The sequence below is a fragment of the Vitis riparia genome, chromosome 19 (genome assembly GCF_004353265.1).
Source record: "Vitis riparia cultivar Riparia Gloire de Montpellier isolate 1030 chromosome 19, EGFV_Vit.rip_1.0, whole genome shotgun sequence".
NCBI lineage: Eukaryota > Viridiplantae > Streptophyta > Magnoliopsida > Vitales > Vitaceae > Vitis > Vitis riparia.
In genome coordinates this window covers 332,725-585,596 of record NC_048449.1, presented here as the reverse complement: position 1 = coordinate 585,596, position 252,872 = coordinate 332,725, and the positions used below count along the sequence as shown (strand labels likewise).

At 33.4% G+C, this 252,872-nt stretch overlaps 20 protein-coding genes and 3 pseudogenes across 54 annotated transcripts; 14 read left to right on the top strand and 9 right to left on the bottom strand.

The window, feature by feature from the left end:
- Nucleotides 1-19,264: 19,264 nt before the first annotated feature.
- On the bottom strand, nucleotides 19,265-29,904 carry LOC117908796 (probable LRR receptor-like serine/threonine-protein kinase At1g53440). 2 transcript variants are annotated; one of them, XM_034822557.1, is made up of 24 exons: nucleotides 29,649-29,904; nucleotides 27,876-28,047; nucleotides 26,371-26,442; nucleotides 25,816-25,884; nucleotides 25,643-25,714; nucleotides 25,487-25,558; nucleotides 24,454-24,525; nucleotides 24,305-24,376; nucleotides 24,123-24,194; nucleotides 23,931-24,002; nucleotides 23,746-23,817; nucleotides 23,481-23,564; nucleotides 23,275-23,343; nucleotides 23,039-23,095; nucleotides 22,917-22,955; nucleotides 22,663-22,712; nucleotides 22,203-22,573; nucleotides 21,937-22,132; nucleotides 21,719-21,853; nucleotides 21,480-21,592; nucleotides 21,149-21,359; nucleotides 20,822-21,059; nucleotides 20,071-20,221; nucleotides 19,265-19,969 (listed from the first exon to the last, which is right to left on the bottom strand). In XM_034822557.1, the coding sequence occupies exons 1-24, from the start codon at nucleotides 29,740-29,742 to the stop codon at nucleotides 19,532-19,534; spliced, it is 3,063 nt and encodes a 1,020-aa protein (XP_034678448.1). In that variant the 5' UTR covers nucleotides 29,743-29,904; the 3' UTR covers nucleotides 19,265-19,531. The 2 variants fall into 2 exon arrangements, with proteins under 2 accessions (XP_034678448.1, XP_034678449.1); XM_034822558.1 differs by lacking the exons at nucleotides 25,487-25,558; nucleotides 25,643-25,714.
- A 3,641-nt stretch (nucleotides 29,905-33,545) lies between these two features.
- Nucleotides 33,546-43,310, bottom strand: LOC117908795 (probable LRR receptor-like serine/threonine-protein kinase At1g53430). 2 transcript variants are annotated; one of them, XM_034822555.1, is made up of 25 exons: nucleotides 43,039-43,310; nucleotides 40,837-41,026; nucleotides 40,388-40,459; nucleotides 39,897-39,965; nucleotides 39,727-39,798; nucleotides 39,577-39,648; nucleotides 39,025-39,096; nucleotides 38,864-38,935; nucleotides 38,679-38,750; nucleotides 38,488-38,559; nucleotides 38,313-38,384; nucleotides 38,078-38,149; nucleotides 37,876-37,941; nucleotides 37,670-37,729; nucleotides 37,545-37,583; nucleotides 37,399-37,448; nucleotides 36,916-37,280; nucleotides 36,588-36,786; nucleotides 36,373-36,507; nucleotides 36,055-36,173; nucleotides 35,655-35,865; nucleotides 35,318-35,555; nucleotides 34,506-34,656; nucleotides 33,916-34,370; nucleotides 33,546-33,808 (listed from the first exon to the last, which is right to left on the bottom strand). In XM_034822555.1, exons 1-24 carry the CDS (start codon nucleotides 43,130-43,132, stop codon nucleotides 33,933-33,935), a joined length of 3,072 nt encoding a protein of 1,023 aa, XP_034678446.1. In that variant the 5' UTR covers nucleotides 43,133-43,310; the 3' UTR covers nucleotides 33,546-33,808; nucleotides 33,916-33,932. The 2 variants fall into 2 exon arrangements, with proteins under 2 accessions (XP_034678446.1, XP_034678447.1); XM_034822556.1 differs by having other exon boundaries at nucleotides 33,546-33,776.
- A 5,888-nt stretch (nucleotides 43,311-49,198) lies between these two features.
- On the top strand, nucleotides 49,199-59,448 carry LOC117908805 (probable leucine-rich repeat receptor-like serine/threonine-protein kinase At3g14840). Its single transcript, XM_034822573.1, has 24 exons — nucleotides 49,199-49,316; nucleotides 49,423-49,600; nucleotides 50,045-50,116; nucleotides 50,227-50,295; nucleotides 50,402-50,473; nucleotides 50,566-50,637; nucleotides 50,788-50,859; nucleotides 50,970-51,041; nucleotides 51,132-51,203; nucleotides 51,296-51,367; nucleotides 51,458-51,529; nucleotides 52,306-52,377; nucleotides 54,357-54,422; nucleotides 55,309-55,368; nucleotides 55,449-55,484; nucleotides 55,674-55,714; nucleotides 56,085-56,461; nucleotides 56,626-56,821; nucleotides 57,004-57,153; nucleotides 57,523-57,641; nucleotides 57,753-57,963; nucleotides 58,045-58,282; nucleotides 58,367-58,517; nucleotides 58,841-59,448. The coding sequence occupies exons 1-24, from the start codon at nucleotides 49,229-49,231 to the stop codon at nucleotides 59,234-59,236; spliced, it is 3,024 nt and encodes a 1,007-aa protein (XP_034678464.1). The 5' UTR covers nucleotides 49,199-49,228; the 3' UTR covers nucleotides 59,237-59,448.
- A 2,834-nt stretch (nucleotides 59,449-62,282) lies between these two features.
- Nucleotides 62,283-73,863, top strand: LOC117909020 (annotated as a pseudogene).
- Nucleotides 73,864-74,788: 925 nt separating this feature from the next.
- LOC117908793 (probable disease resistance protein At4g27220) lies at nucleotides 74,789-81,747 on the bottom strand. 8 transcript variants are annotated; one of them, XM_034822550.1, is made up of 7 exons: nucleotides 81,533-81,747; nucleotides 80,575-80,764; nucleotides 80,370-80,481; nucleotides 75,603-78,594; nucleotides 75,411-75,481; nucleotides 75,237-75,298; nucleotides 74,789-75,039 (listed from the first exon to the last, which is right to left on the bottom strand). In XM_034822550.1, the coding sequence occupies exons 4-6, from the start codon at nucleotides 78,585-78,587 to the stop codon at nucleotides 75,292-75,294; spliced, it is 3,063 nt and encodes a 1,020-aa protein (XP_034678441.1). In that variant the 5' UTR covers nucleotides 78,588-78,594; nucleotides 80,370-80,481; nucleotides 80,575-80,764; nucleotides 81,533-81,747; the 3' UTR covers nucleotides 74,789-75,039; nucleotides 75,237-75,291. The 8 variants fall into 8 exon arrangements, with proteins under 8 accessions (XP_034678441.1, XP_034678437.1, XP_034678438.1 ...); XM_034822546.1 differs by lacking the exon at nucleotides 81,533-81,747 and adding an exon at nucleotides 80,205-80,231 and having other exon boundaries at nucleotides 75,603-78,598; nucleotides 80,575-80,873; XM_034822547.1 differs by lacking the exon at nucleotides 81,533-81,747 and adding an exon at nucleotides 80,205-80,231 and having other exon boundaries at nucleotides 80,575-80,873.
- Nucleotides 81,748-82,289: 542 nt separating this feature from the next.
- Nucleotides 82,290-88,626, bottom strand: LOC117908808 (probable arabinosyltransferase ARAD1). Of its 4 annotated transcripts, none has more exons than XM_034822577.1 (10): nucleotides 88,028-88,626; nucleotides 87,474-87,649; nucleotides 87,124-87,208; nucleotides 86,878-87,035; nucleotides 86,641-86,788; nucleotides 85,308-85,423; nucleotides 85,082-85,220; nucleotides 83,994-84,104; nucleotides 83,610-83,678; nucleotides 82,290-82,646 (listed from the first exon to the last, which is right to left on the bottom strand). In XM_034822577.1, the coding sequence occupies exons 1-10, from the start codon at nucleotides 88,535-88,537 to the stop codon at nucleotides 82,527-82,529; spliced, it is 1,632 nt and encodes a 543-aa protein (XP_034678468.1). In that variant the 5' UTR covers nucleotides 88,538-88,626; the 3' UTR covers nucleotides 82,290-82,526. The 4 variants fall into 4 exon arrangements, with proteins under 4 accessions (XP_034678468.1, XP_034678469.1, XP_034678470.1 ...); XM_034822578.1 differs by having other exon boundaries at nucleotides 82,315-82,643; XM_034822579.1 differs by lacking the exon at nucleotides 87,124-87,208 and having other exon boundaries at nucleotides 82,324-82,646; nucleotides 87,476-87,649.
- A 1,668-nt stretch (nucleotides 88,627-90,294) lies between these two features.
- LOC117908812 (TOM1-like protein 1) lies at nucleotides 90,295-94,471 on the bottom strand. 3 transcript variants are annotated; one of them, XM_034822583.1, is made up of 5 exons: nucleotides 94,390-94,446; nucleotides 94,212-94,251; nucleotides 93,464-94,065; nucleotides 92,630-92,875; nucleotides 90,295-91,012 (listed from the first exon to the last, which is right to left on the bottom strand). In XM_034822583.1, the coding sequence occupies exons 3-5, from the start codon at nucleotides 93,980-93,982 to the stop codon at nucleotides 90,590-90,592; spliced, it is 1,188 nt and encodes a 395-aa protein (XP_034678474.1). In that variant the 5' UTR covers nucleotides 93,983-94,065; nucleotides 94,212-94,251; nucleotides 94,390-94,446; the 3' UTR covers nucleotides 90,295-90,589. The 3 variants fall into 3 exon arrangements, with proteins under 3 accessions (XP_034678474.1, XP_034678475.1, XP_034678473.1); XM_034822584.1 differs by lacking the exon at nucleotides 94,212-94,251 and having other exon boundaries at nucleotides 94,390-94,471; XM_034822582.1 differs by lacking the exon at nucleotides 94,390-94,446 and having other exon boundaries at nucleotides 94,212-94,381.
- A 1,957-nt stretch (nucleotides 94,472-96,428) lies between these two features.
- LOC117908807 lies at nucleotides 96,429-109,017 on the top strand (annotated as a pseudogene).
- Nucleotides 109,018-112,227: 3,210 nt separating this feature from the next.
- Nucleotides 112,228-124,327, top strand: LOC117908800 (probable leucine-rich repeat receptor-like serine/threonine-protein kinase At3g14840). 8 transcript variants are annotated; one of them, XM_034822562.1, is made up of 25 exons: nucleotides 112,229-112,439; nucleotides 112,535-112,703; nucleotides 114,779-114,850; nucleotides 114,955-115,023; nucleotides 115,141-115,212; nucleotides 115,309-115,380; nucleotides 115,497-115,568; nucleotides 115,685-115,756; nucleotides 115,850-115,921; nucleotides 116,012-116,083; nucleotides 116,167-116,238; nucleotides 117,085-117,156; nucleotides 117,706-117,771; nucleotides 118,537-118,596; nucleotides 118,703-118,738; nucleotides 118,893-118,933; nucleotides 119,432-119,811; nucleotides 120,031-120,226; nucleotides 121,017-121,166; nucleotides 121,399-121,517; nucleotides 121,632-121,842; nucleotides 121,965-122,202; nucleotides 122,480-122,630; nucleotides 123,585-123,878; nucleotides 123,909-124,327. In XM_034822562.1, the coding sequence occupies exons 1-25, from the start codon at nucleotides 112,343-112,345 to the stop codon at nucleotides 124,005-124,007; spliced, it is 3,024 nt and encodes a 1,007-aa protein (XP_034678453.1). In that variant the 5' UTR covers nucleotides 112,229-112,342; the 3' UTR covers nucleotides 124,008-124,327. The 8 variants fall into 8 exon arrangements, with proteins under 8 accessions (XP_034678459.1, XP_034678453.1, XP_034678452.1 ...); XM_034822568.1 differs by lacking the exons at nucleotides 123,585-123,878; nucleotides 123,909-124,327 and adding an exon at nucleotides 122,718-123,300 and having other exon boundaries at nucleotides 112,228-112,439; XM_034822561.1 differs by having other exon boundaries at nucleotides 123,585-124,327.
- A 2,035-nt stretch (nucleotides 124,328-126,362) lies between these two features.
- Nucleotides 126,363-130,740, top strand: LOC117908811 (annotated as a pseudogene).
- A 2,537-nt stretch (nucleotides 130,741-133,277) lies between these two features.
- On the top strand, nucleotides 133,278-150,179 carry LOC117908806 (probable leucine-rich repeat receptor-like serine/threonine-protein kinase At3g14840). Of its 2 annotated transcripts, XM_034822575.1 has the most exons (24): nucleotides 133,278-133,426; nucleotides 133,520-133,688; nucleotides 135,426-135,497; nucleotides 135,606-135,674; nucleotides 135,796-135,867; nucleotides 135,964-136,035; nucleotides 136,145-136,216; nucleotides 136,331-136,402; nucleotides 136,496-136,567; nucleotides 136,658-136,729; nucleotides 136,813-136,884; nucleotides 137,726-137,797; nucleotides 138,349-138,414; nucleotides 144,485-144,544; nucleotides 144,651-144,686; nucleotides 144,841-144,881; nucleotides 145,380-145,759; nucleotides 145,979-146,174; nucleotides 146,952-147,074; nucleotides 147,307-147,425; nucleotides 147,540-147,750; nucleotides 147,874-148,111; nucleotides 148,389-148,539; nucleotides 149,490-150,179. In XM_034822575.1, the coding sequence occupies exons 1-24, from the start codon at nucleotides 133,330-133,332 to the stop codon at nucleotides 149,880-149,882; spliced, it is 2,997 nt and encodes a 998-aa protein (XP_034678466.1). In that variant the 5' UTR covers nucleotides 133,278-133,329; the 3' UTR covers nucleotides 149,883-150,179. The 2 variants fall into 2 exon arrangements, with proteins under 2 accessions (XP_034678466.1, XP_034678467.1); XM_034822576.1 differs by lacking the exon at nucleotides 138,349-138,414.
- LOC117908814 lies at nucleotides 141,989-143,312 on the bottom strand. The gene is made up of 2 exons (XM_034822587.1): nucleotides 142,501-143,312; nucleotides 141,989-142,181 (listed from the first exon to the last, which is right to left on the bottom strand). The coding sequence occupies exons 1-2, from the start codon at nucleotides 143,309-143,311 to the stop codon at nucleotides 142,147-142,149; spliced, it is 846 nt and encodes a 281-aa protein (XP_034678478.1). The 5' UTR covers nucleotide 143,312; the 3' UTR covers nucleotides 141,989-142,146.
- Nucleotides 150,180-151,529: 1,350 nt separating the features above from the next.
- LOC117908813 (protein trichome birefringence-like 41) lies at nucleotides 151,530-156,582 on the top strand. The gene is made up of 5 exons (XM_034822586.1): nucleotides 151,530-151,886; nucleotides 153,745-153,916; nucleotides 155,365-155,540; nucleotides 155,711-155,869; nucleotides 156,164-156,582. Exons 1-5 carry the CDS (start codon nucleotides 151,639-151,641, stop codon nucleotides 156,456-156,458), a joined length of 1,050 nt encoding a protein of 349 aa, XP_034678477.1. The 5' UTR covers nucleotides 151,530-151,638; the 3' UTR covers nucleotides 156,459-156,582.
- Nucleotides 156,583-157,548: 966 nt separating this feature from the next.
- LOC117908463 (protein trichome birefringence-like 38) lies at nucleotides 157,549-161,475 on the top strand. The gene is made up of 5 exons (XM_034822059.1): nucleotides 157,549-157,891; nucleotides 158,431-158,602; nucleotides 160,192-160,367; nucleotides 160,464-160,622; nucleotides 161,099-161,475. Exons 1-5 carry the CDS (start codon nucleotides 157,602-157,604, stop codon nucleotides 161,397-161,399), a joined length of 1,098 nt encoding a protein of 365 aa, XP_034677950.1. The 5' UTR covers nucleotides 157,549-157,601; the 3' UTR covers nucleotides 161,400-161,475.
- Nucleotides 161,476-167,864: 6,389 nt separating this feature from the next.
- On the top strand, nucleotides 167,865-170,885 carry LOC117909019 (protein trichome birefringence-like 41). The gene is made up of 5 exons (XM_034822918.1): nucleotides 167,865-168,142; nucleotides 169,015-169,186; nucleotides 169,310-169,488; nucleotides 169,726-169,884; nucleotides 170,594-170,885. The coding sequence occupies exons 1-5, from the start codon at nucleotides 167,865-167,867 to the stop codon at nucleotides 170,883-170,885; spliced, it is 1,080 nt and encodes a 359-aa protein (XP_034678809.1).
- A 7,943-nt stretch (nucleotides 170,886-178,828) lies between these two features.
- LOC117909320 (protein trichome birefringence-like 42) lies at nucleotides 178,829-182,414 on the top strand. The gene is made up of 6 exons (XM_034823316.1): nucleotides 178,829-179,210; nucleotides 179,699-179,997; nucleotides 181,142-181,313; nucleotides 181,472-181,650; nucleotides 181,786-181,944; nucleotides 182,018-182,414. The coding sequence occupies exons 2-6, from the start codon at nucleotides 179,699-179,701 to the stop codon at nucleotides 182,316-182,318; spliced, it is 1,110 nt and encodes a 369-aa protein (XP_034679207.1). The 5' UTR covers nucleotides 178,829-179,210; the 3' UTR covers nucleotides 182,319-182,414.
- Nucleotides 182,415-182,699: 285 nt separating this feature from the next.
- LOC117909321 (50S ribosomal protein L13, chloroplastic) lies at nucleotides 182,700-188,685 on the bottom strand. The gene is made up of 4 exons (XM_034823317.1): nucleotides 188,410-188,685; nucleotides 187,169-187,354; nucleotides 185,708-185,878; nucleotides 182,700-183,258 (listed from the first exon to the last, which is right to left on the bottom strand). The coding sequence occupies exons 1-4, from the start codon at nucleotides 188,635-188,637 to the stop codon at nucleotides 183,142-183,144; spliced, it is 702 nt and encodes a 233-aa protein (XP_034679208.1). The 5' UTR covers nucleotides 188,638-188,685; the 3' UTR covers nucleotides 182,700-183,141.
- A 16,964-nt stretch (nucleotides 188,686-205,649) lies between these two features.
- On the top strand, nucleotides 205,650-211,941 carry LOC117909335 (protein VTE6, chloroplastic). The gene is made up of 5 exons (XM_034823334.1): nucleotides 205,650-206,062; nucleotides 207,152-207,405; nucleotides 209,268-209,391; nucleotides 210,938-211,042; nucleotides 211,574-211,941. The coding sequence occupies exons 1-5, from the start codon at nucleotides 205,685-205,687 to the stop codon at nucleotides 211,658-211,660; spliced, it is 948 nt and encodes a 315-aa protein (XP_034679225.1). The 5' UTR covers nucleotides 205,650-205,684; the 3' UTR covers nucleotides 211,661-211,941.
- Nucleotides 211,942-212,828: 887 nt separating this feature from the next.
- LOC117909334 (protein ROOT INITIATION DEFECTIVE 3-like) lies at nucleotides 212,829-214,501 on the top strand. The gene is made up of 2 exons (XM_034823333.1): nucleotides 212,829-213,535; nucleotides 213,644-214,501. The coding sequence occupies exons 1-2, from the start codon at nucleotides 213,058-213,060 to the stop codon at nucleotides 214,291-214,293; spliced, it is 1,128 nt and encodes a 375-aa protein (XP_034679224.1). The 5' UTR covers nucleotides 212,829-213,057; the 3' UTR covers nucleotides 214,294-214,501.
- Nucleotides 214,502-215,207: 706 nt separating this feature from the next.
- Nucleotides 215,208-225,952, bottom strand: LOC117909183 (B-box zinc finger protein 22). Of its 2 annotated transcripts, none has more exons than XM_034823096.1 (3): nucleotides 225,631-225,951; nucleotides 218,062-218,493; nucleotides 215,208-215,897 (listed from the first exon to the last, which is right to left on the bottom strand). In XM_034823096.1, the coding sequence occupies exons 1-3, from the start codon at nucleotides 225,811-225,813 to the stop codon at nucleotides 215,607-215,609; spliced, it is 906 nt and encodes a 301-aa protein (XP_034678987.1). In that variant the 5' UTR covers nucleotides 225,814-225,951; the 3' UTR covers nucleotides 215,208-215,606. The 2 variants fall into 2 exon arrangements, with proteins under 2 accessions (XP_034678987.1, XP_034678988.1); XM_034823097.1 differs by having other exon boundaries at nucleotides 215,698-215,982; nucleotides 225,631-225,952.
- A 922-nt stretch (nucleotides 225,953-226,874) lies between these two features.
- On the top strand, nucleotides 226,875-230,926 carry LOC117908531 (E3 ubiquitin-protein ligase CCNB1IP1 homolog). Of its 7 annotated transcripts, XR_004650205.1 has the most exons (11): nucleotides 226,875-227,017; nucleotides 227,207-227,254; nucleotides 228,098-228,269; nucleotides 228,375-228,447; nucleotides 228,853-228,898; nucleotides 229,049-229,079; nucleotides 229,288-229,543; nucleotides 229,632-229,795; nucleotides 229,927-230,188; nucleotides 230,263-230,324; nucleotides 230,714-230,926. XR_004650205.1 is itself a non-coding variant. In XM_034822163.1 (10 exons), the coding sequence occupies exons 3-10, from the start codon at nucleotides 228,200-228,202 to the stop codon at nucleotides 230,267-230,269; spliced, it is 879 nt and encodes a 292-aa protein (XP_034678054.1). In that variant the 5' UTR covers nucleotides 226,875-227,017; nucleotides 227,207-227,254; nucleotides 228,098-228,199; the 3' UTR covers nucleotides 230,270-230,477. The 7 variants fall into 7 exon arrangements, 6 of the variants coding, with proteins under 6 accessions (XP_034678054.1, XP_034678052.1, XP_034678055.1 ...); XM_034822163.1 differs by lacking the exon at nucleotides 230,714-230,926 and having other exon boundaries at nucleotides 229,957-230,188; nucleotides 230,263-230,477; XM_034822161.1 differs by lacking the exon at nucleotides 230,714-230,926 and having other exon boundaries at nucleotides 230,263-230,477.
- Nucleotides 229,269-234,787, bottom strand: LOC117908530 (NADH kinase). Of its 3 annotated transcripts, none has more exons than XR_004650204.1 (6): nucleotides 234,588-234,787; nucleotides 232,706-232,960; nucleotides 232,523-232,603; nucleotides 231,699-231,850; nucleotides 231,140-231,607; nucleotides 229,269-229,611 (listed from the first exon to the last, which is right to left on the bottom strand). XR_004650204.1 is itself a non-coding variant. In XM_034822160.1 (5 exons), the coding sequence occupies exons 1-5, from the start codon at nucleotides 234,678-234,680 to the stop codon at nucleotides 231,241-231,243; spliced, it is 948 nt and encodes a 315-aa protein (XP_034678051.1). In that variant the 5' UTR covers nucleotides 234,681-234,787; the 3' UTR covers nucleotides 231,046-231,240. The 3 variants fall into 3 exon arrangements, 1 of the variants encoding a protein (XP_034678051.1); XR_004650203.1 differs by having other exon boundaries at nucleotides 229,269-229,601; XM_034822160.1 differs by lacking the exon at nucleotides 229,269-229,611 and having other exon boundaries at nucleotides 231,046-231,607.
- A 2,066-nt stretch (nucleotides 234,788-236,853) lies between these two features.
- Nucleotides 236,854-243,545, top strand: LOC117908864 (zinc finger BED domain-containing protein RICESLEEPER 1-like). 4 transcript variants are annotated; one of them, XM_034822660.1, is made up of 5 exons: nucleotides 236,854-237,055; nucleotides 238,198-238,274; nucleotides 240,992-242,983; nucleotides 243,067-243,157; nucleotides 243,284-243,545. In XM_034822660.1, exons 3-4 carry the CDS (start codon nucleotides 241,018-241,020, stop codon nucleotides 243,135-243,137), a joined length of 2,037 nt encoding a protein of 678 aa, XP_034678551.1. In that variant the 5' UTR covers nucleotides 236,854-237,055; nucleotides 238,198-238,274; nucleotides 240,992-241,017; the 3' UTR covers nucleotides 243,138-243,157; nucleotides 243,284-243,545. The 4 variants fall into 4 exon arrangements, with proteins under 4 accessions (XP_034678551.1, XP_034678550.1, XP_034678548.1 ...); XM_034822657.1 differs by having other exon boundaries at nucleotides 236,855-237,055; nucleotides 243,292-243,545; XM_034822659.1 differs by lacking the exon at nucleotides 238,198-238,274 and having other exon boundaries at nucleotides 243,292-243,545.
- Nucleotides 243,546-252,872: the final 9,327 nt, after the last annotated feature.

The following is a 252,872-nucleotide window of genomic DNA, read 5'->3' as shown; positions in this document are numbered from 1 at the left end:
ATATATAAAATAAAAAAATTAAAATATAATATTAATTAATAAATAATTCTTATAAATAGATAAATCAATTTGTAAACCCTAAAATTTGTCTTAATTTTATTTTTATATTAATTTTAAGCTTAATTTTAAATTTTAATTACATATGTTTTTTAGCACACTCACCCTTTAATTTTTAGTTTTCATTATTTTATAAATTATTTTTTTATTTTTTATTTTTATTTATTCGTTTTATTTGTTGCTATTATTATTATTATTATTATTATATTATTTTATCTTTTTATTTTATTTATTTTTTGTTTATTATTTTATTTTTCCTCTCTCCTCTCTCTTCCTTTTTCTCCTCCACCAACCCTCACCCACCCACTTCTTCTCTCTCCTCCTATACTCCTCACCATCGGCCACCATCCCATCTCTCCCTTTTTATTCTTTTTATTTTCTTTTCCTTTTTCCCTCCCATTCTTCTCTCTTTTCCCCGAACTTTCCTTTGGCGGCGCATTTTTTTTTTCCCCTCGTCTCCCAAGAACGACTGCCATTTTCCCCCATTTTTTATTTTTTTTCTTTTTTCCATCCCTTTTTCTTCTTTCCCCCGATTCTACTACTCTAGAACCCTACCAAAAAAAAAAAAAAAAAAACTCGGGCCATTTTTCTCTCCGCCATTTTTTCCCCAACCCTTTCTTTGCCTCCATTTTTCCTCTCTCCCCTTACTCCCACAATGGCCAGGCTCCCCCATTTCCCATTTTCATTTTTTTTTTTCCTTTGCACAGCATACAACCGACCCCCATTTCTTTTCCATTTTATTTTCTCCTACAATTCATCTCAACGCCCACATCCCTACCTGACTCCATCGTCATTGTCGGTGGCGTGACACCGGCGCCATTTCCGTCCCCCATCCCTCCCCATTTTCTCAATTTTTCTTCTTCCATTTTTTATTTATTTATCTTCTTTTATTTACTTATTATTTTTATTTTATTTCAAAAACCCCTCAACCCTCACTATTGGTAGATCACCGGCCAATCACCGCCGATAAGCCACTACCGGCCAACAACTCCCATTTTCTCTCCTTCCCCCACTTTCCCATTCCACTCATTTTCTATTATTATTATTGTTGTTGTTGTTATTGTTGTTATTATTGTTATTATTATTGTTATTGTTATTGCTATTATTTTCTTTTATTTTAATATTAATTATTGTTGAAATTGGATTTGTGTATTTATGTTTATTTGTGGGCCTTATATTTGAAATTTATTAATTAGTATGAGATTTATGTTAATTTGTTATTGGTAAATTAATATGAAATTTTGGTTAATTTGTTATTAGATAATTAATATGAAATTCGGGCTAATTTATTGTTGGTAAATTAATTTGAAATTTGTTAATTTGAGCTAAATTAGTTGATAATCTATATGATTGTGCTCATTTGAATTATTTAATTTAAATATGATGTAATATTATAGTATATTTTGGATGTGAGTTTGAATATTAAATTGGGTTGATTTTGGTTGTGGATTTAGGTTTACATATTAAATTTAGGCCTAATTGAATTTATTTTAATTTATTGTATTTGGATTTGATTAATTGTGCTTATATTTTGGTAATTAATTGGGAAATCTTGCGCTATGACTATTGGCATGTGAGATATTTTTGTTGGGTTATATTTGTTAATTTGGGTCCATTTTTAATTGCTGAAATTTATTGGATTAATTTGAAACTTGAATAATTATTTTGGACTCTGCACATTTTTTTATATTTACATTTGTGCTATTTTTGTTTTTGCATGGGCTCATTCTGCAATCTTGTTGGTTGAGTACGAATTAATGACACATGAAGCTTGTTGAATGTTTATTTGGATACATTTTATTTCTCACTTTTATTTGGTTTTATTTTTATTAGTTCTTGTAAATATTCGTTCGTATACATTTATTGAGTGTCTATAGAATTAAACATCGAACAAACTAGAAATTTTGTTTAAATGAGAGGAAGAATTCAGTAAATGTGTTTTGATAAAACAATAATTTAAAAATATTATTTTTAATAAAAGAAAGTTTTTTTATTATTTATAAAAATTCAGAAAAATGCATTTAGAAAAATCCAAAAAAATTGTTTTTAATAGAATTCAAAAAATTGTTTTTAATAACATTGTCCAAAAATTTCTTTGTTTAATAAAAATTGTCCAAAAATTGTTTTGTAAATAAAGTTGTCCCAAAAATTAATTTTCAATCAAATTGTCGAAAAATATTTTTTTAAATGAATTCTTTTTCTACAATTAAAATGGGATTAAAAGTGTTTTTCAGAAATAGAGGATTTAAATATTTGTTTTTCTTATTAATTAAAATTTCTTTTGCAAATAAAGTTATGTTGTTTTAAATAATTTGTAAAAATCATTTTTTTTAAATGAAAATGAATCAAAATACTTTTGTGAATAAAATTGTAAAATTTCATTATTTTCTATAAAAAAAACAAGTAAAATAATATTTGTTGCCAAATTAAAATTTCATAATAATTTTTTTTGATACAACAAGTACAAATAACTTTTTTTTTCAAAAATTAAATACAAATGAAATTGAATCAAATCATTAATTGAAAATAAATTGAAACTTCTTTTTTGTAAATAAATAAATTGAAATCATTAATTTAAAATCATTTTTTATAAAATCTTTTGAAATTTCTTGAAAACCATTTTTTTAATACCCTTTTTTTTTAGTTCAATAAATCATTTTTGCACAATTCTCTTATTATTCATTTCATGTATTCTTATAATTAGATTTCATGATTATTTTTGTGTATATTGATTTTCATCATGACTTGTACATTGATTATTTTTCTTGGTATCCATAATTAACTAATTAATTACCACAATTCTCTTGATTCGTTTAGTAGAGGTCGTATGTATACGGGCTTAAAGGGGTGCTACGGCTCACCACCGTACCTTCTCAATAACTAACCTGACCCCTGAACCCGACTTTGGTTTCCCACAAACCTATTTTTCCTTCAGGAGCCACACTTAGGGTTTTTCTTTCTTATTTTGTTTTTCCCTTTAAAAAAATTAAATTAAGTGGCGACTCCAAGTTTTTTTTTAAAAAAAAATCAATTTTTCACTAAACAAATAAAAAAGTGAGTCACGTCGTTGAGTGGGAACATACGTGAAAATATGGGGTCCACAAAATGGTGACTCCACCGGGGAATTTGTTTTAGATGGTCAAACTTGAACTCAAGTTGAGGTGAATGTGGCGTTTGATTGGTTGATCAGTGGATACTCCTCTCTACATGTCTTTGTATGATTGGGTGTTGATTACTCGTTGAGAGCTTTGATATGTTTATCTATGATGCATGTTTGGTTATTATTGTTCATTGGAGATGTTGACATATTGGTTATATCGATTGATTCTCTTACCTACTTTAGCATAGTGACTCTTCTTGTTGTATGATTATCTTGTTTTTCTAGATATGTATATTCTCATTTTTGTATATCTCATTCATCTTGACATGATTGATTCTATTTGTTGTATATTATCTTGTTTATATCAACATATTTTTTATTCTTGTTATATACTTATCTTGCTCATCATATTATTGCCTAGCTTGTGTGTAGATATGACTGATATACCTGTCATTTGCATAACTACTTGGCGCATGACTGCTTGGTGCATGATTGTTATTCTTCTATGTGATGCATGTATTGCTTGTCTGTGTGGGACACACATCTATCTTCTTACCTCCAACTCCCTAGTCTCAGTCGACCTTGTTTCCTTTAATCTCGTATTTGATATGAGACTTGTTACTTTGTTTGTTCTTCGATCGAGTTAGTGGTTAGGAGTAAAGTCTAGCGACGGGCTATATCAATGTTTGAGAGCATTCGGGAGGAGGTCGACACATTGATACTAATTGGAGTCCGATCTTTGAAGATTTGTATAGCCTAGAGCTAGGTTTCAGGATATTTGTGTGACCATTGTGTTTTCTTTCTACTTTAGCTTCATAGGATTTTCAAATGCACTCACACCACTCACTGTGCACTTTAGTCGACTATTGAGTGTTGAGAGTTGCAAGAGCTTTCACTATAAGAAACCCCTTGGGATGTTGAGGTAATGCATGTGTGGAGGTGATGACCACTTTGCATGGAAGTGCCCCGTCTCTTCGAAGGCGTGCAGAAGGTTGCGTACCACCGGAGGGTATGATCGTTCTTGTTAGGGATCCTTTAAAGTCCACCCCTCTTCTCTTTAGAGCCATCTTGACCTTGTAGGTTAAGCTTTAGATCATTCGACTAGGATTCCCTCTCTACACATGGGTGCATCTGAGGGCCTTCAAAGCCTCTATGGTTACACTTTGGGTCCAATACTCCCTCATTTAGTCTCCAATTGAGAGTGCACAGAGATCAGTACAAGTTTGAGTTATAATCAGACAGTTCTTCTACACTTTGATGCTTTGCTCATTCTAGTTCAAACTAACATTTCTTCCATGTTTTCACTATGCATACCATATCTCGTGCTTCATGCTCTTCGGGATTGGTTTTTCATTCTCAGCGTGGATTTACCATCTTGGGTCAGAGTAGAGGGGAGCTTAGTTCGCTTTTCCGAGAGATCAGACATGGATCAGCGGGTTGTCACAGTTGATCAGTTCACGACTGCCATGGCTTCTATGCAGGAGGCTTTGGCCAGTCTCAGACAGGAGATATATAGTCAATAGAATAGATAGCTTGTATTTCAGGATGAGACGTCTTATGATTCATTGCCACCTTATCTATTACATGGTCATTTTGAGGTTGCCTCACCTGCAGTAATACAAACCATAGTCCTTGAGAATACGTATGCATGGATCGTATTGAGTAGCATATCAGGCAGTTGAGGGTATCTAACAGTTCATCGACTTGAGATGATCTTGATAGTATACCAATGGCCAGTCTACCAGCCAAGTTCAGGATGTTTGACATTGAGAGGTACACGGGCGTTGGTTGTCCCTGTATTCATCTTCGACTCTACAATACTGTGATGAGAGCCCATGGGTTAGAGGAGTCACAGATGATCACCATGTTTCTTTTATCTTTGAGTGGCGTAGCTTAGTGTTAGTTTGCATCTTTGGAGTCCTCGCGATGCAAGACATGGGATGACCTAACTCAGGAGTTTTTGTGACAGTTTTCATTTAGTACTATCGTAGATGTGTCGAGGAGAGAGCTTGAGGGTTTCAGACAGAGATCAGATGAATCCATTTCTTCTTTCATCTCCCGTTGGTGGGGGAAGATAGTAGAGATTGTTGATTGACCATTACAGAGAGGTGACTTAGTCTTGAGGGTCATCAGAGGTTTGATCAGAGATCTCAGAGGGAAGTTTAGACCCAATTGGAAAGGACCTTACTTCATTAGGGAGCTAACCCCAGAGGGTGCTACATGGTTGATGGATCTAGATGGAAACCGATTCTCGGAGCCGACCAACGTGGATCAGCTAAAGAGGTACTATGCTTGAGACCATGGTCGTAGGATGGGTGGCCATCATTTCGGTTAGCCATATACCTTCTCACCATTTTGACATACAGACCGTTGCTAGCCCCATTGAGCCTCACATGTGTATTATAGTCTTTCTTTCTTATTGTCTTGCTTACTTTTTTGCATCGGGATAGGGGCTCTTTAGTGTGTGCATGCATTGTTTGGGAGTCTCATGACCTACTGGTGCATCCTTCTCTCATTATTTTTCCTACCATCACTTTACTGCATTCCATCACATCTTATTGGTCATGTTCTTTATCTCTTCTTCCTTATCCTATCTACTGCCTATTTTGCTTCATATTCTCTCTACCCTGAGTGATGGTCCTCCTCAGTTCATTACATGGAGGATAGTCACATCATTTCCACTATCTATCCCACGGACACTAGTTTAAAGATCATTAGTTTGAGAAGGTCATCTCATTAGAGAGAGTTTTCATTACCTTAGCACTTGAGAGTATGTCTATCCATTATTGATATCATATTTGGGGTTCATTTGTTTATGTTCAAGGTATGTACATTTGTATATATGAACAAAAAAATATGAAAAAAATGAAAATGAAAAAAAAATAAGAAAAATAAGCACATGTGTGTATGTGCATAGTATTCTCCATTGTTGGCCGTGTATATTGATATCTGATGGTCATTTTATCGAGTATGTTTGCTATTGAGAGTTCGTATGTGAGTTTTCTGGGATCTTCTTTTCTTTATATTCACTTTGTTATATCTCTTTGAGAGTGAGATGAGTGACATTTTCTTAGGGACTCTTGGTTATTGTCTTTTCCATCATTATGTTCATTATTGATGTAACTTCACTCCATGTTTGATTTGAGTTGATCACCACTTCTCTTCGTATATTCATTGTTTTACTATTATCTTTGTCATTGCTTGTGATTTAGCTCATTCGTTTCACCTCCGTTGTTCTTTTTTCTTACACTGACCTATTCCAGGTTTGATATTTCCCTTACGTCATTCTTGCGTACTAGTTCGATTTGCTTCATTATCTCATTATTGAAATTATATTCACATTGGGCACCTTCGGGTCCATGGCTCATGAGTTTTTCTATACATGTTGTTTTATATATGAGGGCATGAGTTCTTATCATTGGGTGTTTGGGCCTAGTTTCCCTTCATTTCTTTTATCTTATCACCCTAGCCTACATTACGTCATGTGTCTTAAGACCAACCTGAGACCATGGGATCAGATGTCGTCTTCAACAGCCCCTACTTAGATAAGTATTTGAGATTTGATTGATATTTAGATATCATCATACTTCTTCTTCTAGGAGAGGCCTCTTTGATATTTGGACCCGATTCAGTTGTGGATATGGATGATTGGGATTGCACATTTGATGATGGACGATTTGGTGTTATCTGATTTTATGATCTATCACACATTTGATGCCATACTGGGGCATATTTCTTTTTTTGGCTGATATTTATAGATCTTCACGGAGTTGCATGCTTGTCCTCACTTGCGAGATACACACTGAGGCAATGACCTATTTGTTATCTTGTCATGATCCTCCAGTGGAGTCCCTCTTGAGCCATTCGGTCAGACTCACACTTTCCGGCATTTAGACGTCGTCATACTTTTCTTTTGGGATACGTCTCTTTTGATGTTTAGATCTGATTCAGCTGTGTTTGGATTACCAAGATCGCACATTTGATGATGGATGATTTGATATTATCTGATTTTATGATCTATCACACATTTGATGTCATACTGGGGCATATTTCCTCTTTGGCTGAGATTTATAGATCTTCACATAGTTGCATGATTATCCCCACTTACGGGATGCGCACCGAGACGATGGCGTGTTCATTACCTTGTCATGATCCCTCAGTGGAGCCTCTTTGGAGCCATCCAACCAGACCCACATTTTTCGGCATTTGGTTGTCGTCATGCTTATTATTCCAGGAGACATTTCATAGATGTTTGGGTTTGATTTGGATTACGGAGATCGCGCATTTGATGATGGATGATTTTATGTCACCCGATTTTCGACCTATCGTACATCTGATGCCATACTAGGGCATATTTCCATTTTGGGTGAGGTTTATAGATCTTCATGGAGTTATATGATCTTCCCCACTCACGGGATGCACACCGAGGCGATGACATGTTCGTTATTTTTACGAGGATTTCTCAATGGAGCCTCTTGGGAGCCATCCAGTTAGGCCCGCACTTCTCGACACTTAGATGTCATCATGCTTCTCCATCCGAGAGATACCTCTTGGATCTGTGGGTTTGATTCTGCTATGGACGTGGATGACTAGGACCATGCATTTGATGATGGATAATTTGATGCCATCTGATTTTTCGACCTATCACACATTTGATGCCATACTGGGGCATATTCCCCTTTCGATTGAGATTTGTACATCCCCACTAATTCGCATGATCATCCCCAGTTATGAGATACGCGCTAGGTTAATGATTCAACTTCATTTTGTCCTGACACTCCTGGGAAGCCTTTTTTAAGACGTTCAGTCAGGCTCATACTTTCTAATATTGTTGTGATTCTTGGATGGAGTTATCTCAGGCGTATGGATTTTCACATCACCATTTCAGTGGAGTACATGTCAAATCTCTTGCGCATTCCCATTGAGTTATTCGCGAGTCATCAAGACAGACTAGGTACATCTGATGCCATACTAGGGCATTTTCCCTCATTTAGCTATAGAAATGATGGTTTTCTCATAGATCTGTTGCAATCTTCATTGCTCGGCCAAGAAATATTTTATTTGCTTTATTGGCCACTATTCCTGTGATTTTCGTCAAGATGAACCTTCAGTAGAGCACGACATTCAAGTTTTGACTGCCTCATTATCCACGATTCTTCAGTAGATTGTTGTGTTGAGATCGTGGTGATTACCCCAACAGATTATTCTCTTGAGAGTCCCTAGTGGATCATTCACTTGAGGTGACGATGGATTCCTCTAGTAGAGCATTTCGAGTTAAAGGAGTTCTACTTATTGCAACACTTCAATAGATCTCGTGATTAAGTCAAATGGGTTGTGAGACTATGTTCACCGTCGATATGATCATTCTAACTTGCCAGTAATTCTTTATCATTGTTATTGTTATTGTTATTGTTATTGTTATTGTTGTTATTTTCTTTTATTTTAATATTAATTATTGTTGAAATTGGGCTTGTGTATTTGTGTTTATTTGTGGGCCTTATATTTGAGCTTTATTAATTAGTATAGGATTTATGTTAATTTGTTGTTGGTAAATTAATATGAAATTTTGGTTAATTTTTTATTAGATAATTAATATGAAATTTGGGTTAATTTACTGTTGGTGATTTAATTTGGAATTTGTTAATTTGGGCTAAATTAGTTGATAATCTATATGGTTGTACTCATTTGAATTATTTAATTTGTATGTAATGTAATATTGTACTATATTTTGGATGTGAGTTTGAGTATTAAATTGGGTTGATTTTGGTTGTGGATTCAAGTTTGCATATTAAATTTAGGCCTAATTGAATTTATTTTAATTTATTGTATTTGGGTTTGATTAATTGTGCTTATATTTTGGTAATTAATTGGGAAATCTTGCATTATGACTATTGACATGTGAGATATTTTTGTTGGGTTATATTTGTTAATTTGAGTTCATTTTTAATTGCAAAAATTTATTGGACTAATTTAAAACTTGAATAATTATTTTGGACTTTACACATTTTTGGATATTTACATTTGTGTTATTTTTGTTTTTGTATAGGCTTATTCTGCAATCTTGTTAGGTGAGTACGAATTGATGACACGTGGAGCTTGTTGAATGTTTATTTGGATACACTTTATTTCTCACTTTTATTTTGTTTTATTTTTATTAGTTTTTGTAAATATTCGTTCGTATATATTTATTGAGTGTATCCTGAATTAAACATCGAATAAACTAGAAATTTTGTTTAAATGAGAGGAAGAATTTAGTAAATGTGTTTTGATAAAACAATAATTTAAAAATATTATTTTTAATAAAAGAAAGTTTTTTTATTATTTATAAAAATTCAGAAAAATGCATTTAGAAAAATCCAAAAAAAATTGTTTTCAATAGAATTTGAAAAATTGTTTTTAATAACATTGTCCAAAATTTTCTTTGTTTAATTAAAATTGTCCAAAAATTGTTTTGTAAATAAAGTTGTCCCAAAAATTAATTTTCAATCAAATTGTCTAAAAATATTTTTTTTAAATGAATTTTTTTTCCTTAATTAAAATGGGATTAAAAGTGTTTTTCAGAAATAAAGGATTTAAATATTTGTCTTTCTTGTTAATTAAAATTTCTTTTGCAAATAAAGTTATGTGGTTTTAAATAATTTGTAAAAATTACTTTTTTTAAAATGAAAATGAATCAAAATACTTTTGTGAATAAAATTGTAAAATTTCATTATTTTCTAAAAAAAACAAGTAAAATAATATTTGTTGCCAAATTAAAATTTCATAATAATTTTTTTTTTATATACAATAAGTACAAATAACTTTTTTTTCGAAAATTAAATACAAATGAAATTGAATCAAATCATTAATTGAAAATAAATTGAAACTTCTTTTTTGCAAATAAATAAAATGAAATCATTAATTTAAAATCATTTTTTATAAAATCTTTTGAAATTTCTTGAAAACCATTTTTTTAATACCTTTGTTTTTAGTTCAATAAAACATTTTTGCACAATTCTCTTGTTATTCATTTCATGTATTCTTATAATTAGATTTCATAATTATTTTTGTGTATATTGATTTTCATCATGACTTGTACATTGATTATTTTTCTTGCTATCCATAATTAACTAATTAATTGCCACAATTCCCTTGATTCGTTTAGTAGAAGTCGTATGTATACAGGCTTAAAGGTGTGCTACGACTCACCACCATACCTTCCCAATAAGTAACTTGACCCCCAAACCCGACTTTGGTTTCCCACAAACCTGTTTTTCCTTCAGGAGCCACACTTAGGGTTTTTATTTCTTATTTTGTTTTTCCCTTAAAAAAAAAATTAAATTAAGTGGCGACTCCAAGTCTTTTTTAAAAACAATCAATTTTTCACTAAACAAATAAAAAAGCGAGTCACATCGTCGAGTGGGAACGCACGTGAAAATACGGGGTCCACACAACTATATTTTTATAGACCCCATTTTGGGCCATTTTTCACATCTTTTTTGGGACCACTTGGATTGGAGACAGCATATTCTCTCCTGAGCCCTAGCAGATGGTTGTTACAGGAAAGAGAGGGTAAGGCTGGGAGGGTAGGATACGTTGTTGCAGAGATATTTCAAGAGGGTGGCTGGCTAAGGAGGAGAACAAAAAAAAAAAGAAAAAGTTCTATAGAGAAAAGAGGGGCTGAAGAATTTCTATGGAAAGAAGGGGGAAAACAATTTAAAAAAAAAAATCAATTTTTCAAATAAAAAATCACCTGAAAAATATGGGTTCACAATTATATTAATATATAATATATTATAATAATATAAAATTATCTTTTATATTTCTTTAAATAATTTATATTTTTATAAGTAAGTGATTAACTTAATTTTTATGTTTATATTATATGTGATATATTTTTCTTAAATCATATAAATCAAAATTATTTTGATATATCTAGATATGTAAAATAAAAAAATATTTTGATCTCCATTTCTAAATTAATCATCCATAAAGATTTGTTATTTATGTGATTGATAAATAATTTAGTTAAAAATTTGATATTCATTAATAAATAATATTTATAAATAAATATATAAAAAAATATAATAATATATTATCCTGTAATATTATATTAATAGATAATAGATAGTAATATATTATAATAATATAAATTTTTCTTTAATTTTTTATAAAAATTTATATACTTCTTTTATAATAATCTAGACTTTTTAGTTAAAAATTATGATGGTAACTTTAAAAACTTAAAATATTGACAATTAACATTTTGTTATAAAATATGAGATTTTGTACCAGTATGGTAACTTATGCATGATTATTTATAAATATATTTTGTAACTCCCTATAAAATGGAGAGATCCCTAATGAAATTCAAGAGAGTTTTTTCATGCATTCTATTCTTTATTTCTTGTTTTCTTCTTTTTTTATAACACGTTATCAGCACGAATAGTCTCTACAAAAGAAATAGAAAGTTTTTCTTATTTTCAGAGAAATACAAAGACTATTCTTGCTTCTTTCTCACAAAAAGGTATGTGATAAACTTATATCATTGTTTTCTACTTTATTACCATTTGACTCTCTATTTTCACTTATTTTGTTTGAATACAAAAATATGTAGAATCCCTATAACCAGAAGTTATGAGATAAATTATAAATTATAGAGTATACTCATAGCCAGAAGTTATAAAAAATATGTGTAATCCTTATAACCAAAAGTTATGGGGAAAATTACAAAATTACAAATATATGACCAGAAGTTATGTATATGATTCCTAATTATTTATTTTTAATTATACGGTATAACTAAATTTATATCAAATAATATTACATAGTCGGAAGCTATAAAATGAATAGTTCATAATTTGAAGTTATGCACAAATTTATGTAAAAACGGTTCATAGCCTAAAGCTATGTACAAATTTAATTATTTTTTTTGTTCTGACAAAATAATCATGGCCTAAAATCATGAAAGATATTAACTTTTAATTTTTTTTAATTTTTTTTTTTACTTATATTGTGTAACTAGAATGTTCATAGTCTGAAGCTATGTACAAATTTGAATATTTTATTGTGTTATATATGCTCTCATTGATTTTATACAACTTATTAAGTCATTATCAATGACTAATATTTTTCCATTGATTTTAACTATTTCTCTATGATAATATTTCTTCAACTCTATAAAGATGAGGTATTTATGACAATGTTTTATGACTTGTTACTTTGATGAAACACTTGTCTCATTAATTGCACAACATTGATGATAAATAATACTATATCAGGTAATAGAAACCTAATTAAAGGCTCCAAAAGAGCTCATACTATGTCACTAGTAGTATGTGATTTCATGTGAATGACACGTTATACGATGCTAGATCCAAAAGAATTTTGTAAAATTAACTTGGTCCCTTGGGGTAAAAGGTCGTATGGATGTACATTATAAAATCAGAAGTTTTTATTTAGTGACTAGTCTACCTATACACTTAAAAGGTAGAATGCATGTTGTGTAGATTATTATTTTAATGAGACAATTTTCTCACCGTTAGGGGGAGAAAAGCCAGTTCCAGAAGAATGGCGTGAAATTATTTGGAATGCATTGACTTTGACTTATCTTGATCCTCATACCAATCAATGTGAACTGGAAGTTTAAAATATTATTTATTTGCAAAATCTTGCAAATCAATTACCTGATGCATTTTGAGAAAACAAAAGGCTATATTTAGTTAAGAAAAACACCCAAAAAGGGGGGTGAATTGGTTTTTAAAATCTTTTCAACCTCAACAAAATTAAACAAAAGATAAGCAAAGTAAAGAGATAGAGTTGAGAGAATTCAAACTCGGGTTTATAGTGGTTCGACACTTCCTTGCCTACGTCCACTCTCCTCAACCTCCTAACCGAGTGAGGGTTCCACTAACCTAAAGCTTCAACCAAGCTTCCAATCTTCTTACACTTGGATTTCGGCTCCAATGGGCTCTTACACAACCTCTTCAAGATTCAACCCTCTTGAAGGCTTTAACACTCGGATTGTTACAAGATATAATCACTCAACCTAGCTTAAAGATGACTCAAATACAAGACAAGGCTAGGATGATAAACAAGAGTGCACTAAAGGATATGCAAGTGGTGATTTAATACACAATGAAAGAAATGAGAGCTTTTTGATCAAGAACAGGTAGGTAGGCTTTGAATGCAATTGTTCTCTTGTCAATAAATGAAGTGGAGCTCTCAATTTATAAGTTTCTAAGCTCGGGAGTCAAAATCAGCAAAAGGCAACCTCGTCCGGTCGAGCTAGGGGTCAACCGGTTCATTAGCCGTTGGAGCATTTAATGCATGACAGGTTACCGTTGCCTCAACCGGACCTCGACCAGACCTCGACCGGTAAAGGAATCACCTCGACCGGGAAGAGAAGGCTATTGGGAGAGAGAGAAGGTTTTTAACCTTCCTCAACCGGTCCTCAACCGGACGACCTCAACCGATCGACCGGTTCCTCAACCGGTTAACCGGTTGGCCATAGTCTCGACCGGTTGAGCATTTTTTGCCCCGAAAAACCTATTTTTTGATTTCTTTCTTTTCTAACACTTAGGCAAGGTCTTTAGGTAAATTATTAAGCCAAATTTGAAACATTTTGCCTAAGGTAAATTAGTTAAAAACTTGGGTTTTAATGAAGTCGATGTTTTAAAGAATAAACCAAGTTTTCTAAGATGCATGAAAATATATGAAAATCCTAAGTGCACTCATGCATTCATCTTACATTAGTTTCCTATGATCTCAAGTCTTCCAAGCGTCTCGATCTTGTATCCATTTGGTCATTTGATGAATTTTCGAGTTTATACCAGAGATTCTTAAACATTAAACCAATTAGTTACTTAATCATGGTTTGTTATCATCAAAACCCGATTAGGAGAACCCGTGGGCTAATAATTCATTGATACAAAGAAAGTGACAAAGTCATATATTATGGCTGCAAATACTCCAACACGGATTGATGTCCCTATAGGACAGTTAACAAACGAATCTAAGATACGCCTGAAAAGTAATAGACTTGTCGGCTCAAATGATATAACTCCCCGAAAGAGGAGAATCCAAGAAAAACTTGACACTCTAAAAGAGGCCATTAAAATGACTGGTCATTTTAAAATTGATAAATCTATAGCCTTAGAAGAAGCACAAATAATGTAGAAAGCCCCTAAAGAGCCACATATTGAACGAGAATCCCTCGAAGAGGCACATGTACATGAAAATTGTGAGATCTTAGTAAGTTATGTACACATGAGAAAAATGGAATCGAAATAATATTGTATTAACAATATTTTCGCTTTCCAAGTGGCCTCCGATATCATAAGAAATGATGAAGATCCCGAACCACAAAATGTGGAAAAATGCCGACATAGAAATGATTAGCCAAAATGGAAAGAAGCTATGTAAGCAGAGTTAAACTCATCAACAAAACAAGAAATTTTTGGACCTGTAGTCTAAACACCCAAAGGCGTAAAGCTTGTTGGGTACAAATGGGTATTTGTACGAAAACGCAATGAGAATAATGAGATCATATGATATAAAGTGCGATTAGTAGCACAAAGTTTCTCGCAAAGACCTGGTATTGACTACGAGAAAACATTCTCTCCCATCATGGACACAATCACATTTCGTTTCTTAATTAGTTTAGCAGTCCCAGAATGACTAGATATGTGTCTCATGGATTTTATTACAACATATTTATACGGATCCATGGATAATGATATATACATGAAAACCCTTGAAGGATTTAAATTGTATGAAGCAAATTGTACAAAGCCTCGTAACATGTACTCAATCAAGTTACAACGATCATTGTATGGAATAAAACAATTTGGACACATGTGGTACAATCGCCTTAGCGAATACTTGCTAAAAAAAAGGTATATGAATAATCCTATATGCCCACGCATCTTCATTAAGAAATCAAAAACCGGATTTGCCATTATGACAATGTATGTTAATGACTTAAATCTTGTTGAAACTCCTGAATAGCTCACCAGAACAACAAATTACTTGAAAAGGAGAATTTGAAATGAAATATCTTGGAAAAACAAAATTTTATCTCGGTCTGTAGATCAAGTATTCTCCAAATGGAGCTTTAGTATGTCAATCAACATACATTAAGAAAGTTTTGAAGCGTTTTTATATGGATAAAGTGCATCCTTTAAGTTTTCCAATGGTTGTTAGATTACTTGATGTGAAAAATGACCCATTTTGTCATTGCGAAAAAAATGAAGAATTACTTGGTCCTGAAGTACCATATCTTAATGCTATTGGTGCACTTGTGTATCTTGCCAATTGTACATATTCAAACATTTCTTTTTCTGTCAATTTATTAGCAAGATACAGTTCCACTTAAACTCGAAGACATTGGAATGGTATCAAACATATATTGTGTTATCTTCACAGAACTACTAATATGGGTCTATTTTTACTCAGGGGAATCAAAGCAACAATTGCTTAGATATGCAGATGCAGGATATCTTTCAGATTCACATAAAGGTAGGTCACAAATAGGGTATGTGTTTAATTGCAATGGTACTGTTGTTTCATGGAGATCTATCAAACAAACAATGATGACCACATCATCAAATCCTTTAGAAATACTAGCAATTCATGAAGCAAGTCATGAATGTATAACCCAAGATCTATGATCCAGCATATTCGGGAATCATGTGGACTCTCCTCTATCAAAAGTGACCCGACAATATTATTTGAAGATAATGTTGCATGCATTACACAGATTAAAGAATGATACATTAAGGGTGATAGAATTAAGCATATATTGCCCAAGTCTTTTACTTTCATTAACTCTAGAAGAGTGATGAAATTACTATTCGACGAATAAGATCAAGTGGCAATTTAGTAGATCTATTCACAAAGGTATTGTCAATTGCAATACTCAAGAAGCTTATTGGAATACACCGATACAAAGATCTTTATGCTATGCTACTAGAGAAAATATAATCATGTCTACATGAGGGGGAGCTAATTGATAAGAATGTCATTACGCTGCACTCTTTTGTCCTTCGTCCAGGTTTAGTCCCATTGAGTTTTACTGACAAGGTTTTTAACGAGGTAATTGTAATAATCCAAAAGAATATTGTATTCTTTTTCCTTCACTAAGGTTTTTTCCCATAGGGTTTTTCTTAGTAAGGTTTTAATGGGGCATATTCTTATGATCATCCAAGGGGAAGTGTTATAAAATATGAGATTTTGTACCACTATGGTAACTTGTGGATGATCATCCATAAATATCTTTTGTAACTCCCTATAAAAGGGAGAGACCCCTAATGAAATTTAAGAGAGAGTTTTCATGCATTCTATTCTCTTTTTCTTGCTTTCTTCTTCTCCCACTTTGTTTTATAACACATTTTTAGTTATAAATCTAAGACGATAACTTTATAAACTTAAAATATTAAAAATTAATGTATCATTACTTTTTCTTTTTCTTTTTTTATAAGTTTACATAAATAGTTGAATTTATTAGTTTAAATATACAAAGCTTTTGTAAATTATATTTATACTGTTTTAAATACAATAATTTAAATTAAATTTGAGAGTTTTAACTTTTAAGGGTAGTTTGTTGATAAATTATTTTCAAACATTTTTAAAATTAATTAAACATCTAAATTTTTTAGTTTTCTATTTATGATCACTTCAAAAAAAATCTTTTAATTAAAATTTATTATAGTAACTTTCAGAAATATAAAATATTAAGAACTAATTTTGATCATTAGATCTGAATCATATCCTTTTATTTTCATATTTTTACTTTTTTTAATATGAAATTTAAAGTTAATATGAATAGTTGAATTTATTATTTTAAATATATAATACTTTTATAAATTGTGTTCTATCATTATTTTTTTTCCATATTTGAATCCTTGTCTCTGTGTTGACTCGAGCCACTCCATTCACACAAGAATCTGCACATATTCAAATCAAAATAGTTTTCAAGCATCATTTTTCATAATATTAGCATACCTCATGTTTTCTTTATCAGTCAACCGAAGCTTGCATTTTTTTTTAGCTGGATTCGGGTTGGTTAGATTTGGGTAGACTCAACCTTCCATGTTCCAGACCTGGTAAGAAGCTTGCTTGATCAAGAATCCTCGAGTCTTCTCTGCTATTGAAGGAAACCGAGGAATCCTTCCTTGGCCCATCAACTGATATGCTGCCTTGGACCTGACCGGCCTGAGAGAATATTGAGACATGAAGCTGGCTGTCCAGTGAGAGCTTCTCAAAGGCTTTGAATCTCATACCTGAGTTGACTGTATCATGCTTGATGCTTGATGCTCGATGCTTGGACCGCAGATTTGCCTTTGAGCATCCTAATTACAGAGGACATTGATAATGAAACTCTAAAATGTGGAGGAAAAGACTGTCCAGAAAGGACGTGCAGGAAGCCAAAAGATTACCCAATGGAGAAGACAATCAAACTCCTGCTTTGGCCAGCAACTAGTGTTGCTGTTCCTCAATTAAGCAACCCCTCTTCGAGTATTCAGGAGCCATGTATCCTCTGAAGAAGAATCAGCACCTGAATGTTGAGTCTTGTCATATACTAACAAGCAATGTGTGCACAAAATTATCATTACAAAGAGAGAGAAGAGCTAATCAACAATGTCTGCCAGTTAAAATTTTCCGTATATCCATGAACTTGCCTCAGAAACTAGACAACGTCTAATTTTTGCGTTTGATGGACAACAAAATCAAGGAAAAGGGATGATCGGATTCTATTGGATGAGGGGCCAATCACCAGGACAGAAGACTTGATAGACATTTTGCATTGAACAACTGCATGAATTTTATCCATTTAGCTTAACCATATTGTCTCCGACGAAAATATGTAACATCTAATGAAGCGAAAAACTAGTCCATATTAGATTGACTTGTATATGACCTCTCCTTTGAACTGATCACACTATGTGAGTAAGGCATGGACTTTGCAGCAAGACTCAGCAGCGGAAGTTGGGGACTGAAAGCTAGTGAGTAAAGACTTGTTTTGAACCCTGGTTTGCCTACAAAATGTATATATTTTTATTCCAAAACATGAATCATTTCACATGCATTGCAATGCCTTGTCTTAGAGGCCTATTTAATCTAAATTTTGTATATTGAAAATTTAATAATCTACACTATAGATTATTTTATAATCATAAGGTCAAGAACTATCCATATCACTGATTAATTATTTTTCTTACCTTTGACATTTCAACATCAGTTGGTTTCACAATGCAATGTCATCCAAGGAACCAGTCAACCAAATACCATAACCACCCATCTGGCCCAACTATTAACCCTAACCACCCAACCTAGCTGACCCACAGGAAAGGACTTTCACACAATGAATCATATATATATATATATATATATATATTCACTGAGGTTGTGTTTGTGGGACCTTATCCCTTGCCTATATGAGAAAAGGACCCTTAACTATTGCAATTCTTCGAACATTTCATCCCTTGCCCTCATTGACCCACTTTCAAGAGTCAAAGCTCGTGTTAATTAATGAATTGAAAGCAATGACATAAATCAAACTGTTGTTATCTAACAAAAGCATTCAAGGAAGATGTGAGAGGGCAAAACTGAATTCTCATATTTAACAAAGGAATTTTGATATATGACGCTATAGTTCTTCTACTGACCAAAAACTTCCAAGTGCCTTTGAATGTCTAAGAACCCTAAGGAGTTTTCTGATTTTCTACCACGAAAACATCATCTTCTCACATGTTAGTTGTCACCATCATTTCTTCGAATCTTAAATCAATAAAAATTGGTGGGCCTCCCGCTCAATTCAGGAAGGCGAACAGCTCAACAAGTTGGCATTGGACTGAGTCAAAGTTAGCTTCAACAATGTGACAATTCAAGTGGGCCCAAACCCCAATAGAGTAGAGATGCTCATTCCACATCATGCCAAGACAAATTGGTGGGGTCGCAGTTAATTCAGTTGGGCCTGAAGCCTAGAAAATGGGCTTTGGATTCGGTATGGTCTGATAATTCAAGTGGGCTCAAGCCCAATAGAGTAAAACCTTTTATTTCCTTCCGTTCATCAACTTTTTTGGATGCATGACAGAAATAAAGTTGAACAAAATAAAATAAATATACTGATTTCTCCCTGTGGAATGATGAGTTACCACCATAGGAGTAAGTTGGAAAAATAAAGAAATATAAATATTTTTCTTCAACAAGCCTCAACCGGATCACTTATTCAGATAATTTTATACAAATATTGTAATTATACAACAGAATATACTTATTTATGCTTCTACTACTTCAAGAATCAATTCGAAATAGTTTTCAGAAAACATCCTTGCAGAAAACTTCAAGCAAGAACAACTTGGAAGTATTATTAGTATACCTCATTTTCATTGATCAGTTCAAATGTATACTGTAAAGATCTTGGTGTCCTGTAAGAAGCTTGCTTGATGAAGAAAAGTCCCTTGTTTCTTCTCTGCTATGGAGGGAAATTGAGGAATCAATCCATGGTCCATCAAGTGATATGCTGCCTTGGACCTGACTGTCTACAGAGAATGCTGAGACATGAGACTGGCTGTCCAGTGAGAGCTTCTCAAAGGCTTTGAATCTCATATCCGGGTTCATAGTATCATGCTTGATTGTTGGTGCTTGGACTGCAATTTTGCCGTCAAGCATACTCACTACAGAGGACATGGGTGGCCTGAGAGTGGGAGATTGGTTGGTGCATAAGAGGGCCAAGTTCAGCATCCTCATCACCTCCTCCTCTGAGTAGTTTGAACCAAGACTTGGATCCACCAGCTCCAGAAGATTTCCCTGCTCGTGCAGGACATAAGCCTGCAGTCCAACAATGTAGAACCCGAAACACGTTCTTCATTATAAGCACATATGGTAAGAAAAGAAAAAGCAAAAAGGATGAGCAAGAATCCATTGTTTACCCAATCAAGAAGATAAACAAACTCTTCCTTTGGCCTGTAATTGGTGTTGCTTTTCCCGCTGACAATCTCTAAAGCAACAATTCCAAAGCTGTAAACATCTGCTTTGTCGGTCAAGTAACCCCTCATTGCATATTCAGGAGCCATGTATCCTCTGAAGAAAAATCAGCAACTCAGTGGTGAGTTTTGTGCTATACATATATAATCAATATATGCAAAAACTTATTGTTAGAAAGAGGACAAGAAGAACTAATCAACCATGTTTGAGAGGAAAAATTTTCTGAATATGCATGAAACCCACTTCAGAAACTCGACAGTATTACTAAATTCTGCTTCTCTAAAACCGCAAAAAGAAGATCACCCCATTTCCTTTTGAGGTTCATATGACAACTTATGCCTGGAAGCCACTGATACTTCAGATTTTGTAGCAACAAATTCTCAATAATAGACTTTTCTAGAACTGTTCCAATAATCGACTTTACAGAATAAACAATGAAGTGAATGAGCTTCTTAAACCTAAAATGGAAAAAAGAACTGCTAGTTGGAAATTCCATACTTTAGTGGTTGACTAAGTTTTCTATCAATCAAGGTCACTTCCATCTCATTGTATCAATTTTTTATTTATCTGACATGGATTCAAATGCATAGAAGAAATTAATCTCCACATTTTCAGTGCCAAAGTCATAATCTTATATCATATACAAATTTGATATAGGGAAGCTAATAAAAGGAGGAAATGAACAAAAACACTCACATGGTTCCAGCTATCCGTGTGCTGATATGGGTGTTCTCGTCTTCATCCAGCTTAGCCAAGCCAAAGTCGGATATCTTAGCATTTAGATTCTTATCAAGCAGCACATTTGTTGCCTTTATATCTCTATGAACAATTTTCAATCTTGACTCCTCATGAAGATATGCCAATCCCCTTGCTATCCCCAAGCATATCTTCTTCCTAGTTGGCCAGTCCAAATTTAGCCGCTGTTCATCGCGACCTACAAGTGGTCGAGGGAGAGGCTTAAGTCATAATATTCATTGTTGAAATATAATAAAATGGAATACAAAATTCTAGTGAAGCATTTACCAAAAAGTGCACGTGCAAGACAATTGTTTTCCAAATATTCGTATATGAGCGACAACTGGTTCCCTTCAATACAACAGCCATAAAGCTTCACAAGATTTGGGTGTTGTAAGGCAGATATCATGCCTATTTCATTTACAAATTCTCGGTTCCCTTGCTTCGATTTAGAAGAGAGCTGCTTAATAGCAATTACTGAACCATCTGGCAGTACACCCTAAGATCAAGAACTCAGATAATGTAAGGATATGAGATAGCTGCAGAAAAGTATTGCATTTCCCTCTTAATCACTACTTTAGCATACAGTTGTTAAAGGAAAATCCAAATCTGAAACTACCTTGTAAACTGGCCCAAATCCACCTTCACCAATCTTATTTGCAGAGTCAAAGTTATTGGTAGCAGCTTTGATCTGTCGTAAACTAAAATAACCAGTCCCTAGCTCACGTAGTTCTGTAACAAGTGAAATAAAATTGGTGAAAAACAAGCACAGAGAGTTCCAAATATTTCCAAAGTATTGTCACAATTTCAAAGAGGTAAGGCATTACAGTCTCAAATTTCCTGCATGATTAATCTCACCTCTATCTTCAAGGTCTTTTCCTCCTAAGTAGCCTTTCATTCGTAAGAGTACCAAAATCAATACGAGGACCACACATGAAGCTATCACAATGCCGATGATACCTCCAACAGACAGCCCCGGGTTGGGATCAAAATCTACAAGAACAGTAAGATATATAACATCATGACAAGCTAGTGGTAAGAGAAGTAGTAAAGCCCGGAATATGAGATAAGCTCACTTGGTGTCACTGCAATAGCAGATATAAGAGGTCCATATACACCTTTTTCCGGAATGGAATTAGTCCCTTTGCCTGTCCAGTATAAGTGGATCTCCAGAGTGCTACCATCAACAGAAGCATCAAAATCCCTATAAATGCCCTTACCGGCACCTTTAGCTTCTTCCATGATATTAAAATCCTTCAAAACTACATTCCCCTGTAGAAAAGTATAGTCAGTTCTTTACATATTTGGAATAGAGATAAAGAAATTGATATTTTTCACTCACTTGAATGGAAACATCGAACAAGCGCCTCCCAAGGCTACCAAATGTCTGGTTATTAGAAAACATGATTTCAGCAAAGTAGAGTCGCACTTTGTAACTGCCCTCTCGCAAGCAAAGCCCATAATACTTGAGTGAGATGGGAGCAAGACGAGCAGTTTGGTAGATCTCTGCATCCTCTGAGTTCAAAGCAGATGTGTTTTTGGCTAGGTAGCTATTATCCGTTTGGCCTATGAAAGCCCCTGTACTGCTATAAGCCCATTTGTTTGTACTGTCAATAGAGAACTGTGATGCACCCTCAATTCCATCGTCTTTTTCATATTTCTTCCCTTTCGAAGTTATTTTGTCTCCTCCACAATTGATATACAAGGAATAGTCTGTGATGTGATGTAATTGGAATCAAGGCAGAGATTCAACTTATTTGCCACTTCATACTAACAGAGTACAATAGGTTACAAAAGCTTACGTTCGGCTTTTCCAGAGCATGGGAGATCCTTCTGTAAGCACCAAGGGGTCCTACAAAGTAAACTTTGATTCAGTCTCTCTTGTTTATAATTCTAATGTTGAATGCACATGTAAAACAAGCGGATGGCCAATAAGTAGGTTGGGAAATTGGGAAATTCAGTATTTTTCTGTCTTTTTTGATAAATTCTTCTTTTGCCTATAGAAAAAAAAAAATCCAAAAAAACAGATGAATGTGCTAGAAATTAAAGAACTTACATGTTTCTTGCTGAAGATGCATAACTGGAGACCAAGTTCCTGTGGAGTTGTGAAAAAATGTTAGAAGAAGATGAGGGAAAAACAGAATAAAATGTACAAATAATGGATGGAAGAAAGCTTACACGGGGTATTCGCAAGAATCAAGGTGTGGCCCTGTAAAATTGTTGTAAGATAAATCACTGCAACCGAGATTGAAATGGAGGAAGTGTTATATTTCTTGATTGAATGAGAGACTGAAATATTAATTTGGTTTCAAAGAACCACTGATAAAAAGAGACCACATGTGTATGTAACATTGTACAATACATAAATGATATCGTAGCCAAATCAGAACAACTGGAGACTGAGAAACACTAACATTTTGTTTTCAGTGTCCGATCTTATCCAGCTGGGCACTTCTCCAGTCAGTGAGTTGTTGGAGAGAAACCTGTGTACATAGATAGCACCATATCTCAGTTATAATTAAACAAGCTATTAATGGATAAAAATGACTGGTTAAGGAGCAAATAAAATGTGGATTTCTGGGTATTTAGACTTGTACTTTATTACAAGTATTTAACTTACATGAAATCGAGTTTTGTTTTCTCCTTGTTTTCTTGCTTAAAGCTCACTGGAATTGTACCATTCAGTCTGTTGAAGGTCAGGTCTCTGCAAGCAAAAAGTTCAACATGAATCAGAAAAGAAGTTGTGTCGATATAACTATGCAATTTACTGATTGTATGCCATAGGAGAATTATATCCTGATTATATCTTTCTTCTTCTTATATACATATATACCAATGAAGAAAATTAAGAACATCTCTAAGAATGTCCATTCAAAAAAACTTACAGAAGTTTTAAACTTTCAATATTTCCAATGTATTCTAGGATTTCACCTGTAATGGAGCAATTTCTCATCACCCTACATAACACAAATGAGTAAAACATCTTGATAAGTTAATGGAACATAAAGTGGATAACTTAGGAGGACTGCAGCCTGTCATGATTCATGAAATATATCTATCTTCAACTCACAATGTTTTTAAGTTGTTCATATCCGTCAAATTGGGGAAAGATGTAGTTGGTCCACTCAAATCAGATATTAACCTGACGATTAAAATACAGCAAAACAAATTAAATACTTAAATTTCTATGAATTGAATTTTAATGTTGAATAACATCATGAACTGAATACAGCAACTATTAGATAGTGGAACACATGCTCACAACTCGGTTAAGTTTTTCAACTGGGATATAATAGAAGGAATGGGCCCGTCCATTGATGTGCCTTGCAGATACCTGCAACAGTTTAATATGTTTATAGATTACTAGAGAATTTAGCTGAGTTTGTATGAAATTTTTCTAAGTGGACAAAATGGCAGATAAATGAAATGAGGTATAATACTCACAGTTTCTCAAGTTTGGTCCAATTCCCAATCCAATCTGGTATCTTCCCAGATAAATTATTCCCATCTATCCTACTACAAATGGTACATGGAGTTCAGAAAATTCTAAATTTGCATAAAAGGATAAATGTTCAAATAATTATACCACTTACAAATCAATTAGGTTCTTGAGATTGTGAAAATTTTCTGGTATTGTTCCTGTGAAATTGTTTGCAGAGAGAACACTGTAGGAGCACCAAAAGAAAAAAATGAAAAAATGAAAAAAAAAAAAAAAAAAACCAGATGAATTCCCTGGAAATAGTAAGTAGACAACACAACCAGAATAGATGGTCAATGCAAAGTCTTTTGTTGAAAACATTAAGAAAAAATAATTCCCCAACAATGTTGATCACCCTCCAAACAAAGTAACTTCCCAAATGATGAACTTTGGCATTAAGAGGACAAGGTGTAAATACCCAGCAGATTAGTCCTTATCATCATCACTTCTATTCTCTATGAAGCATTACAAATCATACTCTACATCTCCATTTCATCAGAGGATGAATTAATGAATACTAAACTTGGTTTCTTATTGTTAGAAAAATAGAAATAGCCTATATGAATTTCCATCTGTCAGTTAATAGTCATGTTTGCCTATATTTGTCTTCTTGGTTATAAATATTTCTGATGATTCACCCTGGAGATAAAGGAACAGAAAAGGTGGATTGCACTTTCAGATATATGAAAATCCATCTTCCCATTATTTTCATCAACTCAAAGTAAATGAACTCAAAAGTAAGCAATCATGCAACTGAAAATGAACTCTACCAACTATACAATCACCATATCCATGAGCCATTTCATCACACAAAATGCATTATAAAAGTCATTGATTTTTGAGTCTTTGTACGTGCTTTTATAAGTATTTCTCCTTGTACAGTGGAGGGTATCCTTTTACTTTGATCAGGTTTTGTACATAGAGGAAATGACCTCTCTTCCTTCTCTTCGACTTTATTGTAATCAATATATATATTATATTCTGTTTCTGATAAATAAAAAATAAAATTAGCTTCCTCAAAATGGTTTTGGGCATTTTGGCAGCTAAGCAGACTACAACCAGAATACAAGGACTTAGTGATTATTTGAAATAAAAGAAATGAACAATTAATATGCATATAAAGAATGGGATGAGAACAGCATTCTTACAGTCTTTTTAAATAACTCAACTTTCCAAGACTTGGAGGGAGATGTTCTCCAAGCTGATTAGCTTCCAAGACCCTGGAAAAGTAAATTTGGATTTATAATCAAGGCTGGGCACCATTAATTTCTCTAACAAACATTCGATTCCATTTCATGACTTACAGCTCCTCAAGTGTACTGATATTACTGATTTCATTAGGAATCGACCCAGAGATTCTGTTTCCAAAAAGAGAGCTGCAGTGTACCAAACGTTTAAAGATTCCAAACTGAGAACAAAATTACTGGAAAACAAGATCCTCACCTCACAAGTGCAAGTGAAATTAATCAGAACTTACAGATTGGTAAGAGAAAGCCGACCGAAACTAGCAGGGATCGATCCATTGATATAGTTGCGGGAGAGATCACTGTTTAGTAAAAGAAGAATAATCCCTTAGCATTATCTTAATTTACATGGTCACTGGATGAAAGGGCCACTCTTAGTAAAAGGTAGTTGGGTTCAAGTCAGATACTGGAGGTGACTGTACAATTTCAAAAACTAGATCCTATGATGATGATCAAATAAATTTTCAGGTATTATTTGGGTGTCCCATGACAGTTTATCCGGTCCATTCTTATTACATAGCACGTAAACACAAAGTTGGTAATCACCACAACAAAACTGAAATGAGATCATTTGTTTTAACATTTGTCTGCACTTATTATTATTATTTTAAAAAAAAAAAAAAAAAAGCTACAAAATCATGTAGTTTAGTGAAACTGCCAACCCCATGTAATAGGGATTAAGGTATTGATGAGTTAAGAAATTTGTTTCATAAGTTGAAAAAACCTAATGAAACATCAAGGCAAATTTGGTCAATTGACTTCCCAATGTAGAGAAACATGTCACTTACAGTACTTGAAGATAAGGAAGATCTCCAAACTCATCAGGTAAAGTTCCATTCAAATCAAGACCCTTCAGCAGGCTGTAATTCACAAAAGGAAGCAAAAAGAATAAGAAAAGGAAAAATGCAACTGATATATAACAAAATAACTAGACTTGGTAGTTGGGCGAAAGTGCTCATACCCAAGCATATTGTGCTTGATCTTAATGTTTTCTGATTTTACTAGAAATCCTATAAGAACTTGTTTTTTGATGAATGGATTTATGGGATTGGTTCATCAATGGTGTTGGGTCAAAATCCTTTGTTGACTCTACGCCATCGATTCCACTATTATTAGCAAGCAATAATGAAAATTTTCCTTCATATTCATAGAGATAGGGAGCATAATTCACATTGATATAGTAAGTGATGAAAGACCACATACACTCCCAAAAACTTAAGCTAATGCGGGATAGAGGTAACCCCACGTATAAGGCCCAACCAATGTTAGTAATCAACTGATGTGGCACATTGGACTTCCATCTATCTTAGATCAAATACCCCCACTCAGTTGTTGATGCACATGTCATCAAGCATAGGGCAAACTAGGCCAAACTTCGCTTTTATACCAAATGCTGCAGAACCACATATACTCCCAAAAACTTAAGCTAATGGGGATAGAGGTAGCCCCACATATAAGGTCTAACCAACGTTAGTAATCAACCAATGTGGGACATTGGACTTCAGTCTGTCCTACATTAGTAAGTCTCGCTTGGGCTACTTTAATTGTCTTTACATTTTCTCTCACTCATGGTATTGGGAAGAACTGGACTCTAGAGATACTATTGATTCAGTTGAGGAATCAAACTGAATCAATTCTTTTATAGATTGTTCACACTATTTATTATAATATATATAATAAAAAAATAGACATTCAATTTTATCTTAAAAGATGGAAAAGTTCAAAGTTATGGTAGGAAATCTAGTATTCAATATAAATGATCATTTGAAGCTTTGATCCAACAGTGTGGAAACCAACATTTACCCTTTAGCACTCTAGCATTATGAGCAAGTGAAAATCCACAAGAAAACTCTAGTTCCATTGGGCCATTTCATTCAGCCACCAGAAAATAAACTTAGAATGATAGAATTAATTGCTCACCAACATATGTTAATTGATATGGAAACAAGACATTTTTCAAATCAGGCTTAACGGATTGAAATTGAATCGATATAAAACAAAGACAAGGTTTTCAATCACTAAAATTTAGGCAATTTTTTTGCATGAAAACAAGGCTTTAGTCCATGAATGCAATGGGATTTAACAAAGCACACAAATCAAATGGCCATGCAAAGAGATAGAAAGGAAAAATAATGCCTCTGTAGTCCAAAGATGTCATTAATTGTTTCCTATTAACATTAAGCAAATAATATTCCATTCCATTTACTCATGCAATTACTTTTCCATTAATCTAATGGATTGAATTTTTGATATATGTATTATGCCAGGGAAGAACAAGAGAAGAAAATCATACATGGTTACGACATGGCAAACAGTTCCGCCATTGAAGGTACAGTTGCATGTGACATTGCTGGACCTATCCTCAGCGATGGTTACATTGAAGCCTTCACTGCATGAAGTTTGGCCTCTGTTCAACTTCCAATGTCCGTTGTTTAGCTTTGAGGATATTGTTCTAAGAGTTTGCACTGTTACAAAGTAGATGCAAAATGGTCAACCAAATAGATTGATAAATGTATATAAAAAGAATGATTAGTAATAACAACTCTATGAAGTGTAATCTCTGCGTTCAATTTCGATCTTAAAGTAATTCTAATGTCACCAAATTTTAAAGTATAATTACTGATAAGTAACCAAACCTCTACTAAAACAATCCGATAATTTATACTACCTACATCAATGACCTATTCTTAAGGCATGGACTTTGTTACAAGGCTCTTATCAGCAGAAGTTAGGAAATAAAATGTATGTATCTTTGGTCCAAAACATCGGCCATCATGTTTTTCACATGCATTTTATATGGTGAAGACTTCTCCATACCAATGTTGTTCTTTTTCTCTGCCTTTGATTTTTGAGATCAGTTGATTTCACACTAGCATTGAACAACAATCCATAACCCATCTCATTTTCTATATGGAACCCAGAAATGGTCAAGGAAAACTCGTATATCAGATAATGCGAGCTATTCGAGCTTGAGGTTTTAGCATGAGATTCGTCTTCTTTGAGACATAAATCTCAGTCTCTTCTAAAAACAAATCTCGTCTACAAGTAAATACAAAACTAGGTCTATGAAAAATGTGAGATATTTTTCTAATATTTATTCTTCATCAGAAACATTACATGCAGCATAACAAAACCCTGTATAAGTAACCGATTATGGAACTAGAGTTTTTTTTTCAGAGACACAGCAACCCCCATCCCACAAAATTTTCTTTTATCATCTTTTGAGACTATCCTACTTTCACACACGCCCATCACTGGGTTTGCTTTGCCTGCAGTTGAAATTAATGCCTCACTGTTGTAGGAGGTGGGTTCTTCATCATTTAAAATAAATAAAGGATTCTGATACTATGATTCATTTACTGCCCAAAAGCTCCCAAGGTGCCCTAGGAAATGGGACTGAATCAGAGCTGATTTCAAGTGGAAATGGTCTGAATCAGAGCTGATTTCAATATTAATTTCAAGTGATTTTCTGATTTTTTTTCTTTCTTTTGCAAGTGAGAAAAAAATGGTAACAAAAATGGTTTTCTCATTTTTGTGTGGACACGAAAGAAAATCAAATATAATTTAAATAAATTAACATTTTATATATCTTTAAATATTTAATCATTATACAAGAGAGGAAAATAAAGGGAAAAAAAAAAAACATAACCAAACGTAGCTTGTGGTTTCAGATCAAAAATTTGATAGCGCAGAGGGACAAAGAATGTTCCAGCAGAATGATATACGCCAACGTTTGGTAGCAGAGAAACCAGAGGAAAAATTGAAAAAAGAAAATAAAACATAATTTGATATGCCTACTTTTCTGCTGCTATGAGAATTCCCAGAACATGAAAAAAATTAAAAAACTGTGAGACAAACAGCGGCATCAAAATTCTCAGATCCCAAACCATGAGAAATCCACAAGATTCCAAAAAAGTATAGCATTGAAGTATTAAACAAAGCACAGATAGCTCCAAAAAAACAAATTGACTTCTCTTTTTCCTCAAATTTCTTTAACAACAAAACCAAGTTTCATTTTTCCCAGAAATAGAAAGACAAAAGTGAGATAAGATTACAGTGGTGATACCTTCATCTTCTGGAATAAGTTGAGCATGGGATGTGAACTCAGAAAAACAAAAGAAACCCAGAAACAACAAGAGGAGAAGAGACGAAGAATCCATGAATTTCCTCTGTAGCAACTCTTGATTCACTGGTTCGCTTTATACTGAATTGAATGAGTTGGAGAGAGGGGTTCACGGGAGGTTTTTGAATAGGAGAAGCTTTGAATGTTCAACATCATGATGGTACGGTCATGGCTGCGGATTACGTTTCCTGTGGATGGCAATGCAGAGAAAGTCAGACATGTGACAAAAATGAAATTTAAACCTTGTTTAATATTGGAAAAAAGTAGCTTTAGTTATTTTATAAAAAAACTTGAAAATTAAAATATATAAAATTTTAATTATATTTTATTTTTATTATTTTTTTCTAAATACTTTTTTTAAAAACCATAGCATTAATGATTTAAAGCATTAATTTTCATTGTGCAAAAAAATTCAGGACTTTGATAACTTTTTAAAAAAAATTGTTTTTGAGAATAATTTTTAAAAGCTATTTTTTAATATTTTATAAAACAAAAATATGATAGGAAATGTAAAATATTTTTAATATGTTTTAAATATATTTTTAAAATAATTTTTATATCAAATTTTTATTTTTATTCTTCCTATCTATAATTATTATTTAAAACCATCCTTACAAAATAAGTTTAAATATTTTCAAAAAACATTTTTTTGTTATTAAATCTATTTTTTAATTTTTATTTTGAAGAATAAAAAATTTTCCTTGAAAACAATTATCAAATAGATTTTTAGTATTTTGTTAGCTTTTAAATATATAATTAAAAAAACCAATAAAAGAAAAAAAAAAGGTTTTAAAAATAAAACATTAGTGAAGTATATACAAATTTTCAAAGCTCCCATTGGAAGGATGGTTCGCGGGCTGACTTTTCTAAGTTATCATTAATTGCATCAAAGCTTTGTACTTTACTTTTTGTTGTTTTTCCATATTGAATTTTCATAAGATTTGTCAAAACCCGACCATTAAGTTTTCAAAACCACATGTTGTTTTGCTTTTCTTTTTCATATTATAAAATATAAATTCAACACTAACACAACCGTTTTTATTGAAGATTTGAGCTTCTTTGGGAAAAAGGGATTAATTAAGTCTAATACCATTTAATTCATATCCACGTGTAATTTAATATTTTAATCATTAAAATTTATAGTGTTCTTACAAATATAATTAAAATTTTGGTAACTAAATACTTTTAAATTGAAATCATTTTAATGCATAAAAGTGTTTGGTTGAAAGGAAAAAGTTTGTTTGCTTTTGCATGTTGATTTTCTTTGGGGTTTTGGATAGGGATGAAAATCAAAGAAGTATTGTTGATGTAGAATTTCAAATAAAAAAAGTACAATAATTAGATGGAAAGGAGAGAGATTGAAGCCCTACGTTGAAAACTTCACAAAAAAAGCCCCACATTTGCCTTGATTTGTCACCTTGTCAATTGATTTGTCATATAGCTTGTACCCATTTGTAGGAGTATTAAAATTCAAGATTATTACAAATTAATATTTTTTTATTTTTTTATTTAGAAAAGATGAAGAAGAAGGAAAATAAAAATAAAATCATATTGACAAAGTCCTCCTTTTCAATAAGTTGCGTACGAGCAAATTAATTAAAACACGTCTTTAAAACAATGAGCTTTCACACACTTATATAAATATTATTATAAACTAAGAATATTTTAAAAATAATATAAATTTTATACACTCACAAATAAAAGTAATATCTATAATAATAAAAAAAAAAATATTTATATTATTAAAAAATAGTATGAACTGTTAAAAATATTGTCTTTGATAAAAAAGCACATAAAAATGTTAATTATTTTTAAATAATTATTTGAAATTATTATTTTATAAATTTGAACTCCTAGTTTATGATTTTTTTTATTTTTTTTTTGTATCATAAACATATTTTTTCCAAATAAAAATTTATGGATAAATCCTGATGATCAACCATACTAATCTTGTCTTTTGTTGAAGTTGAACCATCGAGGCTGGCAGCAGTTCCAGCTCTGTGCATGGAATTAAGCTGCCATCTAAGTCTTCAATTAATACTGGTAAATGAACTGCATCTTTGCATGAGAATCTGCAGATGTTCAAACAGAAATAGCTTCCAATCTCAGTTTTTCGTATGACAAACATCATTTGCAGAAGAATTCTAGCAAGAAGAGCTTCAAGTTGTTCTTGGTATACCTGGGAATTTTTCCCTTCGAGCATGCATGCTCGCTACAGGAGACATGGATGCATGGCCTGAGAGTGGGAGATGGGTTGGTGAATAAGAGAGCCAAGTTCAGAGTAGTTAGAAATCTTTCAATTAATTAAAATTTATTTTCATATTTAGGTGGAAGATGCAAAATTTAATTAGGCATTTACTTTAGTAGGTGTTGACCATTTGTTATGGATGCATGCATGCATTTACTTTATTTTTTAACTCATTAAAGGCATTTTATGAATCTTCTTACAACCTTCAACTTTCAATTAAAAAGAAAAAAAGAAAGAGAAAGGAAGGTCGGTAATGTTGACTAGAAAGTGTTTTTATTCAACTACGCACAAATCCTTTTGAGGATGAGTTGGAACTAGCCACGCTCCAATGCTTGTATGAACATCTAGAAACTAGGATTATGTTTGTTCCCGGAAAATACTAAGAAAATAAAAAATATATAAAAAAAAATGATTTTTTCATATTTGATTGTCCTATGAAAAATATCAAAGAAAATCAAATATAATTAAAACTAATTAAAAACTTATATATTTTTAAGTTTTTTAATTTTTATATTAATGAGTTAAAATAAATAAAATGAGTTTGAAGTAACAAAAAAAAAAATTATCAACTTTTAATCAATTTTTTTATTTTCCTTCCTTCTTATTTCCTTCTATTTTTTCTTTGTATTTTCTTTTCCTTTCATTTTCCTTTAAATTTTATGAGAACCAAACATAGCATAGGGAAGTATTTATTACATTGAAGGCTGAGTTGCCGACAAATTTTTCAAAGCGGATCAACGAATTGGCTAAGTAACCTCCAACCTTGAGGTTGGCCATGAAATAAAAGATTCAACTGTTCAGTTTTATCATATGAATAGTTGAATTGATTATTTTAAATACAAGAAATATGTTTTAATCATATTACATAAGCTGCTGTTATGAGGAAGATTCCAATCTTGATGGAGTAAACTTGGATTTACTCAAATTATGAGATTCAAGAATAAATTTGATTAGCATTAACTTGTATTATATAACTTCCCTAACAAAAATCATAAATATGATTATAGCTTATACAAATTCGTATGAGTATTGAAATTCACTACCCTATAAATTGATACCTTTTTTATAGAAAAGATGAAGAAGATGGAAAAGGGAAAGAGCAGTAAAATTATACTATTAGTAAAGTAGTATAAAATTATGGAGGTAAAAAAAGACCGTTTGATAGTGATTTTAAAAAACGTTTTTCATATTTTTAAAAGTGCGTTTGGTAGGGATTTTAGAAAATGTTTTTAGTCCTTTTTAACACTAGAAAATTTGTATCTTTTAAGCATTAAAAATGCTAGAAATGCTTCTTACGCTCTAATACTTCAAAAAATTTATCATTCAAGTGTTAAAAATACTATAAACGTTTTATAAAATTACTCGCAAATGCACTCCAAAAGTCTTATGAAATTTGAAATCTCTTTGATTTTCTTCTTTTTTTTGGAGTAGAATCATATCACCCAAAATTTTGCTTCACCAAAAGAAATACCCTATTGAGTGGATTTCCCATTACCCAAAAAGTAAAAAAGAAAAAAAAAATCAAGATCTTATATGACATGTGAAGATGCCAAGAAAAACTGACTATAGTTCTATATCACTAAGTACGAAAATATTTGCAAGAATTTGGAATACCATCTTGGATTTGCTATCAAATTAATTACAAGCAGCATTTCAAGAAGAGAATAATACATTAAACTGTCATACAAAAGTGAAAATTTATGGATAAATCTGAATAATCAACCATACCAATCTTCTGTGTTGTTGAACTTGAACCATTGATTCTGGCAGCAGTTCCAGCTCTGTGCATTGAATTAAGCCGTCATCTGAGTCTTCAATTAATACTGGTAAATGAAGTGCATCTTTGTATAAGAATCTGCAGATGTTCAAACAGAAATAGCTTCCGATGTATGTTTTTCATATGACAAACATCATTTGCAGAAGAATTTTAAACAGAAGAGCTTCAAGGTGTTCTTGGTATACCTGGGAATTTTTGTTGGTTAGTCTAGATGTACGTCGTAGAGGTCTGGGAGTTTTGGAAGGAGCTTGCTTGATGAAGAATGGTCGCGGGTGTCTTCTCTGCTGGTAAGGGAAACTGAGGAGTCCATCCACGGCCCGTTCATTGATATGCTGCCTTGCACCTGGCTTTCTTGGGAGAATGCTGAGACATGAGACTGGCTGTCTTGTGACAGTTTCTCAAAGGCTTTGAACCTCATGTCCTGGTTCATTGAGCCCTTCTTGACTATTGGTGCTTGGACAGCAATTTTGCCTTCGAGCATGCTCACTACAGAAGACATGGATGGCCTGAGAGTGGGAGATGGGTTGGTGCATAAGAGAGCCAAGTTCAGCATCTTTGCTGCCTCTTCTTCAGAGTAGTTAGAACCGAGAAGTGGGTCCACGAGTTCCAGAATGTTTCCCTGCTCATGTAGTACATAAGCCTGCAATTCAATGTAGAAAGTGAAAAACATTTCATTCTCTCATAGCTACTTGCAAAACCATGAAATATACACTAAGGCATACATGTTAAGAGAGATTGCACATAGAGAAAGATTGTTGACAAAATTGAAGATTACCCAATCAAGAAGATAAACAAACTCCTCTTTTGGCCTGTAATTGGTGTTGCTTTTCCCACTGACAATCTCAAGGGCAACAACTCCAAAGCTGTATACATCTGCTTTGTCAGTCAAGTAACCCCTCATTGCATATTCAGGAGCCATATATCCTCTGAAAAAAAATCAGCATCTGAATGGTGAGTCTTTTGATTATAAGAACATGCATTCTTTTGGAAGAAAATGATCATTGAAATGAGAGCAAGAACTAATCACACTGGTTTCCACTGAACAAAGTTTGATCAACAATGTCCAGGAGGCGAGATTTTCTGAATATGCATGAAGCTACTGCAGAAACTTAACAACCTTACTAAATTCTGTTTCTTTAAGACCAACAAAGAAGAAAACCTTTTTTGGGTTTAATGGACAGCAAAATCAAAGGAAAAAGTTCCAATTCCATTGGATGAAGGGTTTTGTCATGATGAAGAGTTCATAATCTATATGCAGTAACATATAACAAATTATTTCATGGAGAAAACATCATAAAACCAAATAAGATAAAGGCATCCACATTCATTTTTTTTCAATAATTTCAGATTTTCATATAAACAGATCCAACCCTTGTGCTATGAACACAATGGTAGTTCCAGCTTTCTGAACTTTTTCCTGAATCTACTTTACCAAGTTTACAAATGAAAGGATGACTAACAGTTGAAAATTTAAAAAATTAGCAGTTGAATTAAGTTTTACATTAATCAAGATTGCTTTTTGTTAAGTGCATTTAATGAATTTTTTTGACTATCAGAAAAAGAGGAATTAGCTAAAAAATAACTCACATTGTTCCAGCTATTCTTGTGCTGATGTGGGTGTTCTCTTCTTCATCCAGCTTAGCCAAACCAAAGTCAGATATCTTAGCACTTAGATCCTTATCAAGAAGCACATTGGTTGCCTTTATATCTCTATGAACAATTTTCAATCTCGATTCCTCATGAAGATATGCGAGTCCCCTTGCTATCCCCAAACAAATCTTCTTTCTTGTTGGCCAGTCCAAATGTAAACGGTGTTCTTCACGACCTAGAAGTGGTAAAGGAAGAGAAAGAAAGAGTTAAACTCATGATACTCATTCTTGAAAATTTATAGAATGGAATACAAATTTGAGCAAGTCATTTTTACCAAAGAGCGCACGGGCAAGGCTGTTGTTTTCCATATATTCATATATTAGCAGCAACTGGTTTCCTTCAATGCAACAACCATAAAGCCTCACAAGATTTGGGTGTTGTAAGGCAGATATCATGCCTATTTCATTTACAAATTCTCGGTTCCCTTGTTTTGATTTAGAGGAGAGCTGCTTAACAGCAATTATCGAACCATCCGACAGGACACCCTAAGATCAAGCAGGGTATAATTCAGAATCATAAATATAGATAAACAATAAAATGTGAGACAGCTGCAGAATAGTATTTCCTTTCCCTCTTCTTCACTGATTTTAGCATGCATGCATAACTAAATGTTGCTACAGAATGTTGTAAGGTTGACAGGCTGATAAAGGGAAGAAAATTAAATCAGCACCTACCTTGTAAACAGGCCCAAATCCGCCTTCACCTATCTTGTTTGCAGAGTCAAAGTTATTTGTAGCAGCTTTGATCTGTCGTAAGCTGAAATAACCGGTTTGCAGCTCTAGAGCACGGAGTTCTGTAACAAGGACAAACAAAGATTGAACAAAAAAGCAGATGCAGAAAATGTTTGTATAGGCACAATTAACAGAGCTACTTCTCTTTTCTACTTTAAATTTTTATTCTTGGAAGACAGAATGGGCTGAAATATGACCAGTCTGGAGCTGTGAAGAGGCAGAGTAACAAAAAAATGGTTTATGGAAACAAATTAATCTCACCTTTATCTTCAAGGTCTTTTCCTCCAAGGTAACCTTTCGTCCATAGAAGTGCCAAAATGAATGCAAGGACCACACATGAAGCCATTACAATGCCGATAATAGCTCCAACAGATAGCCCAGCGTTGGGATCAAAGTCTACAAGGAGAGTAAGATATATCATCATGACAAGGTAGTAGCAGGAAAAGTAGAAAACCCAGAATAGGGAATAATCTCACTTGGAGTCACTGCAATGGCGGATATAAGAGGTCCATAAACACCTCTTACTGGAATAGCTTTGGTCCCTTTGCCTGACCAGTATAAGTGGATCTCCAGAGTGCTACCATTAACGAGAACATCATTAAAGTCCTTATAAATGCCCTTACCAGCACCTTTCGCTTCTTCCATAATATTAAAATCCTTTAAAACTACATTCCCCTGTAGAAAAGTCAAGTTAATACTTCATATGTTTGGACTGATAGTCAACAATTTTTCTAGTAATCCTCAAGAATCGAGATTTCAAACCGCAAACTGAACTGTGATAATGAGAATTGGTCCTTCACTTACTTGAATTGAAACATCAAAAATGCGCTTCCCCAAGCTACTAAAGGTCTGATCATTAGTAAACATGATTTCAGCGAAGTGGAGCCGCACTTTGTAACTGCCCTTTTGTAGGCAAAGCCCATAATACTTGAGTGAGTTAGGAGCAACGCGAGCTGTTTGGTAGAATTCTGGGCCGATTATTTTCAGAGATGTGTTATTGGCGAGGTAAGCAGTGTCTTCTTTGCTGAAAACCCCTGTACTACTGTAAGCCCATCTTTCTAAATAATCAGCAAGAAAATGTGATGCACCCCTTCCATCTACGTCCTTGTCGTATTCATTCCCTTCAAAACTCATCTTGCCTCCTCCACAGTTGATAAAAAAGGAATGATCTGCAAGTTAACTTAATCAGAATCATGGCAGACAACACTTTCATCGAGAATTATAAGTGGCTAGGAACGAAAATTCTTCATTGCCATAATAGGAAGTGCGATGGGTTTCAATACTTACATCTGGGTTTTTCAGGGCATGGGAGGTCCTTCTTTAAGCACCATTGTACTCTACAAAATAGAACTTTGGTTCAGTATCATTTTTAATCCTAATATAAAATAAAAAAAACAAATAAAATAAGTATGTCCTAACATGAATGAACTTACGTGCTACTCTTTGAAGATGAATAACTGGAAACAAAGTTCCTGTTGGACAAAAAAAAATCAAAAAGTTTGTAAAAGATGAGGAAAAATATAAGGGATGAAGAAGTAACATACAGAAGGAAACTTACACATCGTTTTGCTGGCAAGTAGATGGAGGTGATCCTGTAAAATTGTTGTAAGATAAATCACTGCAACAGAGATTGTTATAGCATTAGTGATGTATTCCTTGACTGGAAAATGATAGAAAAACAATACATCGTATGTAACATTTTTACAAGACATGAACAGTTTCATAGCCAAAATAAAAATAATAAAAACTTAGACAATTACTAACACGTTTTCTTTCCAGTTTAATATCCCTCTGGGTACTTCTCCACTTAGCAAGTTGTCATTCAGAAACCTACACACAGATAGCATCATCTCTCAGTTGAAATCAAACAAGTTATCGATGCATACAAAGAATACTAGCTGAGAAATAAGTAAAATGTTGAGTTTATGGATGCTTAGACATACTTTATAACAAATATTTAACTTACATGTAATCTATAGAGTCCAAACTCTGTAGGCTTTCGGGAATTTGACCGGTCAGTCGGTTGAAGCTCAGATCTCTATAAGGAAAATGTTTACATGAACATGAATCAGAAAAAAAAAAAAAATCAACTCAACAAGGATTCTTTGTCAGCTTAATTGGAATTTTTAGACCATGAGCGTAAGATAGAAAATTCAGACAACTAAACATCTCTATAAGAATTACAATCCAAAACAACTTACAAGATTTTTAATTTTTTCATTTCTCCAAGATAGGGAGGGATTTGACCAGTAATCAAGCAATCTCTCAGTGCCCTGAACGAAACAAATAAGAGAAGCAACTTGATAAGTTGGTGGGACCAAAATGAAATAAAAGTCGAATGCAGCTTGTTATAAAATATATCCATCTTCAACTCACAATCTTGTCATGTTCTTCATATCCTGCAAATCAGGAAAAGACATGCTTGGTCCATTCAAATTAGATATCAACCTGACAACCAAAACCCACCAGAACAGATTAGACACTTATATTTCTAGATTTGAATTTTCACCATGAATAAAATCATGAACTGGGTATAGAAATTCTCAGATAGTGAAATGCAAGCTCACAACTCAGTTAAGTTTTTCAACTGGGATATAGTCGAAGGAATGGGGCCCTCCATTGATGTGCCTTGAAGAAACCTGCAAAAATTTAATATGCTTATGAGTAACACCAGAATTTAAATCAAGCATGTATGGAATTTCTCTAAGTGCCAAAGATTTGGCAGATAAATGAAAAGAAGTACCATACTTACAGTTTGTCAAGTTTGGTCCAGTTCCCAATTAAATCAGGTATTTTCCCGGATAAATTATTCCCATCTATCCTACTGCAAGAGGTATATGGAGTTCAGAAAAACTTGGCATAAAAAAACAAATAAAAACAAAAATAAAATCCCCGGATAATCATATCACTTACAAATCAATTAAATTCTTCAGATTGCGAAAATTTTGCGGTATCGTTCCTGTAAAATTGTTTCCAGAGAGAAGGCTGCAGAAGCAAAAATAGATAGTCCTATGAATTCCCTGGAAAAGATATTTTTGCTAGTAGTAGGATTTTAATCCAACCTTTCTATATTTCCATTTTTGGCTACTACAAAAATGAACATTTCCGCATAAAAGGTAGAATAAGAGACTGAGAAATACATTTCTTTGCACAGATTCCAATGGCCTAATCCATCCCTTCAAATAGACTCATTATAGAAGAAAGTGGGATCATGATAAAAAGATATGCACATGGAATTTTAATCATATCAAGACTGCAATTGCAACAAAGAGAGTAGTACAATGAACCCAGGGCATTTGATCCCATGATGTGCATTATAAAAAATTTTGGCGCCAAAATAGCTATTCTAAAATAGTTTGGGCAGCCATGCAGACTACAAAATGAAAGGAATTATATTTTATTATCTGAAATAAAATAATAATAATTAGCACATAAAGAAAAAGGAAAAAAGAACTGCAGTCTTACAGTCTCCTCAAACGGCCCAAATTTCCAAGGTTTTCATTAAGTGGTCCTTCTAGTTGATTATCTTCCAAGATCCTGGGAAAGAAAATTTGAACTGGTCAAGTTTCAGCATTCATTGCTCTAATAGACATAGAATTCTGTTTCATGACTCACAGCTCCTCAAGTGTAGCAATATCACCGATTTCCTTAGGAATTGATCCAGATAGACGGTTCCCCAAAAGGGACCTGCAGAATTCCAAAAGGTACAGATTTGCCAACTAGTAACTGCTCAGTAAATTGCTGAAAAAGAAAAGTCCTCACAAATGCAAATAATAAGAACTTACAGGTTAACAAGAGGAAGCCGAGAGAAACTTGTAGGTATTGATCCATTGAAATAGTTGCGGGTGAGATCACTGTTCATAAAAAAAAACCTGCCTTAGAATCTATTATCTTCACAAGATCACTGAATAAAAAGAAACCAGACTTCACATCAGGTGGTTGGCATCTGTGGTAGCATTCATGTAACTATAAAAGATTAAGAAGACTAGACACCATGTTCTAAGAAAATTGTACGTGTATGAATGTTTCCAATGGGCTGATGTTCTGTTCTAATTGAAATGCAACAATAACTTCATTATCATAGAATGTTCAAATCGATCTCTGTAGCTTAGTGACATTGCTAAACCCAATTAGTAGGGATTAAGGTTTTGATGAGTTGAGAAATTTGTTTGAAAAATTAAATAAACAAATGCAAGATCAAACTCAATGAACCACCAAGGCTAACAAATCATTTTCTCAATTGACTTCCCAACGTAGAGAAACATATGTCACTTACAGTTCTTGCAGATACTTAAGACTTGCAAATTCAGCAGGTAAAACTCCAGTCAAATTAAGACTCTTCAGCTGGCTATAATTCAGAAAATGAAGCAAAAAGAATAAGAGAAGGAAAAATAAAATTAATACACAAGAAAAAATAACTAAGGTTGGTAGTTGCCTTAATATGCTCAGGCCAAATATGATATAGTTACAAACAAAGATTTGATTTGATTTTCAAAAATTGGAACAGTCAAAGTAGTGACATGAAGTCTACTAATTAAGGTAAAAGATCATCAAAGTTTTGGTCTAAAAAGGAGTTTTGTCCATCCCAATGGCACATACTTACACAACTGTCTAATCTGCTGGTTACATACATTTAAGCAATATATGTCAGCCCATTTGCGAATGATTTAAGTTTTACATACCCTAATGCTTGTATTACTGAAGAAGAAGAAAAGAAAGCCATACATGTTTGTCACATGGCAAACAGTGGAGTTGACGAAAGTGCAGTTGCAGGTGACAAGGCTTCGAATCTCTGATGTGATGTTTACATTGAAGTCTCGACCCTTTCTGCAAGAAGACTGGCTGACACTCCAATAGCTGTTATTTAATTTCGCAGATATATTTAATTTGGAGGATATTGTGTTAAGAGCTTGCACTGTCACAAAGAAAGTATAAAATGCTTAGTGATGTGCATTAATAAATGTAAAAAGAATGATCAGTGATAACACAGATTATAATCCTCTAATCAATTTCAATCTTAAAGCAACTTACGATATTACCAAATTTTAAATTCTGTTTCTGGTAAGTAACCAAACTTTTTTTTTTATAACCGTGGATGTCCGGACTAGCTTATGCGCACCTCGACTAATCTCACGGGGCTCTGAAATTAACGATCAGATAAACCTCAAGTGGCCCTGAGGGTGGTAAGTAACCAAACTTCTACTAGGAGAAGCCAATAATTTATGCTGTGTGGATTTGACTTGCATATAAGCTCACCTTTTAAGGGTGTGGACTTTGTTACAAGACTGCTCCTACTTCCTAATAGGATCTGGGGATTAGAAAGTTAGGAAGTAAAGACAAGCATCCATGGTATTGCTTTTTCAAATGCACTACATTAGCTGTTCTTTTCATGTCAATGACATTCTTTTTCTTGCCTTTCTACATCTATAATTAGTTGGTTTCACATTGCAATGTCACCCAAGGAATCAGTCAACTAAAAATGAACCAGGACCACCCAACCTTATCTGGCCCACACCATATCAGAAGGCCCTTGGTGCATTGAATTCATATGGAAAAAATCAATACCTAATCTAATACCCAAAATATCCAGACAACAATAAAAAATAACTGAATATGGTAAGGTTTAAAAACCCCCCATACCCCATTGAATTCTATATAATATCACTAACACTCTTTATAGCATTAAGTAAATATTATAACTTTTGCTGAGGTTGTGTCGGTTGGCATCATATCACCTGCCTAAGAGAGATGGGGACCCTTAACTGCTATTGTGTGCCCATTTCATCATTGGCAGTTCAATATTATAACAAAGCTAACAACACTTGAAAATGCGATTATATGACCATTTTATCCCCTTAGCTAATAAAATAAGAGGCAGGGGCAGGGGCAAAACTGAGATGTCGTATTTATGTCTAAGTCAGGGAAACTGACACTGACTCTCATGAAGCTCTTATCCTTCTAGGGGTATCTTTGATATTAAAAGAAACCTAAGAGCCCTCGAATTCAATTATATGGCCATTTCAACCATCACCCAATGCTGATATTATCAAGTCAAACAATAGGGGCAAAGGGCAAAACTGAGACTTAGCCCTGAATAAGGGAATCAGGGCAGCTGGGATTTAAAGCCCTAAAATTTCGAGGGTGTAGATGATATTTTAGGAAACCAGAGGAGGAGGTTTCTGATATTTACACCGAGAAAGTCTCCCTACTCAACTTGAAAAATTTGCGGGTCCAAAGACCACGGATGAACAATATGGAAAGGGACTAAATCAAAGATTGTTTGTAATAATTGAATAATTTGTATGAGAAATGACTGTCTTCTCAACAGTGAAATGAAAATTTTCAATACCAAACGGAAAGTTTTGCTAAAATGGGATTCAAGACTGAAGTGCGTTTGAAAACATCAAATGAAAATAATCAATTCGTTCATTGAATCTTCAGGGACCCAAATAAGGAAGTAATCTATATTCACGGCGTAAATTCATTCAAACTGAAACATAGAACAAAATAACGTAACCGACCCGTTTGGTTGCGGAGAAAAAGAATGGGAAAAGGAAAGAAAACAACACTACAGTTTTGGATATGGTGTTCTCTGTTTTTTCAAAAAAACTTCCCAAAGGAAAATGAAAAGCTTAATGCAGACGAACAACCATTTCGAAATTCAAGTAACAAGGAGCATTGTTTTCTCGGATCCCAAACAATGAGAAATCCAGGAGAACCCAATGCTTCTTCTTCCATCCGCTTCCCTTCATTTTCTCAGACAAAAACAAACAGAGAAATGACTGTTATGAAAAACCCAAGTCCCAAAACCAAATCCTCTTCTTTTCCCTTCCCCTCGTTTTGTTCTCACAACAACACATTACACACAAAACCCAACTTCCACTTTCCCAGAAACAGAAAGAAAATGTGAGATTCCAGAGTTGGTACCTTCATCTTCCGGTATATCTTGCGCGTGGGATGTGAAGTCCGCAAAGCAAAAGAAACCCAGAAACAACAACAGAATAAGAGACAAGTTCTCCATGAATTCACTTTGCAAACAACTTCTGATTGATTGGTTCACTTTATACTGAATTCAACACAGCACACAGAGAAAACTGGGTGGTTTTAGAGAGAGAAAAACAAAGGGTTCTAGGTAGAGAATGTGAGGGTGGTGGGTTTGGAGAGCAGGGGAGAGATAACGAAAGATTCAAAGACAGAAATCAGAATGGCTCCGTACACAAAGCCTGCAGAGAGAGCCTTGCCTGGCGGTGGTTATGAAGAAATGTTTAAACTGTAAACCATGTTATAAAAAAATTTAATAATAACAATAATGGAAAATTAATTTAAAATTTGAATTAAAGTCTATTAATTATACTAAATGGATCATAATAATTACATTTAAAATTTTAAAAGATATTTATTTATGGTAAATAATGTTACTATCTCCATGCAATATTACCTTTTTGAGAGTGATAGGTTGATTAAAAAAATATTTTAATATTTTGTTATTGATGAAAAAGAAAATAATATTTTGTAATTTTGTTATACCTTAAAAAAAAATTCTTAATTATTTTTTAATCACTATTTAATGATTTTAAAAATATAAGAAAATAAGTTAAAAAGATTTTAAGTTTTTAAATTGATTTTTATTTTAAAATGTTTTAGAAAACACTTACCAAAAAGTAAATTTTAAAAATTGTATTAAATAGTCAAGATTTTAAAAATGATATAAATTTTCTTTGTAGAAATCTTTTAAATAAAAATAAAATAAAATTTATTTTTATAATAAAGGTTGACGAAGCAAAATTTCGGCATTTACTTTAGTAGGTGTTGACTATTGGGTACGGATGGATGCATGCATTGCATTGAATTCTACGTGTGAAATCCAGTTATGGACAAATTCCTTTTTTTTTTCTTTTTTTTTTGTAACGCATAAAAGGCATTTAATGAATCTTCTTACAACTTTCGACTTTCAATTGAAAAATAAAAAATAAAAAAACAAAGCTTTTTCTTTGTTTGAAAATTTGAATTTATTTTTAAAAAGTCAAAGTTTTTTTTAAGCCTAATAAAGGCTTTTGCACCTTTTTGACTATTTTGATTTTTATAAAATATTATTTCATATTTAATAAAAATTTTAAAAAATACATTAATTTTTACTTTGAATTTAACAATTAAAACTCAAAAAAAATAAATGTAAGCCAAATAAAACATAAACTAACAAAGTGATATTCATTAATATTTTCGACTCGACTAATCCGAATGTATATTTACAAACTCGATTTTATTCTGAGTTTATAAATTTGGATTGAACCTTGTACTTAGTCGAGTTTGTGAAAACAAATTTCACATATAGTTTAAGTGTTAAGATGACCATCAACTTGGCTCAAGCCCTATACGCTGAACCTTAAAAAAAAACAATAAAAAGACAAAAATTATATCATCAATAATTACGAATTTAAAAAAAATGAGAACCTAAGAATGCTAATTTTATATTTGACAAAAGTGGATGACTGTACGGGCCACTAAAGGAAGTTGCAAGGTTGATGAAACTTTAAATTATTATTATTTTTCTTTAATTTATTTCCCATAAATTTTATACACCCCACCAAATCATATATTTAAAAATCATTTGTTGACACAATGAATATGAAATTCAGATTTCATTTGGCTGAAAATATATATATATGAGCTGTCAGCAGCAGGACATTGACCACCAAGGCATAAGGTGTTTAGACCATGGCGTGTTGTTTTTTCTCACCTTCCAAGCAACTTGTATGCCGACTTTCCCGGAAAGTCCAAGAAAAATGATTAAATGGGATCCCGTGTCTCAATTTAGTTTATTATTTGGAAAAAAAAAAAAATTTAAACTTAAAAAATGTCTTTGATAAATTTTTTGTTTTTAGTTTTTTGAGTTTTAAGAATTTTGAACTTTTGTATTATATTTGAATTTATTAACAAAATTTTATTACTTTAAAAAAAATTAAGAATTGTTTTTTAAAAAACCCATTATTATTTTATTTTATTTTCTGAGAACAGCTTTTGGACCATTCTATAGGTTGGGTTGAGATTTTGGTCCTATTTGAAAATGTATTTAAAAACAAATTTTGAAAATAATTATCACTCATTTTTAATAGTAAAATCATATTTTAAAATTTAAATATAAGAAATAGTTTTTTCTCAGCTTATTCTACATGAAGAATATAAAAATTTGTAAAGCATTTTTTGTAATTATAATTTTTTTCTTATTTATATAAACCTATTTCCATTCAAATAAAAGATTTAAATATTGGACAATAAATATGAGAAATTCTCGTATTCACGTGCCTTGTAAAAATTTAATTCTATGTACATAGCTCCATCCCGTCCATGATAATTAAAAGAAAAAAAAAAATCTCAAATTCATTATCATCCTAAATTTGTATTATAAGAAAATAACAACAAATTAGGAAACTATTTTCTATTTTAAGACATAATGTTCATTATCATCCTAAATTTGTATTATAAGAAAATAACAACAAATTAGGAAACTATTTTCTATTTTAAGACATAGTGCTATTTTTAAGCAAAGTTCTCGGATTTTTATTTTGGTTACTTGGCATGAAGCTAGAGATGACAACAAAGCGGATATTAGATGGATTTATCTATATTTTCATTTGTCTTTACATATATAAACATATTCCTATTCCAACAAAAAATTTAATTACAACATAATGACAAATATAAGAAATTCTTATATTACGACATAATTATATATATATATATATATATTAAATTCATTTTCATCTTAAATTTGTATCATAAAATATAAATAATTAACAAAAATTTTCTTCATCCTATTTATTTAAAATAATTCTTATTCATTATTCATGTTTCATTAAAAAAATTAAATGAGGTGGGGTGGATATGGGAAAATTCTTGTACCCGTTGATTTTTTTTTTTACTTTTTGAATTTTTAAAAATTTTAATTAAATTAAAATAAATATATTTTATAAATAATTAATTATTATATTATAAAATATTATTATTATTATTTATGTATTAAAAATAAAAATAAAATTTTAATAAAATTAATTTTATGTGTAATTGGGACGAAAAGCGGATACTCGAATCTGCGCCAAATCCGTCCCAGATTTTGAAAAAAATTTCAAGACTTTTTAATTTTTATTTTCCTCCTCATTTCTCAATTAAGTTGTATCCTCCCACAGCTTTCCACCATTAGGATAAAGTTTCGGCTCTCTTTGTAACCACCATGGATTGAAATTTCGGTTACGGTAAAATATCGGACGGCCCCAAACTGATTTTGAGCATCAATTATTGAAATGGGATAAATTTAGGAAAAATCGCAGAAATATCGATGATATAACCGATAAATCGACCCAAAATGATTTTGAGCACCAAGAAATTTTGGGAAAATGTTGAAAATTTCGTGATAAATAGACAATTTTTTGGGCTTTTTTTTTTTTTGAAAATTTTGAAAATTTCTATATTTGAATTTTTGATGGTGATTTTTTTTTAATATATTTATCCTTTGCATTTTTATTTAATTTTAAATTTTTTTATTTTAAAATATTAAAATATAATTTTATCCAAAAAAATTTATATAATATAAAAATTTAAGAAAGTTCTAATATTTTATAAATTAAAATTAATTTGGTAAGATAAATTATTAATAATTTTAATTATTTAAATAAATTAATGTTAATAGAAAAAGTTGTTACCACATATTTATAATAAAATTTTAGAAATTAAATTTCAAATAAAATATTTTATATAAATTAATTTAAATTTTCATTTAAAATATAATAAAACATGTTTTAATAAAAGTATTTTAAAAATTTTAAAATAAATATTGTCGGATGGGCTCCCTCCATTTAATAATATGATGAATCATATGAATTTTTATTTTGGTACTAAGGATAATTACAGTGTCATATGTATTATATTTATGTATAAATTGTTTTTATTCAATAAAATCAAATATTGCTTGACTCAATTATAACTTTATGCACTTCCAAAATTCAAATCTATTATTCATAAAATCCAAGTATTGAATGTATCGATATATCTCTCTGCTTACCGATGTTTTTTTTCTTGATTATATTTATGTCAATTATATTTACAAAATAAATTTTAAAATATGTATTTTTGCTTATTTTATCATTTTTTTTTATTTTTTTCCAAGCATTCCTATGAATTTTGAATAATTTTCGTTTCACCGATAATTGTAAAAAAATATTCATCGATATTTGTAAAAAAATATTCATCGATATTTCTCCGATATTTCTGATATATCTGTAACATCGAAGTACCAAGATATAAAATTACGGAATATTTTCATAATTGTTAACAACCAATCTTCATAAAAATAATTACGTAAATTTATGATCCCGTTCATTTATATTATAATTTAATAACTTAGATTTCAATATACATCTATCAACCATTCAAATCTTTCATGTGATATCACTATCATATCTTAACATTTTTCATAATATATATATAAGAAATGGAAATTTTCAAATATACAAAATTATAAATAATTTTTGTATCTACTTTTAGAGAAAGAAGTTAATTTTATTTTAGTCGTTTTACCCAAAATTTTAATTTTTAGAACAAGTTAATTAAGATATTGAAAATGTCGTAAAAAAATATATGGTAAAATTTAGGTTGTTAGATGATTGTATAAATAATGGATTAAGATACCTAAAAATGAGATTAGATATAAACAATGAAATTATGGTTAAAAAAGGAAATTAAATGGTAACTGCATTATTTGAAAATTTTCCCTTTCTATCTCTACAAACCCTTTATTTTTTTCTTTTTTCTTGCAGCTTTTCTCAAATTCAAATTCATACTATTTCAAGAAAATTCCCTTCAAAAGCCACAAAAATTTAACACCCACAAATGACCCTTTTACAAAATAATTTAACTTATTGCCTGGTTGATAATGGATGAAAGATGAGTATCAAGCCAGTTTGATATAAAACACTAAAGCCCTAAAACCCTTAAATAGAAAACAAATAGTGGTGAAGTTTAACCTCAAGAGTACTCTCGGTAAATGATAAATTAAGAGTTCGATATCATGTTAAATTATAAATTTGATCTCAAATGTATGAACCAATAATAAATATTAGGTTACTTTATATTAAGTCCCAATATTCTCAAATAGGAGAAATATAATAAATAAACACCGTTTAGGTTTAAATTAAATGAGAAAGCATGGAATATGGTCATTGTCATCCATTAATATTTTGTTGTCTCATCGTGAATAGTTGAAAATAAATAAAATGATGAGTTATTTTATTAAAAAGAAAATTTAAATTTAAATTTTCTAATATTAAAAAATTTTCATAGTTATTTTAAAATTCAAATAATTTTTAAAAAATTTTATTTTTAAGGCTTAACCATTTAAGATGATAAAATATGTGAATGATCATGTCATACTAGTATCTTAAGATAGTGTAACAAAGGTATTGGACATACATATATATATATATATATATATATAATTTTGAATAATTAGGTTAGAAAAAACTGTATAATTTATGGACATCACTTATTTAAATTAAAACTTACATATATCAACGTTTGGAGCATGAGAGATATATAAAGATTCTATTCATGGGGCATGATATGGAACTAGAATGTCATGAGCCTTAAGTCTCTTTCTCCACATGGAAAGTATAGTAAACTTCAAAATCAAAGAATTCTTGTACTGCAAGTTAGTATAAAATAGATACGGAACTTGTAAAAACTTTAGTGATATATATTTCTTAATGTCAGTGTCACCTATCTACTATCTTCTTTACATTTTGGGTTTCTTTAGCATGGGTCAATTTCGTTATGTAATTTCTAGGAAATCATCTTCATGTTCCACAAAATTATTAAAAGTGTTCATACGTACAAATGGTTCTACATTGACTTTTAGTTTTAAGGTCATTCTCTCATTCCCACTCTCAAGCAAATAAATACAAGAAAGATGGTCATCGTCTTCTTACCTTCCAACACCCATATCTCGTTTCTGCATAAATGAACTCTCTTTTGCATAGCTTTGCCAGCATCTACTTTGGGCAAGATCTGTTGATATAACTACTTCAAGTGTCTTGAGTTGTTTGAATATCACTTTAGTTGTGAAGATATGTTCATTAAGATTTTCTTTGCTTCACTCGTTGCCTTCACTTGTTTTCCAACTTCCACACATGGAGCCACTCTAATCCCAAATGAAGGTATGGTTTTTTTTTTTTTTTTCCAAGGTGCATGCATATTTGAGTTTGGAAAGGATGTACACAAACCAAGCCAACGTGTTTTCTTGATGATGTTCATGAATTACAGTGGAAACTTTGCGAGAAATTGCAAAAACCTTGGGGAAGATAGACTGGAATTTTGGAGTGGTGGATCCATGCAGCGGCGAATTGGGTTGGGTTACACCAAATCTAGTGGAGGGATCTGAAAATTCAGTGAAGTGCAACTGCACCTTCCACAATAACACCATCTGTCATGTTGTTAGCATGTAAGTATATATCCTTTACTTCTCATAACATTTCTATACATCTATAGCAGCATATCATACTAAATAATATAATATTATATGGTTGTTCATAATTATGAGCTTTGATCATTTCACTTAATTTTGGGCTCATGGGTATAGGGTTTGATCCTTTATTTATTTATTTATTATTTATTTTTGTGTTGTTTCAATTGATCTTGTAGCTCCATGTCAGAGAGGTTTTGAGTATGAAATCATACTTGAGTCAAGGGTTTGACTTGAGTTGGGTTTGGGATGGGCTAGGTTTGGGCCAACATGATGGGTATATGTTCTATATTTGGGCCAGCAAGCCCATGTTCATTAATGATGGTACCCATGGGAGGATTCTCATTTTAGGGTTCATGGTAGGTTTTATTAGGATTTTAAATTCAGTAAGGCTCATTTCTCAATCCCACTTTCATATTGCAGAGTGCTCAAAGCTCAATCTCTGCCGGGGACTGTCCCCAAAGAGCTGGTGAAGCTTCCTTATCTGCAGGAAATGTGAGTATTTTTCCAGCGTATTTTTATGCCAAATTTGCCCTCGCCCATTTCCTAAATTATCCATTTAGGACTTCAGCTAACTTAACTGTAATTCATCTTCTTCATGATAGTGACCTCACCCGCAACTACCTTAACGGTTCAATCCCGGCAGAATGGGGTTCCACGAAACTAGTCAACATGTATGCTTAATTTTTCTCTCTATCTTTGATGGGTTTTCAATAAGAATATTGAAGCATTTGATTTTTTTTTTTTTTGGGGTGAATTCACATGTGGGGTGTGTTGCAGTTCTCTTCTTGGGAACCGGTTAACGGGATCGATCCCGAAAGAGTTGGGAAACATCAGCACTCTTGTAAACTTGTAAACTCCTGATTACCCATTTGTTGCCGTCTTTGTATGTGAAGTTTTTAGGTTTTGTTATTTGAAATTTTGAATGAATTTGATATGCTTAGTACCGTGGAGTTCAATCAGCTTTCGGGTGTTCTTCCTCCAGAGCTGGGGAATCTGTCCAGTATAGAGAAGATGTAAGGTCCTTTTCTTTTGTTTGGTTGTGATTTGAAATTTGTTGATTTTATGAGATAAAATTTGTTTGAAATTAGAGTTTTATTCAGAGGGGTTGTGTTTTATTTGTTTGTTTGTTTTCTTATTTATTTAATTTTTTTCGGTTATTGAAGGCATCTCACCTCCAACAAGTTTATTGGGGAGTTGCCGGAAACATTTGCAAAGCTTACCACATTGAAGGACTTGTAAGATTCAGAAGTGTCTTTCCCATTTAGGGTTGTTTGTATTCTTGCATTGCCAGCCAGTTTTTTGAATTCTAAAATTGATTGTGCTTTTCCCATTTCACGCAATGCAGTAGGATTGGCGATAATAATTTCACAGGAACAATACCCAAACTCATCCAGAACTGGACAAATCTTAAAAAATTGTGAGAGATTTGATGTGTTTGATGGACCTATCATTAATTCTGGAAGTTTGTTTTTGGTTATTTATTCAAATTAAAATTCGGTATTGACAGAGTGATTCAGGCAAGTGGTATGAGTGGGCCTATTCCTCCTGAGATTGGCGTTTTGGAAAAACTATCTGACTTGTGAGTTGAACCCTCCTATTTTATAGCTATAATAATTTCAAATGGAAGAAAATTTGTTTTGTGTTCAGTCTTTGTTGAATTTCTCGGTGCAGGAGAATCAGCGACTTGAAAGGAACTGAAGCAGCTTTTCCACCATTGAGTAATATGAAAAACTTGAATATACTGTGAGTTGAATGCTATAATCTATATTAAAATTGCAATTTTTAGAACATAAATTGGCCACACATGATGATATGTGTTTGATTCATTGGTAGGATATTGAGGAGTTGCAATCTCAGTGGACTGCTGCCCGACTATCTTGGGCAAAGGACAGGCTTGAAAACTTTGTCAGTATATATTTATTTTCTTTTCCTCTTTCCCCTTTTCAGATAAAGTACAAGTTCTTTTTGTTAAATTCTTTTTCAACTCCCAAAGACTGTTATGTTCTTTACATTTTACAAAACTCAAAATTCTTTATCAAGTTAATGGAGAACTTTCTGTGAATATTCATAAATGACGAATCTATCTACAAAAAATGAATGTAAGTAGTGTGCAGAGGATCGAAACACTTATGACCAAGGATCCAGCCAAGAATTCCTTCTTTTGAGGTGAACTGAACTTATCAAAGCCTTATATCAAACTTTTGAGGTCTACTACATCTTGAGAACCATGCTTTCCATTACATCATTTGCCCCTGTATTTATTTACAAAGGCTTTCCTTTTTTAATTCCTTTCTTATTGCCTTCCCCTATTGTTCTAGCACCTTATACTTGAACAATGAAGATCCTTACTATGGCAATCTTTTACCCTTGTTGTGCTTGATCAAACCATCCCCAGGGGCTTTCCTAAATGTCCTCAATTGATGGGAACTCCTCTTGCAAATGGGTTCACTTAATTTTCTCCTTCTTGAACTGTAGAAATAGCACTATATTTGGAAGGTTTGCCTTATTTCATAGACCATACGTATATATTTTATTTCTGTGCACTTTTGCATATATGTCTATATTGCAAACTTCAACATGGTGTACTGCTTTACAGTATTAGATTTACTATTTCCAAGGAGATGTAGTTCTCTTGGGGCAGAACAATTTTAATTTTCTTTTGTTTATGATTTCTCTTGCAGAGACGTGAGCTTCAACAAATTAAGTGGAAAAATTCCAGACAGTTATCTTGGTATATCAAAAATAGACTACATGTAAGCAGTTTGTTTTCAAGTACCTTCTGGTACCAACTGTTGACAGTCAATTTTTTCAATGACTTGTGCCATTCGAGCTTATTCAATGGATGAAATTATGCCAAAGAAGCCATGATTGAACTGCAAGACCAATTTAATTAGCTAGAGATTTTAGGAGCCACTTGATCAAAATGATCAATTAACTAAATTATGTAGGTTGGCATTAAAAAAACTCTCAAGTGTGTTGAATAAATGCCAACCGAAAGGCCAATTTGATGGCATAAAGTGAACCAATAAGCAATGGTTGAATGAGAGGCCAATTTAGTGGCTTGAATGAAAACAAGAAATGTTAGAAGCTAGTGAATTGAAATTGAGGGACCAAATTAGATAGGTGGCCTTGAAAGGCCTCAAGTATGTTAAAACAAAGGTCAATCTGATGCCAAAGTCACATTCTTTCGGAACTTAGATTTGAAATCCAAAGGCAACATTAAGGTATAGTTCATAGTGGTGTGTTGGTGTGTAGGGTGGTTAACATGTTCTGAGGTTAGTTTAATGTTGAAAGATAGTTAGGGCTTTCAGAGATCAACTCCTTAAGCTGAAGTAAGCTTGGGAAGACAAAGTATAAATATGTAGAATGGGATAATTAATTGTAAGAACTCATGTTGAACTAGTAAAATAAGAAAGTTGCCAAAGATAGAATAGCTTCCCTTGAGAAGGGCCAAGTGGCCACATTTAGTAAATGAGAATTAGAGATTGCAAGATGGATCTGTTTGAAGAGCATGGCCTGATTGAAAGGCTAATTGAGCTATGGTTGTTCCAAGGAGAAGTCTAGCAAGGAGCATTTCCTCTTTTAAGAACACTCAACCCTATACTTAAAGGCTTTTGTTTTCAATTACTCGGGATTGTCTATATTAATCTAGATTTACTAATCCACCCCATTTGGATGCGTACACTGTAAAACACCACTAGTGACTTGTCTTTTATTGGTTGTTACCTCACTCTAGCAGCACCTTCAACATGATCCATGCCATTCCTTTTCACTAACATAGTTATCAATTTTCATTCTCAATGCTAAACCATCTCAATCATGTTATGTCATCTTATCCTCGATTGGTTCCCCTTCTACTTTTCTCATGAAACTATCCATGTCTAGTTTTGTCCTTTCTGTTCTTGTTAGTGAATTTGTCCATTTTAATATCATTTTTGTTATCACACTCATTTTATGAGAGAATGTTGTTTTCTAGAAGCCCAACACTTTATTACCCAAACCTTTTATCAATATATTCCGTTATCGTTTCCTATCAAAAAAAAAAAAAAAAAAACACTTTATTATCCAAACCTTGACTGGTACTATAATATTGGCGTATAAAACTTTTCCTTCAATTTGATTGTATGACATGAACCACACAAAGCTTCTGAAGTAGTTCACCTCATCGCACCTGCTAGCATACTTTTAATTTCTTCCCATACCAACACAATCTCCATTTTACCTTTAAATGCAATTCTTTTGGTACAACCTAAGAACTGAACCATCCCAAAGCACCTGAGGCAGTTGCTCCTGTCTCAAAAGACATTAATTTATGTAGTGAAGTTAGCTAAATTCATTTTCAGTTTTAATGGCATTATGGCACAGAACCCTACCACACCAAGAATGACTCCTTTTGTCATATTTCAAGCAACAATGGTTAACCGACCTAATGTTTTTCATGGGAGTATTTAGGTGGTAGTTTCTCCTTCCTCATTCATTTTTAGGATACCAAAGGGTCAATAGTACAGTAGTTGATGGTACAATGATTATTTTAAGTTTTCAAAGGAGGAAAACATCTAATGTCAATGAGATACGTTCAGGGATGCAATGAAAAACGACTTGTTGATAAACACAGAAAGCTGCTGTCATGACTACTGCTCGTCATGTTTTTTTTCCTTGTTTTGGTTAGTTTTTAATTATGCTCTACATGAAACTAAAACATTACTGAATTTGTGCTACTGATGTTGTGTAGGTATTTGACCGGAAACTTGCTAACTGGACGCATACCCGATTGGATTCTACAGAAAGGAGAAAACATGTAACTTCCTCTTTCAAATGCTCTCTGTAATGCCTTGGTTATGTTGGTTTAGCTATAGATCACATGGTGAAACATCAGTTTTAGTTTTAATTTCATGCTTTGACTTCATTGTTAGTTGCAGTGGATGCGTAGTTGCCTCCATAAGTCAAACATTTGGGACTTGAATATTGATTTTGTATTTGGTCTTGACTTATGGCTACTGGTTTATGTCTCACTCATCTAAGTAGCAAATGTTGTGTTTGATATCTCTGCCCAAAAAATGCACTTCCTGCCACTTTCGTACTAGTTGTTTATACCGCTATCTTTAATTTGTAAATTCATCTTTATTTCTCTTCCTGTGAATTTAGATGTTTTATTTGCCTACATTGCTATATTTTTGAAGTAGCACATTTTCGTAGTTGAACTTGAAAGAAATAAGAAGTTTGCCTTATTCTGTGCTCTCTATAATTTAACATGTAGTGCCCTTAAAAACACATAACTTGGAATCTGGTGATCTAATCATGCTGCATAGTGTCAAAAATGATAAAAAAGAAGGAAAGAATGACACTGGAGGGGAAATGTTCTATTTCCATTTTCTGGTGCATGATTGTTTGAATCCTAGCAGAAGAAAGAGCCATTTTGTAATCCATTTTTAGATTTGAGTAATGATATATGCATTTAGAGCTTGAAGTTGTTTATGGTCACTGCCAAATGATGAGCTACTTGCCTTGTGTCGCTGATCTAAGAGGAAACAATACATCTTATCTTGATGGAGATAAGTAATTAGTAATTATGCAATCTCCTATTATAAACATATATATGAACTATTATAATACAAAATTCTTGTGGTTCATTATGCTGTGTTTAAAAAAAAAATGATGAACCAAATTGTAACTACTGCATGCAGTGATCTTTCCTACAACAACTTTACGAGTGGAAACTCAGAAGACTGTCAGACTCGGAGTGTGTAAGGATTATTTTCTTTCATTTTTTATTTTTTAGATATACTGTTTAGAAGCTAAATTTTTTATCTGTCATAATCTCTAGGAATTTGTTTGGAAGCTCTTCAGGGAGCAATAACTTGTGAGTCTCTAATTTACCTTTTTAAGAACTAGTGCCATTTTAATTTTAATTTTTTTTTTACTTCTATTTTTCTGAAACCCAACAATCTTTTCCTAAGCACAATGGTGGTTTATTTCCTTGACATGTGAGACATACTCGATTATGATATTATGATGCTGACTTGTTCTGTACATCACATTATTCTTTCAGTGGAATCGTTTCATGCTTGAGAGGCTTCCCTTGTCCAAAAAGTAAGTTAGAACAATATCAGATATTATCTGGATACTGTTGATGAAGAAGAATAAAAGATGACATACATCAAAAAACATCATTCGGGTTTCTTGTCATTCCTCGTGTGGTACAAGTGAAGAAGGGACCAGTTTGCACTGTACCTCCTTTCATGTCTCCCATTAAAGCATATTATGACCGCAATTACTTTAATTTATCATATGATGCACAATATATTCTTAAAGGGAATTGTGAAAACCAACAAATAGTTGCAAATGTTTTTTCTTGGTGTGGTGTATCTTCTTGTTAATTAAAGTAACTTATTTTTCTTGAACTATTCATTTGTTTTTGTTCCCTCTTCAATGTTTACACTTTTGTTGTTGCTCATCCCAGATTATTACTCAGTCCATATCAACTGTGGTGGAAAGGAAGTAATTGTTGACAACAAAACATACGAAGATGATACATATTTATCTGGAGCTTCCACATATCACAAAAGTGAAACTAACTGGGCGGTTAGCAGCACTGGTTACTTCATGGATGATAGTATTGATACAGACTCCTATATTGCAAACAATAAGTCTGTACTCCTGATGAATAATTCTGCACTGTACATGAATGCGCGTCTTTCTGCCCTCTCTCTCACTTATTATGCATTCTGTCTGGGAAACGGAAACTACACGGTAAAACTCCAATTTGCGGAGATTATGTTTACTGACGAAAAAACGTATAGTAGCCTTGGAAGGCGCATATTTGATGTTTACATTCAGGTAGTGAATTACTTTATACTTTCATTTTCAGTAGCCATTTTGATTTTCTAACTTGCCCCTCTAGAAATTCAGGTACTTCTTTTGAAGTTCTGGAAAAATTTGGGAAATTCATTTGAATTTGTGCCAGCATGAAATTTCAAGTTTTAATGGGTTGTAACATGCAGGGAAAGCTGGTTCTGAAGGATTTCAACATTGAGGATGCCACAGGAGGGGCTGGCAAAGAAACCATACAAAATTTTACAATATCTGTGACTAGCAGAACATTGGAGATCCGCTTCTATTGGGCTGGGAAAGGGACGACTGCCATTCCTAGTAGAGGGGTTTATGGTCCTCTCATATCTGCTATTTCTGTGACCCCCAGTAAGTTGTACTCTGTTCAAAAGCTTTTTATTTTTATCAGTTTTAATAGTTGGAATGCACTAAATTCTTATTTCCTATGTTGCAACATTCCTAGTGATCAGATTTTCGGTCGTTCATAATTTACTGGAAAGTGGATGTCCTCTCATCTCTGCATCTCCACTGTTTTCTTATTCTCGATGCAGATTTTACACCCCCTGCAGAAAATGGAAGCAGTAGTATATCTGCAGGCGTTGTGGTTGGTATCATGGCTGCAGTAGCATTTCTTCTACTTCTGGTTCTAGGTGTCCTTTGGTGGAAAGGCTGCCTAAGACGAAAAAATACAATGGAACAAGGTACCTGCAAATTAGTTTCAGAAAACCTGAACAGTAATTTGTTCATAACAGCAGCAATAAGTAGTACTATTTAAGAATTAACTTCTTATATCCCCATTATTTCTAACTTTGGATCAAGCCAAAGAGTTTGTTATGCTCTATAGATTCTCCCTTTTTTTAGTGATTTCTTTAGAAGCTTTTCTGCAATCATATCTGGTTTTGCTGGTATTTGGGGATCAGACAAAGTAACTGGGTAAGGATCATGTGGTGGATCTGTTGATTTGTTAGGACGGGGAGGGTATTATTTTCATCTCTGAAATCTGTCTCAATGTGTCAAAATTATTGTAATTCTTTTAGGTTTCTTCTTATCTTTTTCATCTTCTTCTACAGATTTAAGGGGCCTAAATCTACAAACCGGTACATTTACCTTACGGCAAATTAAGGCTGCCACAAACAACTTTGATGCAGCTAATAAGATTGGAGAAGGTGGTTTTGGTTCTGTTTATAAGGTGCTCCACAAAATAACTAATTTCCCTTCTTAATATGCATTTAAGCTCTTCATATTGGTTATTTCCCGTGAAACTTTTTTGTTGAGGATGAATGTTTTTTCTCAAATGTAGGGCCTATTATTGGATGGCACCATAATTGCAGTGAAGCAGCTTTCTTCCAAATCAAAACAAGGAAATCGTGAGTTTGTGAATGAAATAGGCATGATTTCTGCTCTACAACATCCGCATCTTGTAAAGCTGTATGGCTGTTGTATCGAAGGAAATCAGTTATTGCTAGTATATGAGTACATGGAAAACAACAGCCTTGCCCGGGCATTGTTTGGTGAGTGTTATCCTCATATGAAGATGTGCTTTACTTGAGTGCAGGCAATGTCTAACATTTCATTGATATGATGATTCATAGGCCCAAAAGATAGCCAATTGAAACTGGATTGGCCTACAAGACACAAGATTTGTGTTGGTATAGCAAGGGGTTTGGCTTATCTACATGAAGAATCGAGGCTGAAGATTGTTCACAGAGACATAAAGGCCACTAATGTGCTGCTCGACAAGGACCTTAACCCCAAAATATCCGACTTTGGCTTGGCCAAACTTGATGAAGAGGAGAATACCCACATTAGCACCCGGATCGCTGGAACTTTGTGAGTTACCATGCTCTAATTTTACTAGCAGTTTTCTGAGATCTTACATGGAAATTCATAATGCATAATATTTCAATTTTGCAGTGGATATATGGCACCTGAATATGCAATGAGGGGACATTTAACTGAAAAGGCAGATGTTTATAGTTTTGGAGTTGTGGCTTTGGAAATCGTTAGTGGGAAGAGCAACACTACTCACATTCTAAAGGACAACCGCGTGTATCTTCTCGATTGGGTATAATTTTAAAAGCATCTTTCCTTGCATTTGTTGTTAAGGATTTTTCTCTGTTTTGTTTATAGCTGTAGTTCTCCAAAATGATCGAAAATCACTGCAATATAGACAGGTCCAGGAACATCTTCAAGGATAAATTTCTTCCAATCCTCATTAAAATACTTTTTCATAGCCTAGATTAGATGTCATTATATCAGTACCTGATCAACGTTATCCTTATTCATCAGCATTGCAACAGTTCTTTGTTCTTTCAGTTCATGCTGCAAATAGCAACATTGCAATGGCTTACCATGTATATTTTTTTTTTCCTGGGTTTTCCATTTCAGGCACTCCTGTTAAAAGAGAAGGGCAATCTGATGGAGCTAGTGGACCCAATACTGGAATCAAATTTCAGAAAGGAAGAGGTTATGGCGATGATCAATGTGGCTCTTCTATGCACCAGCGCCTCTCCAGCGGTTAGGCCGACCATGTCATCAGTAGTGAGCATGCTTGAAGGCAGAGCTCATGTTCAGGAAATCTCTTCGGGTTTAAGCATCTCCAGTGATGAGATTAAGCTCAAGGAACTGAGGGAACAGCATGAACTCTACCTTGAAAAGAATACTAGTGAGGGCCAAATTCCAAGTTTGTCAACAGATGGGCCATGGACCGCCTCTTCCACCTCTGCTGCTGATCTCTACCCCATCACCATGAATTCTCAGTACTGGGAGAATAGAGATCAGTAAAAAAGAAAATAGTAACGTAAGTTCTGCAAATCCATCGTATAATTTGCTTTCGATTTCGGGTGATCAAATACATAGTACTTGTTACAAACTGTACGAAGTCTCATGATCTTATAACATATGTGCATATATCAAGGCTTGCCTCTTACAAGGTAGGACTTAGGAGGAACTTCTTTCAAGAGGATAAGTGATACTACTGTTATTTATTGAATCAATCTATGCTTATGCTGAGGAGGTCTGTCATAACTGCTAGAGAACTTGGGGATTTTTGAAAAAAGGCCAGGAATTTTTTAAAATATTTATTAAAATATGAAGTTTTGAAGCTATTTATGAATTTACAACATTTTTGAAAAGGCAACTTCGGTTTAATCATGAAAGTTATTTTTTAAAAAATAATTTCAAAGTTCTGGTGAAATTGTCTCTTTGAAAATAGTTTCAGAAGTGTCATATTTTTTGTAAATATCTTTTAAAATTGTTGTATTTTTTTTCTTTGGAATTTGGGAAATTAATAGCTTTATTTTAATGTAAATAAGGATTCCATGATAAATAGATATTAAGATTTAAAATCTTTTCTAAATAGAATTGTTTAGAAAAATATTGTAGTGGCCTTATAAATTTTACATTATTAGATTAAAAGGAATGAAATAATCTTAAATTTATACATCTAACTCTCCATATTTAATATTTTCTTCTAAAAATTTAAATAAAAAATAATCAGAATATCAAAGGATATTTAGATAAAATAAAAATGAGTTATTTTTTAAATTTAAATATGTCAATAGTTACTTTTACAAAAAGGTTATTTCATTCATTTTAATAAAATAATCTTCAATTTTATATGAGGATAAATTATTAAAAAATCCTATAAATTTTTTCTAAAAGATAATAATTATAAAATCTCATTCAAAGAAGCCATTTTTTTCCTTCTATTTAATTTCTTTTTATAATTACATCGCTACTTTTTAGAAGCTGATTTTTACAAAAAAAAAAAAAAAAAAATCCCTGAATGCATTAGGCCAAGGACTAGTTTTGTGCACAGAATACTTTTAACCCATATTTTTTGGTAGCTAATTTTGGTACATTTCTCATTTGTCTATTTCTTTTTTCTTTTTTCTTTTTTATTTTTTTGTGAGCATTTTTTTTAGCTCACATAATAAAGATAGAATAAGGGTCAAGATAATCTTTATTATAAAGACTTCCTATTTATTAAAATAAAAAATAAAAACAAACTTTTTCTAAAGGTTAAAAATTATTCCAATGTGGAGAATGTAATTCAAGAATATTGAAAGAAAATATCGTTATTACAATTTGATGATTGCTAATTTCTTAAATTTGAAAAAAAATAACTATATTTTTTTATTAAATTGTATTGTATTAAATTGAAACCATTATAGAAAAATTGTAAAAAATTGAAACCCATGTAGGTTTTATTTTAATTGTTTTTAAAATGATTGATGAAAGTTTTTTTTTTTTAAATGATTTTTTATTCTATAAAATAATTTTAAAAAATAAGTTTTGAAAACACTTTTCCAAAAAATATATGCATATATTTTTATTTTCGTGTATCAAATTAGAGACAATAACAAAACAGATTCTAAATGGATTTACCCATATCTTTATTTATACAAATTTATTTCTATTCTCACTCTAATAAAAGATTTAAATGAGATTGGTAGTTGAATATGAGAATTTTTCCACGCAAATGCATGGAATTCTTTGGTCAACGATAAAGAGGAAAGATGACCAAGACTCATTCCATCCCATGCGTTAGTTGTGGGATGACGTGGATAGAGAGATAACAGCTCTTGACCGTTCCAGCCTCATTTTTTTTTCCCTCCTTTCCCACGTTAACATCATCGAATCCAACGTGTACAATTCTTAATCCCATTAATTATATTTATTTATTTATATTTTTATTTAATAATCTAAATTTCATCATATACATATTAACTATATAGATCTTTTATGTGGTAGATATCACTATCATATTTCAGTGTTTTTTTTTTATAAAGTTTATATTTCTATTTATAAAGTGATTTATAAATTATTTTTATGTCATATCAAATAATTTTTTTTATGACAATTCAACCTAATTTATATTGGGGTTTTATGTCAAATTACGACAATCATATCAATCAATAAAGGAAAATAAAAAATAATAAAAATAATAATCAAGATAAACTTTTTTTTTTTTTTGATATCTTCTTTGCTTTATATATATTAGAAATGAAAATTTTCAAATATACATAATTATAAATAATTTTTATTATATTTGATTTTATATTTACTTTTGCAATTGATAAATGAATTTGAATTTCTTTTTTACTTTTTATACTTTTTCTTTCTTTGATACTTTACATGATCGAAACAGGGTTTATGAAGAAAATGTTAATAAAATTTAATGATATTTATTTGCACGCAAATTTCAAATTGAATTTTTTTTTATCCTTTTAGTAAAAACCATCCTCCAAACCTCCATGACTTCTTATACTTTAAAATAATTTGAAATAAATTATGGATTAATTGTTCATAAAATTAAATTAAATTTTTACATAATTTCATTAAGCAACTTTACTTACAAATTTTAGGAAAAGTTAATTTAAATATTAAAAAGGTATTTATTGAATTTTTCATGTGGACGGTTTAAAATGTACGATAAAATCTAAGTTGTTAGATAATTGTACAAATAATGGGTCAATGAGATTAAGTATAAGTAGTGAGATCATGGTAAAAAAAAAAAAACAAATGAGTTCAAGATATAAAATAATAGAACTAGACTTGGTACTAAGCAATGACCTAAGTGTTCATGTAGAGCGACGTGATAGATTATATTTTCCGAAAAATACCGAGTCAATACTCTTATGGTATAACCCAATTTTTTTTTTCCCAGGTAGCAGTTGGAGGGTGAAATATTTTTTCATTTTAAAACTATCACAAACTAAATAATTTTGAATCAAAATCATTGGTGCACAATGATTTCAGAGCTGGCAATTTTAGCTATAAGGCACGAAATAGGGCTAAGCAAACCCTAATGATATTTGAAGCACTCATGGATGGAAGCCTCCCATTGAAGTAAGTTTGGGCTGGTGATTAAGAGTCTTGAGACAAGGAAATTAAATGGTAGTTGCTTTATTTGAAAATTTTCCTTTTTCTGTCTTTATACACCCTTTATTTTTTTCTTTTTTCTTGCAGCTTTTTTTCAAGTCAAATTCATACTATATCAAGAAAAGTCACCTCAAAGCATCATTCCAATCTCTTATAAAAATGCAACTAGCACCCAAAATTTAATACCCACAAGTAGCCCATTTACAAAATAATTTAACTTATCGTCATCTTTTATATAAAAAATGAATCATGGATGAGTATGAAAATTAGTTTGATTTAAAACCCTAACACCCTTAAATAGAAAAAATAAATATAGATAAAATTTGAATTAAAAAATACTCTGATCCATAGTAAATTAAGACTCTTATGTTATGTTAAATTATAAGTTTGATCTCAAATGTAATGAACCAATAATAAATCCTAGGTTAATTTAGATTAAGTCTCAATATCGTCAAATAGAAGAAATAAACTCTGACTAGGTTTTAAATAAACGAGAAAGCATGGAGAATAGCTTCTATATCATATTCATATTGAGTTACTAATTTGACTTAAATTTTTTTGAATAATTAGGTAATGGGCGGCGAATATTAGGTTAATGTTAGATAAAACCTTACCATATTTGACCGCACCCATCTAAATTAAAACTTACATGTATCAACGTTTGGGGTATGAAAGATCTAAAAAGATTCCATTCACATGACATGACATAGTACTAGAATGTAGGCTATGAGCCTTAAGCCTCTTTCTCTAACTATTGGAAAGTGTAGTTAATGCTTTTAAATCAAAGAATCCTTCTATGCAAGTTAGTATAAAATACATATGGAACTTGTAAAATCCTAGAGATATATATTTCTTAACGTCATTGTCACTTAACTACTATTTTCTTTAGGTTTTGCGTTTCTTTCATAAGGGTCAATATCATTATTTAATTCATTTCTAGGAAACCATCTCCATCGTACACAAAATTATTAAAAATATTTATTCAACTATAACTTACTTCTAATCTATGATCTCTCAAATATAGTTTTATATTGCCTTTTAGTTTTCAAGGTCTATTATCTCATTCTCACTCAAAGTAAATAAATACAAAAAAGATAGTCTTCCTCTCCTTGCTTTCCAACATTCATATCTCACTTATGCACAAATGAGCTCTTTTGCATAGGTTCGTTAGCATCAAGTCAAAGCAAAATCTGCTGATATAACTACTTCAAGTGTCTTTAGTTGTCTAAATATCACTTTGGTTGTGAAGATATGTTCATCAGGATTTTCTTTACTTCATTCGTTGCCTTCACTTGTTTTTCAACTTCCACACTTGGAGCCACTCTAATCCTAGATGAAGGTACAATCTTTCTTTTTTTTCCAAAGGTGCACGCATATATGAGTTTGGATAGTATAAACACAAACTAAGCCAACATGTTTTCTTGCTGATGTTCATGAATTATAGTGAAAACTTTGCAAGAAATTGCGAATACCTTAGGAAAGACAAACTGACATTTTGAAGTGGATCCATGCAGTGGAAAATCAGATTGGGTTACACTAAATCCAGTGGTGGGATCTGAAAATTCAATGACGTGCAACTGCACCTTCGACAATAACACTGTCTGCCATATTATTAGCATGTAACCATATATCCTTTACTTCTCATAATATTTCTATACATCTATACCTGCATATCATACTAAATAATATAATATTATATGGTTGTTGATAATTATTAGCTTTGATCATTTCACTGAATTTTGGGCTCATGGGTATAGGGTTTGATCCTTTGTTATTTATTTATTTTTTTTGTGTTGTTCCAATTGATCTTGCAGCTCCATGTAAGAAAGGTTTTGAGTATGAAATCATAGTTGTTAGAGTCAAGGGTTTGACTTGAGTTGGGTTTGGGATGGGCTAGGTTTGGCCCAACATGATGGGTCTATGTTCTATATTTGGGCCTCCAAGCCCATGGCCACTAATGATGGTACCCATGGGAGGAGGATTCTCATATTAGGGTTCATGGTATGTTTTAGTAGGGATTTGAATTTTGTAAGGTCCATTTTTAAATTCCACTCTAATGGATTTAAGTTTTTTTCTTGTCATTAGACCATAAAAGTTGCTAGGGTTTTAATCATAGTCTGCTTAATGTATTATTGACTCATTACTCAATAATTTCAATATTTAGGTTATGTAATAATTTAATAGGACAAAAGTCCCATTTTCAAACTGTTTTCTAAATTAGAAAATTATATCATTTCTCTAAGGGGAGTAAAAATAAAATTATGCTTGCTTTGGTTTGGGTCATGTCAAGTTAAAAGATCCATTCACTTATATATTAGTAAAAAATAATTATAACAAGGTTATGACTTATATCACTAATTCAAAGATTATGACCCGATGTTTCTATTCGAAATGTTTTTGGGTGAAATATTTTTCTTAAATTGATTTTAGGGATATCACCATTCAAATTCACCATTACTAATTTTCTAATTTTTAAAAGTATTTTTTAAATTATTTTTCTTTAAAAACACGTTTTCAGGACAAAGGTGCTTTTAAAAAACAAAAATGAGAACCACGACCATGCAATTCCTTGGATATAATCATATAACTAAGAGAATTTAGATACAAAATGAAACCCTAAAAAGGAACTCCACAAATTGCAGTGTGCTCAAAACTCAGAATCTCACAGGGACAGTCCCCACAGAGCTGGTGAAGCTTCCTTACCTGCAGGAAATGTGAGTATCTTTCTAACTTAATTTTTATGTCAAATTTGCCCTCACCCATTTCCTAAATTACCCATTTTGGACTTCAACTAACTTAACTGTAATTCATATTCTTCATGACAGTGACCTCACTCGCACCTACCTTAACGGTTCAATCCCTGAAGAATGGGGTTCCACGAAACTAGTCAACATGTGTGCTTAATTTCTCTCTCTATCTTTGATGGGTTTTCAATAAGAATCTTGAAGCATTAGATTTTTTTTTTTTGGGTGAATTCACATGTGGGGTGTGTTGCAGTTCTCTTCTTGGGAACCGGTCAACGGGATCGATCCCGAAAGAGTTGGGAAACATCAGCACTCTTGTAAACTTGTAAACTCCTGATTACCCATTTGTTGCCGTCTTTGTATGTGAAGTTTTTAGGTTTTGTTATTTGAAATTTTGAATGAATTTGATATGTTTAGTACCGTGGAGTTCAATCAGCTTTCGGGTGTTCTTCCTCCAAAGCGGGGGAATTTGCCCAGTAAAGAGAATATGTAAGGCCCTTTTCTTTTGTTTGGTTGTGATTTGAAATTTGTCAATTTTATGAGATAAAATTTGTTTGACATTAGGGTTTTATTCAGAGGGGTTGTGCTTTATTTGTTTGTTTGTTTACTTATTTATTTAATTTTTTTGGGTTATTGAAGGCATCTCACCTCCAACAAGTTTACTGGGGAGTTGCCAGAAACATTTGCAAAGCTTGCCACATTGAAGGACTTGTAAGATTCAGAAGTGTCTTTCCCATTTAGGGTTGTTTGTATTCTTGCATTGCCAGCCAGTTTTTTGAATTCTAAAATTGATTGTTACTTTTCCCATTTAACGCAATGCAGTAGGATTGGTGATAATAATTTCACAGGAACGGTGCCCAAACTCCTCCAGAACGGGACAAATCTTAAAAAATTGTGAGAGATTTCATGTGTTTGATGGACCTATCATTAATTCTGGAAGTTTGTTTTTGGTTATTTATTCAAATTAAAATTCGGTATTGACAGAGTGATGCAGGCAAGTGGTATGAGTGGGCCTATTCCTCCTGAGATTGGTGTTTTGGCAAAACTATCTGACTTGTGAGTTGAACCCTCCTATTTTATGGCTATAATAATTTCAAATGGAAGAGAATTTGTTTTGTGTTCAGTCTTTGTAGAATTTCTCGGTGCAGGAGAATCAGCGACTTGAAAGGAACTGAAGCAACTTTTCCACCATTGAGTAATATGACAAACTTGAAAACACTGTGAGTTGAATGCTATAATCTGTATTAAAATTGCAATTTTTCGAACATAAATCGGCCACACATGATGATATGTGTTTGATTCATTGGTAGGATATTGAGGAGTTGCAATCTCAGTGGACCGCTGCCCGACTATCTTGGGCAAAGGACAGGCTTGAAAACTTTGTCAGTATATATTTATTTTCTTTTCCTCTTTCCCCTTTTCAGATAAAGTACAAGTTCTTTTTGTTAAATTCTTTTTCAACTCCCAAAGACTTATGTTCTTTACATCTTACACGACTCAAAATTCTTTATCAAGTTAATGGAGAACTTTCTGTGAATATTCATAAATGACGAATCTATCTACAAAAAATGAATGTAAGTAGTGTGCAGAGAATCGAAACACTTATGACCAAGGATCCAGCCAAAAATTCTTTCTTTTGAGGTGAACTGAATTTATCAAAGCCTTATATCAAACTTTTTAGGTCTACTACATCTTGAGAACCATGTTTTCCATTACATCATTTGCCCTTGTATTTATTTACAAAGGCTTTCCTTTTTTCATTCCTTTCTCATTGCCTTCCCCTGTTGTTCTAGCACCTTATACTTGAACAATGAAGATCCTTACTATGGCAATCTTTTACCCTTGTTGTGCTTGAGCAAACCATCCCCAGGGGCTTTCCTAAATGTCCTCAATTGATGGGAACTCCTCTTGCAAATGGGTTCACTTAATTTTCTCCTCTCTTGAACTGTAGACTTAGCACCATCTTTGGAAGGTTTGGCTGATTTCATAGACCATGCATATATATTTTTTTTCTGTGCACTTTTGCATATGTGTCTATATTGCGAACTTCAACATGGTATACTGCTTTACTGTATTAGATTTACTATTTTCAAGGAGATGTAGTTCTTTTGAGGCAAAACAATTTTAATTTTCTTTTGTTTATGATTTCTCTTGCAGAGACGTGAGTTTCAACAAATTAATTGGAAAAATTCCAGACAGCTATCTTGGTATATCAAAAATAGACTACATGTAAGCAGTTTGTTTTAAAGTACCCTTCAGGTACCAACTGTTGACAGTCAATTTTTTCAATGACTCTTGTGCCATTCAAGCTGATTCAATGGATGAAATTATGCCAAATAAGCCATGATTGAACTGAAAGACCAATTTAATTAGCTAGAGATTTTAGGAGCCACTTGATCAAAATGATCAATTAACTAAATTATGTAGGTTGGCATTAAAAAAACTCTCAAGTGTGTTGAATAAATGCCAACCGAAAGGGCAATTTGATGGCCTAAAGTGAACCAATAAGCAATGGTTGAATGAGAGGCCAATTTAGTGGCTTGAATGAAAACAAGAAATCTTAGAAGCTGGTGAATTGAAATTGAGGGACCAAATTAGATAGGTGGCCTTGAAAGGCCTCAAGTATGTTAAAACAAAGGTCAATCTGATGCCAAAGTCACCTTGATTGACCAAATAATTCTTTCGGAACTAAGATTTGAAATCCAAAGGCAACATTCAGGTATAGTTCATAGTGGTGTGTTGGGGTGTGGGGTGGTTAACATGTCCTGAGGTTGGTTTAATGTTGAAAGATAGTTAGGGCTTTCAGAGATCAACTCCTTAAGCTGAGGTAAACTTGAGAAGACAAAGTATAAATATGTGGAATGTGATAATTAATTGTAAGAACTCATGTTGAACTAGTAAAATAAGAAAGTTGCTAAAGATAGAATAGCTTCCCTTGAGAAGGACCAAGTGGCCACATTTAGTAAATGAGAATTAGAGATTGCAAGATGGATCTGTTTGAAGAGCATGGCCTGATTGAAAGACTAATTGAGCTATGGTTGTTCCAAGGAGAAGTCTAGCAAGGAGCATTTCCTCCTTTAAGAACACTCAACCCTATACTTAAAGGCTTTTGTTTTCAACTACTCGGGATTGTCTATATTAATCTAGATTTACTAATCCACCCCATTTGGATGCGTACACTGTAAAACACCACTAGTGACTTGTCTTTTATTGGTTGTTACCTCACTCTAGCAGCACCTTCAACATGATCCATGCCATTCCTTTTCACTAACATAGTTATCAATTTTCATTCTCAATGCTAAACCATCTCAATCATGTTATGTCATCTTATCCTCGATTGGTTCCCCCTCTACTTTTCTCATGAAATTATCCATGTCTAATTTTGTCATTTTTGTTCTTGTTAGTGAATTTGTCCATTTTAGTATCTTTTTTGTTATCGCACTCATTTTACGAGAGAATGTTGTTTTCCAGAAGCCCAACACTTTATTACCCGAACCTTGACTGGTACTATAATATTTGCATATAAAACTTTTCCTTCAATTTGATTGTATGATGTGAACCACACAAAGCTTCTGAAGTAGTTCACCTCATCCCACCTGCTAGCATCCTTTTAATTTCTTCCCATACCAACACAATCTCCATTTTACCTTTAAATGCAATTCTTTTGGTACAACCCGAGAACTGAACCATCCCAAACCACCTGAGGTAGTTGCTCCTGTCTCAAAAGACATTAATTTATGTAGTGAAGTTAGCTAAATTTATTTTCAGTTTTAATGGCATTATGGCATAGAACCCTACCACACCAAGAATGACTCGTTTGTCACATTTAAAGCAACAATGGTTAACCGACCTGATGTTTTTCATGGGAGTATTTAGGTGTTATTTTCTCCTTCCTCTTTCATTTTTAGGTTACCAAAGGGTCAATAGTACAGTAGTTGATGGTACAATGATTATTTTAAGTTTTCAAAGGAGGAAAACATCTAATGTCAATGAGATACATTCAGGGATGCAATGAAAAACGACTTGTTGATAAACACAGAAAGCTGCTGTCATGACTATTCCTTGTCATGTTTTTTTTTCCTTGTTTTCTTTAGTTTTTAATTATGCTCTACATGAAACTAAAACATTACTGAATTGGTGCTACTGATGTTGTGTAGGTATTTGACCGGAAACTTGCTAACTGGACGCATACCCGATTGGATACTGCAGAAAGGAGAAAACATGTAACTTCCTCTTTCAAATCCTCTCTGTAATGCCTTGGTTATGTTGGTTTAACTATAGATCACATGGTGAAACATCAGTTTTAGTTTTAATTTTGTGCCTTGACTTCATTGTTAGTTGTAGTGGATGCATAATTGCCTCCATAAGTCAAACATTTGGGACTTGAATATCGATTCTGTATTTGGTCTTGACTTATGGCTACTGCTTTATGTCTCACTCATCTAAGTAGCAAATGTTCTGTTTGATATCTCTGCCCAAAAAATGCACTTCCTGCCACTTCCGTACTAGTTGTTTATACCACTATCTTTAATTTGTAAATTCATCTTTATTTCTCTTCCTGTGAATTTAGATGTTTTATTTGCCTACATTGCTATATTTTTGAAGTACCACATTTTCGTAGTTGAACTTGAAAGAAATATGAAGTTTGTCTTATTCTGTGCTCTCTATAATTTAACATGTAATGCCCTTAAAAACACACAACTTGGAATCTGGTGATTTGATCCTGCCGCATAGTGTCAAAAATGATAAAAAAAAAGGAAAGAATGACACTAGAGGGGAAATGTTCTATTTCCATTTTCTGTTGCATAATTGTTTGAATCCTAGCAGAAGAAAAAGCCATTTTGTAATCCATTTTTAGATTTGAGTAATGATATATGCATTTAGAGCTTGAAGTTGTTTATGGTCACTACCAAATGCCTTGTGTCGCTGAACTAAGAGGAAACAATACATCTTATCTTGATGGAGATAAGTAATTAGTAATTATGCAATCTCCTATCATAAACATATATATGAACTATTATAATACAAAATTCTTGTGGTTCATTATGTTGTGTTCAAAAAAATGATCAACCAAATTGTAACTACTGCATGCAATGATCTTTCCTACAACAATTTTACGAGTGGAAACTCAGAAGATTGTCAGACTTGGAGTGTGTAAGGATTATTTTCTTTCATTTTTTATTTTTTAGATATATTGTTTAGAAGCTAAATTTTTTATTTGTCATAATCTCTAGGAACTTGTTTGGAAGCTCTTCAGGGAGCAATAACTTGTGAATCTCTAATTTACCTCTTTAAGAACTAGTACCATTTTAATTTTAATTTTTTTACTTCTATTTTTCTGAAACACAACCATATTTTCCTAAGCACAATGGTGGTTTATTTCCTTGTCATGTGAAACATACTCAATTATGAGATTATGATGCTGACTTGTACTGTACATTACATTATGCTTTCAGTGGAATTGTTTCATGCTTGAGACGCTTCCCTTGTCCAAAATGTAAGTTAAAACAATATCAGATATTATCTTGATACTGTTGATGAAGGAGAATAAAAGATGACATGCATCAAAAAACATCATCCAGGTTTCTTGTCATTCCTCGTGTGGTACAAGTGAAGAAGGGACCAGTTTGCACTGTAACTCCTTTCATGTCTCACGTTAAAGCATATTATGACCGCAATTACTTTAATTTATCATATGATGCACTATATATTCTTAAAGGGAATTGTGAAAACAAACAAATAGTTGCAAATGTTTTTTCTTGGTGTGGTGTATCTTCTTGTTAATTACAGTAACTTATTTTTCTTGAACTTTTCATTTGTTTTTGACTTTTTGTTCCCTCTTCAATGTTTACACTTTTGTTTTTGCTCATCCCAGATTATTACTCAGTCCATATCAACTGTGGTGGAAAGGAAGTAATTGTTGACAACACAACATACGAAGATGATACATAATTCACCTGGAGCTTCCACATATTACAGAAGTGAAACTAACTGGGCGGTTAGCAGCACTGGTTACTTCATGGATGATAGTATTAATACAGACTCCTATATTGCAAACAATAAGTCTATACTCTTGATGAATAATTCTGCACTGTACATGAATGCACGTCTTTCTGCCCTCTCTCTCACTTATTATGCATTCTGTCTGGGAAACGGAAACTACACGGTAAAACTCCAATTTGCGGAGATTATGTTTACTGACAACAAAACGTATAGCAGCCTTGGAAGGCGCATATTTGATGTTTACATTCAGGTTGTGAATTACATTATACTTGCATCTTCAGTAGCCATTTTGATTTTCTAACTTGCCCCTATAGAAATTCAGATACTTCTATTGAGGTTCTGGTAAAATTTTGGGAATTCATTTGAATTTGTGGCAGCATGAAATTTCAGTTGTTATTGGATTGTAATATGCAGGGCAAGTAGGTTCTGAAGGATTTCAATATTGAGGATGAAGCAGGAGGGGCTAGCCAAGAAATCATAAAATTTTTTACAGTAGCTGTGACTAGCAGAACATTGGAGATCCGCTTCTATTGGGCTGGGAAAGGGATGACTGCCATTTCTAGTAGAGGGGTTTACAGTCCTCTTATATCTGCTATTGCTGTGACCCCCAGTAAGTTGGGCTCTCTTTACAGGCTTTCTAGTTTTTATCAGTTTGAATAGTTGGGATACATGAAATTCTTATTTCCTATTTTGCAACTTTCCTACTGGTCAGATTTTCTGTCTTTGTTCATAATTTACTTGAAAGTGGATGCCATCTCATCTCTGCATCTCCACTGGTTTCTTGTTCTTGATGCAGATTTTGTACCTCCTGCAGAAAGTGGAAGTAGTATATCTGCAGGTGCTGTGGTTGGTATTGTGGCTGCAGTAGCACTTCTTCTGCTTCTGGTTCTAGGCGTCCTTTGGTGGAAAGGCTGTCTAAGACGTAATAATACAATGGAACAAGGTACCTACAAAGCAGTTTCAGAAAATCCGAATATTACTAATTAAGAATTAACTTCTTATATCCCCATTATTTCTAACTTTGGATCAAACCAAAGAGTTTGTTATGCTCTATAGATTCTCCCTTCTTTTTGTGATTTCTTTAGAAGCTCTTCTGCAACCATATCTGTTTTTTTCTGGAATTTGGGATCAGCTGGGTAAGGATCATGTGGTGGATTTGTTGATTTGATAGGATGTGGAGGGTATTATTTTCATCTCTGAAATCTGTCTCCTTGTGTCAAAATTATTGTTATTCTTTTAGGTTTATTCTTATCTTTTTCATCTTCTTCTACAGATTTAAGGAGCCTAAATCTGCAAGCTGGTACATTTACCTTACGGCAAATTAAGGCTGCCACAAACAACTTTGATGCTGCTAATAAGATTGGAGAAGGTGGTTTTGGTTCTGTCTATAAGGTGCTCCACAAAAAAACTAATTTCCCCTCTCATTATGCATTTAAGCTCTTCGTATTGGTTATTTCCCTTAAATTTTTGGCATTGAGGATGAATGTTATTTTCTCAAATGTAGGGCCTATTATTGGATGGCACAATAATTTCAGTGAAGCAGCTTTCTTCCAAATCAAAACAAGGAAATCGTGAGTTTGTAAATGAAATAGGCATGATTTCTGCTCTACAACATCCGCATCTTGTAAAGCTGTATGGCTGTTGTATCGAAGGAAATCAGTTATTGCTAGTATATGAGTACATGGAAAACAACAGCCTTGCTCGGGCATTGTTTGGTGAGTCTTATCCGCATGTGAAGATGTGCTTTACTTGACTGCAGGCAATGTCTAACATTTCATTGATATGATGATTCATAGGCCCCAAAGATAGCCAATTGAAACTGGATTGGCCAACAAGACACAAGTATAGCAAGGGGTTTGGCTTATCTACATGAAGAATCGAGGCTGAAGATTGTTCACAGAGACATAAAGGCCACTAACGTGCTACTCGACAAGGACCTTAACCCCAAAATATCCGACTTTGGCTTGGCCAAACTTGATGAACAGGAGAATACCCACATTAGCACCCGGATCGCTGGAACTTTGTGAGTCACCATGCTCTAATTTCACTAGCATGCTTATTCTTATTCATCAACTCATGCTGCAAATAGCTACATTGCAATGGCTTACCATGCTTTTTTTTTTTTGTTTCCTTTGGGTTTTCCATTTCTAGGCACTCTTGTTAAAAGAGAAGGGCAATCTATTGGAGCTAGTTGACCCAATACTGGAATCAAATTTCAGAAAGGAAGAGGTTATGGCGATGATCAACGTAGCTCTTCTATGCACCAGCTTCTCTCCAGTAGTTAGGCCGACCATGAGCATACTTGAAGGCAGAGCTCATGTTCAGGAAATCTCTTCGGGTTTAAGCATGTCCAGTGATGAGATTAAGCTCAAGGAACTGCGGCAACAGTATGAACTCTACCATGCAAGTAACACCAGTGAGGGCCAAATTCCAAGTTTGTCAACAGATGGGCCATGGACCGCCTCTTCCACCTCTGATGCTGATCTCTACCCCATCACCATGAATTCTCAGTACTGGGAGAATAGAGATCAGTAGAAAAAAAAAAAAAAAATCAGTAATGTAAGTTCTGCAAATCCATAGTATAATTTGCTTTCGATTTCGGGTGATCAAATACATAGTACTTGTTACAAACTGTACAAAGTCTCATGATCTTATAACATATGTGTATATATCAAGGCTTGCCTCTTACAAGGTAGGAGGAACTTCTTTCAAGAGGATATGTGATACTATTGTTATTTATTGAATCAATCTATGCTTATGCTGAGGAGGCTGTGATAACTGCTAAATCTTGTAGGAATGAGGATCTTCTTCCTAGAGAACTTGGGGATTTTTGGAAAAAAGCCCGGAATTTTAAATAATATTTGTTAAAATACGAGGTTTTGAAGCTATTTCTGAATTTATGACACTTTTTTCTAAAGTTTAAAAATTATTCCAATGTTGAGAATGTCATTTAAGAATATTAGAATAAAATAATGTTATTACAATTTGATGATTGCTAATTTCTTAAATTTGAAAATATTCACTATATATTTATATAATAAATCATATAGTATTTAATTGGCTATAAATGGAAAATTTTTGAAAAGTTTTAAAAACTGAAACCGACAAAGATTTTATTTTAATTGTTTTTGATTGTTTTTATAATGATTGAAAATAAAATACTAATGATGAAAGTTATTTAAAAAAAAACATCTGATTTTTTATTCTATAAAATAAATTTTAGAAAGTTCAAACAACCTTACATGTAAAGGAGATGTAAAGAAAATGAACCAATCACCTCTACAGGGCAATATGGGAAGGATAGTTTGTATATGCGTAAGGATGGGAGGCTTGTAATTAAAAAGTTATCATTATGGGAACCATACAATAAACTTTTTAAGTTCATATGGGAGGGGTTCTCTAGGATAGAAACATTTTTTAAATACTTGAAATTATTTTTCTTTAAAATTAAATGTTTGGTGAAGTTTTATAAATCACTCTCAAAAACACAAAGAATTATTTAATGTGATTTTTGGATTAACATTTGGTATTAAAAACATTTTTATTATAATTAATTTTAGATAAGTAATTATTATTGTAACAATCATACCATTGCTTTATTGATAAAGTGCTTAAAAAATCAACTTTTTCAGAATGTGGGAATTACTTTATGTAGAGTTTCTCAGTGAACATTGCTTCATCATTTCAAATTCAAGTTATATGATATTATGAAAACACCAACATTACAAGCACAATGTTATAAATAACTGAAAAATAATATTTCAAGAGTAGCACAAATAGATAGAAACCGTCTACAATTCAACTTAAATCACACAGTGAAGTTTGGAACTTTCAATTTCTTGAAGTTGTTCATAAAAGGATCAATGTAAAATATTGAATTTTTGTGCATTTTACTACCATGTTGTCCTTTCCAAGAATCTTCTCGATCTGATTTCATGTTGTCTCCATTATCAACTACATCACAGAAAAGATAAAAGTTGTTCTAAGTCAAATGGTTTGAAACTCATTCCCAATATAATGTTATAATCGATAAAATAAAATTGATAAAATTCATTAAGATAGTAAAAACTTAATAAGTGAAATAATATATTAAGGTAATCATATATTTGAAAGTTTGAAATATTGTCATAATAAAGATAGAGAGATCTCACCATTGTGATATTTGTTAGAGAATCTTTGATAAAGCAGTTGACTGGGATGCCTTGTTTAAAACCTATATCATACAAAAACAAAAATTAATATAATTTAAATAAAAAATCATTTCAATATAAGTATCTTCCGACAATGTCAATGTTTATAACAGTTTTCATGCTGGAGTCACCTACACTTCCTCAAAAACATCCATGAAAACGTTTCTCCTAACAAAGGTTTCCAGCCGCGTCCTCCTCAGCGAGATCTACATGAAACCAAAAAAAACACAAAAAAAAAAATATTTAGATATTCTTGCCTTGGTATTTGGTCAGATAAATGTCTTCAACAAATCAATATATATAAAATTAATAAAAAATGACACTTACATCGATAGGTAGGGGTTGAAAAACAAATTGGGCATGAGGATGTGTATCCCATTCCACCCTTTCCCCCCAGTAAAATTCTCCCTTGATTTTTTTGAGGGGCGATGTTGAAGCTCGTCTTTCTCCATCACCATCGGTTATATGCACCGAAAGAGGTAGCCTTCTAAGCTTTGGGCACTCCCATACTTCAAGTTCTTGCAAAGAATCATGAGTCATTGTTCCCTTCCATATGCTCTTCAATTCTGGTAAATTTCTCAATTGCAACCTCTTTAAGTTGGGGAAATAGAGGAGGAGATTATTCATTTCATCAATTTCTTCCCCTTCTTCTTCAATCTCTGTTGCTACTATTATATCCTCCATTTGATTGCAATCGTTGACATAGATGGTTTGAAGAGTTTGGAGGTGGTGATTCACTAACTCTTGCGTGAACAAATGCTTGAGATTGCCACAACTCCCCACCTCCAAGTGCTTGAGACTGGAACAACTTACAGTATTTATTGGTCTTAACTTGAAGAGGACATTTAAGTCTGGCAATCCATCAAGGTACAAATTGTTTAATGAGGCAACGCAGTCCTCCATGCACCATAAGTATTCTACCCCCTTGCAATCTGATATGGAACATACTTTCAAATCTCTGGCAATCTTTAGAGATGGAGAAACATCCACTAGGCAAGTTGGAAGACTACATTCTGCTATCTCCAATAGCTGGATATTGGTAGGAAGCATAAGTTGGCATTCATCATTGTCTTCTCTTCCTTGATTCAGCTCACATCTAAACAAAGCTATTTCTTTGCCAAGAGAATCTCTAAATCGCGGATCTCCATCCCATAGTTGGTAGTTGTCTACTTCTCTGCCAGGGGAATTACCAGGTGGCCAAACTCCCCCACATATTTCAACGTAGTAGTGGGTGAGTCTCTGGAACTGCGTTGTTCTCATGTAGCTATTAAACGTGTGCAGGCTATAAAGATTGATAGAAAGGATCTCCAACTTTCTCAATCCAATCAGCGGCTTCTCTATTCCTACAATGGGAAATCCCATAGCATCAAGTCTTAGACACTGCAGATGAAGAAGATTGGGTAGTGCCCTATTTAGAGACATATCTTTAATGGATAGGCCTTGGAGAGCAAGACATTTAAGGAGGGCCAATTGCTCTATCCCATCAGGTAACTCTGTCATTCCACTCTCACTAAGATCCAACTCCCTCAACTCTTTAAGCTTTGCCAATGAAGGTACATGATTTAATTTTTCACAACGACGAAGAAATAGAGCTCGAAGATTCACCAAGTTGGAGATAGAATCTGGTATGAAGTAAATGCTTGTATATGACAAGTCCAGAACTTTGAGGCTAGGCATATGCCCAAAGAAGGCATTTGGAAGACCTTCATATAGACCATCCCTACTTTTAAGTAACAGGGTAGAAAGCTTTGGGCAGTTTGGTACTGATTTCAATGAAGAAAGTTGGTTATCCATTAAAGAAACTCTTTCTAGATTTTCTAACCATTGTATCTCACTTGGGAGGTCATTTAGATTTCTAGTAGTTTTCACCATGAATCGAGAATTCCTTTTTGAAATGTTGATAGCCATATCCCTGATCACATCGTGCATCTTTACGCATTTTCCATTCCGACATCTTTCTAACAAACACACATTTTCAAGTTTGTTCAGTATAGCATGCCCTTTATCAAACTCTGCTTGCCTTGTTTCCATTTCTCCTACAATCCCCTCAGCAATCCAATATTTGATCAAAGACACCCTTCTAATCAGATAATCCTCGGGAAACAATGCACAATACAACAAACATTCCCGGAGTTTTTCATCATTCAAGCGATCGTAACTGAATTCCAAGATCTTGAACACATCATTTTCCATGTCAATTGTGAGCCCTTGAGTACGTCCCCTCAATTCATTCAAAGCATTCCTCCATTCACAAATATCATACACACCCCTCATGCTTTTGGCTGTTGTGACGATGGCAAGAGGTAAACCGGCACATTCCTTGACAATATCTTTAGCTATTTCTTCTTCTTCTCGGTTAAGTGCACTGTATCGCCCAAGCGTCTTGTTGAAGAGTTCCCATGCTTCCTCTGTACAAAGCGACTCAACTTTAATTTCTTTGCAGCACATTCTTGAGCAGATATTTTTTGACCTGGTGGTTATGATCAGTTTTCCTCCATCAACTCCAACAGGAATTCCAACCTGTTCAGGTTCATGAACTTCCCACATATCATCAAATATAAGAACAAATTTTGTTAGTTTCTGCAATGCTTTGAATAATAATGCAGACCTTTTCTTGTCATCTCCCTCTTCTGAAAAATCTATTTTTAACATTTTAGCAATAGCATCCTGCAAGTCGCGAGTACTTGATTCTTGTGAAACAGTCACCCAATATACTTGGCCGAAAGTGCTACTATTTTCCAAGAGGCGATTGTAAATGTGGGTAACGACAGTTGTTTTGCCGATCCCCCCCATTCCCCAAACTCCAATGCTTTGGATCTCACCTTTCTTTAAGCATGTCCAAATCTCTTCCAAAATTCTTTTGGTTGTAGTTTCACCTATCAGCTGTGTTGTTAACAATGTCATTCCTTCATCTTGAAGAACATCAATTAAAATCCCATCAGGAAATTTACCCAACTCAATTAGCTCATCTACTTGTTTAATATTAGCTTCAAACTGGCTCAGGAACCTTAATCTTGAGAAACATCTTTTCTTTGCAGCTTCTTGTTCTATCTTCTGTGCACGATCTTTCATATGTTGCACTTTAATCAACCAATTTTCAACTTCTTTCTTTTCCTTCTTTCGGTGATCATACTGTGCATTATTTAATATGGTGTTGATATCATGTTCACGACACTTGAGTCTTTCCATTTTCTCTCTTAGAGTTGTGCAATTCTCATCAAGGATTTTCTGATAATTGAAGCAATTAGAAATAGATGACCACATATCTTTCAATAGCCCAATGCTAGTTAGTATTGCATCCACATATTCCATTGCAAACCTGACTAATTATAAGAAAATTGTGTCATTAATACTTTAACTAACAAAATAAAAGATAGCAAATCAAATACCACAGATCTCTAGTAGTTTGATCTTTGCTAACAAAAATAAATAAATTAACCATTAAATTAATCTTTTATTTGAGACTAAACTTTTTCAATCTCTAATTCATCACATTTCTCTAAATTAATAAAAAAAAATTGTTTGCATTTTTTCATATTTTATGTCAACAAGCAATACAAATCTAAAAGGACAATATAGAATTAATAAAAATGCGCATGCAGATTCCTTAGTTAATTGAAAAACTATAGAGATTTCTTTTCAAAGATTCTTCCTTGAGGGTTAGTTGCAAAGACAGTATGAAAATCATAAACTCTTCATGGCATTTCCATATCATATTATAAAATATAATATGTAGCTTAATGAACTAGGATGTGGTTTCCATGGTATCCTATATGAAATTTTTGTATTGGTGACTTAAATGAACCTAAAAGAGAAGGTTGGTGAATAGGTTGCTCCTCCCAATTCTAACCTTTTACTAAACTATTCAACATGAAAACCTTTGAGGAATCAATAGCTTTTAAAGGAAAAACCGTAGGCTTAGGGCCATGGAAAACTACCCAACTGAGTTTTATCTCCTTGGTTTATGTAGGATAAAGTATAATTCACTGGATAGATCATAACTTTGTCATTTTTCAAATACTTATAATTTTTTGCCGTAAAAGATAAGAATGCAACCCTAAAGTTAATTGGATGATGCAACATATACCAATTTTCAAATGTTACTAACAATTTGGTATATAAACATGAAAAATTTTCTTGAGAATATACAAGCTTGCTAAAGCTTTCATTTTCACTTAACATACATAGGGTTGAATTAATTCACAACAATTCTTACACTCTAGTATGTTCAATTCAATCATTCTAGAAAACTGGTTTTGAAAAGTGTTCAAACTAATTATTTGATTCAAAATCTACAAAGGAAAAAAAGACATATTTCAAAATAAAATATTAAAAGTTGTATTAAGATTGCAAAATGTTTCATAGACAACTAGAGTTAATGAAAATACATGCATGAATGCTATTTACGTATTCAAAGTCCATTAAAAATTTCAAAAAAGTAAAGAACGCTTCTCTCATAGGTTATGGGTTCTTTCCCAACTAATTTTTACATAAGCATGCATATAATGGCCTAAAATTAACCCCAAAATTGGTCTTGTAATATTGGCCAAGTAACTCAAATGAACCTACATTCATCAAACACCGATAAAATGAGTTCATGGTTCATTGTGCAAATATAAGGAATACGAAAACATAGAATATTTAAGGATTGACTAGCTGCATATGTTTTTTATTATTTATAATATTTTTTTATATTACTTATAATATTCTTTATAATATATAGAACAATTCTCACTAAGTCATCCATATATAAAAGCATAATTACTCTATCCATGGTAAAAACTTGCATACTTTTGTGTGAATAATTTAGTGTTTATATTTATATTATTCCATTAGTCCGTAGATGCTTATGTGAATTATTTGTGCTATAATATTAAAGGATAGATGCTTATGTGAGTTAAGGTAGGGAACAAAGGTGGAAAATCTTACAATTGCCTTTGAAATGAAATTTCCAACTTGAAAATGTAAGGATGATTCAAGATAAGAGAATGATAAGCCCAAATGATATGCATATAATACGATTTAAGCAACTTTGAGGGAAGGAGCAAAGCAAAAATAATGAAGAAATAAAATAAAAATAAAAATAAAAATGACCTTGATCTTAGATGGATGAGGGAGCGAAGGAAGCTTGAAGCAAAGCCGATGCAATAATTATCTCTACAGCAATCTTGAAGGATAGGCTGTGTGGATGTAAGGAGAGGGGAGACTAGTGGGAACAAGATAAAGAATTAAGGCAAAGTCAGCAGTCAAGCAATTGGTTTGTGAAAAGTGGGAACAAAGTTAGAAATCATGCAATTACCTCCTGAAAATTGGGACAAGATACAGAAGTACTGCAGCTAAACGTTTCCTTTAGAGTCTGCAAAAATTACATAACTTGGCTGGCTTCCCTACCCTTTGAATTTCTTTAATTTGAGCTTGAGGAAACAAATGCTTTTAGGCTAGATTTACTTTACGGGAAATGTGAGGGAAAGAAATAAAATAAAAATGACCTTGATCTTAGATGGATGAGAGAGCGACCGAAGCTTGAAGCGAAGGGGATGCAATAATTATCTCTACAGCAATCTTGAAGGATAGGTTGTGTGGGATGTAAGGTGAGGACTGAGGAGAGACAGGTAGGAACAGTATAAGGAATAAAGGTAAAGTGGGCAGTCATGCAATTGCTTTTTGAAAAATGGGAAGAAAGTTAGCAATCATGCAATTACTTTATGAAAATTGGGACAAGAGACAAAAGTACTGCAGCAAAACAAGTCCTTTAGTGTCTGCAAAATTACATAACTTGCCTGGGTTCCTAACCTAACCCTTTGATGTTTGCTACCTGGGATTTTAGGTTTTCAATAAGATATGATCAATCTTAATTTAGATCAGAACTTTTCATTTGTTAAATACTCATGATTTTTTTGTCATCTAAGGTAAGAATGCAACCCTAAAGTTAATTCGATGATGCAACATATACCAATTTTTAAAAGTCACTTACAATTTAGAAGGAATGATGCTAAAGCTTTCTACAGAGGAAGCATGAAAGAAGCTTAGGATAAAGGGTTGGATGGAATGAATTATTTGTGCTATAATATCAAAGGATAGATGTGTATCGTGAGGAACAAAGGTGAAAAATCTTACATCTGTCTTGAAATGAATAAAGAATAAAAGCTTTCATTCTCTCATATTTTTCATGATATGCATATAATATGATTTAAGCAACTTTTGAGTGAAGGAGCAAAGCAAAAATAATAAAGAAATAAAATAAAAATAAAAATGACCTTGATCTTAGATGGATGAGAGAGCGACCGAAGCTTGAAGCGAAGGGGATGCAATAATTATCTCTACAGCAATCTTGAAGGATAGGTTGTGTGGGATGTAAGGTGAGGAGAGACTGGTGGGAACAGTATAAGGAATAAAGGTAAAGTCAGTTGTCATGCAATTGCTGTCTGAAAAATGGGAACAAAGTTAGCAATCATGCAATTACTTTATGAAAATTGGGACAAGAGAAAAGTACTGCAGCAAAACAAGTCCTTTAGTGTCTGCAAAATTACATAACTTGCCTGGGTTCCTAACCTAACCCTTTGAATTTCTTTAATTTGAGCATGAGGAAACAAATACTTTTTAGGCTAGACTTATTTTATGCAGAATTTGAGGGAAATAATGAAGGTAAATTAAAAATAATTTTTAAATTAATAAATTATTTTTATATATTATTTTAAATTCATTTAACTTCTTATATTATATAAAGATTAAATAATTTAAAATAAATAAATTTATAACTATTTTTTTTGACATATCTAAAGATGAGAAAATCAATTTTTCAAATAAAAGATATATAAAAATAAAATAACAAATGAAGGTTTTTTGATAAAATTTCAAAATAATAATGACTAAATATATATAACCCAAACCCCGTAAAATGAAATTAGTCCTTTTTTGATATCATAAAATGACTTATCTTAAATAATAGATAAGATAGACTAATAGAAAATAACTTAGTTCGGAGGGTTAATTGCAAAAAGCCCACCTTCAAAATCAAAAGCAACTCGTATACCTCCTATATTTATCATGAATTCATAAACGCCCATCAACTTTTCACTTTTTTTTCCCCTTCTGGTCGAATCAATCCATTCCAAAACAAAGAAAGATATCACTACAAAAATATCGAGATCTGGTACCTAACTAACTTCTGGTTTAAGCAATTTTGAACTCCCACAAAATATATATAAGTTTACAAAAGAAATATAAGCAATAAATGGGGGGAAGGGGAAGCTAGGGGCCTGTGAAGTTGGCACGCTTGCAGTCACACGTGCAGAGCCTTCTGGATTCCCTCACCACACGCTGCAACCTTCTGGTGTGAAGCTTGATGTTCATTAACTTACCCGCCATCTGCTACCAACAAAATTACACTCTTATCATATTTACCTTCTATCAAACAATTTGATTTTTTTTTCTTTTTTTTTTTTGGCATTCAATATCAAGTATCCACTCGAATGGCACATCTATGAAATTCCTTTTTTGGGAAAACAGAAATACTTTTAGGAAAAGGAACCCAAAACATGCAGAGAGTGATCAGGTTCCCTTTCTCGGGTGTAAAGGGCTAGTGCCCTGTTGCATCGAAAAATTAAGAGCCCATTTGGGAATGATCATAGATAAAGCATTTTTGGTCTCTAGTACTTTTGTCATTAGCACTTCCATAAAATACGATTTTCAGAAGAATCACTTGTGTTTGGATATTAAAAAAAAATGTGCTTTATAATGTTTTTGATAATATGTCATATAATAAGAAAGTGACTTTTAAAATAGTCACCTATCTAGATTTTACAAGCAATTTCAAAAATTTGTCAAACACCTAATTGTTACAAGGATGTGGTTTTAAGCATTAGAAAACATTTCTACCCCTCTCAAAATCACTCCCAAACAAAGCTCTTAAATTTGAGATCACGCATGATAGTTGTCAATATGTTGGATTTTTTAAAGAATCACCTATCAAGTGATGATCCGGAAATCATTTTAGGTGATTCTCTAGATTTTAAAAGCAATTATCAAAAATTTGTCAATCACCTAATTGTTACAAGGATGTGGTCTTAAGCATTAGAAAGCATTTCTAACCCTCGCAAAATCACTCCCAAATAAAGCTCTTAAATCTGAGATCACACATAATAGTTGTTAATATGACGGATCATCATTGATTCTAAAGGACGAGTTCCTAATCCAAGGGGGCCCAGATGCATAATTCTGTTGGAATGTCTAACCTGACCTACTTGCTAGGCTCACAGAGTTATAACACCTGGATTACTTGAGAAATTGAGCGAAAAAGAAATGGAAAAGGCAGGTAGAGACAAAGAAACAAACCATTCTCCACACGAAGTCTTCTGGACCCAAGAGTTGAGCTGGACTGGAATATACAAAATGCCTCGAGTACTGAAAAAAACAAAATAATAAAATCACATTTTTAAATTACCACGATGCTCCAAGAGCAGTCCAAGAACAACTAATTGAATATCACTATGATAAATAGATAAACTAAGAGGAACGAAGGCAACTCAGACACTAAACAACAACACAGCAGGACTCAATCATCATTTAACAATTCCTACCAAGAAATATGAACAATTAGATAAATAATCACTCAATTGTTGAAAGCACAATTGAAAGATGAATTTTCCCAACTATGACCAAATACACAGAAGTATAGCAGCATAGTTAGAATCCCTCTAAGTTTGCTAAGTTACATACCTTGACTAGGTTCCTTTGCATTTCTTTAATTTGAGCAGGACTGATACTTTTCAGAAATGTCAAAAGCCAACCTGGCTGCATAGCATCACTGGAGGAAACAAACAGAGCTATCTGCATTGAGAAGGGAAAAAAAAATCCAAGTGTCAGCAACAACCCAATATCCATAAACATAAAGCAGTCAACATAACTCTAATATGTTTGGTGCAATGATTTGATTACAATATGTGGACACAAATGCCAGTATCCAATGTATTAAAGAATAACATGCTTCCAAACAAACATGTTGGCTGCATAGGTTCAGTGCATGATGTATAAAAGCACACTTTTCTTGCATATGCAAACACTGAAAATTCAAATTAGAGGTTACACAATATATATTGAACATATGTCTCCCACTGCATTATTTCATCAAAAAACCAGCCCACCGAAAAAACAAAAACATCTTTTGAAACTTTTAATAACACTTCCAAATTTTGTTCAGTGTACAAACTACCTCTGAACATTTCAAAGTTTAGGAAGCACTAATTAAGATTTCAATATCGTTCTGTTAAGTTCCAAAAACTCTGTCTACAATGCTTCCAAATTAAAGTACTAATTAATTCATAAACATAATTAGTCTACACCCACTTCCAAGACAAAGGTCTCTGAAGTTTGTTGTTTCAAACTTCACAAGTTTGGGTTGGGTTAGACATATCTCACTAATTAAGACAATCTGACTATTGCACATACACGTCTTATACTTAAATATACCTAGAATTTGACTTGAGCGAACCACCTCTTGAATAGAGACAATGATGTGGCACATATGGTTGAAGAAGGTCAATAAGAAAATTTTGAAACCCAGGTTTGGGTATGGGAGTAAGATTAGTGTTGATTAGGTTCTGTTTCATGGTGTCAGCACCTTAAAACTAGCTGCATTGTTATACTTACCACCATTCTAGCTTCCGATTAATGATTGGATTGGCCCCTAAAAATCAAGCATGTTGGTCCATTAACAAATTCAATTGATGCAGAACAGGGTTTAGTGATGAGTTTTGTTTTAAAAACTTCCAAAAATAACAACACAAGCTTCATGATTGCATGCATACCTTCCGGTAATCAAGTATTCCTTCAAAAGGAAGCTCCAGTTCATCACTAACTATAACAGGGATGCACCCACTAACAATAGCGTCAAACAATCTAGCAGAGGATGGAGTGTCACCAGCTGGACTTAGGCAAAAAATAGACCTGATGACCAAGGAAGAACTCAGCTATTCTAAAAATAAACAGCATAGCAGCTAATGGCAAAAGAGTTCAGCTTCCATTTAATCTTACTTGCGCATCCCTCTCTGGGCAGCTTCTTTCCCCCCTTCCCCAGCAGTTCCCTCCTCTATAACCACTCCATCAGCACCACTTAGTTCTGCCATAAGCTTAGCACGAATCTTCCCCCCCTAAAAGTAAAGCACCATAAATTAAGCGGTTACACCTTATGATAAAAAGAATAACTAGACAAAAAAAAAGTGAAAAAATAAGTTGTTATCAGAACACAGGATGGGAGTAAGAGAGTTGCCCTGTCAATCATTAGATGTTACAGAACAGGAACCAGAAGGATTAAATGATCAAAAACATCTCATCAATGGACATAATCGTCTCAAACTGCTGTTTGTAGTATTTACAATGTTAAGAGAACAAACATTGCTCGATCAATTGTTTTTCCCCTTTATTTTCCTTTTTCTTGTTTCTTAGCTTCATTCTTTATGTACATAAAACAGTTCTCCTATCAAGAGAGAGAAAGAGAGAGAGAGAGTGCAACAGCTCAGCCAGATACAAATATGGTAATATGTTCCAAGTCAGACCTTATCTTGACTTCTGGGAAATATTATATAGAAGAGAAGAGACAAGAGACCACTTAATAGCGACACCAGAGCCTAACAACAACCCCCAATGAGGTGACACAAGAATACAAAGAGGCTTATGAGATTTCAAAGATGAATTAAAGATAGAGAGACGCACAATGCAAAAAGACAATAATGCAAGTGTGGACAAAGTGGTGTATTGGATGCCCATGGGCAACCAGGTGACCATCAGTATTTCCAAAATAAGATGGTAGACAACATAGCCAAAGCAGTCCAACCTTTACTAAAACAGCCGTATAAACTTCCAGCTTTACAAGTCTGGGCAAGAAAATTTGCAACCACAAGCCTACTTCTGACACTCCTGATCAGCTTCAAAAAATTTTATTGCTCTTATGCTTGCATATTACATGTATTGCCAAGAAATGCCATTATGATTCTTGCAATAAGTCCAATATTAGACATTCAACAAACAAAGCAGGAACTCTGTGTGTTATGAGATAGTTTCTAACCCTGCATAAGAATTCTTCCATTTCAGTCTCTCACTTAGCATACCATCCTAACCAAAAAATCTATAGATGAGACAAATACAATTTTCATCGTATTCAAGATCAAATAAAGTCACAATTGTATCACACAAGTCACAAAACCCAGTTGCACGGCCAATAGCAACTACCAAGCTTCCATAATTCACTTGACAATCATGGCCATTAGAAGGGTATTCTGATTTTTTATTTAACTTCCAAAAGCCTTGCACTTAAATAATCGAAATAATCACAAGGAATTCATTGAGAAGTTTTGGCCAAGATTCTTACAGCATTCCTTTTAAGCCTCCCACGGAAGAATAGAAGTGTCTTCCTCTTTGATTCACTTTCCGATGAGCATTTGGCAGCACACAAATCGACATTTGGAACATAAGGAAGTATTAGATCTTTTTCAAGTGAAACCTGTCCAGGCTTGTACCTAAATTAAAAAATGATCAAGTTTCAGCAGCTATATCAATAATGAACTCATCAAATTTAGACACATCACAGTATGAGTAAATTAGTGACCAGTTCCCTGTGGAGTCCATGTCTGGTAACAGCCAAATTGCATTCTTCATGGATTTCCGAACAGTCTTGAAAGACCATGGATGATGAACTGGAAGTATGTGGTCCCTCCCTCCAGACCGTTTCCATGCAGGTTGATCAGTCACCCACTTCAAAGCTTCCTACATCCACAAGATAAATTTGATGTTTAGAATAAGCTAGACTTTACACTACAATTATATTCTCAGAAACAAGCTAATTTATGATTACCCCATAAGTGATTAGTCTTTCATTATGATCAAACAATGAGTGCATCAAACTCGTCCTTAGCATAAAGCACATAAGGCTTGGCCCCCTTCAGGGATTTTTAAATCAACTTATAACAAGCATGGCATCAATAATTTACCAGAAAATATTACCAATGATAGAGCAGAAATAGCAATAAAAAGATTCATGCAACTCAAACTAGATAATAAGGATTGGGTCTGTCAAGTTATGTTTTGTTTAAAATTAAAAAATATAATTAGATTTTAACATTACATTCTAAGAGGAATGACGATATATAATATATGGCATAGAGAAATGTACAGCCTTATCGTAAACCTTGGAAGTACACTCACACCCTGTAAAGTGGCTTCCACTGCTCTGGCTCCAACAAGAAGAAGCTGATGGTTGTGAAGAATGGAATGTAGAATAGGTCCGCCTCCTCCTGCCTATGCACTCTGACAACATTTGTCAAAAGCCTTTCTGATTCTGGTGCAATCAAATCCGCCCATAGCCAGTAATCAATAGAATGCTGCAAAGATACAGGAAAACAGAGTAAGGCACGCATTGCTTTTATTTACAGAAAATAAAAATGTCAAAAAAAAAAAAAAAGGTTTATACAAATTAAAACTCATTTTGTTATTCGGTGCATTCCCACAAACTAGAACTTCAGTTCCACTAGCAAAATTATTATAATGAAATGAATTCAATAAAGGGTTTTGCAAACAAGGACAGAATTTAAATTTAAATAAGGACAGAAGTATTTATAATTGAATAATTTGAATCAATTATTCACATTTTCCAATAAACCAAAGCACAATTCAATCAAAATACAGTGCTCTAGTTCAGAAACTGCCATTGCAAATGCCAGAGCCGAATTCAAATCCAGATTCCAATCCCTCTACAATACCTGCTCAATCAGGCGATGCACGGGGCTACCATTGGAAGTACGATTCGAAGTCTCCTTATAAGTGTTCCGAAACAACCAGAGCAGATCATACGTAAACTTCGCCGGCATCTCGTACACATACACCCTAATGGCCGACGTCACCCCCGATGCCGCCGGATAGTACGGATCCTCGTACACCCTCCGAATCTCCCTCTGCCACACCAAATCATCGAGCTTCTTCACAGCCTCCGGGTCATCTGAACCAACAGTATCATCTCGAATTGGAGGAGATCTGGGGGACTTGGAGATGAGGAAGTGTTCGAGAGAAGCAACGAAGCTGGATTCAGGTAGAAGAGTGTTAAGGTTAGGGTTACGGTTAGGGTTGGGGTTTGGATGGGAGGGGAGGATGGAGAAGAGAAAGAGAAGGAGAGAAAGGGAGAGGAGAGAGAAGGTGAGAAGGAGGATCGGAGATCTGGTGCTTCCGCCTCTAGGGTTTGGTAGAGACGATGATGCCACGTATTTTCCCGCCATTTTTCTCTCTATGAGGGTTTCTTCATTCCTCTCCAGAATTCCACAGAGAAGCCATTGCAGAGCTGAGACCGACCAATGAGGAAGTGTAACTTCTCTCTCTCTCTCTCTCTCTTTATATATTTAAAGAAAATACGGGCTTTTACAGATAAATTGCATTTTATTTTAAAATTAGAAATATAAAAAATTGTAGATAAATATATATAATTTTATTTTTCACATATTTTTCAATTTTTGTTATAAAATATGAAAATAAAAAAATAGATAAATATTCATTATTTTATTTTTCATGTTATAAATTAATTGCTAACAATAGATTTGAGTAACGCTAAACTTCTTTTACCATACCATCTTTTATTCATTTTTAGACCATTCTCGTCAAGTTCTATAACTTTCTAATTATTTGAAATTAGGAATTTAAATTTAATTTAATTACTTTCCAAAAAAAAGTTATCTTATATCTTTTGATAAATAATGTGATTATTTTACAAGACTTTGTGAAAATGATTTTTTCGTATTAACAAAATAATTTAATAGATTGGTCTAATTTCTATAAAAAATAATAATAATAATAATAATTTGATTACCTTTAATAATTACTTTTGAGATTACTTTAATAATTTCCTCTCATTATTTCCGATATGACAACAGCTAAAATTGAATTTGGATTGAAACCAAATACGCCATTTTCCCATCTGGGTCACTGAATTTCATCGGGATTCAAACAGCAAGAGAGAAGAAAAGCATGCTGTGCACCTACTCGATTTTGTTGGTGTTCTTCCTTCCTCTGTGGTTTGGCTTTCGAGGGCTAAGAATGGATTTCTGGTGTTGGAGGACATGTTCCATGAATGAGTCCCACAATGCCCCTTCCACCTCTTTGATTTTGTTTGTTTGGCTGGTGAGAAATTGTATTAGTGAAGGAATGGGTTTCATGTGTGAGAGATGGTTTTGCATGTTTGGTGAAAATATGGCAGTAGACCAACTGGAAAACATTAGGGGTATAATTTGTATGGATTGACCAAATTAATGGCTAAAGCCAAAAATATACGTGTTTTATTTCATAAATAGTCCAAATTAATAGACAATTAGCTGTAGCTTTGCTGTTGACTTCTCTGTACATAGAGTGCTTTTATTTAAAGTGCTTTCAGTTTTCATTGGAGGTGTTTTCTATACAGTATTTGTAAAAAATATCATCTATCATGTGCTTTTCTCTGGAAAACACTACAAATGATTTTTCAATTTTTCAAAAATGCTTTCTAAATTTTATCAGAATTTTTTTTCAGAAACACTTTTTATAATAGAAGTGTTTTCTAAGAACATTGTTAAACAGACTCTAATACAGATTGTCACAATAATGTCAAACTCTAATACTGATTGTCACTCTGAGCAGGATAGAGGCTGGGAGTGAGAGACTTGCCTGTCAATTTACTAGAAAAACAAGTCCACTTAATCCATATATGTCTTAATGGAGCAAACACCACAATGTTGCAAGTCTAACAGAGATATTGTACCATGAAAGAATTATTTTTATACAGTATATATCACGGCCAAGGTTGAGCAAGCTTCCACAAAAACTTCGAGAAAAAGTAATTTATCTGACAAGGACGCAGATGTAAATTCTGATACTAAAAACTTCACAATAGGAAAGTGATGTTTAATTCGCATCAGAGGACGCAATCAAGCAGTTCAACGAATGATTATCTGAGTTTCAACACAAACCATGGTCCCTTTTCTCCTCCCCACAAACAAAAGGATAATAATTGTAGTAAAATATGCAAGTCATTGCTTTAAATAAGTTTATATCGAATCTTTCTTTCTATACCATGTCAAGCGGTAATATAGTGAAGTTCAAACATGAACTACTTACACAAATACACAAATGTGTGGAGGTAATGGAAATAGAACTCAAATGAAAAGTCACCAGTCCTGTTCATGAAGGCTATAGACCTTTTAAGCATCAAACTAAGAGTCTCATTGACGCCTAAATCCCATGATATCAACACCATCAAAGCTCCTATGCTAAATTATGAAATAAGAAATTTAATGTAGAGTCACTCAAAAGGAGATGAGGTCATCTTTTGGTGATTGCTGCTTCTTGGCATCATGGGTTCCTTCCGATGTACCCCCAGCTTTCTTCCCAAAGATCATCTCGTCAAGATCATCCATCATTTCATCATGGTGCCCTCCCTGGGACCCCCCTCGAGAACTGGCTGGTTTTCTAATGAGGGAATCTTCTTTTGCATAGCGAGGTGATTCTTCAGGCTCAACAGCAACGGGTATCATAGCGGGTTCTGGCTCATGAGGAACTTCGGAAGGCTTCATCAACTCCTCATACTTGGAGAGAACTTTCTGGATCTCATCATTCACATTCAAGGCTTCAAAGAGCAGTGCCTCATCATCTCCAGCTGTCTCAATGATTCTCTGGACAGTGAATTGGGATTGATGACACTGTTGTACAAGGGTGGTAGTTAAGTCATCCTGCATCAGGGAAGTAAAGAATCCATTTATGTTACTGAACTCTCACCAGCATTAATGCTTAAAGTAAAAAAACAAGAAAGAATTGTTGCCTGATTCTCAAAAAGGCAAAAAGTCATTCCAATATTGAATCAAATAATTCCTTTACTTCTTACCCTTGAAAGCAGAATAACCTATGAAATGAAACAAAGAGGTAAAATCATATTTTTGTAGAATAAGGATCTAAATAAAAGTTTTGTAACACATGCAAATTCCAGATCTGTTATGAGTTAAACATAATGTTTGGTTCTTATCAAAATATGTACAGGAAATTAGCCGACTCAATATATATATATATATATATCCTGTCATGGCTTGATAAGAACAAACGCAATGGATCTATACACGTAGAAGTAATGTCTTGGCATCCTCATCCTCATCCTCATCCTCCTCATCTCTCATTGCAGTTTCTGTTTACATTTACAATTAGATTCTGTTGTCCATAATAGGAAAAAAAAAAAAAACATCTCCAGCAACTTCATTGCACCCTGGAGATGATCTATAGTTGCGCTTCATCTTATCTTCTTATTTAGTTGAAAATACTAGTTTTACAAGGTTTTCTCCATTACTCTCATCTCACATAATCCTCATACTGCTAAAGATTTGATTTTAAAATTCTGTACACATCCAGGGTGTTTTGACACTAATTAAGCAAGATATCTAAGAAGAGATTTTTTTTTTTTTTTTTTTATTGGTAAATTTTTTGTCCCATTGGAACTTGAACCTGGAACCTCCCACAAACCCTCCCCATCCTTTTACCACTTGAGGCAAGCCGTAAGGGCAATATCTAAGAAGAGACTGTTATAATCAGAAAATTAAAACTCATTCATTCTCACTAATTTCCAGCACAAGATATCCCCAAAATCTACCATATTTTGTAAAAGCTATGGTCTAAAACCTGTCTGAGTAGCTCAGATGCTTCATTATAACAAGAAGATATTCAAATATTCAATCTAAATCAATTATCAGATAGTTATACAAGTACCAACTTCATCTATATAATTAAATAGACTATTATATTCTTACCATAAATGTCTATACAATCTAAACCAGCAAGCTGTATGCACAAGTACAAATTTAAAAATGAAAATATACAACTAAGTCAAGAAAGAGAAGTGCACACTCAACTAAATTAAAAAAAAAAAAAATTGATAAATAAAAAAATTAGTCGAAAGGAAACCAAATATGCAATCTAAATTAACAAGGTGGCATGCACAAGCAGCAAGTAAAAATGTAATAATGGGAGTATATAACTAGCTAGACAAAGAGATGTACACAACCAATTAAAGAGAGTATATTAGAAGATGAAAAGTTAACTTCATTTTATAACACAATCCAAAAAGCAATTTCTGAGGAATTACAAAATTAAGAGTGAAGAAAAAACCTAATACAATGGAAGCTTTAGTATATTTGACCTACTCAATTATGAGGACATGAGAAGTCAAAGGCAAGCAGCCAGATGGATGGAGTTCGTGGGTCTCATCTCGTAAACAACAAATTATAATTCCCATATTAAGCAAAAATGGGACATTCACAACATGATAAACACAAAATCAAAACTGTTGCAAGAAACAAAAATACCTTTAAAGCATCTTGTTGCGGAGAAGATGATAAAACCGTAGTCAGAAGTTCAATGCTATTTCGCGCCACATCAAATGTTTCCTTGGTTTGTTCTGGTGAAAAGCGATGAACAGGAATATCATGATGAACTTCTTGGGCAAGATTGGCATTTGATTCTGAAGCCGAAACCGAGCGTGGAGGGGTAAATATAGGGGCCAAACTCTCATTATCACGACCAGGGAACCTGATACCCCTAGATTTAAGACTCTAAAAACAGGAGAGATATAAGAAAAGGTCAAAGGAATATGAACTCCAAACTTCTTAATCTAGAAGCACACAATATCATTTTGTTGTAAATCATGCATCATTCATGTTGCCAACCAGCACAAATTTTTCATTAAAACCCTATACATTCAAAAAGTCCAAAGAAACTCTTTTCGAGCTAAATTTAATGTCAAAGCTCTCTTTCTTCCTACATTTGTCAATCCTGCATTTGGCTAACAGAAAATCTTGAATTTAATATTTTTGTCGTTTTGAAAAGCTGCCGCAGCAAAGCCAGACAGTTATATCAAGCATTGCAGTCAAGTCAATATTTGTTCTGTAAACCAGGTCATGAAAATTTAGAACCCACATGTTCAATTCCTTTTCCTACATTTTGTCGGAAAAATATATTGTTTTTAAATTCTTTTCCCATCTGATCATCAGGATTAGCAATAAAGCATAACTGTAAATCTTTTGAACATTCTTCCCTCTAAGGATTCAACATTCTGCCCAAACAGAATCTATTAGAATTCAAAGTTTAAACAACAAATTATTAAAAATGAAAAAACAGGCCACATTTTGGAATAATTATACCTTGTATGTTTCCTCATAAACAGGCAAATAGCGAAGCTCGTTTGCAGACTCACCCCAGGCTTCGATCAAAATCAAAACCTTGTTCCGATTATTTACAACAGTTTGAGGATCATCAATAAGTTTCACCATCTCATCAAGCACCCTCTCTGCTGCCACCTCCGAAAATGCCTTCTCACAGTTCTTGACAACAGTTTCAAGCAATACCAAGGCCAAGTACTGAACCCTAGGGTTCTTCAGCATGATTCGCTTCTTTATGCCTCGGATCAAATCAACACTATTGATCTTATCATTATTGACCATGTCACACAGATCAAGGTTCAGGGCCCAATCGGGCTCGTCTAGGGTTTCTGCAGTGGCTTCTTCCACAATTTTCTCCGTCTGATTTGGACCTTGGAAAAGCTCCCTCATCTTGAAGCTCATTGAACTCATCCCAGCGCTCATCTTTTTACCCACCTCGACCCCTCCGATCTTGAGGCGCTCGCCGAGGGCGGTCACTTTGTCCATCAAATTGTCGCTCATCTTCTCCCAAACCCTACTTCCAAATCCTCAACCCTTCAAACGCTAATTCCTGAATCTCCAAAACGCTCGCAACACACCTTAACCTGAAATTTTACAAACCCTAGAAAAACTCAGAACAAAAAAATGATAATATTTTCCCTAGTTTTCCTCAGTTCTCCAGAAAACAAACAGCAACCACGTATCCTCACAAAAAGAAACCCTAATGTCTAATCACAAAAGCCTCGCTTACCAAAAATCACGAGAGACCTCCACGTTTGGTCGGTGAGATACTAATAATGATAAAAATAAAAATCAATCCAAATTAATGACTTTCCAACTTTCAGTAAAAAACAGAAAAACTGAGGAATTTTCTTTCCCTCTCTTCACAGTTTTCTAAGGAACCAAACAGACTGGAGATCACGAGATACCTTGAAATGCAAGGCAACAAAGGTAATCGCGTGTGAAAACGGCGTCGTTGACTCGCAATACCTCGAAATCACAGGCTCACTTCTTCCTTCTATAGGAATACGGTATACCGTATAGCTATGTATGATGTATCTAACATTGAAAATTTTATATTTTTATTTTTATTTTTATTTTTATATGCTTTTTAAAAATAAAATTTTTAATTTTAAAATATTTTAGATTAATTTTTTATAAATCCATTGATTTTTTTTTAAAGTAAAACTTCAACTTCATTTTTTTTAAGGTTTTTTATTATTTATTTTTGGATTAATGAATTTACACGTTTTAATATGATTCAAAATTTATATATTTATCTTAGATTCCTTTATTTAGTTAGTAGTTTCATAAATATTTTTTATATTAAGAGATCTTATTGTATATTTTTCTATCCAATGGATATAATATATAATTTTTGCATTTATTGTGTCCCTCGTTATACACATGATTAAATTAAAATATAATTTAATTAATTTTTTTTTTCATTTTTAACTCATAGAATGATTAAAAAACTACTTTTGAACAAAGTAACTTATAAAATTCATAATATAATTTATTTTTAATATAATTAAGATTTTTAAGAAATCAAAAAATTTTAAAAATTAGAAAAGAAATTAACTGAGAGAGCGGGTTGGGTCATTTGGAACGCAAACCGGCCCATATTTTTCTTGTGTTTCTCTTTATTTTATTTTTATAATTTAATGATTTTTCAATATGAGTTCCAAAAATTTTAAATTTTATAACAAGTGCTTGAAAATGAGCTATTCTCATTCAACATACATTTTTTATTAGACTCGTATAACAATAGTTTTGTTCGTCTTTCAAAAACTCATATGTGAAGTGCTTGAAATGGACTATACTTAGTTTCACGTACCTTTTCCCATTTGCTATGATAAGCAAAATTACTTGGTTTAAAAGAGAGCGATATTTTAAATATTTTGAAAAAAAGAAAACTTTGCTTACAAATACTTATAACGTTTTCAAATATTTTATGTCTTAATCAAATGAGGTCATCACCTGTACAGATGAACACTAGAACTCTCTGGGAACCTCAAAGGTTTCTTATTACTTTAGAACTATTTAGAAACTTTTGTTTGCGAGTATATATGAAATTTCTTTGTAATTTTATAGAATTCAATACATCATTCTCTTATCTTCTATTCGTTTGTAGAGAAGTGTGGATCTCTCTATATTAGATTCTTTCATAACTTTTTTACCTTTTTATAAAAGTTTAAATGACAAATCATTTGAGTAAGTTGTAGTATTAGAATTTATCAAATAAAAGTCGTTGTCTCTCACTCTCGAACAACTACACCCACTCTATATAAAATGATATGTTAATTGGAATGTTGTAAAACAACAAAAAAATGATGAAAGCTTAAACGATAGATCATTTGAGCAAGCTGTGGCTTAAATGATGATATGTTAATTAGAATGTTATATAACAACAGAAAATGATGATACGACTTTAATTAATGTGATGACAAAGACATATAATGTATTAGAGAGCCTTCAATCGACAAATTAATTGAAATAAATATAGAATGCTTCAAATTAATTGCAACAAGGCCCATCTAAAAGTTTGAGAGGCAAAAAAAAAAAAAAAAAAAAAAAAAAAAAAAGTTGTGGATGTGACACATGAAACAAAATTGTTTCCATTAGGATTCTACGCCCATAGGGCCGTGGCATACCCATCATACCAAACAAGATGATAATTTATGGGAAACATCATATAATATAAATTCAATTTTTTTTAATATATGATTTGTAAATTCAATTTTAATTAGCTACAGAAGTTTAAAAAGCCTGCAGTCGGGTCTCAGTAATACATGTTCGGAGGCCAGTGGGTGACAAAAGCAGCAGATCCTTAGGTGGTCTGACTGGTGAGGAGTAGCGAAATTTTTTATTTTTTTTTTATTTTTACCAATCGAATTCTTGGGCTATATATATATATATTTTTCTTTCTATTTTCATTCTCATTTTTCCTCCGATTTTTCAGGAATCCAGCGTTTTCTAGTTTTTTTTTAGAATATTTTGAAGATCACAAGTTTATTAATAACCGTTAACGTGAGTATTTATCACTTGCAGAGTCCTCAAGTCTCAGAATCTCCAAGGATCTCTTCCACCTGAGCTGGTGAAGCTTCCATACCTCCAAGAAATGTGAGTTTTCTAACTTAATTTTTCTGCCAATTTTGCCCTCGCCCATTTCCTAAATTACCCATTTAGGACTTCAACTAACTTAATTGTAATTCATCTCCATCACAGTGACCTCGCCCGCTACTACCTCAGCGGTTCAATCCCTCCAGAATGGGGTACAATGCAACTAGTAAGCATGTATGCTCTCTCTCTCCATCTATGTGTATGTAGTTGAAATTTTGATGGCTTATTCAATATAAATCTTTAAGCATTTCATTTTTATTTTTATTTTTATTTTTATTTTTATTTTTTTTGAATTTGATATGTGGGTGTTTTTGCACATCTTTGCTTGGGAACCGGTTAACTGGTTCGATTCCGAAAGAGCTTGAAAACATCTCTACTCTTGCATATCTGTAAACTTCTAATTGCCCATTTGTTTCCCTTTTCAGCATGTGATCTTTTAAGAATTATTGTTTCTGATGCAAAAGTTTGGATTTGATACGCGTAGAACCGTAGAGTTCAATCAGCTATCAGGGGTTCTTCCTCCGGAGCTTGGGAATCTGCCCAGTATAGAGAGAATGTAAGACCCTTTTGTTTGTAGATTTTGCCAGTTATGGGTGTTACTGGTTTTTTCGATTATTAAGGCTGATGGGTTTAATGGTTTGGTTGTATTTTTTTGTTGTTGAAGACTTCTTTGCTCGAACAACTTCACTGGGGAGTTACCACAAACATTTGCAGGGTTTACCACATTGAAGGACTTGTAAGATTTTGAAGTGTCCTTTCTTTTTTTTCGGGTTTTTGTATGCATGAATTAGCATCCATTTTTTTGTTAATTCTGATATTGGGGCTATTGGTTCTTTGTTTTAATTCAATGCAGTCGGGTTGCAGATAATCAGTTCACAGGAAAGATACCCAATTTTATACAGAACTGGACAAAACTTGAAAAATTGTGAGAGCTTTGCTGAATCTGATGTTTGAGTTGGTATGAGTGGCTTGATTTCATTTATAATCACATATTCTAATTGAAAGTTGCTACTGACAGAGTGATTTAAGGGAGTGGTTTCAGTGGGCCAATTCCTTCTGGCATTGCCCTTTTGACAAAAATTACCGACTTGTGAGTAAAGCTCTCCTATGCAATAGCTTTGATAATTTAAATGGATTGAAATTTTTAAATTTTTATTTCTTATTAAATTTCTATGTGCAGGAGAATCAGTGACCTGAATGGAACTGCAGCAACTTTTCCACCATTGAGTGATATGAGAAACTTGAAAACACTGTGAGTTGAATGCCCTTTATAATACACAGTACATAGAACATATTTTCAAGATTTCTAGTGATATATATTTGATTTGATTGCAGGATATTGAGGAGTTGCAATATTGTTGGCCCACTATCTGATTACCTCGGGGAAATGACAAAATTGAAAACCCTGTCAGTGTATATTTAGTTTCTTTTCCCCTTTACCTGTTGCAGACTAATTGTTAAGATTCTTTGAAACATGTTTTTCTGCTATTCAGAGATTGTTTCATGTTACGACTTCTTGCATAGCTTGTGATATCCTTTGAGTGGTCAATGTAGCTTTGTGATTTGACTAATTTGGATTTCGAATAAGCTGCTTAGCGCTTGCATTGTTTGTATGAATAGATAGAAAATAAGACCCTGGAGACATGTTGGGTAGACTCCTAGTAGTCTGGCTTTTCTATAACTTCACAAATGCTTCTTCGAGTGTCATATTCACTGCTAAATAGGAGTCTGCTTATTGAATGAGCACACATGTAGCTGTTTGCACCTGCCTATTCATCATGTGTGTTTCATGACATATCAAATAAAAATTAATAAATAGCCATTTTGTCTTCTGAAGTGGATGGCTTTATGAGTTTAGTTGTCATAATTTCTGGGATCTAGATTCTTAATCTGACAAAATGTGGAAAGGGAATCTTTACTCGCAGATAATTTAGACCATCTGAAATGCACCTAGAGTAGTATTTTGAGCCAAGAAGAAAAACAGATGGTTAATTATAAGCTGCCAGTATCCAGTGACAAATGGTAATCATAAACGGTTGTGTGGTATACAGAACTTGAGACATAGCTCCTACTTTGTATCATTTGCCTTATTAAGAAATTGTTATGATGCATACACAATTCCCTAAACTTCATACTTGTTCATTTCAGCATGTCATTTCTGTTTCTTGGTATTGTTTTTCCATTCTGAGGAGTTCGACTCTTTCGGTGTAGAGCAATTTTTAATGCATTCTGTTTATGAATTCTCCTGCAGAGATCTGAGTTTTAACAAACTAACTGGAGAAATTCCAAGCAGCTTTGTTAGTGTATCAAAGGCAGATTACATGTAAGCAGTCTGTTTTCAGATGAAAATTTCTTATTCAGGTCTTGACAACTATTCAAGCTGATTCCAAGCAGTGAAATTACCTAAAAATTGACAGTCTGAAATGAAAAACCAATGTAATGGCCTAAATGAACTAAGAAAGCTTAGAGGATGTGGAGTTGAATTGATTTTAAGACTAAACCACATAGGTTAGGCTTCAATACTAAATCTGAAAGATGAGTTTAACGGTCTAAATGAAGAAAGAAGCCCAATGTGCTACAAGTAAAGGTTAATCTAAAAGACCCAAGTTAATTGCCTAAATGAACCAGGAGATTTTAGAGCATAGGATCAAATTGAACAAGTGACTAAATCACATATGTTGGCTTTAAAAGCCTTCATAAAACAACACTGAATAAACTCATCCTGATTGATTGAAAACTAATTTTGGTCCTCAAAGGGGAATTACTACTAAATTTTTCCTGTCATGCTTCAGATGTTACTGTACTGAAGAAAACTGCTTGAGCAATACTAAAGTTGGACATATCAATGTTATGTAGGTATTTTACCAGAAACATGCTAACTGGAGCCATGCCTGATTGGATGCTGAAAAGAGGAGACAACTAGTAAATTTTTTTCTCAAATGCTTTATATATTGTTGTGGTTATGTTTGTTTGTTCCTACTCATCACATGTTGAACCATCAATTTGCCTTTATTACTTTCTTGCTTTTTCTTCTTTATTAGTTTTAATGGATATATATTTTCATCCTTACGTCAAATAAATTTGGCTTTGAATGCTGATTCTATGTTTGGCCATGAATTCTGATTATTGGTTAATATTTAACATATTTGGGTAGCAAACATTCTGTTAGTTCTAAAATTTGGAAGAGATAACAGTTCTTTTATTTTGTTGTACTAAGGAATCTGATTAAAACTGTTCCTACTTTATATGTGAAGACATAATACAAAATTTTTCATGCAAACACGACTTCCTCATTCCTTGACACAAACAACAGCTGTACATTGAAAACTCTTGCAACAAAAAGCAATAAGTCTTTTCCCACTCTCTTTTGCATATAACTTGGATTCTAGACAAAAAAGAGGGTGATATGTGAGGATGGATAGATGGATTGTAGAGTATTTTAGGCTTAGGGTAATAGTTCTTTGCACTATAGCTTGAAGTGGTTTAGGACCACTCCTAAAAGAACAACTAAGCTATTGGTTGTGTGTTGCATAGCTAAGGGCACAAGACACTTCATCTCTTGGGTTATTTGGAAATAAAGTTTAGGTAATCAAATACTGTGTATGCAATTTCTGTTTCATGTATGTTCATGATTTATTAACTTGATGTTCATTCTGCATGCAAAACAATGATGAATTAAACTGCGACTTCTGGGTGCAGTGATCTTTCATTCAATAACTTTATTAGTGAAAGCCCAAGAGGATGTCAAGAACGGAGTGTGTAAGAATACTTTCATCTGACATAAGATATTTCTTTTCAGTTTTATTTTGCTGTGTAAAATCATCTGTTTAGCATCTAAACTTTTAATATTGTTATATTTTCTAGAGAAATTTGTTTGGAAGCTCATCAGGAGGAAATAACTTGTGAGTTTATAATTCCATTTTAAGCATTCGAATAAACAAATTTTTTCTGAAGCCAATAATCTTTTGCTAGCACTATGATTCTTTCCTTGTCATGTAATATTCAAATATGATGTTGTGATGCTGACTTTTTCTGGGCATTACGTTGTTTTCTCAGTGGAATCGTCTCATGCTTGAGAAGCTTTAATTGCCCAAAAAGTAAGTTTAAATATTATATGTTATCTTGACATTGTTAATTAAGAAATACAAAAGAATGAAATTAATGGAAGAATATAAAGGGATTTTCACTTTCCATAACTTGAGATGAATCTGATTAAGATTTCTTGCTTCAACTCAAAATTTGTGCTTCTAGTGTTGATAAAACACCTGATCAGACCAGCTTTGTAGAGGACCCACATTTCAGCACACTGTGTCTCAAAATCTCTTCAAGATAGGCATTCTCCTTTCAAGTGCTTTGCCTTGTGCATTTAGGGTACTGCTAATGCATTTGGGGTTGAAATCTTGCCATTGGATCACATGATCTATTAAAAATGGATTGGAATACAGTCCAAAACAGTGTTGCAAGTTTGCTGATTAAAGTAAAAGTTCGGGAAGGGTGGTTAATGGATGTATTTTATTGACCCTTTTTCTAAATATCCTTTTCCTTTGCTTGTTCAATTTCACCAATCTATTGTGGCTTTTTTTTCCAGAGTCTTACTCCATGCACATAAATTGTGGTGGAAAAGAAGTAATTGTTGATGGAAATACCAAATATGAAGATGATACAGATTCTGGTGGACCATCAAAGTTCTATCAGAGTAGAACAAACTGGGCATTCAGCAACACTGGTCACTTCATGGACAATGACCGTCCCACGGACTCCTTTATTGGGACAAGCATGTCTAGATTCACCATGGAAAATTCTGGATTGTATACAACTGCACGCCTCTACTCCCTGTCTCTCACTTTTTATGGATTTTGTCTGGAAAATGGAAACTACACAGTAAAGCTTCACTTTGCAGAGATCACCTTTACTGATGACAAAACATATAGCAGCCTTGGAAGGCGTTTGTTTGATTTTTATGTTCAGGTAATGAATCACATTACTTCCATGTTCACCAACCAAAGTTCTAATTTTAAAAAGTACTAAGAAACTTTAGCATTTTGGATTCAAGCCATTTCGAGTTCTTGACTTTCACCTTTATAAAAATTCAATTTTTTGGCCCAATGTATTTGAGTTCTAGTTGGTGTGGTTTGTTGCAGCATGAGCTGGTTCTCAAGGATTTCAATATTGAGGATGAAGCAGGGGGTGTTGGTAAGGAAATCATAAATTTTTTTACTGCAGTTGTGACTAATAATGCCTTGGAAATACTCTTCTATTGGGCTAGGAAAGGGACTACAGGTATCCCAGTTAGAGGAATTTATGGTCCTCTTATATCAGCTATTTCTGTGGACCTTGGTACGTCACACATTTTCTGAGCTTGTTTTATGAATTTTCATTATCATTTTTGTTAAGAAGCAAGATATGCGTATTGAGCCCAGTTGAAGAATAGGGTTTCACGGGAATAATTTTCTTTCATTGAGATTATTCTTTTATAGAGTTTACAACATATACAAATCTTTCAAATTAGGAAACTAAATCACTGATTAAAAGGAAATAATAACTCCTAACAATTACTTTCCTAAAAATACAAAGATTGACAACTAATAAATAACTTCTAATAATTACTTTCCTAAAAATACAAAGATTGACAACTAATAAATAATTTACAGCTTTACAAAGTTATTTCTTTCCATATCAGTTTCAGCTTTCCAACACTCCCCCTCAAGCTGGCTTAAAGATATCTTCCATAGCGCCATTTGATGCGACTCATGGTAGCTTAGCTTTAAAGGCGTATCAACAAAATTTATACCTTAAATACTATTACTAAAGTAGCCAAGCTACTATAGCATAGTGGTTCTAGGATCGTTCACTGGGAAGGGTTTTCGCAAACACGAGCGATATTCAAATTAGGAAAATAGGTGATTTTCTTATGGATGTTAGCTTTAAAAGAAGATGAAAATGTTTTAGAGAGATTTAAACTAACTTATGCTAACATTAAAGACTAAAATAAAAGGGTGTAAAAACAAGTTTCTCAAAGATAGGATAACTATGCTCTGACTCTTATGCAAATTGGAAATCTCAGGATAGGCTCCTCGCGTTGGGGTTGCAACTATGGTGATGCTTGCTTCCCGAACCGGTATGGATTTAGCAAATCAAGTTTTAATCCTTTAAAATGGCAAAACAGATGGTAGTGGATTTTATCAATGGTTATTCACCTTAGACTTCCTTTGAATGGCTCGTAAGAGATAACTAATGGTCTAAAGCCAAAAGCTTACCAAATATTGGCAACTCAAAGTCATTCCAGGTGATAAACTCACCTTTCAATGGCCATTGAAATTGGTTTTAATGGATTAATGCAAAACTTGGAATTGAAAACCTCACCTTCCAATAGCTCGTAGGAGATAACTAATGGATAGAAATCCAAAAACTTATCAAGTATTGGCCGTTGGAAGTTGTCCAAAGGAAATAAAAACCAAAATTTACATTAATGAACCATTAATGAAAAACGACTACCTTACCTTCCGGGTGCGAGAAATTTCCATGGGATTGCATCCAAGCCATCACATAACATCCATACTTTGAGAAACTTAAAGGTTTTAGCCAACCATCCTCTGAGGAAAAGTCCTCAGAGGCTGTTTGGCTACTAAGAAAATGAGAAAGAAAAGAGAAAAGAAGAAAAACAGAGCTTTATATTATTCTAAGCTAATGTACAGAGGATCGATCACCCCATCCGTCCATTCCCATCCAATTCCGTTTGGAGGTGTTGTGCACCTCTATATATAGCAAAATTACAAGATAAAGCCTTATGATGGCTGAATACAAGGTTACAAAAGGAATTTACATGAGAAAATATCAAGCTAAAAATATCTGGGAAGTCGGTGGTGCGTGCGTGGAGAAACAGAGGAGATTTGGCATTTTCGCAATGTGAATTTCTCCTTGCGAAAATTTCGCAATGTTGCGAAATGGCAAAATTTCACATCGTGAGGAAAATCCCCTTGCGAAATTTCGCAAGGAGAAATTCACCTTGCGAAATTCCCGCAAGGTTTGATGCAGTTGTCTTCTGAAGGCCATATCTTCCTCATTTCAGCTCCAAATTGTACACGGTTTGAAGTGTTGGATTCTTGACTTCCTGAGCTTTGAAATGGTATATAGTATGTAGAAAATTGATTTCGGGAAGTGCCCCAAAAGTGCGAAAGAAGACTGCAGCTATTGTCCTCTGTTTTCTTCACTTTGCTTGTTTTTCCTCTTTGCATTCTCTTTGCTTGTGCTCGTGTTTCCACTTGAAATTCAAGTCTGTAAACTTCCAAAATCCTTGCTTTAACTTGTCCAATTAGCTCCTCCATCATTTGGCATGCTTGAATTGATTCATAAGCTGATAAAAACATGTAAACTTGCCACAAAATGGTTAAAACCAATTACTAAGGACCTTAATGAATTAATTGGGTTAAATGAATATGATTACTACACAAAGGTGCTTAAAACCATTATAATTAGGTCTACAAAATAGCACTTTTTGGTAGTAATCACATAGCCAGCTTGCCAACTAGAAAATCGAATTGCCTCTTGTATAGTCCTTTGGTGAAGACATCAGCCACTTGTTCCTCAGTAGGGATATAGGTCATACAGACCAATCCGTTGTCAATCTTCTCTTTAATGAAATGCTTGTCCACTTCCACATGTTTGGTGCGGTCATGGAGAACTGGATTGTGAGCTACTGAAATTGCTGCCTTGTTGTCACAATACAACTTCATAGGAGACGAACCTGTCATCTTTAACTCTTCCAGTAATCTTCTTATCCACATAATCTCACAAATACCATGAGCTACAACTCTAAACTCAGCCTCGGCACTACTTCTAGCAACCACATTCTGTTTTTTACTTCGCCACGTAACCAAGTTACCACCTACAAATGAACAGTACCCAGAGGTGGACCTTCGATCCACTATGCTTCCAGCCCAGTCTGCATTGGTGTAGGTTTCAATTTGTAGGTGTCCTCGTGACTTGAATAGAAGACCTCTACCTGGTGTCCCCTTTAGATACCTTAGAATCCAATAAATAGCTTCAAAATGCTCTGGTCCAGGCGCATGCATAAACTGACTAACCATACTCACTGAGAATGCTATGTCAGGGCGTGTATGGGATAGGCAAATTAATCTCCCAACAAGTCTCTGATAACGATCCCGGTCCTTCACATTCTTGGCTTTTGTAGGTTGCAGTTTTACATTCAGCTCTATAGGTGTTTCAGCAAGCTTACATCCTAACATACCTATCTCATCAAGAAGATCAAGAACATACTTCCGTTGATTTACAAAGATACCTTCTTTGGACCTAGCAAACTCCATCCCAAGAAAGTATTTTAATGCCCCCAGGTCCTTAATCTCAAATTCCTCAGCAAGTTTCCCTTTCAGTTTCTCTAGTTCATTGCAATCATCCCCAGTTAACACAATATCGTCAACATACCCAATTAAGATGGCTACTTTACCTTCATTTGAATGTTTGTAGAATATCGTGTGATCAACTTGACTTTGAGTATATCCATAATGCTTTATTACTTTGCCAAAGCGCTCAAACCAAGCTCTAGGCGACTGCTCAAGTCCGTATAAGGACTTCTTCAATTTGCACACTTTCCTAACTCCAAAACTTTCTTCAAAACCTGGTGGAGGACTCATGAACACTTCCTCCTCTAGGTCTCCATTAAAAAAGGCATTTTTAACATCCAATTGGTGTAAGGGCCAATTGGAATTTATTGCAAGGGACAACAAAACTCTAATCGAGTTTATTTTAGCTACGGGGGCGAAAGTCTCTTGGTAGTCTATCCCATAGGTTTGAGTAAAACCCTTTGCCACAAGTCTGGCTTTGTATCTCTCAACACTTCCATTTGCTTTACTCTTTATTGTAAACACCCATTTGCACCCTACAATTTTTTTTTCCCTTGGTAAATCTACAACCTCCCAAGTGCCATTCTTTTTTAAGGCATTCATTTCCTCGAGCACTGCCAATTTCCAACTCGCTTCATGTAGTGCTTCTTGAATATTTCTAGGTACCATAAGTTTTGAAATATTTGTAGTGAATGCTCTATAGTTGTCACAAAGGTTACTTTAGGAGATATATTTGGCAATGGGATGTTTAGTGCAGGCTCGAGTTCCCTTTCTAAGAGCAATAGGGAGATCAAGGTCTTGCCAGATCTGCTTCAAGGAGTTGAAGTACTTTGTGACGTTGTCCTCCCCTTGTTGTATCTCACCAAGTTTGAGGGTTAATTCAAAGATCTGTGATTGATTCCCTAAATCAGAATACATCTGATTTACATTCTCCCAAACCTCTTGTGCTGTTGGATAGCACATGTAATTAGAGCTAATGTCTTCTTCCATAGAATTCACAAGCCATGTCATCACCATGGAATTCTCAGCATCCCATATAGCATAGTTCAAATCATCCACTGCAGGAGCCTTCTTTTCACATGTCAGGTAGCCCATCTTTCCACGTCCTCTGATGTACATCCGAACTAATTGAGACCATCTTAGAAAGTTGTCACCATTCAAGCGAATCGTGGCGATTTGGACAGAGTGAGATTTCGAGGTGGTAGGACTGATTTTTGAAGAATCAGTAATGATGGGATTGTTCAGAGAAGGTTGAGGAACAGTAGTGGACTCATTTGAATTATCCGACATGGTTTCAAAGAACAGGGATTGAAAGAGAGGAAGAAGGAGGATTTCGGTAAGCAAATTGCTAGCTCTGATACCAAGTTGAAGAATAAGATTTCACGGGAATAATTTTCTTTCATTGAGATTATTCTTTTATAGAGTTTACAACATATTCAAATCTTTCAAATTAGGAAAGTAAATCACTGATTAAAAGGAAAGAATAACTCCTAACAATTACTTTCCTAAAAATACAAAGATTGACAACTAATAAATAACTCCTAATAATTACTTTCCTAAAAATACAAAGATTGACAACTAATAAATAATTTACAGCTTTACAAAGTTATTTCTTTTCATATCAATTTCGGTTTTCCAACGAATCCTGGAAGCTCAAACTTTTAGGAAAATTAATAGTTCAACATGGTATCAGATTGCATTTCCTTTATTTGTTTGAATCCAAATTTTGTCTATCTTTGTCTATTGGGATATGAATCCAAATTTTGTTTGTCCCTCCACCTGTGGGTATGGGGCCACACGTGAGGGAGCTTAAGCTTAAACTTTTAGGAAAATTGGTAATTCAACAATTTTGAATAGTTGGGATGCAAAAAGGTATTGTTCTTCTACTTCTCAAATTACACATTTTTTTAGTTAAGTGATTTGGTTCAGTCTGCACAGCTCCTCTTTTCTTTATGGCACTTGGAACCAACATGGGCATGATTCATTATTTTTTGAAGGGTTTGGCACAAGTCTGTTTTAATATATATATATATATATATACACGGGAAATTTCATCGCTCTTTATGTGGTGCTCTTCTGAAATTTGCCAACAGTTTGAGCATCTTTTTCATGTTTATTTAACTTTGACTCTGAAGAATAAAGGTTGATAAAATATTTTTTGTGATTAGTCTCTTTTTGCAGCATTACTAATGGTTGGATTTTGTTTTTCTTTGTGCCATCATTTGCCTAAAAGCTTCCATTCCATCTGCGTATCTGTTCTAACCCTGTTTTCTTGTTGCAGATTTTTTACCTCCTTCAAGAAAGGGCAGTAGTAATATATCTGTGAGCGTTGTGGTGGGCATTGTGGCTGGAGTCATTCTTCTCATCTTCCAGGTTATCAGTATCCTTTGGTGGAGAGACTGCCTAAGGCGCAAAGATACATTGGAACAAGGTATTGATTATGAAAAATGTTGTATATCAAAACATTTCATTGTTGATGTCGTAGCAGTGGATTGGTTTGCTGGCATTCATGCCAAAACATGGTATCTGATCAGGGTTGATTTCTCTGGATTTAGGAGATACAGTTATAATCCATCAAAATCCTTCTCAAACTATTAGGAATGTAGAAATAATTGCAACCTTTTTTTAGATATATTTCTTATCTAACTTGGCTTCTTCTACAGATTTAAAGGGTCTAGATCAGAAAACTGGTTTGTTTACCCTAAGGCAAATTAAGGTTGCCACAAACAACTTTGATGCTAACAACAAAATTGGAGATGTTGGATTTGGTTCTGTTTACAAGGTATTCAGCACAATAATTAGTTTTCCCTCATTTTATGCATTTAATCTGTTCATTAAGCAGCTTGTTCTCATAAAACTTTATACGGAAGTGAAGACACTATTTCTCAAAATGCAGGGCCTCTTATCGGATGGCACCGTAATTGCAGTGAAGCAGCTTTCTTCCAAGTCAAAACAAGGAAAACCGTGAGTTTGTGAATGAGATAGGCATGATTTCTGATCTTCAACATCCTCATCTTGTGAAGCTCTATGGCTGTTGTATAGAAGGAAATCAATTGTTGCTGATATGAGTACATGGGAAACAACAGCCTTGCTCGTGCTTCATTTGGTCTGTTTTTTTCACATCTGTTTACGTGCCTTACTCAATTGCTTCTGCTATAAAACTACATGTATATGAACTTGTGTGATTTGAGTGCTTCTTACATCTAACTTTTGGTTGATATGATGATTTAGGCCCCGAAGAATGTCAATTACAATTGGATTGGCCAACTAGACACAGGATCTGTGTTGGCATAGCAAGAGGGTTGGCTTATCTTCATGAAGAATCAAGGTTGAAGATCGTCCACTGAGACATCAAGGCCACAAATGTGCTGCTTGATAAGAATCTTAACCCCAAAATATCTGACTTTGGTTTGGCCAAACTTGATGAAGAGGATAACACCCACATTAGCACTAGGATTGCTGGTACATTGTGAGTCACTATCTCCTGATATTTAGTTAATGGGCTTTTTCTTTCTTTTGAATGGATGTCAATGGTTTCTTACTCTTTCAGAATTCAGGTAATCCAGATCTTTATGGCTTTGATAATTTCGGTATCATTATCTATCTTGCCGTTTAGCTCAAATAGGAAGCAGTGATACTGATATCACTTTGGAAACCACATCCTAGAAATTTTTGCTTTTGATCACCAGTGTTTATCCTTCATATCAAATGGAAAATTTGTGTAAAATCATACTCTCATTTTGCAGTGGATATATGGCACCTGAATATGCATTTTGGGGCTATTTAACTGACAAAGCAGATGTTTACAGTTTTGGAATTGTTGCCTTGGAAATTGTCAGTGGAAGAAGAAACACTACTTATAGGCCAAAAGAGGAATGCATCTATCTTCTTGATTGGGTAATTTCGACAACATTCTTTCTTGCATATGTCATCTCTTAATTTTCTCATTCTTAACAGCATGATTTGTTATTTGTGTCGGGAAGCATCATCAACGATGAATGGCTTCATCATTCAAACTACAAGCTGTAAAACCTGTTGAGAACCCAGAGAATAAATTTATCCCCTCACACTGCACTTCCTGTAGCCAAAAGACATGGGCCGATCTGCTGAGTAAAGCAACTAGAACCGACCAAGGACTGGCTGCTTTCCCAGCCTGATCAATGTGGAAGTGAATAGGATCCAAATCATGAACCCCTAACCATGGCTCTTGAATTATATATATATATATATATATATATAATTCAAGAGACTTTTGGATTAATGGATATATTTTCCTATCTTGGGCTGAAGTTATATTCTGATTCATGGCATCCTTGGACCATTTTCCTTAGGTATTATAAATGTACAAAAGCATTGAAAATTGTTCGTCAAAGAGACTTTTGGATTAATGGATATATTTCTAAGCTTGGAAACAAGTTTGAAGGAGATATCAAACTATTTTTCTAATATACTTAATATATTTAATAATTTAAATTAAACTATTAAATCATATTAAGTAAATAAGTCGATCATAAACTTCTGATTCATAGTGAGCCACTACCACTTAGAATTATGTAACATATAGTTAAATATATTACATTATATTAATATTTAATGTAATATTATTGATTAAATAAAATATAAAAATATTTTTAAACACATTTTTCACCCTCAATTACTTTTTCTCTGCGTTTGAAAGGAAAAACACAACTCATCAAAGCCATTTCCCTTAAAAAAAAATATAAAAAAATTATTTTAATGTATAGCTAGAATAGAAAGATTTAGCTTCATCAATAAAGGGGGGCTGCTTCATTCTATTAATCTAAAATATAAAGATTCGCACACCTTCTTTGAATCCCTTTTTGTGGAAAGATTATATTATACACTCTTTCCAACTTTATCAAATAAAAAATCTAGATTTTAGAGGACTTGTTTGAAATATTATTAAAAAAAAAAAAAAAGATTTCATAATATTTAAATACCACCTTAAACATTAAAATAAATAACAATTTCCTATGATAAAATTAAACTTTTCATAGATTTTTTGAATGAAGTGCTTGAAAATATAACTTTTTATTAATTTATTTGATTTTTTTTTCCATAATTTTAACAATAAATTAAATAAAAAAATTTAAATTATTTTTGGCCTTTTGGTCCTTTTCCTCCATTTAATTTCTCATGAATCCATGACCCAAAAATTAATTTTAATTATTAGAAAAAAAAAAATGAGTACAAACCTATATGAAAGTGTAAGGAACTTCCACTTGATGACCACTAATTTGTCAACATGACTTAACTGAATCAATGAGGACAGACAACTTTATCTGAAAATCCATAGGTGTGGTGGTGACAAAGACTTGAGGGAGAATAATGTCAAAATTGTGTGTCTTCTTAGCAGCTACAGCACTGCAACTTGGTGTCACTCCCCAATGCAACTTCCTCAACTTGGATTAAAAAAACTCAGAAAGAAGAAAATTATTTGGATTCATTCCTTTAATATTACACAATGTTTGGCTGCTGAGACAGTCTTTGAAAATAAGAACCAGCTTCTTGCTGCATAGGATATTCACCACATGGCCATATTATGTTGAAAAGAAAAAAAAATTGTATTAAGTTGACTGTGAAGCAAACTTGAGCTGTCACCAGCAATCCATGGCCTGAAAATCCATTGTTTTGTGAATTTTTTTTTTTTTTGGGGGGGAATCCAAGAAATATATAAATGAATTGAGCTGTTCATGTTAGTGGGTTTAACTTCAGAAGGTAAAATAATTGAAGAATATGAAATGATACTAAGATGTCTCCAATAATTATTAAATTTTTTCTTTTTATCAGTTTTTATTACTATAATTAATTATTAAATTTAAAAATAAAAAGAACATACTAAATATGTATGTATAGAAAATAAAGGAAAAAGGATACATTAAATTTGTGGTTTTGTTTAAGTATAAATATGGAAGTTTAGACATACTCGTAGATTTGAAAAATGTTTTAAATATTTATTTTTTCACATCTATTTATTTAATCGTTAATAATTTCGTTATTATTGTTATTTTGCTTATTTATTTATTTATAAAAAAAAATTCCATCTTTAAATAAACTCTTAAAAATTCCGATTTTCAAATTTAGTTCGCAATTCTTGAAATTCCAATTTTTCAAACTTAATTTCCAATTTCCAAAATTCCAATTCTTAAATTTAATTTCCAAGACTCCAATTTTCAAAAGATTTTTGAAACTCCAATTTTCAAATAAATTTCAAAAATCCAGTTTTCGCTCTAACAGTTTTAATTTCATTCTGGTTATCAAATAATTTTATGTTTCTCTTGATTTTACTTAAGTAAGAATGAATTTTTCATAATTCCGAAATAATAAAATTTGTGAGACCAATTCATGCGAGATAAATTGAACTTTGGTGGAGGCCTTACATATAAGTTTTATTTTTTGATTGTTAATTGTTATATTTAATGAATATTGTTCGATCTTTGCCTTACTCTTTGATATACATGTGTTAATTTTATACTTGAGCTAACCTCGTTTCCATAATAGCGCAATATTACTTATTGCCCAGATACACTCTCACTCCCACTTTGCATATTCTCATACATGATTCATTTTGTTATCCGATCATTTTATTGGTAACCATTGATTTCCTCGTCGATTGCCATACTTGTCTTGTCTTATTTAGTAGAGACCGGTTTTTTAAAGGGTTTAGAGGGGTGTTACGGCTCACCACCGTATCTTCTCGATAAGTAACTTGACCTCCGGACCCAAACTCGGTTTTTTATACACTTGTTTTTCTTTCAGGAGTCACACTTAGGGTTTTTCTTTCTTATTTTGTTTTTTCCTTAAAAAATAAGTGACGACTCCAAGTTTTTTTTTGAAAAAAAAAATCAAATTTTCATCAAACAAATAAAAAAGCGAGTTTTTCGTTATCGAGTGGAAACGCATTGATTAAAATTACGGGATCCACAATGATACCAAGATGTCTCCAACAATTATTAAATTTTATCTTTTTATCGGTTTTTATTACTATAATTAATTATTAAATTTTAAAATAAAAAGAATGTACTAAATATCTAGTGTGTGTATATATATATATATATTTATGTTTTTGTTTTAGTGTAAATATGGAAGTTTAGACAGACTCGTAGACTTGAAAAAAGTTTTAAATATTTATTTATTTTTTAAACTTTATCTTTAAAATTTGCGGAAAAAAATGCTTTTTGATTAATCAAATGTAATATCATCAACCATGGTACGGTACGATATAACCATGTATCGAAGTCTTCGCCCTGAGTCTTCTCTCTTTCTCTCTCCTCCTGTACACGACGAAGACCCTCTTACCACAAATTATTAATCCTCATCCATCATCTAGTGCTCCTCCAAACCCCAAGCCCTCCTCCTCTGCAACAACCCTAAAACCATGCCCTCCATTAACAGCCTTCTCTCTTCTTTACTCATTGCCTTCACTTTCTTCACAACTCTCACCTTCTCTGCAACTCTCCTCCCAACTAATGAAGGTGATACTACCATTCATTCTACCTCATTTTTCATAGTTCTATATATATATATATATACTCTCAAAAATCAATCTTATTATTATTACACTTTACAGTGGAAGCTCTGCAAGAGATCGCGAAAACTCTGGGGAAGACGGACTGGAACTTCAGTGCGGATCCATGCGGCGGCGAGTGGGGTTGGGCGACGAAGAATCCGGTGAAGGGGTCGGAAAATGCTGTCACTTGTAGCTGCACCAACGACACTGTTTGCCATGTTGTTAGCATGTAAGTTAATTAAACTTCCATTTATTTGCTCAATTTTTTTAGTTACTAAAAAGATTTGAGTCAAGTTTAATTCCAATTCAATTAAGAAAACAAACAATAATCATTGGATTATAAAATAAAGTTTTTATTTCAAGTATACTTTATATATTATTGAGTAATTTCATTATCAAGTAAGATCGCTTTTGTCGAGCTTAATAATATTATATTCGAATTTTCTTTTTTTAATTGGTAACGATGGTGTTAAAATAATTAAAATTTAAGTAATATTTATTTTCAATTTAAAATCTAAATATGTCTGAATTAGTATAAATTTTGAATCATATAACTCAAAAAATGAAAGTAAAATATTTCAAAGTTTATTAAAACTTAAAATAAAAAATAAAAATTTTAGGTTATGTTTAATTCTCATAAAATTTAAAGAAAATGTAAAAAAAAAATGGAGAAAAAACTAGAAAGAAAAAATTAAGAAAAACAAATAATAGATTTAAGTTTAATAAATTATTTTATTGCTTATTCAGACTCATTTTCCTTATTTCCCTCTATTATATAAAGATGAAATAATTTCAAAATATATAAAATTTTGATAAATTTTAGTTATATTTGATTTTTTTAAATATTTTTTATGGTTAAATTAAATATAAGAAAACTATTTTCTTTTATCATTTTTTTTTCTTTTTTTAGTATTTTTCGGGAAATAAACATAACTTTAATATAATATAATTTATGTATTTTTTGGTTCATACTATTTTCATTTTTTTTAATACCAAAACACATTCCAATTATTTTAGAATATGTTATAGATGAAAATAAATTAATGTGAAATATTTTATTGAAGGACTATATATGGAATAGTTGGCTTCCACTCTCCACCCTAATTTACCTAACTTATATAAAAAGAAGGTTTTAATATTAATGACCATATTTAGTGAATAAATAAATTTCGTTTTAATATTTACATTTGAATATCATAAGGATTTATAATATTAAGTACTCTTTTATTTTATTTTTCCAATGGTTTTTTTAATATTTCTATCATATAATTTAAATATATATATATAACATATTTATATAATATAATTTTATTTATTTATAATAATAAGTTACGTAGGTGGCCGTCCAATAATTTCAGAGTGTTGCCATTCTGGGATGTTAGGACAAAGTTCGCAAGGAGAATCTTATCATGTGGGCCCATATATATATATATAACATATTTATATAAAATAATTTTATTTATTTATAATAATAAGTTAGGTAGGTGGCCGTCCAATAATTTCAGACTGTTGCCATTCTGGGATGTTAGGACAAAGTTCGAAAGGAGAATCTTATCATGTGGGCCCAATTACGAACTCAGGTCCAATGGGCCTACCTATTTTATGTCGGCAGCCTAGTGGCTAGTGAGGCTGGGCCCTTGGGGAACCTATCCTGGTTTAAATCAAGACCATTGAATATGTATCGTGAGATATAATGAAATTTAAATATAAACAAATAAAATTATAATATAAATACTAAAACTTAAAAATGTATACATAACACCCTATGAATCTAGTTTCTTGAATTGTGTTTGGATCAAGTTAAGCTTTTTACTAAGTTAAAATTTTAGAATATATTTGAAAATCATTTTTGAAAATAGTTTTTAATTTAAAAATATATAAATATGCTTTAATATTAATGTATTTGGTATGAGAAAAATGTTAAGGAAATAAAATAAATAAATAAAAAAATTATTTTTTATATTTACTTTTTTATGAAAAGTATAAAAGAAAATTAAATATAATTAAAATTAATTAAAAATTTATATATTTTAAAATTATTGAACTTTTATATAAAAGAGATAAAATATCTTAATAAATTTAAAATAATATATAAAAATAATTTATTAATTTTAAATTAATTTTTTATTTTCTTTCAAATTTTATTACTTTTATTTTTTCTTGTATTTTTCCTTAAAATTTTTAAGGAACGACCTAGTCTAATTTTTTTTTTTTTTTATAGAATATTTGAAAAATAATTAAAAAATATACAAATCAATCATGAGGTAGTTAATAACCGTTAACGTGAGTATTTATCTATTGTAGAGTCCTCAAGACTCAGAATCTCCCGGGATCTCTCCCACCAGAGCTGGTGAAGCTTCCTTACCTCCAAGAAATGTGAGTATTTCTCTTAATTTCTCCGCCAATTTTGGCATCACCCATTTCTTCAATTACCCATTTAGGACTTCAACTAACTTAACCGTAATTCATCTCCGTCACAGTGACTTGACCCGCAACTACCTCAACGGTTCAATCCCTCCAGAATGGGGTACAATGCAGCTAGTAAACATGTATGCTTTCTCTCCATCTATGTATATATAGTTGAAATTTTGATGGCTTATTCAATATGAACCTTTAAGCATTTCATTTTATTTTTTTTTGAATTTGGTATGTGGGTGTTGTTGCAGTTCTCTGATGGGAAACCGGGTAACGGGTTCGATTCCCAAAGAGCTTGGAAACATCTCTACTCTTGCAAACCTGTGAACTTCTAATTACCCATTTGTTTCCCTTTTCAGTGTGTGATCTTTTATGAATTATTGTTTTTGATGCAAAAATTTTGGATTTGATATGCGTAGAATCGTAGAGTCCAATCAGCTTTCAGGGGTTCTTCCTCAGGAGCTTGGGAATCTGTCCAGTATAGAGAGAATGTAAGACCCTTTTGTTTGTAGATTTTGCCAATTATGGGTGTTACCGGCTTTTATTTTTTTATTTTTTATTAACGCTGATGGGTTTATTGGTTTGGTTGTATTTTTCGTTGTTGAAGACTTCTTGCCTCAAACAACTTCACTGGGGAGTTACCAGAAACATTTGCAGGGCTTACCACATTGAGGGACTTGTAAGATTTTGAAGTGTCTTTTCTTTTTGTTGGGTTTTTGTATGCATGAATTAGCATCCATTTTTTTGTTAATTCTGATAGTGGGGCTATTGGTTCTTTGTTTTAATTCAATGCAGTCGGGTTGCAGATAATCAGTTCACAGGAAAGATACCCAATTTTATACAGAACTGGACAAAACTTGAAAAATTGTGAGAACTTTGCTGAATCTGATGTTTGAGTTGGTATGAGTGGCATGATTTCATTTATAATCACATATTCTAATTGAAATTTGCTACCGACAGAGTGATTCAAGGGAGTGGTTTCAGTGGGCCGATTCCTTCTGGCATTGCCCTTTTGACAAATATAACTGACTTGTGAGTAAAGCTCTCCTATGCCATAGCTCTGATAATTTATATGGATTGAAATTATTATATTTTTATTTTTTATTAAATTTCTATTTGCAGGAGAATCAGTGACCTGAATGGAACTGAACCAACTTTTCCACCATTGAGTCATATGAGAAACTTGAAAACACTGTGAGTAGATTGCCCTTTATAATACACAGTACATAGAATATATTTCCGAGATTTTTGGTGATATATATTTGATTTGATTGCAGGATATTGAGGAGTTGCAGTATTGTTGGCCCGCTACCTGATTACCTTGGGGAAATGGCAAAATTGAAAACCCTGTCAGTATATATTTAGTATCTTTTCCCCTTTACCTCTTGCAGACTAATTGTTAAGATTCTTTGAAACATGTTTTTCTACTAATTCAGAGATTGTTTCATGCTATGACTTCTTGCATAGCTTGTGATATTCCTTGAGAGGTTACTGCATCTGTGTGTTATGACTAATTTGGATTTTGAATAAGCTGCTTAGAGCTTGCATTGTTTGTATGAATAGATAGAAAATAAGACCCTGGAGACATGTCGAGTAGGCTCCTAGTAGTCTGGCTTTTCTATAACTTCATAAATGCTTCTTTGAGTGTCATATTCACTGCTAAGTAGGAGCCTGCTTGTTGCATGGGCTCACAGATTGCTATTTGCACTTGCCTATTCAGCATGTATGTTTCATGACGTATCAAGTAAAAATTGATAAATAGCCATTTTGTCTCTCTGAAGTGGATGGCTTTTTAAGTTTAGTTGTCATAATTTCTGGATCTAGATTCTTAATGGGACAAAATGTGGAAAGGGAATCTTTACTCGGAGATAATTTAGACCATCTGAAATGCACCTAGAGTAGTATTTTGAGCCAAGAAGAAAAACAGATGGTCAATGTATAAGCTGCCAGTATCCAGTGACAAGTGGTAATCATAAACGGTTATGTGGTGGAAGGAGCTTGAGACATAGCTCCTACTTTGTATCATTTGGCTTATTAAGAAATTGTTCTGATGCATACACAATTCCATAAACTTCATATTTGTTCATTTCAGCATGTCATTTTGGTTTCTTGGTATTGTTTTTCCATTCTCAGGTGTTCGACTCTTTCAGGGTAGAGCAATTTTTAATGCATTCTGTTTATAAATTCTCCTGCAGAGATCTGAGTTTTAACAAACTAACTGGAGAAATTCCAAGCAGCTTTGTCGGTCTATCAAAGGCAGATTACATGTAAGCAGTGTATTTTCATATAAAAATTTCTTCTTTAGGTTTTGACAACTATTCAAGCTGATTCCAAGGGGTGAAATTACCTAATAATCGACAGACTGAAATGAAAAACCAATGTAATGACCTAAATGAACCAAGAAAGCTTCGAGGACGTGGAGTTGGATTGATTTTAAGACTAAACCACATTGGTTGGGCTTCAGTACTGAATTTGAAAGATGAGTTTAATGGTCTAAATGAAGAAAGAAGTCCAATGTGCTACAAGTAAAGGTTAATCTAAATGACCAAGTTAATTGCCTAAATGAAGCAGGAGATTTTAGAGCCTAGGATCAAATTGATTGAGTGTCTAAATCACATATGTTGGATTTAAAAGCCTTCATAAAACACTGAATAAAGAGCCAATTGACAGATGAATTCATTCTGATTGATTGAAAACTAATTTTGGTCCTTGAAGGGGGAATTACTAGTAAATTTTTCCTATCATGCTTCAGATGTTACTCTAGTGAAGAAAACTACTTGAGCAATACTAAAGTTGGACAACTCAATGTTATGTAGGTATTTTACCGGAAACATGCTAACTGGAGCCGTGCCTGATTGGATGCTGAAAAGAGGAGACAACTAGTAATTTTTTTTCTCAAATGCTTTATATATTGTTGTGGCTATGTTTGTTTGTTTCTACTCATCACATGTTGAACCATCAATTTGCTTTTATTACTTTCTTGCTTCTATTTTTTTTTTTTATTAGTTTTAATGGGCATTCATTTGCATCCTTACATCAAATAAATTTGGTTTTGAATGTTGATTCTATGTTTTGCCATGAATTTTGATTATCGATTAATTTTTCAAATATTTGGGTAGCAAACATTCTGTTAGTTCTAAAATTTGGAAGAGATAATTGTTCTTTTATTCTGTGCTATTAAGGAATCTGATTAAAACTGTTCATGCTTTGTACGAGAAGACATAATACAGAATTTTCCTCATTCCTTTACATAAACAATAGTTGCACATTGAAAACTCTTGCCACAAAAAGCAATAAGTCGTATTTCTGCTCCCTTTTGCATATAACTTGGATTCTAGACAAAAAAGAGGGTGATATGTGAGGATGGATAGATGGATTGTAGAGTATTTTAGGCTTGGGGGAATAGTTCTTTGCACTATAGCTCAAAGTGGTTTAGGACCACTCCTAAAGGAACTACTGAGCTATTGGTTGTGTGTTGCATGGCTAATGGCACAAGACACTTCATTTCTTGGGTTATTTAGAAATAAGGTTCAGATAATCAAATACCATGTATGCAATTTCTGTTCATGTGTATGCATGATTTATTAACTTGATGTTCATTTTGCATGCAAAACTATGATGAATTAAACTGTGAATACTGTGTGCAGTGATCTTTCATACAATAACTTTACTAGTGAAAGCTCAAGAGGATGTCAAGAACGGAGTGTGTAAGAATACTCTTATATAACATAAGATATTTCTTTTCTGTATTATTTGCTGTGTAAAATCATCTGTTTAGCATCTAAACTTTCAATATTGTGATATTTTCTACAGAAATTTGTTTGGAAGCTCATCAGGAGGAAATAACTCGCGAGTTTCTAATTACCATTTTAATTATTTTAATAAATAAATGTTTTCTGAAGCCAATATTTTTTTTTAGCACTACGATTCTTTCCTTGTCATGTAATATTCTAATATGATGTTGTGATGCTGACTTTTGCTGGGCATTACGTTGTTTTCTCAGTGGAATTGTCTCGTGCTTGAGAAGCTTTAATTGCCCAAAAAGTAAGTTTAAATATCATATGCTATCTTGACATTGTTAATTAAGAAATACAAAAGAATGAAATTAAGGGAAGAATATAAAGGGATTTTAGAATGTCATCAATTTCACTTTCCATAACTTGAGATGAGTCTGATTAAGCTTCAACTCAAAATTTGTGCTTCTAGTGTTGATAAAACACTGATCAGACCAGCTTTGTAGAGGACCCACATTTCAGCACACCATGTCTCAAAATCTCTTCAAGATAGGCATTCTCCTTTCTTGTGCTTTGCCCTGTGCATTTAGGGTACTGCTAATGCATTTGGGGTTGAAATCTTTCCATTGGATCACATGGTCTATTAAAAATGGATTGGTATATAGTCCAAAACAGTGTCACGAGTTTGCTGATTAAAGTAAAAGTTCGGGAAGGGTGGTTAATGGATGTATTTTCTTGTACCTTTTTCTAAATATCCTTTTTCTTTGCCTGTTCAATTTCACCAATCTATTGTAGCTTTTTTTTCCAGAGTTTTACTCCATGCACATAAATTGTGGTGGAAAAGAAGTAATTGTTGATGGAAATACCACATATGAAGATGACACAGATTCTGGTGGACCATCAAAGTTCTATCAGAGTAGAACAAACTGGGCATTCAGCAGCACAGGTCACTTCATGGACGATGACCATCCTACAGACTCCTTTATTGGGACAAACGTGTCTAGACTCACCATGGAAAATTCTGGACTGTATACAACCGCACGCCTCTCCGCCCTGTCTCTCACTTATTATGGATTCTGTCTGGAAAATGGAAACTACACAGTAAAGCTTCACTTTGCAGAGATCACCTTTACTGATGACAAAACATATAGCAGCCTTGGAAGGCGTTTGTTTGATGTTTATGTTCAGGTGATGAATCACATTACTTCCATGTTCACCAACCAAAGTTCTAATTTTAAAAAGTACTAAGAAACTTCAGCATTTTGGATTCAAGCCATTTTGAGTTCTTGACTTTAACTTATATAAAAATTCAACTTTTTTGCACAAAGTTTTAGAGAAATCTTGGGACACCGTTTCAATTTATAGCACCTTGAAAATTTCAGTTGTAATTGGAGTGGTTTGTTGCAGGATGAGCTAGTTCTCAAGGATTTCAATATTGAGGATGAAGCAAGGGGTGTTAGCAAGGAAATCTTAAAATTTTTTACTGCAATTGTGACTAATAATACCTTGGAAATTCGCTTCTATTGGGCTGGGAAAGGGACTACAGGTATCCCAGTTAGAGGAGTTTATGGTCCTCTTATATCAGCTATTTCTGTGGACCCTGGTATGTCACACATTTTCTGAGCTTGTTTTATGAATTTTCTTTATCATTATTAAAATGCATGATATGCATATTGAGCCCAAATCCTGCAAGCTTAAGCTTTCAGGAAAATTGGTAGTTGAACGTGATTTCAAAGCTTGGTTTGGGGGGAGGTCCTAGGTTTGATCCTTCTCTCCGCAATTTGCATTTCCTTTATTTGTTTGTTGAATAAAAATCCAAATTTTGTCTATCTTTGTCCATTGGATATGAATCCAAATTCTATTTCTCTCCACATGCGGGTAGTAAAGGAGGGTAAGGTTAAGCTTTTAGGAAAATTAGTAGTTCAACAATTTTGAATAGTTGGGATGTAAAAGGGTTTGTTCTTCTACTTTTTCTCAAATTACACATTTATTGTAGTTAAGTGATTTGGTTTAGTCTGCACAACTTCTCTTTTCTTTAGGGCACTTGGAACCAACATGGACATGATTCATTATTTTTTGAAGGGTTTAGCACAAGTATGTTTTGAGATATATATATATATATATATATATATATTTGGATGCTACCTATATTGCAGGAAATTTCATCGATCTGTATGTGGTGCTCTTCTGAAATTTTCCAACAGTTCAAGCATCTTTTCATGTTTATTTAGCTTCGACTCTCTGAAGAATTAATGTTGATAAAATATTTTTTGTTGTTAGCCCCTTTTTGCAGCATCACTAATGGTTGGATTTTGTTTTTCTTTGTGCCATCATTTGCCCAAAAGCATCCATTCCATCTGTGTATCTGTTCTAACTTTGTTTTCTTCTTGCAGATTTTATACCTCCTACCGAAAATGGAAGCAGTAGTATATCTGTTGGCGTTGTGGTTGGCATTGTGGCTGGAGTCATTCTTCTTGTCTTCCTGCTTATAGGTATCCTTTGGTGGAGAGGTTGCCTAAGGCGCAAAGATACGTTGGAACAAGGTATTGATTATGAAAATTTTTGTCTATCAAAACATTTGATTGTTGATGTCGTAGCAGTGGATTGGTTTGCTGGCATTCATGCCAAAACATGGTATCTAATCAGGGTTGATTTCTCTGGATGTAGAGGATACAGTTATAATCCATCAAAATCCTTCTCAAACTATTAGGAATGTAGAAATAATTGCAACTTTTTATTAGATATATTTCTTATCTAACTTGGCTTCTTCTACAGAGTTAAAGGGTCTTGATCTGCAGACTGGTTTGTTTACCTTAAGGCAAATTAAGGCTGCCACAAACAACTTTGATGCTGCCAACAAAATTGGAGAAGGTGGATTTGGTTCTGTTTACAAGGTATTCAGCACAATAATTAGTTTTCCCTCATTTTATGCATTTAAGCTGTTCAGTAAGCAGTTTGTTCTCATAAAACTTTATACTGAAGAGAAGACATTATTTCTCAAAATGCAGGGTGTCTTATCCGATGGCACCGTAATTGCAGTGAAGCAGCTTTCTTCCAAATCAAAACAAGGAAACCGTGAGTTTGTGACTGAGATAGGCATGATTTCTGCTCTTCAACATCCTCATCTTGTGAAGCTCTATGGCTGTTGTATAGAAGGAAATCAGTTGTTGCTGATATACGAGTACATGGAAAATAACAGCCTCGCTCGTGCTTTGTTTGGTCTGTATTTGTCACATCTGCTTACATGTTTTACTCAATTGCTTCTGCTATAAAACTACATGTATATGAACTTGTGTGATTGTGCTTCTTACATCTAAGTTTTTGTTGATATGATGATTTAGGCCCTGAAGAATGTCAATTACAATTGGATTGGCCAACAAGACACAGGATCTGTGTTGGCATAGCAAGAGGGTTGGCTTATCTTCATGAAGAATCAAGGCTGAAGATCGTCCACCGAGACATCAAGGCCACAAATGTGCTTCTTGATAAGGATCTTAACCCCAAAATATCTGACTTTGGTTTGGCCAAACTTGATGAAGAGGATAACACCCACATTAGCACGCGGATTGCCGGTACATTGTGAGTCACTATCTCCTGATTTTTAGTTAATGGGCTTTTCCTTTCTTTTGAATGGATGTCAATGGTTTTTTACTGCTTCAGAATTCAGGTAACCAAGATTTTTATGGCTGTGATAATTTCGGTATCATTATTTATCTTTCTGTTTAGCTCAAATAGGAAGCAGTGGCACTATTATCACTTTGGAAACCACATCCTAGAATTTTTTGCTTTTGATCTCCAGTGTTTATCCTTCATTTCAAATGGAAAATTTGTGTAAAATCATGCTCTCATTTTGCAGTGGATATATGGCACCTGAATATGCAATGCGGGGCTATTTAACCGACAAAGCAGATGTTTACAGTTTTGGAATTGTTGCCTTGGAAATTGTCAGTGGAAGAAGCAACACTACTTATAGGCCAAAAGAAGAATGCACCTATCTTCTTGATGGGGTAATTTTGACAACATTCTTTCTTGCATTTGTCGTCTCTGAATTTTCTCATTCTTATCCATTTAGGCTGATTGCATAATTTTAACAGCATGGTTTGTTATTTGTGTCGGGAAGCATCTTCAAGGATGGATGGCCTCATCATTCAAACTACAAGCTGTAAAACCTGTTGAGAACCCGGAGTATAAATTTATCCCCTCACACTGGTTCTGTCTAACACTTCCTACAGCCAAAAGACATGTTTTAACCTCGTTTTGAAATAGGCAGTTCCGCATAACAGTAGCAGGTCATGCTGCTGTTTTAGCAGATCTGCTAAGTGAAGCAACTTAACTAGAACCGACCAAGGACTAGCTGCTTTCCCAGCCTGATCAAAGTGGAAGTGAATAGGATCCAAATCATGAACCCCTAACCATGGCTCTTGAATTATATATATATATATGTAGTCATCACATAATGGCAACTACATTTTCCTATCTTTGGCCGAAGTTATATTCTGATTCATGGCATCCTTTGGACCATTTTCCTAGTTCATGACTCTATATGGATCAAATAGGCTCTCTTGAACAAAAATTTGCTCAGACAAACCGAAATTGCCCCAATACTACTAATACTTACATGTATTGCTTCCTTTTCAACCTTAAATGAAGAAGCAGGTAGTATAATGACTTCAATTATATTGTGTGGTATTACCGTATTAGTAATAAGACGTCATCCAGGACCTGCCTGGACCACTCTGAGGAAACTCCTATATTAGCATGCCTCTTTCTGGGTAGCAGGCTAGCTGGGCATATTCCATTCATTACATATCAAATTTTGATCTCATTCAATGTGGTTGTGGCATTTCCATGGCTTCATTCAGCATATGTTGAAACAAATAGTCTTGCAGCCTGAGTCCCTATTGCTTGAGTTAAACACGAGCAATTCTCTTATTGGATTTTCTTTCTTTCTCAACTTCTAGGCACTGTCTTTAAAAGAGAAGGGGAGCTTAATGGATCTAGTTGACCCCAGATTGGGCCCAGACTTCAACAAGGAAGAGGTCATGGCAATGCTCAACATAGCTCTCCTGTGCACGAACATCTCTTCAGCAGTCAGGCCAGCTATGTCATCAGTTGTGAGCATGCTTGAAGGCAGAACTGCTGTTCAGGACATCGTTTCTGATCCCAGTGCTCCTAGTGATGACTTAAAGCTCAAGGAGATGAAGGAGCATTATCGCCTCATCCAAGAAGAGAGCATGGGCGTGAGCGAGAGCAAGGCTCAGAGCATGGGCGTGAGCGAGAGCAAGGCTCAGAGCATGCCGGATGGGCCATGGACTGCTTCTTCATCCATCCCTGATCTCTACCCAGTCAACTTGGATTCTGAATATTTGGAGAAGAGAGATTAAATGTTGGCTTTCAATTCTTCTTTGTGTTCTTCTTTGACACCATTTATGAAGGCGGGTGCATAGCATTTCTTTGAATTTGTATAAATATTTTCATGTCCTGTAATCCATAGGTTTTACAGACAAAAGTTTTCAATTTGATAAAAAATGTATGTTTGGGAAATATGTTTAAGTTGTGTATGAAAGAAAGGCTTCTTCATCAACTATGAAGCTTTTGTGTTCATTCATCAAAGATTGTTGGTCAAAGGGACTTTTGGATTAATGGATATATTTCTAAGCTCAGAAAGAAGTTAGAACGAGTGAATATTTCTTTTTGACTTGTATTTTATTCCAATTGTTGTCTGACATTTATTTTAATCTTTAATTTTATCAATTATCTAGTCTAGTAGAAAAATTGACTGATACCCGATTCATTCTTCCTCTTGAATGTTCAACCTGATTGGGTTAGTTGGAAGCAAATCCAAACAGGAACTTGGTCTTGCTATGCATGAACAATAAATTAGACCAAAAGAATGACTTTCAAAACGTGTATTTGAATGTAAAAATAATGAAAACAATGTAAATATTTGAAAACATATGCTTTTATCTAATTGGATTTATTAAAAATATGCATACAAGTTTTGGAAAACAAAATTGAAAAAATGATGAAAACAATAATGGTGTTTTAGAGTCTGTTTGATAGTGATTCTATGAAACGCTTTTAATATTTTTAATACTTAAAATTTTTTATCATTTAAGTATTAGAAATATTAAAAACACTTTCTAAAATCACTCCCAAACGTACTCTTAATATAACTCTAAAACCATTTTGGAATATGATTACGCTCATGACCATCAAACAAGGTTTTAATATATTGAAAACACAAGGCAATCCAAATTGATAATTTGATAAGGTCTTAACTTTTCTTTGAAATTTAATATTTGAATGATATTTTATTATTTTACATCAATTTTTTTTTTAAATTTTAGACAAATCAAAACTTATTTACACTTGATATGAAAAGAATAGACAAACTAGCATAATCATGGTTAATTAGTAATAATAATAATAATAAAATCGTTTATCAATTCCATCTATTGAATTTAGTGATAAAGCCATTAATCCTTCATTGATGCTTCCAACTTCCAAACCATAGAGTAGGATAGTCAACCAAAAAACTTTTCAATTAAGGCAAATTGTACTTATCTTTTTTTTTATTATTATTATTATTTTTCAATTTGTACCATCTAATAACATGACAAATCATTATTGAGTAGATAAAAAATAAAAAAACTCTCTTTCTCTCTCTCTCTCTCTCATTGTTTTTATAAGGCTTAGAAGTAGGGTAATTTTGTGTAGAGTTAGAAACCCTTCTTTAGCATAAATATTTAAAAAGAGAATCACATGAGTAAATTCCATTTGGACAAATCTTTAAGTTTTTACAATTTTCTTTTTAAAATTTTAATAAAATAGGTATGTGAAATTAAAAAAAATAAATTCATCCCATCTTCTTCCCCTCTTTAATTCAAATTCAATAAAATAAATATAAATAAATAACATAATAACATAGTTAAAGAAAGAAAGGTGACATAAGATTAGTGGTTGAGCAAGAGGAAGAAGACAAGCATGGACCTAAAAGCCATTAATGGAGCAAATGAGTATGAGACAAATTACAAATAAACGAAATGTAAGTGAATTACAAAATAATGAGATAAAATTATAAAAGTGGTATATTGAGATTGGTTTAATTTTTGGTAGGTATCAATTTGACACTATCGAAGGACTCATAGTTACATGAATTCAAAATTTTAAGAAATCCAAAAAAATGAAAAAAGAAAGAAAAAGTAGTTATCCCATGGAGAAAACGAAACCAACCAAGGGCCTCTCATTGGCTGAGTTTTGGTCAAAAGTCCACACGACACCTTATTATCCAGGGCATCTCCTGTACATATTAATATATTATCACACCATAGTGACCATACATGACAACACACCCAAAGTTCTCCTTTCCTCTTTTAAAAAACAGAGACAAATCACTTCCTCATTTACCCACATTGAAACATTACTCTCTTTCTACATCCTCCTTCTTTTGTCTATATATTAAATAGAAATCTTGAGACATGGGATGGGAAATGGGAAATGGGTCTTTACTAGAGTGGAATTCCACACAAAACCCATCTCTGTTTCTCTCTCTTGGGGAGCTTGAGATTGAGAAATGGGTTCATGGGTTCAGGGTGTTTTGTTCATTTTGTTGTTGTTGTCTGTATTGGAAATGCGGTTGGGAGTGGGAAGATGTGTGATTTTTTTCAAGGGATATGGGTTAGGGATGAGACATATCCTCTGTACAAGGCGGAGGAATGCCCATTCATAGAGAGGGAGTTCAATAGCCAGAGGAATGGGCGCATGGATGATTTGTATCTCAAGTTCAGATGGCAGCCCCAGGGCTGTGCTTTGCACAGGTAAATCCTCTCTCTCCCTCTCTCTCTCTCTCTCTCCCTCTCTCCCTCCCTCTCTCTCTCTCTATGAGTTGTGTATTGGTTCCTCCTCTCTATGATTTGTGTGTTGGTATGGTTTTGTTCTTATTGGTTTTCTGCTCTTCTCTCTGATTTGTGTATTGGTTCCTCGTGGTGCGTGCAATACTTGGTTCAGTGTGGAGTGAATGGATTTATAGGCAATTTCAAGGAATATTTCTCACAAAATGCAAACTAATTTTCACTTTGAAAGAATAAATCCTTTTCAAAGAAAACCCATTTATATTTTATGGAAATAGCATGTTTAGTCCACACTTTTAAATAATAATAATAACAAAAAACCCTCTAAAAAAATCATTCGAATTTCATATATTCTAACGTAAAAATAATATTTATTAAACTCAAATTATTACTTATATAAATATCATTAAATGGTAATAACTCCGAACTACTTTTACTTTTTATTCATTATTGTTGTCTATGTTTTTGTAGTAGCTTTTTAATAATTAGGGTATCAGATTGCATTTCCTTTGTTTGTTTGAATCCAAATTTTGTCTATCTTTGTCTATTGGGATATGAATCCAGATTTTGTTTGTTCCTCCACCTGTGGGCATGGGACCACACATGAGGGAGCTTAAGCTTAAACATTTAGGAAAATTGGTAGTTCAACAATTTTGAATAGTTGGTATGCAAAAGGGTATTGTTCTTCTACTTCTCAAATTACACATTTTTTTAGTTTAGTGACTTGGTTCAGTCTGCGCAACTCCTCTTTTCTTTAGGGCACTTGGAACCAACATGGACATGATTCATTATTTTTTGAAGGGTTTGGCACAAGTCTGTTTTAATATATATGGAATCTCAAATGATTCTTCTTTGATGCTACCTATATCATGGGAAATTTCATCGCTCTTTATGTGTTGCTCTTCTGAAATTTGCCAACAGTTTGAGCATCTTTTCATGTTTATTTGACTTTGACTCTGAAGAATAAATGTTGATAAAATATTTTTTGTGATTAGTCTCTTTTTGCAGCATTACTAATGGTTGGATTTTGTTTTTCTTTGTGCCATCATTTGACTAAAAGCTTCCATTCCATCTGCGTATCTGTTCTAACCCTGTTTGCTTATTGCAGATTTTATACCTCCTTCCAGAAATGGCAGTACTAGTATATCTGTGAGCGTTGTGGTTGGCATTGTGGCTGGAGTCATTCTTCTTATCTTCCTGGTTATCGGTGTCCTTTGGTGGAGAGGCTGCCTAAGGCGCAAAGATACATTGGAACAAGGTATTGATTATGAAAAATGTTGTATATCAAAACATTTCATTGTTGATGTCATAGCAGTGGATTGGGTTGCTGGCATTCATGCCAAAACATGGTATCTGATCAGGGTTGATTTCTCTGGATGTAGAAGATACAGTTATAATCCATCAAAATCCTTCTAAAACTATTAGGAATGTAGAAATAATTGCAACTTTTTTTTAGATATATTTCTTATCTAACTTGGCTTCTTCTACAGATTTAAAGGGTCTAGATCAGCAAACTGGTTTGTTTACCCTAAGGCAAATTAAGGCTGCCACAAACAACTTGGATGCTGCCAACAAAATTGGAGAAGTTGGATTTGGTTCTGTTTACAAGGTATTCAGCACAATAATTAGTTTTCCCTCATTTTATGCATTTAAGCTGTTCATTAAGCAGTTTGTTATCATAAAACTTTATACTGAAGTGAAGACACTATTTCTCAAATGCAGGGCCTCTTATCGGATGGCACCGTAATTGCAATGAAGCAGCTTTCTTCCAAGTCAAAACAAGGAAACCGTGAGTTTGTGAATGAGATAGGCATGATTTCTGCTCTTCAACATCCTCATCTTGTGAAGCTCTATGGCTGTTGTATAGAAGGAAATCAGTTGTTGCTGATATATGAGTAAATGGAAAATAACAGCCTCGCTCGTGCTTTGTTTGGTCTGTATTTTTCACATCTGTTTACGTGCCTTACTCAATTGCTTCTGCTATAAAACTACATGTATATGAACTTGTGTGATTCGAGTGCTTCTTACATCTAACTTTTGGTTGATATGGTGATTTAGGCCCCGAAGAATGTCAATTACAATTGGATTGGCCAACTAGACACAGGATCTGCGTTGGCATAGCAAGAGGGTTGGCTTATCTTCATGAAGAATCAAGGCTGAAGATCGTCCACCGAGACATCAAGGCCACAAATGTGCTGCTTGATAAGAATCTTAACCCCAAAATATCTGACTTTGGTTTGGCCAAACTTGATGAAGAGGATAACACCCACATTAGCACCCGGATTGCTGGTGCATTGTGAGTCACTATCTCCTGATTTTTAGTTAATGGGCTTTTTCTTTCTTTTGAATGGATGTCAATGGTTTCTTACTCTTTCAGAGTTCAGGTAATCCAGATCTTTATGGCTGTGATAATTTCAGTATCATTATTTATCTTTTCGTTTAGCTCAAATAGGAAGCAGTGATACTGATATCACTTTGGAAACCACATCCTAGAAATTTTTGCTTTTGATCACCAGTGTTTATCCTTCATGCAAATGGAAAATTTGTGTAAAATCATACCCTCATTTTGCTGTGGATATATGGCACCTGAATATGCATTTCGGGGCTATTTAACTGACAAAGCAGATGTTTACAGTTTTGGAATTGTTGCCTTGGAAATTGTCAGTGGAAGAAGAAACACTACTTATAGGCCAAAAGAGGAATGCATCTATCTTCTTGATTGGGTAATTTCGACAACATTCTTTTTTGCATATGTCATCTCTGAATTTTCTCATTCTTAACAGCATGATTTGTTATTTGTGTCGGGAAGCATCGTCAAGGATGAATGGCTTCATCATTCAAACTACAAGCTGTAAAACCTGTTGAGAACCCAGAGAATAAATTTATCCCCTCACACTAGTTCTGTCTAACACTTCCTATAGCCAAAAGACATGCTTTAACCTCATTTTGAAATGGGCAGTTCCACATAACAGTCGCGGGTCATGCTGCTGTTTTTGCCGATCTGTTGAGTAAAGCAACTTAACTAGAACCGACCAAGGACTGGCTGCTTTCCCAGCCTGATCAATGTGGAAGTGAATAGGATCCGAATCATGAATCCCTAACCATGGCTCTTGAATTATATATATAAAAATATAGTCACCACATCATGGCAACTACATTTTCCTATCTTGGGCTGAAGTTATATTCTGATTCATGGCATCCCTTGGACCATTTTCCTAGTTCATGATGCTATATGAATCAAATAGACTATCTTGATCAAAAATTTTCTCAGACAAATCGAAATTGCCCCAATACTACTAATACTTACATGCATTGCTTCCTTTTCAACCTTAAACGAAGAAGCAGGTAGTATATGCTCCCATCCTGAATGACTTCAATTATACAAATTGTGTGATATTACTGTATTAGCAATAAGACGTCATTGGGACCTTCCTTGATCACTGTGAGCAAACCCCTATATTAGCATGCCTCTTTCTGGGTAGCAGGCTAGCTGGGCACATTCCATTCATCACATACCAAATATTAAACTCATTCAATGTGGTTGTGACATTTCCATGGCTTCATTCAGCATATGTTGAAACAAATAGAGTCTTACCACCTGAGTCCATATTGCTTGATTTAAACACAAGCTCTCTTTTTCTTTCTTGATTTCTAGGCACTCTCATTAAAAGGGGAGGGGAATTTGATGGATCTAGTTGACCCCAGATTGGGCTCAGACTTCAACAAGGAAGAGGTCTTGGCGATGATCAACATAGCTCTCTTGAGCACAAAGGTCTCTCCAGCAGTCAGGCCAGCCATGTCATCAGTTTTGAGCATGCTTGAAGGCAGAACCGCTGTTCAGGACATTGTTTCTGATCCCAGTGTTCCTAGTGATGACTTAAAGCTCGAGGAGATGAAGGAGCATTATTACTACACCCAAGAAAAGATCATGGGTGTGAGCGAGAGCATGCCAGACAGGCCATGGACTGCTTCTTCATCCATCCCTGATCTCTACCCAGTCACCTTGGATTTTGAATATTGGGAGAACAGAGATTAAATGTTGGTTTTCAATTCTTCTTTGTGTTCTTCTTTGACACCATTTATGTAGGTGGGTGGATAGTATTTCTTTGAATTTGTATAAATATTTTCATGTCCTGTAATCCATACGGTTTTACAGAAAAAAGTTATCAATTTTATCAAAGATGTATGTTTGGGAAATATGTTTCTGAGTTGTGTATGAAAGAAAGGCTTGTTCATCAATCTATGAAGCATTTGTGTTCATTTATCGGTTTTTGGCATCTTTAGTTTCTCTACAGATTTTGTGGCTTTGATGCTCTTTTCTTAACCTATTAGAGATAGTTTTTTAGTGGAAGATAAAGTCAAAGTCATAATTTTCAGTAAAATTATATTTAGACAACACTTCAGATATTATAAATGTATAAAAGCATTGAAGATTGTTCGTCAAAGAGACTTTTGGATTAATGGATATATTTCTAAGTTTGAAAACAAGTTAGAAGGAGATATCAAACTATTATTCTAATATACTTAATATATTTAATAATTTAAATTAAACTATTAAGTCATATTAAGTAAATAAGTCTATCATAAACTTCCGAGCCACAACAGCTTATAATTATATAACATATAGTTAAATATATTACATTATATTAATATTTAATGTAATATAATTGATTAAATAAAAAAAATATTTTTTAAACACATTTTTTACCCTCGATTACTTTTTATATATATATTTTAATGTATAGTTAGAAGCCTAGAATAGAAAGATTTAGCTTCGTCAACAAAGGGTGGCTGCTTCATTCTATTAAGCTAAAATACAAAAGTTCACACACCTTCTTTGAATCCCTTTTCATGGAAAGATGATATTATACACCCACTCCAATTTTATGAAAGAAAAAATCTAGATTTTAGAGGACTTGTTTTAAATATTATTAAAAAGAAAAAAGGAAAAAGATTTCATAATATTTAAATACCACCTTAAAAATTAAAATAAATAACATTTTCTTATGATAAAATTAAAGTTTTCATAGACTTTTTAAATGTAGTACTTGAAAATATAACTATTTATTATTTTATTTGATTTTTTTTTCATATTTTTAACAATAAATTAAATAAAAAAGTTTAAATTATTTTTGGCCTTTTGGTCCTTTTCCTCCATTTAATTTCCCATGATCCAAAAATTAAGTACAAACCTATATGAAAGTGTAAGGAACTTGTACTTGATGACCACTAATTTGTCAACATGACTTAAATTAATCAATAAGTACAGACGACTTTATCTGCATATCCATAGGTTTGGTGGTGACAAAGACTTGAAGGAGACGATAATTTCAAAATTGTTATCTTCTTTGCTACGGCACTGCAACTTGGTGTTACTCCCCAAGTCAACTTCCTCAACTTGAATTTAAAAAAAACTCAGAAAGAAGAAAATTCTTTTTATTCATACCTTTGATATTACACAATGTTTGGCTGGTGAGAAAGTCTTAGAAAATGAGAACCAACTTCTTGCTGCATAGGATATTCACCACATGGCCATATTATATTGAAAAATAAAATAAAATTGTATTGAGTTGACTATGAAGCAAACTTGAGCTGTCACCGGCAATCCATGGCCTGTAAATCCGTTGTCTTTTGAATTTTATTTTATTTTATTTTTTTTTTGGGGAATTTTCAGTGGTGAATCCAAGAAATATATAAATGAATTGAGCTGTTCATGTTAGTGGGTTTAACTTCAGAAGGTAAAATAATTGAAGAATATGAAATGATACTAAGATGTCTCCAATCAGTTTTTATTACTATAATTAATTATTAAATTTTAAAATAAAAAGAATATACTAAATATTGTGTGTGTATATATATATATTGATCACCCTTAACTTAATATGATAGAAAATAAATTGTGTTTTTGTTTTAGTATAAATATGGAAGTTTAGACATACTTGTAGATTTGAAAAAAGTTTTAAATATTTATTTTTTTAAAAAAACCTTTATCTTTAAAATTTGGGGGAAAAAAATGCTTTTTGATTAATCAAATGTAAAATCATTAACCATGGTACAATACGATATAACCATGGTTACGGTATAATATAACGATATATCACATGTTGAAATTAAAGCATGCAGTAAAAGGGCAATTGATGAAATGTTTACATTGATTAATCACATGGAAAGTCATTTTTGTGTTCCACTGGTATCAAATAATACGCTTAGTTCATAATGGTGTGAAAATCCAGGTTCAATGAGCTCTTCCCTTTCTACACCAAAATTTAGTCCGTGTGTGTATTCGAGTTCGCAGTACGTGCCCTTTCAACCCTCAAGAGAAAAACAACACAGAGCAAAAGTCTTTCTTTTTCCTTTATGTATATATATAAATAAATATATTCATATATACCACATTACACACATAAAATTTAGATTACTTGACTTAATGAATCAGTCAAATGAATTAAGATAAATCTATAAAAAATCAAGTAATAATGTGTTCAATTACATTATAGATCACAATGCAAAAAATAAAATAATATTGATTTATGACATTATCATATTGATTATATAAGTTCACACGTAAAAATTTCCAAGACATTGAACTTATGTTTTTGTTTTAGTATAAATATGGATTTGAAAAAAGTTTTAAATATTATTTTGAAAAACTTTATCTTGCGAAAAAAAAGCTTTTTGATTAATCAAATGTAAAATCATTAACCGTGGTACGATATTACGATGTATCGAAGTCTTCTCTCTTTCTCTTTCTCTTTCCTCCCGTACACGACAGAGACCCTCTACTTAACCCTTCATCTATCCTCTATTTCTCCTCCAAACCCCAGCCCTCCTCCTCTGCAACAACCCTAAAACCATGCCCTCCATTAACAGCCTTCTCTCTTCTTTACTCATTGCCTTCACTTTCTTCACAACTCTCACCTTCTCTGCAACTCTCCTCCCAAATAATGAAGGTGATACTACCATTCATTCTACCTCATTTTTCATAGTTCTATATATATATATATACTCTCAAAAATCAATCTTATTATTATTACACTTTACAGTGGAAGCTCTGGAAGAGATCGCGAAAACTCTGGGGAAGACGGACTGGAACTTCAGTGCGGATCCGTGCGGCGGCGAGTGGGGTTGGGCGACGAAGAATCCGGTGAAGGGGTCGGAAAATGCTGTCACTTGTAGCTGCACCAACAACACTGTTTGCCACGTTGTTAGCATGTAAGTTAATTAAACTTCTATTTATTTGCTCAATTTTTTTTAGTTACTAAAAGGATTGAGTCAGTTTAATTACAATTCAATTAAGAAAACAAACTATAATCATCGGATTATAAATAAAGTTTTTATTTTCAATTTGAAATCTAAATACGTCGGAATTTGTATAAATTTTGAATCATATAACTCAAAAAATAAAAATAAAATATTTCAAAGTTTATTAAAACTTTAAATAAAAAACAAAAGTTATAGCCTATATTTGGTTCTCACAAAATTTGAGGAAACAAAGTTGAGAAAAAAACGTAAAAGGAAATAAAAAGTTAAGATTTTTTTTTTTAATTTAATAAATTATTTTTACATACTTCTTCAAACTCATTTTATTTATTTCTTTTTATTATATATAAACTAGATAATTTAAAAATATATAAAATTTTGATAAATTTTAATTATATTTGATTTTTTTTATATTTTTTATGGTTAAATCAAATATAAAAAACTATTTTGATTCTTTTTTTTTCTTAGTATTTTATGGGAAACAAATATAACTTTAATATAATATAATTTATGTATTTTTTGGTTCATACTATTTTCATTTTTTTTAATACCAAAACACATTCCAATTATTTTAGAATATGTTATATGTGAAAATAAATTAATGTGAAATATTTTATTGAAGGACTATATATAGAATAGTTGGCTTCCACTATCCACCCTAATTTACCTAACTTATATAAAAAGAAGGTTTTAATATTAATGACCATATTTAGTGAATAAATAAATTTCATTTTAATATTGACATTTGAATATTAGGTACTCTTTTATTTTATTTTTCCAATGGTTTTTTTAATATTTCTATCATATAATTTTATTTATTTATAATAATGAGTTAGGTGGGTGGGCCCAATTTGTTGTGTTGACTTTGACTTCTAAATTGGCCTTCAGGTCCAATAATTTCAGACTGATCCCATTCTGGGATGTTAGGAAAAAGTTCGAAAGGAGAATCTTATCCTGTGGCTCAATTAGGAACTGAGGTCCAATGGGCCCACCTCTTTTATGTCGGCAGCCAAGTGAGGTTGGGCCCTTGGGGATATATACGGACGGGAAATGCAAAGCTATACCTATCCTGGTCTAAATCAAGACCATTAAATATGTATCGTGAGATATAATGAAATTTAAATATAAACAAATAAAATTATAATATAAATAATAAAACTTAAAAATGTATACATAACACCCTATGAATCTAGTTTCTTGAATTGTGTTTGGATCAAGTTAAGCTTTCTACTAAGTTAAAATTTTAGAATATATTTGAAAATTATTTTTAAAAATAGTTTTTAATTTTCAAAAATATAAAGATGCGTTACTATTAATGTATTTGGTACGAGAAAAATGCTAAGAAAAGAAAATAAATGAAAAAAAAATTATTTTTTCTATATTTAGGGTTTTTTTTTATAAAAAGTATAAAAAAAATTAAATATAATTAAAATTAATTAAAAATTTATATATTTTAAAATTATTCAGGTAAAATATTTTAATAAATTTAAAATAATATATAAAAATAATTTATTAATTTTTTATTTTCTTTCAAATTTTATTTCTTGTATTTTTCCTTAAAATTTGTAATGAACAACCTAGTCTAATTTTTTTTTTTCTTTATAGAATATTTGAAAAATAATGAAAAAAATATACAAATCAATCATAAGTTAATTAATAACCGTTAACGTGAGTACTTATCTATTGTAGAGTCCTCAAGACTCAGAATCTCCCAGGATCTCTCCCACCAGAGCTGGTGAAGCTTCCTTACCTCCAAGAAATGTGAGTATTTCTCTAACTTAATTTTTCTGCCAATTTTGGCATCACCCATTTCTTCAATTACCCACTTAGGACTTCAACTAACTTAACTGTAATTCATCTACGTCACAGTGACTTCACCCGCAACTACCTCAACGGTTCAATCCCTCCAGAATGGGGTACAATGCAACTAGTAAACATGTATGCTTTCTCTCCATCTTTGTATATATGGTTGAAATTTTGATGGCTTATTCAATATGAACCTTTAAGCATTTCATTTTTTATTTTTTTTTTTGAATTTGGTATGTGGGTGTTGTTGCAGTTCTCTGATCGGAAACCGGTTAACGGGTTCGATTCCCAAAGAGCTTGGAAACATCTCTACTCTTGCAAACCTGTGAATTTCTAATTACCCATTCATTTCCCTTTTCAGTGTGTGATCTTTTAAGAATTATTTTTTTTGATGCAAAAATTTTGGATTTGATATGCGTAGAACCGTAGAGTTCAATCAGCTTTCAGGGGTTCTTCCTCAGGAGCTTGGGAATCTGTCCAGTATAGAGAGAATGTAAGACCCTTTTGTTTGTAGATTTTGCCAATTATGGGTGTTATCGGTTTTTTTTTTATTATTAACGCTGGTGGGTTTATTGGTTTGGTTGTGTTTTTCGTTGTTGAAGACTTCTGACCTCAAACAACTTCACTGGGGAGTTACCACAAACATTTGCAGGGCTTACCACATTGAAGGACTTGTAAGATTTTGAAGTGTCTTTTCTTTTTTCGGGTTTTTGTATGCATAAATTAGCATTTTTTTTTGTTGAATTCTGAGATTGGGGCTATTGTATCTTTGTTTTAATTCAATGCAGTCGGGTTGGAGATAATCAGTTCACAGGAAAGATACCCAATTTTATACAGAACTGGACAAAACTTGAAAAATTGTGAGAGCTTTGTTGAATCTGATGTTTGAGTTGGTATGAGTGGCATGATTTCATTTATAATCACATATTCTAATTGAAATTTGCTACCGACAGAGTGATTCAAGGGAGTGGTTTCAGTGGGCCGATTCCTTCTGGCATTGCCCTTTTGACAAAAATAACTGACTTGTGAGTAAAGCTCTCCTATGCCATAGCTTTGATAATTTATATGGATTGAAATTATTATATTTTTATTTTTTATTAAATTTCTATGTGCAGGAGAATCAGTGACCTGAATGGAACTGAAGCAACTTTTCCACCATTGAGTGATATGAGAAACTTGAAAACACTGTGAGTAGATTGCCCTTGATAATACACAGTACATAGAACATATTTCAGAGATTTTTGGTGATATATATTTGATTTGATTGCAGGATATTGAGGAGTTGCAATATTGTTGGCCCGCTACCCGATTACCTTGGGGAAATGACAAAATTGAAAACCCTGTCAGTATATATTTAGTATCTTTTCCCCTTTACCTGTTGCAGACTAATTGTTAAGATTCTTTGAAACGTGTTTTTCTACTAATTCGGAGATTGTTTCATGTTATGACTTCTTGCATAGCTTGTGATGTTCCTTGAGTGGTCACTGCATCTCTGTGTTTTGACTAATTTGGATTTTGAATAAGCTGCTTACAGCTTGCATTGTTTGTATGAATAGATAGAAAATAAGACCCTGGAGACATGTCGAGAAGGCTCCTAGTAGTCTGGCTTTTCTATAACTTCATAAATGCTTCTTTGAGTGTCATATTCACTGCTAAGTAGGAGCCTGCTTGTTGCATGGGCTCACACATTGCTATTTGCACCTGCCTATTCAGCATGTATGTTTCATGACGTATCAAGTAAAAATTGATAAATAGCCATTTTGTCTCTCTGAAGTGGATGGCTTTATGAGTTTAGTTGTCATAATTTCTGGGATCTAGATTCTTAATCGGACAAAATGTGGGAAGGGAATCTTTACTTGCAGATAATTTAGACCATCTGAAACTAGAGTAGTATTTTGAGCCAAGAAGAAAAACAGATGGTCAATGTATAAGCTGCCAGTATCCAGTGACAAGTGGTAATCATAAACGGTTATGTGGTGGAAGGAGCTTGAGACATAGCTCCTACTTTGTATTATTTGCCTTATTAAGAAATTGTTATGATGCATACACAATTCCATAAACTTCATATTTGTTCATTTCAGCATGTCATTTCGGTTTCTTGGTATTGTTTTTCCATTCTCAGGTGTTCGACTCTTTCGGGGTAGTGCAATTTTTAATGCATTCTGTTTATGATTCTCTTGCAGAGATCTGAGTTTTAACAAACTAACTGGAGAAATTCCAAGCAGCTTTGTCGGTCTATCAAATGCAGATTACATGTAAGCAGTGTATTTTCATATAAAAATTTCTTCTTTAGGTTTTGACAACTATTCAAGCTGATTCCAAGGGGTGAAATTACCTAATAATCGACAGACTGAAATGAAAAACCAATGTAATGGCCTAAATGAACCAAGAAAGCTTAGAGGATGTGGAGTTGAATTGATTTTAAGACTAAACCACATTGGTTGGGCTTCAGTACTGAATTTGAAAGATGAGTTTAATGGTCTAAATGAAGAAAGAAGTCCAATGTGCTACAAGTAAAGGTTAAATCTAAAAGACCAAGTTAATTGCCTAAATGAGCCAGGAGATTTTAGAGCCTAGGATCAAATTGATTGAGTGACTAAATCACATATGTTGGCTTTAAAAGCCTTCATAACACACTGAATAAAGAGCCAATTGACAGATGAATTCATTCTGATTGATTGAAAACTAAATTTTGGTCCTTGAAGGGGGAATTACTAGTAAGTTTTTCCTATCATGCTTCAAATGTTACTCTAGTGAAGAAAACTACTTGAGCAATACTAAAGTTGGACAACTCAATGTTATGTAGGTATTTTACCGGAAACATGCTAACTGGAGCCGTGCCTGATTGGATGCTGAAAAGAGGAGACAACTAGTAAATTTTTTTCTCAAATGCTTTATATATTGTTGTGGCTATGTTTGTTTGTTTCTACTCATCACATGTTAACCATCAATTTGCTTTTATTACTTTCTTGCTTCTATTTTTTATTAGTTTTAATGGGCATACACTTGCATCCTTACAGCAAATAAATTTGGCTTTGAATATTGATTCTATGTTTCACCATGAATTCTGATTATCGATTAATATTTCAAATATTTGGGTAGCAAACATTCTGTTAGTTCTAAAGTTTGGAAGAGATAATTGTTCTTTTATTCTGTGCTATTAAGGAATCTGATTAAAACTGTTCATGCTTTGTATGAGGACATAATACAGAATTTTTCATGCAAAACACGATTTCCTCATTCCTTTATGAAGAATTTGTAGACTAACTATGGAGGAACATAGACTCAATTCATTCTATGATACTCTTATTACAATGAAAGAAAGCATAAATAAATAGCCTACAGATATGAGACAATTCCGGACTGGTATACTATCACCGGACGGAATTTCCCTTACATGGAAAGAGAATAAACTCTTACATGAAAGTGAATAAACTATTACATGGAAAGAGAATAAACTCTTACATGGAAGTGAATAAACTATTACATGGAAAGAGAATAAACTCTTACATGGAAAGTGAATAAACTACCTTGCTAGAATTACTCCTAAATCAATTATAATAAAGCAGTATATTTCACTAATTTAGGGAAGTAAACAGAGGATGCTAAATATGGGGAGGAACGCACAGGATGGAAGGCGACGTGGGCTTGATTTCCAACACTCCCCCTCAAGCCGCGTTGTAGATGTTGATCATTCCAAGTTTTCCTGTCAGATCTTCGAAGTTAACTCGAGCAAGAGCTTTTGTGAGAATGTCAGCCGTTTGACAGTTTGTCGGAGTGTAGCTGACTTTGAAAACTCCTTCTTCAATCTTTTCCTTGATAAAGTGTCGATCTATCTCCACGTGTTTAGTTCGATCATGATGAACCGGATTCTTAGCGATACTGATGGCAGCTTGATTGTCGCAGTATAACATCATGGGATGCTTCAATGGAACCCGTAATTCTTCTAACAGCCTGTTCAACCAGATTCCTCGCAGATACCTTGTGCCATAGCACGAAATTCTGCCTCAGCACTGCTACGAGCTACCACTGACTGTTTCTTGCTTCGCCATGTAACCAAGTTCCCCCAAACAAATGAACAATAGCCTGAAGTTGATCTCCGATCAGTCACTGAACCTGCCCAATCTGCATCTGAAAAAATCTCAATCTCTTTCTTTGTTGTTCTTTGAAAGAAGAGACCCTTTCCTGGTGTCATCTTGAGGTACCTCAATATTCTGATCACAGCAGTCATGTGTTTTTCGGTTGGATTATTCATGAATTGACTTACCACACTAACGGAGAAGCCGATGTCTGGCCTTGTATGAGAAAGATAGATGAGTTTCCCCACAAGACGTTGATATCTTCCTTTATCAACTGGCGTACTTCCATCACTTTCTTCCAGTTTGACAGTTGTATCCATAGGTGTTTCTGCCGGCTTGCATCCTAGCATTCCTGTTTCATTCAATAAGTCCAGAACGTATTTGCGTTGTGAGACTGCTATACCTTTCTTTGACCTAGCAATCTCCATTCGAGAAAGTACTTGAGGTTTCCAAGATCTTTGATCTCAAATTCCTTTGTCAGTAATTTTTAAGTAAGTCAATTTTCTCTTCATGATCACCTGTCAAAATTATGTCGTCCACATATACAATGATAATTGCCAGCTTCCCTTCTGGGAAGTGTTTCACAAATAATGTGTGATCAGATTGACATTGAACGAATCCGTACCCTTTCACTACCTTAGTGAACCGTTCAAACCAGGCCCTGGGAGATTGTTTGAGACCATACAAGGATTTTCGGAGTCTGCAAACCTTGTTGAAGTTTGATGTCGTCTCAAGTCCAGCAGGAATGTCCATGTAACTTCTTCCTCTAAGTCACCATTGAGGAAGGCATTCTTCACATCAAGTTGGTGAAGTGACCAATCGAGATTAACTGCCAAGGATAAAAGTACACGAACAGTATTGAGCTTGGCAACTGGAGCAAAAGTTTCTTGATAGTCAATGCCATAGGATTGGGTGAATCCTTTGGCAACCAACCGAGCCTTATACCTGTCCACATTACCATCTGCCTTGTACTTTACTGTGAAAATCCACTTACACCCAACTGGTTTCTTACCTCTTGGGAGGTCAGTAATTTCCCACGTACCATTCTTTTCCAGCGCCCGAACTTCCTCATCGACTGCCGCCTTCCACTTAGGATACTTGAAAGCTTCCTGAATATTCGAGGAACTTGTATCTCTGTGATGCTAGAAGTGAATGCACGAAACGTAGGTGATAGCTTATCATAAGAAATAAAATTTCCAATGGGATGCTGAGTGCATGATCGAATTCCTTTCCTCCAAGCTATGGGCATATTAAGAATATCATTTTCTAACTCGGAATCAACAGTACCATCAGGAGTGTTGTTACCTGGAAGTTTGCTTGGATTAGGACCCGGTTCAGCCTCATGGGTTTGTTGAGAAAGTGCTCCTTCCTCCGTTTCCTCTTGGATGTGCTCCTTATCCCACAAGTCAACAATGGACTCGGGCTGATTAAATGACTCTGGAGGAATGTGATTTTCAGTGATGATTTGTGGCTCACTGAATGACTCAAGATCCCAAATCGATATTCCTGAGTTGAATTCTCCCCTGAATATCGTTTTTGGGATAGTAAGGCTGGGTTTCAAAAAATGTGACATCCATTGAATTGTAGAATTTTCTTGTGACCGGAGAGTAACACTTATACCCTTTTGATTTGAAGAATACCCAAGAAAGATGCACTTGAGTGACCTAGGATCAAGTTTACTTCGATGTTGTTGATTGATATGAACAAAAACAGAGCACCCGAAAATTTTGGGTGGGACGGTGGAGATGAGACGAGTAGTCGGAAAGGATTTTAGGAGTGTTTGACAAGGTGTTTGGAATTTTAGTACCCTAGACGGCATCCTATTGATGAGGTAGGCTGCCGTAAGGACAGCTTGCCCCCAGAATAATTTTGGAACATTCATGGAGAACATTAGTGATCTAGCCACCTCTAACAAATGCCTATTTTTCCTTTCAGCGATTCCGTTTTGTTGTGGGGTATCAACACATGAACTTAAGTGAACTATCCCTTCTTGTGCTAGAAATTCTCCTAGAATGGAGTTGAAATAATCCCTAGCATTATCAGACTTTAGAATTTGTATTTTTGACTGGAATTGGGTCTGAATCATATTTTTAAAATTTTTGAAATTTGACTCGTTTCAGATTTTTCTTTCATGAGGAATACCCAAGTTAATCTAGTGTGATCATCTATGAATAAGACAAACCACCTAGTACCAGTTACATCTTTTATTCTTGACGGACCCCAGATATCGCTATGAATCATTGAGAATGGACTAGACTCTTTATAGGTTGAATGGGAAAATGAGACCGGACTTGCTTTGATAATTGACAGATTTCGCACTCAAAGGATTTTGGATTTTTATGAATAATGAAGGAAATAAATGCTTGAGATACATAACATTTGGATGACCTAAGCGATAGTGCCACAACATAATTGCACTATCGTTATTTTGACATGAAACCGAAAAAGAATTACTACCAACTGCCATTTGAGGTTGTTCTTGTGGATCATGGAGCTCCTTAAGGATGTAGAGTCCAGAGCATTCCTCAGCATTGCCAATCGTCTTCCCCGAATCCAAATCCTGAAATTCACAGTGAGTGGAGGAAAAATTAGTAATACACTCTTTTCCTTAGTGAGTTTACTAATTGACAATAGATTACAGTCCAAGTTAGGAACAAGGAGAACAGAGTTGAGAGTAAGATCCCTTGATAGCACAACTGAACCTGTTCCGGCAACCTTTGATAGTGAACCATCTGCTATTCGGACTGTTAAATTATTTGGACATGAGCTATATGTATCAAAAATTGTCGCATCTCCCGTCATATGATCAGATGCTCCTGAGTCCACGATCCAAGGTTTTTTACGTTTCTTACCAACAGTAAAGGCACTCAAAAAATTACCTTTGTGAGCCAAGGTTCCGGAACCAATGAGCTGGTTGGAAGATGAGCCAGTTTGTGACTGTACTGACAAAAGAGGAGACAGTAGTTTCTGAAGCATCTCCATTTGCTCCTTATTAAAAGGGCTAGCTTCAGGTTGTGGCGATTGTTCATCGGTAGCCACATGATTGCCTCGTCCTTCTTTCTCAAGTGGTTGACGTGGCTTCCAATCTACTGGCTTTCCATGAATCTTCCAGCAAGTTTCTCTTGAGTGTCCCGGCTTTCTGCAATGATCACACCAAGGTCTACCTCCTTTAATTTTTTGACGGTTGTCAAAAGGAGCGAATTGAGTCTTAAGAGCCGAGCTTTCTGCCATATTCAGTTGTTGATGGGATCCCATCATGAGATTTTTCCGACTTTCTTCACGACGCACTTCAGAGAATGCCTCTCTGAGGCTAGGTAGAGGTTTTACTCCCATGATTCTTCCTCTGATTTCATCAAGATTTTTGTTCAAACCTAACAAAAATTTAAACACACGTTTCCCTTCGACAATCTTTTTATACAACAAACCATCTGTAACACAATTCCAGTTATGAACCTCAAACGTATCAAGTTGACGCCATAGACGAGTAAGAGTATTGAAATATTCAGTTACCGTAAGGTTTCCTTGACGCAAATCGTGGAGGATGCCTTCAATCTGGATGATTTCAGATGTGTTTTCCTTGTCTGAGAAAGTTTCTTTTGCAATGTCCCAGATTTCTTTGGCAGTATCAAATGACAGAAAATTTTCACCAATGTCAGGGGTCATAGAGTTGACTAGCCAGGACATGACCATATTATTTCTGCTATCCACTTCTTGTAGGTTGATGCTGTGGTTTCTGGTGCCGCCGAAGCTCCGGTGATGTAGTCATCTTTCTCCTTTCCCCGTATAAACATTAATATGGATTGAGACCATTGCAAATAATTTTGCCCATTCAGTTTATGGGCTGTGATTGGCAGATGAGAGGTTTCCATTTGATGAGAGGATGAAGACGATGAGATGATGATATCAGAAGTAGAGGATGATGAGTTGGTAGCCATTCCAAAGGCTGGACCGTATTTAGGCATAACCTAGAAGAATAGAATTGAGTAGAAAAAAAAACCGACTAAAGATGAAGACGATGAGACAGGATTAAACCTGCTCTGATACCATGAAGAATTTGAAGACTAACTATGGAGGAACATAGACTCAATTCATTCTATGATACTCTTATTACAATGAAAGAAAGCATAAATAAATAGCCTACAGATATGAGACAATTCCGGACTGGTATACTATCACCGGACGGAATTTCCCTTACATGGAAAGAGAATAAACTCTTACATGAAAGTGAATAAACTATTACATGGAAAGAGAATAAACTCTTACATGGAAAGTGAATAAACTATTACATGGAAAGAGAATAAACTCTTACATGGAAAGTGAATAAACTACCTTGCTAGAATTACTCCTAAATCAATTATAATAAAGGCAGTATATTTCACTAATTTAGGGAAGTAAACAGAGGATGCTAAATATGGGGAGGAACGCACAGGATGGAAGGCGACGTGGGCTTGATTTCCAACACTTTACACAAACAGCTGTTGCACATTGAAAACTCTTGCCACCAAAAGCAATAAGTCGTATTTCTGCTCCCTTTTGCATATAACTTGGATTCTAGACAAAAAAGAGGGTGATATGTGAGGATGGATAGATGGATTGTAGAGTATTTTAGGCTTGGGGGAATTGTTCTTTGCACTATAGCTCAAAGTGGTTTAGGACCACTCCTAAAGGAACAACTGAGCTATTGGTTGTGTGTTGCATGGCTAATGGCACAAGACACTTCATCTCTTGGGTTATTTAGAAATAAGGTTCAGATAATCAAATACCATGTATGCAATTCTGTTCATGTGAAGTCATGATTTATTAACTTGATGTTCATTCTGCATGGAAAACTATGATGAATTAAACTGTGAATACTGTGTGCAGTGATCTTTCATACAATAACTTTACTAGTGAAAGCTCAAGAGGATGTCAGGAACGGAGTGTGTAAGAATACTCTTATCTAACATAAGATATTTCTTTTCTGTATTATTTGCTGTGTAAAATCATCTGTTTAGCATCTAAACTTTCAATACTATGATATTGTCTACAGAAATTTGTTTGGAAGCTCATCAGGAGGAAATAACTCGTGAGTTTCTAATTACCATTTTAAGGATTTTAATAAATAAATGTTTTCTGAAGCCAATAATTTTTTTTAGCACTACGATTCTTTCCTTGTCATGTAATATTCAAATATGATGTTGTGATGCTGACTTTTTCTGGCCATTACGTTGTTTTCTCAGTGGAATTGTCTCGTGCTTGAGAAGCTTTAATTGCCCAAAAAGTAAGTTTAAATATCATATGCTATCTTGACATTGTTAATTAAGAAATACAAAAGAATGAAATTAATGGAAGAATATAAAGGGATTTTAGAATGTCATCAATTTCACTTTCCATAACTTGAGATGAGTCTGATTAAGCTTCAACTCAAAATTTGTGCTTCTAGTGCTGATAAAACACTGATCAGACCAGCTTTGTAAGGGACCCACATTTCAGCACACTGTGTCTCAAAATCTCTTCAAGATAGGCATTCTCCTTTCTTGTGCTTTGCCCTGTGCATTTAGGGTATTGCTAATGCATTTGGGGTTGAAATCTTTCCATGGGATCATATGGTCTATTAAAAATGGATTGGTATACAGTCCAAAACAGTGTCACAAGTTTGCTGATTAAAGTAAAAGTTTGGGAAGGGTGGTTAATGGATGTATTTTCTTGTGCCTTTTTCTAAATATCATTTTTCTTTGCGTGTTCAATTTCACCAATCTATTGTAGGTTTTTTTTCCAGAGTTTTACTCCATGCACATAAATTGTGGTGGAAAAGAAGTAATTGTTGATGGAAATACCACATATGAAGATGACACAGATTCTGGTGGACCATCAAAGTTCTATCAGAGTAGAACAAACTGGGCATTCAGCAGCACAGGTCACTTCATGGATGATGACCGTCCTACGGACTCCTTTATTGGGACAAACGTGTCTAGACTCACCATGGAAAATTCTGGACTGTATACAACCGCACGCCTCTCCGCCCTGTCTCTCACTTATTATGGATTCTGTCTGGAAAATGGAAACTACACAGTAAAGCTTCACTTTGCAGAGATCACCTTTACTGATGACAAAACATATAGCAGCCTTGGAAGGCGTTTGTTTGATGTTTATGTTCAGGTAATGAATCACATTACTTCCATGTTCACCAACCAAAGTTCTAATTTTAAAAAGTATTAAGAAATTTTAGCATTTTGGATTCAAGCCATTTTGAGTTCTTGACTTTAACCTATATAAAAATTCAACTTTTTTGCACAAAGTTTTAGAGAAATCTTGGGACACCATTTCAATTTATAGCACCTTGAAAATTTCAGTTGTAATTGGAGTGGTTTGTTGCAGGATGAGCTGGTTCTCAAGGATTTCAATATTGAGGATGAAGCAGGGGGTGTTAGCAAGGAAATCTTAAAATATTTTACCGCAGTTGTGACTAATAATACCTTGGAAATTCGCTTCTATTGGGCTGGGAAAGGGACTACAGGTATCCCAGTTAGAGGAGTTTATGGTCCTCTTATATCAGCTATTTCTGTGGCCCCTGGTACGTCACACATTTTCTGAGCTTGTTTTATGAATTTTCTTTATCATTTTTATTAAAAGGCATGATATGCATATTGAGCCCAAATCCTACAAGCTTAAGCTTTCAGGAAAATTGGTAGTTGAACATGATTTCAAAGCTTGGTTTTGGGGGAGGTCCTGGGTTTGATCCTTCTCTCCGCAATTTGCATTTCCTTTATTTGTTTGTTGAATAAAAATCCAACTTTTGTCTATCTTTGTCCACTGGATATGAATCTAAATTCTATTTGTCTCTCCACATGTGGGTAGTAAAGGAGGGTAAGGTTTAGCTTTTAGGAAAATTAGTAGTTCAACAATTTTGAATAGTTGGGATGTAAAAGGGTTTGTTCTTCTACTTTTTCTCAAATTACACATTTATTATTGTTAAGTGATTTGGTTCAGTCTGCACAACTCTTTTCTTTAGGTCACTTGGAACCAACATGGACATGATTCATTATTTTTGAAGGGTTTAGCACAAGTATGTTTTGATATATCTATATATATTTGGATGCTACCTATATCGCAGGAAATTTCATTGCTCTGTATGTGGTGCTCTTCTGAAATTTTCCAACAGTTCGAGCATCTTTTCATGTTTATTTAGCTTCAACTCTCTGAAGAATTAATGTTGATAAAATATTTTTTGTTGTTAGCCTCTTTTTTCAGCATCACTAACGGTTGGATTTTGTTTTTCTTTGTGCCATCATTTGCCCAAAAGCATCCATTCCATCTGTGTATCGGTTCTAACTTTGTTTTCTTCTTGCAGATTTTATACCTCCTACCGAAAATGGAAGCAGTAGTATATCTGTTGGCGTTGTAGTTGGCATTGTGGCTGGAGTCATCCTTTGGTGGAGAGGTTGCCTAAGGCGCAAAGATACGTTGGAACAAGGTATTGATTATGAAAAAATTTGTCTATCAAAACATTTGATTGTTGATGTCGTAGCAGTGGATTGGTTTGCTGGCATTCATGCCAAAACATGGTATCTAATCAGGGTTGATTTCTCTGGATGTAGAAGATACAGTTATAATCCATCAAAATCCTTCTCAAACTATTAGGAATTTAGAAATGATTGCAATTTTTTATTAGATATATTTCTTATCTAACGTGGCTTCTTCTACAGAGTTAAAGGGTCTAGATCTGCAGACTGGTTTGTTTACCTTAAGGCAAATTAAGGCTGCCACAAACAACTTTGATGCTGCCAACAAAATTGGAGAAGGTGGATTTGGTTCTGTTTACAAGGTATTCAGCACAAGAATTAGTTTTCCCTCATTTTATGCATTTAAGATGTTTGGTAAGCAGTTTGTTCTCATAAAACTTTATACTGAAGAGAGGACATTATTTCTCGAAATGCAGGGCGTCTTATCTGATGGCACCATAATTGCAGTGAAGCAGCTTTCTTCCAAATCAAAAGAAGGAAACCGTGAGTTTGTGAATGAGATAGGCATGATTTCTGCTCTTCAACATCCTCATCTTGTGAAGCTCTATGGCTGTTGTATAGAAGGAAATCAGTTGTTGCTGATAAATGAGTACATGGAAAATAACAGCCTCGCTCGTGCTTTGTTTGGTCTGTTTTTTTTCACATCTGCTTACGTGCTTTACTCAATTGCTTCTGCTATAAAACTACATGTATATGAACTTGTGTGATTGTGCTTCTTACATCTAACTTTTGGTTGATATGATGATTTAGGCCCTGAAGAATGTCAATTACAATTGGATTGGCCAACTAGACACAGGATCTGTGTTGGCATAGCAAGAGGGTTGGCTTATCTTCATGAAGAATCAAGGCTGAAGATCGTCCACCGAGACATCAAGGCCACAAATGTGCTTCTTGATAAGGATCTTAACCCCAAAATATCTGACTTTGGTTTGGCCAAACTTGATGAAGAGGATAACACCCACATTAGCACGCTGATTGTTGGTACATTGTGAGTCACTATCTCCTGATTTTTAGTTAATGGCCTTTTCCTTTCTTTTGAATGGATGTCAATGGTTTTTTACTGCTTCAGAATTCAGGTAACCCAGATTTTTATGGCTGTGATAATTTCGGTATCATTATTTATCTTTCCCTTTAGCTCAAATAGGAAGCAGTGACACTGTTATCACTTTGGAAACCACATCCTAGAATTTTTTGCTTTTGATCACCAGTGTTTACCCTTCATTTCAAATGGAAAATTTGTGTAAAATCATACTCTCATTTTGCAGTGGATATATGGCACCTGAATATGCAATGCGGGGCTATTTAACCGACAAAGCAGATGTTTACAGTTTTGGAATTGTTGCCTTGGAAATTGTCAGTGGAAGAAGCAACGTTACTTATAGGCCAAAAGAAGAATCCATCTATCTTCTTGATCGGGTAATTTTGACAACATTCTTTCTTGCATTTGTTGTCTCTGAATTTTCTCATTCTTATCCATTTAGGCTGATTGCATAATTTTAACAGCATGGTTTTTTATTTGTGTTGGGAAGCATCTTCAAGGATGGATGGCTTCATCGTTCAAATTACAAGCTGTAAAACCTGTTGAGAACCCAGAGTATAAATTTATCCCCTCACACTGGTTCTGTCTATCACTTTCTACAGCCAAAAGACATGCTTTAACCTCGTTTTGAAATGGGCAGTTCTGCATAACAGTAGCAGGTCATGCTGCTGTTTTAGCAGATCTGCTGAGTGAAGCAACTTAACTAGAACCGACCAAGGACTAGCTGCTTTCCCAGCCTGATCAAAGTGGAAGTGAATAGGATCCAAATCATGAACCCCTAACCATGGCTCTTGAATTATATATATATATAATCATCACATAATGGCAACTACATTTTCCTATCTTGGGCCGAAGTTATATTCTGATTCATGGCATCCTTTGGACCATTTTCCTAGTTCATGACTCTATATGGATCAAATAGGCTCTCTTGAACAAAAATTTGCTCAGACAAACCGAAATTGCCCCAATACTACTAATACTTACATGTATTGCTTCCTTTTCAACCTTAAATGAAGAAGCAGGTAGTATAATGACTTCAATTATATTGTGTGGTATTACCGTATTAGTAATAAGACGTCATCCAGGACCTGCCTGGACCACTCTGAGGAAACTCCTATATTGGCATGCCTCTTTCTGGGAAGCAGGCTAGCTGGGCATATTCCATTCATTACATATCAAATTTTGATCTCATTCAATGTGGTTGTGGCATTTCCATGGCTTCATTCAGCATATGTTGAAACAAATAGTCTTGCAGCCTGAGTCCCTATTGCTTGAGTTAAACACGAGCAATTCTCTTATTGGATTTTCTTTCTTTCTCAACTTCTAGGCACTGTCTTTAAAAGAGAAGGGGAGCTTAATGGATCTAGTTGACCCCAGATTGGGCCCAGACTTCAACAAGGAAGAGGTCATGGCAATGCTCAACATAGCTCTCCTGTGCACGAACATCTCTTCAGCAGTCAGGCCAGCTATGTCATCAGTTGTGAGCATGCTTGAAGGCAGAACTGCTGTTCAGGACATTGTTTCTGATCCCAGTGCTCCTAGTGATGACTTAAAGCTCAAGGAGATGAAGGAGTATTATCGCCACATCCAAGAAAAGAGAATGGGTGTGAGCGAGAGCAAGGCTCAGAGCATGCCAGATGGGCCATGGACTGCTTCTTCATCCATCCCTGATCTCTACCCAGTCAACTTGGATTCTGAATATTGGGAGAAGAGAGATTAAATGTTGGCTTTCAATTCTTCTTTGTGTTCTTCTTTGACACCATTTATGAAGGCAGGTGCATAGCATTTCTTTGAATTTGTATAAATATTTTCATGTCCTGTAATCCATAGGTTTTACAGACAAAAGTTTTCAATTTGATAAAAAATGTATGTTTGGGAAATATGTTTTAAGTTGTGTTTGAAAGAAATGCTTCTTCATCAAACTATGAAGCTTTTGTGTTCATTCATCAAAGATTGTTGGTCAAAGGGATTTTTGGATTAATGGATATATTTTAAGCTCAGAAAGAAGTTAGAACGAGTGAATATTTCTTTTTTACTTGTATTTTATTCCAATTGTTGTCTGACATTTATTTTAATCTTTAATTTTATCAATTATCTAGTCTAGTAGAAAAATTGATTGATACCCAATTCATTCTTCCTCTTGAATGTTCAACCTGATTGGGTTAGTTGGAAGCAAATCCAAACAGGAACTTAGTCTTGCTATGCATGAACAATAAATTAGACCAAAAGAATGACTTTCAAAACTTGTATTTGAATGTAAAAATAATGAAAACAATGTAAATATTTGAAAACATATGCTTTTATCTAATTGGATTTATTAAAAATATGTATACAAGTTTTGGAAAACAAAATTGAAAAAATGATGAAAACAATAATAATGATTTTAGGAAACACTTTTGATATTTTTAATACTTAAAATTTTTTATCATTTAAATGTTAGAAATGTTACAAACCCTTTCTAAAATCACTCCAAAATATACTCTTAATATAACTCTAAAACCATTTTGGGACATGATTACACTCATAACTATCAAACAAGGTTTTTATACATTGAAAACACGAGGCAATCCAAATTGATAATATGATAAGGTCTTAACTTTTCTTTGAAATTTAAGATTTGGATGATGCTTTTATTATTTTACATCAATTTTTATTTAAATTTTAGACAAATTAAACTTATTTACACTTCATATGAAAAGAATAGACAAACTACCAACCATGGCAGAATCATGGTTAATTAATAATAATAATAAAAAAATCGTTTACCCATTCCATCTATTGAATTTAGTGATAAGAGCCATTAATCCTTCATTGATGCTTTCAAACCATAGATTAGGATAGTCAACCAAAAAACTTTTCAATTAAGGCAAATTGTACTTATCTTTTTTTTTTTTTTATTCAATTTGTACCATCTAATAATATGACAAATCATTATCAAGTAGATAAAAAATAAAAAAACTCTCTCTCTCATTGCCTGAGTGGTATATTGAGATTGGTTTAATTTTTGGTAGGTATCAATTTGACACTATCGAAGGACTTATAGTTACATGAATTCAAAAATTTAAGAAATCCAGAAAATGAAAAAAGAAAGAAAAAGTAGTTATCCCATGGAGAAAACGAAACCAACCAAGGGCCTCTCATTGGCTGAGTTTTGGTCAAAAGTCCACATGACACCTTATTATCCAGGGCATCTCCTGTACATATTAATATATTATCACACCATAGTGACCATACATGACAACACACCCAAAGTTGTCCTTTCCTCTTTTGAAAAACAGAGACAAATCACTTCCTCATTTACCCACATTGAAACATTACTCTCTTTCTACATCCTCCTTCTTTTGTCTATATATTAAATAGAAATCTTGAGACATGGGAAATGGGAAATGGGAAATGGGAAATGGGTCTTTACTAGAGTAGAATTCCACACAAAACCCATCTCTGTTTCTCTCTCTTGGGGAGCTTGAGATTGAGAAATGGGTTCATGGGTTCAGGGTGTTTTGTTCATTTTTGTTGTTGTTGTTGTCTGTATTGGAAATGCGGTTGGGAGTGGGGAGAAGTGTGATTTTTTTCAAGGGATATGGGTTAGGGATGAGACATATCCTCTGTACAAGGCGGAGGAATGCCCATTCATAGAGAGGGAGTTCAATTGCCGGAGGAATGGGCGCATGGATGATTTGTATCTCAAGTTCAGATGGCAGCCCCAGGGCTGTGCTTTGCAGAGGTAAATCCTCCCTCTCTCTCCCTCTCTCTCTCTCTCTCTGAGTTGTGTATTGGTTCCTCCTCTAGGATTTGTGTGTTGGTATGGTTTTGTTCTTATTGGTTTTCTGCTGTTTCTCTTTGATTTGTGTATTGGTTCCCCGTGGTGCGTGCAATACTTGGTTTAGTGTGGAGTGAATGGATTTATAGGCATTTTCAAGGAATATTTCTCACAAAATGCAAACTAATTTTCACTTTGAAAGAATAAATCCTTTTCAAAGAAAACCCATTTATATTTTATGGAAATAGCATGTTTAGTCCACACTTTTAAATACTAATAATAAAAAAAAAAAACCCTCTAAAAAAATCATTCAAATTTCATATATTCTAAGGAAAAAATAATATTTATTAAAGTCAAATTAATACTTATATAAATATCATTAAATGGTGATAACTTGGAACTACTTTTACTTTTTATTCATTATTATTGTCTATGTTTTTTTAGTCGCTTTTTAATAATTAGGGTAGAAATATTTGTTGTAATTTTATGGGTTGAAATATTGAATTTATAGCTATTTTTTATGACTCATTAATGTTGTAGGTAATGATTAATGATCCAAAATTGATATTAAACCAAATGCAATAATTAATTATTATTACCTATTTTATTGCCAACAATATTTCCTTAAATTCCACCTGTTAATGTGGCATTTTTAATTATTTGTATGATATTTTTATTGGTTATTTATATTTATGAAAATCTTCAAAAAGGTCACAATATGTGAATTATTTATTTTCACATGTTGTACATATAATTTATTTATTTTACATAAATCTCTTTCAGTATTTTAATTATTTATCAAGTTTATAAAAATATTATTTATTTACATATATTTATGTAAAAAATAAATTATTTTTTAAACGCAAAAGTCAACCTGACTTCTGATTGGCTAAGAAAGTACACGTGCTAGAGGTGCGCGTGGGATGGTACTTTACACTTTTGTTGATAGTGATGATGACAAAGATTCTGTGTTTCCATGTGGTGAGTGGAAGAGAAATATCTTAATGCGATGAAGCTCACGGGTCGTACGGTGGAGGTGCCTTGGGATTGTGATTTTTTATTGCTTGATTTTTTTATGATGTAATAACATCATAATAATTATTCTTGCCATTTATTTAAAAAGGGTCAAATTATAACTACCCTTAATATTAGTAAAATGATAATAAAATAATTGCAAAATAAATTTAATAATAATATAAACCATAATAATTATTTTAAAATGATAACGTGAAAATAAAAAGAAATAAGTTGATTAGTAGTGCCATCATTTCATTACAATGATTACCATATTTTTCCCTTTCTGACTTTTTTCTTAAGATAAATTAGTAATCATTGCTCATCATTATAAGTAGTGTCATTGAACAAATTTTAATTTCAAAAATATTTTTCTGTTTTTATCTAAAATTCATTAATTTGAAGATGTGTAATTTCATAAAATAATTTTTATTATTGGTTTTTTTTCTATTTTGCAAAATAAATCAAATAAAAGAATTAAAATGAACAGAAAATAAATAAAGATGAAAAAAAGAGGTGAATCTTTTTTTGTATCTATTTCAATGTGACAGTGATTTTAAAAAGTATTTTTAATATTTTTAGTACTTAAAAAATAAAAATTTTTAAATATTAAAAATATAATAAACACTTTAAAAATTTATTGTCAAGCACACTAAAAAATTTATTTATTTATTTTATATTTTTTAGCCTTTTTTCAATAATAACCAAGATTTAAAATAAATGATTTAGAGTTGGAACTTCATGTTTTATTTTCAAAACTCGAATAAGAAAACTTGATAATTTTTTTTTTTAAGTTTTGATTTTGCAGATTTGATGGACAAGATTTCTTAGAAAGATTTAGAGGAAAGAGCATAATGTTTATCGGAGATTCATTGAGTAGAAATCAATGGCAATCACTCACATGCATGCTTCATGCTTCTGTTCCTCAAGCTCAATATAATGTCATGAGAGTTGGTGACGTCTCCACATTCACATTCATGGTATGTTTGATTTATTAATATTTTATTTTTAGATTAAGTATGGATATTCATTATGTTTGTTTAATATCTTAGAAAGTTTGAGATAAAGAAAATAAAAAATAAAAATATTGGTTTACACTTAATAATTGTTTTTACGTGCTTTTTCAATTTTTTTCTCTCTAAATAGTAGAGAATATAAAATTTAAAAATATATAATTTTCATTATATTTGTTTGTTTATATTTTTATTAAACCAAATTATATAATTATTCATTATTCAAATAAATCCTTAATGATTGATATTATATATATCATTAAAATTTTAAGATCCCATTTTAAAAGATCAGAAAAAAATATTTAAGAAAAAAAAAAAGTAAAAAGTTGGAAGAAAATTATTTTTTTGACGGACATGATCGACTTTATTTTTCTATTTTTATTTATATACAAAGAATGAATCATTTAAAAAATATATAAATCTTCAAATAGGTTTTATTCTATATGATTTTTCAACTAATTTATTTATTTTTTCTATATTTTTTTGTGATCAAATGGAGCTTTAAAAAAAAATCTAAATCTTTTTATTATGTTATGTAATTAAAATAAAAAGGAGCATGTGACGGTGGAGTTGCATCAAGAATGTGATAGATAGTGGTGAGGTCACATCTTTCTCCTTTTTGTTTTGTTTTTTTCACATGAATTTGGTTTTTATTAATTTTGACAAGAAGACCAGACAGACCATGTTTGGGTGGTGAGAATCTTTTTGTCATGGTTTAACAACCATGTGAGTGGTGGTCCACTTCTTGGTTGGGAGCTTCCGCCCACATTAATGGAATTTCTATTCATCACTTTCTCATCCATTTCCCTTCATTATTTCAAAATCATACTCTAATCTCCAACCCCATTAATTTTTTCATCATATCATTTTATTTTCAAAAATAATAAAACTTCCAATCAATTTATTTCATAGATAAATACTTTTGATTTTGTGTGAAGTTATAAATTATGTCCTATATCACTCTCCCAAAATAAAAAAAATCAATCAGAAAATTAGGTTATTTCATATAAATAGACAATTTTGTTTTGTTTTTTTTTAAAGTTTAAATGTTTATCAACAATTGACCAAATGCAATTATCAAAGAACTTAAAATTTGGGTCTTAAGATCATTTGTAATGTCATAATCACATCAATTAGGATAGAAAATAATTTTATCTATATTATCAAGTAGTCATATCTATTGTCTAATATGAAATTTGAAAACTTTTATAATTTTTGTCATGATAGAATATTCATAACTTTTAGACCATAAAAGTCGATATCAAAACAATATCATCTTAAAATATTATATCGATAAAGATAATCTCAATTGACTTGGGAACCAATCAATTGTGAGTGTATTAAATGATTTGTACATCATGAAATGTAATGACTAAATATTAATTCTTTTTTGCTATTCATGGATGATATTACAGGATTATGACGTAAAAGTGATGCTCGATCGTAGTGTATACCTAGTAGATGTCGTACATGAAAAAATCGGAAGAGTCTTGAAACTTGACTCGATTCAGGGGGGCAAGCTTTGGAAAAACATTGACATGCTTATCTTCAATACTTGGCATTGGTGGAATAGAAGAGGACCAATGCAACCGTTTGTCCTAAACCTTAATACTATTTTTCAAATTTTTTCATTTAAAACAAGAAATTTTATCTCTAAAATTCAAATCATTCAAATTATTGTATTAACCATTAATACCAATGTGTTATATCCGATATTTTATTAGTATTATATGCCTAAAAATTTTTCTCCACATCTTGTAGATGGGATTACATTCAATCAGGAAAGAAGATACTCAAGGACATGGATCGAATGATTGCTTTTGAGGAGGCGTTAACAACTTGGGCTAATTGGGTAGACTTAAACATTGATCCTACAAAATCTGAAGTTTTCTTTCAAGGAGTTTCTCCATCTCATTACAAGTAAGCTCTCACATTCCCCAAATATTTGTTAATGTAATATAAACATATACAAGTATTACATGAGAAGACATGAAAACAGCATTTGGAAAACATTTTAAATTTCACTATCTCAAGTATTATTTAATTTCAAAGTGCTTTTATGATGTTAAAATAGTATATTATTTACTTTCAAAAATAATTTTTTTTTAAAAATATTAACTACAAATATTTTAGTACGGATAAAAAAACGTATATTTTAATAATATGTTTTTGCTTTTAAAAGTAAAAAAAGTACTTTAACGATTGTGAAATCAGTGGCACGAGCTGGGGTGAGCCTGGTGCAAAGAACTGCGTCCACGAGAAGGAACCCCTGCTAGTTTCGACATACCCGGGCGGTCTGCCACCGGCTTTGGGGGTGCAGAAGGGTGTGCTAAGTAAGATGAAGAAACCAGTACTATTGCTGGATGTAACAAACCTCTCACTGCTGCGGAAAGATGGTCATCCTTCTATGTATGGCCTGGGAGGACCAACGGGAATGGACTGCAGCCATTGGTGTCTTGCAGGAGTTCCTGATACTTGGAACGAGATCCTTTACAATTTGATCCTGTGAGCATTGATTTATGGGTGAATTGCCTTAAGAAATTGGACAATTTTTGGGGGAAAAAATTGAATAAGATTGTCATTTCCATGGCATTTAGTAAATAACAACTAACAAGTCCTTTGGTTTACCTCAATTTTTTATTGTGAGTTGGGTGTCACATCTTGGGCTGTTTGGATCTTGGGAAAAAGAGGGAAGCAAAGGAAACATGGTAAAAATAAGCAATGTCTTTCTGGTTTATTCCAAGGAGAAAGGGAAAATATTGTAAAAATGACCTAGTGCCTAGTTGATAAATGTTTTTAAAAACAGTTTTATGTTCATTATAATGTTTTTAAAGAATTAAATTTCTAAATAAAATTTAGTTTTTAAAAATAACTAAAACCATTTTTAAGAACGATTCTCAAAAATTGATTTTTAAAATTGTCATCGGACAAGTTTTGATATTCTTCCATTTTGTTCGGTGATAAAAATAGCTTATGTTCTTTAATAAGGCCTCTATAGATATTATCGGTTCTTGATATTTTAACCTTCATAACTTTAAAAAATTGTCTCTATATGCAAAATGAATAGCTCCTTGGTAAAAGTCAAAGACCCTACTCAAGTAACGTAGGTTCCACACAATGCTAAGATGATAATATCTTTGCCTGTTTGGATTTTAGGAAAATGAGGAAAGAAAAAGAGAAAAATGCTAAATCCAATTCAAAGAACAACATTATTGTGAGGTAGTTTGTATAACATGCATGTTCTTTCAAGCTTAATGGCAATTACTCCTTTTGATTTAACATTTGTCAGCCAATGAAATCTCATAATGAAGTCCAACTGAACTGCCGACACAATTTGTGGATGCCTTCACTTTCCTGACAACCAAATAAGAAAAAGAACCCAAAAACAAAAAGAGAAAAATCAGCAGAGAAACTATGAGAAAGTTAACTTAAAACTAGAAAAAGAAAAATGGAAATGGGTCCAAAACTAGAGCACTAAAAAATGAAAAAGAAAAAGTATGGAAATGGAAAACTTTGTCTTTTAACTCAAAAGCCAGCTGCACAACTTGGAGGAAACGGGGTCCAAACTTTATGTTGTATATATATATATGGAAATCTTTCTCATTTTTCACACCACTGCTCTTCAAATCCTTATCCTCTTTCTCTTCTCCAAATGGGATATGGTTTTGGTGGCTTCCTCTGCTTTTTTGCAGCAATTTTTTTGGTGTCATGGCTTCATGAATCCAATGCCAAAGTGGAGGGTTCTTCTAGTGATGAAGTAGCAGCACAGCTTGCTGGGTGTAATCTCTACCAAGGATCTTGGGTGATTGATGATACTTTTCCTTTGTATCAATCTTCAATTTGTCCGTTTATCGACAAAGAGTTCGACTGTCAAAAGAATGGGAGGCCGGACAAACTCTACCTCAAGTACCGATGGCGGCCTAGCGGTTGCATTTTGCCGAGGTATCTTATACATTAAGTGTACTAAAAGCATATGGAATTTGACTTCCACTATAACTAATTCATTAATAAGACCTGTTAGATGATAAATTGAGCTTCTTTTGTTCATACTCACAACTCAAATTCTTCTACATCTCGTTTAGCTTATCAATGTATTAACACATGTTTTTTATGAAAATATTTTTTTAAACCCACCAAAATATGTCAAACTTTTTTGGGTTTTAATTGGACTACCGGAAAATTTATTGATTTTTAATATTATTAATTTCATAATGATGATGAGTGGGGTTCTTTTTTTTTTTATCACATGGGCATGTCCTACAAAAAATAATGAATTCAGTGACCAACTATTTCCCCATTGCTATAATTCATCCATGATGTAGATTTCAACAAAAGCTAGCTCCCCCGCCGACACAAATTCTGTAGTGAAAATGATTTTTTTTTTTATCATAATGAAAAAGGAAAAAAGTGGATTGGTGTTTATTATTTGATGAGAATTATTATGAGCTTTTTGACTAGTAGATTTGAGAGATGTGATGCAGATTCAATGGAGTAGAGTTTTTGGCAAGGTATAAAGGGAAAAGGATAATGTTTGTGGGGGATTCTTTGAGTCTGAATCAATGGCAATCTCTCACTTGCATGTTGCATGCTGCAGTACCCAGGTCTAGGTACACTGTTGACAGAGAGAATGACCTCTCTACTTTTACTATACCAGTAAGTTTCTCCAGTAATTCTCTTTTCCAATTTCCTTTTTTTTTTAATACAGTACTTTGATCTCTGTCTCTCTCTCTTTCCCATTTTGTAGCTGTTTGTGGGTATTTCATTTAAGAAGAGTTAATTCTAAGCTTTTTAATCATTCATTCTCTCTCTCTCTTCCCCATTTTGTAGCTGTGACATAGAAGTTTGGTGGGTATTTCATTTAAGCTCTCTCTTCCCATTTTGTAGCTTTGAGATAGAAGTTTGGTGGGTATTTCATTTAAGAAGATTTAATCCTAAGCTTTTTAGTCATTTTTGTAGATTTGAGGTAGAAATTAGGTAGGTATTTCATTTAAGAAGATTTAATCTAAGCTTTTTAGTCATTTTTGTAGCTTTGAGGTAGAAATTAGGTAGGTATTTCATTTAAGAGGAATTAATTTTAAGCTTTTTAATAATTTATTTAGGATAAGGATAATAAATAAACAAAATTATAAAAACAACCGGTAATACTCCTTTCAACCTTATTAAATAAATAAATAAACACATAAGAGAGGTGGGTATATGCCCAATCCCATTTATTTTTAATTAAATTTAAAATAAATATAATTTACAAATAAATAAATATTATTTTTATAATTTATTTTTTAAAAAATAAGTTTTTTATTTTGTGTGTTAAAGAGAAAAAAAAAAACAAATTAAATTATTTTTTATTTTTCATACATAAGAGTAAGTTGAGGGTGGAATTTAGCAATTCCTAACTTCATTGAGTTTTTCAAAAAAAAAAAAAAAAATTCTCAAACTTGCATCCCACCTATTTATTCTTATCTCAATTTTTATGTTTAATATTACTCTTTTTGTTCTCATAGTTTTTCCAAAAATAGTTATATTTAAAGTTACAACTAGATCTAATGGAATTTGAAGTAATAACTAAACATAAGTTCATATATATGTAATTGAAGTTAGGTGTTCAAGCATGTTGTTCCTAAATTTGTGGTTGAGGTTGGTGTTAAGAATGGTCAAGCATGTTGTTCCAAACACAAGGGGCAGATGCCCTAAACATAAAGGCCACATGTCCCTACCTCTCATTTTCTTCTAATATTGTAGCTCAAATCTAACCCCATAAAGTTGGCCAGATGGGGTTGATGTTGCATGTGGTCCCTTCTTATAGCTAGCTTTGTGGTAGGGCTATGACAACTTGGTCATGACTGTCTAAAATGGTAGGTGAATTGAATGGTTAAATTTATTTTATTGGCATAAGATAAATCTTTTAACTTTTGTTTTTAGTTGACTGCACCTTAATGTAAAATTTTCTTTCACTTTTACCTAATTTCACAAGAAATAATGCCACAACAATGAAAGTGAAATATGAATAATTGGCTTTAGCAATGGTCGGTCCACTTATAATTAATATTCAAACTATATACAACCATGTAGGGAATGCGACTTTTCCTTTTTAAAAGTGTCTATATAACATAAGGTCCCATTCACTTTAGAAATGTTTTCACTAGAACCCCTTTTGTTTTTTTTTTAATATTTATTCCTTTTCTCTTTATATGTTAATTAAATTTTTATTAACTAAAATGGGGATTTGTTTTTTCATTTTGCAGGAGTTTGGGATTTCAATATATTTATCTCATAATGATTTTCTGGTTGATTTAGTTAAAGAAAAGGTAGGTAAGGTTTTAAGGCTTGATTCCATTGTTGGGGGCAATGCATGGAAAGGATTTGATATGCTTATCTTCAATACATGGCATTGGTGGATCCATAAAGGAAGCAAACAACCGTAAGAAATATATTAAAAATAAATTAAAGTTGTCAAAATTAATCTTTAATATAGATCATTATTTTTTTTTATTTTTTTTACTTATTTTGGTTTTAGATGGGACTACATTGAAATAGGAGGTAAGTACTACCGAGACATGAATCGATTGGTTGCATTTAAGGAGGGACTAACCACATGGTCCAAGTGGGTCGAGTCCAACATCAATCCTGCTGTCACCAGGGTTTTCTTTCAAGGCATTTCACCTACTCATTATAAGTAAGTTCTCCTCTTTTATTATAATCATCATTATTATTCTCAATATTCTTATGGGTAACCCATGCACGTGTCTTAATAAATCTGCTATGAATAGAAATAACCTAATTGATTCTAAATATGTTAAGTCTCGTTTGAAATAGCATTTAACTTCTGCATTTAATAGTAGAGCAAATAGAAATAAAAGTAATTACTATCGTAATGCCATTAAATTTTTATGTTTGAGATTTATATTTTAAAAATAATTTTTTTAAGAATAAAAATAATTATGCTATTTTAAATCCCGCCTCTTATCTAAGGAAAAACATGAGTTTCTTACTTCTCTAACATAGAGATAATTCACATTAAGAAATCTATTATTTATGGTCGAGAGTTCTATACAAATATTTCGTATCTCTTTTAGTTATACTATGTTATATTGGAGTTATTTTTACTTTTTTTTTTAATTTTTTTTTTCGTATTTATAATTTATGGAGTAGTGGTGACGAATGGAAACAATCGGGGTCAACAACTTGCAATGGCCAAACTCAACCATTAAGTGGCTCAATGTATCCAGCAGGGATGCCATCGGAAGCAAAAATATTAAAGGAAGTGTTGAGTAAAATGTCGAAACCGGTTCAATTGCTCGATATAACGACATTATCACAATTGAGGAAAGATGGACACCCATCCTACTATGGTAACAATGGAAGGAAGGAAGATGATTGTAGCCATTGGTGTCTTGCTGGAGTTCCTGATACTTGGAATGAACTTTTATATGCGAGTCTTATTATGGGTTAAAATGTTTTAAATACCTAAATGTACTGGTTGTTGTATATGCTAATAAAATTGTGAATTGTTTTCATTTGATGATAAATATATTCCTTATGGTTTTGAAAATTAAAGACCTATTTGGAAATTGATCTTCCAACTTAAAAACTACATTTTGCAAATTTAAGATTGAGAAATAGTTTTTTAAGAATTTATCCTATATATAAATGCATAATATCTTTGTCTTCATACAAACATATCGAGAAAATTGTTTTTCATATTTGAATTCTTAAATAAAATTTTATTATAAAAATAACTAAAATTGTTTTTAAGAATTGTTGATAACCTTACGTGAAGTATATTTTAAATAGATAAAATATTAACATAAAAGCAAAAATACAACATAATCACAAGTCAACAAAATAAATGGGATAGTTGTGAGAAAAAGGTAGAAAATGTTTTGGTCCTTTAATGCCGACCCGTTGGTGTAAGAATTTGATCGATTGTAGAATAACAATGAAAAAAATAATCTACACACTAATTGGCACAAAATTTAATGTAATTTGGTCAAACCATATTTAAATGGCAGATGAAGGGAAACAGAACGCAAATTCCATGTACAAAATTGTAGGGTGACATAAAAGCCAAATCTCGAAATAATTTTTGTATTAAATGTCCTCAATTTCGTTAGACTATACTTTATTGTTAATAGGGTAGAAATAAAGAGAAAAAATAGAAGAAAAATTACAAAATTTCTCTTTTCATTAAAGAGAGAAAATTAAATCTTGAGTAATGAATTTTTTCCCACTTTCTTTTTTCTTTTTCTTTTTTTAAATAAAAGAAAATGAAGATTTTCCCTCCTCTTTTCCTTAATTTTTTTTAATCATTTTTTCATAATATTTAAAGATTTTAAAATCATTTCCCTTGGATTTGTTTTTTCATTTTTTTAAGCATTTTTTTAAAGAAAAAACATAATCTAAATGCTTCCTAATCTTTGTTGATTTCTTTCCATAAACCTTTGTTTTGTCACTAACATTGTCATAATTTGACCTAAAAAAAATATTATTAGCACATAAAACTCATAATTAAGCTATGCTTAATTTTCCTTGATTGGAAACAATTTCTCTCAAAACCATAGAGAAAAAAACCCAAATGGAATTCATCATTTTAGAACAATATCTATTATGATGAAACAAATTAAAAATAAAAATAACTTAAGAAAAAGGTAAAATTAATAAAATTTGAAAATTTGAAAATTGGTCATGCCATAAGTGTGGGCAGCCACACTAACAATATAAATATGATACAACATTTCATCATTCTACCCACAACCCATCTCTCCCAATGGGATTTAGTTTTGAAGGCCTGTGTTTTTTTCTTTCTTCTATTCTTCTTTTTCTTCTTTCATGGCTTCAACAATCCAGTGCAAGTGTAGAGCCTCATGAGACCATGCAACCCCAATTGGATGGCTGTGATTTCTTCAAAGGAACTTGGGTGGTGGATGATTCTTATCCCCTGTATGATTCCTCCACCTGTCCATTCATCAATTCACACTTTGACTGTCCAAAAAATGGAAGGCCAGATAAGCTCTATCTCAAGTATAGATGGCAGCCCTATGGTTGTACATTGCCAAGGTATATTTATAAATACTTCATTTGACTTTATTTGATGAATTTGAGTTTTTAATATTTATAGAATTTTATAACCCGGGATTAATAATTAAATATTTCAATATGATTCGAAAGTAAAATAACTATTATTGAATTTATATTTGAAAATGATATTATTAAAAATAAAGATGTTTTTTACATTTATAAAAATAATAATAGCTTTTATCCTAACACTCTTAAAACTTATCAATGACATATACATTATATAAATGACAAAGTAAATGGATATTTTTTTCAACTTTTAAAAATGTTTGATTCTTGTAAAATTTTAAGAAAGGAAAAAAAATTAAAAAAAAAATTATTTTCTTATATTTGAATGACAGAGAAATAAGATGGAAAAAATGTAGGATAAAAAGCACTAAAAAAAGTTAAACTATTTTTTATAAAAGTTTGGGGAAAGTTCATCAATAATTTAATTTTCTTTCATTTTTTTCCCCAAATTTTTCATGAACAGTAATTTTTTCTTTCCTTTAATTTTATGAAAATCAACCACAGTATTAAAAGTTATTGTCATTTTTCTTGTCAATGGAATGGATTTCTTGAAAAGATTCAAGGGGAAAAATATTATGTTTATAGGGGATTCTTTGACTGAAGGTCAATGGGAATCCCTCACTTCCATGGTCCATGATGCAGTCCCCCAATCAAACTTCAATAAAAGCATTGACAAGGGAAGCCTCCTTACCATTACATGGCCAGTGAGTTTTCAAAACACATCAATTTTAAATAATTTTTATTTTATTTCATTTGTTTTTGACTCCAAATTAAAATTATTACTCATATTAAAATAGAAACAAATAATTATTCAAATATTATAGTTTTAGTTGTATCCAAACAAAAGAATTAAAATTTTCATATTCATTCCTATGGACCCGACATTTCGGCTCATGCGTTTCCCACTCGATGACGAGTTCGATTTTTGTTTGAAAAATTGATTTTATTTGATTATGAAAACTGATTTGGAGTCGTCACTTATTTTTGTTTTATTTTAAAAAGGTAAACAAAATAAGAAAGAAAACCTTAAGTGTGACTCCTTGTTTTGGAAAAGGTGGTATGTGAAAAACCGGATCGAGCTCGGGGGGTCAGATTGCTTCTTGGGAAGGTACGGTACAAACCGTAGCACCCCTCTAAGTCCCTATAGTCGGGTCTCTACTAATAGAATGAAGCTGACGTGGCAATCAATGAGAAAATCAATGGATACTCACCTAAATCATACACAATATGAGAATCAAAACACGCAATAGAGGTTGACTAGAATGGAAGTGGATGCATACCTCGGCCATGAGCCACAATGCGCTATCAAGAAACGAGATTAGTGCACAATTAATGAATACAAAATATAGCTCATGCATATCGGAGTGCAAAACGAAGCTCAAGCAAAATGCATTAAGCATGACAGTTGACAATCAAAGGGATCAAACATAGAGCCCCCACCAAAGCCCAATTTATCGTTCATGGACTAGTCTCACAAATTCCGTGTTTCGAAATCATGAAGAATTCATCATTACTTATATAAAATCAAGAAAATCAGAAGATTATTTAGGAGCCGAAATGGAATTAAAACTATTTGAGTGAAAACTGGATTTTTGGAATTTGTTTGAACATCAGGGATATTGGGAATTAAATTTAAGAGTTGGAATTTTGGGAATTAAATTATAAAGAAATTAGAAATTTGGAAATTGGAATTTTAAAGAATCGTTTAAAATGGAATTCTAGAATAAACGAAGATTAATGTGAATATTGGAATTTTTGGAATTAGAAATTAAATTTGAAAGTCGGAAATTTTAATGAATTGTTTAAGATGAAATTTTAGAATAAATAAATAAAATAATAATACTAATGAAAATAATAAGGATTAAATAAATAAATGTGGAAATTGGAATTCCGAAAATTAGAAATCGAATTTAGAAATCGGGATTTTGAAGAATTACTTGATGATAGAATTTTAAATAAATAAATAAATAATAATAATAATAACAAGAATAATGATTGAACAAATAAATATGGAAATTAGAATTCCGAAAATTAGGAAATTGAGTTTGGAAATCGGGATTTTGAGGAATTGCTTGATGATAGAATTTTAAATAAATAAATAAAATAATGATGATTAGAATAAATTGATGTGAGAATTTAAAATTTCAAAAATTGGAATTTAAATTTAGAAATTAGAATTTTGAAAGATTATTTTAAAGATTGAATTTTTAAAAATGAGCAAATGAATAAATAACGATGATTAAATAAATTAATGTGAGAATTAAAATTTCGGAATTTGGAATTTTAAATTTAGAAATCGGAATTTTGAAAGATTATTTAAAGATTGAATTTTAAAAATGAACAAATGAATAAATATCGATGATTAAATAAATTGATGTGAGAATTAAAATTTCGGAATTTGGAATTTTAAATTTAGAAATCGGAATTTTGAAAGATTATTTAAAGATTGAATTTTAAAAATGAACAAATGAATAAATATCGATGATTAAATAAATTGATGTGAGAATTAAAATTTCGGAATTTGGAATTTTAAATTTAGAAATCGGAATTTTGAAAGATTATTTTAAGATTGAATTTTAAAAATGAACAAATGAATAAATAACGATGATTAAATAAATTGATGTGAGAATTAAAATTTCAGAATTTGGAATTTTAAATTTATAAATCAAATTTCAGAATTTGGAATTTTAAATTTATAAATCGGGATTTTGAAGCATTATTTAAAGATCTGGATTAGGAGAATTATTTAAAAAAATGTAAGTTTTAAATTTAAACAAATAAATAAATAAAGTGATAACGATTAGATAAATAGATAAAAAAAAAAAGAATCAGAATTTCGAAAATCTAGATTAAATTTAAAAGAGCGGAATTTAGGAGAATTATTTAAAAATGTAAATTTTAAATTTAAATAGATAAATAAATGGACAAGGTGATAAAGATAAATACATATAAAAGATCGGAATATCAGAAATCTGGATTAAATTTAAAAAGCGGAATTTAGGAGAATTATTTAAATATGCAAGTTTTGTAAGTAGCGTTTAGAAATTGGGGTTGAGAAAATTTATTGAGAAATTTATGCTTTAAGGAGGTAAATTATGTAAGTTGAAAACAATCAAATGGGCCAATTTTAAATGGGTGAACAAAACATGAGGCCCTTCAGCAATATACATGGGCCTGGGCTCCATCTCAAGCCCATACCCAATGGCCAAGTAACCCAAGCCTTCAATCTCCACCAAAGCTAGTTTTCCACCTGGGTGTCGTCTTCATCCAAGGAGCTTCCACCATCGGCGACGCGAGGGAGAGGGAAGCAACGACGGCGAGCTGGCAGCAACCAGGAGATTTTTGCTGCTGTCACTAGTGACCGGCGCGGCTATCCTCACGTTCGGGGCAGGTTGAAACGAACCATGCGTCGGCGTCGGGGAGGAAGCTGTTCGCGACTTCGAGATGTGGCCGTCTGTATACTCCAATTTCTACTTCATCCATTTTCTAATAACACTAAAGATTGGAGCTTCCTAAGGTCTCCGGAACCAGTGAGGACTTTCCCAACAAGACCTGACCAGGACCCTAACTCTAGTGATTCTAAGCTGCCCAGCAAGTTTATACCAACTATTTGCAGGAATGGTCGTGGGATGTTTCAAGGGTGAGAGTAAAAAATAAAACGTGGGTTCCCTTAGAAACCACTGGTTTTCGAGGAAAATCGTATACCATTTAGAGAGAAAGCCCCAAAGACGTTGAAACAATGAGGGAGCAGAAGCAAAGTTTCGAAAGCGAAGCATTTTCTTGCTAATGTTTACAAAAAAAAACAAAAAACAAAGCATGAAGCAGAGCAACACCATTTTGGAGTCAAATCAAAGAAACAGAGGAAGAAAATCAGCAACACAAATGGAATACCAACAAATAAATAATCTATAACATCCAATGAAGTGATACCCAGAAACAAAAAAATATGATTCATAGTGAGCTTACTTGAAAAGGCACCAGATATCTTCCCCTTCGTTAGCCTCCCCCCGGTTCTTCTCCTCTTCTCTTCTCTGAAAATCCCCCAGTCCCGAACCCATCTAATCCCTTCCTTTATCCGCCTACTTCTCGTCCTCTTCAACCGCCCAAATACTGCTCGCCCCTTGTCCCCTACAACCGCCTAAGGATAGCTCCTTCCCCCTCCTTTCACTTCCAGCCGTCCTCGGGTGGATAAAGAAAGCAGAGAAGAAGAAGAAAGAAAAAAAATGAATAAAAATAAAAACCAGCCCATGCCCCCAGCCGAGGGGTCTACAATTCCCCGTTATTTACCAAACATAGTTTAAAAGTGTTTAAAATTCTTTTTTAGTTTCCATTTTTAGTTTTTTTTTTAATTTCTAAGAATAATTATTTAGGATAACATTGTTGCACTTTAATAAACTCAACAAATAATTATTCTTAATTTCTTTTTATAAACTTTTTTTTTCTTTTCCAAAACTCTATCCATAAACTCAAAAGATTTCCCAAAAATGGATTTCTTTAACAAAATATCTGTCATAAATAATAATAGTAATAAATCTTTTTATCTCAAAAAGTGATAGGAAAATTTATTATTTGGATCTTGGAAAGTGTGAACAGCCTCATAAACAAAATAGTAAAAAATTTATTATTTATATCTAAAAATAATAACAATAATCCAAATGGAAAATTTAATTGTCTCTATTTGAAAAATGATGAGTGGGAAAATTTGTTATATGTACAACGAATAAAGCTAAGCCAAACTCCTTTCATATCTATATATATATATATATATATATATATATATATAAAGAAATCATACAACAATATTCCATCATTTTCCCACAACAAAACTCCCTCCATGGAAAGCTTTTGTTATTTTCTTTCAACCTCTCTTCTTTTGCTACTTTCATGGCTTCAACAATCCAATGCAAATGTGGAGCATCATAATACCAAGCAACCCCATTTGGATGGTTGTGATTTCTTCCAAGGAAGTTGGGTGGTGGATGATTCTTATCCTCTGTATGATTCATCCACCTGTCCATTCATCAAACAAGGATTTGATTGTCAAAAAAATGGAAGGCCAGACAAGCTCTACCTCAAATATAGATGGCAGCCCAAGGCTTGCACATTGCCAAGGTAATATATATATATACTATTTATTTCGACTTTATTTAATTTCTTCCTCCAAATTGTTGGATTGTATAAAATCTTATTTTAAATAGTTAGGTTGTGAAATTAAACTTTTAAGGGTATTTGGATGAAACTCTCAAACTAGGTTTTATACTCTTTAATGCGATATATTTATATAATGGAAAAATAAATAAATAAAGAGACTCATTAATGTGATTTATCTATATAATAGGAAAAAAAAATTAAAAAGATTCTTATCGTCTATTTAATGACTTTTTTTTAATAGTTCTCTGTAACCTTTAAAACAAAATTCTGTTTAAAAACTTAAATATGAACAACAACTTTTTCAACCTATTATCTATAAACACTCTTTGTATTTGTGTACAATGCAAAAGTTTTTCACCATTTTTGTATTTTCAATTTCTCTAAATTCATTACAAAAAAACATTTGAAAATATAATTGCTTTCAATAAAAAAAAAAAAAAAATTGTTAAAACAATGTTTCTAAAGTTATAAAATAATTGCAATTCCCTTACTATCCTCAAATATGGGCAAAAGTAGTATTTCAATCTTGATTATGTTAAACGCAATCATTTTAAATGTCTCAACACCAATCTTGTCTCAAAAAGATCTCAATATTCACTAATACGAAGAAGTTGAGCATATTTTATCCTTTTATATTTATTATTTAGTTAAAAAAAAACATATTCCTATGTCCTCTATTATTAAATTTGGAGGTTAAAAGTTAATCATCTCAAATATACTTTAATGTATTTGATTTTACATATAAAATTAAGAAATTTCATTTTTATCATATTACTTAGTAAAGCATATGACCTAAATACCCTTCACAACTTTATTATTTTATATATCTGCAGATTCAATGGAGAGGATTTCTTGAAGAGGTTTAAGGGAAAAAAGATAATGTTTGTAGGGGATTCTTTAAGTGAAAATCAATGGCAATCACTCACTTGCATGGTCCATGCTGCAATCCCCCAAGCACAAGTCAATAAAAGCATTAAGGGAGACCTCAAGACGATTACATGGCCGGTAAGTTCCTAAAATATTTTTTGTATTCAAAATATATTAATTTTAAATAATTTTTATTATATTTTTAATATCAAAATGATTATTCTCCACATTGATTTCAAAATTATGGAATTATTTTTGCAGGAGTATGGGATTTCAATGACATTATGTTTCAATGTCTTTCTAGTAGATTTAGTATATGAGAAAAAGTTAGGGAGGGTACTAAAGATAGACTCCATCGAAGGTGGCCGATTATGGAAAGGTGTTGACACGCTCGTATTCAATACATGGCATTGGTGGCTCCACAATGGATCCGTACAACCGTAAGATCGATGCTTAACCCCATAAAAAAATATTTTTTCTTGCATAATTTTAGGGAAATGATATCACTAATTAAGATCATTTTATGATATTGAAAAAAATCATAAAAGTGATAATCAATTAAGAATCACTACTCTTATTTACTTGAATTTTGGTTTAGGTTCCATATATTTGTACCTTAAGTCTTATCTCAATGCTTTGTACTTTTAATATGAATACTTTCTTTTTTTGAATTTCAGATGGGATTATATTCAAATAGGAGGAAAGTTGATTAAAGACATGGACCGTTTGGCTGCTTTTAAAAGAGGACTAACTACTTGGTCCAAATGGGTAGACTTTAACATCAATCCTGCTATGACTAATGTGTTCTTCCAAGGCATTTCTCCGATGCATGATTTGTAAGTTCTCTTCTTTGCTTACGTTTGCATGGGAGAAGTACTCACTAGTGAATATGACATAAAAAATTAGGGTGTCATTTAGTTGTATTTTCTACTTTTAATTTTAAAAAATAAAGACTTCTATACAAATATAACAATTCTTATATCAAAAGTAGAAAATATCTTGTATTCTTTTTTTTTTTTTTTTTAATTTTAAAATTTTGACAAACTAAAATTTTTTAACTTGGATTTTAAAAATACTAAAAAGTATTTTCAAGTGTATAAAGTATATATCTACTTTTTGAATAAAATTTCTATGTTTTTATTTATTTATAAGATTTGCTATTTTTAAAAACAAAACATAGGAAATGCATCCAAACATCATGGAAGTTGGAGTAAATTAAATTTAAAAATGTAATTGCTAATCAAATTATAAGCATATTTGCTTATTTTAGGGCAGGCATGACTCAACACTCCAAACCCAACCCAAACTTTTGGGCTCTAAAAGGTGGCCCAAGTCAAAGGGCAATACCATAATACACTATATTTACAAATGCAATTCAACATTTAGTGAAAAAAATTATGAAATATATAGTCCCACCCTAGTTTCAAATCAAATTAACTACTAAAGTTTCAAATATATATATAGATATATATATAAATATGTTCATATCATATTTATTTTTCAATTAATTTCTCGGCATATAATTTTATTTTGTTGATGGAATAGTGTTGAAGAATGGAAGGAGAAATTAGCAACATGCAAAGGACAAACTGAACCCATAAAAGGTTCAACATACCCTGGGGCTTTGCCACCGGCGGTAGGGGTGGTGAAAGAAGTTCTAAGCAAGATGTCGAAACTCGTATCATTACTCGATATAACTGCATTATCACAACTAAGGAAAGATGGACATCCATCGATATATAATGGTGGTCAAGGAAGTGATTGTAGCCATTGGTGTCTTGCTGGTGTTCCTGATACTTGGAATGAACTTTTATATGCAATTGTTATTACTCAGTAAACATTTGAATTGTGACAATAAATAAATTTGGTGGGAAAATAAGGAAATTAGTTATTTGATACCTAAGAATGAGAGTGTTCCTTTTTTTTTTTTTTTTTTTTTTTAAGATAATCAAAAATAAAACATGTCTATTTTTTGTTCAATTCTTCACTCTTAGATTTTTTTTTTTTTAAATTTAATTTTAATTTTTTGTGGGCTGCTCATGCTTTTGGATATCTCCATTTATTAACTTGTAGATTCAATGGAAAAGATATCTTGAGGAGGTTTAAGGAGGAAAAAAAAGGGAAAGATAATGTTTATGAGGGATTCTTCGAGCCAAAATCAATGGGAATCCTTGGCATGCATGTTGCATGCAATAGTGCCCCATTCAAAGTTCATTGCTAGCAATGACAACTCTTTGCTTTGCATTTGAATTTGTTCAACCTATACATTCATATCTCATGCTAAGTTTTTCCATGGGTTCTTCTTGAATAAGAATTTTGAGATATTCTCTTGAAAGAATGAGATTAATATTTCATTTAAATTAAAATTACCTTATCATTTAATTTTGGTCAAATTGGGATTAAGATTAACTTATATTAATTTAAATTGAATTTAGAAGAAAGGTATAAAAAGGGTAGATTCCAATAAAGAAAAAAAAAAGTGATTAGCCATGAACCCACACCATATAATTTCAATACAAACTCTAATGAGCTAATATCCTAAAATTAATATGAAACATATTATGGAAACTAAGGCTGATAATATTTGGATTTTTTTAAATATAATTTTTTTATTTAATATGGTAAATCATTTTTAATTTTAAATCATAAAACTCATATGAAAAAACTATAAAATAGGAACTCAAATTTATAAAATACAAATTTTAAGCAATCATTTAAAAATAATTAGCATTCAAAGGCAAGAGGACACAAGGTCTCTTTATGTTGGTTTTTTTTTTCCTCTTGTGGCAATCTACTAATAAAGAAGAGGGAGAAATACAAGAAGAAACCGAATTTTTTTTACAACTTGACTTTGCTATTCAAATTCCAAGAGCTTTGAATATATTTTTTTTTATAACTTTTTTTTTCTTTTTTTGTGGCTAGGTGATGCTTTTGGATATCTCCATTTGTTAACTTGTAGATGCAACGGAAAATATTTGTTGGGGAGGTTTAGGGAGGAAAAAAGGGAAAGACAATGTTTATGGGGGATTCTTCAAGTCAAAATCAATGGGAATCCTTGGCATGCATGTTACATGCAATAGTGCCCCATTCAAAGTTCATTGCTAGCAACAACTGAAAACTCTCTATCCTTACTTTGTGTTTGAATTTGTTCAACCTATACATTCATATCTCATGCTATCTTTTTTCACGGGTCTCTTCTTGAGTAAGAATTTTGAGATATTCCCTTGAAAGAATGAGATTAATATTTAATTTAAATTAAAATTACCTTATCATTTAATTTAGGTCAAATCGGGATTAAGATTAACTTATATTAATTCAAATTGAATTTAAAAGAATGGAATAAAATGGGTATTTTATATTAATTCAAATTTCTTATTTCTAACAAAGGGGTTATACTTCTAATTTACTATACTTCTTTTCTTTTAATTAAAGTATTTTTGTGTAAATATGAATTATATCATCTACTTATCAAATATGAAAGGAAATAAATAGACTATAATGTAATTGGCATGTGATTTTGCGCTACCAACTATAAAAACTCAATTCAAAAACCCTAAATTAAATTTATGCATTCTATTGTGTTTCTTACCTTTTTATTCTACTTCTTTAGATGGCCTTGTGGACTAAGTTTCTTGGTTCAACTTGCTTGTCTTCTCCATGTACTCTCATATGTGCCATACATATTTTGTGGGGTGGAGCACATTAATCATGTGGACCATCACACACAAATAATGCGATCCAATGGCTGCAATTGGTTCTTGGGAAGTTTGGTCAACAATGATTCATACCCGTTTTATGATGCATCAAAATGTCCATTCATTAGAAATGGTTTCAATTGCTTGAAGAATGGTAGACTCGATAAGGAGTACCTTAAGTATAAATGGAAGCCAAATGACTATGATTTAGATTTACCAAGGTAATGTAGATTTAAAAAAATGTCATTATGTCCAATTTTTATATAGAGGAAGCCGGTACATTGTTAGAATGGAATCATTTTTGAGTTTCAAAAAACATATTTAAGGTTAAACTTGATCAAGTTAAAGCAAATTTAATATTGTAGCTTATAAAACCTCTTACCCTTAATTGATAATTAAAATCGTATGAAGTAAAATGAAATTTAGTTCATTATCTTGAATTGGAAAGTGTCACATTCCACCACCTATCAAACTATGAATTATTAGAATTTAAGTTTAGAAAAAATCATTTTATTTAGTTTGGAAGATGTTTTATAACTCAAGGGTTTTTTATTAGAAATTTTATTATTATATTATATTATTTTTATATATATTTTCTATGTCACATTATATTTCATATATATTTTCATTTTATCTCCTGGCATCTTTTAAACATCTTTTTTTTTTTAAATGCAAATTTTACTCTCTTTTTTTCTTCATATTTTCCATTTTTAAGTCAATCAAAATTTCTATCTTCATAAAAATATTAATACAATTACTTTTATTTTAAAAATAAAAAATAAAATTGGTGTGGGAGGATAGAAAGGAGGCGTATTTAACTTCACTTTTTTATTTAATTAACATTTAAAAAAATCAAAATTATCTTTATTTTTTATAAAAAAAATATTCAAAATACAATATCCAAACATAAAATCAATCATGTACACTTCAAAATTATCCTTTTTCTACTTCTTTTACCATTAAAACCAAAAGTTAAATCCTAAACGAGCCTTAAATGTATCAATTTAACATATCAAATGTATTTAACCATGGATTTATCAAATTTTATACCTTTTGATTTATTGATTAATTCATTTTTATTTTGAACTAAAAGTTAAAAGTATATATTCTTTTTATAATACTAACCTAGACCCTTCATCAACCTTATTACTTTACATGTCTTGCAGATTCAATGGAGAGGATTTTTTGAAGAGGTTTAAGGGAAAGAAAATAATGTTTGTAGGGGATTCTTTTCCTTAAACCTCTTCAAAAAATCCTCTCCATTGAATCCCCTACTTGCATGGTTCATGCTGCAATCCCCCAAACACACTTCAACACAAGCATTAAGGGAGACCTCTATACTATTGCATGGCCAATGAGTTCCAAAAATATTTCCTTTATCCCAATCATATAAATTTTAAATAATTTCTAATTTTTTAACTTCTTTTATTTCAATATCAAAATTATTATTCACATTAATTCTAAAGTATGGAATTATTTTTGCAGGACTATGAAATTTCAATAATATTATGTCACAAGGTATTTCTAGTTGATTTAGCAAATGAAGAAAAATTAGGGAAGGCCCTAAAGATCAACTCCATTGAAGATGGTAAGTCATGGAAATGTATTGACATACTTATCTTCAATACATGGCACTAGTGGCTTCACATAGGGGACTCAAAACCGTAAGATACTAAACCTAACAAACAAACAAAAAAGAAAAGTTATTTTCTACATATTATTCATTGGCATCATTCTACAAAAAAGAAAAGTTGTATTGAAATGTTATTTTTTGGTATCATATAGAAAAGTTACAACCAAGCAAAAATCATCACATGATAAAAACGGATTTATTTATTTGTACTTTGTTTGTAACCAAATAATTTCTTTTAAACCCTAGTCTAATTCTTTGTCATGTTATTCAATTATCTAGATTTGACTACACATATCAATGCATATGGCTCATATTGGAAGTTTGACATAGTAGCACTTTGATATTTTAGTATCTTCCTATTTATTATATTCGACTAACATTTATATTACTTGATTTTTTTTAAAAATGTGTATTTTGTTTTTCTTCATATTTCATATGAGACTACACTCAAATAAGAGATAAGCTAATTAAAGACATGGATCGCTTGACTGCTTTTAAAAAAGGTCTAATGACATGGTCTAAATGGATAGACTTCAACATTAATCCTACTATTACTAAAGTTTTCTTCCAAGGCATTTCTCCAACTCATAATCAGTAAGCTCTCACCCTTGATTGGGTTCACATAGTAATAGCACTAATTAGTGAATATAACATAAAAAAAAAATTAAATGCAAGTTTGGATGTACTTTTTCTTTTCTTTTTTTTATTTAAAAAAAGGTAAAATAAAAAACTGCTATCTAAAAATAAAATATCATGTAGAAAATGGATAGATTTAGCTTATGTCTTTAAAAATAATTTTCAAAAATTTTATACTAACCATGTAATTTTGTTCGTTTTTTTTTTTTATTGATGGAGCAATGGTGAAAAATGGAAAAAGAAATCAGGAACATGCAATGGAGAAACTAAACCAATAAAAGGTTCAAGATACCCAACGAGTTTGCCACCAGAAATAGGTGTAGTCAAGGAAGTTCTAAGTAAAATATCAAAGCCCGTGATGTTGCTCGATATAACTACATTATCACAATTAAGGAAAGATGGTCATCCATCAATATATAGTGGTAGCAAGCAAAGTGATTGTAGCCATTGGTATCTTATTGATATTCTTGATACTTGGAATGAACTCTTGTATGTATTTGTTGTTACCTAATGAAATTCAAATATTAGAAATAAATGAATTTTCTAAGAATTTTAATAAGGAAATTTGCTATTTTATAGTATGAAATTTGATGGTTGAGAATAAGATTTTTGTTTTAAAAAAAAAAACATGTCCATCCTTATAAATAATTAATTGTGTAACAAAATGATAAAAATCAATACTAATAAAGTATTGGGTCAAATTAATATTATTGCATAATGAAAATTTAAATTATTCAATCTTGGTTTACAAAAAATGTGGTAGTTATAGGAAACAAAAGAAGTAGAGAAATCAATTGGAATCACATATAAATATATAAGAAGGACTACAAGCATTAAAAAAAAAAAAAAGTCATATTTGATAATTATTTTTAAAAACAGTTTTAAAAAACAACTTTTGAAAATTATTCTATAATGTTTTGTAAAATAAAAGTCTATTTGAAAACTTAAAATATTTTTAATCTACTTTTAATATTTAAAAAAAAAATTATATATAATGCTTTATTTTTAACCATTCTATATGTTTATATACTTATTTTTTTTAAACAACTCTCATAAAACAAGTGAAAGTAATTGAAAACAATTAAAATATATTATCCGAAACATTCTGTTTTTTGTTTTCAAGAACATAAAACAGAAAGCAGTTTTCTAATTACCAAACATGTATTTTTGTTTTCATATTTTGGAAAACAAAAAAGTGTTCTAAAAAATAGTTGTCAAACAAATCTTTAGAATTTCTTTCTTTCTAGATAAAATATAAATTAAGAAAAATATTAATATAAAACTAAAAATAGAAAATAAACTTGTTTTAGTGGAAAATGACTAATTTTGATAAAGAGTGCAAACTTCTTCGTACTTTGCTAAGAACATGGTTATCACATCAAAACTCTAACAACACCTATAGCATATAAAAACTCATATTTAAGCTTTTGTTGTGGATCACACCTTCAACATGAATGAATTGATCAATTGTTAAAAGAATGAATGGTTTAAATAACCTCTACGCATATAACTCCACAATGTTCGATCACACGTAAGAAATATTGGATAGAAAAATATATTAGCAAGTGGTTATAAAAATCAATTCTTAACTTAAAGGGGACTCTAATATCCTTTGCCCCTTCTATCCACTAAAGAGGGAATATATTCAAATTTTTACTTTTTTTTAACAGAATGCAAATGCCTTATCGAATCAATTAGATCATATAGGAATAAGTTTAGGCATCAACTAAGGTGGGGCCAACACCTAAGCCAAACATACCTACCAACCTAACACACATGGTAACACAAATGGAATTATGCAAATGGAGAGTCATATGGTAATTAACATGTCATATTAGAACACGCAACATGCGAAATTGGGCATCAACACATATTATTATGGATTTATATAATATTAATAGTAAAAATGATTTTACAAAAAAAAAAGAAGAAGAAGAAGAAGAAATTAATAGTATTAATATTTTTTTTTCCTCATGGGTAGGTCTAACTTTTGGATATCTCCATTGGTTAACATGCAAATTCAAGGGAAAAAAATCTCTTGAGGAGGTTTAAGAGAAAAGAAAAGTAACATTTTGGGGAAGTTTTTGAGCCAAAATCAATAAGAATCCTTGGCATGCATGTTGCATGCAACAATACCCCTATCAAAGTGGAGACAATTCTCTATCTTTGCTTTACCTTGGAGTTTGTTCAATCCATACATTCATATCTCATGATATGCTTTTCCCTTTATCTCTCCTTGGCAAGAGTTTTGAGTTTCTCTCTTGAGAAAGTAAAATTAAAAATTAATTTAAATTAGAATTATTTTATAGCTTAATTTAAGTCAATTGAGATTAAAATTAATTTAAAATGAATGTAGAATAAGGGTATAAAAATGGTAAAACAAGGATGGCAACAAGCAAACTATCAATTGACTACCATAAGGAGGGTCATGTTGTTTGGTTAAAACCTTAATGAAGGATGGTACAATTTCATTAACTAAATATATCACATCATCATAATAAGAGTTATATATAAATCATATTAATTTCATTGCCCAAGTTATCAGTATATATGCTTTATTACTTAAATTATCAATTTATAATTGTGTAAATTTTTAGGAGTTTATGGATTTTATTGAATTTATAGGATTTTCCTTCTAAATCCCATGAGTTTTTACTTTTTAAAATAAAAGTAGGCATGCAAAATTAAAAATATATATATATATACTCATTTTTTTTTCTACCCTCTTACACAAGTCTTAATTTCATTTTATTGTCTTTCTCTTCTAAATCCCATAAGCATTTACTTTTTAAAATAAAAGCAAACATATAAAATTATAAAAAAATACCCCGATTTTCTTTCTTCTACCCTCTTAGGCAAATCTTAATTTCATTTATTGTCTTTCCCTTCTAAATCCCATAAGTATCTACTTTTTAAAATAAAAGTAAACACATAAAATTATAAAAAATACTCTGATTTTCTTTCTTCTACCCTCTTACCCAAATCTTAATTTCATTTTATTGTTTTTCCCTTCTAAATATCATAAGTATTTACTTTTTAAAATAAAAGTAGACATATAAAATTATAAAAAATACCCTGATTTTCTTTCTTCTACACTTTTACACAAATTTTTATTTCATTTTATTGTCTTTCCCTTCTAAAGCCTATAAGCTTTTACTTTTTAAAGTAAAAGCAGACATATAAAATTACAAAAATATCCTTATTTTATTTCTTCTACCCTCTTACTATTATGCAAATTTTAACCTTATTTATTATCTTTTCCTTCTAGATCCCACAATTTTATTTTATTTTTGTTACTTTTAAAAATAAAAGTTAGATCCCACAATTGCTTTTACTTTTTAAGATTAAAGCAAGTATACGTAATTACAAAAATATCCTTATTTTCTTTCTTCTACTCTCGTATGAAAATCTTAACCTAATTTTATTCTTTCTTTTTCTTTTCCTTTTCTCCACCTTTCCACCTTTTTTACTCTTTTCATTCATTCCATTTTAAAGGAAAGAAAGAAAAGAGGAAGTATGACCCCTCTACAAGTAATTTCAAAATAAACTCTAATGACCTAAATCCTAAAATTAATACGAAAACATAATGATAGATTAAGGCAAGGGATATTTAAAAATTTTTAAAATATATTTATATTGACTTATTATAATACTCATTTTTAAATAAGAATTTATAATAATTAATGTTAGTAAAACCCAAATGAGCCACCTGAAAATTCACATGGAGAAGATTTCCCAAAATGACGAGCTATTTGCAGAGAAAAGCTTGAACTTCACCATGAATTAAGTATTATAAACCAACAAAAATCTTGGTTTTCATCGCTCATTGGTCCAACCCAAATAGGGAGATTGGTGTGAATGGGATGTTGTGGTCCATCCCTAAAGGCACTCCCCATTTGAAAACAAGGGGACGAAAGGTGTCTTTAGCTTGGGTTTCTTTTTCTTTATAACAATCATGGGTGACCACTAAAGAGGGGAGAGAAATACAAGGAGAGAGGAGAAACCAGAGTTCTCTTGATTCTTTGCTTTAGTATTCAAAATCAAAGAGCTTTTTTTGAAGCTTCTTCCACCTATTTTCATCGTCTTCATCAAATTCAGAGAGCAGAAGTCCCCATTCTTTTTCTTTTTGTTTTCTAACTTTATAGTATGGAAGAAGCACTTTTCTTGATGAGAAATTGAGTTTGAAGAGCTCAAAGAGGTATTATTTTTATTTCTAATAAATGCACTTCTATTTCATAGCTTTCATGATGTTTGATGTATTGCCTCTTAGACTTGTTGATCTATTTTTTGTGGGTTTTCATTTTCTCTTCATTTACATGCAAGTCTACTTTTGCCCATCATTATGGTCTTCTTTTAGAGTTAATTATATCATTTATTTATTGAGCTTGAAGTGTTGTAAATACTAAATAACTCCTTTTTTATTTTTTATATAATAAAATAAATAATTTTCCACTTAAAATTAAACTCCTACTTCCTAGTCCCTATTTATTTATTTTAGCTATTTATTAGACATTAAAAAAATTTATTAAGTTCATAGCTGTCCCATTCATCAAATCCAAGCTGATGGCAATGCAATAAATGTTTGATTTTATGCCACCAGTTACAAAAACTCACTGAAAAAACCCTAAATTTTATGTTTCCAATTGTGTTTCTCATCTCTTTATCTCTTTCTACTCACTTCCATAGATGGCTTTGTGGGCTTGTTTCTTGGTTCAATTTGCTGGCCTTCTCTATTTACTCTCATGCGTGCCCTACATAGTGTGTGGGGAGTTGCACATTAATCATGTGGACCATCACACACAGACGATGCAATCTGATGACTGTGATTGGTTCTTGGGGAGTTGGGTCCAAGATGATTCGTACCCACTTTATGATGCTGCAAATTGTCCATTCATCGGAACTGGTTTTGATTGCCTGAAAAATGGTAGGGCTGATAAAGAGTACTTGACGTATAGATGGAAACCAAATCAGTGTGATCTACCAAGGTAATATAGATTTCAAAAACATTAGATTCGATTGTTATATTGATTAAATTTATTTTTCAAAGTTTGAAAAGCATATATTGGGTTACAACTTGATTGGTTTATTGGGATGAGTTAACAAATTGAAATGGTAGAAAGTAAAATAAAGTTCTACCAACCATGAAACTTTGAATTATTATGATGATTTAAGTTTAGAAAAACTTGATTTATTTGGTTTGGAAGATATTTTATAAGTTACAAGATTTTTTTGTAAGAGTTTTTATTATTTTTTTTACATTATCTTCATATACATTTTCGTTCTGACTTTAATTTAAGTTTTTTTTTTCTTTTTTTTTAAAGCATCTCCTTTTATGAAATTTTGCATTATTGTTAATTTCCCAACCAAAATTGATCATATTGATTTGATTCGAGAATTTTGAAAACCAACCTCATCAATTTGGTTTTTGATTTTCTTGTCTCAAAAAGCCAAACCAAACCAAACCGATATCTTAGAACTTGTACATAATTGTTTGATATTTGATAAAAAAAATTATATTAAATTTTATTAAAGTAATTCATTGTTTTTATATGATGTTCAAATTAATTCTAAATGCATTAATATATTTTTAACATCAAATCCAAGTTAATTTCAATTAATTTTAACAATGAATTAGATTTAAGGCCTAATATAAACTTAAATTAATTGACTTTAAACTATAAACAAAAAAAAAAAAACCCATAAATTTACAATAGGATAGAGGACTATGAAAGGTTGTTAAGTTGAATTGAAGTCAATCCATGAAAACCAAACCAAACAGACCTTAAAAAGTTTGGTTTAATTTGATTTTTCACTTCAAATTTGATTGATTCAGTTTCCATTATATATAAATTAATTATATTAGTTTGATTCATTTTGTACTAAAAAACCAACCAAAATAACATTATTTACACCTCTACCTTATATATAGTAAAAAATTATCATTTCATAATATTTATCAATAACAAAATTTCTAGCAAAAGAAGATAATAAAATTATAATGATTTTTTGTCATTGCACATCTAAAAACTTTTATCCTAAATTAACTATAGAATGAGTATGAAATAATTTATTAAAATTTGAGTTATCTAAAACATTTTATTAATTTTTCTTGGATAATTTCCCATGTAGGTTCAATGGTCAAGAATTTTTGGAGAGACTTAGAGGGAAAAGGATGTTGTTTGTAGGGGACTCTCTTGGCTTCAATCAATGGAAATCATTAACATGCATGCTTCACTCTGCAGTCCCCAGCACTAACTACACCTTCACAGAGACAAAGGGAGGAGGCACATTTTCCTTTCAGGTAATTTCCTAAGAAAGCATTGTTTGGTTGCCGGGGAAACCGAAGGAAAAATGATCTAAAGCTCACAAAAATGAATCCCACAGAAGGTTGTTTTTTTTTTTCTTTATAAACAGCTGTTTTTCCATCTGGGTTTGTGAGTTTTCTATCCTCTTCTTCAGGAGTATGGAGTTTCAGTCATGATCAAGAAAAATGGATTTTTGGTGGACGTGGTGGTGGATGAAAAAATAGGGCGCATCCTGAAGCTGGATTCCATCAGTACCGGCAACCAGTGGCTAGGGTTCGACCTGCTCATCTTCAACTCCTATCACTGGTGGACTCACAAAGGCCGGTATCAAACGTACGAATCATCCAAAGTTTCAGTTTCGGACCTGTTCATAGCTTATACGAGTTACATATCAAACAGCATACTGCATTTTAGCTTATGTATAACAGTCGAAATGGTGATGGAAAAAAAATGAATGTTGTGTTGCAGATGGGATTACTTTCAGGTAGGTGACAAGCTGATCAAAGAGATGGATAGAGTCGAAGCTTACAAGATCGCCATGACGACGTGGGCGAAGTGGGTTGATGAAAATATCGATCCTTCAAAGACAAGGGTCTTCTTTCAGGGAGTTTCTGCAGTTCATGTCATGTGAGTTGTTGTCTGGAACTCCTTTGCTGGCTGTAGACTTGTTTTCTCTACTCATTTTTTTCGGTTTCCTCAGTGGTGCAGATTGGGGCGAGCCAGGGGCAAAGCAGTGCATAGGACAAACAACACCGGTGAATGGATCAGCGTATCCAGGCGGCAGCCTTCCAGCTGAAGATGTCCTGAGGAGCATAATCAGTGGAATGAAGAAACCAGCATTTTTAATGGACATTACATTGCTTACCCAACTAAGGAAAGATGGTCACCCATCTGTCTATGCTGGCCAAGGCAAGGCACTGGTTGACTGCAGCCACTGGTGTCTCGCCGGTGTACCTGATTCTTGGAACGAGCTCCTATATGCAGCTCTACTCGGGAAGTGAAATCAGTTTTCTTAGTACTGTGCCATATTGGTCTTGTGTAATACCAGTTCTAAATTCCTGCATCAATAAAAAAAATGATTATTCATTCCAAAATCACTACAAAAAATCTGAACTGACCTTGGCTGGCATGGTTTTGGAGAATATCTCCAGCTTGGCTCTGAGCTGGAAAAGGGAACCAACCTGCATTTGTTGAACAAAGGAAACTAGAGAAAGGATGACATCCATGGTATGAATCCCCAACACCACATTTTTCCATGAACATAAACCATTTTCTATATGTAGTAGTATTGGTCGATACAACATGAGCATTAGTGCATTTTTCACTTAAATCTCGCAACATGAGCAATAGAGCATTAGTGCAATAGTGTAAGTTCCAGTCTGTATATAAATCAATGGTTCCATAATCACTTAGTTGATATCAAACTGACCCAACTCAATCAATGCACAAGCATCTAGCTGCTACAAGGATAAACAGAAATTGTAGAAAGAAGGTAGCCATGGTAAACGATTTTTCCTTTTTCCAACATAACTGATTCAAATGTGCTTGCTTGCAAATAAGTTGCAGATCCAAGTAAACAACTGAAAATCTACAAAATGGATTTCCCCCTTGAATTTAAGAATGGGCCTTAGATCAGGACAAACCAATCCTATAAAGAAAACCTCCACGAATTAAAGTGAACATGAATAAGAGGCTTGTAATCACAATACATGAAGCCAAAATCGAGAAAGGTGAATCCCACAACACCAACCATGAAAATATATGAAACATGGAGAAGAACGAGGATTGCTTGTCGAATCTCCTGCCAGGGTTTTGCTCAAAAATCTACCTCTCCTTTTGTATCCTTTTGTCCCTGATGGGCAGGTCAATGGGCTTCTGAGCCTCGTGTGGATGGTCTGGACCCTTGTATACCTTAAGATGGTTGAAAAGTGCACGGCCAAGCTGCACAAAAACAATGCAAATTAAAGCAACCGAGCGAGCAAGAACTAGCATGATAGTAAGAAGCATGGTAACAGATATGATTGCCCCTTTAAGATCAATGTTAATGTTGGTAAGCCCAATATAAATACTGGGACAGTATGATGAGATTTTTATTTTTTTATTTTTTTATAAGTAAAGCAATTGTATTAAAAGTGCCAAGAAAAGCGTCTAAGGTATACATGATGTATACAAAACAGTATGATGAGAATATGGTTTTACTTTATCAGTATTAACACCTACAGTACTGCCCTAGCTTAAATGTAAAAATGTATTGTCAAATATGGTTTGAATATCAGATTGTTAAAATGTTGAAGAACAATCACATGAAGGTAAATTGCCTTAGGTTCTATTAAAAAAATATCAATAACTACGAGCTGTTTCAGACAAAGAACTACAAGTGTGCATGCACATACATTGATTAATAAGTTTCTTTTCTCTGTTCTTTTTAAGATTTATCACTGATGGCAACCATCTGCAAAAAGTGAGAGAAGAGAGTCCAGTATCTGTGCCATAGGAGGGGGGCCAAGGGGAACAAGTAGAATGATAGAACTGTGTCCAACACCTAGCTCATTCCTTGGCTAATGAGCTTTGGCGTCAAGTTAGCATTGTCAAGAACACAGTGAATGGTGATAATCAAACTCCTTTCAAATATTCTTGGGCTTTACTGCACCCTGATAAAGCCGTTGCAGTTTGTGTGGTACCCAAAAAATATTGTCAAGTGAGCAAGAAGGATAAAAGCCATCACATCTAGTAGATCAATGCACTGTAATTTTTCTGACCATCCAAAAACAACGGAGAAATTTTTGAATCTGAATCATTGTTTTAGCTGATAGACCAAAAGGAATTCTTGCGAAGGTGGCTCCTATCTTGTTCAGAGGCACACCATGATCAAAAGGGTCCCTGCTTTTTACTCTCAGTCCGGATCAGAAAACAGATCCTTGAGGTGACTCTTGTGGAATCCGTTAGCAGTCCAGGCCACTCTACTGTCTACAAGTGTCTTGAGTTATTTATTTATTTATTGTTGATTATCCAGTATAGTTCCTCTTTCTAACAGATCTTATGGGTCAGTAGGTACAACTGAAAGCTAATCATAAGCACTAACAGCCTCATTAACTGGTGAGGCTGATAAAGACTCCCTTAGTTGATGGTGCTAACTCATTTGCAAAGAGCAAGTGAACAAAAAGAAGCATTCAATTTATTTCTCAAAATAGTTGATGCCTACCCTGGGATATAAGTTTTTCCATAATGAAGGAGGAAGCAAGAGAGAAAATCATCCAGCAATTGGTGTCTAAGCCTGTACTCATTTCCCACTGGCCCAGTCGGACAGTCCAAGTATAGGTCACCAATATTTCATGAAAGGCCTCATTTGTCACCAATATCTAATGGCCATTTGAGCCATATCAATACACCAAGTTTCTTTATCATGGATTTTTCAGCGCTTAATTTGTTAGAAAATGTTTTTCCCAGTCTCAATACAATTGGTCATTACATTTACATCAGCCTTTCTACTTCAAGATCCTGTAGTCCTGTTTAAATTATTTCATCCCTGAAGCAGACAGCAAGGACTTTGACAGACTGACACTTTCCTCACATTATTCTCTGACCTCCTAAATATAAGGTTTTTCAGCTGCCCTGCTGCATAATTAATATCCGCCTATGAGCACGTACTAACACTACTCAGAAAGTCAACTCATGCAACTTGGAATGGTGCATCACTCTGATAGACTCATTGTAGTGTATCATCCATAGAGCCAACACTAAAAAGCCTATCTATTTCAACTAAAAATGAATTCATCCCACCAATGACGAAGCATTTAGTCTGTTGGGACATTCCCTGCCGAAAGAAAAGACACAAGAGCAATGCATGACATAAAAGCCAAATGGCCACTCAATTCTCAATCTTCTTCTGCCCATTAGTCAGCCATTATGGAAAACAACCACTAGATAACTATTCCCAATAGACCCTATTCTACAACGAGACTAAGCAACCTGCTTCAGGAAGGTGGCTCACATTGTATGTGAGGGGACTGCCCAAAAACGAGATGCTTCTGTAATAGCTTCCTTTGATGAAATGGCATACCAGCCTGTAGAATCATACTACATCAAGCCCATCCATTTAAATGGCTTAATGGTGGCAGTGTGAAGATTTTGGAGCAAAATTGAATCTACAAGGATGCACAAATACACTGGGGAAAAAAACTAACTAATTAACTAACTTGCTTGCTGTGAGAATGGTTCTTTGAAGTATCACTTCTGTTTTGTTGACCCTATAAATAAAATCAGCAGCATTGACAACAACACCTAGCTTTTTCAGCTTATTTAGCAATTCTATCATTCAATGCAAGAAGGGGAAGGGGGAAAATGAAGAGGAGAAAACCTTAAAAATGAGTTAAAGAACTTCAGAACTCACCCTGCCTTTAGGAAGCATACCCCGAACAGCATGTTCAACAATTCTTTCTGGAATTCTCTGTTGTAACTGATCAAATGTCTCCACTTTCATACCACCTGGTCTTCCTGAATGCCTCCTGTAGAGCTTCTGGGTCCTCTTTTTGCCAGATACTGCAACTTTTTCTGCATTCACCTTTTTTGGTTCAAGTACAACAAACCTTTTAGGATTTTGTCTAATAAAAATAAGACAATATGAAATTTAACATTAGGCAGTAAAAAGTGAAATTTCCTGGTCTGTGGAAACAACTCCAGAAATTTGATAACCAGTTAGAATCACATGGGAGAAATTATAACAGGAATTGTGAACCACTACACAAGTGAATGTTGACAAATGCATTTAGCAGATATTGAGAAGTTTATGCTAATCAATGTATATATTGAAAAGTTAATAATCCAATAGAGGTACATATTTAAGACAATTTTCAAGAGTATAGAATCCAGAACATAAGATGTTAACCAACAAGACATTGAACAGTTTAATCTTACAATCAGAAACTTAAAGCGTCAAACTCTCTTTGTTATGCTTTTTTTCTGGGCCAAGAGTGAGCAATGAGGCACAGTTTCTCAAACTCAAATGTGAATTCAATGAGCTTTTCGTGAGTACTCAACCTATGCCAATGCCCACTGTAAAAAACTCTACAATAAGCTAAATGCTTATAATGAGTACCTATATAATTTAAGATTGTGATAAGCTGTACTAGTTTCCAACAACACTCAAAGCTAAGCCTCTTTTTCAACCAACCCACACTCCACCACCCATCCTCCCTGTATCATATCTTTGGAACTTCAACTTGGTATAAATAGATCTGAAATCTAATCAATCCCCTAAAAATCATCGTGCACTGATTTTCCTAATTCTTTGGAAGATAAGAATGTAAATTTAGACCGTTTAATGTCATATTCCCGACATTTATCAGCAGACCAGTTATAGGCATGAGTTGTGTTCTGAGAAAAAGTGCTCAACAGGACAATTTACAATGGCAAGAACTATCGTACATATCATATTTTATGTCAAATTCTTTAATGGTAAGATCCCTATGGGATGCATATCACAGAATATAATAATATATGACATATCATGCAACTAATCTTTTCAAGGTGATCAAGCCAACAACTGACACATGAAAAACCTGAAACCAAACATTATTAATCAAATTCAGAACAAGCTTAACTAGCAAATAAAACATAATGAGCACAAAGACATGAAAAATTAGGGGATCAAAAGAATAACGTGAACATGAAATGATGAGTGAAAAAATTAGAACTTCCACCTAACCAACAACCATGAACATTATCCCCCTATCATTACCAAAATACACACCAAAAATATAGTCTATCAAAGGTAGTCTACACTAGTTTACCACAATTCATAATTGACGAGAAAAATATGCATAATTGACTTTTTCTTTATAAGACTACATACCACAATTACAAATGATCCCATGTCCACACTAGGAGTGTAGGTTGCCAGATTCTTCCCACGAATATGAATGGCTATTGTTGATGCCAGTCTTCCGAGTATCTTATCAGTTGCATCAACAATATACCATGTTTTTTCTGTGTTTATATGATCCGCAGCTTTAGGATACCATGTTTTATTCCAAATGTCCTGAAAATTGACAAGGGGAAAAACAATATTTAAACATTTTCAACCAACTACTAAATAAGATCAGCAGAGATGTTGAGGCTTATGTGAAAACTAGGGAAGCAAATATGCCCAGTTTAAGAATTTATTCTCAAATGAAATTGCAACTATTATAATCATTACTCATGTACCCTCATCAGCTTACTCAACTATTTTTCTCTCATTTAGCTATGCAAGATTAGCCTCAGCATATTACATTTCACACAGCATGAATTTCCTGTACAACCATTATTAATTAATCCTAATCTGTTTGGTTTGAAGAAAATTAAGGACAGGCAATTGAAATTTTGGGCCTGTCTTGTATTGGTTCCACAAAATGAAAATCTCAGTCCAACAGAGTCATCTGTTTCCTTGCAGCCTAAATATAAAAATGTAAGTATCCTAAACTTTTATTTCTTTTTTTCCAAAATTTTCTCTGCATAGCTATCTGTTTGGTGGGTGGGAGAATGAAGGAAACGAAAAGAAAATAAAAGTTGAGTTTATGGTTGTCACTCTTTTGCTCTCCACACATGAATTTAAAAAAAATAAATAAAAATAAAAAATAAAAAATAAATAGAAATGAAAATAAATAAACAGCCCAACTCAATTCAACCAAATCAAAGAGTTTTGTTTTTCTTTTATAGGGTCTCAAACTCTCAAATAATGAAAAAAATTAAAAGTTTAAATAAATCATTCCTTTGCTATTCCAGCATTTTCCCATCAACCAAACAAATCATACAGAATCAACACCACACATAGACTTCGTGTCTTCAAAATCTAAATAATTAAAAGAACTATAAATACTGAAAACATCAAAGCCCTTCGTTTTTCCCACATTTTCTCAGCAACCAAACTAAGTACAGACAAAACGCATAGGATGATAACCCATGTGATAATTTTTGCTTCTTCACTTCTCAAAAAAAAACTCCCACAATCAAAACCCTTGAACCCCTCCTCATTTCCCCCGTTTTCTCATCAACAAAACAAACCCACCAAGAGGGGGAAAAACAATAGAGAGAGAGAGAGAGAGAGAATCGTACAGGGCCAGAAACTTCGGACTGTTCGAACATCCAGCGCTGGTCCAAGGGCACAACTGCTGCCTTGTCCTGGCAATTCACACGAAAACTCTGCCTAGGAAAGGAGGGCTTCGGGTTTGCTGCTGAGATTGAGAACCCAAGAAACGGCGTTGTTTTCTTCAGAGACCCAAAAGAGGGTTTCGGAGACGGAGATGGGAGCATCACCGATGATGAAGCAAAGGTTATCGCCATTGTTGAGCTCTCTGCAACTCCTGCCAATGCTCGAATTGGGGTTGAGTAGTATTGATATCTGGATAAGATGACAGTGGCCTGTAATTCTATGCCGTAAAAATAAATAAATAAATAAATCCTTTTTCCTCATAATGCGTCAAAATTATTTGGAAATATATATATATATATTATATATATATATATATATATATATATATATATATATATATATTTATTTAATTAAATTATTTCAAATGCTTCCTCGTAAATTTAATAATAATAAAATGTACTGTTCTATTTTTATTTTCAATTTTAAATTTTATGCAATGTGGTGTCATGGTTTTAAAAACTCCTTACAAAATACCAAGAAAGCTAAAAAAAAATTCAATAAAAAATAAACACAATTGTGTTGTAAAATTATAAAGTGAAAGGAGAAGAAAATAATAAAGAGAAATTAGAATGGAGGAAGAGAATAAAATGCACGAGAAAACTTTATTAAAATTCATTAGGGGTCTCTCCCTTTTATAGGGAGTTACACAAGATATTTATGGATGATCATCCACAAGTTACCATAGTGATACAGAATTTTATATTTTATAATACTCCCCCTTGGATGATCATAAGAATATGTCTCATTAAAACCTTACTAGGAAAAACCCTAGTAAGGAAAAAGAGTACAATATTCTTTTAGATTACTATAACTGCCTCGTTAAAAACCTTGCCAGTAAAATCCAATGGGACAAAAACCTAGACGAAGGAAAAAAGAGTGCAGTATATCCATATTATCATTATCCCTCTCATGTAAATATGATTATGATTTTTCCAACATTTCAAATGGTAAATCTCTCAATCTTCACATTCCAATGTCATACCTTAACTTTTTCAATGTGGTGGAAGGTAACGCCTTTGTGAATAGATCTGCTAGATTATTGCATGACTGAATTTGTTGAACATCAATCTCACCTTTCTTTTGGAGCTCATGAGTATAGAAGAATTTAGGGAAGATATGTTTAATTCTGTCACTTTTTATGAATCCTTCTTTAATTTGTGCAATATAAGCAGCATTATCTTCATGTAACACGGTTGCATTGTCTCTGATGGAAGGTAGTCCACATGTTTCTTGTATATGTTGGATCATTAACCTTAGTCATAGACATTCACGACTTGCTTCATGAATTGCAAGAATTTCTTAATGATTTGATGATGTGACCACCATTGTTTGTTTGATAGATCTCCATGAGATAACAATACCATTGTAATTCAACACATACCATGTTTGTGACTTACCTTTATATGGTTATGAAAGATATTCTACATCTGGATATCCAAGCAATTGTTGCTTTGATTCACTTGAGTAAAAGACTCATATTAGTAGTTCCGCAAAGATAATGCAATATATGTTTGATACCATTCCAATGTCTTCGAGTTGGAACGGAACTATATCTTGCTAATAAATTGATAGAAAAAACAATGTTTGGATGTATACAATTGGCAAGATATATAAGTGCACCAATATCACTAAGATATGGTACTTCAGAATCAAGTAATTCTTTATCATTTTTCGCAAAGACGGAATGGATCATTTTTCACATCAAGTGATCAGACAACCATTAGAGAACTTAAAGAATGCGTTTTATCCATATAAAAACACTTCAAAACTTTTTTAATGTATGTTGATTGATGTACTAAAACTCCATTTGGAAAATGCTCGATCTGCAGGCCGAGACAAAATTTTGTTTTTCCAAGATCTTTCATCTCAATTTCCTTTTTACAAGTGATTTGTTGTTCTTGTGAGCTCTTCAGGAGTTCCAACAAGATTTAAGTCATGAACATACATAACAATAATTGCAAATCTGGTTTTTGATTTCTTAATGAAGATGCATAGGCATATAAGGTTATTCATATACCCTTATTTTAACAAGTATTCGCTAAGGCGATTGTACCACATGCATCCAGAGTGCTTTAATCCATACAAGGATCATTGTAACTTGATTGAGTACATGCTACAAGGCTTTGTACAATTTGTTTCAGGCAATTTAAATCCTTCAGGGATTTTCATGTATATATCATTATCCATGGATCTATATAAATATACTTGTAATAACATTCATGAGACGCATATCTAGTCTTTCTGGGACTACCAAACTAATTAAGAAATTATATGTGATTGCGTCCATGACGGGAGAGAGTGTTTCCTCATAGTCAACACCAGGTTTCTGCGAGAAACCTTGTGCTACTAATCGCACTTTATATTTGAGAAAACAAAGACTATGCTTAGTTAAGAAAAACACCCAAAATGGGGGGTGAATTGGGTTTTTAAAATCTTTTCAATCACAAGAAATTTAAACAAAATATAAGCAAAGTAAAAGAGATAGAGTTTAGAGAATTCAAACTCGGGTTTATAGTGGTTCGACACTTCCTTGCCTACGTCCACTCTCCTCAACCTCCTAACCGAGTGAGGGTTCCACTAACTTGAAGCTTCAACCAAGCTTTCAATCTTCTTACACTTGGATTCTGGCTCCAATGGGCTCTTACACAACCTCTTCAAGATTCAACCCTCTTTAAGGCTTTAACACTCAGATTTTTACAAGATATAATCCCTCAACCTAGCTTAAGAATAGCTCAAACACAAGACAATGCTAGGATGACACACAAGAGTGCACTAAAGGATATGCAAGTGGTGATTTAATGCACTATGAAAAAAAAATAAGAGCTTTTTGATCAAGAATAGGTAGGTAGGCTATTGAATGCAAAGTGTTCTATTATCAATAATTGAAGTGGAGCTCTCAATTTATAGGTTTCTAAGCTCGGGAATCAAAAACAGCAAAAGGTAACCTCGTCCGGTCGAGCTAGGGGTCGACCGATTCACTAGCCGTTGGAGCATTTAATGCATGATAGGTTACCGTTGCCTCAACCGGACCTCGACCGGTAAGAGAAACAACTCGATGGGAAGAGAAGGCTACTGGAGAGAGAGAAGGTTTTTGACCTTCCTCGACCGGACGACCACAACCGGTCGACCGGTTCCTCAACTGGGTTGAGCCGATTGGCCATAGCCTCGACCGGTTGAGCCTTTTTGGCCCCGAAAACCTATTTTTTTTATTCCTTTCTTTTCTAACACTTAGGCAAGGTCTTTAGGTAAATTATTAAGTCAATTATAAAACATTTTGCCTAAGGTACATTAGTTAGAAACTCGGGTTTTAATGAAATCGAAGTTTTTAAAGAATAAACCGAGTTTTCTAAGATGCATAAACGTATGAAAATCCTAAGTGCACTCATGCATTCATCTTACATTAGTTTCCTATGATCACAAGTCTTCCAAGCGTCTCGATCTTGTATCCGTTTGGTCCTTTGATGAATTTTTGAGTTTATACCTGAGATTCTTAAACATTTAAAACAATTAGTCACTTAACCATGGTTTGTTGTCATCAAAACCCGATAGGACAACCCTTGGGCTAAAATCTCCCTTTTTGATGATGACAAACCTTGGTTATCTAGGAGAAAAAAAAATCTCCCCCTCAAACCAATCATGGATCAATCAAACGATTTTTAATAGGAAGCAATGTAAAACACGAAAATGAACAATGGATCATAAAAATATCATATCATATATATATGGAAATGAAACCTCACATGTACAAACAAGATAGATATGACTATGATGACAATGACATGCATGGGGGTCTCCTAGATCCTATAAATTTCTCCCCCTTTAGCAACATAAAAAAGAAACGAAGGGGGATGTCTAGATAGTCTCAAGGCTGAGGGGGTGGAGGAGGAAACACAGAGCGGAGGTAAGCCATCATCTCCTCATGCTGATTCGCCTGATGACTCTCAATACGATCAATGCTCTGTTGGAGATGCTCAAATGTAGCCTGCTACTGATACATACGCTCCTCTATGCGCTCAAATCGTTGTTGGAAGTGATCAAACCGAGAAGTGACTCCAGTCTGATACTGATCCATGTGCTCCTCCATAGAGTAGAAGCGAGAGTCATGGACTAAGGCAAGCTCCTCCGTACAAGTCCCAAGGGAGCTGATCTGAACGGAGACATCCATCCAAGGCGCATGATTAGGAGCGTGAGGTGCCTGAGATGGTAGCTCAATAAATGATGGCTGAGATGATGGTCCTGCTGTGAAAGACGACTCAGTCATCATAGGCTCTGAGAAGGTAGTCTCAACATGAATGCCCTCTGACTGAGGTGGAAGCGGAATGTCAAGCTCGGGCCCTCTCTGCTCAAAGTCCCTCTGAGGGTCTAACCCATCCTCCATCTCTCTGATCTCGGCCTCCTCCTCTGCTCCACATCTGATCCTGTCCCCGGGCCTGTCATTCAGCTTTCCTAACCCAGGAGCCATCGGGTGCCTTCTCGAACTACATGCGCCCCAAAGACTGCTCATCATATGTGTCATAGCTAATGGGGGCCTCGAAATCCGTTTCTCTACTCAAGTCAACCCCGACATCCTTGAATACTCGGGTAAGGAAGCGATTGTAGGGGAGTACTCGTGTCGTGCTCTCAACGTAGGAGATCATATGCATCATAATCAGATATCCACGTGAATCCGTCTCCCGGTGAGGATCGAGTCCATAATAAATGCCTTAAGGTAGGAGACCTCGTCTCGATGTCCTCCACGTGGCAATAAAATGGAGCATATCATGTGGTGAAGGACTCGGCTGGGCACGGTCAAGCTGTGTGCTGATGGTTTGCACATCCCCTGGGCATTTGTGAGTCCGCACAACCTCTGAATAGCCTCTTTAGGCTCGAATCCCGCACAGTGGGCCATGCCTTGGCCTCATACACTCAGAGTCCAACTGAAGGGATGTCGAGAATGAGGCAAATACTCTCGGGACTCAATCTAATCTCAACTCCCCTCATAGTGGACAATACAGGTCCTCCAAGCCCATAGGTCGCCCGGGAATAAAAAGCCCGCACCAGAGTCGAGAAGATCGGCTCAGAAATCGTCACAACTGGCAGTCATCCCATCCGACCGAATAGTCCTTCAAACCCGAAGTGCTGAAGTTGGAAGAAATTGACACTTCTCCCTAGGACGACTTTCCTCTGGGCGAACTTTTTCTTGTAGCGCTGATAGACTTCAATCGAACTGAAGAGGGTCGTGTCATACCTCGCCTTTCAGCGAGCCTCCGTCTGCTCGGGCTGAGATGGCTCAGCAGGGCGCTTGCCCTGAGCCCTAGAGGTGCCCGTCTCTCGCCTAGGAGCTATCCACGAACTGAAGGGAGAAGGAGAAGGTCAAAATGAGAATGAAAACAAATAGGAAGGAGCAACCACCAACCCGAAGCCCTAGGCGCACGGAGATGAAGCTGAACAGACCCTAAGGCGTGCGGTGCAGAGAGAAGACGCTCCCAAAAGCTGAAACCCTGGGTTTCAAATCAAAACCCTAGCTCAAATGCGTCCCAAAATCCACTCAAAGCCTTCAATCAGTCCAAAATCCAACTGAAAATGGCCTCTAGAAGCAGGTATGTGAAAGGCCATCAAGCCATGGAGGAGAATAGGTGAGAAATGAAACGCGAGTCGGGGGAGGGGGCTTTTTAAATTCCCAGCCCGGACGAATCCGTCGACCGATTCCTCAACCGGTCGACCGCCTGGTCAACGGTCAACGATCATGGTTAACCGTCAATTTTTCCAAAATTTGTTGCATTTTCTTGTCTCGTGATCTTCCCCTGCCCTTTTCAGTTGAAATCCCCAATTTTTTATGTCCAATGCCACTTGAATTTTTATTTTTGGTCAAAATTTGACCTCTTTCTTAGAATTATTTCTATATGATGCATATGATATGAATTTCACGCAATCATAGGGTATATTCAAGTGTAATATCAACAAGAATTCATCAAGCAATCATTCGATCATGAAGAAATCACCCCTAGTTGTCTTCTAATATCAACAAATTGCTCTTCACTTAGGGGTTTTGTAAAAATATCGGCAAGTTGATCTTTTGTGCTTACAAATTCAAGTGTAATGTCACCCTTTTGTGCATGGTCTCTAAGAAAATGATGTCTTATCTTTATATGCTTAGTCCTAGAGTGTTGTACCAGATTTTTTGAAATGTTTATGGCACTAGTGTTATCACATTTTACAGGAACATACTCAAAAATCAAATTGAAATCACTAAGTGTTTGTTTCATCCAAAGGATTTGTGCACAACATAAACCGGCTACTATGTATTCGGCTTCCGCCATAGACAAAGCTACCGAATTTTGCTTCTTACTATGCCATGAAACAAATGAGTGTCCCAGGAAATGACAAGTGCTACTAGTGCTTTTCATCTCAACTTTACAACTGGCAAAGATGGCATCCGAGTATCCAATTAATTCAAAGTTATCACCCTTAGGATACCATAGGCCTATGTCCATAGTCCCTTTTAAATATCTAAGAATTCGTTTTACAGCACTTAAATGAGATTCCTTAGGACAAGATTGAAATCTAGCACACAAGCATACACCATACATGATATCGGGTCTACTAGCGGTCAAATATAGCAAAGAACCTATCATGCCTCTATACATAGTTGAGTTGACGGGCTTACCTTTCTCATCCATGTCAAGCTTGATGGATGAACTCATTGGAGTCTTCATTGTTTTGGCTTCCTCCATATCGAACCTTTTGAGGAGATCTTTTTTTATATACTTTGCTCGATTGATGAAGGTTCCTTCCTTTAGTTGCTTGATTTGAAGTCCAAGGAAGAAGTTAAGTTCTCCCATCATGCTCATTTCGAACTCACTATGCATGCATTTAGAGAATTCTTCACAAAGAGAGACATTAGTAGCTCCAAAAATGATATCATCAACGTATATTTGTACTAAGAGCATGTCATTTTCTTTGGTTTTTATGAAAAGAGTTGTGTCAATTTTTCCCATTTTAAAACCATTTTTCAAAAGAAATTCACTCAATCTTTCATACCATGCTTTAGGTGTTTGTTTCAAACCACATAAAGTGTCTTTTTAAGTCTAAAAACATGATTAGGAAAGTTAAAACTTTGAAAACCGGGTGGTTGTTCAACATATACCTCTTCATTTATAAAGCCATTTAAGAAGACACTTTTCACATCCATTTGATATAAAACAAAGTCTTTAAAACATGCAAAATCAAGTAGCATCCTAATGACTTCCAATCTAGCTACGAGAGCAAAAGTTTCTTCATAATCTATCCCTTCTTCTTGATTAAAACCTTGGGCTACCAGTCTTGCTTTATTCCTTATAATTATGCCATTTTCATCCATTTTGTTTCTAAAGACCCATCTAGTTCCAATAACACTTTGATTTTGAGGTCTTGGTACTAATTCCCATACTTCACTTCTTTCAAATTGGTTTAACTCTTCTTGCATGGAAATCATCCAATTTTCATCAACTATAACATCTTTTATATTTTTAGGTTCAATTTGAGAGATAAAAGCAAGATTATTGCAAATATTTCTAAGAGATGATCTAGTTCTTACCACACTAGATGGATTACCTATAATTTGATCTTGTGGGTGGTTGATGACAAACTTCCAATCTTTAGGGAGGTCTTGGCTTGATTCACCTTGCACTTGTTAAGGAGGAGGTAGTGCCAAAGGTGATTCTTCTTTCTTGGGATCCTCTACAACTTCTTCTTGTTGCCTTCTATCTTCAATTTGTAATTTTCCCATGGAGGTCTCCAAGCCTAAATCATCATCAAAGCTCTCTCTTTCTTGGAGAGAATTGTTAGATTCATAAAAAATAACATGAATCGACTCCTCAACAACCATGGTTCTTTTGTTAAAAACTCTAAAGGTTTTACTTGAAGTTGAGTAACCAAGAAAAATTCCAACATCCGATTTTGCATCAAATTTTTCAAGATTGTCTTTGGTGTTTAATATAAAGCATTTGCACCCAAAGACTTTGAAATAGCTAATGTTGGGTTTCTTGTTTTTCTAAAACTCATATGGAGTTTTCTTAATAATAGGCCTTAAATAAATTCTATTTAAAACATAACAAGAAGTGTTAACCGTTTCGGCCCAAAAGTATTTTGGTAAATTGTTTTCATTTAGCATGGTTCTAGCCATTTCTTGAAGAGTTCTATTTTTCCTTTCAACTACCCCATTTTGTTGAGGAGTTCTAGGAGCCGAAAAGTTGTGGTTAATACCATACTCATTGCAATAGTCTTCAAAATCAATATTTTCAAATTCTCTCCCATGATCACTTCTTATACAAGTAATTGTAAAACCTTTTTCATTTTGAACCTTGTTGCAAAACTTTGAAAACTCATAAAAAGCTTCATTCTTTTGACTTAAAAATAAGACCCAAGTATATCTAGAGAAGTCATCCACAATAACAAAAGCATAAGATTTTCCTCCAAGGCTTGGTGTCCTAGAGGGGCCAAATAAATCTATATGCAACAATTCAAGAGGCCTAGTTGTTGAAATGAAATTTTTGTTTTTAAAAGAGTTTTTGATTTGCTTTCCCATTTGACAAGCTTCACAAACTTTGTCTTTTTGAAAATTTATTTTGGGAAGGCCTCTAACAAGTTCATCTTTGTTGAGTTGGGAAATGAGGTCCATGTTAGCATGTCCCAACCTCCTATGTCACAACCAACTTTGATCATACATGCTTGAAAAACATCTATCATGGCCATCATATTTTGAAATATTTATTGCATAAACATTATCACATCTATGGCCCATTAAGATGGTTTTATCATTTTGAATATTTTTGATGATGCAATGAGATGCTTCAAAAATCACTTTAAAACCTTTGTCACAAAGTTGACTTATGCTCAAAAGATTATGTTTTAAACCATCCACTAATAAAACACTTTCAATAAGAGAGGATGTGTCATTACCAATGTTGCCTTGACCAATGATCCTTCCTTTTGAATTGTCTCCAAAGGTAACGTATCCTCCCTTTCTCTTTGTAAGGAAAGCAAACTTGGATTCATCCCCGGTCATGTGTCTTGAGCATCCACTATCCAAGAACCACTTATCCTTCTTTGATCCCTACAAGATAAAATTTAAGTTGATTTAGGTACCCATATCTTTTTGGGTCCTTGAGGGTTAGTGACCTTGGATTTCTCAACCTAAACCTTTTTAGCTTTAGCATTTGAAGTCTTTTGAGAACCATTTCTTAAGGGACATGTACTACTAATGTGTCCTCCTCTTCCACAAAAATTGCAAATGGTGGAAGGACTTGCACTTGCGGATTCTTTTACAAAGTAGTTTTTAAAATACTTTTGATTTTTTGATGATTTGAATCCTAGCCCTTGTTTGTCAAAGACATATTTTTAGCTAGCTAAGATCATTTCAAAAGATTTTTGTCCACAAGAGAAAATTGAAAGAGAAGAGGTTAACCATTCATTTTTCTTTTTCAAAATCTCATTTTCTTTTTCAAGATGAGTTTTAGATATATCAATAATTGAAAATTTTTCTTTCACTTCTTCAAGTTCTTGAATTTTCTTTTTAAGAAAATTATTTTTCAAACTAAGTTTTTCAAAATCCTCATATAATTATTCAAAAACATCATGCATATCTTCATCACTATAGTTAGAGTTTACCTCATCTAGATCATCTATTGTCATGAAGCACATATTTGTCACTTCCTTCTCATTTTCTTCTTCGGAGGATTCTTCACTTTCACTCCAAGTGGTCATCATTGCCTTCTTCATTCTTCTCTTGGCTTCACCCTTGTAAAGAGGACAATCATATTTGATGTGTCCCGGTTTTTTGCACTTGAAGCATGTCAAATATCTTTTCACTTCCCATTTTTCCTTGTCACCATGGGATGAAGATTCTTTTTTAGAAGGATCCCTTCTAGAGGTGAATTTCCTTCCTCTAAGTCTTTCACTTCTCATGTATTTGTTGAGCTTTCTTGTGATGAGGGCTAGATCATCATCTTCATCACTTGGCTTTTCTTCTTCAACATCTTCTTCTTCCTTGGTTGTAGCTTTCAGGGTTATGCTCTTCTTCTTTTTTGTCTTCACTCTCTTGTAGCTTCTTTGTCAAATTGATCTCATATGTCATTAATGACCCTATGAGCTCTTCCATGGGTAGCTTAGTTAAGTCTTTTGCTTATTGAATTGCGGTGACCTTGGTATGCCACTTTGATGGGAGATACCTCAATATCTTCATCACCTTCTCAGATTCCTTGTAGGTTTTTCCTAAAGCTTCAAGACCATTGACAATGTCGGTGAACCTAGTAATCATTTCAACAATAGTCTCAGTTTTTTTCATTGAAAACAATTCATAGTTATGAACAAGTAAATTGATTTTTGACTCTTTCACTTGATTAGTTCTTTCATGAGTTATTTCAAGCAACCTCCAAATTTCTTTAGCCGATTTGCATTGACATATTTTATTATATTCAATTCTATCCATAACACATTGCAAAATAAAAACGGCTTTAGCATTTAATTGAAAGTTTCTTCTATCAAGCTCATTCCATTCTTGCTTGGGTTTTGGAACCAAAACTCCATCCACTAGTTTAATGGGAAAAGTTGGGCCATCTTTAATGACATCCCATACATCTAAATCAGTAGATTGCAAATACCAAGTCATTCTAGTTTTCCAATAGGGATAGTCGGTTCCCGTAAAGAATGGAGCTCTATGTTTTGAAAAAATTTCAGTTTGGGATGAGCTTGATGGAATAGTCATTTCCTCTTAGACGATTAAGTCTTAAAAAAAAAAATCTAACTCTGATACCAATTGAGAAAACAAAGGCTATGCTTAGTTAAGAAAAACACCCAACAGGGGGGGTGAATTGGGTTTTTAAAATCTTTTCATTCACAACAAATTTAAACAAAATATAAGCAAAGTAAAAAGATAGAGTTTAGAGAATTCAAACTCGGGTTTATAGTGGTTAGGCACTTCCTTGCCTACGTCCACTCTCCTTAACCTCCTAACCGAGTGAGGGTTCCACTAACTTGAAGCTTCAACCAAGCTTCCAATCTTCTTACACTTGCATTCCGGCTCCAATGGGCTCTTACACAACCTCTTCAAGATTTAACCCTCTTGAAGGCTTTAACACTCAGATTTTTACAAGATATAATCCCTCAACCTAGCTTAAGGATAGCTTAAATACAAGACAAGGCTAGGATGACACACAAGAGTGCACTAAAGGATATGCAAGTGGTGATTTAATGCACTATGAAAGAAATGAGAGCTTTTTGATCAAGAACAGGTAGATAGGCTATTGAATGCAAGTGTTCTCTTATCAATAATTGAAGTGGAGCTCTCAATTTATAGGTTTCTAAGCTCGGGAGTAAAAAATAGCAAAAAGTAACCTCGTCCGGTCGAGCTAGGGTCGACCGATTCACTAGCCGTTGGAGCATTTAATGCATGACAGGTTACCGTTGCCTCAACCGGATCTCGACCGATCCTCGACCGGACCTCGACCGGACCTCGACCGGTAAGAGAAACACCTCGACCGGGAAGAGAAGGCTACTGGGAGAGAGAGAAGGTTTTTGACCTCCCTCGACCGGTCCTCGACTGGACGACCACAATCGATCGACCGGTTCCTCAACCGGTTGAGCCGGTTGGCCATAGCCTCGACCGGTTGAGCCTTTTTGGCCCCGAAAACCTATTTTTTTTATTCCTTTCTTTTCTAACACTTAGGCAAGGTCTTTAGGTAAATTATTAAGCCAATTATAAAATATTTTGCCTAAGGTACATTAGTTAGAAACTCGAGTTTTAATGAAATCGAAGTTTTAAATAATAAACCGAGTTTTCTAAGATGCATGAAACATATGAAAATCCTAAGTGCACTCATGCATTCATCTTACATTAGTTTCCTATGATCACAAGTCTTCCAAGCGTCTTGATCTTGTATCTATTTGGTTCTTTGATGAATTTTCAAGTTTATACTTGAGATTCTTAAACATTTAAACCAATTAGTCACTTAGCCATGGTTTGTTATCATCAAAAGCCGATTAGGACAACCCTTGGGCTAACAATATCTTATGATCTCATTATTCTTATTGCGTTTTCGTACAAATACTAATTTGTACTCAACAAGTTTTACATCTTCAGGTGTTTGAACTACAGGTTCAAAAACTTCTCATTTTGTTAATGAGTTTAACTTTGTTTGTATAACTTCTTTCCATTTTGGCCAATCATTTCTATGTCAGCATTCTTCCACATTTCGTGGTTCAGGATCTTCATCATTTCTTATGGAGACCACTTGGAAAGTGAAAATAATATTATTTTGATCCCATTTTTCTCCCGTGTATACATAATTTACTGAGATCTCACAATTTTCAGGTACTTGTGTCTCTTCAAGGGCTTCTCATTCAATATGTGCCTCTTCAAGGGCTTCTTGTTCAATATATGTGCCTCTTCAGAGGCTTCTTGTATTATTTGTGCCTCTTCTAGGGCTATAGATTTTATCAATTTTAAATTGATCAGTTATTTTTTATGGCCTCTTTTAGAGTGCCAAGTTTTTCTTGGGTACTCTTCTTTCGAAGAGTTACATCATTTGAGCCAACAGGTCTACCACGCTTCAAGCGTATCTTAGATTAATTTGTTAACTGTCCTATAGGGACATCAATCCGTGTTAGAGTATTTGCAGCCGGGATATATGACTTTATCACTTTCTTTGTATCAATGAATGCATCTTGTAATTGATTTGCAAGATTTTGCAAATGAGTGATCCTTTGAACTTCTAGTTCACATTGATTTGTATGAGGATCAAGATGAGTCAAAGTCAATGCATTCCAAATAATTTCACGTCATTCTTCTGGAACTGGCTCTTCTCCCCCTAACGGCGAGACAATTGTCTCATTAAAATGATAATTTGCACAACAAGTCATTCTACTTTTTAAGTGTATAGGTCACTAAATAAAAACTTCTGGTTTTATAATGTACATCCATATGATCTTTTACCCCTAGGGACCAAGTTGGCCTTAAAAGATTTTTCTGGATCTATCATCATATAAAGTGTCATCATATAGAATCAAATACTACTATTGACATAGTATAAGCTCTTCTGGAGCCTTTAATCAGGTTTCTATCACCCAATATAGTATTAACATTGTTTGTCATCAATGTTATGCAATGAATGAGACAAGAGTTTTATCAAAGTAACAAGTCATAAAACATTGTTTTAAAGACTTTGTCTTTATAGAGTCGAAGAAATATTATCATAGAGAAAGAGTTAAAATCAATGAAAAAATATTAGTCATTGATGATGACATAATAAGTTGTGTAAAAGCAATGAGAGTATATATAACACAATAAAAAAAAATGAAAAGATAATTTGAAGTTATATATTTCTTAAGTAATCTCACACATTTGATTTTGTAAGTGTGGAACATTTATACATGAAATAACGAGGAAGTATTTCAATAATCAAAGTAATTGTAGTGATAGATCAATAATTTTATTCAAAATATTATTATGATCTAAATCAATGTACAAAAATTAATTCATAAATCAAAATTTCAAGAGAACATATCATGATTGAAAGCATCTTATTGTCTCAAAACTTTAATTGAAATACTACAAATCCATCTAAACATATATGTAAAGATATAACATAATATATTGAGAACAATAGTTGAATCTATTGTAATTTCAAAATTATTTTGGATAATGAAATTATTGCATTAATAAAAATACTGTATGTGGCAACATGCAATAATATATATTATTTTATATAACTCAAAATTTTTTAATCATAAAAACATATCTTAAAGAAAATTGACATGCAAAATCAATTTATTAATCATATGACCAAGTGATATATTTCACATGTATCCAAAGAATCTCAAATTTCTAAATCAAAATATTATTGTGTATTAAACAACTAGAATAAAAAAAAAAATATTTCAAACTACCACCTCTAATATAAAAATATCATGCAATCCAAAATTCCACATCTACATGTAAAATTTTCTACTAATAACAGTATAACTTCTAATAATAGAAATTTATAAAAACTATCAAACACTTTCCTATTTGTATAACTTCATATACAAAATATTAATATTTTGATAATATGTAAATATTATCTATATGCTTGTTATCATAGCTTCAGGCTATAATATATTTCATTATAACTTTTGGTTATATAAAATTCATAAAGTTGTACAAAATTGTTAGTTAACAATTTCGTTCTCTATAGCTTTTAGCTATAAGAAAGTACACATTAACAACTTTGGCATAACCTTTGATTAGTACAAAAAATATTAATTTTCTTATTTTCATAACTTCGGGTTATGAATAATAATATTTATATAACTTCTGGTTATATAACAAAATTAAAAAAATTATGCATCTTCTAGGTACATAGTTGTTCATTTGAACTTCCTTTTCTTTTATTGATGTTTGGTAAAGGTCGACCAAATGTTTGGGCATACGATAGGTACACGACCAATGCCCCTTCATACCACATCTATAACACTTATTCTCATGGTTCTTAGGAGGTTTATCTTGTAAACACTTCCCATTTTCTTGTTTTACCTCAGTATTATTCCACTTCTGGTGGTGCAATGAGACTTTTCTTTCCTGAGAATTTGGTGAATTATTACTATAAGAACTATAGTATCGGGGATTTCTTCCACGACCACATCCTCATCACTGTCTACGAGTTTGGGACAATATTGCATTCACTTTAGGGAATGATTCAAATCTAGTTGGACGAGACTGGTGATTTCTCATCAAAAGCTCATTTTTGTTAAACCTTCATGGAGATGATGACGAAGGAAAATCAGTGTTTTTGCGCGATCCTACAGGGATGCTTGATTTCCTTCTTTGATCATAGCTCCAAGATTCATTGACAATTTTGTTTTGAATAACTTCTGGTTATACAAGAGAATTAGAAATTGTATGCATAACTTCTGGCTATGAAACAATTGTTAATAAAAATTGTTTTCCATAATTCCTGTTGTGAAAAATAAATGAGTATGAAATAAAAATTAAATCCAATATTTTTCATAACTTTGAGTTATGATTATTTTGTCAAAATAAGAAAATATTCAATTTTGTACATAGCTTCAGGCTATGAACTATTTATGTATAACTTCTAATTACACAATATAATTAAAATAAATTAAAGAAATTAAAAGTTAATATCTTTCATAGCTTCAGGCCATGATTATTTTGTCAGAACAAGAAAATATTTAAATTTGTACATAGCTTCAGGCTATGAACTATTTTTTTTTTATATATATAAATTTGTATATAGCTTCAGGCTATGAACTATTCATTAAGTAGATTTGTGCATAGCTTCGGGTTATGAACTTTCATTATGTAGATTTGTACATAACTTCAGGTTATGAACATTTATTTATTTTATAGCTTCTGGCTATAATATTGTTTGGTATAACTTCCAATTATACCGTATAATTAAAAATAAATAATTAGGGATCATATACATAACTTCTGGTCATGTATCTATAATTTTGTAATTCTGTAATTTTTCCCTATAACTTCTGGTTATAGGAATTGCACATATTTTTCATAACTTATGGTTATGAATTTACACCATAATTTATAATTTACCCCATAACTTCTGGTTATATGGATTATACATATTTTTCATAACTTCTGGTTATGAATTTATCCCATAACTTCTGGTTATAGGGATTATACATATTTTTCATAATTTCTGGTTATGAATTTACCATATTTATAATTTATCTCATAACTTCTGGTTATAGGGATTGTAATATTTATGTATTCGAATAAAATAAATGAAAAAAAAATCACAAGGTAATAAAATAGAAAATCATGATATAAGTTTATCACATACCTTTTTGTGAAAAATAAGAGATAAATTCTTTCTATTTCTCTGAAAGGAAAAACATCTTTCTATTTCTTTAAAGAGAATAACGTCTTTCTTATTTCTTTTGTAGAGACTATTTGTGCTGATAACGTGTTGTAAAATTATAAAGTGAAAGGAGAAGAGAATAAGAAAAAGAAATTAGAATGTAGGAAGATAATAGAATGCACAAGAAAACTCTATTAAAATTCATTAGAGATCTCTCCCTTTTATAAGGAGTTATACAAGATATTTATGGATGATCATCCACAAGTTATCATAGTAGTACAGAATCTTATATTTTATAACAAAATTATTTAATTTATAAAATAAATACATTTAAAGAAACATAAGAATTTTGATAAAATATATTTTGTCTTTAATTTTTCTTTTTCTTTTTATTTATTTATTTATGTCATAAGTATGATATTATCTTTATGGAGGATGAAGGATGGTTCAATAACCCTTAAAAATGTTGATCATATAATTTAATGATAATGTGTAATAGCCACTATGAGTAATTTGAAACTTACGGCCCTATGTCACATTGTGTCCACCAATTATGTCACAACATGTGTACCAACTATTCAATATTTTATCCTCTGATCATATTTTTATCATCGTTCCATTAAAAAAATAAACGAGGTGATACGGGGTAGGCATGTTATTTTTCATACTTGCCCCTTTGACCAGCTTAAATGTTTTTTGAATTTTTTTTTTATTTTTTAAAAATCATTAAAAATATTAATTTCATTAAATAATTTTATTTTATAAGTGATTAAAATATTATAATTTCTTATAACTTATTTTATTAAAAAGTATTATCATTGTTATTATTTATTATGATTATTACTACATATATAAAAATAAGAAATTAAATTAAATTAAATTTAAAAAATAATTTTATATATAATAGAGACAGGGCATGATAAGACAATTTTCGCATCCACCCCAAACATGTCTTCGATTTTAAAAAAATATCAAACTCACCACTAATTTATTTATTTAAATTTTAAATTTATTCTATTAGAGACGAAAACTTGAAAAAACTCATTCCATTCTCATCTTTATATATAAAATTTAAACCCAAATTAGGTTGAACGAAGGAATTATTCAACTAAAATTAAATGTATGTATATTTTTAAAATGAGGTACTTGGGTTTTACCATGTACAAAAGCGTATGATTTTAGGGAATCCATTTTCCATTATTTTATGGAACTAATTAGAAATATGGATGAGAATTCACTATTACAAAATTACCAAAAAAGTGGACAGAATCCATCAATATTACATACTACTCCTTGCTTACTCCACACTCAAACTCAATACGCTTCTCAAACCCGGAGAAAAATGGCACTCTCAACGACTCTTTTCAGATTTCCTCCGATCCCACTCCAACAGTTCCACCACACACCTTCTACCAAAAGACTTCTCTACCCCCGGATCAGTCCCCAATTCCCCAAAATGCCTCTCACCGCCAAGGCTCTCCCTAACCCTGTCCCTGGATTTAGGGGGGCAGTTTCGGAAGCCATCGCTCTCATCCAATCGTCGCCCGCCACGTGGAAGTCGGCTTTTCTCAACAACTTCCTCATCTTCATTGCCGGCGCTCCGATCCTCGTCTCCGGCCTCTCGCTCTCCGGCATCGCCGCCGCCTTCTTGCTCGGGACGCTGACATGGCGCGCCTTTGGATCACCTGGGTTTCTGCTCGTGGCTACATACTTCGTTATTGTAAGTCGAATCATTTAGTTTTTTTATGTATATAATTTTTATGTTATTATGTTAATTAATCTTTTTGAGCTGGGTTTGGTATTCCATGCTTAAATCGGGCCATTTTTTTAAGGTTTAATTGGGAATTAAGGGTCTTCGTTGATCTTTGAAAGTACCTTTCTTTCTTCTTGAAAGAAAAAATCAAATGCGATTTGATTTTCATTTTCAAAAGTTAGAGAGAAGTGTTTCAATTTGCCCAGTAGATAATGGCTAACATTTCTATTTATTTATTTATTTTTCCAATTTTCATTCTGGTTTTTGTTTTTGTAGTTTTTATTATGATATCGTAGGTTAAAATTAATTACCTTGTTGTATAATTTTATTTATTTATTTTTAATTTCCATTATCGGTTTTGATTGTCTGTTCTGTTGAAGTTGCGACTTGGTGATTGCGTTGGTGAATTGTGTCATTGTAGGTCAAAATCAATCTGTTAGTTGTGTGATTAGGGTTTTGTGTTTTGATTGTTGTCCATTTCTGAGAGTTCATTTATGAGTGATTGCAGTTTTTGGGTCTGGCTGCTCTCCACTGAGCTCTCCACCATTCTCCATGGAGTGGTGGTAGTTTATGCTATTTTAGCACCATATCGAATGAAAAGAATAGACACCCACCATGGGAAAGCTCAAACTCAATATGCCTAGTTTAGGGAAGCTCAATTTGATTAGATGAGTTTTAACAATGTGAGTCACATTCTTGTGTCGTCTTTTCCCCCCTTTTTTAAGAACATTCTCAGAGGCTTCCTCTTATTTTGAATCAAATGGCTGAAATAATCCAATCCGGCTGATTTTATTACATGTAATTTACTAAGTAGGACCCGTTTTTGGATCACAATCATTTTTTCATGACATTGTTAGAGAGTACTGCTTAGTGGAAGTACTACTGGGTGGTTCAATGAAGAGGGTCACTGAAACTGCATTTCCATATTCCAGTTGTTGAAAGTTGACATCAGATCATTATGTTTTTTAAATTTAATTTGGAGAATTTATTGGTAAGTGATTGCATTTCCAATTCTTGTCTAGTACTTGATGGCGATCATTTGGGTGTATCTGTTAGGGGACGGCAGCCACAAAGGTGAAAATGGCACAGAAAGAGGCTCAAGGGGTTGCTGAGAAGAGGAAAGGAAGAAGAGGGCCTGGTAGTGTTATTGGTTCTAGTGCTGCTGGTTGTGTTTGTGCTTTTCTTTCCATATATGGGGTAGGGGGAGAGGCATTTTTGCGGCTTTGGCAACTTGGATTTGTTGCCAGTTTCTGTACTAAACTGAGTGATACCGTCTCAAGTGAGATAGGCAAGGCATATGGGAAAACAACGTAAGTAATGCATTTCTGCTGTGTTGATGTTTAGGCACTCTCCTTTTAGCATTACCACTAGTTTCTCTCGATTAGTTATCGATGAATGGAAAGTTTTTAAGATAGAAGAAATTTTAAATTTGTTTTTTCCTGCTGCAAATCATATTGTTGATGTAGTTTCTGATTGCTTACCAAAATTCAAAGTTATTTTTATTTGGTTTGATATCAATTACATAGCCGCACAAAATTTACGAAAGTAGGGTTTGGTTTTGTTTGTGTGGGAAAATCACCTTCTCTTCTTTTGTCAAAATATCACTAAATAGAAAAGTAAAAATAAAAAGAGCACAAACTAACCTTGTAATTTTTTGGTTGGGGGTGGAGAGTTGGGGGTTTTGCTCCTTGCTCCAATGTGTTTCAACAGGGAACCACATATCTTAAGATATTCTATCATCTCCTCATTCTCGACCTCATCCTTATTATTAATTTTTTTTTTTTTTGATAAGTGACCTCATCCTTATTATCCTCCTACTTTCACATCATTATTATTAGGTGGATGGATGCTCCAAACATTTAACACTCTACATGCCCTGATAATCATTATAATTGTCCTTTTCTTCTTACCTTCTATGGTGTTATAATTGGCTTTACAAATTTTGGAATGATAACTTTGCATTGTAGCCAGTGTTTTAAATGCTGACCGAAGGCTGAACTAGAAATGCAACTGGTCCGTGGTGTTTCTACCACAACCGGATGGGATAAGATAGGGAAAAAAGATATTAATGGAAAAATTAAAAAGAAAAAACTATGATTGTCACTATGAGTTTGAAAAATAATCAAATATGATATTAGAGATGATCATTTTTTGTTTTAACTTAGGTTGGTGTCTCTTGCCAATCAACAAAAAGAAGTATTGAATTAGTTTGTTTGCTTAATAATCTCTCTCTCCCTCTCTTTCTGTCTTTTGAATAATGGGGAATCCACCCCAACAGTGAGGCATTAATCCCAACTGCAGGCAAAACAAATCTCAAATGATATAGGCTTGAACGACTTCTGGTTCATTGCCAAAGGGCACTGCTCCTGAGTTACACCCTAGGAATTGTTTCAAATCTTAACACTTACTGTCATTCCTATAAAAGAAAGATGAGATTTCAGTATTTTGACAATCATAATGCCAGTTGTGCATTCTTAAAACACAACCACTGAATGTTACTGTATTGATTAACATAAGAAGTATGAATGAGTGTTGTTCCTTATTGTGCTCTCTCGACTAATTTAGAAGCCTTGTGTTTCCTGCTTCTCATGGATGTGATGTATGGAAGTGGGCCTTCGGCCTACTGGTGCTTCTGATAACCATGATAATTGGAGCATTTTCCCCCCCACCATGACATTATGTTGATTTTGGTTTGTACAACTATGATAATAAAAAAATGTTCTATGCGTCAGTGCTCCTGCATAAAAGAAATAGGATTCCTACTTTTGTTGGTGCTGGCAAGAAATTTTGACCTTTAAGTAATAATGAAATAGCAGCAATGAAGTGGAATGAAAAATAGATGGACGATGACACTATTGTTTGCCACCTCTAGTTTTCGTAAGTGGAAAAAACATTAGTTGTTTTAAGTTAACAAATCCATAATTTGCAATTTAGGATTGTTAATCCTTGTGCATGATGTAACATGTCTGGTTTGTAGATATTCAACTTGATCAGTGTAGGATAGATATGCTCCTAGTTTTTTATACTCTTCAATCAAAACAAAACCTACATATTTTAGAAACACGATCTCATTAATTACTATGCTTCTATTCCTATTTTTATTAGAAGTTCTCTCTTTATTTTCTATTGCAAAATCCAAACCTGAATATTTGAAGCTGGTGCTTGGGGGCAGGTACCTAGTTACAACATTGAAGATAGTTCCAAGAGGAACAGAAGGGGCTGTAAGTGCTGAGGGAACCTCTGCTGGACTTTTAGCATCAATTCTTCTTGCTTTTGTTGGTTGTCTCATGGGTCAGGTATTACTTATTCTCTCTCTCTATACACACATATTTATAGGACATATAGCATGTAGTTTGCTCCACATTCTTGTCTCTTCTTGTTGGGTTGCGTTGGGTTGGCTTGTCACCCTGATAAGCATGAATTGGTAATTATTAGCAGCAGCTGAGATGCGAGAAACTTCAACTTGTCTTTCAGTTTCTAAAAGAAACTGGAATGCCCTTGTAATTGCAGTATCACACTTTGTACCTAATTTTCTTTTTTCTCAATAAAATGCCTAAGGTTGTATTTTGTTATCCCTGATAATACCAGTTTGGTAGCTGCTGTGGATATGAACATGTCCATTCTTTTCTGGTATATTATGAATGTTAACCCACAGTTGGTCATGATCTGTTTTTACAGATAATAGCATCATCATTGTCATTTTAATGACCGATTCACCATCCATAATTCATTTTTTTTTCACCAATAGGCAAAAGTATCATTTAGTTTTTTTTCCCATGTTTGGACTTGAGCCTGGAATCTCCTGCATTCCCACCCTTAACCCTTGCCCCTTGAGCCAACCCTCAAGGGGTCTCTGCCTCATTAAAATGCTTTCGTTTTTTCAAAACAAGAAAAATTCTATTTGATGCTTCCTAAATTGATCCTTTTGAAGGGTATTATTTTTTAAGATAGTTATCAGAAATGTGCCTCCAAACATGTTTTCCTGTCATTTTCATTTTTTCCATTTTCAGAAACAGAAGACAATGCAAATCTTTGTTGCAAATGGGCATTTTTTTTTTTTATTTATTACAAATAGGCATTCAAAACCTCTAAGAATCAATGTACTTTATTTCAAAAAATTTGTGAATCATATTTCATTAACATTCTTGCATGCAGTGTGCCCCTGCACCCATGAAGTCTTTGCTTTGGTTGTCCTTCATCATCATTACTATTTCACCCTCAAGAATACCTAAAACATAGAAAGTTGGAAACGGGTTTTCAGGTTTTACAATTGACCTGCAATTTCCATTGGGTGAATAAAATTGAGAAGTCTGTCTTTGACTTGGATGTAAAATGTAAAAGGTCTTTAAGATGGTATAGTTATAATATAAACTTTTATCTTCTAGGTGCAGAGAAATAAAACATAATAGAAAATGAACAATGCACAGATGCCTTTTCTTGGGTGATCAACACAGAATGTTTTAAATGTAAAAAATACCCTTGTTCTTAACTGTTTTAAATGATTAATAGTCATGCCCTTAACTGTTTACTCATGCCAATTCCTGAATTAAACAGTTTCTGCTTGCAAACAACTAAACAGATTCAGCTCAGTTGCTGCTATGTTTATGTGATTAGTCTTTATTATTGGTTCTTGCTGTCTTAATCAAGAAGTTCCTGAAATCCCAAAGATGCAGTACAGATAATTCAGTTGAAATTCTTTATATCTTGATAAGTTGGCAAAGAAACAGAAATTTTGTTATGTGCTGAATGTGGGTTTTACATCCTTCGTTTTGTCAACAGTTCAACCTTATAATTCTAGGAATACACTAAGACTTTTATTTAATTTTTTTGTTTTTGAAATAGATTGATGCAGTGGAAGCAGTAATATGTGTAGTAGCTGCTCAGATTGCTAACCTTGGTGAGAGCTTTATAGGTGCTGCACTCCAGGGGAAGGAAGGATTTCGATGGGTAAGCAACCATTTCAATAACAACTGGATTTGTGTACATCCCTTGCAATTTCACTTTCTCTACATGATTGTATATATTCTAAACACCTCCCTGGGTGTGGCTGAGAAGTAGTGCCCTCTGACAATGAACCCGAATTCCAAGTTCAAGGCTCTCTGGTATTCAAGTAGTATTGGATAGAGGTGCAAATTCATATCAACTGGGGTTTGCTTCACCTGCACCCAGGATAAATGTCTTGCCATGAAGATGGATTCCTCATTATAAAAGAAATTGAATCTATTCTAATCAGTTTGTAGTAGAGCTGGGAGGAATTTGGTTCGGTCCTAGTTGTCAGGGTCATGACTGAGTGACAATTGATGATGGTATATGGTATGGTTTACCAGATTCATTGAGTGGTTTGGAGCTGTTATACATATGTTTTGCAGTTCTATATTAGCACCTCAGATCACGTTGTGCCAGCTCTCTCTTAGCTGCTCTATTCCCGATTTTTAAATCACTCCCACAGATTTTCTTACTGCCTACTCTGTTTTGCAGCTCAACAATGATGTGGTCAATGTAATCAATATATCCATGGGCAGCATTTTAGCAATCTTGATACAGAAAATACTCCGTGGATTTTAACCACTCCAGCTTCCTTGCTGCCAACTTTGTTTTTCAACTCAACAATGATGCTGCAATGTCATCAACATACCCATTGGGAGGAAGCCTTAGCAGCATTCTTGATTCACAAAATTGTGTATCGAAACTGGGTTTTGTAAATTATGTATCTCACCCAGATATGGTTTCTTCTAGGATATTTGTAATCAATTTTGTGTACTTTCCTTCTAATTCAATCAGTACTTGGAACATTATACACCAAAGAAATGAACGCAGCTCCACATTGGGGATGGATCTAAAACAGATATCATTCTTCTTGTTGACTTCATATTATGAAGATATGATTCTTCTCCATATAACTTCCAGTGTTTGCTTTTTTTTCTTCTCCACTAGCGTCTCAGCAACAAAACAGAGCCGTAGTAGGTAAATTCGAGCCTTGGCACATTCAAGTTCTTGTGATCACAGGACTTGAAATGACTTAAGTTTGATTTCCTTTTTATGATTGATTGTAGACTTTCTTCCTTTATTATTTCTGGTATAGTATGGTTGCCAGGTCTTGAATATGAATGGTAATAGTTTTGAATCAAAACAAGGGTTCAAAAATTGTGTTAAGAATTGTGTCTCAGATTATGGCCAGGATTTGAACTTGGGACCTTCCATTCCAGGTATGTCCAGCCAAATTTGTCTTTTAACACTTAAATATATGGTGGCTGATGAATATGGAGACGGTTTTGATCGAACTAGCGAGTGATAGTAATAAAACCTCTTTAGCCAGGTGATTAACTCAGACTTCAGCTCAGGGATTCCTGCTTTTTACCTGCAGCCCTGTCAGAGCTCAGACCGCAAATCCTAGTTCACATGATTCATGCAGAAGAAGAATCTGAACAAGCTGGGAGTATCCACACTTGACATGTGATCTACAAGAGGTATCGAAAGCTGTCTCATTCCTTCTTAAATGACAAGTTGTTTACAACTCATAGAAGCATTTTCTGAGGAAAACTTTTTGCTGACACTCTTCTCAGAAACTAACAAAGGCATTGGACTGGAGTACTTTTTCACTTACACCATGCTTGTAAGCCCTGATCTGGGTTTGTGATGACCGGTGAGTTTTTCATGGAAGTGATATTGGTCAGCAGACTTGCAGAAGGAAGAGCAACATTACTTGAGGAAGCTAAAGGGCAGTGATATCGCCAGGTACTCGAGTCTCTTAGAACTCCAAGATAAGGCTACCAAGATCATTAATTAGTATCATATATTTTATGGAAATAAAACCATAACAAATTTATAACCAACCAGCTTGTAATAAAGGATAAGCAGCCAAGTTAGATGACTGCAAGCACCTTGTTTTCAAGGTCTCGAAATCATCTTCTCGTGACCCTTCCTTTTATTCCATGTTAGTTGTTGTATAGTACTACCTGAAAATGGCATCCTTTTTGCCGGAAATTGTCCTGACTAGCTCCCCTGATGGCCCCATTATTGCGTATGATCCTTACTCAGGTGCCATCATAGCTCACTTCACTGGAAGCCGATCACCCCCGAAAGGCCTCACCCTTGCTGGAAAGGGCCTCATTGCAGCCTCCCATATCTCAGCCACCGGTGCAGGCTCAATCAACCTCTATAACTGGTGGTCTTCCGCGGTCTTCAACCACCTCCCTCTCCCTGAACCAGTGGCTCCGCTTGCTGCCACTCTTGACGGTGCATACCTCTTTGCTGGGGGACTTTCTGGCCACATTTATTCCATCTCACTGCCCTCAGGGAAGACAATTCAAACGTTTCCTGCACATTCCAAGTCTGTCTCCTGCCTTGAAATCAACGATGATGGGTCTCTCCTCATATCTGGTAGTGACGATGGCTCCATTGTAGTAGCCCCAATCTTCCAGCTTGTGGCGACCTCACCAGGTAAAAACCCAGGCAATTTTGCGTCACATTGCTTTGTTGGGCATGCCTCTTCTGTGACCACCATTAGAATTGGGCCCTGCAACTCTACTATGATCTCATGCTCTGCAGATGGCACATGCAAGTTCTGGAGCCTCCCCCAAGGGCTCCTGCTGCGCACGGTGGCTCTCCCGTGTCCCATGGCAGGCCTGGCAATCGACCCAACTGAGTCCCATTTCTACGCTGCAGGGTCAGATGGCTCAATCTACATTGGAGCAACAAAGTCCCCAACCCGACAACTGACCAAACGAAACCTGCAAGTGATCAAATGGCGTGAGAAGCATGGTGGGCCAGTAGTATCATTGGCAATGCTGAATCAGGGGCGGAACCTGGTGTCAGGATCGGAAGACGGGAATGTCTGGATCTGGGAGGTGGAGAAAGGGCAGGTGATGACGGTGCTGGGCAATGAGATGGTGAGCATCAGCGACCTGGTGATGGCCAGGGGGGTGGCTAATAGTAGAGGGAGCAGTTCCAATCTGGGAATAAACATGGAAGAATGGAGGGAGAAGTCAGGATTAGCAGCAAGGGAGCTGAGCAGGCCAGTGAGGAAGATGGAAGAAATGAAAGAGAAGCTGGGGGTGGCAGTGAAGGACAGGAGTAGAGCCATTGATATACTTGAATCAGCCATTGGAGCATATGAAAGGCTGTTGGAACTCATTCTCAAGGAAGCCAAGGGAGGCACTGGCAACAAGAGTGGAGGAAAAGAGAAAGAAAGTATGTGAGTTTCTTGTCATGATGAGACTATATGGTGGAATGAATTAATAAAATCCAAAAAAAAAAAAAAAAGCCAAACTAGTATTTGATGCTTTCCTTCTCTGGACCCACCTTCCGTATGTGTGAGGGAAAGGGTTGGAATTCGATATTGAATTTGGTTCCGAAGTATAGATTGTAAAAGCCTCAGAAAAATGACATCTCACTCGGAATTTCGGATGATACTTTAAACAGTTTATCTTATATAAAAATAAACAGAGTAACTTTTTATCTATTAAAATTAAATTAATTATCTTGTGTTAAATTATTATATCAGATTAATGCATCATATGTATATGAGATTATATATATATATCTTATACAATTTTTTTATTTTATTTTATTGTTACAATTCAACTAATTCAATGAGTTTTAACCAACTTGACAGGCCTTGAAAAGGTTTAGGTCGAACCGAATTCGATAACTCGGGTCCAATCAGGTTTTGGGTAGACCTATTTTATTCTTGGGATGAAATCGGTTTGACTATCACCCAAACCGAACTGCCCAAGATGCACCCTAGAAATTACCCCATGCGCTTTACCTAAGGAAAAGGAAGTTATATTTGAATTCTAAATGCTGAACCAACCATGACTACTCTAATTTTTATTTATAAATCCAACCCCTAACCCATTTTTAACATAAGTAATCTTCACCATTGGTTTAAAAAATAAATTATTTTTACAAGAAAAAAAATAAAAGCATTTTTATCAAAAAGAGACCAATAAAACACGTGGAATAAGATTTTCCTAATTTGAGTTTTCATCCAACTTTTTGATCAAATAACCCTTTTTTATATATGTTAAGTCGAGTTCGAGGCTAATGGTTTAATGGAATAAAAAAATGCCAAGGATTCTTACATCAGTAAAATAAACTGTATTCAACCATCTTTGCATAATGGAAATACTGAAATTTGATTACTACCAATTTGGGTAACTCTGATCAAACCTCAGCATGCATCATCCATCCACTTACGACCATGGATAGAAACCAGTCCCCTTGTCTGCTCAGATACATGATATACACAAAGACAGCTAATAAGATCCAAAATGATCGAATCCATAGCATTATATCTAAGTAAATCAAAGCCCTGCTCCTACATAGAAGGAGACTCAAAAATAAGAAGCTACCAAGCGAACACAGCTTTCAAGATTCCCAAAAAAATACATCTACTTTCTCCTTTTCAGACTACAAGTTGATCGTTTGGTTAAATCTTTAAGCTATTGTACCCTTATATTCTAACCCCCTCATTTTTTATGTAGGACTGGCGTGAATGAGGGGGATATAATCACAGAGGACAACCACAAACCAAGAAATCAACCCCCTTGTACTCTGGAAAGAGGACGAACATAAAAACATGGCGCACACCATCCCTGCTGCGAGAAGAGAAGATGAGATCAGAATTGCCTCCGACGTTTGGTGGCAGATTCATTTTGCATTTGCACAGGTGAATAGCATATGTCAGGCACAAAAACAGAAGTATCGGATGAAATTTGAGAACTTTTAGGCCAGTATAGTCCTGAGGCTGTAGGTGGTGACGAGATCTGAGGCACCATCCAAGTTGTCTCTGGCACCTGACCTAAGCAATCATCGAAGTTCAGCTCTTCATCAGCAGCTCTTAAAGTTGGTGAGCAATCAGAGTCACTGAGCTTACCAATATCAGCCTAGAAGGATTCATAACCAAGAACATACATGTCATTGACACTGTTGGCTATATGGCAAAAAAATCAAGCATATTACTCCCATCAACCACCTAAATACCAACAGAGTTATAACCATAAATGAAAAATCAGTTTGTCAGTGACAGCCCACCTGGTGGAAGTAAAATTACCTGCAAGCAGGGTTCTTGAAAATATTAATTCCTATCAATGGTTAAGAACTTAAAAGCAGAGAGCTTTTCACAACATAGTAGCGTTTCTTGTTATTCTAGAATCCCCACTACTCCAGAAGAAGGTATCCACCAAAGTGGCATTCAAGCTAACCAAATAAATTTAACAGGTTTCATCAAGTAGCAGGAGTAGAATCTACTTGCATGTCAACTAATTTAAAATGGAAAACTACCACCAGAAATTAGTCATGTGGCCAAGCAGTAATCAGTGACACTCAAAACAAAGCCCACTTTTGGTCAAAAATTTTTGTGGCATAGCAGGAGAAAATCTAAAGCTGGTATGGAACTTAATTCTTAACCAGACATACAAAGGGATCATGCCCTCAGTGCGGAACTTATTCTTACCCCCTCAAAAACCTTTTGCAGGGTCCGTATACCATGGAACACATACCTTTAGGTGATAATATCACCCTCATGCCTATCATGCTAGCCAAATATCATGTTGACCCAAAATTAAGAGCTACCTCAACCCATATTGTGCCCTAAGCTCCAATTTATTGTAGGAATGGGAAGGTGTTCGTTATAGATCCCACTTTATGGTAAGAAATGGGAGAAATGTCAAATTTTGGAAGGACTTGTGGTGTAAGGACCAAACGTTGAAAAAAGCTTTCCCTAATTTATTCCCATTGGCGGTTAACAAGGATGAGTGGGTTTTAGATGCTTGGGAGTAGGGCGGGGAGGTGGGTAACTTGAATCCTTGCTTCTCAAGACACTTTAATGATTGGGAGATGGAAGAGGTGGAGGGCTTGTTTCAGAAACTGCATCCTTTGGTTGTGAAAAAAAATGCGGAGGATGTCTTGAAAGAAAGTAAGAATGACATTTTTTCCATTAGCTCCCTCTACTGCTCTTTCACAAGAGCCTTTCGTGACACTTTTCCTTGGAGTCTTATTTGGAGATATTGGGCTCCAATGAAGGTAAGCTTTTTTGGTTGGGAAGTGTCTTGGAACAGAAGCTTGACCATTATTGATCAGCTCAAAAGAATGGGATGGAATATGCCAAATATGTGTTACTTGTGTAAAAAGAAAGAGGAAACTAGCGACCACCTAATCCTTTTTTGTAAGAAGGCTACAATGCTATGGAGTTTGATTCTCTCTCTTTTTGGTGTGCAATGGGTCTTGCACTCCTCAATTAAAAGGAATTTGCTTGGTTGGTATGGAGCCTTTGTGAGCAAAAGAAGAGAGAAAGCATGGAGGACTGCCTCCCTATGCTTAATGTGGACCTTATGGATGGAAAGAAATGAAAGTGTGTTCAATGATAATGAACGGTTTGACCAAGCTATAAGACATTCTTTTTTGTATACTTTTGTGAATTGCGCTAGGGTGTATTTAGAGGATCATACTTCGTCCATGCTTGATTTTATAGAACGATTATTTGTCTAGTTGGGGAAAAGTTTTTTGTCTTTCTTTTTGCCTAGTTTCTTGGGCGATATTTGTATATTTCGTGTGTTGTTCTCGCCGCTTCTAGGTGTTTCTAATACATGCTCTTATTTACCTATATAAAAAAAAAAGTTTTTCCAAATCCCCCACCAAAACTACCCCCTTCTCCTTTCTTCTTTCCCTTTTCTCATTTTAAATAAATGCAAACTTTAGGGATTCCATAGCTTCAACTCTCCAATCAATGTGATTTTTGGCATGCATGAGAGGGAGATATCCAAAATATGTGTAGCATAAAAAGTTACCAGGAGGATTGGTCCACAATATATACACTTTGGAGATTAGTGCACATTTTTGTGCAGCACTCTGATGGTTATCCCAATTAAACAACTTGATCTTGGGATACTTAAATATAAAAGGCCAACATATGATAAGCATGGGCATGAAAACATCATAAGAAATTCTGCTAACGATGAACATACCTTGGATGTTCCATTATCCATGCAGCCATAGGTCTGATTGAATTCATTTAGTCCAAAAAGTTCATCTATATGCCACTGTGGAATACTTTCAGTTGATCCAGAACCCCCAGCAAATGAAACCTTAGTTGGCACAAAATCCCCAGCTCCACCAGCTTGGATGGATAACGTTTTGTTGTAATCACAGGTCAATGGCATAGGGGTACCTCTCCTGGACGCAGAAGGAGATTCAGTTTCTGAGTGCTTCCCAACAAGATTTGATTTCCCCATGGAAGAGGATAAACCGGGTTGTGTAGGTTCAAGCCCTACTTTCACTCCAGTCAGCAGAAACCTCTGGTGAGCTGAAACATATGTATTCGCTGTGTGTATGGAAACATCACATTTCCTGCAGAGTAAAGCTCTGTCTTCTAGGCAGAAGAAATAGCCAACTGTCTCCTGAAAGGGATGACAATTCTTTTGTCATTACGAGTTAATAGAAAAAGAGAATTCTTTTGTCATTACTAGTTAATAGAAAAAGAGAATATAACTTATATAAAACTCAATGAGTTCCAGAATGTTCCATTACAAGAACATAAAAGTTATCTTAGTTACTCTCTGGGTATGGTTTGACTAAATTCATTATTTTAATTATTATTTTTTAAAAAAAAATTGACAAGCAAAAAGTAAATATACATTAATGCTACCTAAACAAATGATGCAATGAGGCACACATGATGTATACATTTGATGTTGAAACTGGCAACTAGAGGGGGAGAGGAAAACAAAAGACTAAATTCATTATATATAAGAAACACCAGCACCAACACTCCACACACACACACTAAAAGCATATTAAACACATACATGCAAAAAAAAAAAAAAAATTCAATTTCAGTAGCTTTATGTGGCTGCTGAGAAACTGCTGGCAAATAATATAGACAAACAGATCTCTATGTGAACTACTAACTTAAATTCCTCTAAAGCATAAACCTACTCAGAATTCATAGAAAAACCAACATATCTTCAATTCCTACTAGCTTTTTGTTTGCCTGTTGAGAGAACATAAGCAAATTGTGGAAATCCAGTATAATTTGAATGGTGATTTGTAGGATATTGAGGGAAAGATTGAGGCCCCAATTGTGGGTAATTTGTGTGATTTTAATTTTTCCATATTTGTATTTTTTCCTTTTTTGTTTGCTCTTTGTGTATATGTTAAATAGGGATCAATTTATGTAAAAAATACAATTTTGAATTAATATTAGAAAGATTCTCAGTTTCTACATGGTATCAGAGCAGTGTTCGCTCAAAACCCTAATCAGTCCATGGCTGCCCAAAGAGGAAACAACCACGAGTCCAGTCAGTCGGCAACGCATGAAAGAGTGTCGGAGATACACTCCTCAATGGGCTCCGTCGGTGCATTTGACAACTCCCCACTCCATCTTACCATTGAAAAATTGAACGACAAGAATTACAGAGAGTGGGCGCAAGCAATCAACCTCGTTATTGACGGAAAGGGAAAGTTAGGGCTTCTTATCGGCGAGACTTGGCGACCACCTCCGACCACTGTAGCAGCATCCTAGAAATGGCGGTTCAAATACTCCTTTATCACCTCATGCTTGATTAACTCCATGAAGCCAACCATTGGCAAGACTTACATGTTCCTCCCGACGGCAAAGGATGTGTGGGATGCGATACGGGAAACATATTCCAATGCCAAGAATGCTTCCCAAATCTTTGAAATCAAGACGCGGCTCTGACAGATAAAGCAAGGAGATCGGGAAGTCACGGAATACTACACTGAGATGCTAGGTTTGTGGCAAGATCTCGATCTCAACTGCGAAGAGGAACGGGAGTGCACAGGTGACAGTGTGCGCTTTAAGAAGATGGAGAACAAGAGGGTCTTCAAGTTCCTAACGAGGCTAAACCGCGAGCTTGACGACGTCAGGAGCAGGGTTCTCAGTCGTCGGCCGTTGCCCTCCATTCGAGAAGTCTTCTCTGAGGTGCAACGAGAGGAAAGCAGAAGGAGAGTGATGTTGGATCTCTCATTTGGGCCTGAGGCTTCAGCCCTTTTAACCCATGGGCCTCATGCTACTGCTGGATGTGGGCCTCATGCTGGATCTAGTGGGCCTCATGCTGCTGGATCTAGCAGGCCAAGCCCAAGACAGTCCAAGAGGGCTTATTGTGAGCATTGTAATAAGTTAGGCCACACTAAAGACACTTGCTGGACTTTACATGGCAAACCCGCAGATTGGAAGCCCAGACAGCCCAATAAAGCCCATAGTCATCAAGCCTCCACCAAAACCTAGGCAAACAAAACACCCACAAAAATTTGTCAGTCAACTTCTAGTGTGGGGTTTAATTCCGACCAGCTTGTGAAATTATATGAGCTTTTTTCTAATTTCCAAGCCTCTAGTCAGTCTTCTAACACTTTGTCCTATGGTTCTTTGGCCCAAAAAGGTACCTTTCTGACAGCACTTAGCACCATGTCTCATATTACTCCCTGGATTATTGACTCTGGTGCATCTGATCATATGAATGATGCTCATCATTTATTTTCTACATACTCTTCCTATGCCAGTAATTTAAAATTAAAAATTGCAAATAGTACTTTATCCCCAGTTGTTGGCGAAGGGAGTATTTGAATTTCTGAGTCTATTACTCTCATCCCTATCCTACATGTACTTAATTTATCTTGCAATTTACTGTCTATTAGCCAGTTAACCAAAAAGTCTAATTGCTCAACTAAATTCCTATCATCGGGGAAGACAATTGGCAGTGCTAAGGAACGTGAGGGTCTATGTTACTTCGACGAAACTGATGTGCGTGGACAGTGTCCTCCTATTGTTTGTAATTCTACATCTCATCCTAAGGATAGTGCACTTTTGTTATGGCATAAAAGGATGGGTCATCCTAGTTTTCAATACTTAAAAACATTTATTTCCTTCACTATGTTCAAATAAAACTTCATTGGATTTTCAGTCGGGCGTCTTTTCCTAAATCTAAGTATAAACCATCCATACCATTTACTTTAATTCATAGTGATCTATGGGTACCCTCACGTACCCTTAATAGGACCCATAAAAAATGGTTCATTACTTTTATTGATGATCATACTCGTCTATGTTGGGTATATTTGTTGACTGATAAAACTGAGGTTCGATCAGTCTTCATGAACTTTCATTCTATGATGCAAACTTAGTTTCACACCAAAATTCAAATTCTCCATACTGCTAATGGTACTGAGTACTTCAATCACTCCTTGAGCACTTATCTACAAGAAAATGGTTTTATACATCAAAGTTCTTGTGTTGACACCCCTCAGCAAAACGGGGTTGCAGAACGGAAAAATAGACATATTCTTGAAGTTGCTCGTGCTTTGCTGTTTACATCTCACATGCCCTCACAATTTTGGGGTGGCTCCATTTTGACAGCCACATACCTTATTAACCGAATGCCTAGTCAAGTCCTATCTTTTGTCATACCCTTCCAGAAATTCCAAGAGTTTTTTCCTCATTCTAGACTCGATGCACATCTTCCACTTCGTGTCTTTGGGTCCACTATGTTTGTCCACACTCACGGACCCAAGCAGAACAAATTTGATCCCAAAGCGCTTAAATGTGTCTTTCTTGGCTACTCTTCCACACAAAAGGGCTACAAATGCTATGACCCAATTTCACAGAAGTTATATGTTAGTCTAGATGTCACATTTTTTTAGCATACTCCCTACTACTCGCTTCAGGGGAAGTCCATGAGTGAAACTAGACCACCCTTAACCTTTGACTATCTCAATGTTGTTGTGTTTGAATCCACTTCATGCCTTATATCTACCCTTTCGCTTAATACAGAAGGACACTTAAACTCAGGGGGAGATACGGAATTACAGACAAATAAGGAAACACTTGTCTACTCAAGGAGGCCAAAATCGAAGTTCAATAAGACACTCATCTCCGAAGCACTAAAAGAGTTAGAACTGGTGATAGTTCCAGCCCCTCAGGAGTCTGGCTCCAATTATGATCAGGTAACAAATGACTTACTCATTGCTCTTAGGAAATAACCTCGTTCATGTACTCTCCATCCTATCTCGAAATTTGTGTCTTATAATGCTCTTTCTGCAAAGTGTTGTGCTTTTACAACTAACCTTGATAGAATCCAAATTCCTAAAAACATTCAAGAAGCCTTGGAGATTCCAAAATGGAAAGAGGCAATGATGGAAGAAATAAGGGCATTGGAAAAAAATGGGACTTGGGAAGTGATGAATTTGCCAAGAGGGAAGAAACCAGTGGGCTGTAAATGGGTATTCACAGTGAAATATAAGACGGATGGCACAGTAGAACGATCCAAAGCCCGCCTGGTTGCAAAGGGGTTCACTCAGGCCTATGGCGTCGACTATACCGAGACATTTGCACCAGTAACAAAGTTGAACACTATACGAGTTCTTTTATCCTTGGCAACAAACCTCGATTGGCCACTCCATCAGTTTGATATCTTTTTTTTTTTATAAGTAAGGATATGCATTAAAAAGGCAAAACGCCGCAAAGCATACAGGAAGTATACAAGGCAACTTAAGCCTCAAAAAACAAAGACAAAAAACATCACCTCCACCTCCCTCTAAGTGGAAGCTATCCACTCTAGGAAGCCTATAAGGGAGAACGCCTCCTCTCCTACATACAATTTGGCCCAACTCCACAAATTACAAACAAAAAAATTCTTTAACTTTTGAACATTTAAAATCTATCAGTTTGATATCAAGAATGCCTTTCTGAATTGTGAGTTGGAAGAAGAAGTGTTTATGATGCTACCACCAGGGTTTTGTAAGAAAGAGAAGAAACCAGGGTATGCAAATTGAAGAAATCTCTTCATGGCCTCAAACAATCACCCAGAGCATGGTTTGATAGATTTGCAAAGGTGATTAAGAACCAAGGATACCAACAGGGACAGTCGGATCATACTATGCTCTTCAAATAGTCCAACGATGGAAGGATAACCATTCTAATTATGTATGTTGATGACATTATTCTCATTGGAGATGACACAAGAGAAGTGGAAACGTTGAAGAAGGTCTTAGCCACAGAATTTGAGGTAAAAAATTTGGGTCAAATGCAGTATTTCCTAGGAATGGAGGTCGCTAGATCAAGGAAGGGAATTAGTATTTCCCAAAGAAAGTATGTACTTGACTTGTTGATTGAGACTGACATGCTGGGATGCAAGCCAAGCAATACCCCTATCAAGGCAAGAAAAGGGACGGAAAGCGATGGAAAACCCGTGGATAAAGTGAAATATCAGCGACTAGTAGGTAGACTGATCTACCTTTCTCACACTAGACCTGACATTGCTTTCGCCGTAAGCGTGGTTAGCCAGTGCATGCATTTACCAAAGGAAAGTCATCTGGAAGCAGTGTATAAGATCCTCAAATACCTAAAGGGTTCTTCAGGGAGAGGATTATTCTTTAAGAAGAGTGATAGTAAGAAGGTAGAAATCTATACAGATGTAGATTGGGCAGGATCAACAGATGATAGAAGGTCTACTATAGGCTACTGTACTTATGTCTGGGGGAATTTAGTAACATGGAGAAGTAAGAAGCAGAGTGTAGTAGCCAAAAGCAATGTCGAAGCTGAATTCAGAGCAGTTGCACAAGGTATGTATGAAGGACTATGGTTGCAGAAACTGTTGGAAAAACTACGCATTACAATAGAGCTCCCCATTAAACTCTATTGTGACAACAAAGTTGTCATTAGTATTTCTCATAATCCTATTCATCACGACAAGACCAAACATATAGAAGTAAACAGACACTTTATAAAGGAAAAAATTGAGAAAGGAATTATTTGCATGACTTATATCCCTACAAGGGAACAATTGACAGATATTTTCACCAAGGGGTTACAGAAATCAAGCTTTGAAGATTTTATTTGCAAGTTGGACATGATTAATATCTATGATCCAACTTAAGGGGGAGTGTGGAAATCCGGTATAATTTGAATGGTGATTTGTAGGATATTGAGGGAAAGATTGAGGTCCCAATTGTGGGTAATTTGTGTGATTTTAATTTTTCTATATTTGTATTTTTTCCATTTTTGTTTGCTCTCTGTGTAAATGTTAAATAGGGATCCGTTTATGTAAAAAATACAATTTTGAATGAATATTAGAAAGATTCTCAGTTTCTACACAAACAAAATAAATAAACAAACAAATCTCCTTTATTAATCCATAAAACTAATTGGCTGCAGAAAGAAAGTAAGAGAACATGATAAACAAACAAATCTCTTTTACTAACCTATAAAACTAATTCCTCGAATCCATTCAATAGAGCACTTAATACATTTATTTGACTTATTTGAGCTCAACAATATTTGCACTTCTGTTTTTCTTTCTGACCAAATAGAGCACTTATCAAGCCTTTGCATTGTTTCATACACAACAAAGCATGTCTTTGCCTTCCACATTCATCCTAGGTTCTGAAATTGATAAGCATTTAAAATTCCATAAACCTATTCACCATTTACACACACACACACATGCACAAGAACATACCATCAATGTTCTCTACATTTCTGTTTGGCCGTGGAGAAAATGTAAGGAAATAAGATAAACAAACAAAACACCTCTGAATAACTTTTTATGACATAATTAACTTATAAAAGTAAATCCTCCACTCAACTCAGCACCTATTACATCTATTCAACTTATTTGAGGTTGAATATAACATGATTTTCTTTTGAACCAAACAGAGCAATCAAAAGCAAAGCTATCCATCATATTCACTCACAATAAATAAACAAACATCTGTCTTATTCAGATTCATTATAAATTCTGAGAATGATGAATCTATAAATTTTTCTCAAACCTATCCATCATGCACACAAACACAAACAGCATATATCCATCTTTCATTAATTTTCTATTTGATTGCTAAGAAAACATTGGAAAATAAATACAATCCGCTATGCTACAGAACTTATCCCTCCACCTAACTGAGAACATCCATATTGACACTTCTATTCGGCAATCAAGCCTATGATCAATTTGACACAGAAAAACAACATATCCATATTTCCAAATTCATTGTGAATTCCAAAATTAACAAGCCTCTAAAATTCCTTAGACCTATGTATCATTGACACACACAAAACCAATAATAATTTCATTCTCTGCTAGCTCTCCATTTGGCTGCCGAGAAAGTATAGGGAAATTAAATAAACAAACAAATCTCCTACGTCAACCTACAAAACTAATTCATCTATTCAACAGCAGACCTAGCATATCTAATTGCACATCTAAGCTAAGCAATACACACATCTATATTTTCTTTCCTACCTCAGTTCATTTTCCAACTAAATAGATTTGAGAAACATATTATCAATATCCATTGTGAATTCTTAATCGATAAATCTCTAAAAAATTTCAAACCTATCATTATCCAAAAGGCACAGCTCCAGCGTCCAATTTTCCACCTACAGACCAATTCCTCTCAATTCACCCCTAACACGCCTATTTCACTTCCCTGAGCTGAGGAACAGTTCTCTATTTTCTTCTCTCACCTCTGTTTTCCTCCGAACCAAACACAAGAACATGAAGCGAAACTGAGAAGCAGACCTGGCAGATGTCGCACTTGGGCATCTGAGAAGACGAGGTGGAGAGAGGAACCCTCTGGTGCTTGCTCGCGAGCTTGTTCGCCGCGTGAACCTTCTCGTCGCAGGCCCAGCAGAGCGCCGCTTCGTCGGCGCAGCACAGCACGTTGGCCTCCGCCGCCTCGCACACGTTGCACTGAATCTTCATCACCGCGAATTCTCACCTCACTAACTGTAGAAATCCGACGCACACGCTGCCGATTACGTTGCAACTACCACTTCACCACCGCCTAGGGTTGAGAGAAGAAACTTGAGAGTGAAGAAAGATCTGAGGTGGTTGTGGAAACCGGAGGCAACTACTGATATTTTCATTTTTCCCCTTGAAGGGTGTGCCGTCTTTTGTACACGTGGCAGTTTTTAGTAGAGTGTTGGTGTCCGTACACTGGCGACCGCCTGGGCCATGTGTCCCTTTGGAAGGGTGGAAAGTTTTTACTCACTCTTCTACTCCTCTCTCTCTCTTCTTTTTTTTTATTTTTATCTTTTTATAATTTTCAAGTTTAATTAACAAATATAGTTGAATAAAAAATTATAATTTTTAAATAAAAAATAAAATTTTAACTATAATCCAATAAATAAAAGGATTATATAGAATAATCCTCTAGTATATAAATATTTATAATTAAACTAATTTTAATATATTTTTCATAAAATGTTTTAATAGGACAGTGTTGGTGAAGATAATTGAAGTGCAATGAAGACCCTAAACAAGCATTATAAATTGAAGGGTGGATGAAGTCTGTATTCATTTGACTATTAGAATATAAAGCTAATTTTTATTTTTATTTTCATTTTAATAATAAGAAATATTAATAAATTTTTATTTAAGTTTTATTTTAATTTTTTAGAGAAATAAAATCTATTAAAAAAATTGTAATTTTCTTAATTTTGATATTATATTATTTTTAAGCTAAAAGAAATTGATTTGATTGTTTTGATAACATCTTAAATAATGAAAATAATTATTTTTAGACAAAATAACCTAGCAATAACTTTGAAGGATTCTTTGAATTTTTAAAACCAATTTGCGAAAAATTTGAGTAAAAAAAGGTGTTTTTTAAAAATAATTATTCTATTATTAATCATTTTTCAAGTAATATCTCCGATGAGAAAACCCTTTGATTTAAATTATTTATTTCCACGTGGCAATTTTCTTTAATACGCGACTGAAGCCACAGCCAACGACATTTCTTTTGTTCCGTTAATGTAGTTTCCAAATTTGATCTCCACTCTTCAAGAGTAGAGTCACAAAGGAGCATTTTCGCGCCAATTTCATCTTCAATTTCTAGGGTTTCGCATCACACATTTTCTCCATAGTCAAGTTTCATTACGCATTTTTCTACCAATCCTGCGAGGTATTTTCCCTAATTTGCTTCTTTTTTTTCTGTTATTGTTTTCAGAATTTTCATATTTTTTGTTCTTTCTTAGATTCTCAATTTGATTTTCTTTTTCCCTTTTTGAATGATTGAACTTAAATTTGCGAAGTTGTGTTATTATTATTATTTTTTTAATCCGGTGAGAATCCGTTTTTCTTTTGGTTTCAGGATTTTTTGAGAATTCAGAGATTTTGCCGAATTTCTGGTGTTTTTCAGGTACGAATTTAACACCTTGTTTAGTTGCCGAGGCCTGAGAAAAGGGAGGAAAGGAAAAGAAAGTAAAAGTTTGGATTCTAAGTAATAATATTGTATTTGGAGCGAAATAACTGAGTTGCGTTTTTATTATCAGTTTGTCTGGTTTTACTACTTTTTCTCGGAAACCAAACAGATAGCTTTTTCAAGCATTTTTACTTTTCATGCACTATTTTACTTCGTTTGTCAACTAAATCCATTCTCGTGGTTTCTGATCTGTGAATTCATGGGCATAAATCTTTTGCTACTCAAATCCTACTGTGTCTGAATTGCTAAATTCTTTAAACCAGTTAGTGCAAGCCGAAAGTTTCAACCTCATTACCGAGCTGAATATTACTGAATCTTCTGAATCATCAGTCAAAACTTTAGAAATAGTAAATAAATGCTTAAATGGCTTATTTTTCCGAATTATTTCCCTGAATTTCCCCAAATTTCTTTAAATATCTTAATCTGATTCTGACCATCCCTTTTTTTTCCTTATTTATTTTAATTCAATTCTAATCGCCAGCCGATGACTCGACAATCATAACTTGCGGTCATGGCTAGTTGTCAGACATTAAAATTTTCCCTCTAAGAAGGTTTAAATAAATAAATAAATAAATCCTTTTGCTCCAAACTCCCAAAGTCATAATATGCTGCATAATGGAGTAAGCGCTTCCCAATCTCCCATCCTAGATAAAAATCTATGAACTAAACTGCTTTGGTACCCAGTTTTCAGTTTGAAGCCATGGAAACTTTGATCTTGCCACTTGCCCTTATTCATTTAGTAAGCGTCGTAAGGCTCTCATATTAAGTTTGCTGCGGCAGACTGAGACTTGTAGGGAACTAAGCTCTGCGCCTGGCCGCGATTCATGGGGTTATAAAGCCTCAAACACACCATAAACTTGAAGATCATTTGTGACTGCTGAAATGAGATGCAATGCGTGCTGGCGGGAATTGGAAGGGCGAGCCATCTCGACCACCTGTGGCCACCTCTTGTGTATCCTGGTGCCTAGTCCTGCTTTCTACATTTTATACATTTACTTTATTATAGAAATAAAGGGGTGCAGTGCTTTGCATGTAGTTTCCTTGACCGCAGAAAAAGGCTCGGAAGATGCTAGCAAAATCCTTAGTAGTGATGCAGCATGTCCCATTTGTGATCAAGTGCTCTCTAAGAGGTACGAGGTTTCAAATGGTTGATTGATTGGAATTATTGTGTTTTTCTACTCCTTAAGCAACAATAGCACTATTGGCATGGGTTGATGCGTCGACAAACAGAAAATAGTAAACCAAATTTGGATTTTGGATCATATAGAATCTTTACTTATTAAAAGGAGTTTCCACTCTCCCATCAATTGTTTGCTTTCCACAAAATTTCCTTCCCCCCCAGGAGTACCATAAGAGACATGCTTTGATTGTTTTCAAAACACTTCCATTTTCTTGGGGGGTTAGTATTGATCTTGAACACTTTGGCTGGCAGTGGCAGGTAGAAGGTTGGACTTTTTATTATTGTCTTGACTCATGTTATAGCATTTGAATGCTTTTGATTTCCTCTTACTTTATTATGAATTTTCACTTGTCAGTCTCATGAAACCTGTGGACGTCAATCCAAATGATGAATGGATAAATGTAAGCAATCACTCATTTAAGAATTTCTTTCCTGGATGCAACTCTCATTTCCTTGCACCATGATATTGTAATACAACCCACCTACACCTCCTAGTCTTGCATTTCTCCTAATGATTTGGCTGCATCCTTAGATTTTAACTTTTACTGCAGATGGCCATGGCAGGAGTATCTCCCCAGATATGTATCCTTTATATTCTACTTCTTAAACTGATAAGTTTCCTCCAAAAATTTTCCACTAGAAAACTGCAAAATATTCTGGAGCATTATCCTGTTACTTGTTCTACATGGTAGTGTGACCAAACTTAAATGTGAAAGGGACTAAGAATTTTTTCCAAGAAAAATTCTGTAAAGAGTCATTGATGCATGCATCTTTCCTTGAACGAGCCTAGTAATGAAAAGTGCATATAGAAGTGTAATGTTCTACATTGGACAAAAGGAACTGGAGATGCAATACAAGATGAACAGAATAGTAGCCCAGTGCCGGCAGAAATGTGAAATGATGCAAGAAAAATTCACAGAAAAACTGGAGCAGGTGCATACAGCATACCAGAAAATGGCCAAGAGGTGCCAGATGATGGAGCAAGAGATTGAGACCATGTCCAAGGACAAGCAAGAACTCCAAGAAAAATTTTCTGAAAAATCCAGGTAAGCTGTTACCTGGATTATTTCTGTTCCCTGAAATTCAGCTTTGGTGCTTGGATCCCTGATACAAACTATTATTTTTCATTAACAGGCAAAAGAGAAAACTTGATGAAATGTATGATCAGTTAAGAAGTGAATATGAGTCAATGAAAAGATCAGCTATCCAACCCACAACCAATTTCTATTCAAGACCCGAGCCTGATTTGTTCTCTAACCAACCCAATATCATGGATAACAGAGATACAATCAGAAAAGGTAACCCTGTTTCTTTTATCATGGATAATAGTATACTACTTTCCATTCCTATTATGATTATTAGTTTGATAGAGTAAATCAGTTTTTGGTTAAATTTTTCCAAGCAAAACCAGTTGACTTATTTGTCGCAGATTGGTCGGTTTTCACTCCTGAAACTCCAGGACCTAAAGAGGATATATGGACTGCAAGACAGAATAGCTCTAATTCTGGTGGCCCTTTTGAGGTCTCTGGTGGCTCACCAATGAAACAAGCGCGAATCTCAGTTGATGCTGGGAACAGAAGGGCTGGTGCTTTTGGAACTGGAGCTGGAAACCCCTCAATGACTATAAGGAACCTAATACTTTCACCAATAAAACGGCCCCAGCTCTCCCGTGGCCGTCCTAACATGTTCACGTAAGCCACAAACTTAACAATTTTTCAATGCTTTGCTGTCTATTTCCAGAATGTAATGGCATTTTGGTGTTCAGGTTGTAGGCTTGGCATTGGAGGGCTTGCACCGCTAGTCACGCCAGACAGTACTACACAATCTGTAAGCAATTATTTTCCTGTCTGAAAACTAGGATAGAAAAAGATCAGGAAGAGGAAAAGGTGAAACAAATCAATGGACCATAGTACTGATGTTTTTCAATTGTACATTTCTGTTACTGTGATTGGAGAAATATAACCTGAACTTTTCCTGTAAGTAGCATTCAGTTGGGACAAACACAAACCAGAATAGGCAAAAATATTACTTTTACATTGTGACAAAATCATTAAAAGGACAAGGGAGAAGAGAGGAGGATAGTTTGACACTGTCTAAAGACACCCTAAGAGCAGGCCTGCACTTGTATTTTGGAGCTTCTTGGTCACTTCACCAAAAGATGATAGATTTGCAAAGGGTTTTATACTAACTACAGGCAATTCTTTACCTGTCTTCAGGATTAAACACACAAAAGAAAGAAGAAAAAAGGAGGGGACACATTATCATAGACTTGTAATCCTAATGTCTCCAATTTGTTTGTTGTAAACCTACCACATCATTCCATGCTGTGCCTTTATATTTTACATGCAAAACCAACTTAATGCATCCTTCCTTTGGCACCTACTGTTCATGTTTTTAAAATTCTTCAGTTTATATATGTTAAATTCTCATAGCTTTCAGGTTTCACAGATAGTGGATGGTTAAACACACCTTGAGGAAAAAGCAAAATGGTGTTAAACAGGCAGGAATCAGACATAAACATAGTAGCAAAAATCCAGAGTTGAGATTGAGAAGAAAAACCATATTCACATTATAATTTAGACGCTCTCCTGATAACAAGGGGCCAAAAAAATAAAGGAAAAGCAGTAGGAACAGGAACTAACCTCTAGTATGCTGTCATTTGTATATTTATGAGAGCTCCTCATATGTACATTTCACACACTGCTCACACCAACATTTCTTTATTCTGTTCTGCACATCTACTCTATGATAACAAGTGGTGAGGCAGGAAAACTTTCAAAACCGGGGCTTTGGAAGACATTTCAATAGTGTCCCCATATTTGATGGAGTAGGAAACATCAGAACCATCAATATATATTACACCATCTTTACTAAACCATGATGCAACCATAGACTGATCAGGTTTTAGTAATCCATGCATTAAGCTTGAGTAGGCTGCTCCAGGTGAAATGGGTTCTCGTACCATGTACTGAAGATCCTGAGACAAAATGGGCATTGCAAATCCGCCTGCAGAGAGCATTGCAGCTGTAGATCCAGCAGCCGTTGAGACTCTAAGACCACTTGATCGACAGTGCACTAGAGGAGAACAGGGGTGGCCTTCCCTCTTAATTCTGTAAACAAACAGGACAAAGTTTGAGAACTAATAATCCTGATATTCTACATAAGTTGCTATATGCTAATGCTTCATGGAAAACCCCTTACTTGAATGAGCACCGAGAAACTGTTGCTGGACAAGGGTGTGCAAGTAAAGCATCATTAAGAGCATAGGTTGGCAGCAGTTGCGAATTCAGACATATTGACATTCTGGATAAATTGGAAGGGGTTCTTCGGTCATCAAGAATGTCATCTAGCACCTGAAAGAGAGCCCATTTTCGAAGAGTTAAGCCAGAAGTTTCCTTGCTGGAAAAAAAAAGGACTATCCAAATAAAATTTGCTTCAAATGCAATAATCTATAAGATTCCTTTCTAGGAAAAAGGTTGAAGTGAAATTTTCAGTAGAGGCACATAGGTTCGGTTTATAGCTTGCAGCAATACAAAACTACGTAAAAATGACAGTTTTTCAAAATTATTTAGGCAATGTTTGGTTCCCATAAAATATTAAGAAAAGAAAAAAATACGAAGTAAAATATTTTTTTTATTTTTTATGTTTGATTTTACTATGAAAAATGTGAAAGAAAGTTAAATATAATTAAAATTTATAAACAAAAATTGTATATTTTTAAATTATTTAATATTTATATAGACAAGTTAAATAAGTAAAAAAAAAATAGTATATATGAAAATAATTTATCGACTTTAAATCTAGTTTTTATTTTCTTTCACTTTGTTTTTTTCTTTTACTTTTACTTTTCCTCTCTATTTTTTTCATTCAAACTTTCCAAGAACCAAATATAGCCTTAAACTTGGTCATCAAACCTTAATATATAAACTTCTTATTGAAGTTAGCAGTTTTTTTCTTTTTTTCTCTCTTGCAGTGCTTCCAAGCACACCCAACACCCTCTTCTAAAACCAGTGTGGCAGTCTTACTTGTTCGAAGTTCCCAATTGTTGCAGCACATAGATGACCAGTGCTTCTAGTAGCATCGAATTCTTCACTGAACTCTTCAACCTGCAGCAACGAAAATAGGGTAAAGCTAACTTCCCCCAGCAAAGTTGTATTGGTTCCGGGAAATAATCAGGAGAAACCACAGAAGCACATATATAAAACCACCTCTTGGACTTGAGTGGGGTCTGAATTCACCCCCAGGACAGGAACAGAATCGTCCATGAAATGGCTGGCCTGCAAAAGAGTCCCATCGCCACCAATGGTAACAACCAAATCCACATTATGAATTGGTTGTGAATCTTGTGATAGATTGTTACGGCAAATGGCTTGCCAATCAACCGCCTTTTTCCGCAAAACATCCTGACAAAAGTTTATGGCATCCTCGTGAACCTTTCGCCTGTTCTCCAGATAACCCAAAACCTGCAACGTTTCCAAGAGAAAATGAATCAATAGGGTGAAATTTTGAAAAAAAAAAGAGGGAAAAAGGATTGACTAAAATCATATATGGACGTCCCAAAGTCAGTATAAGACTAATATCCTCAAAACAGTTCTCTCAGCTGAAGCAATGATAGCACACATTTTTCCATAGTTCAAGTTGAGAGCAAAGGCCTAGATGCAATGAAGTGCCCAACACCATTGATTCTAAGTAGAATTAATGCTGATTTTTAATGAATTTATATCATAAATTCCAAATAGAACGTTTTTCAATCAGCTTTAACCTATGGATGGATCCCTACCAGAAGACTAGAAGAAATGGAATTGAAAACATTTGTCGATATGGAAGAAACAAAAGATTGCTTACATACTAAGTGAAGAATGTCGATATAAACTCTACACATGAGAATGCAGCAATGTACCATATTCTATGGACTAAGGGTTTTCGACCATCTTCTCGAAGATCTAAGATACATCTAGGGGCTTTGGACAATAGTCCCTATAAACAAAAATCCATTTCTTCATCTATTTCATCTATTCCATGATCGGAACAAGGGAGATCTTTGATCATTGAACTTTGATAGGGACTTGGGGGCTAGATCATTGGACATTTTTTAATATACATGTGCTTCTAAGATTTCTCGTGAGATTGGATGGAACTTAGGCCATGTTTGGATGTTGGAATAGAGAATCGCAATGGGAAATCAATTCCATTCCCATTCATTAATATGTTTGGATTGTCTTTTAGAATGGTGATGAAAATAAACAAACCAAATTGCACTCTCACCAGGATTTTGATTCACCTCCATCCTGTCCTATTTCCATTCCAATTTTCATTCCTATTTCCACTCCAATTTCCACATACCAACTGCATCTTCACATCTCTTATAAATGATGCCTCCAATCATATAATTTAGTAGGCCATGGTTTAGGAAAGTTATGCTAATGGTTGAGAAGTTGGAAGAATGGGTTTAAGGTTTAGGGTTTATGAATGAAGGACAGGTGGAGGACAATAAGTTGCTAAATTCTGAAAAAGAAAGGTTACTGAAGTTTCTGGCATCCATGCAGTACAACTGTACAAACATATAATAAAAAAAATAGCTCAAGACCATAAAGAACTGCTTGGTTGCTAAGAAAATGCAGGAGAGAGAGAGAGAGAGAGGAATTTAACCCTTTTTTCTACATGAATTCAAACCCCGAAAATAAAACCCTCCAAACAGCTTTTTGTCATCAATTCAAGCTCATAAAACAAAGCTAACTATTCAACGCAGTAGCGCCCAGTCTTTCGTTTCTGGTAAAGCAGAACAACAAACACACAAGACCCAAAAATTCAGTTCCCCTTCCTTTATTTTCTCATTAACCAAACAGGGCAAAACCTCAGCATTCAGAGCCAAACGCCATAACCCACTTTGGCATTTCATCAAACACCAGAATGGCACTTTTCCACGTACCGGAACGACAAAAAAACGACCAAAGCGTTGAGTTTTGATCGGACGAAAAAGGGCATTAAGAGACCAAAACGAGAAAGCCCAGGAAGGAGAAGTGCACATTCAGCCAAAAATTTCCAAATTTTTGGCCGGTATCAAATGAAAACGAAGAAGAAGAAGAGTACCCGTGGTGTGGTGGTGCGGGAGAGGAGGTCCAACTGGGAATATGGGTGTATATCCAAGGATTTCAACATCAGCAGCAATCGCCTTTTCGCCATCTTTCAGAAAATGCCAAATATTCAATACAAGTTTCCCTCCCTTTCATGCTTCTGGAGTATACATATGTATTTTGTTGGAAAATAATTTGGAACATCTGTTTGACAAAATCTACATCATTCCATAAGATACGGAATAAAATGGTACAAACGAACAGTAGTCCAAAATAAATGGGAGTACGCAATGTCTAAAATATCCGTAAATATGAATATATCATTACTTAAATTTTAGGGTTATATAAAAAATATTGGAGAAATATCATAAAATATTTTTACAAAAATATTAAGACAAAAAATGCTTGAAAAAACTAAAAAAAAAATGATAAAATAATTAAGAATATATATATATATATATAAAAATTATTTTATAAGCATAACTAATACTATTAAAGATACTATTTATCAAATTTTTATAAAAAAAAAAATTAGTTTAAATTTCTTTAATATGTTTATATTCATTTATTTTAAATTTTTTAAAAATATTTTTGTTAAAACATGTTTTATTATATTTTAAATAAAAAAATTAAATTGGTTTATGTAAAATATTTTATTTGAGATTTGATTTCTAAAAATTTATTACAAATATTCTGTGACAAATTTTATATTAACATTAATTTATTTAAATAATTAAAATTCTTAATAATTTGTCTTATCAAATTAATTTTAATTTATAAAATATTAGAACTTCATTAATTTTTTTATATTATAGCAATTTTTGAATAAAAATATATTTTTTATATTTTTAAATAAAAACATTTAAAATTAAATAAAATTAAATGGATATATTAAAAAATTAAAAGTAAAATGATAGTAATTTTTTAAAATAGCATTAAAGAGATGAATATAAAAATTAGTTAAAATAAAAGGATAATATAACATAAAATAATAATATAAAATTAAAATAAAAGATAAATTAAAAATGAATAATTAAAAAAATAATAAATTTAAAAAAAAAAAACACTTCAAAAAAATTGTCAAATTTTCACCGATAAATAATTGATATATCGATAAATCGCGGATATATCTCTTATTTTTTCTCGTTGTCCTCATCTTGACAGGTGTCCCTCACGCAACAACAAGATTGTGTGACCTTTACACTCTCATACCATACGATAAAAGCTTGTATTGAAAAAATAATTTTATACATATTCTATTGTTGAACATCTAGATATATACGAGTCTAAAGTCAATCACAAAAAAGAAAGTTTTTGACATTATATAAATATGAATTCTTCTTAATCCTATATACACATTTTAAAGTCGTGAGAACCTATTTGAGTTCAAAGTAGACATGACATCTCACATTAAATAGAAAAAAAAATTCATAATACTATATAAATAAGAACTTTGGGTCCAACGGTTCATTATAATATTTAACTCTCCTTTTAAATTTTCAAAAGCATAATTAAAAATAAAATATTAATTCTCACCACGATCTAATCTCTCTTTCTTTTGTTTATTTTTTTTTATATTGTATATATTTTTCTATATTAAACTCCATAGTTTTTTTTATATGTAAGCCTTTAATTAAAATTTTAAGGCTTAATCTTTTTGTATTTTTATGAATTTGTTGTCTTAATTTTATCTCTCCCAGTGTAGATAAGAATGGAGAAGTGATAGTTTTAAGTTAGGACTAAAATTAAATATAATTTTTTAGGTTTTTCATTTAATTTTGATATTTTTTTTTTAAAAAAGAAATTATTTAAAAAAAATTGAAATGTTTTGAGTGACGAAGTATTCGAGTTTGGTTATATTCTTTTTGACTTTTTCTTTAACCAATTCAAAATTTTATACCAATGGAAATGTTGAGTGTTAGAAATAGAAAAAAAAATGCATAATATAAGAATAATTTAAAAAGAAAAAAATTAAGTTGTAGTGAGAATTAATATTTTATTTTATATTTATATTTTTAATTATACTTTTATTTAAGTTTTTGAAAAAATTAACATGAGGTGGTGCATTATTATTGATCAGTGTAAAATATGTGGGCCCCACTTACCAAACACAAAACCTAACCCAAAGTCTGCACCCACTTCCCACAATGGTCAACCCACCACGCCTCCCACACGTAACCCAAACCTAACACACCCAGATCCGATCTCTACTCGGGTCGGATAGTGGATCCACCCCCAATCTACTACTATTTGTGTATTTCATTAGTCTTCGCCACACACACCACTTGCCCATTTCTCGAGTCTCCACCTTTCGACCCGGTTCAGTCTTTTCGGGCACGACCCGAATCGCTTTGAAATCAAAACCACGTGTTTCGGGTTCAGATCTGTTCTCCAGACCACAAACCCTAGCTCCACCGGACCCTCCGATCGGACTCTCTCCAAGAAAGAGAGGGAAAAAAAGGGAAAGGTTCTGCAACAATCACTGTAAGGCCAGGGCCCAATTGAGCTTTCAGTTGTCGTGAATTGCTGTTTCAAATTTTTGGTTCATCTCATCGTCTCTTTGGTTTCCGGGAACTTACGGGGATGTGGGGGTTTTGGGTTGGATTTAGTGTTCAAAAGTTTGATACTTTCTTGTAATTGAGCTCGAGTTTTTCGGGTCATGATGGGAAATCTGGTATCTTGTCGGGTCATGATGGAGAAGTTGGGATTTTCTCGTCAAAACGGGGGGTGTTTGGCTTCTTTTAATTTGTTTTTCTTATATTTGTGTTGGGTTTCTGTGGATTGATTGACCCAGGTGCTTGATTTTTGATGTATGGGTTGAATTTTATGGTTATATGGAGGTTGGGTTCGAAGTTTGTGTTTTGGAAATGAGATTTGCATGGTCCGAGGCCGTGATTGTTATTGGCTTCTGGCTGCATAATCTGAATTGTGAATTGGTTTTGGTTTTGGGCTTTTTTTTTTTTTTTTTTTAAATGTGAAACTTTGCCTTAATTGAGCTGGGTTTTGTTGGGTCTTGATGGGAAATTTATGTTTTCTTAGGAACCAAACAGGTGAACTTATGTTGCTTTTTTGTTCTTGTAATTTTGTATTAATTGTTGATAGATTGATTGACCTGGATGTTTAGTTCGTGATAGGTCTGTTGAATTTATGGTTATATAGGAGATTAAATTTGAAATCAGTGTTATGGAAATAAGATTTAGACTTGTGATTTTGTTTCTTTTTTGGCCGCAATATTTTTATTGCAATCTTGGGTTGTTTGTTTTTGGTTCATGAAGCTGAAAGATTGTATTGTACTCATTCTGATCCATTTTCTAAGGGGTTTTGGCAAATGGGTCAACTTAGCTTGATCCTTTAGATCGGTGATCATCTGTGATTTTGTATTTGGTGGGATCCACATCTTTTTATATTTGTACATATTGGATTTATGGTTATAAGAAGCTTGAAAGTGAAATCAGAATTGTAGATATTAGATCTGTTTTATTGAAATTCATGATGTGTACCATTTGTTGCCGAAAATCTGAAATTTTGATCTAGACTTTGTTTGCAATCCATGCAACTGAGGAATTGTGCTTATGTGTCTCTATGTTGTACAGTTATGGTTGACCCATTTCCTATTGTCATTGCAGGTCAGCCAGGCAGACCTGTTTGCTTTCACAATGACCTTTGTTTGAGTATAAGCATGTTACTGGGTTCTGGGTGACTGGTATTTGCATTTCTAATCTTTGCTACATATCTTTATTTTGTGGTTGTGGAAGAGTTGAATCTGAAATTAGTAGACATTGATTTGTATTACCCAAAGTGGTGATTTTTTTATTTTTTTTCATTTTTAATGAACATTTGAAAATTTTCTATATGGGGTACTTGTCTGTGGTTGTTCAGGAACGAAAAAATCAGCTGGGTTAAGGTTCTGATGTTTTTAGTAGGGTTTTTGCTGTTGAATCAATTTGACCAATGGGCTTTATGATTATTACTCTTGATTTGACTGATGGACTTTATAATTGCCTCTGATATAGTATAATCATGCTTACCAGGTTTTGGTCTTTAAATTATTCTAGATGCAAGTGCATGCTGTATACTGTAGTTTAGTTGGTAGGCGAACTTGTTCCCTATCTGATGATGATGCTCTAGATCGGAATGTTGGGGTTTAGTTATCATCAGAATTTGTATGGTTGATCATGGAGAACTTCTATTTTGGAAGACTTTGATATTCAAGTTGAACTTTTTGATTGGTTTATTTTTAATGTAAAGATGTTAAGTTTCATAGAGGTTTAGCATTTGAATCTTGTACAGGTGTATTGGATCTAGAAAATAGCTCTTGATGGGTCTATAGTGTTTTATTACAAAAGGAATATTTATGGCTTGAGCTTGATTTGATTTATTTACCCATGTCAATGAAGGGGGAGAAGCATTTTGTTTTAAGAGTATTCTGAGGTTGAAGATCAAAATTCTGTTTACTTGAATCTTTTGAATACGCATTCTTCTAATGAAGTGCAAAGTTACATGGTTGTTTAGTATTTGGGGAACTTTAATGATCTCAATGTATTTTGGTCTATACTTGGTGGGTTTCTCCTTGGTCCTTTTTAGGGTTGAATTATGGCCAGAATTTATGCATATATGCTTGTTTTGGGCCTTTGAAAGCTTCTAAGGGTGAATGCTCCTGCACCTGAACTCACTTTTGGCCCTGCTCGCATTTTGGTCTCTTAGAGGCAAATGCTAGTCACCTACTGGGAGCTTCCATTCCATCTTAGCGTTGCTTTGTATCATTGATCTTTTGATCTTTGGGATGCTTTGCTTTGTTTTGTGCTTTTCTCTTTATTGAAGATCTCCTTTTCTTTTCCATCCTTTATCCTCTATTCTATTAATTTGTTTGCTAAACTTGCATGCAAGCACATGCTCAAACGCACTGAAAGTTGAAAATGGCTTGTTAGCTCTGTTCCCCAATTGTATAAGGGTTGCCACATACATCTTCTTCTCAAAAAGTCTAACCTACATCTTCATCAACATAATCTTCTTTTCCAGCATTTATCTCAGTTTTACAGTGGTGGTGTCCCCTGTACTTGGTGTGGCCCTTTGATTTTTTTAAACATATCCTGTAAATTAAGATTTTGTGACACTGAGGGATAGAAGGATTGTTCTTGGATTGTGGTCTGCATAAGTGGCTGAGTTGTCGAAACCTCCTCCTCTGCTAGAAGATTGGAATGTTCTATATCATAATACGAGCAGGAAGGCTCTTATCTCGGAGAGCGCCAAAGGATAGAACAAAATTCCCAGGGAATCACTAGGGATAAAGGCATAGAGAGTTCCTAGTGTTTCGGGCTTCCACTCTATCTGTATTGTGTTTGGGCATCTCCTTGACCAAAGAATCATGAATTTGGTCTTAACATTGGTGCAAAGAGAGTCAAGGTATTCCTATGTCCTTCTCTAGAGGATGCATCAGAGGACCTATGGTTGTTCCTGATCAAACTTTGATGGATCAGACTGTCATCTCTTTTTGTTGAAATTTCTCTTGTACAGTGAACTTGTTTAGGCTGATTTATGATCTCAAGCATGCTGATAGGAGATCAGGTTTTTTTTCAAGAGAGAGTGGCTAGAATAAGGAATCCTGAGCATTTTTTATACGAAAAATAAAACCACTAGGAGCCTTCTTCAAACCCGAAAGATTGGATATCTGGCGTTTTCATTATTATTAAGTCTTTGTTTGAAGGATGTGGTTATGTTCTTGGTTATCATAGAACCCCTTGACTAGTAAGGCTTGCACGTGAGATTTGAGCATCTTATCATTACTTGGCTATGTAGGATGACTTCAGACAGTGCTGTGGGGCTTGTACTGCTGACTCTAGAAATTCTCTGAGAGGACCTACTCCCTAGTTGTCTCTCACTTCATGACCCTTTACATACTCTCCATTTCGGCCTTAAATTGTTGATATCATCTTTCCCATCAACTCAACTTTAAACTGTTTCCGTTTTATTGATGACTGACTTATATTAGATTATTTTGATTCTAAGAGAGTGAAGGCTGTTTGCACAAGAATTGCTTTCAGGGAATCACACTTCTCTTTGAAATTATGTTTACTTGATTGTGTTTGATTAAGCAACTTCTGAGCAAGATTTGTTCATGATGTTGAGAGTGGAGACTTAATGACATGAAATTAGTTTGTTGATCGCATTTTTGGCTGAGGATTTTTAAGAATTTTGTTTTATTATTGATGTTTGAGCTCTTAAGGAGACTTCTGGCATGGAATCACATCCTCTTATTTATTTATTGATAATTCTTAATATTTTTTTATAGTTATTTCATATTCTTTTTGGTTAATGTTGTTTCATTGTTTTTTAATTTTCATCTTAGGTTTTATTTGGCTAGATATTCTATTCTGCTTTGTTTTTTAAGGCTATTTATTTGCAGTTCTATGTGGAGTGCAGGATTTGGTTAATCTCAAACCTGTAGGATGGAGATATCGAATGAGTCAGCTATTAAGAAACCGAAGAGGCTAACATCTGTTGTATGGAATCATTTTGAAAGGGTTAGGAAGGCAGACATCTGTTATGCTGTTTGCATACACTGTAACAAAAGGCTTAGTGGATCAAGTAATAGTGGAACTACACATCTGAGAAATCATTTAATGCGTTGTCTGAAAAGGTCTAATTATGATGTGTCCCAACTACTTGCGGCAAAGAGAAGGAAAAAAGAAGGTGCTCTTAGCCTTACAGCTATCAATTATGATGAAGGGCAAAGAAAAGAGGAGAATATAAAGCCTACAATTCTGAAGTTTGATCAAGAGCAAAAAAAAGATGAGCCCATCAACCTTGGAAGTATTAGATTTGATCAGGAACGGAGTCGGCTGGATCTTGCCCGCATGATCATATTACATGGTTATCCCCTGGCCATGGTCAACCATGTTGGGTTCAAAGTATTTGTTAAGGATCTGCAGCCACTGTTTGAAGTCAATAGTGCCATTGAGCTTGATTGCATGGAAATTTATGGGAAAGAGAAACAGAAAGTGTATGAGGTTATGAGCAGATCGCATGGCAGAATTAATCTTGCTGTCGATATGTGGACTTCCCCTGAACAGGCTGAATATTTGTGTTTGACAGCACACTATATTGACGAGGATTGGAAATTACAAAAGAAGATACTGAATTTTGTCTCCCTCGATCCTTCTCATACTGAAGACATGCTCTCTGAAGTTATTATTAAGTGTCTGATGGAGTGGGAGGTTGGCCATAAGTTGTTTTCCATGACATTTCATGATTGTGCCACGAACGATGACGTCGCCCTAAGAGTTAAAGAGCACTTCTCCCAGGACAGGCCTCTCTTGGGCAGTGGTCAATTACTTGATGTGCGCTGTGTAGGTCATGTTCTAAATTTGATTGTTCAAGATTGCATTGAAGCACTTAGGGAGGTAACCCACAAGATCCGAGAAAGTGTTCGGTATGTCAAAACCTCACAGGCAACACTAGGAAAATTCAATGAGATTGCCCAACAAGTTGGAATCAATAGTCAGCAAAACTTGTTTCTTGATTGTCCAACTCAATGGAACTCAACATATCTCATGCTTGACACAGTGTTAGAATACAAGGGGGCATTTTCTCTCTTGCAAGAGCATGACCCAGGCTACACAGTTGCTCTATCTGATACAGAGTGGGAATGGGCAAGTTCCATTACTAGCTATATGAAACTTCTTCTTGAAATTATCGCCGTCTTGTCCAGCAACAAATGCCCAACTGCAAATATATATTTTCCTGAGATTTGTGACATTCACATCCAATTGATCGAATGGTGCAAGAGTCCTGATGATTTTATTAGTTCTTTGGCACTGAAGATGAAAGCCAAGTTTGATAAATATTGGAGCAAGTGTAGTTTAGCTTTGGCAGTAGCCGTAATCTTAGATCCCCGATTCAAGATGAAACTGGTGGAGTATTACTATCCACAGATCTATGGTACTGATGCTGCAGATCGGATCAAGGATGTTTCTGATGGGATCAAGGAACTTTTCAATGTATACTGCTCCACCTCTGCTTCACTGCATCAAGGTGTAGCTCTCCCTGGCAGCAGCTTGCCTCCTAGTACTAGTAATGATTCAAGGGATCGACTAAAGGGCTTTGACAAATTCATCCACGAAACTTCCCAGAATCAAAACATAGTATCTGATCTGGACAAATATTTGGAGGAGCCAGTATTTCCCCGCAACTGTGATTTCCACATACTAAATTGGTGGAAAGTCCAGAAGCCAAGGTACCCTATCTTATCTATGATGGTACGCGACGTTCTGGGGATTCCCATGTCCACTGTTGCCCCTGAGGTTGTGTTCAGCACAGGAGCTAGGGTTCTCGATCATTATCGTAGTTCCCTCAACCCAGATACCCGACAAGCGTTGATCTGCACACAAGACTGGTTGCAGACCGGATTAGAAGGTATATGCATTGCTTTTTTGGTTTTTTTTACTTCTATTTCTAATCTTCTTGCCTAACTATTTTTCCTAATGCTTTTGTTTCAGAACCCAACCAATCCTCACCCCACCAATCCTCACCCCACCCTGCTATCCCTCTTGCAATCGAAGCAAATTAGCAAACTAATTCACGTACATGGTATGTTCTTAATGAGGTTAAGCGGTTCTCTAATCGGCCGATAATGTTATGTTATGTTATGTTTACGCCAATCTAATTAACCATCGCCAATGTACTTAGTTGTTTTTGGGTTTTTGTTAATGCGAGGTTTGCAGGTGGACCATTGGTTCATGTGATAGCGTCTGATGGCATGTAACTTCTGGCTTCATGGAGGGTTTAGGGTTGTTAGCTGAAGACTTAAAAAGACTTACCTTTACTTGGAATGTTCATATTACAATGAGACTAAATGGCTAATTGCTTACCTTACCCTTTGTGTATCAAGTAGAATAAATTAATTGTAAATTTTAGACTTGTGATCATATGTTCACATTTTATGCGTAAATGGAAGGAATGTTCACTTTTCAGGCAATGGGCATTGCTTTTATTTATTTATATTATTTTTCGAATTTCCCACAGTCACACACTCATCCAAATGAATCCATTCTTCTACCTTTACACCACTTAATTATAGGGTACTATTATTAACTCTAATTTGTGAGTTTATTTTATTTAATGAAAATTTATAATATTAATATTATTTTTTAAATGAACAAACAAGCTGTCATCTTTTAGTTTTGCCTCTTTTTTTTTTTCTCTTTTTTTTAATATGAGTTATAATTTTATTAGTGGTGGGGGAGACCTAATAAATTCGTTTTATAGTTGCCTCCCAACAAGTCAAGTGAATTTTAATCTTGAAGTAATGTATTTAACCTCACATGTATGATTATGATGCTGAATAAAAAACAGGCACAAAAAATTTAGGGTTTTTTTTTAACAATATTTTTTAAATGTTTGTTTTTAAGATCCATCCTTATAAAAACAGTAACTTTGTTCCTTAGGAATAAAATGTTGTTTGATAATGTTGCTATTTTTCATCATTCACTTTCAAAAATCACTATACTTATATAATTTTTTAAAATTTAATAAACATGTTGATAAGATATCTTTATCCCTTAATTCTTTATGAATATAATGTTCCAACAATATTCTCTTTGTTTTCATCATTTCTTCATAATTTTTTTTAAAAAAATCTGTCTATTTTTATAAAATAATTTTAAAAACTATTTTCAATCCTAAATTTACAAAATATGTTTTTTTAAATTGAAATCCATCTAGATAAGTTTTTTAAATTGGATACTATTTTATGTTTTAAAGAACAAAAATGGTTTTTAAAATCGTTATAAAATTATTTTCTAAAGCAATTCTCAATAAACAAGTGAAAATAACTTAAAACAATTAAAAAAATATTCTCTAAAAACATTTTTTTTTAATTTTTAAGAATATAAAATATTTTCTATTTTCTGATTGTCAAACATGTTTTTCGATTTTTTTTAGAATAAAAAATTATTTTAAAAAACAGTTATAAAACAGGAGATTTTTTTTCAATGTTTTCGAGAACTATTGTCAATTTTTTTAGAATAACATTTATTTATTTTTAATTATTTTGAGGAACAAAATTTTGTTTTAAAATATTAAATATGGAAAATAAAATTTTCAAACTATTTTCCATAAAGGTGTTGTATACATATGTGTGATATAAAAGTTTTCAAATTATTTTATATCTTTTCAATTATTGTTAATAATTTTTTTTTGAAAATAATATTTAAAAGTATTTTTTAATTATTTTGAGGAACAAAATTTTGTTTTAAAGCTTAAATATGGAAAATAATTTTTTCCTACTTATTTTCTATCGAGGTGTTGCATACATGCGCATGATATAAAAGTTGTGAAACCAAAGTTTAGTTAATCTCAGTTTTGATGATAACAAAACAAGGTTTAGAACTAATGATTATATTTCAAGTGTGATTAGGCATGATGATTTCCAAAGTGGCAATCACAAAGACAAATCAAGCCAAGGAGAAATCATGAAGAAGAAGATCACCTCAAAGAGAAGTGTTTTTCAAATACCCAAGCTTCAAAATATCTCTTTGTAAGGTTGTTGGTACACTAGGATTTTCATGTATTACATTCTTTACTTATGCACCAAAATCATCCAAGAGTTATTTTGTTTTAAATATTTTAAAATTGGATGATTTCATATTTTCAATTAAAACTTTGTGTTAAATGTTTTTTCAACTTGTTTAAAAGGTTTTAAGTTGAAAAAGCTGGTTTTTTAAGCCAAAAACGGCTCAACCGGTTGAACCTGATGAGGAACCAGTTGACGGCCAGCTCAACTAGTCAAGGTCCGGGTCGACCCCCAGCTCAACCGATTAAGGGTATGAACAGTAACCGATCAACCCCCAACTCAACTGATCGAGGGTGCAAAAAACTCTCTTTCTTCCAAAACAGTTGTTCAATCGATCAAGGTTGAACCTCAATCGATTGAGGTTCGGTCGAGGTCTGATTGAGGTTCGGTTGAGGTCCAACGGTCACCTGCCAAACATTAAATGCTAACGACTAGTCAACCGGTCGACCCCCAACTCGACCGATTGAACCCCCAACGGCTAGTTTGACTTTTTTTTTTTCTATAAAAAGGTTCCAATCTTTATTGTTTCATGAACTTAACCTTCCTAAACCTTTCTTGAATATATTTGAGCTTTGAAAGAGTGTTTTTGAGTGCACCATTGTTCTAAAACTTGCATATCTTTAGTGCATCATTCAATCCTAATTTTCTTGTATTATTTGAACTTAAAGTTTTTGTACTAGGATTTTGTGAGATCAATAATTTGTATATCTTTGAGAGGAAGATTCTCAAGTGTAGGGTATCACTTGAGGGGTTATTCAAGAGTGAGATACCTTTTGAGGTTTGTAAAGGGTGCTTGAAACCAAAAGTCCAAGAGGGTGGATTGGAACCATAATCCAATTGTATTGCTTGAAGGCTTAGTTTGGAAGCCTTAAATTAGTGAAACCTCAAGCTTGAGATTGAAGTTAGAGGAGAGTGGATGTAGGCCGAGTTGTGCCGAACCACTACAAAATCTTGTGTTTGCATTCTCTTTTCCTTACTCTTTTGTTTTATATGCAAATTTTCTTTATATTGTTTTATTATATACTTGCATGCATTTGTCTCTTATATTCATTTAGTTTAAATTTACAAAAAGAGACCATCACCCTTTTCATCCCCCCTTTAGGGTGATTACCATAGATTGGATTAGCTTAATTTTTCTAACAAAAGTTTTCAAAGTATTTTCTATATTTTTAATTATTGTTCATAACACTCCAATAACAACAATTAAAAATATCTCATGTTCATTCTAAAAATAACATGTTTTGATAATAAAATTTGGTAAAACTATTTTTTGTCAAAAGTTTACTAAACTTGTTTTCTAATTAAGTTAGAAAACTATTTTTTATTTTAAAAAATGGAAAACTATTTTCAGGAATAATTTCTAATAAGGGCCTTACATTAGGATGCTTTGTATGTTTTTTTTGTTAAATTATTATCCTAAGTTGCAATAGATTTTAGATATTTTCAAGAACTTTGTATTTAAGCCTCTCTTTAGGAAATACTTTTGAAAATATTTCTACAAATAGTTTTTGAAAGTCATTTTTATGTTTTATAGAACAAAGATATATTTGAAAACTTTGAAATATTTCTAATTTGGTTTATGTATTTTTAATTTTTTTTTTTGTAGCATTTTATTTTTAATTATTTTTTATGTTGGTATAATTATTTAAAAAATAAATGAAAATTATTGAATTCAGAAATCAATTTTGTTGCATTTCATAGAAGAAAATTGTTTTTGATGTTTTATAAAATATTTTTTTGTTTATTTGATGAATGATAGGTTTACCCCATAGTAGATTTAACCCTTAAGATTTTTTTTTTCTTTTAGCCGCAATTGAAAAGAAAATGAGAGCTTCACCATTATACTCTTTCTCAGTCAAACAATGTCTCAGTTTTATTTACTAAAATGATTTGCACTTAAATAAACCACCCCACCAAAGCATTAACATACAAACATGTTATAAAACATCTCTTAAAACAAAGGACCATATCCCACTTATAAAATACTCCTAAAATGACTCTTAAAACATAAAACTCACAAATTTATTGCTAATTCCTAAGACAATAATTTGAAACTCGGATAAATTTCTCCATTAATTTCAACAGTCGTCTTCATTTGCTGGAGTCACCTTCACTGCCTATCAACATTAGAAAAAATATATAATTAGCTCTCAAGAAGCATATTCTTAATTATTACCATAAGCACCGATATTATTGCTATATGTGATGATGAAGTTATTACCCACCTAATTCTGATGTCTTAGATGCTTCACATTCCCATCAAAACTGCCATTTGTAGGTGGTAAAGTTGGTATCAACTTCATCAGCAATGCCTGGATATTTCTCATTTGCATCAAAACAGCCATTGTCATTGCTCAAGTTTGCAATGGTGGTGGTGGTGAATGAAGGATCACAAACCATGGATGGACAAATCCTGAAAATGTGTTGTAAATTTGTAATAAAATGAGAGAGAGACAATTTTGGAGTAGACATGGAATTATAAATGAAAAAGTTATGGAAAAGAAAATTAAAAATGAATAAATAATAGATTTAAACTAAGCAAGATTTTGAATTCTTTCCCTCTTTTTCCTTAGTACTGTTTATGATTCTAGTATAATAACATACCTTTGAGAAGTTGAAGGTACCCCAACATTTGAATTCAGGGATGGATAGTGATTAATACTAATGTTGAACTCATTAACCTTCCCCATGTTTGTATTGAACTGAAAAGTTGATATTACACCATCTTGCCTGTTTGGATTGTTCTGAAATGAAAAAAAAAATTCAAAACACTTAGTTAACAAAACATTTTACAAATTCTTAGAATATTAGACTGAAAATAAAAGAAAGGATGATTGTAAAAATGTTGTTGTTTGATTCCGAGATATAGTACCTCATGATTGCCTAATGTTGGTGTTGAATATTGTTGCTGAATCCCATAAGATGCATCATGCCCAAATTGTCCCTAAATCCAATCAGAAGGTTAAAATCTGAAAAGTTTCCCAAACAGCAAAACAATTTGATAAACTTTTTAAAAAAATAAGGTGAATTTTGAGGACAAGTTTAAGGTATTATAAAGTGGCTTGAGAAAACAACTGAAAAAATGTATTGTATATAAGTACGCGATACCTTTCCAAAGAATAGTTCAATAAAACTTTGAATTTTATTCTTAAATCAAAGGAGAACTGTTTTTAAAAATTATTTTCGAAAACTATGTTTAACAGCCCTTGAAATTTCACAATCTCTATAACTACAATGAAGAACTTTGCCCTTTCTAACTTTTTACTAGAATCGATATTTTGCAGTTTGTATATAGTGTGACTTCATACCATGGATGAGTTATTCAACACTCCCACTTGCTGATTTTGGGGTCTTTGTACAATTTGATTCCTCACCATAGTTTGCTGCTATCATTTTCCCAATGTTAAGTTAAGAGTAGTCAAAAACTTGTAAGAAACAAATCTTTAACCAAAATGTATCCATTAGAAAATGGGGTACCTGCATAGGAGTATAAGCTGGTGATATTTGAAATTGTGGAGTTGGTGATGGAGCTGCCAACTGGTACATGGATGGAGAGGCACTAGCTAGAGGAAGTAGGAAGTTTGAAGTTGATGTCGAAGCTCCCAATTGGCTCATTAATCCATCGATTGGGTCTTGAAAAATGTTCTCATGGACCTTGGAACTTTCGCAAGGAATAGAACGAGTAATGATTTTAATCTTCTTATGTAAATGATAACCATTTTAGTCCTTTGATGCAATCATTTAATGAGTATATTTATGTATGTACTTACATGGATGGAGGGACATAAGTTGGAGGAATTCGAGCCTGTAAAGTTGATGCTGAAGCACCCAATTGGCTCATGGATCCATCAATTGTGTCTTGAAAGATGCTCTCACTAGCCTTGGAACTGTTGCAATAAATAGAATAATGATTTTAATCATCTTATATAATCACTTAAGTGTACGAGTGTATAGTTATGTATAATTGTAACATGCATATATGTATGCATTACTTACATGGATGAAGGGGTATAAGTTGGTCGAGGAATTTGGAACTGTGACATGGGTGTTGAAGCTCCCAACTGACTCATGGATCCATTTGTTGTACTATGAAAATTGCTCTCACCAACCTTGGAACTATTGCAAGGAATATAATAATGGTTAATATACTATATGCATGTATGTATGTAATATGTATATTTGTACATACTTACATGGATAGAGGGGCATAAGATGGATGAATTTGGAATTGTGAAAATGATGTTGAAGCTCCCAATTGGCTCATGGATCCATTTATTGTGTTTTGAAAAGTATGCTCACTAACCTCGGAACTGTTATAAAGAAATAATAGTTTGAAACTTCTTATGTAATCATAGAACCATGTGAATATACATATTTATGTATGTATGTATATATAGATATGTAAATAGTATATACATGGTTGGAGGGGCATAAGTTGGATGAATTTGAAATTGTGAAGTTGATGTTGAAGCACCAAGTTGAGCCATGGATCCATCCACTGTGTTGTGAAAAATACTCTCGCTAGCCTTGGACCTGTTGAAAGGGATAAAATATCGATTTTTTAATCTTCTTATTTAAAGGATAATGGTTTAAATCTTCTCATGTAAACTTACTTAGATTGAAGGGTATAACTTGGACGAATTTGGAAGTTTGAAGTTGATGCTGAAGCCTCCAATTGGTTAATGAATCCATCTATTGTGTTTTGAAAAATATTCTCACTAACCTTGGACCTATTGCAAGGAATAGAAAAATGACTTTAATCTTATTATCTAATCACTTAATGTGTAAGTGTATATATGTACTTACTTGGATTGAGAGGTATAAGTTGGATGAATTTGGAATACTGATGTGGGTGTTGAAGCTCCCAGTTGGTTCATAGCTCCATTTATTATGTCTTGGAAACCGCTCTCACTAATCTTCAAACTACACAAAAAATAGAATAATACTTTAAGAACAATAACATATTCATATATAGATATAAATAAATACAAGCACACACCGATTTGTAATATTCTGAGGATCAAGTTGCATTATAAGTTGGCCATCGGTCGACTTTTGTATTTGGTAATTCAGCTCTTTCTTGTCAAAGGTGTTCTCAAATTGTTGGCCACAGTTTATAGTTTCCATCCCCACCTGTACTTCATGCTATATTATCAAACCATATAGAAAAAAGTAATGACAATTAAAAGGATTTTTTTTTTCAATTTTTTTTCTTTCAATTATCTTATTTCTTAAGATTTTGTACCTGGGTTTTGTTGCCATTGGATTGCCCATTAGGGTGTATTAACTCTCTAAGCAATTCTGTCTGGTGAAGAAAATTAGAAAAAAAAAAAAAAAAACAATCGAATATGAGATGACAAAGATAAATAGGAATTGTTGTGTTTTTGGCGACCATTCTTTAATTTTTTTTTCAAAAAAATAAAAATATATGGAGAGAGTGAAGCTCACTTTTCTATCCATGACCAAGCGTAGAGAATTTTTCAAATTCTTCTCACACTTCAAGAGTTGATCCAAAGAAGGCTCCATATATGATCTTATATCATATTCCCTACAAGGAAAGATCAAATCGATATATGAAAAATTACAAAGTATGAGATAACCAAAGTTACATAAATAAAGCATTATAATGATAGAGTTACTTGAATTTGGCTTCTAGTAGTTGAACTTTTGTTTTGCTTGTTTTCTCTTGCAACTCCAAATACTGTAGTAATCACACGTAAAATTAACATTTGAATGTATAGAAAATAATTAGTCTAAACATATAATTATGTATAAAGTACTCTAATATTTTTTTTTAAGAGTATCAAATCTTCAACACTAATCCATCATTCTTTTTCAAGGGTTAATTTTAATAAATAATCAAATATAACACTTGGATTAAGAGAAGTTTATAATTTTTCTTATATCTCTCTTTTCAGGTGTGTGTCTTACCTTAATTCTATCATTTGTAGATCCAAATCGTTGTAATTACGCGAAATATAGCATGACATCACAAACAAAGAGAATCAGTATCAAATGATGATCATTATATAATTTATAAGAACCGTAATTTAATCAAAACAAGTAAAAATTACCTAAATTTGAGTGTTAGTAAGAAATGAAATTCTCTAATATAAGTGTTATCATGACTAAAATAAAAAGTTGACATTGGTAACTTTTTTTTTCTTTTTGGTAAAATTTAAATTGATGGAGAATCATACCGGTCATTGAGATAGTCCAATTTGTTGTCATCATCCCCAATGAAGTCCAACATTTGCAATTTCTCCAACTTAGCCTGCAATTAATGCTATGTGTTCTTTTTAATTACAAAAGACAAAATTGCCTAATAAGAATCTATTCACAAAACTCATTTACCTTAAGGTTCTTTGTTTGACTGCTTCACCATTGATTGCACCATCAAATTGTTAAAAAAGAAACCCAAAAGAACATTCAAGCTCGATTTAAATCCAAGAAATATTAAAGAGAGGGAAAACTTAGATATGCTAACATTTACTCGGAACAAATTTATTTTTCAAAATTAACTAGTTTTGGTATTTTTTTGCTCCTAAAAAACACTTGAAGTAAGTAAAGTAAAATATTGAGAATAATCTCCTACTAATATCTTTTTGCAGGACTTAGATTGATGTAACTTTTTATCACATCTTCCATCCTGGTAAAAAAAAAAAAATATTAGCAAATGAGTATTAAAAGGAAAAGAAATACAAGTAAATTAAATAAGGAAGAAAATACCTATCTCTATTGCAGAACTTATTAAGACGACCAGATGGTGAGTAGGTAAGCAAGGCGACATCTACATCACATAAGATTGAGATCTCATTGGCCTTTCTTATCAGGCTACTTTTGCGCTTAGAGAATGTGATTTGACGTCTAGTAGTATTCTCTATCTTCCTCATTTCAATCTTTCGACCCATTAGGCGTGAAAAAAAAAATTTGAGGACAAAACTCAAGTTTTGAAGATCATTTGGCTAAGTACTTTGCATTTGTAACTCGCGAAACCCATTTATAAGCCATCCATTGTTTGTGTATTAATTATGAGCTCATGGCGATGACTTGACCTTTTATTAGATAAGGCTTTAGAAGGTAAGAATAAGCTCCAAAAAGGCCTAAAGATGCTTATCTGTTCATTAAATATAATTCCTCACTCTCCTAAAAAGGCAACTCAATTAACAATCCAGGTGTAATATGAGCTGTAGTGCAGAAGTGCTTAAATTCAAATTTGAACTTAGAAAATTAAAATTAACTTGAGGTCGGCGGTTCAATTAATTGTATTATTGAAAGTTCACCCTACTTAGTCTAATTATGGCAAATTTAAGTGCGAGTGCAAATACATAACTCAATTATATAAAATGAAATATTTTAATTAATTTCTCAAATATGGGACGGATGGCATTTACAAAAAGTCTTACTTTGTTGAACAATGAAATAATTTGACTAATTTTAAATGTTGACATTTTTGGTGTTGTAAAAAATGTTATATTTGTTGGATACAAACTTTAGCAAGTTCTAATTTTGACTCTATCGCCTTTTCTAAAAGTCACGTTTATCATATAGTGGTACAAAGGTTTTAAAATCGATAAAGTTCTTAAAAGTTAAAATTTGTCGTATATATAACATCATAAAATACATTCTTAACTTGAAGTCGGCAGTTTAATTAATTATATTATTGAAAGACCATCCTAATTAGTCTAATTAGGGGAAACTTAAGTGTGAGTGCATATACATAACTCAATT

Coding starts and splice junctions, on each gene's coding strand:
- LOC117909320 (XM_034823316.1), top strand. CDS start 179,699: ATGGCTTTGTGGGCTTGTTTCTTGGTTCAATTTGCTGGCCTTCTCTAT. Junction 179,998..181,141: donor AATCAGTGTGATCTACCAAG/GTAATATAGATT, acceptor TTTCCCATGTAG/GTTCAATGGTCAAGAATTTT. Junction 181,314..181,471: donor GAGGCACATTTTCCTTTCAG/GTAATTTCCTAA, acceptor CCTCTTCTTCAG/GAGTATGGAGTTTCAGTCAT.
- LOC117908814 (XM_034822587.1), bottom strand. CDS start 143,311: ATGGTCATGTCCTGGCTAGTCAACTCTATGACCCCTGACATTGGTGAA. Junction 142,182..142,500: donor CGGAACCTTGGCTCACAAAG/GTAATTTTTTGA, acceptor TGTGAATTTCAG/GATTTGGATTCGGGGAAGAC.
- LOC117908530 (XM_034822160.1), bottom strand. CDS start 234,680: ATGGCGAAAAGGCGATTGCTGCTGATGTTGAAATCCTTGGATATACAC. Junction 232,961..234,587: donor CCCGCACCACCACACCACGG/GTACTCTTCTTC, acceptor GAAACGTTGCAG/GTTTTGGGTTATCTGGAGAA. Junction 231,608..231,698: donor GTTTCTCGGTGCTCATTCAA/GTAAGGGGTTTT, acceptor GTTTGTTTACAG/AATTAAGAGGGAAGGCCACC.
- LOC117908463 (XM_034822059.1), top strand. CDS start 157,602: ATGGGATATGGTTTTGGTGGCTTCCTCTGCTTTTTTGCAGCAATTTTT. Junction 157,892..158,430: donor AGCGGTTGCATTTTGCCGAG/GTATCTTATACA, acceptor GATGTGATGCAG/ATTCAATGGAGTAGAGTTTT. Junction 158,603..160,191: donor TCTCTACTTTTACTATACCA/GTAAGTTTCTCC, acceptor TTCATTTTGCAG/GAGTTTGGGATTTCAATATA.
- LOC117908812 (XM_034822584.1), bottom strand. CDS start 93,982: ATGAGCGACAATTTGATGGACAAAGTGACCGCCCTCGGCGAGCGCCTC. Junction 92,876..93,463: donor TTTATGAGGAAACATACAAG/GTATAATTATTC, acceptor TCCTGTTTTTAG/AGTCTTAAATCTAGGGGTAT. Junction 91,013..92,629: donor CGCAACAAGATGCTTTAAAG/GTATTTTTGTTT, acceptor TCCCTGATGCAG/GATGACTTAACTACCACCCT.
- LOC117908813 (XM_034822586.1), top strand. CDS start 151,639: ATGGGTTCATGGGTTCAGGGTGTTTTGTTCATTTTTGTTGTTGTTGTT. Junction 155,541..155,710: donor AGAAGAGGACCAATGCAACC/GTTTGTCCTAAA, acceptor CACATCTTGTAG/ATGGGATTACATTCAATCAG. Junction 155,870..156,163: donor GTTTCTCCATCTCATTACAA/GTAAGCTCTCAC, acceptor TTGTGAAATCAG/TGGCACGAGCTGGGGTGAGC.
- LOC117908808 (XM_034822577.1), bottom strand. CDS start 88,537: ATGGCGGGAAAATACGTGGCATCATCGTCTCTACCAAACCCTAGAGGC. Junction 87,036..87,123: donor AAAGACTAATCACTTATGGG/GTAATCATAAAT, acceptor TTGTGGATGTAG/GAAGCTTTGAAGTGGGTGAC. Junction 83,679..83,993: donor TGCAAAGGAACCTAGTCAAG/GTATGTAACTTA, acceptor TGTTTTTTTCAG/TACTCGAGGCATTTTGTATA.
- LOC117908795 (XM_034822555.1), bottom strand. CDS start 43,132: ATGGAGAACTTGTCTCTTATTCTGTTGTTGTTTCTGGGTTTCTTTTGC. Junction 38,751..38,863: donor TGGACCAAACTTGACAAACT/GTAAGTATGGTA, acceptor AAATTTTTGCAG/GTTTCTTCAAGGCACATCAA. Junction 35,866..36,054: donor GATTTGGGCCTGTTTACAAG/GTAGGTGCTGAT, acceptor GCTTGATCTTAG/GGTGTCCTGTCGGATGGTTC.
- LOC117909183 (XM_034823096.1), bottom strand. CDS start 225,813: ATGAAGATTCAGTGCAACGTGTGCGAGGCGGCGGAGGCCAACGTGCTG. Junction 218,494..225,630: donor CCAAGTGCGACATCTGCCAG/GTCTGCTTCTCA, acceptor CATCCCTTTCAG/GAGACAGTTGGCTATTTCTT. Junction 215,898..218,061: donor TGGATAATGGAACATCCAAG/GTATGTTCATCG, acceptor ATGATTGCTTAG/GTCAGGTGCCAGAGACAACT.
- LOC117909334 (XM_034823333.1), top strand. CDS start 213,058: ATGGCATCCTTTTTGCCGGAAATTGTCCTGACTAGCTCCCCTGATGGC. Junction 213,536..213,643: donor GCTTGTGGCGACCTCACCAG/GTAAAAACCCAG, acceptor CATGCTCTGCAG/ATGGCACATGCAAGTTCTGG.
- LOC117909019 (XM_034822918.1), top strand. CDS start 167,865: ATGGAAAGCTTTTGTTATTTTCTTTCAACCTCTCTTCTTTTGCTACTT. Junction 169,489..169,725: donor CACAATGGATCCGTACAACC/GTAAGATCGATG, acceptor TTTGAATTTCAG/ATGGGATTATATTCAAATAG. Junction 169,885..170,593: donor ATTTCTCCGATGCATGATTT/GTAAGTTCTCTT, acceptor TTGATGGAATAG/TGTTGAAGAATGGAAGGAGA.
- LOC117908800 (XM_034822561.1), top strand. CDS start 112,343: ATGCCCTCCATTAACAGCCTTCTCTCTTCTTTACTCATTGCCTTCACT. Junction 114,851..114,954: donor CTTCCTTACCTCCAAGAAAT/GTGAGTATTTCT, acceptor TCTCCGTCACAG/TGACTTGACCCGCAACTACC. Junction 118,934..119,431: donor AAGCTTTAATTGCCCAAAAA/GTAAGTTTAAAT, acceptor TTTTTTTTCCAG/AGTTTTACTCCATGCACATA.
- LOC117909335 (XM_034823334.1), top strand. CDS start 205,685: ATGGCACTCTCAACGACTCTTTTCAGATTTCCTCCGATCCCACTCCAA. Junction 206,063..207,151: donor TGGCTACATACTTCGTTATT/GTAAGTCGAATC, acceptor TGTATCTGTTAG/GGGACGGCAGCCACAAAGGT. Junction 211,043..211,573: donor GGAAGGAAGGATTTCGATGG/GTAAGCAACCAT, acceptor TCTGTTTTGCAG/CTCAACAATGATGTGGTCAA.
- LOC117908806 (XM_034822575.1), top strand. CDS start 133,330: ATGCCCTCCATTAACAGCCTTCTCTCTTCTTTACTCATTGCCTTCACT. Junction 136,885..137,725: donor ATGACAAAATTGAAAACCCT/GTCAGTATATAT, acceptor ATTCTCTTGCAG/AGATCTGAGTTTTAACAAAC. Junction 147,426..147,539: donor GATTTGGTTCTGTTTACAAG/GTATTCAGCACA, acceptor CTCGAAATGCAG/GGCGTCTTATCTGATGGCAC.
- LOC117908796 (XM_034822557.1), bottom strand. CDS start 29,742: ATGGATTCTTCGTCTCTTCTCCTCTTGTTGTTTCTGGGTTTCTTTTGT. Junction 24,003..24,122: donor TTGAAAAACTTAACCGAGTT/GTGAGCATGTGT, acceptor TTTAATCGTCAG/GTTAATATCTGATTTGAGTG. Junction 21,854..21,936: donor TGCTATTGCAGTGACACCAA/GTGAGCTTATCT, acceptor CTGTTCTTGTAG/ATTTTGATCCCAACCCGGGG.
- LOC117908531 (XM_034822161.1), top strand. CDS start 228,200: ATGAGATGCAATGCGTGCTGGCGGGAATTGGAAGGGCGAGCCATCTCG. Junction 228,448..228,852: donor GATCAAGTGCTCTCTAAGAG/GTACGAGGTTTC, acceptor TTCACTTGTCAG/TCTCATGAAACCTGTGGACG. Junction 229,080..229,287: donor AGGAGTATCTCCCCAGATAT/GTATCCTTTATA, acceptor GAACGAGCCTAG/TAATGAAAAGTGCATATAGA.
- LOC117909321 (XM_034823317.1), bottom strand. CDS start 188,637: ATGGCGATAACCTTTGCTTCATCATCGGTGATGCTCCCATCTCCGTCT. Junction 187,355..188,409: donor AGTCCGAAGTTTCTGGCCCT/GTACGATTCTCT, acceptor GTCAATTTTCAG/GACATTTGGAATAAAACATG. Junction 183,259..185,707: donor GTATGCTTCCTAAAGGCAGG/GTGAGTTCTGAA, acceptor GTTTTTGTGCAG/CTTGGCCGTGCACTTTTCAA.
- LOC117908805 (XM_034822573.1), top strand. CDS start 49,229: ATGTTCATTAAGATTTTCTTTGCTTCACTCGTTGCCTTCACTTGTTTT. Junction 51,204..51,295: donor TTGGAAAAACTATCTGACTT/GTGAGTTGAACC, acceptor TTCTCGGTGCAG/GAGAATCAGCGACTTGAAAG. Junction 55,715..56,084: donor AGGCTTCCCTTGTCCAAAAA/GTAAGTTAGAAC, acceptor TGCTCATCCCAG/ATTATTACTCAGTCCATATC.
- LOC117908793 (XM_034822544.1), bottom strand. CDS start 80,928: ATGACTGCCCACTTTACCTTTATTCCTTATACTGTTCCTACCTGTCTC. Junction 78,595..80,764: donor CTCATCCATCTAAGATCAAG/GTCATTTTTATT, acceptor ATAATTAGTCAG/GTTTGCAATGGAATATGTGG. Junction 75,482..75,602: donor TTCAACCCCTACCTATCGAT/GTAAGTGTCATT, acceptor GGTTTCATGTAG/ATCTCGCTGAGGAGGACGCG.
- LOC117908864 (XM_034822659.1), top strand. CDS start 241,018: ATGGAGATATCGAATGAGTCAGCTATTAAGAAACCGAAGAGGCTAACA. Junction 242,984..243,066: donor GTTGCAGACCGGATTAGAAG/GTATATGCATTG, acceptor CTTTTGTTTCAG/AACCCAACCAATCCTCACCC.